Here is a 263,415-nt window from a genome sequence, read left to right as displayed (position 1 = left end):
CAAATAAAGCCCAGGCAGCTGTGGGGGGACGGCAGCGGGGGGGCTCCAGGCAAATGAGGCGGCAGCGCTGGCCGCGGGAGGAGCAGGGCGGCGTCGCCATCCTCCCCGCCCGGAGCGGGCTGCGCTGCGCCCTGCTCCCCGCCGCTCGTCACATGCCTCTTTGTTGGTTTCCATCTCCTTGCCCCTCCTGGGCTTTCCCCCCCCCTTCGCCATCGCCATCGCTCCGCCGGGGCAGCCGCTGCCCTGCCTCCACCCGCCCGCCCGCCCGCAGCCGGGGTGGGGTGGGGTGGCCCGGCCTGCAGCGCCGAGCTCTCCCCGGGCCCGCAGCCGGGCTGGGCTGGCGCGGAGCCGGCTGCAGTGCGAGCCGCCATGGCCGCCGAGGTGTCAATGTGCCTTTTTTGCTATCTTTTTTTTTTTTTTCGTTCTCCTTTTTTCTTTGGGTTTTTTTTTCCCTTTTTTTTTTTGTCTTTTTTTTTTCTTGGAGCAGATTTTGCTGCAGCTCGCTTTGGGTGGAGGCGTGGGGGTTTATTTCGGAGCTTCACAAGCCTGGCTATGCTCTATGTGAGGAGCTGCACCTCGTGCTCCACTGCAAACCCAAATTAGATGAGCTAGGAAAAGCCTGGCTTGAGCAACCACTGCAGAGGGCAGGACAGGGAGGAAAAGCAAACACTTAGAGAGAGGTGGCCTCCCCGGTCAGGCTATAGAGCAGGACCGTCCTGCGGACCCTGTGGGAGGGAGAAGGTAAGTGGCTGCTTGGCAGAGGCTGCCTGCGGGAGCGGCATGTGCGGGGCAGGGTGCGCCCTGCCCGCCTGTTCCTGCGGCTCAGGACCAGCCGCTCCGTGGCTCTGTGAAACCCGTGCTGCGGTATGTGCTGTTCTCCTGCGAGGGAGCAGGGTGCTGCCGCGAAGTAGGCACCGTTTCGCAACGACGCGAGGGCTTATGTTCATCTCTCCATCTCTTGTTTCCCCCCCCCCCCCACCCTCCCTTCTCGTTCCTCACCGGGTCAGGCTGTGTCGAGAACAAGCGACAAACCGTCCGCACAAACAGAACACGTTTCCATGGAAGGGAAAATAGATATATCTGTGTGTTTCCGCACTGTCAGGTTGGCTTTAAAACGCTGTGGTGCTGGGAGCCATGGCGGACCCTTTGCTCCGTCCCTGTGAGGCATGCCGTGACCGGCCAGACCGGCTGGGAACGCCTGGCCCTGATTCCTGCCACGGCTGCAACCGCTTGCCTGGTTTACAATGGCTCCAAACAATAATCTGCTGGTAAACTGGGACGAAGTGGTGACGTTTCTCTTAGCTAAACACCATTAAAATGCTCCTCTGCTGTTTCTCAATAGAGGTGAAAAGCAGTTTAGCTTCCTGGAAATGGCCGAAACAGGCGACGTGTAGATCAAAGTACAGCGTGGATCTGTTCTTGGTTTTGCAGGGGGGTTTTGAACTGGAGCAAAACCTGGTTTCTGCAGTTTGCATCGCAGTGAGTTAAGCCAGCACGTGAAGTCATTAAAAAGCAGATTTAAACAGCGTCATCAGCTGTTAGCTTGCCTGGGATTTAAAACTGATGTTTAAATAGATATTTGGATATGAGTAATAAGCTTCTTTTAAACCTTAACGTTGGTCTGGTTAACCCTGAAGCATACTGGCTTTGCCTGACGCAGGCTTTGAACCGATTCAGCCAGCCCATAATACTGTGGGAGCTCGGATAGCTTTGTCTGTACTTGCACCTCTCTGCGCATTTTTCCAGGACTGTGATCTTTGTCTGCAGTTAATCATTGCTCAGGATGGCCGGCCGTTCCCGATGGTAGAATCCATGAGCTGCTCCAGCTGGGAGAGGTCCTGACGCCCGCATACGTGCAGACCAGGGCCAGCAATGGCTGGGGCAGCAGGCGTCGTGCAGCGAGCGCGCCGTGCGGACCCAGTGAGTTGTGTGGGTCCTCAGCACGTCTGGAAATGGGGTTTGTGAGTCCGAGACGACAGTTTCTTTCCATTTTTCAGTTTCTAAATGACTGTAATGTTCAGCGTAGTTTAAAAGTCACTGAGGCATTCGAGACCGGTTGCACTCTCGGAGTGGGTGGTTTCATGGCTGAACCTTGTATCTGAAAAGCTGAATGTTCTGGTACAGCGTGTTTAGATCCCAGAAAGGTCAAACCAGACTTTCATACTTGGGTTAGACTGACCCTGGTTTACTGCATGAGACTCTTCAGAGAAAGAAAGAGATCTTTCAGGAGAAAGGGGAAAAAGCAAGGATTTTTTTCTCTCTGAACAGCTTGCGGTGACTCTGTGCACATTCCTGAAGCAAAGGGGTTTGTTCTTGCCCTCCCCTGCATTGTTGAGTGGAAGACTCTTTATGGTAATTATTTCAGTGTCTGTTATCAATATGAAGTGATTTAATTTCTTTGGCAAAGTGTTGCAACGAGAACAAATCAGATTGAGAGGCAAAGGGAAATCAGAAATATGCAGCTGTTCTGCCAAACAATGATCGTGACTGTTTACAGCCCTTTTAGAGTGGCTTGTACACAGAACCCTTTATAGCGAAGGTTTTCATGTCACAATCCACTGCTTGTGCAGGGAAACTAGATTTCTAGATTATAAAGGACAAAAGAGACCCAGGTTCATCTGGTCTGACTTCCTGCATTATGCAGGTCATTAGATCTTTGTGAATTTGTTGCTTTTTCTCAGTTGAAGGGATTTAACTACAGCATACCAGTGCCTTAGAAAACCATCAGGCTTCCATTTTAAAATGGGCTGCGAGAGAGTCAAATAAGAGTAAATTGTTTCTATCAAAAGCTGCCTGACAGACTGGAAATCAAAATACCTTTTTAAACGTGTCTAGTTTCTGCTCTCGGTTTCTGGATGTTGCTGTATCTCAGTCTGTTTGACGGAGGAATGCTCCCTTGCCAGATTTCCGTCCCTGTTGTAGCTGCGTACGGGTGGATCAACTGAGCATTTAACACTCCCCTTGCAGACTTGCAGAGCTCCCCCTCGGGTCCTTCTTCACTAATCCTATAATCCTTCCTATCGCCGTTCCCTTTGAACACTCCAGTTCTTTACTGTTCTGAGCTGGGCAGAAAGGGTTGGAGCGATCAATGGTAATGATACCAGCACCACCATCCCCCCCTGGCTGGAATGGCTCTGTTAGGCATGCAGGGATTACACCAGCCCATGGTCAGCTGGTTCCCAGCACGGCTGCTAAAATACTCTCAGATCTCCTTCTTGGGATGGCATCCCCATACCGTTGGTTTGTGCTCTTTGTCCTCCATCTGTGGCTTTACACTTGGCCATCTTGAAAAGGACAAGTCTTCAGACGGCTTGCAGCGCCCTTTTTGTTTTGTAAAATCCCCTCCTGCTGCCGTTGAGTGTCCCCTACAGACCTGGTTTTGTATTCCAGATAAACAACTGCTTCTGCCTCTGCTCTAGGAGTTCCTGGTTCTGGGTGTGTGCACACCTCAGCTGAGTCAATGTTGTGTCAGGAGAAGGTTGGGATGTACACCATGCTCTTGCCACATCCCAGTTTCATGGAAGAAAGCCCAGTTTAAGGAGCTGGAAGGGAGCCAGGAAGCACGCTGCAGGATTTGCCTTCCCCAGTGTCTATAACACAGCCATTAAAAAGTTCAGGGCCTAAAACAGGTAGTTACAGGACCCAGAAAAGAAAGGTGACAGCTGTGTTTTGAGGCCTGCCTGTTCAATGGATTTTAATCCATTGAATTATGCCACCTTAGTCTTTCATTCTCCTACTCACGTGAATGCTTCGCAGAGGTTGAAGCACAGCACATCAGCCCACTGGCAGAAATCTCCTACTAGTGCTATTACGATTTCCCACCAAACCTTGCAATATACAGCAGTTTCTCCCTCAGCAGCTGAAGTCACAAAGCTTTGTCTCCCATGTGTCCCTAAATACCCTCCGACAAATTTCCCAGCCCTGCCTGGCCTGTCTGGCAGAGTGAGGGGTAATGTTCCAGCTGGGAGCTCCACAGGGCCCAGCCAGGCAGCAGTGCTGCCCCTGGGCATGAGCCTTTTCCCAAACCCAGGTGGAGGCTCTCCTCTTTACTCTACTCAGCTGTTCATTCAGTACCTAAATACATTTGGGACTTCTTCCTCACTGCCAGATTTGATTGGGATTGGAGGAAGGAGCAGAAAAATCACATAGAACAACATAGTCACGTTAGACTTTTATTTTTAGGAAACCAGGCTAAGAATATCAGAGGAATATTGAGTAGGAATATGGACAGGGTATTTGCTTGTTCAGGGTTCTTTTTTTGCCATTAGATTTTTCATTTCTTCCTAAGAACAGCAGATGATCTGTCTGGGGAATTGCTCAGCCAAAATAAGCAACCTCCTGACAGGTTTCACCTGTGTCCCAGCATGCTCTGAGGATGCTTGGGATGTAAGTAAGCATTGAACAGTGACAGGGAATCACTAGTCTGCTGTGTCATTTGGCTGCCTCAATGCAGAGATGTGTGGTGATACCCAAGAGCGGAACAACCATTTATTCTGTTTAAGATCCATACAAATTTTGATGGGACACACTGGATATTTGCCAGGGCTGGGGCTCTTTTAGGCTTCTTTTTAAACTGTATCTGTTCATGTTATTTTAGTGCTATGACAAAGCCGCCTCTGTAAGATAGGTAGTGAGAGCTTTCAGAGATCTAATCATTCGGGAGCTATAAAGGAATAAAGAAGCTGTTTCAACACCTGACTTGCAGAATGTTTTGTGGTGCCTCTTGCCTATTGATATGCAGCTGCTACTGAAACACGATGATCCCCTCAGAATGTACAATGGGTTATTTTGTAGCATAATGCTCATAAAAATAATGACATAAATCAAGAAGGTTGGCAATTGTAATCAATGTTCTATAGCCATCCAATTACTAAACACTTCAGTTCAGTGCCTCGTGGCCTAACCAGTACAGTCTTACCAAAAGGAGTGAAAAGAATGTTCCATTTAATGAATCCGGGCACTCGCAGAGCTTGTATCAAAAGGAGATGAAGACAGAGGTAAGTAGTCTAAAAGGATATTTATGCATTAAAATGCTTGTGTATCTGGACACCTATTGTTAAACTGTCTCGATGTGATGGTAGCTGGAGACCAGGGAGCCTTTTTAACAGCACATTCAGGGAACATTCCGATTATAAGTGATAGGGTATAAAATGTTGCAGCCAGAAAAGCGATGACAGAGATCAACTGGAATGAGTTTAGCTTACAAATCAGAGCAGTTTGTTTTAACTGGTGTGGCGCAGACAGTGTACAACGCAAGGCCAAGCCAGTTTTGCCCTTGACATTGTTGCCATTGCTCTCAAATCTGCAGTTAAAGATCCTGATCTTGATTTATTTGCTGACAGCACGGTTGGGAGTGCCCCAGCTGCTCCACTAAGCCACGGGTTTCAGTGATGGGCCAGAATGTGCCGGATTAGTGAGTGCTGTGCCATCCATTGCTGCATAACAGCAGCTCCCAGTTGCTAAGCAGCTGCAGAGCCGGCTTTGCCTTCACTACCAATCAGCTGTACTATGGGAGCAACACGGGTTCCCCTTGAGCAGTGGAGAGGAGCCGGCAGCATGAAAAGGGAGCAGGAGCCATAGCAAAATCTTTCCCTTTATGACGGGCCCCTCGGCAAAGATGCTGGCACGAAGCAAAGGGACACTGGATGGCCCAGGAGCAGGGGGCGGCGGCGAGGGGAGGGAGAGCCAGCATATGTGCACAGCAGAGGCTACAAAGACAGCAGATCTGAGCAGAGCAGGGGGCACAAACCGGGGAGAAAGGAATGGGAGAGAGGCCAAATGCACAGTCTGGAATAGAAAAACCCCAGGAGGAGAGTGCGGCATATGGAGAGGGGAAAGAAAGCAGAACCTGCCTAGCCTGCGAATAATTGAATAGAAAATACAGGAAGAGAGGGAAGGAGCTTGATTCATTACTGCCCTTCAACTTGTGGAGAGAGCTACACCCAGGAAGAGGAGGTATGAACTACAACAGCATCTTTCATGTTTGGCAGTAAACTGTAGGTTTTACATTTCAACCCTTGCCATTCACAGTGTTCTCACTGCACAGCCTCTGCCTTTTGTTCACACTTGATTCCTGCAGGCTCTGTTCTTATCTTTGCTAGCTTCTAATTTATTTTCACACTTGCTTTAGCTTTTTTTGGGTGTTTCTTTTTTCTGAGGTAAGTCTTCAAATACCTTTTATTTAACTGTTTAACCTTCCAGAGGGCAGGCCATTGCTAATTTCTAACTGAAGTTATTCCCACCACATCCTCAAAGCTGTTGCTGCTTTTCTCCCCCCAACTCTCTTCCAGGAGCTGCTGATGGAGAACAGGGTTCCCTTTGCTTCCTGACACCTTCCCCTGCACATTGTCTTCCCTGTTGCTTGCACAGTGCCTGCCAGCAGGCCAGGAAGACTGCTAACAGCGTACAGGAAGTGGTCCCTGTGGCAGCAGATTATCACAGACGCCTGACATGTTGCATAAGGAGGGGGGGTAGAAATGTCACGAACGTCTGCGGGTGTTGTGACCAAAAGAGGTTCTGTTCCACCACTGCTCAGCTGCCCACATGAAAAAACACTTGAAGGTCTCAGCGCCTAACATGCAATTGGCTGCATAATAGGAAATGCCAGCACGTTTCTCTTCCTGCCTCATCCAGACACAGGATTGAGGGGCACATTTGGGCAGGAGGGTGGGGAGAGGAATGGAAGCTCGTGCAGCTGCTGCCCTGCTCTGCAGCCAGCCCTGTCTTGCCTGGAGGCCTGTAACTGAGAACTCGTTTCCCCAGTCCAAGATTGAGTCCTAAAAGGAAAACGGAGGTGCCCACCCAGATCTACAGTGGAAAGGGTTTCCTGTGGGCTCTCTGTGCGTATTCAAGCCAATGAAAAATTGACAGATACACAGCCACATGTGTGGAAGATTTTTGACTAAGGTGCTATATTTGTCTCCTTCCATTTGTCTGCAGTCCTGTATCTTTGAGCAGGCACTGTCTATAGACTCCTAAGGCTGTTAAAGATACAGGGGCACTGACATTTAACAAGCAGATTCAGCTGCGTTTTACATGGGGACATTTCTAACCTTATGAGAGATGTAAGTTTAATTAGAATGGTTTTCACCAGGAAATCTCCCCGCCTTAAGAAATCAGAGCTACTGTGTTAATACCAGTAAGCAACTGGGAACTTGACAGCGTTCCTGTTGTTACAATGAGAGTCAGGAAGGGTGAAACGTGTGTAGGAAGGGAGAAACACACAGGAAACATGCCATCAAGGACAGCGGTGTCGAGCTCCACAGGCAGCGTGCCAGCCCGTGTTCGGTGATGGCCTGTGGGCTGGGAGGTTGCTGCCCTCTACGTGCCTGTGCACACCAGATCACACCACCACAATTGCTCAAACACCCCCCCAACCTGCTCAAACAGCTCGCAACAGGGATCTGCAGCCAGGCCACTCTGCACCAACAGCCCGTCCAGCTCCCGTAAGTGTAGCACAGGCCAAAAATCACAGCTCTAAAGCAAACATGACACAACTACAACTGGGTTTATTGCCAGTTATTAATTAGCCTGCTCTGAGCACCTCTGGTTCTTTGCAGGGTTTGCTCTGCATGGGTTAGTGGCTACTCTCAGGTCTGAGATAGGCTCAGTCTGGGCCTGTCCTTTGTCTACTGATGCTCTGACAAGCTACAGACATGTCTGGCTCCTGCCAAACCTCCATCCCTATCTATGACTTCCAGACAGGCAACGACAGAGCTTCCCATTTAGCTCTCCCCATACATCTAGCACTCTACAAGAAGCAAGCATAAATTACAGTGTCTCCTATAGGCATATAAACAGAGGCTTTTATCTTCTCTTCAGTCTGTAGGAAGTTTGCACAAGTATCAGGTGGGAGGACACCAACTACACACATTAACTGCTCTTTAACATCAGTGCCATACACGGCAAAAGCCTGCCCCTATTTCATCCACAGCCCTTTTTCTTATGGCCTAGTTTGCTTCCTTTTTTCTCCTCCTGTGAATATTCCCAGTTTCCCCATGTTCTTGTCCTAAAGGTTTGAGAGCTTCCTGGGCCAGTTGCAAGAGTGATGGCTATTGTATAGCCAATGCAGCAGGGAAATGTTGATCAAAGCCTGACTCTCTAAATGGCTCTGAAACACATATGTTCAGGTTTCATTGTAGCTCAGACAGTGAGAAGCATATTTAGGAAGCCAAACCTGGGATCATTTAAGTCTGAGGTTCTCAAAAGCCTCCCCAAAACACAGCTCCACACGTTGCAGGTTTAGTGGAATCTACCAACCAGTTTTCATGGAACATAACCCAGATTTGGCCATCCACAGTGGAATCACCTACTCCACACTTACCCCTGCTGCATAAACTAAAGTAGCTGAACGTAGCTCCTGCTCTGCTGCTGTGGTCATCTTCATTAACATACACTCCTACTGGTTTCAGTCCTCCCTTGACTCTAAGCCACATGTACACGAAAACAAAATATCTCTCTCTCTACCAGGAATTACCTCCTTTGGGAATGGGAGAAGGGAAAAGTAATCTGAAGAAAGCAGATACTGCAAAGCATGCTCTGATTTTGGAGAAAACCTCTCTGTGCTTACTGGGTCAGGTGGAGCGTTAGGTAATGAAAGCACAGGAAGGCACAAGCCAGGGGGATTTTAGTGGTGTATACTAAAGCAATGGGTGAAAATACATTCTACTGCAAGGAAGGCTGTTTACAGCCCCTTTCCCTACGTTTCCCAAAATTACTTCCTGATGGGATTTATTCTCTGCTGCAGATCTGGATGCAGGAGAGCATCTGGTACTGATTAATTTCACACAGATCTGCAGCAGAGCCCTGTGCTCACACTCAGCCATTAGCAAGCCCATGCATCGCTCCTGAACCTGCTTCTTCTGACTGTTCCCATGGTAAAACCAAGCACGGCTCCCAACGCCAACACAGCCTGCAGAGCTCTTCTGAAACAAGGCAGTTTGAATCCCCCTCATTTCTCAGCACAGAGGTGGGGGATGAGATCCAGCATCTCTGTGATAGCTCTGCCAGCCTGTGTTGACAAATTCCTCCCCATCACTCAGTATAGCTGTGCCAGCACATCTGGGAGACACACACGTCGCCCAGATCCGTGGGGGCAGAGTTCTGGTGCCGTTGGCAGACACTTGCTTGTTCATTTCATGCTTTTCAGAGATCAGTCATCGTGTTTGATGTTCCAGAAAAACACAGGATCCTTGGCTTATCTTAACCTTGTGCTACCTATTTTTTACAACAGAATTTGGCTTGTGAATTTACACTTCAGTGACGAACAGCAACTTGAAACTGCCCCTAAGCCCCTGCTGTATCAGGCTGAGAGCTACCACATTGATTAACACACTCTTCACGTTTGTAAAGGGGTTATTTTTCTCTCCACAACTGTTGTTTCATTAGAAACTGAGTTGTTTCTAATGAAAAGTGAGGTTCAAAATACAGCATGCTGGCCACACATGTACCAAGTTGGCCACGTTTGGCCCACACAGTTGGCACCCTGATGTAAAGCATACCAGAGAAAATAACCCAAGAAACAGTATGTGCTCCCTGTAAATAGCTGCTCTCTTGGTAGTCGGTGTGTGGTTTATGAACAAATCTGCCCAAACTGCATCAAAGTGCCTGATTTTGCAGAGTTGTGTGTCTAATTTGGCTAACACCTTTGCTGCACACCGTTGTCCTGGTTTCTTTCATAGCCTTCTGAACCCAATGTTAGCACTGGGACAGGTTTTATGTAGAGTTTATTAAAAGATTTTTGCACTTTTTTAGTGCATGGGCCACCTGAGCCAAGTGAAACAGGAACTATGTTCCTAAGGCATGAAAAGGCAGAAAGGAAATTTTCTCCTTGAAATACAGTTTTTTCCACATGACTTAATAGTCTAGAAAGTTAATATTTTTCTGGCAGCACTTCCCACTGGGAGTAAAAAATATGGTTCCTACCCTGCCAAACAACAATGTCATCATGTTTTAGATTGGGTTAAACGTCTCAGAAACTGGCAGGTGTCACAGCCACCTTGCCTTCAGTGAAAAAGGCAATTGAGAGAGCCCTTATGAAACAAGGGATTTACATCAGTCAGGGCTACTACACAAAAAGCAGGCACATGGCAAGGTTTGAATAGATGGTGAATCATGTGGCCCAGGGGATTTTTCAGGGTGGGGGCGTGTGTGTAAAATACCAGGCCATGAGGACCAGATGGTAGAGCTCTGCATGTGCAAGAGGAACAGCAAGAAACGCTGCAGCAATGGATACTGAGAAGCAGCTGAAAGTCAAGGAGACCAGGAGCTTTGATTTTGGACAAAAGCTATTTCTAGTGCTGAGGGAAGGCCAAAGGAGCATTGGCACTGTGAGCAAAACACAGCTGAAAGGACAATTTTGTACAATTGTTCTGTAAACAAACTGAATTACCTTGAAAATATACCTTTGAGTTTATCATAGGCTTCTCCTCTTACACCGTCACCCACAACTTCTATGTGTGTGCAAGGTCAGTTCAGCTGTCCTACATGACAGCTTCCCCTTCTCTATCTGCGCTCCCTGTTCATGCTAAATGCTGTGGGGCAGAGGCTGTTCTTCAGTGGGGTCTGTGCACATCACAAACAATTGTTGCCCTTGTGTAACATCTTAATTTTATCAGAAAATCACTACTTACTTGATAAGTCCCATTCTTTAGGATCTGTCTTTCCTATTGTGAACTCTTCAGGGCATCATCTCTTGCTCTGTATGTACATGCTGCAGTGGGAATTCATGGCTGGAAACACAATATCAGTGGTAATGTTAAAAATAAATATTTAAGGCTCTGTCTTGTTATGCATGTTTTTAACTAAGTTTCTGAATATTTCCTTTTATATAAATGGGGCTAAACTATTGTTAAGTCTTTGTAAAGCAGGGTCTGTATTATCACAAGAAAATTCTGAAGAGTATTTAAAAAGCATAGTCCTCAAGACATTTAGGAAGAACAGGTCCCCATTCTTGTCTAGCTTATATTACTATATAAACTAATAATATGAGTATACAGCAGATGGCGTGTGCTGTTACTCCTCAGTTGCAATTGTGGCTACACAATTGTATCCGTATCAGTAGTCTGAGACCTTGCTGGCTAGCTAAAATTGTTGTATTTTCTGTCAGAAATATTACTGCAAGCCATGCTTCTTCACCTAAGGGCATGCACTATGGTAGAGCTTAAGTGACTGGAAACATAAAACTTCGACAGTACTCAGTTCCTCCAGACAGAAGAGAGCTACCCAGAATATTCTGTCAAATCTGGTAACATCTACTCTTTGTGTTTTTGAGAAATGGGAGCATCAACTTATTTCATCACCCTATATTGTAAAGAAGTCAGAGTTCCAATATTAAACCTAATAGAATCATAGAATGGTTAGGGTTGGAAAGGACCTTAAGATCATCCAGTTCCAACCCCACTGCCATGGGCAGGAACACCTCACACTAAACCATGGCACCCAAGGCTCTGTCCAACCTGGCCTTGAACACCACCAGGGATGGAGCATTCACAGCTTCCCTGGGCAACCTATTCCAGTGCCTCACCACCCTTACAGTAAGAACTTCCCCTGTTTAAGTTTTAACCCGTTACCCCTTGTCCTGTCACTACAGTCCCTAATGAAGAGTCCCTCCCCAGCATCCCTATAGCCCCCCTTCAGATACTGGAAGGCTGCTATGAGGTCTCCACGCAGCCTTCTCTTCTCCAGGCTGAACAGCCCCAACTTCCTCAGCCTGTCTTCATACAGGAGGTGCTCCAGTCCCCTGATCATCCTCATGGCCCTTCTCTGGACTTGTTCCAACAGTTCCATGTCCATCTGTGAGACTTTTCTGGGTGTCTTCATACTAACCTGAATTACCCATCAATACCATCTAGAGTGTCAAAGCATCTTTTAAAAAGCATACACTTCCAGCAGTTTTCCTAACCCTTCACTCCTTCCTATTATTTTCCTTGGCAGTAGAGAAGCAACCAATTGGTAACAGGATGGGAACACAGATATTTACCATACTCCATTAAAGTCTTGACTTTGGTAATGCTCACTGGAAATCTCTGTGTGCACATTGAGTCTTGCCCTGCAGATGTGTAAGCTTTCAGTGAAACAACTTGTGCCAAAATCAATACAGAGGCCAAAACAGAAGTAGTAGAAGGACACTTGTAATTAATAATGATTAGATTTGAATTTTACTAATTGAGGGTTGAATCTTCCTCCATTTAAATCAGTGGCAGAATTCCAGATCAGGTTTTACTTTTCCACAGTCAGCAACATACACTTAGCTCTTGCATGGGACTTTGTATGCCGGAAGCTCTGCATACCCATTAATTAAGTAACTGAGACACTGAAGTGCTGTGTTTCTTCACTACTAAGTTGACTCACCACAAATAAACCAGCCATTACTTTAAAACACTCTGGAGCGTTTTGCCTTGATTTTACAATCTACTCATTTTTAATTGTTTTGTCCCAAACCTGAAGGTGTACGAATCTGAAAGGTTTCCTGAACTATAAAATGTAAAAGGAGACAAAACTCTGAGAGATGTAAATATTGTTTTGTGAGACTTGCAAAAGAAAATCAAACCCCAAAAAGCAACACCACCAACCTAACGACGACCACAAAATACTTTTAACCCAACACTCCCCCCCCCCCAACACTCTTATGGCAATAATTGACTTGAAAGAAACCACCTGAATCACAGCACTCAGCTACAGGATGACACCTATCTGCTGATCACATCATACACAGCGTGATGCTGGGTTTGAGCCAGCTCCAAATAAGTTGTTTCAGGGTAAAAGAATCCTTTCCTGTCTGTTTCTGAATGCCCTCAGCCATTGCAGTCGACAGCAGCTGGCGGCTTTTGCTGTGTTCTAGATAACAGATACGAGATTCTGGTTCATAAAGCGTCTTTTTGACAGCTTGTGTATTCTATATGGTTGATTCAACGTTTTCCTTAGTAAAAGGGTTACTTGAATAGGTGTGAACCTGACTGCCTTTTACTGATGTTATCTGTGTTATTCGTTGGTTATTTCCACGTCCCTCCAACTTCCTATCGTGGAAATACCCTTTTTGTTTGCCCTCTGCACAAAGCAGCCTTGCCTTGGAAGAGATGCGGCGTGCGGCAGCGTTTGCGCTGGCTCTGGAAGGCCATCTAGTGACACAACCGTGCAGCAGGCAACGCAAACCTGCTGGAGCCGGCATCTCTTTCCCCTCAGCTGCATTCAGTGACCTTGCTCCACTCAAAGCGTTCCTTTGGGGGTTTCTTGCTATCCCCACAAGCGGCGTTTGAAAACGTTTAAGTGCCAGTTTGGATTTCTTAAGAGCTGGGGGGGGGGTGGTATTTGGGACGGAGCCACCGGTAAACCCTGCTAGGCCAGAAACACCCTGTTTTGTGCACTGGCACAAACACAGCATCACTCCCTGACCTCTGTATCAGAGCAAACTGTACCCGGCTGCTGTGGTCCCCGGCCTCCCGTGGTGCAGAACACCAGGCCGGTGCCTGGGGCCACCACGTTTGCAATTAAAATCAAAATGCCCGTTTGTTTTCATCTCTGCTCACCTTGGTGTGGGTGAATGAGCATTGAGCAGAGCTGTTGGTTCCCACTGGAGCAATAAAGGCTGTAGAAAACAAGCAGCAGGTCACCTCCAGTGCCAGCAACAAGATGGGTTTCAGGGGGTACCTCAGGGAGTCTCTGCCTGCTCCCACCATAGCTGGCACTGCACCCCTCAGCGTCAGGACTGGGATCTACCGCTGCAGAGGCTGAGGCTGGACCGAAGATGTTCCCTGGTGTAAAACAACATGGTGCTTGAGGTCCAGAAGGGCTCCATGGAGGAATAAATGAGGCTAGAGACTTGGTGCCACAGTTGCTATCCGGGGACGAGCACCCAAGAGTCCGCAACATGGCGGGCGGTGGGCAGCGCGGAGAAGACGTGGCCCAGCGGCCACGGTGTGTGGAGACCTCAGAGGCTCCGCAGGAGAATGGGGCGCGCAGCCCCCGAGGCTCTGAAGGGCGCTGAGGGCTCCTGTGGTGCCCACCGGGGCTGCCCCGCCTCCGCGCCAGGGCCCGCAGGGAGCTCTCAGGCCTTCAGGCCCCGGGGCTGTGCGGGCTGAGGCGGCGGCGGGGCCCTGAGGGGCCGGCGCCCGGGGCAGGACCAATCCCCAGCGGGGCGCGGGCGGTGCCTGCCCGCCCCAGGGCGCTGAGGAGGAGGAGGAGGAGGCGGAGGGGAAGCCGCGTACCCGGCCCCGCTCCGCTCCATGGAGGCGGCCAACGGGGCCGGGCCCGCGGGCTCGGCGGGGGGCTCCCGCGGCAGCGCGGCCGCCCCGTCGGGCAGGAAGGAGGTGAAGGTGGTGATCGTGGGGGACGGCGGCTGCGGGAAGACTTCGCTGCTGATGGTGTACGCCAAGGGCGCCTTCCCTGAGGTGAGCGGGCAGCCCCGCCGCCGGGCCCGGGATGGACGCGGGGCGAGGGGCTGGGGACCGGCCGAGGCGCGTGCTTGTCCCTGAGTAGAGCGGCTTCTCCTCCCTTTGCAGCAATACGCGCCGTCCGTCTTCGAGAAGTACACTACCAGCGTTACGGTGGGCAAGAAGGAGGTCACCCTAAAGCTGTACGACACCGCAGGTGAGGCGGTTTCACATCGCGCTTCCCATTTCCCCCATCCCAGCAGGATGAGGAGGCAGTTTCTGGGAAGGGGCAGTGCTGCGGCATTGGCCTGGGCCTGAGCCCAAACCGAGCCCTTCAGCTAAATAAGCAGAACCTGCTTTTACCGGTGTAAAGTGTTGCTCCTGTGATCGCGTCCCTGTTTGTGTGCCAGCAGCTTTTGTGGTGTCCGCTTAAACCAGGCTGGAAGGCGAAGGCTGTAAAGCTGACCGTGTTTTCAACTTGCTTTTCTACAGGCGTACTTTTAGCATAATACCACAGTTAAACCTGCTGGAGAGTAAAGTACAAACCAAACAACAACCGTTACCTGCTGCATGCAGAAGTGTGCCTCCCAGAAAAAAAGGGGTTGCTTGTCTAAAGGCAGCTCTAGCCAGGGACACATTCATTAACGTAACAACCCTGTTTATTAAGAAAAATAACAACCATATCTGAAGGCATTAAACCCCAGCTCCCAGCTGCAAAGCATAATACAATCAACCAGGAAAGTATTTTAATCTTCTGCCACATGTGATCAGATGGGGAAGGAGGAAAAAGGCTGGTTTGTGTTCAAAAGGCCGCAGCAGTAAAAGTCACTTGAAACTGGTGGTAAATTCAGTTGGGTTCATGTCAGAAAGTTGTGAAACGGTTTGTGTTCAACTTCATTCAAAGTTCCTATCCAGCTGCCCTCCTAAATGAACCCTAACACTGACATGTGCTCCCTTTCAGTGGAGTGTAAGTCATCGGTTTCAGTTCAAGGCTGTGGAGTTGTTACAGATTTACACCAAGACAAACACAAACTGAGTGCAGTCCGTGTTCATTTCTAACAGTAGTAAAGCACACTTACCTTCTTGTGTGTTGTACATATCTGAATAGTTTCGAATCTGAAAGTGAATTTTATTGCTGATCTTTACTGTGGTAGAGTAAGATCCTAAGCACCCATTTTGCCAGTGCATCTTCTTGTGTGAATGTTGCTGTTCTCGTGTCCAGTGTTTTTGATAATGTAGTTTCTACTGAATGGCAAGGCTTTTGTGTTGGAAAAGAGAAGGGCTGAAATCTACTGTGAGCAACCAGAGAGGGATTTCCTTAATACAGCATGTTGGCACAAAGGACTTGCCACAGTGACGTTGCTGAGTTCTTGTGTTTGCTCTCTGTCAGTGTGGAATTCTTCCCTGTCACGCAGTACTTGACACTTGGCCGCCTCTCATTTAAAATCACCGTGCTTCCGCTTCTGACATTTGCCTTTGGAGTCTCTTCCAGGCTCCAAGGAACATGGGCTGGATCCAGAAGTGGCGGTAGGTCGGGCAGGTTCAGTGTTGCAGCACTGACCTCTCGCAAGCCTGACGTAAGAGCCCAGCTCCTTGCGTCAGGCAGAGTTTAGCCCTGCCTAACTGCTTTCCATCCCTCATCTGGAAACCCTGAAACCAACATGTTTCACCACCCAAAAGGGTGTCATTGCCACCAGGTGACAAGTTGCTAGAGGCTGCTGACACTTGCCTCCTCCCTTCCTGTCAAGTTCCCTTTTGCTTTGCATGAGACACATCAAGATTATCAGGTGCAAAGAAAGGGGGGACATCGCCACCTTAGTTGAGGCATTTGCTTGGGAGGAGGAAAGACTTGGATTTTGTTTCTGTTTCAAAGTTAAGAGTTTCCATTTCTTGCTGTGCTCGATAAAGGCAAAGGCATTGAAAGGCAAATGAAGTGACGTAGCTTTATGTTACAGGCCTGCCATACTCTGTAATTCAAGCAGCTTTTCATCCTCTTTCTGAAGCTGTCAGACTAGAGGAAGAACTCACTTAAGCACACATTTTAATCCCATCCTATTTTTAATAACACAAAACTGATGCTGAGTTCCTTACGGCTTAGACTAGGACCAAGAGTTGTGTCCTGTCCTCAAAGCTCAAATAGTGCAGTAAGAGAAGAGCAAGGAGAGCGTCCAGTTCAGGAAACAAGAGCTCCTATCCCTCTGCCCCATGGATGCAGCATGGGAGATACAGTTTTGGAGTCGGTGTTCCACGACGTTGTCTTGCTTCTGTCGTATCATGCACCAACAGCTCATTCAATTCCTCTTTCAGCTGGGGGATGATGCTCTGGGGTGGGTGCAAAGCACAAAATGTAGCTTAAAGAGGAGTCTAAACATACAACTTACTACAGGAAGTACCGTGGTTTAACAGTGCAGCATATCACCCGTATTTTGTGAATCATCTTTGGACTTACGGAGCTGTTTGAGTTGGTCTTGCTCTTTAAAACATGCTTGTGTTTTGCTTCTCAGTCTGAAGGGTTCCAAATCATTCAACTATAAAATCACTGAAATCGGATCAAAAGGATGTAAAATCCTTTCTGAGGGGAAGGGCTTCAGCAAAGTGCCATGTAGCAGTGCAGAGAGGGCAACGCTGTTCTATAAAGTCACTACATCTTCATGAAGCACCCACTGCAGAAAGGACTTTGATATTTTTAGGATCTTGCTAGGAGCAACACCAGAGAGTTGCATGCACTTCAGCATCAGAAGAAAGTAAAGGACAGGTGCAGTTAATAGGTTAGTCTAAAATACGCTAGAGTACCAACAAATGAAGTTAATAAGTTAGTCTAAAATATACTGGAATAACATTTTTGGTGAGACTTTTCTACTATGCTGCTCTGTCTTCCGCATCAGACACCTCTTGCTATTGCAGGAAGTTGGTGGCATACATATGCAACGCGTAAAGGCTTTGTAACATCACTTGTCTCATCTGCAACCAGGCTTTGCAGCTGCTTATTCAGTTAAAAGTTTCCATTTCTTGCTGTGCTCAATAGAAGCAAAGGCATTGAAAGGCAAATTAACTACTAAGGGAGATGCTTTAGCTGCAGTTCAGTCACAAGGTTCAATTTCTGATGGTGTTCAGCACAGGACTTACTCAGACCAAAGAAAAGAGCTCAGCTGGGGAGGAAGCAATGCCTCATCATTGTGGGTGCTGACTCTGACTGCCAGGAAGCACACTCCAGTGGGGTTTTTCAGGTCTGTAATGACACATGCACAGCACTCTGGGGCCTTACAAGACATTCTAGAAGCCAGTATATGCAAGAATAACTTTCCTTAACTTTGAGAGTGTACCTGAAGAATACAGCCCCAACTTCTTAACTGAAGTGTTCGCTCCACACCCAAAATACACTCCTCTGGTTTTATTCTTGCCAAAAATGACTGTTTCCCATTTCTTTTTTGAACTGAGTAGTGAAAAATACATAGCTGGCAAGCTTATAACCATGGTATTCCCATGGAGCCTGCAGAATTAACAATCCAAAGAGAACTGGGTGCATTTCTGTGTGCCTCTGAGGGCTCAACATTGCACAGTTTCATGTCAGTCCTAAACCATGAGTGTGGAGTGTTACAGACAACACATGGCCATGCATAGGAAGCGGTCAGGTGTACGGGACAGGGTGGCAGGATATTACATTCTTCCTTACCCCCGGCAATTGGTGGCAACGCGCAGCACTCTTGCATGTACTGGTAGGTTCCTAGGCTTGCAAGTCTTGACTTCACCATTTACCCTCTCCTGTCGGGGTGCTGAGCTCCCTTATGGATTGAGCAACACACAGCCTAGCACTTCTTTGGTACTAAATTGCTGAAGGGGTGAGGAAGAGCAGACAGAGGCGAACATGAGATGCACGAGATGGAGACTTGTGGTTTCACTTCTTCTCCCATTCAACTTCAACCACCTCCTGAGCCCCCACCCCACCACAGGGCCTGACTGCATTATGTGGGTTGTGCAGCATGCACAGAGCCATGCAGGAGTGTGATCTCTGCAAAGAATTAACCAATTGTAGATTAATTCAGCTGGATGGGGTTTTCTCTTTAAAAGAAAACACCAAACATGGTCTCTGATGCTACAATGAATTGAGGAAAGCAAAGGAGAGTCACAGCTATGCTCACACAGAGGGATACATTTAACCAGTTCTTCCACAGCATGCTTTTTGTTAATTGGGGAAAGAAAACAGCTACCTGTGCTTGAGGGAGCACACTTGGGAGCTTTGCACACACAGTCAGTTACTGCTTAGATTCAGCCCTGTTCCTTCATTGTCAAACTCTTCCAGCAGAAGACCTAAATCTGTGCCAAATTAGCTCTGACCACAGACTGAGCAGCTTTACAGAGAAAAAGTCTCCCGGGCCCTTTCTTGCATTTCATCAGCAGCACTTAAGGGCAGGGGGTGAAAGGGATTGTTTTCAGTGAGAGGGATGTCGATGTTTAGACACAGCTTGATCTGGGTCCTGTTACATCCTCAGCAGCTGAGGAACTGCATCTGAGCTCTTAAATAGCTTCCTCTCCTTCCAAGTGGGCACCACAATCATCTATCCATAATACAAGTTAAGCAATTACCACCTAACCTTCCCCCTGTGGTCTCTGCACTCTACCTTGTTCTGTGCTCTGTACTTGAAATTCCGAATGTACATGGAGGTGCATTTTACACACCAGCATTTCCTGATGCGTGTATCTCCTCAGTTTGCTTAAAAAGAAGATAATTGCACAGCTGGTTTGAACATGAAGGTGCAGTTCACTGAGGCATAGTTAGTTTTTGGCTTGCAATACAGCATATTTGTGTCACATCACTGAAAACACCTCTTCTGTTAATCCTGGCCAGAGTATTAACATAGCTGTATGTTCTGATTCCAAGCAAACATGTTTCTTCCAAGGGGACAGTGCTGTCTGTCTCACAAATGGCGAGCAATAACTTGGAGGTCCTTGTGATTTTAAAAGGTACATTGGTAGAAGCTGAGGGGCATGAACTTGAACAGGGAAAATCATACAGAACACATAGCACTAGAGGAAGTCTGTGGCACCCGATGCATTTAAAGGATTATCAGCAACAAAATGGTAAATCAGCTGCAAACAAGTAGGTGGATTGAAGAGAATAAGAAGGGCTGAACAGTACAGTCTTTGCTCTGAATGTTTCTACAACATGGATAATATTGTCAATTGTCTATTATTTCTGGATTAAACCTTGAGGGATCAATCCTTCTTTGTTCTGCACCTTGCCTACAGAACACATTGCTCTTGCAGAAGCTCAAATGTGAAGTAGTCCAAACCTAAGATTTCTGGTTTACAAACACCTCAGGCAAACTGAGTAATGGCTTGGTCAGTAGGGATTGCCTTGTAATAACCAGTACCTCAATCCATCATTTAAATGAAGGAGGGGATCAAAATAGTGTAGAATTATTGGCTTTGCGCTATCTGCAATCCTTCAGTTTGCAGCTGGAGACAAGCACGTTGGCCAGAGTAATGGGTATGTGACTGGGCAAGGAATAATTCATATAAAGTTGGGGGCACGCTGGAATTTTCAGCATCCCTTCATTTGAAATGCCAATACAAAGATTTGAGATGTGTAACTTCCCTGTAGGGCAGTTTCTAGGCTGTGTGTTCACTGTGGTGATTGAGGGAGGGAATAGCAATCCCAGTTCTTGTTTTGGAGTTCTGGCGCATCACAGAGACATACCTGATTACAAGGGTAGCATTCAGATGGCAAATAGATCTACAGACTGCTTAAGTCACAGTGTCTTCCTGAAGTCTCTGAAGAAAATCCACGTGTAAAAGACTGTGGATTTTTTCATGAGCTGGCAGCTTTATCTGGCAATTATTTCTTTCTTAATCTCTCAGAGCAAGATACCTTCAGATCTCAGTGTGGTGATTACTGCTAAGTCATCTGTACAGCGAGGGGAAGAGTATGGGTCTGAAGCAAATTAGCTTCCTCATCAGATCATGTGCTAGAATAGCCCTAATCAGACAAATCCTCTCCTTTTCCAGAATTCAGAGCATCCCTAAGCTCTGCTGTGTAGTCCTGGCTTCACAGACCAGTTAAGCCTGGCTCCTGTTGCAGCATGTTGAGCAGTAGTGCTGCTTCCTCTCAGCTCACTGGGCTGGGAAAAGTAAGTTTGCCACTAAGGGTTTTACTTCAGCATTTGTGTCTAGCAAACATGGTGTTTCTTCTCCTCACAGCATCATGTGTGCAAATGATATATTAGGGAGGACAAAGTCACTGCCAAATTGCAAATGTTTTAATCGATAACTGTCAAATTCCTCTTACTGATCCTGCTTGTGAGCAGCCACTTGGCACTCGGCGGTTGGAACTGCTTTGAAGTACTTAGCAGGCTTTTTATTCTAACTTGCCAAGGACATGCTTTATTTCCTAAGGCATCGCTTTTGTCAGTGAAGGGGAATCTCCTGCATGTCACAGAATCGATAGGGTTGGAAGGGGCCTCTGGAGATCAGCTAGTCCAACCCTGTGCTGAGGGAAGGTGTTTTACAAGAATGGAAAACCTGCAGTCTCTGCAATTACAGTCTCATTATTCTTGATCTCAAGTATGTATCTTTACCTATTCCCATCATATGGCTCGTTAAGGACAGAGATTTTTTTCTATCCAAAACATTCTCTGTGTTCCAGGGCAGGAGGACTACGATCGGCTCCGACCCCTTTCCTACCAGAACACCAACGTTGTGTTGATTTGCTACGATGTGATGAACCCCACTAGCTACGATAACGTGGCAGCCAAGGTAAGAGGCTTTTGTAATTGCTTCAACCTTTTAAATTAATTGCATAGGCCTGATACAGGACAAGAGGTCAGATTAAAACAGCCAGTGCTTTTAGTGTCCTGGACCCTGGGCATGTGGATGCACTCACCACACACTGAGCTGCAGGGTCACAGAGCTCACACCTGGAGCTCAGAACTGGGATTCTGCAGTACACCAACAAGTACACCAGTGGTGAAATCACAGCTTTATCCGTTCCATCTGTATTGATGCCACACAACCAGCACTGCACACAAGCAGTTTAGATTCCATCCCATGCACGCTTAGCTACAGCACAGAGATGTAAGCAACCCCTTGTCTGTACTGGGATTTCTGTAATTCCCCAAAGTAGAAATTAGTGCCCCTGTACATGACACCAGCAAAACAAAGCAAGACTTGGCCCAAATTCTGCTCTTAAATATGACTAATAGGAGCTCTTCTGAACTTAAACAGATGTTAAATAAGCACTTTGGTATAATAAAAGATGCCACCTATATTTTAGAAAGCAACTGACTTTGGGTAGGACTTTTACATGTTTGTAGAATGTAAATAGCATGTGTTGGGTCCCTGCCACTACCTGAACAGCTTCCAAAACACTGAGATTGCAACATACAATAAACGTCCCTTGGCTTTATTATTTTCATTTGAAGCAAGAAAGAAGACAGCTGTAAAGTCTTTGTCTTTCTACCATCAGTGGTACCCTGAAGTGAATCACTTCTGCCGCGGTGTCCCGCTCGTGCTGATCGGCTGCAAGACAGACCTTCGCAAAGACAAGGAACTGCTGCGCAAGCTCAGGGCTTCCAAGCAGGAACCCATTACTTACAACCAGGTCAGTACAAGTGCGCTTAAAATGGTGTTCTCTTTGCAAGAGATGAAGCACAGTTACACTTCAATAGCATCGTTCCTCACAAGTAGAGTCACAGGTATTCCAGAATTAGATGCTCACAGCATCCAGATAAAGGAATTACTGACAGCACTAAGAGGGGTTTCTGGAAGTTGTTTCTGGAAGTGGCCAAATCACCACTCATTTTTAGTACCAAAGTTAAGAGAAGTTGAAGAGTGTTTTGCATATGTTGGGGTGTCTGAAAGGACACTACTGGCTACTCCTTCTATGCTCTTTACATCTCCTTGTTTCCTTTCACAGCTGGGTTATTACTGCTACAGATTTTTAAGCCTTGATGAGTTTGTTGGACTCCCTTCATGATTTTTATGAGCATACATTGCTCCTATGATTCGTACTTTGATCAGGATTGTGATAAAGAATGGAGATGCCAGGATACAGGCTACAGAATTAAAAACACTTCTGGAAAAAAAGTTTTGCAAACCCTATTTAAAAATAAATCCTTTCAAGGACAATAGCAACAACATCTGCAAGGCTTCTCTAATGTAAGAGGCTTTTCTTTAAAGTGATCCTAAAAATACCTACATATTATCAAATGTTTTCAATTTAAGTATTCTGAAGCACTGTTACATCACTGACATGGCTGTCCTAAGTACAGGAGAAACAGTGATGGAACAGCTTGTTCCATGTCACATGGGCCCTTTCAGCTCATCTCCTACCTTGTTTAAACAACAAAGCTATCTTCTCCTCTCATCTCATCTCAAAGAGCAGCAGCTTCCAAACTGCTCGAGACGCAAGTCCAGGGAACAAGGTTAACTGCAACGAGACCTTGATTGAATCGCTGCTTTTTCTAAGCAGCATGAAAAGAAACTGCAATTGCATCACCACTAAAGTACATGGGGACATTCAGCTTGTCTTCCTTGCACTCAAGATGAGATGCCCATCTTGTTGCTTTGTGAACAGCTGCTCCCTCATTTGCGTTATTAACTCACATCACCCTCACGTGTGAGGCTGAGGACAAGCAACAGACACTTTAGGCAAGTCTTCTGGGGCCTCATGCGATCAAATCCCAGGGCCCACAAGATGTACAAACTTATCTCCTATGTGAACCCTCCCACTTGGTTTTTCTCCCCTTAAATATACACTACCTCAGTCTTTTACAGCTGGTGGCATCTTGAGTCATGCAAAGGGATGCTTCCAGTGCCAGGCCCAGAGGAGCTGAACAGTATCTGCCAGCACTGCAGCTTGTGAACCACTGGAAGGAAACAAACTTCACTTAAATACGATGAAGAAAAACTCCCCTATGGAACCCTGAGTGCTCAAGTGACCCCACTCCCAGGGCTTATAATGAATAAATACAGAGTTTGTGAGCTGTGGGTTGCAGACCTGAAATTCCCACTCTAAGGCTCATAAGCATTCAGAAGTGGGGGCTGACTGCAATGACAAAAGGATCACAAGCAAAGTAAGAAGCCATTGTCTTACATCTGTGCTGATTTCACACTCCAGGATTGCATGCAAGTGTTTCAGATTCTGGCCTGTTCCCATTGCATGCACTGGGGTGAGGTTGAGAAATGCTATAAAGACACCCATTTACATATATGAGGATTTTGGCTGAGCTCTTGTGATGCTCCAAAGCCAAAGCTGGGGTTCTTGCAATTGCACCAGCAAAGAAGGCAAGACATTGGTCTACATTCAGCTCTTGCATGTGACACTCATTACTAAAGGTGACATCACATAACAGTTAAGGTCAGGCCTGAAGAAACATTGCTGTGCAGACATCTTATCCTCACGAGTATCTACCTCAGCATTTCTTTTAAACAGATTTAACACTGAGAATGTTTTTACACTATCAGCAGTCTGTATCTTAGTCTCTAATGCACTGAACTTAGGCCAGGCTCTGGATCAACACAGGGGGGGGAAAAATGGTTCATTTAACAGTGCCTCAGTTTATTACCAATGCCACTTACACTCTTAATATTATACTTAGAGGCAGCTTCTTTCTTCCCGAGCTCATGGTATGATGTACAAAATAACCCCCTTTCATTCCCACCTCATATCCCTTCTCTCATACATTGGCTTTACATCTTCTCTTACCTTTTGTGCTCTGCAGGGGGAAGCCGCCTGTCAGCAGATTCACGCAGAAATTTACCTGGAGTGCTCAGCCAAGTGTCGGGAAAACATCGAAAACGTTTTTAAAGAAGCCACCACCATTGCACTGAACACCCTGAAAAAAGCCAAGAGGCAAAAGAACCAGCGAGTGTGCTCGGTGTTATGATCCGGACAGTAGGAGAGCACTGACTGCACCACAGCCGAGCCATTCAGGTTTAGAAACAGTCCGACGTTAAAGGCTGGGGTTTTAATCACACGTTTATGTTTCTAGAACAATTTTTATATTCAATTTTAATTATTTTTACTATTTTTGCACTTTTGTGGCACTGCTCTCACCAGCTTTTCAAAGCTCTTCATCCAGTTTAACTGATGCAGTGTGCCTTTGTCCACCTGGCTTTTGCTCCTGACTGCAGCCAACCACTAGTCAGGTCTTGGACTCGCTATTTCAATTGCAATGAAAAGCAACTGCTAGTGTGTGAGTTAATCAGGGGGGTGGTTTTAACTCTGCAAAATAATTGTGCCATGTTTTAGCTACAATTTACTGTCTTTTCCAAGGAGAAAAGCCACATCTTTTAGAAGTGATGCTAGAGCAGCTCTGATGATAAAGAGATGAAGTTCTGTCTTAACTTTTTGATGGAGCATCCACTACTCACCTGTGCTGCTGGGCCAGCTTTACAGAGCTGCACCCTGAGAGGTCTCCTTACAAGACCTGCTGCTGCAATGGAAAGTGGCATTTACCAGTGGAGATGCACTGGTTGCTCCAGTTCAGAAATGGAATATCGTGGAAAATAATTTACAGTTAGAATTGGTCTAAGCAGCTATTTTATAATGTAAAGTTAGTTTTACAGTAAACTTGCATAGCTTATTTAATACATCACAGATGAAAATACTGGTGCATTCTATGAGAAATACTTAACTCATGTTTGTTACCTGGTGAAATCTCTCCTGCTGTAAATTAAACTTTTCCCTTTTGTGATGAAGTTGGTGTTTAAGGAGGAGGGATGGTCCCACTGCACAACCTCGTGTATGTACCTCAGACCTCCTGGTTCTTTTGCACATCCCATGCAGTGAGAGCTCATAATTTCAGGAGCAATCACTGTTTTATAACCACCATAAACCAAACCTGCGAGGGGGAAGGAGGTTTCTGCAGTACAGGTGTTGCTGAAAGATAAGGTCAACTACATCCCATCCTAAGGGAAAATGCATAGGATTCATGGAAAGGTGATAAAGCTTTTGGCAAAAGGTTGTAAGTGGTGCATGCCAGGAGTCTATTATTAAACATTACACATAGAGCCTGGTAACTGTCTATCAGAGCTCATGCAGCTTTATCCTCTGCTGGGTACAAGACCAGCTGGTGAAAAACTGGTTTGGAGCGAAGCATCATTAGTGTTTTAAATACAGGATAAAGAGATCTTGATCCTTGAAATCTTACTCTTTCTTTTTTGTCCCCTCTCCTTCTCCAGCTTCTTTTTAATCAATTAATTCATTGAATTAATGAATCCCTATTAGCCTAAAATGGAAAATTAAAAACTAAGAAGTTTGCAGACATCTTTGATTATACAAAAATAATGAAGAGTTGTACATTACAGCCACTAGAAGAGATCTGTCAGTAAAAGACAAAGAACCACTCCTCACCTTACCCAGCTGAAACTGAAACATGAACGTGCAGGAAGTGAATGTGTTTACCCTCAGCTCCATGGAGAGAAGCTTTCTTGCTCTTTTAATCCGAGTTTCTCGTGCTGCAGAACTCGTTACTCACCACGAGCAGAGCTGCCCATCCCTGCAGGTCCACTGCTCCGATCCAGCAGGTTCCAGCATCACTCTCAAAATAAAACAATTTACAGTTCATAAATGGAGAGTTCAAAGGATGAAACAAACCCCAGACTCACGGGGTATGCAGAAGTCAGAAGGTAACATAGCAAGATACAGCCCAACTAGCGTGACAGTTGTTCAAAGTATGCAAACTGCCTTTCATTATCTCATTTCAATATTGTTCATGCCCACAGGACAGCGACATTGTCATTTTGCTGCCTTGCAGCAAGAGAACTGTTGAAACCAGTTCAAGCCTGTGGTGTGGATGTGTTTCTTCAGGAGCACACTTGCTGGGAGGACATCACTCTGGGATCACATTCTGCCAAAGCGTGTGCCCGGTACGGCCTTTGTGCTAGCTCAAAGGCAGGGTTTACAGTTGGGAAGAACACTGCCTAAAGCAGCTCACAATACTGAGCTGGCCTTAGGAGGTACAGATGTTGCAGCACCCAAAACGAGCTGATTTGGATGAGTAAGTTCAAGCAGCACAAGGAGCTCAGCAGGATGCCAGTACATAATGTACTGGCAGTACTTAACGCCATCCTCCTGAACGAGTCTTTACATTCTCTTAATTACTGGTACAAGTGCAGCATCTAAAGGCAGTATTTAGTATTTCTGCTGAGCCTGTCCCCCACCTTTCCAGAACAGTGTCTGAAAAACCAACCCAAAGGGCAAAGTGTGTTATTAAAAAGGGGCTGAAGCAGCTGTATATTGAATGGTTTATTAGGTCTGTTCCAGGCCTGGCCAGCTGACCTGGTCTCCCTGGAAGAAGGCTAGCAGACTTCCCTGCCATTTAAAAACTGCTTTTGCTTGCTTGGTTTTGTTTCCAAAAGAGGATTTCTCTTCTTTAAATAGCTTCTGAAAAGTGTATATATAGCAGCAATATGGTACAAAGATGGGCTTCTTTTTCACAGTACACACAGGTTGGTATTGCCACTGAGAACACACCTTCAACAAATGCCTTTAAAAACAGCATTTGGTCTGTGTTACTGACCAACCTGGAGTATTCATAAGCCTTTGCAAATCCAGTACCCAGAATTTAAATAATAAATCAGGAAAAAAAAAGTGTTAAATAGCATTCCAGAACTGGAATTACAGTAGATTCCACATTCTCCCAATGCTGGCACTTTGCTGGGCAGGTGCATGCTGCTCTATATACAGAAATAAAACCCCAAAAGCAAACATGGTTTGTATTAAATAGACATAAATAGCAGGACTGCAGATTGGAGAGCCATGCTTGTGGTAATACTGAGTCTGTGCTGGCAGTCCACATCCTTCACCAAGCACGGGGACGATGACTCCTTCCGAGCCTGTCCATTGTGTAGCTGGGGTTTATCAGGACCCATCCCAAACCCAGCGCCTGCCACGGGCAGCAGGATGGCAGCCAGCACCCAGGGAGGGGGGGAGGTCACAGCTTCTTCATTTTGTCTTTGTTCTTCTGGAGTTTAGTGTGCACGACTTTGAGGGTAGTGAGGAAGTTCCCGAGGAAGAGCAGCAGAAACGTGAAAGCCAACACAGAAACCTGGGAGAGAAGGGGAGGGGGGGGAAGAAACAACCAAGGTGAGAGCTGAGGGTACTGCTTTGGCCACATTAAATGAGTTCTGATGGGGCTTTGGTTGGCAAGTCCAGGCATCAATTAGCATGGAGATCCAAGGAGAAAAGATCATAGTCCAATATATATCCACACATCCAGCTGTGTGGGTTAACAGTATGATCATTTAAGTAGCATTTACTACTTTCAATATTGTAAGATGGATTATATTTAACACTGCCAGACTCGACCAGACAGTAAAACCAAATCATTAAGTTAAATGTAATGGATTAACATTATGTCCATGGAACAGCAGAGACACAGGCGTGGGGAACAATATGTTTCTGTGGGAAGGTGTGTTCCTCCGATCAAGGTGAGCACACAAGTTACTGCAAGATCCAAACAAAGTAAAGACCATCAGATTATGTGCAGCACTGCACATGTGATGCAGTCAATCTGGATTTACAGGAGCAATAGTACAGCTGGAAAGACATGTTTGATAGGTGACAGCAACTGAAAACAAGTGGAAGGATCCCTAAAAACAGGGCAGTGATGGGGACAGTATGTTTTTAAGTGATTCATTGCCATCATTTTTTTGTCATTGTATTTCTGTATATATGACCCATGGTTCAGCTATAAAGAACCACCAGCAACTCAGCAGCCATTGCTACTAAACCCCCATATACATCAACAACATGGTATTTACCCACATATGTTTTCTCCCCTACACACTCTGCCTTTCAGTCTGTGCAGTCACCCATGGGTGGCAAGCTTCCCTACAGTAACTCACATTTGAGTTCCCTTGTGTAGGCTCTGTGCCACATCATCCTGAGATGTTTCGATGGAGTCAGATGCCCAAATATCCTTCAGGATGTGGTGATACACCCCCTCTCCCCTTGCTCTGTGCTATTTCTGAGCAGAACCAACACGCACCTGCCATTCTTTGCACTCCTTATGCCTCGACAATCCAAAAAGTGTGATTGCATTATAGAGCTGCCAGAACTACAAGGGAGAGAAAGAAAGAAAAGCAATTTCACTACTAGGAAAACCAAATCAACCAAACCATTAGAAACATTTATTAAGGGTGCACATGATCCAAAGCACCTTTTTATGGTGCTGCAGCTACCCAGGTCCTGCATTACAAAGCAAGAAACGGGAGTGCCCAACTTACATGTCCAAAGAACAGGAAGGGAAGGAGAAAGGTCAGCCCCCGCCACATCCAGGACTGAAATCCTTCTGGAAAAGGTTGACAGAAAGGGCAGAGAGTGAACATGTAACAGCCATGACTGGAGCTGCAGCCCTCCCACCCAGACCACCCCATAAGAGCTATTCCTGTCCTGCTCTGCAATAACCTAGCAATTTAAGATGTATAAAGGTGTGGTAATGGGAAGAGGATAAAGCTGTGGCTGCCCCATCCCTGGCAGCAGCCAAGGCCAGGTTGGACAGGGCTTGGAGCAACCTGCTCTAGTGGAAGGTGTCCCTGCCCATTGCAAGGGGTTGGATCTGGATGAGCTTTAAGCTCCTTTCCAACTCAAACTAATCTGTGATTCTGCAACAAAAACCTCCATCTTAACCCTCTGAAGACCTGACAGAGATCAGAGCCTTCTGCTCCCAACCCACAGGACCCAATGAGGGGGATAAAAGCCTCACTCCCCTTCCTGCCTTAAGACACTTGGCAGGGCAGGGGGGTGGCAGCTCTCTCAGGAGGCCACACAGCCCCTCTCCCTATCACTGCATCCAAAACCCGTGCAAATCATCACAAAGAAAGTACTGCAGAAAACCTCACCTACTGTGAGGTCCAAGTGGTTTCTCTCCCCCAAAGCACGGAGACGATAAAGGCAGCCCCTTTGGTAATAATACTGTAAGAACTGAACACAACCTCGAGAAGGAGAGAGAAAACATCACTGCATTGGCTGTTGAGAAGCATAATAAAGGTATCAAATAATTTTAATAATGTTTAATCCAAGAGCATTTAAATTATTGTTTATCTTTGCACACTGCATATTTGTTATCTTTATATTCTCCCAGTTTAATACTCCAGTATTTACCAAACAGAAGTGTTTTCTTCTAAGCACATAAGACACAAAGCTCTTTTAGCCCATGAATTAGCAAGGGAAGAGATACTCACTCTGAAATATTGAAAATGCTAAAAATTGACTGCGGAACATCTGATACATGAGTCCATCTGGCCTGAAAGCAAAATACAAAGGAGGTCTATTTGTTTGATCAGAAGCAGATGATGCAGTGCCCTTCCCCTTCACCACCAAGCCAGATCCCATTAGCAAATGAAGCAAGCAGCTGGTACTCAGCCCGCTCCACCCCATTGGGAGCCCAGAGAGGATGCTACTGCCTCATATCCCAACTCTGGTGTGTAGGAAATGCCCTCACTGATCAGGTTTCCCCTCTCCAACATGCATAAATGCTGTCCCCTCTTATTCATTTGCCTATCACAGCTTTCTCCAGGCAGCAAAGCCATTCAGCAGCACCTGCATGGTTGTGCTCCTTATCCCAATGGTAGGTCAGGACAGTCAGAGGACAAAGGACCTTCTGCTCCTGCCACTACATCATCTCCTCACACATTCAGGACCAGAAACATTTCTTGTTTCCAAACAACCTTTAATAATTAACTCATCAGTTCATGCCAAAGTCAAGACAGGTTGCACAGGGGCCTGTCCTGCTGTACTACAGCACTGTTTGACCAACACCACCACCCCTTGGAAGGTAACTTGCATGTTTGGCTTTATATTCTGTCTGTCGTCTGGGTTCAGTGAAGGCACCAAACGGATTCATTTTGTGGTGTCCTCCCTCTAAAGCAAAGTGATGATTATTTGCTCAGTTACACAGAGACAGAAATCAAGAGTCTTGCAGAGATTTGGCCACCATCAGCATAACTATGGCTGAGGGTTTGGGTTGGCTTCTGTCTTTTTTAGCTCAGCAATGTAAATACAAAGTTTAAGTGTTGTATTTATCACTGAAAACATCTGTAACATCAGACATACACTAAGTCTGAAGCTTCACCATGTGCCCCTATGGCCACAGCTTTGTGGCCATGCTGGATTTAAATACTCAGATGATGCAAACACCGTGAAGCACCTCGAGCAGGCGAGAGCAGACTCACCATGTCAACATTACTCCAGACAGGAATGTGGAAACATAGTGATGAGAGACCCACCAGCCTTTGATCCTGAACAGACAAAATGTGGCAGTTAGACCAGAAACATGGATTTGAGCACTGTTAAGTCTGGCTTTACACTTACAGACAAAAAAGTGATTCTGACTGGGGAGGGGGGAATGTCAGGAAACAAAACAGATGGCACGACTCAAGCAAAAGGGCTGTGGAACACTGTCCTGGCAGTATGGCTTAATCTCAGCCATGAATCCACAACTGCTGGAGGGAGGCTCAGGACCAGAACACATCCTGCATGCTCCCACAAGCTCTCCAGCACAGCAAGCAGCAGCAGCCCCTGCAGCATGAGGTACCACAGTGACTAATGATGTGCAGCCCACACAGCCTTTTTTCTTTCCAAGCCAGTAAGTGACATTTTCAAGTCCTTCCTATGAGGTGGCTGCTTCTTTCAGACACAAATGCTGCAGAAAGGCCAGAAAATTATAGTGAAGTACAGGGTGGCAGGGAGGCAGAACCTTCTCCTCCCTCCCCAGGCCTCAGGTGGTCACATCTGCATTGGGAAGCAACCAGGAAGGGGGATGGAGACAAGAGACCCTGCAGAGAGGCATCAGCATCTTGGTTTTACTGGGCTTCAGTGCTAAGCTGAATCCTCTTTTGTTGCTTGTTTTTCTTTTAAAGGACACTTCATACTTTAAATAGTGTCTGCAGGTGGCACAGTACCTTGATCCATTGCTAATGAGAATGCTTTCCCGTATCGTCAGCGTGCAGTAATACCACACTAACAGAAAGTTAAACACTTCATCTGTCACCCTGTTAAACAGAAAACACACACAGTAAAAGAAATGCTGTTAATTATAAGGACACGTTCAAAGAAAATCCCTGTTTTACCTCCCTCCTCTTGGGCAAATGAAACCTGACCAAGGGAGGCCACAGACACCATACCCTGGTCCTGAACGTCTCTAACCCACATGCAGAGCTGCACACATTAGCAGCACCCCAGCCTCTGAGCCCTTTCCTCTGGGAAGGGCCTCGTGATACAGCACTGCAGATCTTTAGCTGATAAGCAGGTATGCAGAGATGACATTAATTCCTTCTGAAGGAGAGAAAGCACCATGGAAAGCAGCAGATGATCCAATTTAGAGAGGCATTTCCAGGCTAATTTAATGAGGAGATTCCACGAGATCTATATAAATCCAATCAACTAAAGAGCAGAAGTGCACTACACTCTAGGGAGGGAAAAACCTCAACAAATCAACTTGATTTTGCCATTTGCAAACCTTTCCAGCCAAAGGGGCTCGGGCAGCATCATTCCCTGGTACAACCTTCCATTCACCCAGACCCACAGAGACCTCAGTGGAACAGCCCAGCTCCAACACCTTCTGTTTTTTAAGCCAAACTGAAGAGCAGAAGCTTGTTTGTGCTCATTTTATCACAACCTAGAGATAACATTCCAGGTGTGATCATTTCATGCAAATCTTCTCTTGTTGCCTTTGCAACCCCAGAGTTGCAACATGATGCCAGCCCCTACCTCAGACAATGCACGAGCTCATTCCCAAGCACAGTGTGATGCCAGAAAAACAACAGATCAGGGCACATGATCATAGAATAGTTTGGGTCAGAAGAAACCTTGATGTTGGGCTTCTCTTAGTTATGAGAGACTCCGAGAAAAGTTAAACAAGGGAAAGCAAGTAGCTAAAATACAGCTCCTGCCACTGCTGAAGAGGTGCAGAAGCTGTTAGGATGTCCAACTGCTCAAAGCCTAATCACTGCCAGAGCCTGTCTCGCCACCTTGTCTTAACAGAAGTTAGTTCAAACCCAGCACACTTCTATTCAAAATACTTGATTAGAAGTAGCTTACAGCTTACCTGTAGTGGAGAATAAACCTGCAGGTGACGGCCCCGAGTAACAAGATTATTGTCAGATAAAGTTTGAACTTCTCATACTCATCTTTGTAGGCAAACCTGGAAGGGAAGAGAAGGACTCAAAAGGGTGTTTATCGAACATGGCTTCACTGCTTTCAAACCAAATACAAATCCCCACGCCAAGCCCAGAGACAGGCAGTGCTTGAAACACTTAGAAAACCAGCAGACAGCAGTGAAAGGCAGCGCTCTGCCTGCAGGGTCCACTACGCTGCATGGTCCATTATGCTGCAAGACAACAGCCTAAGTCCATCACAGCTGGTTTCTGGGGTTTAGATTTTAAAAGAAGACTTTTAAATTTAAGTTTTTTCTCTTTTTTTTTTTTAGTCAAAAAATATTAAAAACCATAAACCTCAATTTATGGAGCACCATATGCCTGGAAGTCACAATGCCATTTTCATTGCAACCCCTGCCTTATACAATTAAGGCAACAGGCTGGGCTGGGCTTAAAAGCAAGTGATTGTCCATCAGAGTCATATGAAGCATTATCTTGGCCCATATCATGGTCCACCTTCCCCACCTTCAACATTTGATCTATCAGACCCAAGAGAAATCCATTCCCGTCTCTGGACTTGAGTTCACACCCACAGCTGGCCCCAGAGAAACCGAAATCCACACATGCAGAAACACTCACTCACTTTGCTTGGTTACTCAGGAGAGTTACATTCACATTTCCCAGGACCAGGTTTAAGTACAAGCTGGAAGACAGAAAATAAAAGCAGACCCAAGTCATTCCTTTTATTTCAACACCACAGGATGACCTAGATTGAAGCAGATGAGACCAGTGTTTCTGTAGGGTTTTAATTAAGGCAAACTGGAAAAATACCCAATAGAACAGGATTTAAACAGGAAAGATTGATCAGCATCTCCAAGAAATTACAGAAAAGCTTTATTTTCCTGGTCCCTTTTCTGTACTACAGCCTAAGGGCAGGATTTGTAGTGTGCACTGTCCAAAACAAGTAATAACAGGGAGAAACATAAGACTCCAATAGAAACATCCAAAGGGCTGCAGTATCACACAGCCCTTGTACAGAAAGAAACCTGTCCTGGCAACCCCACCTGAAGCAAAGTATAGATATTAGAGTGGCTGAAAACATTATTTAAACGTCACAGAGAGAAGAATCCTTGCACTGATTTGATCTTTTAAAAACGAGCACAGGACAACATCAGTGTGGAACAGTGAATTGCAGGATCTCCCCTAAATGCAGGGTCACTTTTATCTGAACAAGAAAACCTGCACTGCCTACACACTGTACATTCACATACACTTCCAGCTAATGAGCTGTGTACAAGTGACACAGCACCTCAGCAAGAGATTTATGACTAATCCAATTTTACATGTATTTCTTCAACATGCACATTATCCTTTGGGAGCACCACTGCTGTGATAAGCAGCACGCGTGCCTCCCCAGCAAAGCACGTACCCGTTCTTCTTTGGCAAGTAGGCTTCCATGTCAAAGAAGGCATTTTGCCTCTCCTTGATCTGGCTGCTGATCTCCTGAATGAGAGCAAACTCTTCAGGACTCGCTCTGGCCTTGCACCTGCAAGAACACAGAAACAGGATATTCCTGGTCATGTTTTTACCTCCTTTTTTGTTTAGAGGAAAATAACATTGTCTTAAACCCCACGCTGTTAAAAAACAAACCCTGCGAGTTGATGCCATTGTGCACTTTGCTGCTGTGTTTCTGCAGCACCATTTGTCTTCATGGCTTTATTTCACTGCCTGGTTTATGTTGTTGTAGGTTATTTTAACTAGCTGGTTTATAAATCAGCTTCTCTCTTCATCTCAGCTCAGTGACAGGATCCTTTATTTCTTCCCTAGCAGAACACTTAGGGAATACCATGCTTTTTTGCAGGGATTTTTTCCACTTTGGGAACTTTGTGTGTGGTTTCAGGTACTGCCATTGCAGAGGGTGCAGCTCTTCAGGCATGAAACATTTCAGGACGCAGCAAACACATCTGATGATTTACTGACAAACTGGGGTTTTACCAGTTAATGGAAAACAGCACTGCACAGCGGTGTTGGCAGCCCCTGGTGTTGGAGGTGGTGGATTCAGAGCTGCACACAAGGAATTTAGCCTGTGTGCAGGCTGCAAGCAGCCAGAGACAGGTCCCTCCTGTAAATCCACCAGCAACAAGTTACACCTTCAGATTCAGGGATCGATGCTGCTCTTCCTGCATAGCTTACGGAGCAAAGCTTTGCTCACCTAGCAAGACAAGTGGACCAAAATCTGTACAGTCCTGCAGCGTACAGCATGTACTGCAAGGATACAAATCCACAGAGGTTTTGATCCTTTGATCCTCAAAGATCATCTTTATTTACAGGACTCCATTCCTCATGGGGTTATGAACATTGACCTGGCGATGATAGATGGAGGTGAATCAAGAATAATATGGAGCAAAATCAGCACTGCAACACAGATTGTGTATTAAAATGCTAAAAATCCAAACATTTTAGCCTTTTGGGAAGGGGAAACATCTCATCCCTGCCTCCTCCACCCTCCAGGTCTCCCGTTACCGTTGCAGGCTGTGCTTCAGATCCCTTAGTGTCTTCTTCTGACGGTGTATGGAGCTGCTGCAGGCTGTCTGCAAGCCAGTGACTTCTTCCAGTTTCTGTCTGTAAACTTTGTGTGTTTCCTGCAGAAACAGAGGAGACAATTGGTAGGAAGAGCCCTTCTAGGTTGCACACTGCAGTTAGTCCTTGCCTTCGAAGGAAGCAAGTAAAACCCTTTGTTTCTAGCAGTCAATACACACCCCTGCAAAGAAGCAAGGATGGGACGATGCCAAATCAGCCCAAATCCAGCACAGCTGAAATGGACATTAACAAAAGTCCTGTGAAAGGAAGAACATCCTCTCTACACATCTCATTTTCTCTTCTCAATAAACCATTCCACTTGGGAGCTCCTCATTCCCATCCCACCCTGTAACAAAACCCCTAATCTTCCATTTAATCCCAATCTGTCCCTATCAAATGGGTGGCTAAATCACAGTGCAGGAATTGATTTCACATGCAGATTAAATTTGATGGAAAAAAAAAAAGAAAGATGAGGACCCAGAGCAGAAAAGAAAAATCACACAAATCCATGCCTGGGGGTTTAGGCACTCCCTGGCCACCACTGCCATCTCCACCCAAGGCAGGTTCAAGCAACCAACTGTCCCATCTTCTGGTTTAAGATTTTAACCCATCCCCTCCCAGTGGCATTAGATGGTCCTTGAGAAGAACTTCTTGATCTCAGCTCATTGATCCTCTGAAGCCCCCAATCAGTGTTTGACTGGCCATAACAAGGATGTGCTGGCCAACTGCAAGCCCACCAAAAGGTGCCTGTGGTCTCATACCCCTCCCCTCTGCTTGGGAATAAGCATACTCTGCTTTTCCACCCTTTACAATGATTTCAGTGCTTTCCCAAGTGCAGGGAAACCTCAGCAAAGGCTGACCAGGGACCAAGGAGTGTCCTCTGGGCAAATTTTAAGATCTAAAATAACTTGGAAAACAAGAGTTTACAGAGTTAGTGCCAAGAGAAGGTATGGGTTAAATAGATATTTGCACTTGCTGCTTTATCTACCAGCACATCAAGGACCACAGAAAATTACCACTGGTTTTCCCAGCACATAAACCTGGTGGTGAAACCATAAAAAACAAATCTTTGCTCTCCTCTTCATTAGGACCAGGCTGGTAACTGCTCATTATTTACAAGAGCGATGCAAAACAAGCTCTGGTATCCAATTAAAAACCCTAATAACCAAACTAACCACGTCCAGACACTGCAGCTCCAATCAGTTCAGGACTGGCTTGGCTTTGCTTAGCACAGGCAGGACTTCGGGGCTCCATGGATTGCACAGTAACTCGTTCTGCTTCTCTAGATGTCACGCAACAGAGTCTTTTAAAAGACTGGTTCAAAGGGTGTGAGAAGCTCCTTTCGCCAAAAGAGTGTTCAAGTATTTATTGGAAGCACAAATGGGCAAGTTGAGAGCTGGTAAATTCTACTGCTAGCCAAAACCATCAGGATAATCACTTTAAAATGACACTGGTATTTAGAACATAACATTTGCTAGCAGTGCACTTATTTATTCATCAAGAGAGGCAACTACTTAGAAAGGGGACTTACTGACAGCACAGGGAGCTCAGCACTGCCTTTACATTAACACTTATAACCCACAGGCCAAATACCTGCCCCAGGGGTCGGGTTCAGCTCCAGCTCCCTCTCCACATAGGAAACATTAAGCATCGAAAAACAAAGGACCCATGCACCAGGGAGAGGAGTATCTCTGCCCTGAGTTCAATTGCTCCCAGCAAAGATGTGGGGGTTGTCTCCACACCTGAATGACAAGATTTACAACACCAGGACGGTGACTGCCCCAAGGGGATGCTCAGTGCAGCAGCATCAGCCCCTTTGAAGCCCTTCAAGTCAAAGCTCCCCAAATACAAGTGTACCTCCAGTTCTCCTTACCGGCAGCCACCCAGCACATTTGGGGCAGAAGCTATGACCAGCTACGTCCAAGGTGCTCCTCTGCAGGAGAACACAGCCCCTGACCCAGAACTTATACTGCAACTATAAAATGAAACTGGGTACGAGTGCAATGAAACTGAGATTGTTTTGCCCCATGGGGTCAGGGCTGCTCTCAATACAAAAATCTGCCCACCATCAATTTGTTTCCCTCATGGCATTGAGCAAGGGACCCTTTTAATGGGAGTGACTAAAGTATCTTGGAAAATACCATGGAGCTCTTTGGGCAGCTCCTGTACAGACCCAGGCCAGCGTTTCCAGCTGAAGATGAAAGCCAGGTCAGCCAAATACAGTGCTGAAGGGGAGTGATGCAGGCATTGAGGAGGTAAAGCTGCTACTAGGAAAACCAGGATCCTCAAGAGCAAGAGATGCTGTGAGTGCATCCAAAAAGCCATGTGCAAGGGCAGGCATGAGCAGACACCCACATGCGAGTTCCTTCTTACTCAAGAGTTGGGTTTTCTATGCCAACACATCATGGTTTGACTTGAATCCAGCTCAGAAGTACAGAGCTGTCCTCCAAAAGCACATTTAAGCACCACCAGCATCTCACAGAGCTGGAGATGACAACACCGTGTTCAGACACAAAGCCCACTTGTGCACCCTGAAGCTCTAAGATAACAGATGTTATTCCAGCTTTTCACCTCTACAGCACTAATTGCTTGGCAGTGACACCTCCAGCAGCTGCCACCACATAGAAAGCACTTCTATTTTCCTTTTACTGATGGGGAAACTGAGGCAGGGCTTACGTCATCAACGTTTTGCTGTGGTTTAGGTCAGATCTTAGCAAACTTCTGGGCCAGAAGGCCAGTGAGCACACACAGCAAACAAGTGATCAACAAAACCACACCAGCTGGTGCTCCCCCCCCCGATGCCCAACCACCACCTTTCCTTCTGCTAACAAGCCCACAACCTGAACTGACTGTAATGAAGACAACGAGCTAAATCTGGAAATCACACTTCTATTTTTCCTGTGGTGCACGTTCTGTTTAACAGCCTAAAAGAGGCAAAACCAGCCCCGGGGAGCCTCAACAGCCGGTGCTTTAAAAATGCCTTAAAGATGTAAAGCACATGTGTAGGTGCAGCGTTGATCACATACAGGGAAGGGAAGCCTTCTGGAGGTAACAGCATTTTGCAAGAACAGCTCTCAGCCCCTGGTCTGAAGTCTTTCTGTCCCTCAATGCACTTTCACAGGATGAAAAACATCATCTGAATCCTTCATATCCCACCACAGGAAATTAAAGTCCAGTCAGGAGATGTTCACAGCACTGGTGCTACTTGCGCTGCTCTTTGTGCAGTGCTATGGGTGCACGAAACCACCAGGTCTCCCTTTTCCATCCTTGCTCCAGCAGCAGGAACCGTAGCACTGTGTCCTCTCCGTGCCTCGTCAGAGAAACCCAGGGCACGGCCATGCTTTGGTCTGGGATGTCCCATGCACACACAGCACCTAGCTGGGGATACTGGGTCACAGTTTTTGGGGTGCTGCACAAGAACGCGTATCCCATGCACAGCTCTGCTTCGTGCAGGCACCCGGGCCTGGGCAAAGGCTCCGTACACGCGTGCCCCTGCAAAGCTCAGCCCACCCGGGCCGGGGGCTGAGCCCTCCCACGCCCCTGCGAGCTGCTTCCCGAGGCAGCGGGACCCCGCTCTACCGAGGCTCCCTCCCCGCCTGCAGCAGAGCAGAGCGCGGGGCAGAACCTCAAGCCGCTAAAGCGATGCAAAAGCAAAGCCGGGGAGGGCGGCGCGGAAGACGCAGCAGACGCTAAACCGGGCAAGACACCGCGATGGCCCGCACGGCCCCGGAGCTCACCTGCAGCTGCTGGAACTCCTCGCCCAGCTCCAGCCACTCCCGGTGGCACCGCTCCAGCTGCACCCTCATGGCGCTGACTCGGAGCCGGAGCAGCGCAACCGGCAACGGCAGCGGCGTGAGCCCGCACCGGGGCCGCGGGGAGGGCCACGTGCGCCCATGACGTCATGGCGCGGGGCTGGGCGCGGCGCCGCGGTGGCGCGCGCCAACCCGCCCTACCCGCCCCGCCCCGTCTCCCGCCCGCGGGCACCGTGCTTCTCGGTGGTCGCTCCCGGCAGGCATGGCTGCCCTCAGCGAGCGCTCACCGCGGAGCGCGTTCCCTTCAGTCACATTCCCTTCAGTCACGCTCCCCTCGCCCACCGCTCCCCTCAGACATGCTCCCCTCAGCCACACTTCCCTCGGCCATCACTCACCTCAGCAGCCGTTCACCTCAGCCACGGTCCCGTCAGTAATCACTCCCCTCAGCCATGTTCCCTTCAGTCATCACCCCTCGGTCTTCGCTCCCCTCAGCCGCGCTCCAGTCAATCACTGTTCCCCTCAGCCATGTGCACTTCAGCCGTCGCTCCCTTCAGCCATAGCTCCCCTCAGCCGTCGCTCCCCTCAGCCATGCTCCCCTCAGCCATTGCTCCCCTCAGCCACGCTTCCCTCAGCCATAGCTCCCCTCAGCCACGCTTCCCTCAGCCATAGCTCCCCTCAGCCATAGCTCCCCTCAGCCATAGCTCCCCTCAGCCATAGCTCCCCTCAGCCATAGCTCCCCTCAGCCATCGTTCCCCTCAGCCATAGCTCCCCTCAGCCATAGCTCCCCTCAGCCATCGTTCCCCTCAGCCATAGCTCCCCTCAGCCATAGCTCCCCTCAGCCATAGCTCCCCTCAGCCATCGCTCCCCTCAGCCACACTCCCCTCAGCCATAGCTCCCCTCAGCCATAGCTCCCCTCAGCCATTGTTCCCCTCAGCCATCGTTCCCCTCAGCCATTGTTCCCCTCAGCCATAGCTCCCCTCAGCCATAGCTCCCCTCAGCCATAGCTCCCCTCAGCCATTGTTCCCCTCAGCCATCGTTCCCCTCAGCCATTGTTCCCCTCAGCCATAGCTCCCCTCAGCCACGCTCCCCTCAGCCATAGCTCCCCTCAGCCATAGCTCCCCTCAGCCATAGCTCCCCTCAGCCATCGCTCCCCTCAGCCATAGCTCCCCTCAGCCATAGCTCCCCTCAGCCATAGCTCCCCTCAGCCATTGTTCCCCTCAGCCATCGTTCCCCTCAGCCATTGTTCCCCTCAGCCATAGCTCCCCTCAGCCACGCTCCCCTCAGCCATAGCTCCCCTCAGCCATAGCTCCCCTCAGCCATCGCTCCCCTCAGCCATAGCTCCCCTCAGCCATAGCTCCCCTCAGCCATCGTTCCCCTCAGCCATAGCTCCCCTCAGCCATCGCTCCCCTCAGCCATAGCTCCCCTCAGCCATAGCTCCCCTCAGCCATAGCTCCCCTCAGCCATCGCTCCCCTCAGCCATCCCCTCAGCTCCCCTCAGCCATCGCTCCCCTCAGCCATAGCTCCCCTCAGCCATCGCTCCCCTCAGCCGTAGCTCCCCTCAGCCATCGCTCCCCTCAGCCACGCTCCCCTCAGCCATGCTCCCCTCAGCCATCGTTCCCCTCAGCCATCGTTCCCCTCAGCCATTGTTCCCCTCAGCCATCGCTCCCCTCAGCCATTGTTCCCCTCAGCCATCGCTCCCCTCACCCACGCTCCCCTCAGCCATAGCTTCCCTCACCCATCGTTCCCCTCAGCCATGCTCCCCTCAGCCACGCTTCCCTCGACCATTGCTCCCCTCAGCTGAGCCTGTGATGTCTTTCTACCTCCTGGGAGATCACAGCTGTTTGTATAATCTCATTATTTCAATCACATCTTCTGGAATAAAACCAAAGCAAGGTAAAATAACAGTGAATTCTTTTAACTTGATCTAGAGAATTTGTTTATTATGATGAACGTAGTTTGACATGTCAGGAATAGAAATTGCATATTTTAATTACGTTTATCAATTTTAAAAGGACTCTAATTTCTGAGCTAGGAGTTATTAAATAAAATATCACATCAGTTATGTATCACTGGCTATAGCCCTGAGTGACTGACATTCCCATATCCACATTCTCAGCATTCATTTTATTTAACTATCAACTTCTGCAGTTTTTCATTCCACAACTCAAACATGCTCCAAAACCAGATTTCTTGAAAGAAGAGGCTCAATTAACCTTAATAAACGTTCATTCTTTAACTTTGCACCGAGTTTTCAGATCAGCGCTCTCCTTTAACGCAGAGCCTGCGGAAAGGAAGAGGATACTCGCTAATCCAGAAAGCCTGTGGAAAACTGCAGCCCCAACGTGGTTTGTACCCTGGGAGAGCTGCTCCCACCAAAAAGGAGGGGAGACTTGGAAAGAAACCCTTTCCCACAAGGCTGCCTCTGAAGCCGAAGTCAACCAGAGACATTTACATCTCAAACCTTCCACTTCTTCCTATTCGTCCTAAACCCTGCTAATAGTAAGTCTTAGAAACAGAGTGGTGGGGTAACTCCTTCAGTGTTGTACCCACTCGGTGCTGATCCAGCTAAACCTGACATACACTTGGTTGGTGTCCAAGACCCTCCCACCTCTTCCTCTGGCTTTTCTTTGGAATATAGCAGCAATAAGACACACATCTGAGCATCCTACTTCCACAGTATGTTGTTGTCACATTTCTCACCTTTAAAGAATTCCAACATATGTTCCTCTAAACATTTTCCTTCTATTTATTCTACAAAGTTCCCAAAATAAACTTAAGTTATTGATTCTGTCAGTTTTCAGTTGGTTTGGGCATTTCACTTGGGTGATTCCCCAAGCTTTGTGAGACCAAACTTAGCTTGGAGCAGCTGCCTCCTTTCATTGCAGAAATGACTGGTTTCAGAATACTGAGGTCCTTTGGGTTTATGTAACTGAAAAAAGCCCTTCCTCTTTAAACATCACATGTCGTGGGACCTTGCTCCACAAATGAAGTGTTTCTGGGCATGTTTCCCCACACACCCTCCCCATTGCTCAGTTTGCTCTTCAGTGTGTCCAACCTGGAAGAAAGTTGAGAGCTGAAAGTCTATTGCAATGAATTGTATTGGCAGATTCATGGGCTAAGCAAAAGTATGATTTACAACGACTGTTTTAAGAGCTTCTTTTTGGTCTTAATAAATGTAGAGTTTAATCAAATGCCAGACAACTGAAGCAACAATGGTACGAACAGCAACAGAACTGAAGCTACATCAATCCCAGGTGGAGGAAGCTGTGCTGGTGCTCCTCAGTGGTCAAGGTCTATGAGAGTAAAACAAGAAAGCAGTTTTAAAAATAATCATTTAAAACCAGCCAAGAAGGAGATTTGGGGCCTAATTTTGGCTGAAAAAGCTGGAACAAAGGAAACTGCACCAAAGCAAAACCAAGTTCTCCTCCCAGCCCATCATAACCTGGATTTTGACCCTTCTTTTTGCAGTGGCCTCGAAATCATGCGACAATTGAATATTTGTTTGCAAGGAAAAGTCAGAGGCTCCTTGTAAGTGTTGTTTAACGGCCTCCCAGCCGTGTTCTGATTCATTCCAGGGTAAGGATGCAACACACATTTCTCCTGCTCTATGTTCCCAATCACATTGCAAAGACAATTGTGTTTACATGGCTGACTGCCGATCTGCTATCCACACGACAGCTGTTTCTGACGCTTGTAATTGAGCCAATATTTCTTCATCTGTATTTTCCTGTGTTTGTAATTCTGATATAATATCAGTCAATACCTCTCTTACCGTTTCTGCTGTTCGAATGGACTCAGTTAAGGCTGCTATTGCTGATGTGGTAGAGGTTAAAATAACGATGGCGGATACAATGGCAAATATTAAGCATTCTAGAAAACACTTTACTCTTTTCCTAGGGGAACCTAATTCTTCCTGTAATATCCTAGTAAAATGACTTAACCCATCACTTTCTTCCCAATGACACAGGAATCCACATTTTATTGAATCCACAATTTGTTAAATTCACAGGAATCCACATTTCAGATCGTCTTCATAATACAATCAGATTTTTAAAAGATTGCCTTCTAATATGGTTAGAGACACCTGTGTGATAACTTACATGAGTTAGATTCATATGATACGAGTGATTTTTCCTAACAATCATTAAATCTTTAGCCAAAGCAAAAATATACTGATGCGTGACACAAATAACAGCATTCTCCTTAGTTGCTTTTGTTACATTGGCTATGACATTACATAAATATAAAATGTTTCAATTGCCTTTCCATAAAGGCAAAACTCAGTCTCCAAATATGTGTTTGCAAAGCTGATGCTGCATCATTTAAAGACTCAAAAAATTGCAACACGGCTCCTGCTGATACCCTGTTATGCTATGCCAAACTGTGGTTATGTTTACCGAAGGGTACTGTGGTATTTAGTTCTCTATCCTATAATTGTCCATAAGGGTCCCAACTGATCACTGCATCCATTGCTGGTGTTTGATTTCTAGGATACCTTCCCAGGCATGCATTCCATGTCATAGGTGAGGTAGATTTGCTAAGTCTACAATGAGAGAGATCAGGAAGTTGCCTGGCCCAGGATGTTTTATTAAATTGATATTCGTCCCCTTTTATTCCTGGAATAGTGACAAGTATACATGAACGACGAATCTGACCTTCCCGAGCAATCAAGTGTTTTTGAGGTTGTATTTGAACACAACTGTTCTCAGTGTCATTATTAATTTTTAGGCAAAGGGGAAACCAATCACTTACATAAAATGAGGTATTCATTTCACGTGAGTCATTCAACTGGGCACCATCCGACGCCAGCCAGGCTCCACTGATCCAATCAGTACCATTATTGCTGAGTGGTGGTGATGGATCCCACCAGGAAAGAGGCCGGAAACTTGGTGGATTCAGTATATGAGTTCAATGCAGCTGAGTCAGAATAACAGCTCCTGATGACCATACCGTAAGTCCACAGATATTCATATAACTTCCACCCTAAATAATGCCAAGCTGGGTTTGTTTGACCCTTTTCCTCTGCCACTATCAGTCTGTATTTCTGTAAGTCATGGATCAAGTAAATATTTATTGAGTTTCAAACATGTCTATAATTTTGGTCAGCAAAAGCTGTGGCTGGGTGATACATAGCTTGGACTTGCAGTTCAAAAACCTCGGGCAGCCTGTGCTGTTTAAAAATAAACAAGTTAAATGGGCTGAATGAGCTGATTATTTCAACTGACAAACCCTCAGTTTACTGCAGTGCAATACAGGGCTGAAATATTCAAAATCGTACTTTTCCTGAAGGGGCTATTTCTGGTTGTAATTTAAGGCTGTAGTTTTTGGGCTGCAGTAAGCATTTTTTCTTCTCCCTCATGGGTTTCTCTCATTTCCTTCACAACCCCCTGTCCCCACTCTCCCCCATACAACTGGCCACAGGAAAACACAGGAATGATTGTCCTCAGTAATTCTTAGGCTCTGCCCAAAACCAGAGCATGTTTAAGTGGATGAGTGGGAATAAATCCTTCCTGAGCATCTTCATTTCATTTTTAATAACAGGAAATATTTTCTCTTGTATAAGTATTTCCTAACTTCGTCAACTTCCATAGTTTTCTGTTTGGTTTTCCTGTTTAGAGAAGTCTTTGACTTCCACCTGTATCCTGCATCCCTGGATTCAGGGAGATGCAGAGCCATCCAGCTGCACCAGCAAATCCTCTGCCCATCCTGACTGCAGCAGAGACAGTCCTGGATGAAACAGCCTTACAGTTTCACTATTTCCCATATTCCCTGTTACTCCCTGTTGCCATCAAACCTGAAAGATCTTTCCCTGCTTCCAGTTGAAACTGCACGTTACCCCAGCATGCACCATCCCCTCCTGAGCACCTTCTATCCTACTCAAGTGTGGATACAGTGTTTAAGCCACCTTTAATACTACAGACACTGAAGATGGCAAATGGGTACCCATCAGGGAATACCAAGCTGTATCCCACCTCTGCAGAGGCTCCAACGTCCCCCACCTATCTCAAAATTTCTACCATCCAGCCTGCATCTAACCATCCATCCTGGTACACCGTGTTGCGTACCAAAAATGTGGTAAAAGGATGGGAATAAACAAGTACCTTTGGCTCATGGGAGTGACACAAGAACTTTGGTTTATATTTGAAATATGCACTGTTAATTACGTGTTAGGGAAGATTATTACAGACACCCACAAGACCATAATAGCAACTCCTGCTCTCTGGGACTGGGTAATGGAGAAGGGTAATGGATGTGGGAATTAGTGTCAGATTTATTCAGATTTCTCTTTTAAGCATTCTGATGTGCATTTTCAGGTGGGTTCTCCTTTGTCTTCTGACATTTGCAAGGCTGATTTCTTTGTTACCCATCAGTACTGTAATCAGTGCTTTCATTTCCAGCCTTCTGCTGCTGCACGTACTAAAAAGAACAAGCAGAGGTGAAACACTTGGTCCTTATCAGCTTTTCATATCCTGCAGATAATCCTTAACTATCAAACACACAGTTCCACAGAGTGGCGTGCGCTTAACGGCTCCGGCTCCATCCCTCGTGCTCCCCATGTACCACCACATCCATCTCCATCCGCAGCCGCAATCCAGCCGCTCCCATGACCCTTCGCGCAGGAGCCTGGCAGAGTTGCTATGACGACCCTGACGATACAGCCGCAGCACCCAGCCTGAACCCAGCGCAGGTCAGTGTCCATCGGGTGGCTTTTGGGGTGTGCCAGACTTGAAGGTGCTTTTCAAACTGAGCACATGGGCTTTCCCCATCGTCCGCTCCCATAGCTGCTTCGGCAGCCTGAGCTTTCCACACAGAGGCACCGCCATGAGGCCGAGGAGTGGCTGGGGGGGGTTCGGCTGCGACGGAGGCTGCCGGCAAAGGGACTCTGGCGCAGGACAATGGTGTGGTGTGGGGGTCAGTGCGTGGGGTGAACTCACCCAGGCCTGGGTAATAGTCAGGCAGAGCTGGTGCAGAGGTTGCAGGCGGGGATGCGGTGTGGTGGCAGGCAGGGTGCTGCCCCTTCTATGGAGCCAGGTGTATTCTCCATCTTGCTCTTCGTTAAGATATAAGATGGAAAAAAAGTATAGTTGTTAGATAATCACATTGCTCTGGCGTTCTGTGAAAAGACGGAAAAAATAGGTTTCCTGCAGGCTGTGCCAACTGAAGCTGCATTTAACAGAGACCTGATGAAACTCAGAGCACTGTCTGGAGGAGGACACGGGGCTCTGTAAGATCACCCCCAAGCGCAGCGTCAGCTGCAGAAACACATGGGAGGAGCAGCCTCTAGCTGTCAGCACTGAGAGCTGCAGCCACTGCTGGGAGGTTGGAGCGACCTTGCACTGCCAGTTCTCGCTGCCAGCTTCCCCACACCCTTGCAGTGGGTGGCTAAAAACATCCAGGGTGACAAATACCAGTTACGTTATCACTTACACAAACCTGGCATCACTGTCATAAACTTGGAAAGGGATTTAGCAAACAAAGTTGGCTCCCAGCAGCCTGCAAAGCCCTGGGTGCTCAGTGTCAGCTGTGCCTTAGAGGGCATAGTGGGGTGCTGTGGCTGCCCCTGCAGCTGGGAATCATCCCTGGGGTTTTTAAATCCTAAGGTTTGAGCTAAAGAAGTGGTCAGATGCGGTGGTGGGGCGGTGATGCTCCCATCTGGATGTGGTGAGGATGTCTCTCTTCACAGCCATGAGATACTTGGGTGTCATAGACCATGTTGGGGTGAGTGCATGCAGCTGTAGTTTGGCTCTTCTGCTCCCTCAGCAAGGGGAAGTCAGAAATGAGATGAAAACATACAGCTCTCCATTCTGCAACCCCCTGGCCCTTGACAAATATTGTCAAGAGCCCCCTTCTCGAGGGGTTGCAGCGCACAGAGGTGAAGGAGGAACTTAGCAGCTGTGAGTTACATCAGAGTGATTCGTGTCAGCAACTCAGGGGTCCTAGTGATCATTGCACTTTGTGTGGAGATGGAATCCCTTGTGATCATTGTGCTATGTGCAAAGGGTATGATAAGTGTCCCTGTCAATACCACAGTGAGGAGGAAGAAGAAACAGGGGAATAATTCCCCTGGGTCAACTGCAATATTGTGCAAAGAAATGTTTTGTTCATTGTTTAAATTGCATGAATGTTCTTAGAAAGGGGGGGGGGGGGTAGGTAACTTAGAGATATGTCCTGCTACAGAAAGTTGTGAAATCTGTGCGCTGAACAAATAAACACATAAGGAGTGGAATTTATGGGGGCTAAGATGGCAGTCAGACTTGTGATAGACATAATATTTCTTCACCTGGAGACAAGACCCCAGCAACAGGTGGAGAAACCCGGGAAAAGAAGACAACAGGATTGGCTGAAGAAGCCTGGGAAAGGAAGACAACAGGATTGGCTGAAACCCAAGAAGCTCGGGAAACCAAAAAGAGACTATCCCCAGAAGTTCCCCTTGTGCGTCTCAGGCGGAGTGGAGACTCCCCGATGCACCCAGTGCTGCTTGCTTCTTGTCTCTCGATATTAATTATAATAAAAATCAATTAAAACAGATTGGCTAGATTTTTATAACACAGCTGTGATGTATCCTGTGTTTGCACTGCAGAAAGACCATCCTCTGAAGCAGGCTGCAACTCCATCATTACAAGGGACAGATCCTGACCTCGGTGCCCTCAAACCATCGTAGTCAGGTGAGCGACATGGCCAGGGGACTTCAGTTGCCAAATCCTCCTCTGCTATCGCAGACAATGCCATCCCCAAACCATCTGCTTCAAGGGCTGGCAATATGGTGGTCTTCAATTTCCCCCCTCTCCTTGAGGTTGGACAGCTAAAAGAGGAATGACCACAAGAACCCTTACCCCTCCCTGGGTCCGAGCTGACAAGCCATCACCCAGGCATGTCCCCCGCCCTTCCTGCACTCCCCCAGCCCCATGGGAAGGAGCCATGTGGGACACGCACTGCCCAACTGAGACAAGGAGGCACAAAAGTACAAAATGCAATCAGTTCTAAGTAATGTTAAGTTTGATGGCTTTGTAATGGAAAATAACTGCGGTGCTTGGAGGTAGTTGACATAGTTTCAGGCCCTTAGGGCCTCAGTACAAAAGGTGTGAGAAAAGCAGAATAGGAGGACAGGACCTGGGATGGGGAGTATCTGGGACTAGCAGATGTCCAGGATGAGAGCAGTTAAACTAACTGATAAGTAGAAGGCCAGGATGATTGCTATGTCTGTAATGTTAATTAAGCTTGTTGGGAAAAGTAAACGACCCTTAAAGACCACCACATTTTTGTATGCATGCCGGAAACCTTTTGGAAAATGATGTAATAGGCTCAGTAACCATATAAGGATGACCTGTATAGCAATTCGGGGACACACGTTAGGAGGAGCTATCCCCCGTGTCTCCCGGCGCCGCAATAAAGAATACCTGCTTGTCAACTTGAAACTCCGTTGGCGAGTTTGTTCCTGGAGTCTTCTCCGAATCACAACTCAGCTGCGTTTTATGGGGGGGAAGGCTCATCATGGACACAGAAGTACATTTTTTAACAATGATATCCCTCCAAGTAGCTGTTGAATGACCATTTCCACAGCCACGTGGAGAACTGAGGATGAACACAAACTGTATTTTCTTAGTTAAAACTTCTAGCTTTTCTCGCCTAGCAAGGATCCAAAAACCCCTCCTTTCCCCTCTCCTCCCAGGCTCCCATGCTTTCACCCATGCTGGCTTCACAGCACAGCAGGCATGTGAGCTCTGCTCTAAGAAAGGAGAGAAACAACAAAATCACTGGATAGATCTGTCCTGGGTTCAGCAGCAGCAGTCATTTTTCTCCTTCACTAAGAAGTGCTGGTGCAATGCTGTGTTTCCGACTTCAGTCTTGGAACAACGCTGGTAGCACCGATGTTTTCAGTTGTTGCTAAGCGATGTTTACTCCGACCCAGCACTTTCTCAATCTCCCGCTCCGCCAGGGAGGAGGGAAAGCCGGGAAGAAGCAGAGAGACCACCTGACCCAAACTAGCCTAAGTCCATCCCACTGTACGTCATGCCCCATATATAAGCTGGGGTCGGTACCCGGAAGTGCTAGGTCGCCGGTAGGGTACGGTTGCGTGTCGACCCGTGGTGAGCAGTTGCTTTCTCTCCCCTTGGTGGTTTCCTTTATCATTGCTATTGTTGGTGGTGGTGGTGGTAGTAGTAGTTTCGTATTATACCTGAGTTACCGGACTGTTCTTATCTCAACCCGCGGGACTTACGTTCTATTTTCCTCCCCATCCGTCTGGGAGTGGGGGGAGGCAGAAGTGGGGGGGAGTGAGCGAGCGACCGCGTGGTTCTGTGTTACCGGCTGGGCTTAAACCACGACAATGGCTCTGTCCAGAAGCTCAGGACAGGAGGGAGAGCCGGGGAGTCAAAATCAGAGGGCATCCCACCCACCCAGCCAGCTCCAGCCAAGCTCTGGGTGTTGTCAGCCTTCATAGAAACTTACTTTTTGTGTCTACAGCCACTTTGTGGCGTTTTATGCATGGTTTGTAGGAGACCACCTCTGGCAGCTTGCTTATCCTGCCCTGGGCAAGCTGCAGCCTCGTGGTACATAGAAACATTGTGGGTTTAACCCCTCTTAACCAGATACCTGCAGGATATTTGTAGCAGTAAAAGAGGTTTAGCTACATTGCTGCTGGGCATCTGAAGTGTCCCAGCTCCTGGTGGCCCCAGGGACACTGGCAACTCTCTGACCTGCTCCATTTCATGAATGCTTTCCAATGGCCTGAGATATTTCCTAGCAAACGAATCATTTTCCAGTTTGATTAAATGACTGCTTCTGCTTCATGCAGAGCCATTGGAGGAGCAGCCATGGGAAGGAGCCCAGCAAGGTTTCAGCTGTACAGAGGAGAGGCCGCTCTTCCCTGTGCTTCCCAAGGCGTCTGGCAGGCACAGAGATTGATACCCACCACAGACTCGACCTGCTGAGACTTATTTAAGATCTCGTAGCAGGCCAGGCTGTGCTGTGAGCCTGTTTTCAGACAGTGCTGGTTTGTACTTTGGTATCTTTAGATACCTTCTGTTTGTTCTGTTTTACTTACCCCTCCAAAACATCAGTTACTGACTTGCGTGAATATTGAAACAGAGCTCACAAATAGACTGTTCTGCTTGTACCTGACTTAGTAATTTCGAATTTATTGCTAACAACAGTTTGTTTTTCTCTCCAGCCAGGAACAATATGCCTGCTGTAAAAAAAACAAGAACTAGAGAGCCTCTCTGGCATGAACGGGACCGGAAAGCACAGAAACATGGATTAAGACATACAGTTTATGATGCAAATGGAGATAAGTACACCGGAGAATGGCAAGACAACTTGAAACATGGTAAGATGCATCATTTTGAGGAAGAGTACCAATTTAGGTGTCCTAGCCTGTTCCTAGAGGCAGGGAGTGATCAGGGTTTGTATATGCTCCTGGAAGAGCATTCATTCATGTATCTCTATATGGTTTTGATATATGTCATGGAAAAGTGTACTCAGAAATACTTCTGAATGGTAACTTGAAGAGCTTTTACATGCACTCAGAGGCAATTACTCAAAATATCTAGGTTATAATGTCTAAAAATCCTCTGCAAACACAGCAAGCTGCAGTCAGCTCCACATACCGGCATGTGCCTTGGCTGCACAGTCCCTGGAGCTCTCCTGGTTCCTGACTTGGCTACAGGAATATTCATGTATCCTCAAGCTGTGGCAGGTTCTGCAGGAGACAGAGAAGGGGAAAGAGACCCTGACCGAGCCCTGAGTGCCAGAGCAGGACAGGCTTGTTTACAGGCAGTAAATTGAGGTTTGGAAAGATTTAAGTGCATTCAGCAAAGGACACACAGGAAGCCCCTGATCAAGATTAATGATGGTTCCAACTTGGGAAGCTAAACCGAATCCCAGACCTAAACCTGCCTTGGTTCAGGGAGTGCTGCCTTGACTGGGATGGAACTGTAGGAAGGCAGCCCTGTAATCCCTTCTCATAACAATCCCTTCTCATAACAATCCCATTGTTCTACTTGTTTGGTAAATAGGCAAAGGCATCCAGAAATGGAAAAGCACTGGAGCTATTTACAGCGGTGACTGGAAGTTTGGGAAGCGCGATGGTTATGGCTCATACAGCATTCCTGACCCTGTAACCAAGCAATACAAGAGGGTGTACACAGGCTGGTGGGAAAACGACCAAAAATGTGTAAGTGATATTTCCTGTGCATGCCAGTGCTGAAGCAGTGTTCCCCAAAACATGGGGAAGAGGCAGGTGCACATGTCCAAAAAGATCACTTAAAATACTAATTTTTCCAATACTGAGGCTGAATTGAGGGGGGTTGGCTAAATAAATGGGTGGGAAAAAAGGAAATGAAAGCAAGAGTAAAAGCTCTGGTCTTTAAGCCCTCTTTCCCTGCCCTCCCCAACTCACTGCTCCTGCTGTTACTCGTTTCTCCATGTCAGATGCTGCAAGAGCTGCACTGTGTCCCACGTCTGGCAGTAGGGAAGCATCAGCGTGTCTCCAGGTAGAAGCTATGGGAACAGCCTTTCCTCCAGGCTTGGGTTTTCTTTAAATCTTAGTCTGAACCTACAGAAAGCTCAGGAAGCTTCAGGAGTAAATATCCATCATTCATAAACAGCCAAGTGTGGCTGAGAACACACCATTGCCCTCTGTGTCCCCACTGGAGGGGAGCTCATCCCACCCATCCCTGGTGATCAGGCTACAGCCCCAACCTCTCTCCAGCTACCAAAGAGCAGTGATCACTGCTCAGACTCTCCTGAAGCCTGGACAAGCAGGATAAGAGGTTTCATATTCCATATCTTAACCCTCCCCACCCATCCCTTTCATTCCTCTCATCCTTGAAGCAGTTGGAGGAACCTGTGTTATAAGTGCTGCAGGAAAATGTACCTTTTACAGCACATTAGACAAATAACATGAGTTCTTTTGGAAAATAAGCCTGTCACATAAATCACTTTTTTTTTTAAAGGGAACATAATGAGGAAGTCATCTGGTAAAATAACTGCAATCTCGTGCAAAATCCTTGTAGGAATGATACTTGTGTTCACCTTTGTGTCTGCTCTTAAAACCGTAGCCTTCTAATTGGCATGCAGCTCTATAGCTCCAGTCTCTTGTAATATCACAGGGTATATTCATTGCTGTGATGCTGCCTGCCCCGTGGTGCCTGGCCTGGCTTGGGGGAGCCACACATGGCAGTGCTGCCTGAGCTGGCTGGTCACACCACAGGCAGCCTTCAGGCCTGGCTCTAGTTCCTTGGGAAGTAGGAAGCAAAGTGAGGGGCTCTTTAGGACATTACTGCTTTGGAGGGTACAGATGGAGGAGATGGTAAGAGAACTTTGGTGTGCCCAGCGCCAGGGGAAGGAGTTGCCTGGCCTGGGACACACCAGGCAGTAGCAAGCCTGGTATGTCCCAGTAGGAAATGAAGGTTGAAAGGCATGAGCTCCCCATGTTGAGAGTTTCTTTTTAATGCGGCCTATCCCAGGCCAGTTTACATGCTAGCAGAACTTGCTTTTAGCTAAATATTAGTGGCAATTGTGTCAATAATAACACAATGAGATATAAACCTGTGGTTTTGTCATGGGAATAAAACCACTTGCCCCAAAAATCCCATACCACCACCTCTTGTTTCCTTCAACACAAGACCAGCCACCCAGCTGGGCTGCCAGCAGCCATGTGGCAGAGCAACAAGCACAGGAGTAGTGTATCAAGACAGTGATAATCCTGAAATTGAACACCAACTCTGTCAATACAGAGGATCCTAATAGTTATATCTGTGCTGATTTCCAGGGCTATGGGCTGATGATCTACCCCAATGGGGAGCGCTATGAGGGTGAGTGGAGTGCTGAACTGCGGAGTGGCTGGGGACGGATGAATTACCTGAATGGATCTGTCTATGAGGGACAATGGCTCTTGGACAAGCCCCACGGGCAGGGAACGCTGCATCTAGGTAAGTACCAATCGTCCTCACCCCAGGAGTCTGCCTGCTCCCTGCTGTTCTCTCGATGTCTCTGCCATCCGGATTTCTGTATGCTACATCACATCTCCTGCTGCAACCTTGCACCAGGGTTGTGCCTGCTCCATGTTGTATTTTCCTCCTGGGTTGAGGCATGGCAAGCTGCACAAGGGCCAGCTCAAGCCCACATGCCTGAAAGCTTGGTTTTGCTGTGATTTACATTTAAATGACCGGGATGCTTAGGGTTAGAGATAACGTACTGTTAAGGCAAAGAAATCTCTCTTTTCAAGCCAGGTACTTTGCCAGACATGCTTTCTAACTGGTGCATACCAAAGAGTCCAGTTTCCAGCGTAGAAAAAAAAAAAGTTTTCTTTCTGAGTTCACTCCATCCCCTCTCTTACTTCCAACACTGGCTCATGTTGAGTGAACTCAGGGGTTTCAGGGTGATTCAGAGAAAACTCCAGGAACAAACTCGCCAACAGAGTTTCAAGTTGATGAGCAGGTATTCTATATTGCTGCCCCGGGAGACACGGCAGATAGCTCCTCCTAACGTGTGTCCCCGTATTGCAATACAGGTCATCCTTATATGGTCACTGGGCATACACATGATTTACATCATTTTCCAGAAAGTTTCCCGCGTGCATACAAAAATGTGATGGTGGCCTTTAAGGGTCCTTTACTTTTCCCACCAATCTTCATAACCAGCATCATTAACGTTACAGATGTAGCAATTACCTTGTCCTTCTACTCATCAGCTAGTTTAACTGCTCCCATCCTGGACATCTGCTAGTCCTGGATACTCCCCAGTAGATGTTTACACCAGCTTAATGGGTTTATTAACACCACGAACATAGCAATCACCCTGTCCTTCTACTTACCAGTTAGTTTTACTGTGCCCATCCTGGACATCTGCTAGTCCCAGATACTCCCCAGGTCCTGTTTTTCTATTCTGCTTTTCTTACACCTTTTGTACTAAGGTCCTAAGTACCTGAAATTATGTCAACTACCTTCAAGCACTGCAGTTGTTTTCCATTGCAAAGCCATCAAACTTAACATTACTTGGAACTGATTGCATTTTGTGCTTTTGTGCCTCCTTGTCTCAAGGAGTACACAGTCCCTTCCCAGAAATAACACTGAGCACATTACAGATTGGGAATGTTGGGGCTATCTCAGCATAAAAATAGGAATTTGGAGTTTTTTTCCCTCCCCTTATTTTGCATGGAGTTTAACACATTTTTCCTGCAAAGAAAGCCAAGAATCCCAATCCTCTGTAATACCAAGCTCAGCATTCCAGGGACATTTGGATAAATATTCTCTTATTATTCATCTATACTATTTTTTGCTTGAAAGTGATCTCAAGGCTGGTAATTACCTAAGCAAAGCAGCTGGGAGGAATGAGCACGACCTTGACTGCACATCACAGGCATGAATGTGTTCTCTCTGCTGACTGTAAAGTCACTTCGGACTGATGGCTCATCCAGATGAAGTCAGCACCCACTTCCGGGGGTCACTCCTTCCACGGATCTGCTTTGTTCCCATCAAAGTCATTGCTATAACCTTAAAACCCCTGCAGGCTGAGCTGCAGCTGATGAACAATTTCAGAGCCTGGTTGCCTCCAGCATAGCCTGGAGCCACTTACAAGCTAGATTCCTTTTGGTTAAAATTAGCCAGAGCAATTATTTCATACCCACAACTTCAATATATTCAGCTCAGCCTGCTGGAAGTGTGCCCACGTGCCTGCAGCTTTGAGATGTTGAAAGGAACTGAGTTCCTTCAGCGGAGGTCATGATGAGCTGCAGCTCAAGATTGAATTGCTTACAGTGGCAGCGTGCCTGGCGAGGGTGAGCTTGGCTGGGAGCGCTGCTCTGCTACAGACCAGTGCCAAATGGCTTTTAAACCAGAACATTGCACATCAGCAGGGATCTCAGTAGAGAGCAATGCAGCTCTTGGATGCTCTAGGAGGAGAGTGGAGGGGGCAGGCAGGTGCCATGGTGCAGCCAGGGCATTCAGTGGTCCCTCCATCATAGCCAGGTCTGTGATTTTGGTGGTGTCCGAGATGTCAGTGGCTGGAGAACAGAAGTTGCTCCCATCAGTGGGCAGGGCAGGTTGGTGTTGCACATAAGCACATCACCAGATCCAAGCTGAAGATAACCACTGCCATGGCTCCAGCCTGTAAACCAGCTCCTGCCTGAGGAGCCTGGCAGTCCCCAGCTACCTCTGTGGCACTGTGTGGGGTGCCCTGATATTTTGGCCAGCTCTTGCCACAAAGAATGGCCAAGTTCAGCTAAGACCCACAGATCTTTCCACTAAACAACTCAGTCAGAAATCCCCATGGTTTTTGGCTTAGAAACACTGTATGTAGAAGAAGGGGACAGCAGAGGACTCTCATAGTGACAACAAGGTGGCCTGGATGTATCCCAAGCCAAAACATTACCATGGCTGTGGTGACCCTTCTCAACCAGCATCCTGGAGAGCAGCACAGAGCCTTAAAAAATCCTTTCTCAACTTGCAGGAAAATACTGAGAAAGCTGGAAAAAGAGCCTGTAACTGATTGCCTGAACCATTCAGACACTCAGCAGTTCTTGCCCTGTAATTCATTGAGGAAAAACATAGCTACAAGTATTCTTTGAAATCAAGATTATTTTGACTGGACAACAGTCAGACAGTGCTGCTGTTCCATGCCCAGACAAGCAAACCTTTTCAAGCCACAGATCCTGCATGATTTGTTGCAGTGACAAACCTAAAACTTACATCCTATAATTTCCCATGCTGTAAAGAGTGACTCAGTGACTACTCCCTTACCCTGAGCTCCATATATCAGCAAAAAAATTCTATCACTGTGAGAAGAACAAAGCAAGCGAACACAGTCTGTGTGCCAAGCAGGCAAGTGTGGGCTCCTTCCACAGCCTTTCCTCCCTCAGTGGCCCAGCAAATAGAGCCCCCTTAAATTTACTAAGAGGAGCTAAGCACATTTCCTCTTCTGTCCATTCCCTGTGTTGGTCGATTTTGCTTGTAGCCTTTTAAAGAAATGGTGCAAATTTCATGGTCTGTTCATGTATTTAATTGCAGCCAATGAACATCGGTACGAAGGAAGCTGGAAAAATGGAAAAAAGCATGGCCCAGGGATATATTTCTACTTGGATAAGGGGCAGCTGTTGGAAGGTATCTGGAAATCAGATAGGCCAAAATGTGGACTTGTGATTGACTTCAACAAAGATGAAGCTCCTGCCCCTACTCAATATCCAATCCCAAAGGTAATTGGAAATCTTGGTTTTGCTGGTGATGTTGCATTCCTGAGTGCTTGGGTAAGCTCTCCAGGTAGCATTTCACTCTTCAAGTGAGTGCTCCCATGGGATTCCCAGCTCACGGGGCGTGTGCTCAGTGTCTTTTGGCCAGCAATGTCCTAAATTGCCCTGTAGGGACAACAACTCATCAGCCACTGCTGGAGCCTCCCACTCACCTACATCTGAAAAAATGCAGTTCTCATGCACCAGAACTGCTTAGAGACTTGGAGCAGCACAAAGGAAACAGGGACAATAGAGGCAGAGACAATAGTGGGATTTACGTCAAATCCAGATGGTTTCAGCAAGCCAAAGTGCTAAAGCCAACGAAACCAAGCTGAAATGTGTGTGGCTGCAATGCCAGTGTCAGCTGTTTCCTTTACCTGGGCTAGTCAGGGGCTCACCCACATCCAGCAGCCCCATGGCTAGAGAGGTGCATGTAGCTGCCCACCTTACCCCAAGGTCACATCTCAGCCGGGTGTCTGAGAGCCAACAGCCTCCACTCCCCTTTTCCCTTAAGGCTGACGGGGGCTGTAGAGGAAGAGCTGGTCCTGTCTCCTCCCAGTAAGGCATGCGGCATGCTGGGCCATCACACCACTTTGGTGCAGGAATGAGAGGATTAGGAGAGCCTATCCCCAGCTCCATGCCCTCAGAGGAGAGCAGGGACTGGGATCAGTATGGAACAGACAGGGGAGGGGTCCAAGTAGCCAAAAGTCTCAGCTACAATGCCCACAGCCTGTGCTGCACATGTGAAACAGGCTTTATATTCCAAGGGATAGTTACTGCAGGATACAGGTGGGGAAGCTCCTCTTTGCTTAGAGCCAAGCAGAACCTCACTGGATAACCAGGACACAGTCCATAACACAGGGAATGGCACAGCCCCATGGCAGGTAAAAGCTGCCTCCCTTCCTCATCTGCTCCAGGAACAAGGTTGTTGCAGATGATACTGAGCACACACAGGCTGTGAAAAGCTTACAGCTGTTACATCTACCCTTCTTTTTTCAAGGCTGGTTTCTATAGCAAGGGCCCTTTGAGCACAGGCATTTTTGACAAGCCAACTAATCCTGTAAGTACTAGGCACACCCACAGCAGCACAGAATAACAAACACCAAATATTCACTGGGGAGAAAACAATCTCTGTTTTGCAAAAAGAGTGAAAAGAGCAGTACTTTTGCAGCTAAAAATATGTATCTGATAAGATTTGTTAAAGGTCACCCAAGAACTGCCTCAACAACCCACCAAACAGCCTGGGAGGGGTCAGTATTTTGCCAAGGCAGGATGCTCAACCCCAGCTGTTTATTTAACTCCACAGAGACCAAGTTATGACCCACTTCTGCTCTCTAAGCAAAAAGAAAGCATCAGCTTTCACGGCCGTTATTGAGCTTTCCAGGGGAAGAGATTTATTGATTTCAGAATATGAAGGAAGTAACAGATAAAAGAAGGATAATTGACTTCAGATTTTCATAAATCTTTTGTTAAATTACTGTCACAAGCAGCTGTTAAAGAATGAGTAGGGCCAATGTTAGAAACTGCCCACATCAGACATGCACTAAATAGCTTTTGCCTGCAAGAGGCCAAGGTGAGGATTTGAGCTTCTTCATGGGAGAAGCATCAGTGTGTGTCCTCATCTGGAGGAAAAGGGAGCAGAGGGGGATGCACAGGACAGAAAATGCCTGAAAACTAGAGGGCAAATGTCATCAGTTTTGAAGGAATCCAGTGCATAGATGATGGGGTTGCATCAAGGCAGAATTTAAACATGACTGCAGAGATGGGGAAAGACACAACATGGTGGACTTGGGATATTTGCTCTTGTAATTACTGAAGCCAAGGCTTCAGAAAGCCTAACAACATCAGTAAGAAACCTGGACATCTTCCACCTGAAAGACCACCATTCACACGAACCCCTCAGAAAGCATCAGGATATAGAAGCAGGTCGGAGTGAGATGACACATTGCCCCCAGGGCTTTGGCATTTCCCCCTCAAGAATCTACATCCAGTCACAGTCTGGTTACTCGATTCCAGGCTCTTGCTTTAACAGGAGCCTTAACACTCACTTGAGTGACTGTAATCACCTTTTGAAACTATAAGGGAGAAGAATATATCTTTTGTTAAAGGAGACTCAGTCCCCTTCACACAGAGCTATTCCAAGAAGATGAAGTGATGTTCAGCATGCCAATAAAATTAGGGAAGTGTAGCATGCTTCTAGAACAGCAACTGAAAGGCAGCAATAAAAAAATCCTAATACATGGGAGCTTCTCTGTTGCTGCTCGAGTAATCAAGATCTATAAAACCTTACGCTTCTTCAATTACACTGCATAAATGATTTGTATTCTTTCTATTCAGATCGAACTGGCTGATCCAGATGGTGTTTTAGAAGAAGCCCAGGCAATGTTTGACGACAGCCAAGATGAAGAACCGGATGCTGAAGGAAAAGAAGAAGATGCATAATAAGAACACAATTAGGAGTGAGTTGCTCAAACAAGCCTCAGATCCACAGTGTGATGTATTGTGTCTTCGTTTCCCCTACTTTTCCCTCAAGGCTGCTCATGTAGAGTCATAGAATGGGTTAGGTTGGAAAGGACCTTAAGATCATCTGCTTCCAATCTGACATGGGCTTAGCTCAGAAGCCTCCCACTCCCCCTTATTTTGGAAAGGAAAAGGTAACTCTTTTCCCATCACCTCTGTAAAGAAATCACACTCCTGTTGGGACCAAGGTCTTTCACATTAACCTCTAAGCAGCAAGGTCTCTGTTATATGCTATAAAAGAAAAGCTCTACAAAAGTACAGTCAAGTAATTCTCCCCTCCTGCTCCCCCCAAACTTGTCCTGATATATACCTCTGACCCAAAGTTGTAACGAACCATGTTTTCATTAATATAATTTTATTAATATCATTTTACGTGCTCTCTCTCTGCATTTTCCGTAACATTACCCTTGGTTTCCTCCCTAACCTACAAGCGCTGGATCTCACCCTAGCTCTGCATCTTGGCCAGCCATGTGCTGGACTCAGAGCACTCACCAGCATTGCGCTGGCTGCTCCAGTTCTACCCAATGCAAGGACCAAGTCACGTAATGCTGCACCACTTCTAAGCATCACCCACAAGACCAAAGGAAGGTGGCACTGCAGCTGGATGGCGAAAGCTGGCCGGCGAGAGCAAGTGGGTCATTAGTTCAACCTAATTAATGCCTGCTTCTGAGCATCACCTCTTGCTTACAGTTCATTTGGTCCCTTGACTCTTCACCTTTTCCAGGCTGAAAGATAACCTACTTGTCTCTTTAAGCACTCAGAGAGTAACAATACAATATGCTTAGTCCCAAGATTTAAGCAGTGCTGACAGGAGGAAGAGCATTTCAAAATGGCTCTGTGAACAGGAAATTTTATCTTCATGTTACGATTGAAATGAGTAAGGCATCCTCAGAAATACACGGGATTAGCACAATACAGCTGAAGAGATAAGGGATATAGAGAAAACAAGTATATTTTAGGCCTCTTGATAACAAATAATCAGCAACAATAGAGTACATTTTATTTCACTGAAGTATTTTATATCTAAATAAGAGATATACAATAACCAATGTTTAAAAGGCTTGAGGTAAATGCATAACACCATTAGTATAAATAAGGGATTAAAAAATTCTAAGTGCACTCAGTGTTTAGGTCCATCTGTCCAGGTCTGTTTACTGCCTCTGGCACCCAGTTACAAGACTGTGCCCAAGGTGTAACTTTCACGACCATTTCCACAGGTGGAAAACGAGACGCATACTCAATATCATGGCTTAAAGTGCAGAAAACAGTCAGAAAAGCAGCTGTAGTAACAGCACCATTAGCTCAGAACCTACCAGCTTGAGAAAGTTAAAAAGGTTGTCTCACTAGCTTCTAAGTCTGCAATCCTTATACAAACAAAAACTCCACACACTTCTCTGTCATTGGTAAAAGATCCACAAAATAAAGAGAAATTCAGTTACTTATCCACAAGAGCAAGTAATTTTACAAAATAAACTTAGAAAATACATTTTCTGGACTTTCATTCAAAATCACATGGCAACTTTTACATACTCAGTTTATGGACAGAAGAGTAATTGTTAAGCCTGACAGCACCCCTGGCTCTAATGTGCAAGGTTTTCTTCCTTTACTGAGTACTTTTAAGAGTCTTTTTCCCCTAAAGATGAGTATTCCTGTAATGGGAATATGTATTTTGTGCCTGCTACCAAGATTTCACATTTTGGAATGCTGCTTCATGAATGCCTTCACTAACATAATCCTTCCAGTGCTCCATAAATAAGCAGCTGTGGGACTGCAGTCACAATTCTCAACATCAGATTTACATCAGGAACAGAATGTATCTGAAGCACAGTGTAATGACAGAACTAGGGAAAATCCAGTTTAGCCTGTGTATGCCAAAAGGACTTGTCAAGATAGGAAGTGGAAAGCTCTTTTCTGCCTATGAACCAAGAATGTTGCTGGGGAAAAAAGCCATTTTGTTTTATAGCTATTTTTCAGAATGCAAACACCACAGGTAGCCTTGTCAACACGTTTCACTGTGGTGGTGCTGACATGAAGAATCAGTCCCATGTGCTTCATGAGGCTGCTTCAGTACTCAACGCATTCTGCCACACTAACTCTGTAGTAAACACATCCTACAGTTTGCATTGAGATAACCTGAGGCAAGGCTGTGGGTATGTGAGGCCACGTTCAGCCCAGTCACAGTCAGGTACAGCCCCACTGTATTGTCACATTCACTCCTGTCCAATTTCAAAATCCCAGGTGTTTATTCCACAGTGTTAGCTACGAAGGGGAGGTCAAGTTTTGTTCCATTTGACTTGAAATCTGTCTCAGTTTGTGTTCAAAAGAACTGCATTCCAAAAATTCCACCTCTAGACATAGCTGGAATTCCTGAAGCAGCCCAGGACAAGTGCTGCAACCCTTCATGAACAAACCTCTTATCTGAGAGACCAAAAGGAAGTTTCTGCTTAAAGAAGAAATAAGAAGCGACACTAGACTCACTGCCAGACTGTGTCTGAAAGCAAACAGCAGTATTAATTACAAATAATCTACTCCCATAAATAAATACACATAGAGAAAAGGAGTCTTCCAGATCCTTTGGAAGCCAAAACTGTGTAACAAGTTATTAAATACAACACTTCAGCAAGGAGAAGGCTGCTTCTAAACAAGGAAGACCAAGGCATAGCGAATTACTTGGGAATTCAATGCAGAGAAAGCACCGTTTGCTGCTTGTATCTGAGGATTTATTAAAAATACATTTTTAACATAAAAGTATAAAATAATCACTACTTTGGCTTGGAAAAAACACAGCAGTGGTTTTGATTTTCAAGCAATAAAAATTATCCAGTGATAATTTCCATTTAGTTCCTTCTTGTTAAAAAGAGATTCCTAAATGGGAAACAGGCAAATTATCTCTTCAGATAATATGTGCCAGCTTGTGAGAACTTTAAAAACAGTTATTGCTTTTATTTTCTTCCAAGGAAGAGTAGAGTCGAGTCTCATTCCTACTCATGTGGCCATACCACATCACAGTAAGACTAGTCATGGGTGTTTAGCAGGTTATACAATGTGAAAAGGCGCTGGAGAAATCAGTAGAGTAACAATTACTTGGCAGCAAAACCTAGTGGGGAAGGTGGTGAAAAGCTTTCACTTCTCCCATCTGTCAGGCCTTCTAGAGAGAACAGCACTAGCACTGAAACCAAGTGCTAATTGCTGCATATCCCAAGTAATTTGTTATCATGCCATGCAATATGGATGGGACAAGCAGTATCTTCTAAATGCCAACATCAAATAAAGAGAGGAGGGAAAAAAGGAAGCTTCTCTATCCATCCCTAACAAACATCCTCATTTATGATGTTATTTTCCATGTGTTTATACAGCCTCCATCCAGCATTAACAAGAAACAAGTTTTCACAAGAGGAGGGGTGCACACACAGTGTGAGCACACACTACCAACCATACCTTCAAACAGCTAAAGTTTTATGAAAGAAACATTTCTTCCTCCTCTCTCAAGGGTCAGAACAACATTTATAATCTCTCTTTAAATGGTAATCAACAGCTTGACCAGGTCATCCGCAGGGGAGCCAACAGAACAAGGCAGAAGCAGAAGAGTGGGTTTATTTTAAGTACAGGTTTACGCAAAATGGGTAACTGCTGAGGAGATGGTGTCACCTCTGTGATCCAGCTGATCCTGGAGCCGTGCAAATTCAGCAAGTTCATTCAGTTCTTGAAATTGCCTGTCTGTTTTATGGCTCACCAGTGACCTGTAGAAGTGCACTGCAAACACGATGAAAATCAGTCCAAAGGGAACCATAATAGACGTTGATGCAATGGCTGCTGCCTGTCCCGATGTGATGGTAGTAGTACTGTTGCTCTGGAGTGGATTGTCAGTTTTCTTCTTTAAAGGAAGAAACTTCACCCAGCACAGTAACACCACCTCTGCAAGAAAGAGCAAAGTCCCAATGACAGTTGAAAATGCCCATGCCAGCTCGATGTGCCGATGCATACGCTCGTGAGGAGATTCCTTTACGGAGTTGAGATTATGCACGTTGCTAACAGCCTCTATGTTCGGAAGAATGCAGGTACTTATCATGAGTGCAAAAAGGTGAACTGCAACAAGAACAGTAGTACAGGCACTGAAGGCTATCAAGAGACCTTGAGGGTAGTCATGTTCTGCATCTAGCTGAACTTCTACCATAGCCACCTGAAAAGGAAAGATGAGAGATGCATTTACATATAGTTTCACTACAGAGTATTTAAATTTAAAAGTTCCAGAGGAAACAAAATAACAGTCTGCATTTAAATTTCTCTTCATGTCAATCTGCACCCTTTTAATTACCTCCACATTTAGGTCTGAGCTATGAAGCACAGGCCAGTCTTTTCATACTTACTGTTCTGTTGTAGAGCAAGCCATCAATATGCATAAAAGCTATTAACAGCACAACCACTTTGCCACCTCCAGCTTACCCCGGCAAAACAGCTGAACTTTGTGATAGACATACTCAGACACTAAAGGTGAAACTTCCTATCTAGAACATGAAAGCCTGCAACAGCAGCAGATTGCCTGTCACAGTCTTGGTGGTCCTTTCTCCTTGGATATTTGTTTTAAAGTTTGGAAGAGCAGGAGCCTTTCAGTAGAAAGAATACCTTTCCATGGGGCTCTCAGCTATAGTCTTTCACTCAAAATAAGTATTTAAGCAGACTCTAGAATACAGATTTGAAACTGTCTCCACAGCATCAAACAGGCCTGTCAGAGGTTGAAGGAAAGACAAAAAGTCTCCCAGAGCAGGTAATACAGACATCACTAGCTACTCACTTTGGAAGCTGCATTTAGCCTCCTCTTTAGGCAAGAAGAGCTATCTCATGAAGATGCTCCAAGGTCCAGCCCTCCACTATTGTATGGATCCATGCCCTTTTATAAACTTAGATATCCAAACATGCCTATGCTTAAGGAGCAGAAATTAGCATTAAGTAACAGCATTAGGAAGCTCAAACTCAGCTCAAAGGTTTTTTAATAAAGAAAATAAGTTAGAATGCCTTTTAAAACTGTCAGGTGGTTTTACACACGTGCAATTGATGAGTAACATCAATCCCAGCAGCTCTCCTAAAAAATAACCTTGCCTGATAAACCTGCCTCCCAGACAAAGCACAGTCCCAAATGGGGGATAATGCAACAATGTCTCTATGTTGAGTGCTCTTTCTCAAGCGATCTTATTAAATAAATAGACAAAAATATGCTTAAAATGCAGAGGCAAAAGAAAATATCTAACAGCAATCTTAAACACACATACACAATGCAAGGGAGATGTGGAGGCTGCTGTTGAGCACAGTTCAGGCTGATTCACACCAGCCCTTTCTTCAACAAAGGATCAAGACCACTCTTAATCTTTCATTGAAATAATACGACTTGCTAGCCCAGCAAAAGCTAACCTGGGTTTAGAAGTGGTGATCTGCTAGCTGAGCTGCTTCTGCAGTGCCTCTGGTGAACACAAAGCTGGCACAGGCCCATGTAACTGAAGCAGCAGCAGTTGTACCAGGACCTCACTCTTAGTAGCACTAAGCAATGAACCCAGTTCTTCTGTAACATACCAGTTCACCCTCAAAAAGACCGTGAAACAAGTTCATACAACACAGTGCCTGAAATAAATCGGCTCTTTTGAGTCCCACCAATACAGGTTTAACCATTACCACATGCCATTAGCAATGGTTTAGGCAGTTCTCAGCCTGCAGCACACATTTCAAACACCTAATTCTCATCAAACTGCTATGAAGAAACTTTGATGAAGCACAGGTAATAGGGATGCAGGGAGACATGGCAACTAGGATTCAAAGACAACTGCAAACACATCCAAACCTCACTATGTTGCAAGAGCTGAATCAAGCTACACCTAGCCTGGGGTCCCACCTTCTGTTTTCAGAACCAGCATGTTCCAGGACACCACAACTCTGCTAATGCACCAAACATCAAGCCAACTGAGGGTTTTGTTCAGACATGTTCCAACGGGCATTCAGGGCCATTTGCCAATATTTTAATTCCTTTCTTGAAAGCTTTTATCGTCACAAGCCTGAGCACCCAGGCAGCTACCAGCTTCCAAGTGTTCCAAGAAGCTCACCAAGAAATTACATTAACGCAGATGCAATTATTGCTCAAAGGTTTAAAAACACCATTTCTCAGCCATGGGAAACGTCACATTTGAGAGGACAAACACTCAGTCCTCAGGTCTCTCATCTCTTTCTAAGTCCCAGCATACTCATGGGATGTTGGGCTTCCCATGTTTTTCACAGAACTGCAACCCTTCAGCACCGAGAAGTCGTTTTCTTCATTAAAGAATGCTCTTGTATGAATGCATCTTTTCTGATGTCTAGACTCAAAACCATCAAGCATGGCAAGACATTCTAATCCTTTATCCTAATACTCATTATATTAACATATCCATGACACTAAGGAGCTTCTTAAGATGAAGACTTCCTTTTAAGAACTGATGTATTTAATTCGCCAAATACTGAAGACATTTTCTATTTCCATTAATCAATGTCTCCATGTAATAATGATATCAAGCATCTGAATTGGAACTTAGACTCTCTTAATTGCAATGTACCAGCTGTCCTGGAGCTACTGTTCTCATTTCAGAGCATCAAGAAGAAATCTTTTTTCTTCCTTTTCTCAGCCTAGCCTGAGCTGAAAAGAAATGCTAAATAATGACATTACATCTAAATGTACCTATTTCTGATTTGGCTATAATGACATGAATGATCAAAACAAATCCTGTAAGAGACTAGCTTAATTTAAGCAGCTTTCAGATACTCAGCTCTATGCCTAGATAACCACCGACAGAATCATAGGGACAACTAATGAAAGGAGATGCCCATAGCAGGAATCCAAGTTTTCCTGGGATAAGACAACTTCATATTAATATTGTTGGGTGCTTCCCTAAAACAGTGACCCCAGGAGTAGCTACAACCATTAAATATTAATGAGATATCTTAAACCCAAGTTTACAGGCCTCAGTTTCTATGGCTGACCAATACATTAACACAGACCTGCTTTGCACAGGAAGTTCATTATGCAGGTAGGTCCCAAATAATCTCTCAAAAGAAAATGCACTTAAGTTGTAACTGACACTGGTGGTAGAAGCACCTCAAAAGCAGGAGTAGGGAAGCAAGAAAACACTTCTCTTTCCCATTCATTCAGCTTCTTTGTGCTCATGCCTAGCAGAGTAACTCCAGCTTGACCCTTAAGTGAAAAAAACAGTTCATGTTTTCTGTCAAGGAAGCTAATTTGGGAACCCGTTTCACTATAAACTAGCAGAAAACCTGCCAGCTCTTTTCAATTGCAAGCCTCTGTTCTTTACTTCCTGGGCCAAGCTTGAGCCAGGCACCTAAACAAAAAGCTCCATTTTTCAGTAGGAGGCCCTGTGCCTGTTTTCAAACAGCGATGCAAAGCATCGGAAGTTCTCTCCTTTGCTCATACTGTAATTCCAAAGTGCACAGATCACAACTGCTCTTTTAAGGTAACACTTGGGAAAACAGGGTCCCAGTGAGGTAATCTGATACGATTCAAACCCATACAGAGTCTGAACTCACAGGTACATCCTCATGTTCTATGCAGAAGGATGTTTGCCTGTGCCCTCTATTAGGTTTCTCTGCTGGTTCAGAAGACAGGCCCCTCAGGGCAGGGACTGTCACTGATGTCTGCACAGTATCCAGTGTGACATGGCTCAGCACCTTCTCCCTCAACACTTTCAAAGCTTCTTTGAACACATGCCACACGATTTCTACTCTGCAAGCATCCTGCCTCGCTGCATAACCACAGAATAATGTAGGTTGGAAGACACCTCAAGAGGTCACCTGGTTCTAATGCCTGGCTCAAAGAGCTAACTTTAACTTCAGATCATCCTACAGGTATGACTGACAGATTTACTACAGCTCTTGACAAAGCTGGGAATCTGAAATACAGCTTCTTGACAAAACTAAAGGGCTCTTATGACATTAGGATGCAATACTGGAGTTCTTATAACCATAAGGAAGGTGGGCATTCAGATGTTGTCAGAAAATAACTGAACTTGGGCACACCACCATATTAAGGCTGACAGCCCTGGATTTCAGAGTCATAGCAGCCTGAATACTAGCACATTGCATGAAATTCAACAGCTTGCCCTCTAGAAGAATCAGCATCTCAATTTTATTTAAGGTGTTCATATTCTGAAATAAATTCCTTTCACTTGTTTATAATGCTTCCATGCCTTACTAATGGGGGGGAGGCTTAAATAAAGCTCCTGCTTTTAAATGCAAATCAAAGTCCTGCATGCTCTGAAGGTTTCTGTCCATGCAAGAGCACTTACACAGTGCTGCTGACAAATACCAACTCCACCACTTTGCAGGAGCTGTGATACACTAATAAAGCAATTTTCACCAGCAATAACAATTAATGTAAAGAACCTGTCACATACAGAGCTGTAAATGAAGCTCATATTGCTACTGAAATGCAGGATAAGCAACTGTCCTGGTTTGGCACTTGTTTGTTTTTACCACAGCAGCAGGACTGTTGAATTTGATGACTTGCTTCATTATTCCCCAGTTTTATAAAGCTACTAGGCAGGATGTTGGTTTCACTTAGATTGGTTTTAATTCCAGCATAATGCAAGCTTCACATTCATGTTTCAAGATAGGTGTTTGTGAAGTAAGAAGTATCCAGGGAAATAAAAACATGACAGAGAAGAATTAAAACAAGAGGAAGAGCTGCAGCAAGAGCCACCCATGTAGCAGGTCACACTGACACTCAAGACGTTCAACACAGGAACAAAGGTAACTGCTCTCTGTTATCATGTGCAATGGCAACAGCAGTAAATAGAGTATCCAAGGGCTTTCTGACTTAATCACAGGCTTGCATCTTAGAATCAGTAGCCACTGCTGTAGAGAAAGGGAAATAAAATGCCTTAACTCAAATCTGTATTATCTATGAGCTATTTATAGATTACTTCCTCTCCTCCCCTTCCCCACAGAGATGACTCTGAGCCCTGGTCAGCAGGAATGTAACACGTGCTGGAAGCTGTGCTGTAACTGCCTCACTATCTCTCAGGGTATCAAATACAAGCATTAGCGTACAGCTGCGAGTCATGGCTGAGTTCAGCATGCCGTGAACAGAGAGCTTCAAATCAGGCAGTCACAGCTAATTCAGACTCCTCACTGCTAGTTATAGCTCTGAAGAGCATGTGTGGCCAATTTTCCACATTCTGTAACCAGAGGCTGCGCTCAACAATTAACCAATGGCCCTGTGATGGGATGGCTGTAGATTTGTGTCCCATACCCCACAAGATGCTATCTGACCAGCCTAAAGCTCCAATTACAAGTGCTCTCCTATCCTTGGTATCTGACTGATTCAGACAAGAATCACAGAGCAAGAAATCCATCTCATTAAAAGTGACCAGGTTTAAATATAGACAATGTCATAATGATCTATTTAATGGAATACTTTGAGGAACAGTAGCTCTTGGTATGATCCCATTCTTACTACATCTACTACTCATGTAGTTAGAAGCCTCATAGGTTGTAACAAGCAAACAGCTTTGGAAAGGGAGTCAATGTCAGCTTCAAACATGTGTCTTAAAGCCACTAACCACCTCTTCATGATCACAAGTTTAGAGTTATCTGTATACCCTTGCAAAATTATTCTCCTCTTCCCTGGCCACAAGTACCATTCCTAAATAGGAAATGAAGAGGACAAGATGATTTTTATACAGCCTAATGTCAGGAATGGCTTAAAAGCAAGCTGTGTTGATGCAACATCACAGCTGCATTTTGTAAGGGTTTATCCACACAGTAGGAGGATGTGAATCTCACCTGGGGAAATGTATCAGTGCCACACCACCTTCACCTTGTGGACCAACACACACCGAGGTAGAATTGTGCATGGTAACCACTGAAATATTTCAATCAACACCTACCTGCAGAAATATTTTACTACCTTCACTTGCTGCAGCTAAGCTAAGTTTTGACTACATCTACCTACCCATATAGTTACATGTGCAAGAGGCTCTTAGCACATGCTACTCTTAGGGAGAAAAAAAGCCCCAAGCACACAGAAGTTGTTTCTCCAAGTCCTCAGGTTCACATCACAAGTTATTTTCAGTAACAAATTCCCTCTTCTGCCCCATTGCTTGTGTCTGTGTGTGGGACCACAGACCAAAGCTGAGAACCAGACTGGTGTCACAGCACTGTCTCCTCAGCCTCTGAGCTGGTCGGTCGGTCTCCGTTTTCCTGACAGCACTATTCATTCCCAGAGGCAGAGGAGCAAAGCCAGGCTCTCACAGTGCCTGCACCATTCATTATGGGTTATAAACAACTCAGAAAGACTCTGTATGAGCCAGAATCAGTCACTGAAAATTGAATACAAACACAGGATTTAATTTTATTTTGCTACTAAGCATGAAAAGACAATACCCACATAATAAGAGTAAATGCATTTTGTGAAGGTAGTATCTCTACACAGTGTTAACTCTATTCAGTAAGTATGAGGTCAGATAAGACAGCACAGCAGGGAGAAGAAAGAGCAGCTCAGTATCACCTTTACATCTTCTACTCACAGCTGGTGTAAGACAGAACAATGAGAGACCCAAGTACTCCACACTGCCTGAGACACGGATGTTCAAAGAAGCAACAAAACACTGCTTTCATGACTGGAAGAGGAGAACCCTTTTATATGGGGAAAGATTCTTCAGCACACAGTTCTAACCTGTAAGTAAAATAGTGATACAAAACACAGAGTAGCAGCAAAAGCCATGGAACTGGGCCTGTAACACTTTCTTGCAGGTTACAGTATGCCACTGTTCTGTGTTATTCTAACAGCAATCCAGTTAAATACAGCAAAAAGCCCCTATAGAAAAGAGACTTGTTTTGTACTTGTAACTAGAGTAACCTTTACTAGACCTAAGGACTAACCTAGGACTAAGCTGTCTTGAGTACCTGTACGGCAGCCACAGCAGCAGAGCTCAAGTCCTACCATCAACTGTTATGGAAATGAGTTTCATAAATATTTATCAGTGCAGTCAGTCTTTACAAAAGATGACTCCAGCTGTCTTCAGAAGACCATATGGCTATATTTCAAAGGCAGGAGTTGACAGTTCTTTGATGATGTTCAATACTTGAAGCATATATCACAATCTAGACAACAGCCTAGCCAGCTTGCCTTGTTAGAGGTATTTAAAAGAAAACTGTGCTCTCTGGTACATAACATCTTCTAAATCCTAAACATACAGAAACCAACCACAACATGTAATTTAGACCCCTAGTTTAGGCTCAAGTATTTCCACAAAGCTGTTAAGTGGTGGAGGGAGAAGGTGTTTTACAGTTTGATGACTGTTGCAATTTAACAACTTCCCTATGTTTGTGACTCCAGTATCATGACATTGTCATACTACTGCATGATGGTGACCTGGTGACAAAATGATGCTAACAGGTCAGCTTAATAGTTCAAACAAAAATAACCTGCCAACAGCCTGTCTATACTGGAGCTCTTAATACTGCTGCTGGTGGTGTGAATGAGCTAGTGCTTGTTGTATTGGATCCAATCTGCAAAGTATTTCCAGCATTCAGATAAACTGGATTAAGAAATAAAACCAGATGAAGGCAGGCATAGAAGGGGGAACATAATCACACCTCAATACCTGGGCTGTAACACAAAAGTGGGAAGTACTTGATGCCTCCACTAGCATAGAAGGAATCCTTATTCTTTCATGGATTACACACACCTCTCAAATTACATTTTCTTTCTTTACCTCTAGCAATTTGGGGCACTGGTATTAACTGGTGGCACTGTAGACTGGAAAACTGCACTAAATGCAAGGTTATAAGCTTCACAGATTTCCTCTTGGGCATATGGCACTAGGTGATAGCATCCATGGAAACCTGCACAAAGTCAGTGCTTGGTTTACTTGCAAGAGTTTAGCTCCAACATCAGTTTACAATCATCAGACTCTAGAACTGTTTCTGAAGCTAACACACGGTGGCAAATAGTGATGTACAGCTCAAAACCAAAACTAACTGTAAACCAGGCTTTTAATCAATCTTCTCTGTGGAAACATAACATTTGAGTTTGAAACCTGGCTGAGCGTTTCATACTCTACACATCACTAACCCAGGCAGTCTCTCAACTCTGGCATGCATCATTTAACCGGGGTATGTGTAACCAATCTTGAGGGAATAAGCATTGCAAAATGGCTGCAGTTACACACAAAATTAGTCCAAAATAAAGGAAGAGTTTAGTGGGGATAAGCTTCCCTCTAGCTAGAAGGATGCAAGTACTGTTTAACTAAAAGCAAGGATCAATGGGGCTGGCGTAGATACACTCCTAACAATTCCCATCAATTTGCTGGGTTGTCCTGGATGTGTCATTTAAGCTCTTTCTTCCTCAGGTCTATAGGGAAAACAGAGGAACAATCACAGTGAAGTGCTGTTGTAAGCTTGAGATCCAAAACTAGACTGTACTTTTGTTCAAATATCAGGTGCCAAGGAATCTGCTGCATTTAGTAAACAATGCAGAGGCGTGACAGCAGAAGGCGGCCCTGCCTCTCAAGGCACAAGAACTTCAAAAGATAAGCAAAGTTAGTACAAAGAAACCTAAAAATACCTGACAGTTAAAGCCAGCTCTTCTGAAAATAGATTAGAAAGTCACAGCAAACCCAATGAGGTTACAAGTTGATTTCCAGGGTGATCTTGTTAAAGGAAGAAAACGAGTGGAACTTTTGAGAGGGGCAACTTCCAGAAAATTAAAATCACTGAATGTTCACATGTAACATTCCTGGCAACTGGAGATTGTGTTAATTGGAACAAAGAGGCTTTTTCCTGGAAGACCCTAAGCACCATAAATTCAAAAGCGGCAGTTTTCATCTGTGGGGCACTGAATGCCTACAACTCTTCTAGAGAATCAGAAAGAAAGAGAAGCCTCACCTCAGACATCCATGGGATTTTGAGAATCCACACAGCACATATTTAGAGAAAAGCCAGAGGGATTTAAGACATTAAATATGACTTTTAAATAACAGTATTTTTATTAAAGGAGATGCAATTTGCAGATAACAACAAACCACACGGTTATTTCCCGTGTTCTCTCAATGTAAAAGCCTGACTCAAGAAACCACCCTGACAAACTGCTCTGACACAGGGAAACGGGTGCACCAAAAGGAAACCTCGGGAGCAGCAGCGGAGTCCGAGCTCCCAGCCTGGTGCATGTCACCCAAGGAGAACCAACTCAAACATGCCGCTGCACTAACACAGTCGCCTGTCAGTCAAACCAACAGCAGTCCACCACCACCCCTGAGGAGCTGGAGTCTGTTTTTAGCTATTGAAGGAGAACAGTGACATTTACTTGACCGTCAGAAGGCTGCTGCAGACCGGCTGCTATGTTTGCGAACAGCATCCTCTAATTAGAACAATGGCTCTTAAAGGGGAATATATATTACGGCTGAAAATATATTGGTAAAAGCAGAGCAAAAGTCAGAGCTGTACAGATCGGTAATGACAACTGTGAAGCATTTTAGACAGATGATAAAGGGGCTGATGGCAGAGTTAGCAGCTTAGTACGTTAAGGAGGATGGACATAAAACAGAACCAGAAAATGGTCTAGGTTGGAAGGGACCTTAAAGCTCACCCAGTTCCAAACACCTGCGCGGGCAGGGTCACCTTCCACTAGAGCAGCTTGCTCCAAGCCCCTGTGTCCAACCTGGCCTTGAACACTGCCAGGGATGGGGCAGCCACAGCTTCTCTGGGCACCCTGTGCCAGCGCCTCAGCACCGTCACAGGGAAGAGCTTCTGCCTAAGAGCTCATCTCAATCAGTTCAAAGCCATTTCCCCTTGTCCTATAGGATCAAGCCTTTAAGTAACCATATTTCAATCTATACTGAGTGCTTATTTGAGACAATAAGGACTGCTAGTCGTTTCTATACCAAACACGAAAGCAAAAACCATAGTAAAAAAAAAAGACGTTTCTAAAACATGCACAAAACTCTAAACTAAGCAACACCGAAGATTCAGGGATAGCTCCAGTGCAACACCTGCCTTTGGCTCCGTTCGCACAGCGGCTGCGGTGCGGAAGAGGAACGGGAGCGGCAGAGCCCGGGCAGCGCTGTGGGACCCGCTGTGCTCCAGACACCAGAGTGCGAAGTGAAGCACGGAAACAAGGCGCTGCCTTGGCATTCCCGAACCCTGCGAGCGGGAGGAGCACCTCGCTAAGCACGGCTCCCGCAGCGAGCATCCTCCGCGGGAGGAATTAAGCATTAAACCCCTGCAGGTAACCGGAGATAACAGCTGTGAGGCAGCTTCTAACTCGGTTCATGACAGCTCTCCATAGACAACGAGCTACCGCGCAGCACCAGAGCACCCCGCCCGGCCCCGCTGCTCCCGGAGCGGCCCTAGGCCTCCGCCGGCCTGACCGCGCCCGGGTGCGCTGACCCCGCTGCCCGGAGGGCTGCAGACGGGGCAAAAGGCGGCAGGGCCCGCCCCAGGGTGCCACACACCGCCACAGGGGCAGTGCCCGCCCCGTGCCGCTGCAGCCACCGGCTGAGGGGAAAGCAGCGAAGTCTCCGGTAAGCAAACGGGGAAGTAGCGGCTCTGCTCCCCGCTCCCCACACCCGGCTCCCTGCCGCCAAGGACGCCGCGGGCCGCCTGCCAGCCCCCCCTTCACTCTCCCGCCCGCCCGCTGAGCGAGGCCGGCCGCTCACCATGGCGAAGCCGGAGAGCAGCGCGGAGGTGCGACTGGAAGCTTTCAGCTTGGCGCGGCTCAGGTAGAGCTTCCGCCAGGACAGCGCCTGCATCGAGTGCTCGTTCAGGCTCATGGGCTCGGGGCGGCGGAGCACAACGGAGCGGGAGGCACAGACAGCGGCAACGACGGCTCCTTCCGCCGGCGGAGCGAGGACACCCGCTGCGCTAACACCGCATGGGCCCGGCCGCCGGTGCTGGGGCCGCGCCTGCCGCCGCGCCACTCCGGGCCTGCGCGCCGGGGCCCGCCCGCCGCCTCCTGATTGGGCAGCGCGGCGCGGGCCTTCCCCTCCGCGGCCGCTTCCCGGCGGCCCTCAGAACGAGGCAGCCCGAGCGTCGCGCCCCAGAGGCCGCTTCTCGCTGCCGCCCTCAGCGGGGCTCTGAGGGGCCGAGTCCCGCTGCGGGGCCTGGCCGGAGCCCGCGGAGGGTGAGCGGCCCCAGCGTGCAGCGCAGGTGACAGGAGCCTGCGGTCTCAGTCACTTTGTGCTCCGATGACCGGCGGTAGGTGCCCCGCAGCTCTGTGGGGAACGGGTCGGGCTGTTCCCCCTGTGGCAGCCCCTCACAACACAGCCACAGCCTTCTCAGCTGCCTCCCCTCCTAGAAAGCTTAAGAGTTTAATCGACATCTGTCCTGTGGATCTGAACCTGAGAGCAGCCACCCTCGATTCCACTTAAAATCGATAACCCTCTGCCACGTACTCAACCCTTTTATAGAGGTTTTATGGGCCCAGAGCTCCTGATAAACCCGGTTTTTATCAGCACACAGCTGATAACCTTGATCAAGCAGAACATTTCAACAGAGAACACAGGCCATTGTTGAAAGATTATTTTATTGCCACGTTCATGCAAGCCTTTTAAAACATACTTTATTTTTCTTTGTGTTTTACAGAGTGGAAAAATTAGGCATAGAGCAGAACTCCATAGCAAATACATGGCACAGCTCTGAAGATGATTTCTGAAAAGGTGAGACAACACAGTGCTGGTGCCAAGGCACACTGCCGGGTCTGGAGAGCTAAAGGATGTGTAAGGAACCAACCTGTTGCAGTCCATTTCTAGTAAGAAATATACAATTTTAACAATAGAAATAACACCGGACAAGGAGGCTTGTACTATTTACAGGTATTCGGATGGTCACATACCGCAGTGCTGCTTCCATTACAAATCAGAAGCACGGGTGATTTTCTATGGCGTTGACTTTTTTCGCTTTACAAGTAGGGAAAATTCAGCACATTCTCTTTAACGGTTTTGCTTTGTTCCTCTCTTCACACCCTTCTCTGATTTGCAAGGCCATTCATTTACGTATGCACAGCTAACGTGATGACAATCTACAGCCACGCAGGTCTCAATGCTCTTCATTTACATGGCATTCTTGTAAAAGGGATGTAGTTGAAGCCGCCAAGAAGAAAATCTTACTTGGAGCTCTTCAGAGGCATTCCCTGAAACTACTGTTTTTTACCACATAGATTTAATTTCTCATTCCCTTCTCAGGAAATAAATGGAGTTGTCTTCTTATAAAACAGCTCCTGGTTAGATTTTTATCTACGGGGGCATTAAAACACCTCAATGAATGAGTCAGACTCATTCTTCTACAGATGAGCTTGACCTGCAGCCTCTCCTGAAAAGCTGGTGTGCCAGATCCTCTACGAAGTGTTTGCCACCTTCTTTCTCTTTTATGTGTGACAGCATAGTGTCCATTTGTGTGAAAGTCCAGAGTAAGCATTTAATGGTGGACTTGGCAGGGTTAGGTTTGCATCTGGGCTTGATGATCTTAAAGGTGTTTTCCAACCGAAATGATTCTATGATTATAAATCCTTTGTTCAGTGTGCTGTAATTATAAATGAAAAAACAACCCCAAACCAGATCTCATCACCACAGTCGGCTTCTTGTGTGACTCCCACTGATGCCTTAGGCTAAGTCTGAGCACCGCATTGCAAAGCAGTGACTAACAGCCCCTTTGTGTACTGCATTTTCCTTGGGAGATGAGATAACCATCGAAACCCAGTGATGTAGTTTCCTCTATATCTCAAGCAAACTCCGTCTCTGTCGTTTAGTTTCTGTGGATTCATACATTTAAAAATATTTTGCATTGCTGCTCATAAGCTATGAAAAATATTTATGTACGTAACCAAAACTGATTGTTCACTATTTCATCTCATTTCTGCACAAAATTACTGCTGAACTCTTAATATCATGGGTCAGTGCTACTGCATAAATAATACCTACGTCTTGACCTGTTCCCTAAAATCAGATTTCTCTAGAAAAACACAAACCTGCAAGAGACATAAATCTGAGAAGGACCTGAAGCGTCTTTCTAAAGAACTGTATTAAAACAGACTCTTGGAACTCACTCTCTCTATTCTTCTGTCCGTCAGTCCTAACCCTGTTTATCAGGAAGGACTTTGAAAGATACAACAGTATTGCACACTGATGAACTGTTGAGTTCATGTTTCATTCAGAGAAACAGTACAGAAAAGGACCTACCAACATCAGTAAAGAAACCATCCCATCCCCTTTTTCCAAACCCAACCCATGTGTAACTTTCAGCTTCCATCTTTGTAGCTTTGAAATAAATATCATTTCCTTTCCTATCAGAAATAAAAAGTCGGTTTGTTAAATAGGAGAACATAAGCTGAGGCTCAGGGCTTCTGCAGCTAAACCATTAGGGCTGTAGCAGCGTACCCTTCTTCCCCTTGATGTTCAGAACATTTTACAGCTCCATTTTGAGGTACAAACTAAACAGGATAAATTGTTTTCTTTCCAGCCCTAATTACTCATTATTACACACCTCTGCACTGCTACTCTAGAGTTAGCTGAAACAAAAAGACTCTGTCATGCTTAATTAACTCCTAGAAATGCTTCAGGGAGTTCTGAAATCAGGCTGGAGTTCAGGACTGGGCTTTGTTGTTCCCTCTGATCAGTGCAATTGCGGAAGGCCACCAAAAGGGTGTAGTCCTGCGCTCTTCCTTCATCTCAACCACACTCTTCATCCTGTAGATGACATCGGTCAGATGGCTACAGAGCTTCAGTGAATTGACCTAATGAAAAATATAAGTGGGTTTGTTTTTTTTTTTCTTCTTAATGGGCGAGTTTTCTACCGGATCAGGTCATTGAACTGACTTATCCCGTGGCTGCATGAACACTGCACCTAATGGAGGAGAAATGAGGGACATAGCAAGAGGAAAGCAACTGGCTCTAGCAGCAGCAGGCTGCTATTACCCCTAATTAGAGGTAATGTCAACCCATTCTTGGATCATTTAGGCATGAACACAATCGGAGCAGGTGGCAGAAGTCCAAGTTTCTTTCCAGAAAGCCCCGAGAAGTGTGTACACAGGCACAAGGATACTCAGAGTTCTTTTTTTCTGCTAAAAATGTACTTCTGTATGTTCTGTAGGAGGATTGAATAAGAAGAATGGGTTCGTGGAGTACTGTATGATTAATGGATGTGGCACTGAGCATGCAAAGGTTCTACCCTCTGCAAAGCAGTTCCAAAGCATATTTCCATTTCACATGCAAATCATCACTTCCATTTGTTCCTGTTATTGTACCAAAACCAAATCAGTTTACCACAGAACGGAAATTATGGTAGATCTGCATGAAAAACAACACATCAGAAGTTGTAAGAGGCAAATAAAGGTTTGTCAGCAGTCCTAAGCAGTGAGGAGGTCAAGGCAAACATCTCTCCAGATCTCACTGAAAGCAAAGCTTAAAGTTTAGTTGAGGGAGTTTCTGCAGAGGAAGGATTTTGATGTGTCATGACTAGAAAAATGGTATTTTTAACTTCCTTCATAGAACAACGGTTAAAGATCTAGGCTTCCATCTTAACCCAAAGTAATGGATAGAATGGTAGATCTTACAGGATCAAAGACACCTTAAAAAATGTTTTAAGATTACTTCATTCTATCCAATAGGAAATAACTATGTTTGAAAGCTCAATAAGGGTGAAATAAACCCTTTTCTTCACAGCCCTCCCAAGCACAGCTCTGGAGTTCTTACTTTAGCAGAGTTCTGCAGTACTAGTTTAATTAAATGAGAGCTCCTCGTTTCAGGCTAGCAAGGTCAGGATCCAGCACACTGGCATGATCACATCTTCAATAATTTAAGCTACATTAACATCCAGAAAATAAGTGCCAGTGGATTTTCTTTCAGTGTAGTTCAGGCCAGACCCTTCCTCAGTGACCACTGCTGCCTTGTCACATTCTGGACACCTGAAGTGGTTTTCCCCCCATTTTTTACACTGAACAAAGCCAGGCTTTCAGCAGCTCCATATTGTCCCATACCAAGCCCTGCCTCACAGGGCCCAGCTCCAGGGACTGCTGCAAAGCTTTGCATGATCTGCTTGGAGGGGAAATGAGCCATAACCCTCATCTGCCAGTACTTCACCTGTATGCTGAAGCACTTAGGTTTAATATTGCTTCTAAATAGCTTTATCCTATGTAACACAGCTGTGGATATTCTCATCACCCACATCTGCCTCCTCTTCCCCACTTCTTTTAAGTTTGAGACTTTGTTATTAATATACCGATTATATACAGTATTACTTCAATGGTAAAATGAACTGTAGTTTAATAGGAATCATTTCTGTCTTGAAACAAGGTTAAAATGTTTTCTATTTTCAGAGATACCTAGATTTAGTATGTGGTATTTCTAAAACCACATATTTACTTTCCTGTTTGAGTATCTGGTGTTTCAGGTGTATGTGGTGACCACAGCCCCTGGTTTCTTTGATACACAAAGAGTCTCAGATTGTTCATGTCCCAAAAAAAAAAAAAGAATTTAGAAAAATTAGTTGATTTTCTTTTATGTTCCGGCTTTTTTTGGTGGACTTTTGTGGAATGGATGATGTGCTTCTTATCTGATGATTCTCTAGTAACATCCATTCATCTTGTACAAGTCCTGCAGCCTCAAACTTGCAGATGTACACATGCATTTGATTTTGAGATGGAGTAGTCTTGGCAGAAAGGTGAACATATGTGTAAATCTCTTCAGGATTGTGGATTCATAATGCACTTGCTAGAACAGACATCTGGAATCCACACTTCAATATATAGCCTATCCAACACTTCTATATGATCATAAAGTTCAATCATCTGCAAATAGGGAGATGCTGGAGAAAAATTACATGGTTTTTTTCAAGGTTCTGCAGATGCACAATGAGAAGGTCACTGCCTTAAATCCTTAGAACTCTGGCTTTTCCTGCCTTTATGCACATTATGGTTCCTTAAAATATGGATCTTTGCAAAGAGATGACTGGCAGGGCCTGCAAAGTTGAACTTTAGTGTGTTTTAGCTTTGGTATAATAGTTAATGTTTCATATAGTACCTAGAATGTGATGGGTTGGGTATGCAAGGGATAACTGGGTACTGTGTGAGGCTGTTTCTGTTGGTAGAAGTGGGCAAGAATAGGAAAGAAAAAATCCCTCTCTAACAGAGATTTCAGTCTGTGTTTAACTATTGTGAGAATTAAAGCCATAGAAAGACAGTTTGCAATTCCCTTCTGAGATCTGCACTAGTTAGATCGGAGCACTCCCTGATGTGTGCTGCTCCAGGAGAGCCAGCAGTGAACAAGGACCATACCGAAGGTACAAACACACTTATTCTCAGCATCAACTGCAAAAAGCAAAGCAGAGGAGCACCCACCTCAACCATCAGCCCGGCCCCGCGTTTAGGCACTCTTTGATGCTCCCCTCTTTACGGGTGGTAAAGATGTCACTGCAGAGAGGAGCCACGCGTTGGAACCTTGAGGCTGTTCAAATCCTGCACTCTGACCCCGCTGGTGCAGTGAAATGGTCCCGGTATTTACTCTTCATCAATTTAGAGTAGATGGGAATCCGTGTTGTAGAAACAGGACTCTGGGGACAGCTTCAGGAGCCCGCAGCATCGCCAGTCTGGAGATTTCTTTTGTATCAGCAGCTATTCCCTATTATTTTGATGTACTTTTCCACGCGGTTTCTACCTACCTGCTGCACACACGTATTACAAAGGCAATTTTGCTTTATTTCGCACCTAATAATACATTCCGCACACCAGGACCCGTTCGCACTGGACGGACACGGTGCGCAGCTCTCGGAGCGCCTGCAGCAGCCGACGGGGGTGCCTCGCTGCACGCGTGGTACGAGCACATAGCGTGGGCACAACGCGCCGGGAATTCACCCCAACTCCACTTATTATAACGTTCTTTTACAGCGTTTGCCACGCTCACTCGCCACCCTTTACAGGAGTCCGATAAACCGTGCTCCGCGTTACAACGTGGGGCCGACGCTGAGCCCGCTTCCCTCCATGCAAGCGGAACCGCGCAACTTTTAGGGCTTGTCCCCGGCGGCGGTACCCACATAGGGACCATCCGCGCATTCGTGGGGTCCCCCCTCCTCGTCCTCCGTCCGTCCCCCCCCTCCCTGCGCACCCGTTCAGCGCCTGCGTGCGGCCGCTGCGCACTCGTGACCCAGCCGCGGCCCCGGCCCAGCGCCGGTACCGCTCCCCCGGACACCCACCCCACCCCGGTCGTGTTTACGTTCCGGGCACTGCGACGCCTGCGCCCCGCTCCACACGCAGCGCCTGAAAATGGTTCCTTAGGACTTTGCAAAAGGAATCACCGCGGCCGCCACCCCCCTCCCCTTCCCTCCCCTCCTCCCCCCCCCCGGAAAAAAAAAGTGCTGGTGCAAAATAGCAAAACTTTACCGAGAGCTCGCTGGCTTTTGGGTCTCCTCCTCCCCATGTGAGCCAAAAATGCAGGACAGGAACTGTTGACAATTAAGTGATGAAACTCTCCAAAAAAATGGAGGCAGAGACAGACTCTGGAAGAAGATTGGTGTGTAGCTGGCGTCTGCCGATTTCCTATTCGTGCCTTTTCATTGATTTTGCTTAATTGTTTGCAAAGGGAGCAGTGCATGGAGAGCGGAGGCAGCAGAGCGACGTAGTTTGCAAGAGAGCAGCTTAGGCACTGGGGCAGGGGGTGGAATTTAACCGAAGGGAAGGAGAGGGTGGGACGATAATAGATAGAATTTATTATTTCTTTCTTTCCTGCGGGTTTGATGCCGATCCACCGCTTGTGTCCGCGGGCCGGGTTTGCAGGGAGAGGGGCAGAACCGCTGGAGGTGGCCGCTGCATCGGGGGCCCCTCCGACCCCCCAAACTGGGAACCCACCGACCTACCTTTAGCACTCAGCCCACCACCTACCAGCCCCTACGGGGGGCACCGGGACCCCCCCCCCCATTTAACCCGTTCCTGCCCCTCGCCGCGGAGGTGAACGGAGGGTGCGGAGTGGGGCGGGGGCTGCGCATCCATCGCGGCGTTCCATAGATTTTTAAATCGCGGCTTCCGGTGTGACTATGGAAACACGGGGATTATGTAAATCCCGAAACCGGGATGCCGTGCCTGGGATTAAATGATTCACACCCCCTCACCCCCCCCCCCCCCCCCCCATTCCCTTCCCTGGGAAATCGCCTTGTATTCACGTGCAGAAATAACAATATTAATAAAAACAACCCGGCCGCTGACGAGCATTGGCCGCCGCTAACGGGGGGTTTAACGGGACCGCCTCGGTGCCGTGGCCGTGACTTTCGGGCGAGAGCCGCCGGCCTTCCGCTCGCCCCGAGCCGGCTGCTCCGGCTCCGCGGCCCCCGCGCTGGTTCCCGCAGCCAAACACCTGTTATCCGGGTCTAGTTCCGTGCCGCGGGATGGAAAAGGTTGTGCACGCAGCTGGAATTGCATGTTTGGGTTCAGGTTTTGTTCAGTCTGTGTCTTGCCACCTTAATTATTTCCTCCCAGAGCTGTTTATCAGCTCGGCTGCACGATGCATGCGCTTTCCTCTCATTTATTTTCCTCCTTTCTCCCCCCCCCCCCCCGGACAATGTGTTTATGTTTTGTTTTGTTTTCTAGCGCTCCATTGGCAGAAGGCGGTACGATGAGAACGAGGATCTCTCGGACGTGGAGGAAATTGTCAGCATCAGGAGTTTCAATTTGGAAGAGAAATTGAAGAGCAAACTGTATCACGGGGATTTCGTGCATGCCATGGACGGGAAAGGTAACTGCCGGGCCGGGGCCGGAGCTACCCCGCCCCGCTCCACTCCGCTCGCGGAGCCTCCACGTGTAGTTCCGCGCCTGGGTTCGTATTTCGCGCCCGCGCCCCCTGCCCGGGGATCCGGTGACGACGCCGGGGGGCGGCTGCTGCTGCACCGGGGCCTTGCAGCCCGCCCTGCCATGGGGCTACCCCGGGTGTGCCCGTTACCCCCGGTCCTGCGCCCGCAGAGCGGTTGTTGCCCCGGCACGGTGCTGGGCAGGCGGCGTGCATCCGCCGCTGCCGGGACCCCGCGCACCGCTGGGATGCTCAGGAATTAGGTCCTGGCAAAGGACACGCTGCACCCCCAGGCCCCCGCGTCGCCGGAGGCGATTCCCGCTCCTCCTCCGCTCTGGCTGAATCCTTTTGCGAAAGGATGTAAAGGGTGTTCGCCTGGGTCGGAACCTTTAAAGTCAATCACTTTGTGTTCCTATCATGCGTTAAAGGATAACGTGATTTGGTTTGCTTAGGTGACTTAAATTACGGAGCGGTGGCAAAGGCAGCGTGGTTGCCTGGCAGGAAGGGAAACGGGAGAGCTTTGCCCGGGAATCAAATGGGACTGAGAGGTTTGCAGGTCACCGTTATTTACTGCAGCCTTGCCGACAAGGCTCCTGATTCCCAGATGGTCTTCACCAAAACTCGGCCTTCCTGAGGGCTTTCTCAGGCAAGAGGAGTCGTGTTTGTAATCCTCCTGCAATGGCTCTAACGGGGGAGCCACTAATCTAGTTTAGAAAATTTCCTTTTTTCCCTTAGGCTTCGTTTTGCATGAGCATTTTAAGCTCCTTTTAGAAAAGTTAATGTGGTGGAGAAATTAAATACCTATCTCACTGAGGAAGGTATTTGTTTAGGAGATAAGCTCAACCCTGACCCCTCTTCCTCCAAACAAAACACAAACACCTATTTTTTTGAGCTGGAAAATGTTAATTAATTTTCCAGAAAATGATGGATTTCTACCCTCACCTTCCAAATACTCAGTGTTTGCCATTGCTACACTAACTGTAGTACAACCCATAGTTTCCCTCTCTCAGCAGCTCTGGTATCTTTGGGTTGCCTTCTCCTTTCTAGGGAGCTTGAAAATAAATGAGTGTCTTTTGTTAGTTTGTTGTGGTCTGGGTCTGCTTTGTTCAGTCCCACAAGGGATTTAGGCGCTTTGTTGGGGCATTAGAAGAAAGGCTCTGCCTTCCTACTTGCTCTGCCTTGAGTTTTACTATTGGTTTATTTTTATATCCAAGAGTTGAATCTAGGCACAACGGTGACAGTGGTTAGTAAGAATGAAACAGTTTGTGTGCACACATGGAATTGGTTGAGCCATAGATTCATTTATTTTCATTTCCCAGATTCTTGTTTTATTTTTTCATGATAACTCTTGATGTATTTTGTTGCTAGGAATGTGGTTGGAGGCTTTTTCCTCGAGGTGCTGCCAGGCAGTGGTGTGATTTTTGGCTTCAATGCAGTTTGTCAGAGCTACTTGTTCCCTACAGCTGCCTCTGCTTCTTCCTCCCAGCTTCTTCTTAATGTTTGTTGACTTTCTGACTTGGATGAGTGTCCTTAAGAAAATATCTGTGGTTTATTTATTTGCTTACCTAGAGGCAGTAGTTTAATGCCTCTGGGAAAGGAAGACTTCTCTAGTACAGAAGTATTTATTTGGTAACCTTAGTTAATTGGAGGATTCAATTACACTTATTTTGAGACTAGTAGCAATAAAGTTGCCATCATTTTAATGGTTTCGTAAATGGATAATTACAGTGCTCTGATTTGCTAACTCTAAGTAGGAATATTATATCCCTACTTGTCGTAATTACTAACTGAATACAGCAAAGAAAAAGTTGTAAAAATAGAGGGAAATACATCTGCGGGAGTGGAAGCTGAGCCTCTGTGTCCCCTGTTTCTGTCAGTATGGGTTCTGTAATAGAGCAAACCACTGCTACAAGCTCAGGTCTGAGGTTCTCATCTCTCCCAGGAAGTTTGCATGTTGCTGGCTGAATCTTGGGGAAGTTAAACTACTTGTGTGTATCTGAATATACTACATAAAGTGTGTGGTGTATTTCACACAATGTAGTGTATTTTGAAGTGCTAGAGAGTCAGGCAGTGTTTTCCATTTTAAGGTAGCGTATGGATGCTATAGAAAAGTCATTTTTTTCCTGTAGGAATGTGGGAATAGCAGAACCATAGAAACATACATGGCCACTGCAGGAATTCCTCTTCTCTCTGTGGCACAAGGCTCCAAAGGGAGTGTGGGGTTTTGTAGGCGCAGCTCACCCAAATCGCTGCCTTGTAACTTCCTCTCTAATCCCCAAATCGCTGCCATTGTATCAGATGGTTGCATAAAGAAATCCCCAGGCAAGGCCAGTTCTGCCTAATCCTCACAGTGCAGCAACAAGGTGATACTGGGCAGTGTTAAGACAACACATTTATGTTTAATTTTCAGTTTGATTGTGTGACTCCCACCCAAAATTGTTTATTTTCCACTGTCTTCCCAAGTGTCCGAAAGCTGTCTAAGATTCCTATCAGCTCCTGCAGTTTTTGAGTAACTAAAAAGTACTTTGTGGGAAGTTAGAGTAACCCTCGCATAAAAAGAGAGTTCTGTGTTCACACCATCAGGGCATTCTGCTCTACACAGATAATGCTCACATGGCTTTCTCCTAAACAGAAATGTACACCTTAAAATACATAAACCTCAGTAATCAGTTTAAACTACGCATTTGCCCCCAAAGAACCAGGCTGATGTGCAGTCATTTCATTATCTGTTAAACTGTTAATTTGGTATTTCATTGAGTGTTTCACCCCAGACCTTAATTGACAGACTCTGAGTGGATTCTGTTTTCTGTGCATCAGTGCACAGGAAAAATGGTGAGCAGCTGGGAGAGCATTGTCTGTCATCTGGTTTCCGCTTTGGCCCTAAAATATGCATTCTCTTTCTATTTTCCTTTAACTGGTAGTGGAGTTCTTTGGTGAGAAAAGGGAAATGGGGAGTGTTTTGAGGAAATGGAACGTGAGGTGCTAAGGCTGTTGTAATTGATGTTGGATTTTTTTTATCCATTATTCCAACAGATTTTACTTTTGAGTACGTGCAAAGAGAAGCTCTCAGAGTTCCCCTCATCTTCAGAAATAAGGATGGACTGGGAATTAAGTAAGTTACAACCAAGTCTTGATTAATAAATGCTTTTATAAAATAACCATTATGCTTTCCACTTGTATGTGGTATTTCTTTTGATGATCTCAAAATGCATTGCAATTAGTGAGACTGTCAGCACCCTGGAGAAGAGGAATGATTATTTTCCGCTTATAAACAAGCAGATAATGAGGCCCCTAAAAGTTAAGTGCAGACGGTGTGGTACTACACAATCAAAACCAACTCACTGATGAAAGTTAGGAACAGAATTCAAAGGTTCCTGTATCAAATCCAGGCTGGAATGACACAAGAGCCTGTCTTCAATTTTTGACTTCTCAATTGTTTTGTGTGTTACAGGTGGAATGTCTAATGGTGCCTGTCGCTTTCCATGATAATTGCTCTCTTCAGAATCTTACAGCTTTGTAAATATTCAATTATGTCTGGTTAAAACGTGGCATTATTAGAATCTTTTTGAGGTTGTGTTTTGTTAATATCCAGTCATAAAGGAGTTGGTATTTTAATAAGAGAATCCTGCAGGTTTCTTTGTGGAAGTGACCGTGTCTAAGGGCGAAATATTACAATGATACACTATCAGCCACACAATCCACAGTTTAGATAAATGGTCCTTGATGGCTTTGGAAATTAGGTCTTTGTAACTGATTAGATCTGAAAGACAGAAAATGGATTTTCTGAAAGCATAATTACTTTGCTCAGTTTCAGCTGAAACAGCTCAAAGTTTAGGGCACTGAGGAGTCCCTCTTACTTAATTAAAAAGAATCAAGGTACCCCAGTATAACTTGTGGAGAGGAAGAGAAGAAACAGTGTTTGGGGTATTTGACAGCAGTGCGTCCTTCTACCATAACAGCAAATAGGAGCTGATGTGATGCTTTTCATGATCTAGTAAAACTGGTTTATGTGTTGAACTAAGAAGCACTTACAGGCACTCAGGAGTAGTTACAGTGATGTTTATGTTGTTGTACTGGGATATGTTTTTCCTTAGGACTTAGAGCTCATCCTGCAGACACAAACATTACTGGGCTTCAGCTCTTGAAGTGCTGTAGATGTTGCACAAGATCCTTCACAAACTTATCTTGTGTTTCGGTGTCCATAGGCACAAGGTGTGAAATCTGCTGCTTCTTGAGAGCTTCAGCCTTCTGTAGTGAGGCAGCTGTAGATATTTCAGCACTCAGATCTCAGCTCACACATTACCATTTGTTTCCCTATTGTTCCTGTGCCCAAAATTTGGAGAGCTGCCGCCCAGGACTCCCCTCAGCTTGGTTAGCTGTGTGCTTTCATTGAAGCCTCCAGATGTGATATTGACTTTGGAGAGTGGCCTTTGGTCTTTCTTGATCCAGGGATTGAGAGACTCCTCAAGCTAAAGGGAGCATGTAGTGAGTAGTTTGGGGTTTTGTGTCGTGTGTTGGCTTGTTTTTCTTCAAGATGTGTTGCTTTTAGATGCATTTCGAGTCAGCATTCCTATTTGTCTTCCTTCTTGGAAGCCACCGGTGGTGTTTGTTAAGACCTTGAAGAAGGGGAGGGTTTGGCTGTGTACCTGCCCCATTTTAGGTTCTATGCCATGTGTACAGACAGGCCAGGTTGTATCTGCTGCTGTGTTTTACTGCGGCAGAAAAAGTGGCCTCGAATGCTGATGTGTATGTACACATAGCATGAATCCATGTATAGATGACCACATCTCAGAGATCACCGTTGAAAATCATGTACTTTTGTAAGGATTAGCAAAGTAGTCAAATAGATAGTTTTGGGATGTGTTGGAAGTGAAGGAGCAGCAAGGCTGGATGCTGTATCCCTTCATTTCTAGTTGGAGATCTGCAGCTCTGGCAGTTAGGATAAAGCATCTTTTGAATTCTGAACTGTGTTGCGATGTGGTGGAAGAAGAGTGAATGTTAATCCACAGCGAGAGTTTGGGAGTCACTTACCTGACTCTCTGTCACACGCTAATGCTTTGGATAGTGAAGGAGAAATATGCATTTCATTTGCTGTGATGAGCAGCCCAGCTGGACTAGCCAAATTCTCAGTTTCCTACTGACTGCTTGTGTCTTTCTCATCCTATTCTGACATGCTTCCTCCTCTCTAGGGCTGTTTCCCTTTCTCCCTTTTATAAACCATCCACACATCATGTGCCACTTCTTCCTCCAGCTGGAATTCTCTGTTAGGAGAAGAGAGTGAAAATACTGAAGCGTTTTATTTCTCTTCTTCTAAGGACATTTTTGATGAATTAGTATGATGTAAGAGCAAATTCTGTCTGATACAGGAGCTTTGGATGGTTCCTGCATGGAATCAGTTGAATTCTCCATTTCACAGTTAACTGGGTGAATTGTTTCTGTATTTCCATTCTGTGCTGAATCACTGCATACTGGCTGCTCAGGGGGATTCAAACATGAGACTTTGTAGCTCAGACATCTTTTATAGACCATTCTAATATTTTTCATTTAAATGAGCATGACTTACTTGTTTGAAATGATGTTGTAAAGGAATTGTAGGCACTTGGGCATAAATGCCACTAGAGCGAGAGAAGGCTGGAAACCCAGTTTATGTGTATTTTAAATGACAGAAGTGAAATGCATCAGCAGACTTCCCTATTTGGCACTCTGCGGGAGAACGTGATTTAATTTTATTTACATTTCCACTTCTTACATGTATCTGTCACAAGTAGCTGACATGTAATATAGGAATTGTGTGGATACATAAAATCTGTGTGTGAGATCAGAGCAATATTGACACCTGCATAACTGATCCAAAACATAGAGGACCTTTTGTCTCATCATCCTGACATGTACTGCTTGAATTAAGGAGTGTCATAGCCTCTGTATTCCTTCACTAGAGCAAGACTAGACAGCTTGCCTCTGGATAAGAGTCACTTGCTGATGAGACTCAGGAACCACTTCAGCCTCTGAAGGACATTCTTTTCTAGCACTGCTGTCTTGTGCAGAGGGGGTCATGTGTGTCATGATACCGTAGATGAGGTAATCCACATGCATGTAGGGTGACTTCTGAGACACAGTGGTCTGTAAAAGATATGATACAAGATGATTTTTAGACTTGTGACGTTCTGAACAACTGATGATTTACAGCTTCTACTCCTGTTTGCTGTGAAGCAGTCAGCTTGCATGTCTGTGCCTGGCAGATGTACAGAGCATAGCTGAACCGTTTGGTTACTGTGCTTGGAGATGCTCTGAAATGCCAAGAAATGAGATGAATGGGGACAGATTACACTGATACTTTGAAAATTGCTTTTCCTTATATTTGTGACCATCATGAGCTGTGACTGTGGCTGGGAGCAGGGAAGTCCACTTGAGATCTCTTAGCAGAAGAGGAGCTGCTTTTCTTGGAGGGTTGTTTGCCTATTTCCAGGGTTGTAACTCGGAGAGAGGATGCTGTTTAGAGAGATGGCTCTCTTAGCTGAACAGTGGTCATCTTGCATAGTACTGTGGTTAATCAGCTATGTCTGCCAGCCAGAGTTCATCCTCATTAGGATCTGAATAGGAGGCTTCTTTAAACATTTACTAAGACGCAGGTTTGCACCCAGTGCACACCAAAGCCTTTGCATTTCTTTCCTATTTGAGGCAGCATGGTTTGTACATAACAAAATGCTGAAAATCTCAAATGTAGTCAGTCGTATTTCGGTGTGAAGTCACCCTGCTGTGCTATTCTTCACCTACATTTTATGACATATGAAATCTTTGGAAGCATTCAGAGTGTTTTTACACAAGATACGTTTGCCTGAAAATTGCATAACAGTGAGGGGAAAAAAATGTCTCAATTCTTGCATTGTTGGTATTCTGGATTTATATGCAGAAAACCAAATCAACACTTACTGATCAGTGTAAGATTGGTGACTTATTTTGCCATCATAGGGCTGAAGCAAACCAGGCCTAAATGTGTAAGACTGTGGCAGTTATACTGGGGGGGGGGGAGGGGGGGGGGGGAGGGGACTAGAGGTTTAAAGCTGGAGTCATTTATGGTCTCAGCAGCCAGCAGAATGGGTTTGAATTAAAGGTGGGCTTCCCTACAAGTTCTTGTACTTGAAACTTGCTGTGTTCAAGCCTGAGATTCTTCCCTGGGAGTGTCTTTTGCTAATGTATTATACATCCTGAGACTGCAGAGAAGAAAAAGGTTATGCCAAGTGTGCTCTCCAAAGAGCTACCCATGTAATTTCATTGTTAGGATTGGTTTCTTCCAGTTTGAGTAGTGTTTATTGCTGGATTTGCTTGTATGCATCTGGCTTAGGGTCATCATTTATCTTGGTCACAGTAATCTTGTCTTGATTTTACTTTGATTTGTGCAGATGTGGAAAAGATTGCCATAGAACTGTAATTGTTCTACGTGTCTGACCCAGAATACAGGCAAGCTGTGTCATCTGAAGATAAGCCTTGCATGTTCTGCTCGCCCACAAATAGTTCCTCCTTCCCCTACTTCTGACTTTCTAGTGCTTAGAAAAGAAAGATGAGCTCTGAATGAACCCTGAAGGTCAGTAGATTCAGGCTGTTTCGTTCCAGCAAGGGAGTGAATTCCAAAGCTGTGGGGCCCTTGAGCTAAATGCAAAGATGTGAGGGTTGGCAAAGAATTAACAAAAGAGATTGTCCAGCCTCCACATCCCACCGGAGGAAAGTGATAAGGATGAAAGAGAGTGGACAAACAGAATCTGGCAAATGGTCCTCAAGTTACATGCAAGGCAGCTGATGCATTTTTTAACTTACCTTTTAGTATTTTCTTAAGAGTAAAAACTGCTCTAAAAGTTTGCCTCTGGGCTGGATCGTTCTGATTTCTAACTGGATTATGTCAAAAGTCCTTTATGACCAGAAGCAAGTTGTTTATCTCCATCCAGGGCAGTATAAGAGGGACATAGCACCAACTGGCAGGTCCTAGAGGGCTGGTTTGTGTTCCAATTCCTTCGTCAGGTTTTGTATGATGTGGTGGGAAATGCTGTCAGGAAGAGGAAGTCAGGCAGCTTTAAAACCCCACCACTGGTTTTGTTCTCTTTCTCAGTCCAGTCTGTCTGTTGTAGAATTCCTACCTGACACTTAAACCTCACTCATTTGAGGTACTGGGTTATTGTCTAATTACATTAAACCCTAATCCAGTGCCTGGTAGAAGGGATTGCATAAATGCATCAACATGGGCAAACCAATTATGCTGCTATTTAATTTAGCTCTACATTAGTTCAGATTGAATTGACCAACGATTTCCTTATTCACCCAATACAGCCAGGTTGTCTTCTGCCTGATGAGGAAGTTTGGAATAGGCATGAAAACAAATGGGCTTTAATTCATTATTTTTTATATGGTATTTCCAAGCAGTGAATCCAACCTGTGCTGATGGGACTTTGAATAAATTGTTTTTCTGCTCTATGCCTCACTTTGTATCCACTGGCAAATGAGTTGATGTTCACCTCGGGATACACTTGAGGCACCACCAGTTGCAAACCACTCAGCAGAGACAAGCTATACAGGTTTAGAATTGTATTGAGATCGCCCCCAAACCTTTCCTTTCCTCCCACTCCAGTGCTGTTAGTGCTTGAAAAGACACTTCTCTTTCATTAGGAGTAGAGAAACTTTTGTACACTTACCAGTGCAAAGATGTTATGTATGCCATTAAAACTTGCACTGTCCACACTTCAGAGAGGCCTTGCTTGATTCCACCTACTGCATTGCAGACAAAGGGCACTATACATTTATTTCTCTTTTATTATGGTAAAGAAAGTGTACCCATACTTATCCTGACAGTATTTAACATTGCTTTCTTTGCTAATTACAGAATGCCTGACCCGGATTTCACCGTCAGAGATGTGAAGCTATTAGTGGGTAAGTTATTTTGAATGCGCTGGATTAACTCCATACAGAACAGAATTGCTTTGAAATACTTGTCCAGTTGTGTTTGTAGACATTTGTGATAACTCTCAGAACCCAGGAGAAGGCATGGAGAAGCAATTTGTAAATGAAAAAGGCTGGGAGAACACTCATTAGTCCTTGTGCTGCCTGGACCCTGAGCTCATGCTGGATAATTGCCTAGTTGAAAGAGAGGGAATGCTTTTGCTCTTAACAGGTGTCCTACATACACTTTTGTGATCCTGGAAAGCAGCAGCTCTATTGATCGAATTCCCATTTTTTTTTTCTTTAACTGTTGTAGAGCATCTGTTTGCTAAAGGTATGATTGGAGCTGTATCACCTTGTGCCTGTGCTCCCCCAACAGCCTTTATCAGTGTCAGGTCAGTGTTTTGAGGGAAGGCTGTGAGAGAGACTGAGCACAAAGCTTTATGAACTGCCTGTCTTTGTGCTAAGACACAAACCAGAGGAGTGGTGACTGTAATCATCAAGTGTTTCCTAGCAATTTCTGCAAGAGAAATTCTTTTTTGACTCTAAGAAAAGCTACATTTTGAGTAGATTTGTGCTGTGTGTGTCTTTGAAACCTGCTTTTCCTGAAGATGGATGTGTTATTCACTGTTTGTCTGAAATCCTTACTGAATAGTGATACTGAGCTCTGTGAAGCCGTCGCTGTGGAGCTGGCTGAGGTTTGGATGTGGTAGCTGCAGTCCTTCACTGAGACTTTTAACTGCATTCTTGCTGGTTAGAATTTACCTGTGTTGTGGCAGGAGTTAAAGCTTTTAAAATAGCCCAGTTGCTTCATTCTGAAAGACAAACTTTAGAAAATGGCTCTGGAGTTTAATGATGAATGGGAATATCAGGTCTGGAAAAGATGTAAAGGAAAACAAGGGAGAGGAACTTGTGCCTCATTTCTGCTCACTTGGGGTTATCTGCGGGAGAGGGGTTATCTCTTAACCTTCCTTCACAAACAAAACCTGGCAATGTTGCTTGATTTATGGCCATTTATAAGGGTTAAAAAAGCCCCAGACCTCTTTGGCAGAAAATTCTAGGGAAGTGGGATGAGAAATGCTATTTCAGTTGGTCAATCTGCAGTTAAATTAGGTAATAGGAGGGTATTTGAAGTGAGAAATGTTACTGATGTGCTAAATACCAGAGTGTAGGTACAAAATCTCTCCTTTTGCTGCGGAGGAGCCTTGTCATTGCCTGGACCCTGTTTGAAATGTTCTGTGAGTTTGTTCCTTAGCTGATGAACTGCCGTTTCTGTGCTGAAGTCCAGGGCCTGACTTTGAGATGTTTTGGAACAGTGTGGTGTTGCATAACAACATTGTTTTTCCTGTGTAACAGTCAAAGTGTGGGAGTTGCATTTCCTCAAGATTGATGTCCTATGGAGGACTGGGGGGGGTGGAGATTCCTGTGTACAGGGCCAGGATATTTGTCAATAAATTTAGGTTTATAAAACAATAGAGCAGAAATACCACTTTGAGATTACCTTTAATGTAAACGTGTGTCTCTCACAGCTGCTTCAGCAATCCATGAATGTGTTCTTGGCCAGGTACTGAACCTCATGGGTCTTCTTATATTGTGTTTGGGCAAAAAGCCCTTTGGAGTCATTGTACTGAGCCTGTGATGTTGTCAAGACCATTGTCACTTGCTCTTTTTTTTTTAATACAGTTGATGATTTATGGCAGCACAGGTGGAAACTTTGATTCAGAAGGTCTAAAATATTTGGGAAATGGACTGTAAATTATACCTGAAAGTCGTGGTTCTTATGGCAAATCATTTCTGTCACTGTGGGATTTGTGCTGTGTGTAACAGCCACGTTGACACTGAGAGGACATGGGGCAGTTGCTGTCTCTGTGCCAAACATCTAAATTGCCTACTAATGACTTCAGGAAACACTGGTGAGCAATTTCCCTATTGCATATCATTGCTGATATATATGTTGCACACACAATCACAGAAACCTAGGATGGTTTGGATTGGAAAGGATGTTAAAGCTCATCCAATTCCACCTTCTGCCATGAGCAGGGACACCTTCCACTAGGCCAGGTTGGTCCAAGCTGGCCTTGAACACTTCCAGGACAGTCTAAGGTTCAAATAAAGCAGATGAAAAGTCTTGTTTTATTAGTATGTCCTGTGAATTATCCCTGCTTTGTTTAGGTGGACTCCTCAGATCTTGCCTGAACCTCCAGGAATCTTCTGCCTTTCTGAAGCCCCATGTTTTCCAAACTTATCCAAGGCCTTGCTGAACCTGGGAAGGGGATGATGTTTTGTGAATGTGAAAAGGAATGATCATAACTCTGCATCTGAATGTGTGTGGGAGTTGAGAGAGAACATAGCTCAAAAAATGTTGTGTTCTGTGCAAGCTTATTGGGTTTTTGGTGCTCATCGTTGCAGTGTGCTGGTGCTGTTTAAACTCATCATTTGTTCTCTTTTCAAATCAGGGAAACATATTTGTTGTAGACCATTTCAAAGTGAAGGGCTGGGTTTTTCCAAAGCACATCAATTCCATAGGAAGCCACTGAGCCTTTGGTCTCGAGTTATGCTGAAATCTTCCTTGCAGTTTTTCTAACATGATTGTTCTGTCATCTCCATATTTGAGTACCTGTAAGTCACAAGGAAATAACAATTGGTAGCCTGGTTCGTTTCATCTCCCTTGGAAAGCTCTAGTCTGTGGCAATAATAATGAGAAAAGAAAGGTGGGGGGTTTGTTACTTGTTTGTGATTACTTGGGTTTAGGTGTCTATTTTTATAGTGTTTCATCAGACTTCCAAGGAAACATTGCCATTGCTGGTGCTAATTGTGTAACAAATGCAGGTACCCGCTGTGATTTAGTCTGGTGATGTTTATGACCTGGTGCTTATGACTTACATGTTAGTGTGCATGAATGTGCACCAGTGTGTGATGTGTTGGATGAAACACTTCTCCTGTAGGGTGGCTTTACTTTAAAGAACAAACACTTTAAACTGCACGGTTGGAACCATGGTTATAAGTAGACTCCTACCTTCATATGAAAGATATCCTGGGTACTCTTTAAACCTGAGACAGTGGATTAATTTCAGCAGCTGGAATTTGTCTGATCTCTGAAATGGCTGTGAGCCAAGAAGATGAATGGAGAAGTTGAGAGGAATTAGTGGCCTGCTTAGGAACTTGAGACCACTCTTGAAAGAAGAAAAACTGTTGTAATTTAATAACTGTTAAGCTTTGTAATTTCATTGTCTAAGGTAGATTTGCTTGATACTTCTGAAGGAGCGAATGTTACTGTTATCCCTTGATAAGGTGATTTCAGATTTGATTAAGAGGGTCATTGGCCCTCTTAACATCTCCTTAAACATCTTCCACGTCTGCAGTAAAGTTTGAGGAGTGCTGTTCTGCAGGCTCCTTATTTTTCACTCTTGGCATGCCATGCTGCCATATGGGTGGCGGTAGTGTAAGCATATGGGCTACTTAAAACCCAAGTGCACAGCAGTAGCCAGTAAATATCGGGGCTTTGTTTTATCCCAGAACTTTCTGCACATTTGCAGTTGTTGTCTTTAAATCTGCACAGCCTCTTATGTCCTTGTTCCTTTCTTTCTGTCAGTGAAGTGGTAAGTGCTGGGGCAGCACAATAGCTTTTAACTTGGTTTTCCTCACTGTGATTCTGAGTGACTGCTCATGCCCAGGATGGGCAGCTATACAGAGTGTGTCTATTTCCCAGTTCTCTTGTGTTGGCTTCTTCTGCCAACAGTGCTTTCTGCATGGGGAGGTATCTGTTGTAGATAGGCAGGAAAGAAAGTGTTTTTCCCAGATGCCTGCTTGACTCTCTGCACACACATACCTGTGTGAGTGCTTTATGCCAGAGAACAAATGAAGTACACTTGCCTAGGTTAACCTAGGATTGAGCAAAGAGAAAGGTGACTGCCTTGCTCAGCAATCCAGGGCTTCTGTGGTGGCTGTTGACCATCTCTAGCCTTTGCTGCTCCTGTATTCAATGACTGAATGCAGTCATTTGTCGTAGTCTTTGATGTCAGAAAGCCAAAGCACACCGCATTCCAGTTTTTCATTTGTTTGATTTTTGTCTTGATATTATTCTTCACTGACATCATATAGTGTGAAGAAGGAAGCACTGGGTAGTTTTGGAAGCTATGAGCCGTGTAAAGGAGGGAGAAAGAGGAACCATCCAGGGATGTGTGCCCCAGTCTACCAGTCTGAGCTCTTTTCTCTTTTTGCTTACTTCTTTTTAGTGGTTTGCTTGGGTCAGCACTGATTGAATTTAAAAGAGTATCTGCTTTTCTGGGGCATCTGCACTGTCTCACCCTTTGACTTGTAATGGATGTCTGCACTGCCTTTGTCCTCCTGGGTTGTCACAGCAGCTCCCTGGGTAGGTGTGGAGTCACTGCACAAGCACAGTGTCTGTATCCAAACGGTAATGGCCAGTCTGGGTGCATTTGCTTTGATTTGTTATTTTTAGCTGTCCTCTCTCCAGTTTGCTTGCCACAGCCTGGCAGTCTGTTGCCATTGAATCCCAGCTTCTACACTCAGACCTAAATAAACTGAATAAACCACTAAATAAACCACAGCGGTGCTGCTGGGTCTGTAATGTGTGTCACCTCCTCTATCTGTGGGCTGGTGGTGCTCTGGGTGCCAGGATATGTGTTCTACACCCCCAAAGTCAACCTAGCAGTCCTGGCTAATGGTGAAAGGGGCGATTTCCAAACACGCTGAGGATTGTAAGGAAGAAAAGAGACTTTCAGTGCTTGTGATCCCTGGGCTGAAGAGGTTAAAGTTGTGACCACAGCGGTCACTTCTGTAGGATCAGCAGCATTGTTATGTGGAATTCAGCATGCCAAGTCGGGCATTGTATCAGTGGGAACAGTGCAAGTACAGGACTTAGACTATTCATGGGGTGGTCTAACAACTGACACCAACTCACTGTTTGATTTTATTTAACCAAATCACTAGGGGTTTATTTATAGAATTAAGTATAGGAGCAGTGAAGAATGTATCATCAGTCATGCTGTATCATGTATTTTTGTTATTAAACTCTGATGCTGTAGATTTGACTGGCCATGATGCTTACACAGAAAATGATTGGTTCCCTTCATTTAGTTCTTGTATTCACAGCCTGAAAAGCTTTGGTGGTTTTGTCTTGTATAAAGGATTCAAGTAAAGTTGAAAGCAGCAAAGCTTTTAATTGTGATAAAATGAGTGCATTCAGGTATGGCAGCAAAAAGTAAACATGGCAAAGCTCTGAACACTGTTGCAGAGTGCAGTCTTCATCTGGCCCAAGGAGATGAAGCACAGGGTGGGACCTAATGGATCATTTCAGTATTTGATTTCTGTGATTCTGTCAAATCTTTAAAGCCCTGGTGGGAGGCTTTGATCTCCAAGGCAAAGGGTGAAAGGAGAACCAAGGGTCTGTGTACCCTGTTGCTTTCTTTGCTGGGAATAGCTGGAGAGATACCTGATTATTGGTGGGTTTTGCCTTCTCATTAGAAAGACCAAAAGAACAGGAACTGAGCCAGAAGTTTCAGTTGCAAATTGAGTGTTTAAAGAAATAACTGTGGAGGTCCCTGCCTTGACTCTGAGTTTATAATCAGTGGAGAAAGATAACAGAATCAACTGCATCATCAAATCCCAGATGTTTGCAAGGGAAAAGCCCTATAAATAGGGGGAGTTGGCCCTGCAAGTACAGGTCTGCCTTCCCTTGTGTTGGAGGAGATGCTGTGTGCCATCAGACGTCTGCTCATGGGTTCTTCACTAAGTGAACAAGATGTTGAGGACTCAGTTGTACCGCATTGAAGTGAGCAGCTGAGCTGTCTGTAGCATCAGTGGAAGCAGTTAGACGTGCAGAGTATTTCACTGGCTGTTGAGGGTTTGTCACAAGGGAGAGACCTAAGCAAGCTTCCTGAAGTTGGGCACTGCAACATTTTGCTCTTTGTAGGAATAACTGCAATTCCACAGTGTAATGGCACACAAGAAATAGTGTGGCAACACATTCAGTTGGGACAGAAAGGATTACTGGAATGTAACAGCCTTAAATTGTGTGGGGCTCTGTTTCTTTTATCTGTCTATATTTTGTCCTGTTAAATACATATGCTGCTGTAATCCCCAGGAGCTGCAGCTAAAGTGGGAACATATATGTCAGGTACTTCATGAGAGATGAGAACCGCCTTAATCCATGCTCCTAGAAGTAGGTAATAATGAAAAGGGAGCATAAAGAGACACAAATGTTACAGGTAATGATTATTCTGGGTTTATGAAATGTGAGTTTATATATATTAAAAGATGTACATACATCTATAGATGCATATGTATACATCTGTGTAAATTCCACTTAGTACTGAATGGAGAATCATGAAGGGGTGTCTCCACAGAAGAGAACACTGGTGGCAGTGACTGCAGATCAGGTGGGTAAAGGCAGGAGGAAGGGCAGAGCCTATGTAAAACATTCCCTTTACGTTAACATACACTTCTTGCGGTGTGTTAGCACAGTGGTTCCCAGCTGGCTTGGCAAATGTGTTCAGCTTTCTGTTAGTAACTACTCCAAGAAGCTGAAAGCAAAAGCAAACCAGGTAACTGCCTCTGAGTAACTGCTTCCTGGTGGTTCTTTGGTTCATTCCTCCTGCCTGTTTGCTCCCCCTCTCAGATGGATCTGCTCTGAAATGGTATCATGGTTGAATTCACAGCAAACTACAAAGCGAGTCGAGAGGCTCGTAGTGTGGTCCATGGGCAAGTAGGGGAAATTTTGTCTTAATCACTGTACAGTTCTCCATCCTCTGAAAGAAAATTAGCCCTGCAGATACAAAAGGAGGACAAAGCAGCCACACACGGCCCTTCGGGAAACCTTCCATCATCTCTGCTCAATAGGGACCTGGTGTGGCTGTTTCTATAGAGCAGCACTCCCTTTGTTTCAAGGAAGTTGTGAAATTGGAGCTGGAGAGGAGTTGGGGGGAGGCTCGTTAGAGAAACACTGTTCTAAGGAGTGCTTCCCAAAATTAAACCAGCCTCTTCAAAGGAAGTGCAAAAGTTTGCCCTCAGACTTGCATCGACCTCTTGATTAAGATGTATGGTTCTCCCCCTGCACGGGGATTTGTCCTGTGAATGGGAATGCCACGTTTGGAAGAGCAGAAGAGCTGAGTCAGTCATTAGCTGCTGGGTCTCCAGGAGTCCTGTGTGGAGGGATATTGAGGCAGCAGTGAGGGCTTTGCTCTGTTCCCAGTGTCCAAATCATTGATACTCCAAAACACAGCGGACCAGGCTTTTTAGGGGAGAGGATTCAACACTGACCTTATGGGAGGGGAGGTACTTGTATGAAATATTTCCATTCATTGTAAGATTTCTCCTCTTGCTGCTTACCTTTGGGTTTTTTTTTGTGCCCCATGGTGCGATCTGTGCCTGGCTTGCTCTTTGGGCTCTGCTTTTCCCTTTTTCATGGATGCAGGACTGTTGGAGGATTAGCCAAAATTGAGTTAATGAAAGCATCCTCATTGTTCCCGTGGTGTGGCAGGCCAATGTCTGAGTAGTTTTGTAGAAAACAACTTGTGAACAGCCTGTGAGGATTCAGACTGAGGGTCCTCAGTCTCTGGATCCTGCAAGTCACACCCTAAATTCATCAAGGGATTTGGATCCACAGGGGGATACATCTCTGTGATACCTGAGAGAGGAGCAAGGGGATCCAAGAGCACTTTGCAGACAGGAGATAGGGATGGCTCCTTGCAGGATGAGGTTGAGCTTGGATTTTCCTCACAAGGGACTAAAATAACTGCATGCCAGTGCAATTCCCATTAATCTGAGGGTACAAACCCAAAACCTGTGCTTTAAGGGAGCTGAGGTACGTACCTGGCTGCAGGGGAAAAGCAAAGATCGGTAAGCAGTGTATGTCAGGTTGTCTCAGATGTTGTAAGGCTATTGCAGTTATAGCAACATGTCTGAGATCCAGTCTAAAGGAGAACAAACTGTTCCTCCATCATGTTGTGTTGTGGCCATAACCTGTTTGAAAATCTCCCACTATTCTTTAAAACCACTTTGTTTTTTAAATGCAAGTTCCAAATGTCCCTGCAGTCACTGCTGGGGCTGCCAACGTGCTTCACGTCTGAAGCTGCTCTGTGGTTGGGAAAGCTGCTAAGTGAGACCTCAATGAAAATCAGCAAATAAGTATTGCTACTGCAAGTGATACCTCCCAAGTTCCTGTAAGCGAGGATGGAGTCAAACCAATGGGGTTTTTATCAGCAGAGGGGTTATAAGTACTGTGGGTGTGAGCTGGCCACACTTTGAGCTGTTGCAGTTCCTTCTAAATGTGCCAAGTACGAAGAAGAAACGTGGGCAATATAAAAACAAAGAAGAAAAAGCAGTGTTGACTTATCGAAGTGATGCGGTCCAGTTCTGTCTTGCAGGTTTCTCTGTTCCAAGTTCAGCACTGAAGACTTCCTGGCTCATCCTTTGTCCTTGTCTTTTTAACTTTCTTTTCCCTTGAGCGACCTCTCCTGTTTCCTCTGTATCCCTCTTTCTTTGGTTTGGCTACTCTACTGTATAGACCTCACTTTACTCCCTAATCTCATAGTGGTTTATGAGCAGGTACAGATCAATCCTTCCAGACTCAAGCAAGGATACTCTTCCCAACCATGAGCCAATAATGATAGGGAGATCAGCATACTTTGCTGTAAGCAGGACACTTGACAGGTAGGTTTGTGTTTGTTTCTCATGGAAACTATTAGTTCTTTGTGTGACACCAGTGGATCAGACAATGTAGTATGCCTTCTGAGCTGTTCCTCTCTCTGCACCCTGTTTGCTCAGGGCTGGGAGGAATGGAAGAGTTCTGGAGCTGCACCGTGTTCTCTCCTGGGCAGGATTAAAATTGGAAACTTCAGAGTTTCTGAATGGATTTTCTTGAAGTGAAGGTTCCATCAGTGATTTCCCTACAGTCTGAGGCCTCTGCCTAATTTGTTGGAAATTGGAACGCTTTGTAGCAGCTCTAAAGAAGCCCTTTGGGACTTTGGCATCCACAGGTATCAGGCAGAGCAGTGCACGAATGAAGTGCAAATCTCTCTGTATTAAAAGTGGGGTATTGAAGACTTCCAGAGGATGTCGCTTCACTTAACCCACACTGGGTTTGTGCCCCTTAAATAGCCTCTTGTTCAAGAAGAAAAGCTCCAGTCTGCAACCTTGGAAGGGGATGTTAGGGCTGCGGTTTGGTGTCCCTGAACATTCCCCACAGCAGCTCCTGCTGCTGGATGCACATCCCTTCCCCTGAAGCTGTGGAACTGTGCTGAGGAGCAGGCAGAGAGCTGGCCCTGCTTAAAAACATTATTTAAGCCTCACTGGTTTCTGGAGTATTGGTGACCAGTTTGTGTCATGACACCAGGCCCTAGGGCAGAGAGAGGTTAAAACTTACCCAGTGTTCCAATAGACTGGAAACAGAAACTTGTCCCTCTGATTCCAGTCCTGCTCTCTGGTGCCAGGCTCATCTTTTTGTCATCTAAAATGCCAGTTTTTGCTACTGCTGCCTATTATATGCTGGGTAAAGCATCTCTTGCCTATGCTACCCACTGCATCTAACAACTTGCTTGTTTTTGTCACACCAATGAAGTGTAAATTGGTGTCCTGTTCATTCTCTTTCTTCCTTCCCTACTTCTGGCATTGCTCTCCTGTCTCCTTCCTGTGCGCTGGCACGGGCTTTGCTCTCTTTTGCAGTAAGGTGGTTCAGAGAGTTGAACTGCAGAAAACTCAGTGTCCTCCTCCATAGCAGAGAGGTTGGGGGACAAATAGATGTGTATATTTCTTAATGCTTGTTTAGCTCTCAGCACTAACCAATGCTGCGCGGACACACGATTGATGTAGCCTTCTACCTCTTGTCATGAGGTTCCCCTGAGGAGCTGTGCGTGAGAAGAGTGCCTGGTGAGTGAGCCTTGATCCATGATAATGTGCATAGAATAAACAAAAAGAAGGTATTTGATCCTCTCTCTTTATGCTTTTTGGGGGGAGCTCTTAGAAATAAAACTGAAGTATTACAATACTGAGTTGCCTATGTTTAGCATGTCCGCTGACTTGCCATTTTGGAAGTAGAACCAGTCCTATTTTTAGAGCTGAGCTTCCTGTCTGAGCTCTCTTTAAGTCTGTCCTTTGCTTAACACAGTCAAACTCTTTAAAAACAACCCCAACTTGGTTAAAGTGGGACAGTTTTGCTAAAAACAGTCATGTTGTGCCTGGATATAAACAGCAGAAAATGTGCTTTGAACGAGTGTTCTGATGAAAATTCAACCCCTCAAAGGAAGGTATTTCCATGATGTCAAAACATGAAAGTGAAACTGAACTGATGTGTTGATGTGGTCATGGTCATCTCAAAGCCTCTGTCTGCAAGTGGATGTAAAAAGGAGTTGTCCACGTGGGGGAATGAACCAGAGCAGCTATTTTAGAATAGCTCCCTGCAGACAAACTGTTCTTATGCAATCAGCATCGTCTGCTTTAACTCATCCATACTAGGAAAGAGAAGTCTATCTGGAGGAATAGCACCCAACATGCTGGCTATTGCATTGGAGCTGTTACGCTTTAGTATCATAATTTACTTTAATCCAAAATGACCTTCAAGTGTAGCTATCCCTTTACCTAAAAATATATATCAATATCTGCATGTTTGGAGGCCTGATGTAATCACAGCTATGTACATCTTGACGTGTCCTCATTAAAGTGTAGACACTAGGTGTGTGGTGGTGTTGCCAGCCCTGTATGGGACCAGTCTAGATGAAAAGAGAGCTGGAGGATTGCTGGTGGAATTCAGGCATTAACTGGTAACATGAATAGGAGTTGAGGCTCTTCTTCCATTTCCTAAGTGCCAAGTATCAGACGAATCAAGGCCATAGTGTTTCTCATTATGGGCTGCTGCTGACATTTCAGGAGGGCAGAAGGGCAAAGGGAAGAAGCATTCTATGGGGTGAAGCAGTCCTTCCCTCCCAGTTCTGGCTGTTCCATCCCTGCTTGTGCTGTTTCTTGATCCCGACATCCTTCTCCTTGTCCAGCTTTGGTGCATGCGCTACCCCTCAGTGAGCTGATCCAGCCCAGACTGTCAGCAAAAAACTAGAAAAACAGGAAAAGGAACATGTTTTCCTGCTATCTTTGGAATCCCCATTTGCTTGCCCCAAAGTTGGAGGAATGTTAGAGTCAAAGTGAGAGGTCAGAGCCTGCACAGCCAGGACAGGGGAGGTGAGACCTTTGAGGAGCAGGGAGCTTTTGAATCATCTCAGCCATGTCCCAGATCTTTCCTTGATGGTGAGGTGTGCTCCATCCCTGGGAGCTGGACCCTGGGTTGCAGGCTGGGCTTTGTCATGCATTGCCAGATGCCCCAGGCACAGCTACGCTCTTCTTTCCACTGTGGATATTACTGGTGGAGGCACAACAAAGTAGAGCTTGGAATTCACCATGTAAATAAGGTTGGAAACCCCAAAATTGTCCTTTCCTTGTTGGGGTGTTGTTCTGTGCCAGAGGCAGCTTCCCTAAAATGGGAATGGATTACACTGATTGAACCAATGCTCCTTTGAACTGCTATTGCCGGATTAACATGTCACTTAAAACCATTTAATTTCTATGGGATTTGCAGTGCCCAAAGATGCTCTTGACAGTGGAGAATGCAATTCTACTATAAAATGCTATTAATGTGAAATTATTTAGTTTTTATAACATTTTTCCTCTATTTTATCTGTTACTGTTAAATATATTTTATGTTCAGATGCTTTAGGAAACAGTCAATGGTCTTAAAACAGATTTGACAGATAAATAAAACATGAGATATTCAACAAAATTCTATCCCTTCCCACTTCCTTTACAACTTTTATTCGCTTTCTTTCTGTGCTTGTTCCTTGTGTGCCAGCTCTGTCTTTGCAGCTGCCTGGAGCATGCCTAGACTATAGGTTAATGCATTTGGATACTGTATAAAAATGTAAAGTCAAGCGTTTATTTGTATATGGATTTTCCCCCCCATGTGGTTTTCACTGGCTGAAGTTTCAAAGTCACTGAAAATTAGAGTTTGTTTTGGGTAGATGTAAGGATACAAATTGATTCTGTAGAATGTCACTAAACCCCATGATTTGTCCTGAGCCTCTTGCTTTAGTCCTGTGGTATTAAGGCTTAAGACTTTTTGCTGGCTTATGCTCTTCCTGTGGACATGCTTGAAATACTTTGCCTTTTGTTGCATGAAAACAACTGATACCATGGGCTATTGCAGTTTGGCAGGTTTATACCGAATGATAAAGCTGCAGGCACCAAAGAGGGGGAAAGGTACACGTCAGGTCCTGCTGGCTTTACATCTCCATGAGAAGGAAGTAATTTAGCCCGCCGAAAAGGCTGCACTGTGTAGCCAGTGTGGGGTGTGCTGGGGAGCTGTGGGGCAGATACCTGGGTGAGGGGTGTAATGAGGAAAGGAGCTGGATGGCTTGGGCACCTTCCACTAGAGCAGCTTGCTCCAAGCCCGTGTCCAACCTGGCCTTGAGCACTGCCAGAGATGGGGCAGCCACAGCTTCTCTGGGCACCCTGTGCCAGCGCCTCAGCACCCTCACAGGGAAGAGCTTCTGCCTAAGAGCTCATCTCAGTCTCCCCTCTGCCAGGTTAAAGCCATTCCCCTTGGCCTGTCCCTGCAGGCCCTTTTCCAAAGCACCTCTCCAGGTTTCTTGTAGCCCCTTTAGGCACTCTAAGCTGCTCTAAGGTCTTCCCTGAGTCTTCTCCAGGCTGAACAAGTGTTGGAGCTGGACTCTTGTTTCCCTCTGTTCTTCTGTGCCCTCTTGTGGATCTGGGAGCCATGGTATTGGTCCATGTCAGTGTATTGGTATGTGTCTGTCTTAACTTAGCTTGTTCTTACCCTGGGTCTGAAATGCAAGGAATGTTGTGAATAGCTCCACTTACTCTGATCCATGTCCCCTGCCAGTTAGTATGGGATAGCATAATGGTCTCCTGTGGATAGTGGGAGAATATGTGCCTTCCAGATCTTTCCATGTCAGGGAATGGGATGTGCTACTTTGGAGTTTGGTAGCCTGGATAATGCAAGTCAGAAGCTGTAGGCAGTGACTCTGCTCAAATAATTTCTCCTCCAGATGTTCATTTCTATATAAAAATGAATGCTGTTGCAGCATACAGCGATATAATCTGTTAAAACCTTTACAGCATCTTCATCACTAGGCCTCTAATAAAGGGAACAGATATTGTGGGTATGCTGTTCCCTCCCTTCATTTTACTGTAGATTTTACTAATGTGTGGGCTGGAGTAACTTGATTGTTTTTAAGGTTTCAAATGAAGCACAGTTCTTAAGTAGCTCTTCCTGATTGATCTTGTTTTCCAGCTTACATCTCTGCAACTGATTCTATTCCACTTGTCAAAGGTGGCACTAGCTTGTTTCTTAGTTACTGTCTTTGTGATCCTTTGGGCATTTACTTGTGCTTGATAAGAAGCAGTAGAAGAGGGAGGATGTTTCTTCTTTAGGCTGTAAAATCCCCTCCAGCATCACCACTTTGCCTCTGAGTGACATCTGTTGCAGAAGAAACAGTGCCTCCTAATCCTGCGCTGTCCAGGTGTTCTCAAGTCCAGAGTTATATTGGAGAAAGATCCTGGGAAGCCAAGGATGCAGGGTGCACTGAAGCTTCTTCCCATGTCAGTAGTAAGAGATGCCCTTTGCCAGTTAGGGATCCAGGTGTGAGAAAAACAGCCCCTCAAATTACTCTTTAATTTGGAAGTCAAGAGACTATCAATTCAGATCTCAGCTCTTCTGCCCGTGATTGATAATCGTGTGCATTTAACAAACCTGCTATTGAACTGGGCCTCACGCTTTTAATTCTTCAAGTAACTACTGATTTTTCTCTCAGAAAGGGTAATGGAGGCTGTACCGGGTCGCTGAGATCAAGCCTGGACGGGGCTATGGCAGATCCCAGCCTCTGCCACGCAGTCCTTCAGAGACAACTTTTCATTATCTGTGTGCTTAACGCCTCTGGGCTGTGGCTGCTGCTCTGATCCCCAGGCAGAAATCAGCCTGAGTTTTATCCTGTTTAACAGGACTTCACCTCAGTTGCTAATCTGTTCAGTTGACAAAAGTCTATTCCCCCACTGTAATAACGTTAAAAACCCCAACAACAAACAGCCCTAACCCCACACTGGATTTCATGTGTGTTGTTTCAAACATGCAAATACCTAATTTAAGGACTCTGGTGCTGCATCACACATAACTGAACTTTCTCCGAGTCCTGCCTCAAGGTGGCAACACGAGGACCAGTCCCGAGCTCAGACCAAGGATGAAATCCTGTTCTCTAGCCTTGTAGGTTAGAGTTTGATTGATGGGCCAGTGGGACTGGGCCACGTTTACACTGTATGAATTCTTGTTTTCGACTACAAAGCTTTATGGTCTTGAGTTCCTTTCCAGAATCATTATCACATCTGTCACTGTCATTGCTATCTGTGGCTAAGGATGGTTCTAATGGAGTGATGCAATCCAAACTCTCATTCTTGCTGCAATACTGCTCCCAAGCACACAATAGCCCGGGTGCTGCAATTATTAATAACTCCCTCTGATGGCCTGTATCTTCCCTCCATTTTGCTTTAATGCCATTTATTTTGCACTATTTCTTCAGCAGTGAAACTGGTTTTGAAGTGATTTTTTGGAAGCGTTGTGAGTTTGTTTGCTGGAATCCTTCTCTCCTGGAAATGAGACTTGTCCCTCATGGGCTCCTGTTTGCTTGCACACAAATGAACTGCTAATTAGGGTGATGAAATCGCTGGGAGAGGTGAAACCTTCCAGTTGGCCAAAGAGAAGGTGGTGGATTAATCTGTGTAAAGCTAAAGGCTGGGACTAAAACTGGTGTTCAACATTCTGGTGCTAATGAGACTTGTATGTCTGCCACTCGAGAAGCTGAAAGTATGTCCTGTAGTGTTTGTTGAGAGATCCAAAGTGGGGGCTCACTCTTCTATGGCATTTAGTGCTTTATTCTCCACTGATGATGGCTGGAATGGAGGATACTCAGCAATCTGTATAAGGTGTGCAGCAGTTTATAGCATCTGGTGCTGTGAGGCAGTTTGCTCTTTATGGAATAAATTTTTGTACATGAGTAAAAGCATCTTGAGAGGCATATGGATGTTTAGAAAATTGCAGAGTATGATTTGGAGAGCTATTTGTCTTGTATGCCCCCTGCTACCGTATTATATCACTGCTTTATAGTTTTTAATGTACTTCTGCTCATGCCAATTCGTGTAAAGGAGAAAACTACTCTCTTCATCTCTGTGAAGCAGTGAGACACCGCATGATTTGTTCAGTGGCATATTGGGCAAAAAGGGCAGCCCCAAGTTAGTTCCCTGCTCACTGTTTGAGCTGCTCAGGACATGTAGAGGGGCTGATGCTGGTCCCTCATCCTCCTCTAATAACAGGCTCCCTGCAGTCCTTGAAAATGTATACATATAATATATAAATATATATATATATATATAAAAATGAAGCCAAGGCAGATGTTTAGAGACTGTCTGTGCGTGTTTGCAGGAAGCCGGCGGATAGTGGACGTGATGGATGTGAACACACAGAAGGGTGTCGAAATGAGCATGTCTCAATTTGTGAGGTACTATGAAACACCAGAGGCCCAGCGTGAAAAGCTCTACAATGTCATCAGCCTGGAGTTCAGCCACACGAAGCTGGAGAACATTGTCAAGCGCCCCAATGTGGTAAGAGATCCTGTGGTGATGGTTTATTCTCAGCTTCTTCCCTTTCACAAGTTGCTTTGTAACAATAAAACATAGAGTTTAAACAAGGTGTGATGTGAAGTACCTGTAACTCCTCTCCGCTTAGTAGTAGGATCTCATTTTTATCCAAGTAGAGAGCTGGTCTCCTTGACAGTGGAACTCACTTTACAGGAATTAGGTATCTGATGAGCTCTTAATCATGCAACTTGCACAGATACCCAGTTCCTCTCAAGGTGCTTTGGGGAAATTCCATCCAAAAATGAAATACCTCTTTATTGTTTTTCCTTCTCTAAGAAAGCTTAAATTATCGTGAAGCTTAAATTCCTCATATATGAACCTGCTATAACTAAAAAATGTTCAGGGGGGTCCAGAACAAAAAAGTCGAAATCCTATGTATCAAGTGTAGAAATCTATACCCAGTTAAATCAGCACAATCACTGCTGTGTCAGAACTGGCAGTGTCAGAGGAGGAGGGTAGATTTGTACACATTTTTTAAGGTAGAGGGCTCTGTGATTTTGTTTCCCAATGGAGCCACTGGCAGTGAAACAGTGGTATTATTGATAAAGAAGATTTCATTTATCAGTAATGTGCCCATATATAGGTGAGTATTAGAGCATCAACTCAGTAACACACAGTGATGGAGGGAATAGCATTGGTATTTCAGAGTGTCTTCTCAGGACACTCAGCAGAGAATCTGGGGCATTATGTTCTGATCACAAACTGAATCCTAAGCATGTATTTTGACATTTGTGCAGGTTTGTGCTGTCATTCAGACATTAGTGGGCAGTTAGGAAGTGCTCTGGAGAGTTTCTGGTGCTCAGCTGATTCCAATTGTCCCAAGCACATCATGCTCAGTGAGCTTGTAAAACAGCTGTGCAAATTTCCTGGGTGCTCACAACTGAAAATTGCAGCTAGGTACCTGTCACCACATGTAAGTGAATACTTCATATTGATTTAATATGGCCTGAGTTGCACAATCATTTGTTAACCCAGGGATATTTGGATCTCCATCTCTTGATTGAGAGATCTGAATTCACATTATGTACTTGGGAATAGAAGAGAGGGTGCTGGGGAAGTGGGTGCTGAGAGGAAGTGCAGTACATAAAGCCACATACCAGTCAAATCTATATTTGTATAAATGGTTCCCTTGAATTCTGCAGAGCTCTTTGAGCCCATGTAAGGCAGAAATACTTGATTTATCTTCCCTGTTGTGTAAAGACCATGGGTTGCAATATCAGGATGTGGGAATTGTTTCAGAATCAGGGCAGTAACCATCAAATTTGTATTCACATACAACCATGATATTCATGGAATTGGTCCTATTTCTACTGGCTGCATTATCTCCTTTTGCCTCTTCTCAAATACCCTGTCTTATCAACACCACCTGATAGAGAATAGCTAGGGGTCAGCCCCAATCTGCAAGAGTTCCATGTGTTAATTGCCCTATCATGAAAACCCTCTGGGGATACAAAGAGTTGAGTTGACTCATACAAATAACATTCTTGGGTGGGCCTTTAAAAAGATTTGGCGATCAAGGGGGTAAGTGGGGTGCTGCCTATCACTTCTTCATGCTTGCTGCAGACAGACAGAGGACAGCTTTGTCAACAAACGCCTAGGATAGGTCTTGCAGTCCGTACTGACCCACTGGTGGAGGTTCACTCACACATCCCAGTGTCTTGAGCTGGGTCGGGATGTACAGCCACACAGTGGCCAAACCCAGCACTACAGCCTGCTTTGGACTTTCCAAATTGACCGGTGTTTCCCCGTTTCGAAACCTGGCCCATGTGATCCGTTTGCATAACCAGAAGGGAATGTTGGGGTATCTAGGACAGGCTCCACCATAAAATAGACCAAAGAATGAGTCACAGGCTTGTCCTTGCTGTGCCTGTGATGGACAGGTTGCAGTTCATGTTCTGGCACCCAGTGCAGGAGCTGTTTCAATGTCCCTGAACAATCTTCAGTTTCCACCTCTTCCTCACCTTGCTGACAGTGTGTTTCCAGTTTCTCAGCTCTCACTGGTTTCTCCTATCCACACTTCCTAAAAGTCTGGCCTTTGGACAAGAACTTTGATGAATTTTATCCCTAAGTGATGAAGGAAGCACACAATAAGCAATAATGTAATTACTCAAACCAGAATTTGGCCAGAACGATGGTGTTAATGTTCCTTGAAATGTAAGATATTTGGAACAGTGTGATGTCTTTTATGTTTGTATTTTAACATTTATAAATGCAATTTCTAGGCTGTTGGCTAAAAAAATGCATTCGAATGCAGAGAGCAGGTGATGCTGCAAGAGAAAGTGCTCACAGGTGCCCATAGGACAGAATTTGTGCCACTTTTGACTGCATTACTCTGGATTACAAAGGGCTGAGGGGTGGTGATGAGGTGCTGTACCTCAACAAGTTGCACCTGTTGAGCATCAAGGTTCTTGCTGTCTGTGAGCATCTGTTGCTGCATCGTTAGTTTTGGCCAATGGGAGTGGGTCTTACCATGTGTTCAGTAACTAACAGTTGATTCTGGTGGGGCTTTCAGGTGGACTTAGTTGACTGGGTGGACAACGTGTGGCCACAGCATTTGAAGGAGAGGCAGACGGACGCTACCAATGCAATTTCAGAGATGAAATACCCCAAAGTGAAAAAGTAAGTTTGTTTATGTCTGTTAAAAGCTCTACTCTTGACCCCCTTGACTAATTCATTTTGCAGTTTGCTGAATATAATCTTTAATCCAATCTCTTTGCAAAGTGTATTTTCATCTTTCAGTTCACGCAGTGTAGTCAAAGTCCTCCTGTAGGCTTTGGGTTCCTTCCCAGGTTCTAGGCTGAAATGTAAAGATGATTTGTGAGATGTACTTGAAGTCTGTGTTTAATAGGTGTGTGTCTCCCCAGAAACCCTGTCACTGCCCTTCATGCCAGTTTACTTTTCTGTTGACTTTTTCACCTGCAAGCTCCAGCATTGGACTGACTCTATAGGTTGTGGTTCTTGCTTTGGAGGCAGGTTTGTGGCTAAACACAAGAGCAGTTTGTCCTGTTTCTGCATCTCTAGTTTCTGAGCAAGTTACGCTGGCATTACCTCACCTCATTGTTTCTTCTGTTTGAGTGTCTTCCTTTAAACTTTTTATAAAGTGATTGGGAAAAGGAACTATTTGGGGGGGCCTCAAAATGTTCACTGTCATTTTCATATGAATTAGTACAACTCAGGTAGGGGTTACTGTTAATGATATAACAGCTACTGACCTGTATGACTGATGCACACAACATAATCCTTGAAGCCCTTTACTGCTGTTTCTGTTTTAGAAGCATTTTCTATTGGCCAAACCTAATGCTGGCGGCATCCCAGGCTCTGCTGCTGAACCAACCTCTGGTGTTTTGCAAATGGCTCAGAGCTCTTTCCAAACTGCAGTGTCTAAAATAGACTGGTACTAACATATACAAAGGAGCGTGCAGTCAGAAACCGAGATGCAGCATTTACTCTTGTTCTGTAAAAGTAACATTTTGGGAGGTAAAGGTAATAATAGCAGAGCCTTTGTGGCAGGCACCACGGGGAAGCCTGGTCCTATGACGTGTGCAGTACCATTGATTTTAGTGGAAGCTAAAGATACTCTATTGTTCTGAAAAGAGTAAGGTGCTTGTTAGGGTAACTAGATATGGATGGGAGTGCCAAGTCTCACATGTGTGTTTTGAAATGTCCTAAGTGACTTGCCTAAGGTCACCCAATGGCAGAGCAGAAAACAGAATCCAGGCAACTTGCTTCCCAAATGGTTAGTCTACTAAATGACTTTATTTATAATCTGCTAGAGCTAAGAAACTGGGTGATGATTCAGGGATTGTACAAAGAAAGAAGTAAAGAAAACGATCCCTTTCCTAGAGCAGGCACAGTCCAGATGCTGGCAAAAAAAAAGTAGCAAGTAAACAAAGCAAGGCAGAGATGGTTTAAAGGATAAGGTAGCGACACGACTAACAGAATCTAGCAGAGAAAGCAGAGTATATTCTTGCAGTTCACTACTTGCATCATGTAATGCCAGATGGTAGGTTTCAAAGAGGGAATTTAGAGAAGTAGCAATTCAACAGATTTTAACATGGGAGCTTTTTGCATGTGTGGAGGATGGCCTGGTAGAAAGGAAGAAGATGTCTGATGAAGAAGCAGACAGAGCCATTGAGGTTGCTGTCACTGGCAAAGTGAAGGTGGAGGTTGACAGCTTGATAAACTAGTCTATGTGATAGGTAGAGAGAAGCTAAACAGTGAAAGACTGTGAGCACTTGAAATGTGGAATGGAGTTTGATGTGGGAAAAGGAGTTGTGGAGTCAATCCATGCATCAAGCATGAAAAGCAAGGGTGATGTGGCTGGAGGATGAGGATGTTGCTAGTGAGCATCATCTGGTATAAAGACTAGAGAAAGCTGATTTGCAGCACTGTTGACGCAAACGCCTCATCAGTCTGAAGGAGCAACAAAGGTAAAACCAGTAACAAACACTGGTAGTCTAGTTACACAAGAGAAGTTGTACAGGGTCAGGACAAAGATCCATGGCGCTTGGTAACCTGACTGCTGTTGAGTGCTGTCATAGATGCCCTGGGAGGAGTATAAGAATGTTGTGAGCATAAAATGATGCCTTATCTTAAAATTATCTTCTGAACTTTCACTGTCTGCAGCTCAGGCAGGGGCTGTCCTGAGGTGGAAGTGGTTTCTGTGTGCTTAGCAGCTCTCAAGAGATGTCTCTTTCATTAACTTGTCCAGTTTAAATAGGAACTCCTTAAGAGATTAGCTTTCTCCACCTTTGGAAATTCAGATTGGCCCTTTTCTGTATAGACAGTAGTCCCAGGGTATAAGCCCTTATTAAAGAGATCATATTCAATTGTGGAGCTAAATGTCAGTGCTATCATTTGTTCCATGCTGCCTGTTCTTTTATGTGAATTGTCAATATCCATACACTTTATTAATGACTGTTGCTGCTCAGAACTGGGATTGTTTCATTTCATTCTTGTTCTCGGCATTCTCGTAATGCGTGGAGTTTGCAGCATGCGATCCCCACCATTCCCGTGTTCCCTCCAAACAAAAAGCACTCCAGCGAGCGCGTTGCAGTTTTGCAGACACAGATGGCATTACCAGACACAAATGTCTGTCTTGGCTCCTGCACGTCAAGTTCCGTGCTGGGAGTGAAGTTAGAGAACGCTCCATCTGCTGCGCTGCTTCGGTTACCAGGAGCACTGCGCACGCTGGAGGCTGCCCTGGCTTTCACTTGGACCTGCACCATTAACTACTTCTAAAAACTATGGGTAATGAGGTTCTTTTTCAGTCTGTAAGTAAATGACAACATACCTACTAGGAGCCTTGGAGGATTGAATTAAGTGGGGAAACAGTTTATGTCCAAAATAGGTAAAACTGTCCAAGTGATACCTCTCACAAACAGTAAAACAACATGAGAAATTAAGGGGATGGCAAGTTGAGGTTGTAGTGTTCAAACTTCAAACTGGGATAAGTTGGCACTGCCCCTGAAAGAACAGTCCATGCCCACGTTGTCCCATCCTCGTGGCTAGGGTACGCCATGGTGCAACTGCAGAGTAAACTGGACTGGGGACTGATCTGGCTGAAACCCGACTCAGAAATAAAGAAAAATTGGGTCCTTTTCAGGCCATCCAAACCACCACATGGCTGCATAAATGCTTGTGCCAACCACAGGGCAGTGCAGGAGTGTGGAAAAAAACATAGCAATGGGATGGAGGAAGCCTCCCTCTTTCACATCCCTGGGTGCAAGTTCCTGCAAAGGGCCTCACAGACATGGGAGCCTATTTGAGAGTGGGCAGGATGCTGTGTAACCATGAGCCAGGGCAGGAGGAAAGGGCGGTGTGGTTGTAATGTCAGCTTTTATGGGCAGAAGCTTGTTATATCGCCTCAGATGCCTGTGGAACTGCAAATCCTAAAGGCAGGAAACTGAACCAGGCTCAGAACTGCTTCCTTTCATCATGGTGCACCTTAACCATTTTCAGGTAGCTCAAAACAACCTCAGACTTAGTTTTCTGGTTAAATTCAACCAGGACTGAAGCAGTCTGGATTCAGCTGAGCCTGAATCTGGACACGGCTGAACCTGAACCAACCAAAACCACCCCCAGAAGTGCTGATTTGATTTCTCATTAGCTGATAGCCTGCTGAAATTATCCGCTTTATTAGGTTTTGTGTTTGTAGCCTTGCAAGATTATTTGCAAAGCAGTGGCATAGCTACTGTGCCAGGACACAACTGCAATAGAAATAGTAACAGGCACTTTATGTTTGTGCTCTGGACCAAATGAAACCAAAGTCTCAGTCCCTGCAACACCCTTTTTGCCTGCAAAACTTCCTATTACTTAAAGTAGCTAAGCATGACTATAATAGGTCTTTATATTGCTGCTGTTCTTCAGTTAAGGGTGGGGAATCTGGTATGGAACCTAACTGTTCATGAAAGGATGCTGTGCTGTTACCATATACTCAGCCCTATTTCCCCTTCCTAGGCTGTTACTCAACCATCCATTCGTTTTTATTCATTCCTTTACTAAGTAGGGTTGGATTTAAACAGATGATAAAATGCTCTGCTGAGCTGTTGTCTAATTAGAAGCTGAGGGTTTGCCTCTGGAGACAGAGATTGCCCTTTGAATTGAGGGAGCTTGCAGGTCCCGCGACACAACCTGGCGCTGTTTTATGCATGTGAGATACTTGTATGCACTTTGTATGTCATTTGTGCATTGCTTTTGATACAAACCTGCTCTATAGGTATAATTAAGTACAAGCAGATGAGACCAATAGTGCAAGTTCTCATTAAAACTGTCCAAACTAGCAAAGTAAATAGGATTTAATGTCTTCAGGTGGGTGTGTTGGGCTCAAATCCTCCTTTGTGTAGAGCTTGGAGGACTTGCAGCATCACGCGTGTAACCAAAACGAGCACCAGTGTTTAAACTGGTTTGTGGGGAGCCTGGAGCTGACCAGCCACATCACAGGGATGGAGCAGTGAGCTGTGTTCTCACAGATACCCAAGTGCTGTTCTGCTTGCTGTGAATTGGCAGGGTCATTTCCTTGCTGTGGTGGGTGCCTTCTCCTAAATTTAAGCTTCCAGTCACGGTAAAAAAGAGGCCTCTTCATTGTCTAAGTTCAGAGGTAACCTTCCCAGTGCTCACCAAACATACACCGCAGCAGCGGGATGTGCAGGCAGCCCAACAGGGCCGCTGGGTGCAGTTCTGATCCTCGACGTGCGCTTTTAATGCCGGAGTCTGACGGCCGGAAGGTAAATAAGGTTTCCCTTTGGAGTCCCCGCTCCTGTTCCCGGGTGTGAGCACACACGGGGGCTCGGTGTTTCACCTCGGGTGGGCCCAGGGAAGTGTCGCCGCTTTGGTCCCAGCCTCACGAGTGTAGTTTTCCGTCTCCCCCCACCATCTCTGGTGCCTCAGAACAGCCTTCCTCTTATCTCGGGTGTTGTTTTTGTCCGGCTGACTCAGTGCGTAACCCCCTCCGGGCAAGACCCGGGTCTTTGGTGTGCTTTTGAAGTGCCTGCCGCGCACACACGTTGTTTAATGATTAGTTACTATTTGGTGCTGATAGGTGGGGGGTTGCGCTTACTCGGGGCTGGCAGCGCCGGTTACCTCAGCCGGGCTGCCCCGCGCCTCGGGCACGGAGCGGGCCGGGTGCGTTGGTGCCTGTGGGAAGGCCGGGGGCCGGCTGCAAAGCTCGGTTCCTTCCCCGGCCCGGCTCCGGAGGGCCCCTCGACGGGCAGAGCCGGCCCCGGCGGCCGGAGGTGGGTGCTGCAGGGGCCCTCCCTGAGGAGAAACCCCGCGGCCTTCCTGAGGGGGCAGCCGGGCTGTGCGCTGCGCCGGGGCCGGTGCCCCGCAGCGGGGGGCCGGGGGTGGGGCGGCAGACGGGCCGGGCGGGCTGGCCCCGTGTCTCCCGGGTGACAATGGTTTCTTTTGTCTTGCGGCGTTAATTTGTGGCTTCCAGTTGCAGGGCCCCAGTGTGGGAGCGTTGCTCGGTGCGGGTCAGGCCGTTAGCGTGCGGAGTCGCCCAAAGGTAGCTATTGTTTCCCGCTGCGTCCTTTCCAGCTCCCGCTTCCAGATGCTGTGAGGCGAGGCCTGGGGAGAAAGAAGGGGAGCCGCCGGGATGCTTCCTTGCTCCCACCCCCGGGAGCACCTGGGGGAGCGGGCACCCAGCGCAGGGCCTGCTCCTTCCCTTCGCGTTGGCACTTGCGGCCGCCTCATGGGTTTGTGGTATTCGGTTTCAGGCTTAGGGATTTCAACCAGCCGGCGCTGCTCCTGGGAGGAAGGAAGAGTGAGCTATACTTTTCTCATTGGCCCGAACAAAAAACAGAAGCCTCTGCTGGGGTTTGGGAGTGGTTTATGGGCTGAGCTCAGTGGCAGGGGAGCCCTCGCAATGCCAGAGGGAATAGAGCCGTATGGTGCGCTGTGCCTATTGCCAGAGAAAAGGAGCTTAAGCTGAGGGTAACGCTGCCTCTCTGCGTGTGCTCGCGTGTCTGCCCGAGTCCATGTGCATGCAACGCTGCGCCTCTGCCTCCCCTGCGCCGGGGCTCTGCCCGTTGCCTTCGCATCCCGGCGTGTCCGTCGCTGTCTTTGTTTCTCTGTTTGCTTGCGGGTTCGTAGCTATGCGTGGCGAGTGCATTGTGGGTTTGCCTGGGAGTGTGGTGTCTGCGCTGGCTTAGGGAGCGGTGTCTCTGCCTTGTTTCTGTGCTCCCAGCTCGCTGTGTTTGCTTAGTGGTTTAGCTTCGTTCCTATCATCTCCTTCTCTCTCTTGTTTTATTTTTTTTGGGATCTCTGTGCTTGTGCTCCCCTGGGAGTTTGCAGGTTACTCCATGTTTCCTCGCATCATTTCTCTAGCAAATTATCTGAGATTTGTGGTTTTTTTTGGGGGGGGGAAGTTCCCCTTTCCCCCACACCACACATCATTCTTCCTCGAAAATAACTACATCAACTTGAACAATTTCAGGCTTGTGGAGAGCATAAACCAAACTCTTCAGTGGGGAAGGGAAGCTCCCCCCACAACAGATTACAAGCAGATGAATGTTTTAAAACCCTTACTGAGGCTGTGCAGGGAGATAAAGTGGAGTGTGCAGGAGTGGATGTGGTAGCAGTTGTGGAAGAAAATATTAAAGTTGGGGCATCTTTTGCATCGGTTGGTGTTTCAGGGTGTAACGGGTCAGGCTGTCTCCCTGCGCTCTGCATGGGGTTGTGTTCCTGTAACCCGCTTTACCTGCTGTGGCCCAGGGCGCTGAAGGCAGAAAAGCTGAGACCAGAGCACACACAGTGGGATGGAGTTTCTAGGTTTCTTTCAATATGGATGCTGTGTTCTGGTGCTTCCCTCCCCCCCCCCCCGGTTATTTATTTATTTATTTCAATTTGTTGTTAAGGAAAAACCTGAAAAGTGGAGTCATTCCCCAAATTAGCAGCTGTTAGTGATGATGAAGGTGCTTGCTGGGGTTGGAGCGGAGCCCTGTATAAGATTAGCTGTGGCGTGGAGCTGTGCTGGGACCATGTGACTGCGGTGTACATTGGAAGAGGAAGCTGTAGAGGTCAATGCAAAGGCATTGTGCCAGACTCTGGCAACAAGGGAGAGCGCTGTATGGCGGAAGATGGCTTTTTCAGGCTCCTGAGCCGTTAGGTAGCTGATGGGGTTGGACAAAAGCAGGCCTGTAAGGTTAACAGCAGAAATGAAATGGCAGGGCTCGTTTGTAGATGGACATAAAAGCTGTTTGTTTCTTTTTCCAGATGCTTTGTAGGGTTTTGTTAATCACCATATGTGTCTCTTTCACTAAACCAACCTTTATTGGAATGAAAATTGTTGTGTTTAGGGGAGTTTCAAGAAAACAGAGGGAAAATGGGGGGGGGGGGGGGGAAGAAAAGAGAGTTGCGTTTTCACAGCTACATCCACCTTGGTGTTTCTCCCCAAAACTTAAGCGCTTTGGTTTGACAGAGAATTCAATCTGTTATTTCCTCTCTGAACACAAACAGATTAACAGCTTCAAGTTTAGATTGTGGACTATGGAGGAATAAATAAAACCTGCAAATGCTTGGGCCATTTATGCTCTTTTGGAATCTCTTAATGTGAACGGGTGGTTGTTGGTAGGTAGCACTGTCTTAGAAGAATTTTGTTAGTGTGATGTATTTTACATCTGACCTTTTGGAAGCTGAGAATAATTGGTTCCATAAGGATTTGGATTTTCTTACTTGAAACCAACATGAACCTTTAATACTCAACAGTGCCCATAAACTGAGAATTTCCATGTTGGGTTTTTTTGTGTGTGTTTTATGAGCAATTATTCAATCTGTGACTTTGTGCAGTTTGGCTGGAAGGAAGGCTACTTCCTTTCTGGGCTTTTTATATTGTTTTTAAATTCTATCTGACTTGGAATCAACAACATCTTGGTAGAGAAAACAGAAAAAGGAGAAATTAACCAAAAAAAAAAAAAAAAAGAAAAAGAGCTGTGTTTGGGAGGGAAGGACTCATATTTTGAAGTGGAGCATATTGAGAGTGTAGACAGCTTCTTGGCGAGCTGTGATTTTTGAAGCATCTGAAATACCCCAGGGGCAGAAAAAGCTCTCTTCCTGCTTCCGAAGGATAAAAAAAAAACCCAACGCAATTCCAGATCGGGCAAGAGGAGAGACGTGGAATTGCACCAGGAGGGGTTTTAATTGTGAGATGAAGGCGCAGGACCTTTTTTGAAGCCCACAAATTGACTGTCTTCATGACAGCATTGCGTCTCATTCTGTCAACTCGGGCTCGGGATGTGGTTGCTAGGCAGCGGGCTCTTATGTACCTATAGTCGCTCTGATTTGCCAGCCTTCTGCAGACACATGGTAAGGTCCTTTCCAGCCTATCATCTAGAGGGACTTTTGCACGCCGTCTGCATACTGCTGAGATTCTCTCTACCTGAATGTGATGAGAAAAAGATACAGTTAAATGAAGTCTTTTTTCTTTCTTTCTTCCTCTTTTGTTTTTTTCTTTTTTTTGGACAAATCCCTTGCTCGCACTATTTCCATAATCCCCTTTCCAACAAAATCCCAACCCCCAAACAAAGCCCAACCAAAAAAAAAAAAAGCCATGAAACGGAGACCGGAACAAGGAAAAGAGGTTAGTGGGTTAAGTGGTGTGTGTTTCCTGCGTTTGCAAAGGTGCCTCTAGTGAGGAGAGCGGCTGTAATTCGGCCATTAGTTACAGATGGTGGCTGGAGTCTTGAGATTCGTGGAACGAGATGAAAGCTCTTATCTCTTTCCAGTGATGCTGACTTTAAACTGCTTTGAAAACCTGAATCAAGACAGCGTTAAAAAAAGAGTGGATTTGATACTTAGTGATGCTGCCAGCTCGTTTCTTGATGTATTTTGATGCAGAAATGCCTAGAAATGTGAACAAAAAGGAGTTAATTTGCCAAATGAGGTTTCTGTCCCCCAGTCTCTGCAAAAATAGCAAGTAGGTAAAGAACATTCAGGAGGATTTATTAAGCAAATGAGATGTTTTAAAACTTTGCTGTTTGAAGCCATTTGTGTACAACTTGTGGTGAAGGTTACGTCTCTCGGGTGGTGGAGGAGAGCATTAACCAGCTCACCCAGGGGACTGGCCATGGCATAAGAAATACTTCTGAACAGTGTAACTTTTAATGGTTTTGTGTTTCCTAGCTCTGCAAACTTTCATTCCAGTTGTATGAATAGGAAACACAAACATTTCTCAGCAGGAACCTACTTATAGTTAATTCATGAGACAAAACCAGTTCTGTAAATGCTGGAACATAATTGGTGGCGGTAGTATTGCACATACAGTTATCCTCTGCAAATTAAGATGTTGAAAGAAACTGTTTCAGCCTGATTCATTTTTGTCTTTCACTCTGCTTACAGGTACTGTTTGATGAGTGTGAAAGGATGCTTCACTGATTTTCATATTGATTTTGGTGGCACTTCAGTGTGGTATCACGTTTTCCGTGGGGGGAAGGTAGGTGAACCGTGTTTGATGTTTGGGTTTATTTCTCTGTGCCTCTTATGGAGAGGAGGGGTTGCTTGCTTTAGTTTTTCCTTTATTTACCCCTTTTCTGGGGGGAGGGGGCTAGTCAACGATCACTCCATTTCAGCTCCCTTTGTTGATGTACACAGGGTTTGCTGAATTAGAAGGGCACCATTCACCTTCATGAAACAGACCAGTAGTTTACTTGAAATACAGTATGAGTTCTTTGCTGTTGGTGGTGCTTTTAGGCTTGCTATTGCTGCATGGCATAGAAGTGCCTTGCAGTGAGTATGTGGCTGTGTATACCCTTGTTGGGTCAGAGTGCCCTCAAGTCTCCTGTATCTAGAGCTGCTGTTTTCTTTTAGAGATTTCATTTTCCTTTAGTGTGCACATGCGGTTTATGCTGGAACTGAAATACTACAGGATATAGAAGCATTAACATATACAGTAGGGATGGCTACATTTGCATCTTCACTGTTTTTAAGCTGCTTTTTCCAATTGTAGTATAGACAGGGTATTTTGGGAACTGAAATAAGTAGGCCACAGGTACTGTTCATCTATATAGTCCAATGAGGATGTACTGTACCAACACACAGTTTTAAACAGTGAGTAAACTATGCCGGCATATTCTGAGTAAGATGTTTCATGTAAGAGAGATGACAACTGACAGTTACCTTGCCACATCCAGCACATGGACTAACTGCTGCTGCTGTCTGCTCTCTGCTTCTGTGCACAATACCTGGAAAACCTGTGCTTCATGCAGAAAGCAGGCTTGGTGTTCCATGTGCGTTTGTCTAACACGTGCTAACCTTGTTGGAGCCTCTCTGTTCTGTATTTTTGTTGACTGGTGGTAATAGTTAAATCTTTCTTCTATTTTTAGATCTTCTGGCTGATTCCGCCCACTCTGCAGAATCTAGAACTTTATGAAGAATGGGTTCTCTCAGGAAAGCAAAGTGATATCTTTCTGGGAGACAGGGTGGAACGATGCCAAAGAATTGAGCTGAAACAAGGCTATACGTTCTTCATTCCTTCAGGTAGCACTTGTTAACTACCTGGGTTTGGAGTTGCTGGGATTGTGGTTGACTTAACAGCTCTTTGTAAAACTATCTTTCACCTCTAAACTCTGTATTGACTCTTCATTTGCTGTGGCAGAAGGAAGGCTAGGGACTGAGTGCACTTAATTTTCCAGACTGAAATCCAGACTGATGGGAAGTGTGCTTTGAGGAAGTGCATGCCATGATCTCGTGTTGTACTGAGGAAAAGGAGAGAGGACTTGGGGCTTTGGGGCTGTCAGTCCACCCCTTCTTATCAGAGTCACACTGACTTTTGCTGTTGTTGGCTTTGTTGGAAAAATAGACTGGTTTTGTGATCTCTCCTGGCAGGTTTCACCTGGGTTCAGTAGGTTCAGTAACCTACTGCTTTGCCTCTGTCTATAGCCAGAGGTGGGTCTTGATTCCCTGATGGAGCTCAGTGGAGATTCCAGTACATGGAAGAGCAGGCCCTGTGCTCCCTCAGGGTTGCTTCTTGGGGAAAACAACTTTGTTTTATTGTCATAATTGTTCAGAATTTCTACTGATGGAGATTGTGTGAATCTGGACACCTTCCAGGAGCCCAGCCATACTTAATTTTACACTGCTGCCCACCTCAGTGGCTGGGTTGGATGATTCAGGCTCTTCTTGCAAAGCAGCAAAACAGTTGCTGCTTTCAAGGCTGGTGGCTTCAGCCCTTTCTCCTCCTGCCTAATTTGGATTAAAGATAGTGAGATGGTATCAGGCTTTGCTTCCTTTGGCTATTACAGGACCATAAATTGGTTTATAATGATGGAGCACATTGTGTCTGTTTAGTGAAAAATACAGGTAGCTGTTGTGCATGACAGGAAGACAGCTTGGTAGTTTTTCAGTGCTAGAATGATTCTGTGGAGGCAGGATTGTTATTTTTTCAGTCCTGGGGACAGAGAATGCAGGTTATGGGAAAACAGCAACAATGTTCTTGCCAACTAGGGAGCGTTGTTAGTGTAAGTATTGGGTAAGAATCAGCCTGGGAGGTGACAGGCAAAATGACTTTGAAGGTGGAAGAGTTAATCCATTAAAGGAATTAGGTCTTCCCTTGAAACAGGTCAGAATGTGCTCTTACTGTTTGAACTGGGTGTTTGAGTGTGCCTGTGCTGTTTGCTTAGATCCCGTTACTGCATCTTTGTATTTATCTTCATTCCCCTGTGAGCAGCCTCCTACGAATAAGACTTTCTGTATGTTAGTTTAGTCATGCTCAGCAGTTGGAATACAGCAAGTTGTGGGAGCTTGTACAGGGCACAGCTGTAACATGGTGGCTGAAGTGATTCCAAATGTGGAGTTTGACTTCAGTTTCTGTTTTCTTAGGAAGGCCCAAAGTACAGAAATGCTGATACCTCAAACACTTCAGGCTAGTTGAAAGGCACAAATGAATAATTCCTCTGTAAGCACCTCATGGATTCAGGGGTTTTGGCTCTGCTGCATTTCATTCAGAAAACTTATTTGCAAATCTCTTTATTTATGTGAAAGGGCATTATTTCTATGTTTGTTTTAAGAGCATGGAAATGCCTAATTAAAGGCTGTTCCAGGTCAGTGAACTGAGCGTGGCTGTGTAAAATAGGTCAGTTCCTACAACCCCTTTGCTCTGGTTTATGTGCCTGTCACATTAGTTAATGTTTGAATGTGTTTTGTAGGTACTTTATAAGTGCTCATAGTGTTGAGGTTCCAGTAATGGGTGCCTACAAAACCACTGTGTCCCATACTTTCCGTTGGGCCTGACAAAGTCTTGAGCAGCCTCAACTCATCCATGAGGAAAATGCGTTCTAATTACAGGTCTGGTCACAGAAAGTGTGAATTGATACAGTTAGTGCTCAGCTGGACTGTGAATGGAGAGCGTTTCAGGAAAGGACTTTTTCCATGCAATATCCTGCTCTGCTCCTGGTTTTAAGTAACTTTTGGGGGTGGTTATACCCTAGCAGTGTAAGGATGAAGTAGGTAGAGAAGACTGTAACAAGACACGTGAGGGAGTGAAATCACAAGCTTGTGGGAGATGGAAGGCTTCTCTGGAAATCTAGGATCAGCAGCAGATCCAGTAAATCCTTGAAACTACAAACCACTTGGACAAGAATGGGAATTATTCTTGCAGAAGGCATAATTATAGTGCTCACCAGGGCCTTGGTATTTTCCTCTCCCTCACTGCCATCAGCCTTTCAGGATTAAGTTTAAACCAGTTAGTTTCTACCTGTGCTGCTAATCTGCAAAGCACTGAGAGACACGATTACAGCTCTGGTATCAAGGAGAAATTGAGCAAAGTATTGTCAGCATAGTGAGTGGTTTCAGGCCAGGGTGCCTCTTGCAGCATTTTAGGAGTCCCTCTGAAGTATGGGTTGGGGGAAGTGAGCTTCTGAGGGATACTGTGTGGGTCCTTGCATCAGAGCCAAGCTGTACTCCTGATGGCCTCATGGGACTTCTTCAAACAAGCAAAGCACCGTTACAAGTTCTCACCTCCCACCTTCCCAGTTCCCACTGATGAGTCAAGGATGATCAACTCTGGTAAAGTCTGTGGTAAAGTGATAAAATCAACCAGGAATCTGGCCTCTTCCATTAATATAATTGTTCAAGCCAGTGTCAGCATAGTTGTTGATTGATAGATATGTACCACATTGTGCCCTGCTGAGGTTAGATGTGGATTCAAGATGTTAAACCAGTTGAAGGTTCAAGAAGGGAGGAAGCTGTACTTGCTACCAGGGTCAGCAAATGGGTATTTCTTTTTCTGTAGAAACTTGACTGTTGTTTTCCCAGGTTGGGGGAGAACTTGTCCTTATGCAGGAAGATTTTAGTAAGGAATGCTGCAGCCTTGGGGGTGTTTTCACTGTGTGTGTTACCATGGGCAATGTTTGATCTTTGGGTAAGCGTTCGACACGGGTGAAATTTAGTCAAGGTAACACATCTTGCTCTGCTATACTGAATTACTGCCTATCTGACCTACATGCCAGGTAGAAGGGAAGCTCTTTATAGAGTGTGCTGCTCTTCTCAGGTGTAAACTGTGATGACCTGGAGGAGAAAAAGCATAATACTACTGGACAATACTGTGCTGTAGCTTTCTCCCATACCATGAGCGTGTCCAGTGATGACTTGCAGGGAGGATGTGTGAAGTTTGGAGTTCATTGCGGAGGTGTTGTGGAGAAGCAGTTTGGGTATCTCTCATCACCAGGGACAGTGTTTGAGCAGCATCCCTTGGGTTTGTACAGCTCGGGATTACTGTAGGCACATCATGCATTGAGTTCCCTTTCATCTGGATTATCTGAAAACCACCTTAGTTTCTCCTGTGTACTCCTGAACCGTGTTGTTACCTACACCCAAGCTCAAAATTCAGCATACATAAAAATAAAAAATGAATCCTTTTTCAATCCACTCGCTCTTTTGAGTCTTTTAGCCTTGCTGAATATGTCATTTTGATAGTAAGTGGTAGAGCTTTGACGTGGATATTGTCCTTGCCCTCCACAGACAAGGTGTTGCAGTAGTTTGAAATCTGTTGAGCTTGTTTTGCTTTTTTCCTCAATTTCCCACTAGGCATCTCTCGAAGACCTTTCACACACACATACATACATATGTATATATATGCTTGGTGTAGAGACTTGCACTTCACATTCGAAAGAGTTTGCACATGCAGGATTGGGGCATAGAAAAGCAGGCCAGGGAGTAGTCTCTTGTGGAAAATTTGTCTTGCAGGATTTGTCTCTGTTACTATTGTAAAGTGAGAGTGTAATCATTTTGTGCCTTGAAAAGGTGAATTCGAGCCAGTTCTGGGTTGTTACTGATAATGTGGTCTGCCAGAATATGGATAAACTTGGATTTTTCTTCTCTCTTTGTGAAGAACAGTTTTGCTGAGCTCCAAGGAAGCTGCCACACTTAACTGGGGGTACAGTTTGATTCCAGGGTTTACATTGTGGCTGATATAAGAAAGTTTGCATACACACTGCTTTGATAGGAGATGGTGAATACTACCGAGGGTTAGGTTACTCTGTCTCTTACTGTCTCCTGAGCCTCTGCTGCTGATCGGAGGCCAGAGATGGTTTTGGGTTCACTCTGCATGCGTGTTCTTACTGTAGGCTTTCCAAACATGTAGCGTTAATGTGATGAGTGTATTGAAGAGATGAAGTGTGCTGTGTGTGAACTGGTAGCTCAGGGAGCTGTGTTTGTGGGGGAGCACAAATCCTCGAGTAGCTGGGCCATTTTGAGTGACTCTTGTCCTTTAAGTCTGAGGGTAGTGGTTTCAGTAACAGACCACTACACGGTCCATAAAATAACGGTCCAAGAAGTCACTTGCCACTTAATTAGATATTGTAGAAGAAATTTGCAGTGCTGATTTATTAGACATTCCTATGGTCAAAGTCCAGACCAGGGTAACTTAATGTAAACTGGGCATGGTGTCCCTTTCTGGTTCCTCTCCAAAGTTCTCGCTAGAGTTGCTGTTTTACAACAGTTGTGCTTCACCTCAGAGTTGGTAATGTTCCACTGAGGAGTAAGCTGTTAGTCTTACTTTACTTATGTTCTTTATAGTGCACTTTGGGGCCTTTGACATGGAAAGATGCTATTATAGTCTCTCAGTTTCTTGAGAGGTGAAGCCACAGTCTCAACACAGTATTCTTGTTGGTCTGTGGTGATTATTATGGTAACATGAGAGTGCTCCAAAGTTCTTGCTTCCAGTCAAATACAGAAATAATGGCTTTTTCAGATAAATGTTTTTGGGAAGGAAAGGAGACAGGAGTTTGTGCTGGACTCTGGGCAGCCATTTGCAAGGATTTGAAGTGCTTCAGATGCAGTATCGGTGGTTATCAGTAGGATTCTGCCCGTTAGGAGCGTGCAGTCTTAGGTCCCCTCTGCTCTGCCAGTCAGTATTTGGTGAATTCTTATGTGATGGGGCCAGAAGGTAGCATAGAGTCTTTATAGCAAGGAGAATGACAGGCTATTAAAATCTAACTGGTAAATCTTTGCAGGGAGTTATGCTGGGGCTGCAGAGCTGCCTGGCTATTTTTGGTTGCTCTTTAGCTTTTCCTGTTTAGGGAGCTTCCAGTGACATTAATGGAAGCTCCGTGCTTGGAACCTTTAGGGACCAAGTGATGAAAATCAGTGGAGAGGATCAGAGAGGAGAGTTTTTTGCCCTTGGTGTCTGCTTTCAGATAGGAGGTGACAGTGTAATGTTGGATTTTTAGTTCTATTCCTCTGCAATGCTCTGCCTAATTTTTATCAAATGGTATCAGATTGAGAGTTGCCATGTTGCTTGTACTACTGGGGCAGAATGAATAGGGGGTTTTACTTTAAAACTGTAAACATGATGTTTTCTTGATACATTTGGTCGTGGGCACTATTACAGCTCAATCATCCTTCTTTTGAGATGAGAGAAATAGTGTTTCACTTGCTGGCCGTGCCCACTCTGAGGTTGCCTCTTTAGTCACTTCTTATTTTTGAGACATATAAATTTCATCTATTCCACCCCAAGCTGCAGGAAAATATATATGCCTTCTATATCGCAAATGTATGTGCAGTTCCTAATGGAAACAGGTGCACCATGGGTTTGGCTTGGAGCTTGTTTGCCCCATAGCTTTATAACTTAATAGTCTGGTTGCCCCATAGCTTTATAACTTAATAGTCTTTTTTATTGCTCTCGGATGGATGATTGCATCCTTGAAGATACAGGAGGAATTTGCAGCCCCCTGAAATCTTCTAACAAGTTTGTAGTGTTTAATAATACTTGTTCTATAAAATTCAAAAGATAATGAGATCGTATCTTTCTTTTAACGGTTCAGAAGAGCTTTTGTTACTGTTAATTTTACCTTCTTGATTTACTAGAGAAGATAACATCTAAATATTCAAGTGTATCTTAGTGGTGGAATAATTCCTAACTGTAAATCAGTTGAGAGTATTTCTGAGCCTCCTGAACAGAATTCCTGCTCGATGTTGGCTTGGCTTCATAAACTAGGATGGCTTTAGGAAGGAAAAAACACTTGAGGAAAACAGTAAGTGGACGATTGTCTTGTTGAGGCTTGAAACAAGGACAGTGATCAGTGACTGCACAGTGTCTGGACTCCCAAAGCTGTTATCCCCATTTAGCTGAGCTCATAGTTGATGCATGGCTCCCAAGGCAGGACTGTGTGGTGGCCATGGCCATGGACCTGCTCCACTGCTCCAGCTCTGGGACCAGCCTGCGAAGGAAGGGTGGGCTGGATCCACATCCACTCAGTTGTTTCCACTATCAGCGCAGGCTGCTTTGAAACTGGTCAGCCATGGGGAAGAGTTTTCTGGTTCATGACTAATCCTTGAAGCACACAGTGTGTGTCTTTCACGTATAGGATTTAATTGTAGCCTTAGATAATGTTTAGCATGTGTTTTTGTTTCTTTCAGCCAAAAGTGAACTATACTTTATTCCACTGACTTTTGACTTTTTCAGTCTATTTGTTCATGATATTACGCCTGTCCTTTTTTTATCATTAAGGAAAAATTAAATTATGCCATTTTATTCTGTGTTTCTTTCATTTTTTGGGGGGAATATTACAGTTTTTGAGAGTCTCACCAAGGGGAGAGATGTTACCTCCTGTCTTGCACTAAGCCGTGAAACACACAGGGTTGTGCAGTAGGAGCAGGGTTTGTGTCAGTGGTAGAAAGCAGTCACAGAGGGGAGAACTGGTGACATTCACTTCAGAGGTGTCTGTATCAGAGGCTGGGTGGCAAGGTTTTGCTGTGAGAGCTGAAAGATGCAGACATACATGAGCAGACACGACAGCACAGAGTGATGTGATCGTACGTGTCAACAGACCTGTCAGTTCATCCAGTGAAAAGCAATGGCATGGCTGAAGGTGAGACAGGCAGATGTATTGGTGTGGATGGTTTTAAAGCAACTCCTTGGCTGTCCCTTTTGTCTTGTGCATACTTGCAGCTTGCTTCTATTCTGGAGCTCTGTCTTCCTCTTTAAAAAACCTTTGCAATTGGGAAGCTTTAAGGATGGGTTTTCTTGTTTGTTAATGGTCACAGTGAGCATTCATCCTCAGTTTATTTCTGAATAGTGCTTGTATCTAAGCTGTGGGAATGAACTGAATGTGCCATCCAAGCTTATCTGTTTCAGAGCTTAGTTCTGCAATATTAAACAGGGGAAGTTTATATTGGATATAAGGAGGAAATCCTTTCCTGTTAGGGTGGTGAGGCACTGGAATGGGTTGCCCAGGGAAGCTGTGAATGCTCCATCCCTGGCAGTGTTCAAGACCAGGTTGGACGAGGCCTTGGGTGATACGGTTTAGTGTGAGGTGTCCCTGCCCATGGCAGAGGGTTGGAACTAGATGATCTTAAGGTCCTTTCCAACCCTAACTATTCTATGATTCTATATTACCCTTATGGAAGCTCTTTACTGTTTTCTACTCACCTGTTTCCTCCTGCTTTTGTGGTGCTGGCCTCTTCAGTTTTTCTCTCTACACAGCCTTGTTAATATTAGAACAGGAGTTTGGGGATTTTTACCCCCCCTTTAATATCTGTGCCAGTTCCTGTGGTTTTCCTACCCTGTCAATGCGCCATCTTTTTTGTCTGCTCTTGCCCATAGTGTCCTATGCTTTTGTCTCTGCAGTTTTAATATTCCATGTATGTTCCTCAGGCAAGTCAAAGCTATTTTTGGATGCAGTGTGTGATCAGAAAACTGTGATATAGCTGAGTGGTCAAAATCTCTTCTGAGCAGGTAACTCCTCAGACAGGGCTGTGTCCTGTAGCTGGCAGAGGGGCTGTGGGCTGGATCCTGCCTGTGGGAGCACATGAGCTGCTGTAGATCTGGGGATTCCCTGGGACTTGGCTCAATGTGTTCAACAGTGAAAGGGTGGTACCCATAGGCATTGTCCTTATGCATCCCTGAGCTATGCCTGGAAATCATCCCACACCTTGCTTTGGCTGTGGGTACGAACTTTACTTCCAAGGACTTTACAGTTAATGGCTTTTTGCTTGTTGCTTGGTCTCTGGTTTATTTGTGTTTTCCCAACCCTGATGGATTTTAGTGCTTCTTCATCACAGGGTTTTGTTATTGAGAACCGTCTCATAAAAAGCAGCATTTTCAGTGTTCTTACTAGAAACAGGCGCTTCTTGAAAGACACGGTGTTTAGTTGGTTCAGAAGTTAGGAGCTGAAGTACTAACTCTAAGATGAGTTTAGACTTGGATTATAGATGTAAGTAGGGAATTAAATACATTATCTGCATAACCAGAGGGTGTTTCAGTTACTTTACAGGAGACCTTTGGTTTGCACCTCTGCCAGCTCTTCAACAATACTGTATTAATGTTGGCTAATCTTTCTGTTTAGGATTTGTTTGGGACACCATTTGTGGGGCATTGGCTCAAGCCAGTGAAAGACCCTTTCACATCACCCCGAAGTATTGGGGCTGCTACTGAGGAAGTAGAGTGGTTATTAACACAGAGACCCTTGACATCTAGTGGGGGCTAAGTCGAGAGGTCAGGGAAGATGTGAGCAGTGGAACCCAAAGAGTAAGAACCAATGGAACAACTGCACTCCAGTGTGAAATTTTCACTAAGGAAATACGACTTATAGGAGGAGGCAACTGCGTGGTTATAGCAAAATCATATACTTGAGGAACAACTGCAATTTCCTTTTATTTCTTGCAGAATTAAGGGTATCTCCTTTCTGCCTTTCATACAGGACTAAAAAGCCAGGTTTCAGCTCAGTTACTCCCTTTACTGAGGTTATTAATATTTGATAACAAACTGTATTTAGAATTATGTTGGTCATTCCCCTAAAATAACAAGTTATTTTACTGGAGCTGCCAGTACACATGCTGGAACTGCCAGCTCCAATGCGTCTGCTGAGCAGTACATTGACTGCTCTGTGCTGAGAGAACTGCAGTGGGAAGTTCCAGTGAGGACTTGTCAGTGTTCTGCTGTAACTGGCTGTTTCTGAGCTTGTCTTCTGCCACCACTCGCTTGGCCATTGCACTTTTCTGAGCTTCAGTTTGTTCAGCTCTAAACCTGACAATGAAGGTGAAATTGTCACACAGATTGACCCCGTCTTTCAGCACCTACCCAGTAAGTTGGCTTTGGGGACCCAGCAACAGATACACTTCAGCACATGGTTTCCATTCTTTCCCCCATACACATCAATCTTTGATTACCTAGTGGAAGCAGTGGCCCCAGTTTCCTTGATCTTGGATCTTTTTTCGTTCCCGAAGACTAGGATCAGGAAGATCATTTGTATTTCCAGTAGTTTGCTCTTAGTACAGATTGATGTCTTTCATGTGGTGAACTACCTCAGCCCTGAAGAGTTTTTAGAGTACTGATGTACATAGTTGCCACGCTACCCTTATGTGACAAAATCCCCTCCCTCTGTGGTTGGTTGTTCTTGATTTGGAAGTAATAAACAAGCTGGATCATTGTGAGTGACTCTGTAACCAAAATTACACTAACTGGAGCAGGAAAGATGCAATAATCCCGAGAGTGCCAGAGCTCTGAGCCACCTGCTGTTTTTATATGCATGACATTTATCATGTGGAATCAGAGCTGTGACTGAGCACTGGAACAGGTTGCCCAGAGGGGTTGTGGAGTCTCCATCCTAGTTGATGCTGAAAAGCCATCTGGACATAGTTCTGGGCAGCTGGCTCTAGGTGGCCCTGCTTGAGCAGGGGAGTTGGACCTCCAGAGCTCCCTTCCAACCACAACCATCCTGATTCTGAAATTCAGAGACATGTCTCCAGAGCAATAGGCTTTTGTTTCCAGGGAGAAAATTGACGTGCTGATTTCTTTTCCTTCCTGTCTCTCTCCTACCAATAATCTCTTAAAGTAAAGCCCCAGTTTTGCTATCTGCTGTGGCTCAAGGACTTCTCAGATGCAGCCTTACAGGCCTTTATGGTGTAAAGATTGGTGCAGAGCAGAGCGTTCGTGGCTGCTGGCTGGAGAACCCTTTCACTGAATGGCATTTTCCTGCTCCCTCACTCCTGCTCTGGAAGTGAAGGAAAGCTGCCACAGCTTTAATGGAAAGTACTGCACAGTGAGGAGAAAATTGACTGCCCCCTCTGTTGCTTTGCTGTCTGCTGGCTTATAAATTGTAATGCTTTTCATTAAAAAAGAAGAAAAAAAAGTGTCAGGTCTCTGTGGGTCCCAGATCATTAGTGGGATCAATTCCTTTTTCACTGCAGAGATCAGAGGCTGCAGTCTTGCATAGCCAGTGCTTCAGCTGCTGACATACCAAGCAAACAATGCAGAAAGCAAAGAGCTGGAGTGTGGCTGCCTGAACTGCTATGCCTGGGTTTTCTTCCTTTGCTTTGGTGCCTGTGAGATGAATTCAGTCCTTTGCAGGACTGGGTCAGAACAGCCTCTTCAGCTCCAGTACTAGAAACGTTAAATCCCTTCACTTATGGCTTGCAGTGAAAACCTTTTTGGTTGCTTCAGGAAGTTGATAATAGGATGTGAAACTTTCACCTCTGAAGGAGGGCTGGTGGTAATCATTTGAAGCTGTTGACATCTGAAGATGGATGCTCTGGGGCTGGTGTGAAAAGTTTGGTGTGACTCAGTTCAGTTCCACAGCCCTTGCCCACCACCACTGCTAACATGATTTGCAACCCTACTGGAGGTGCCAGTAGATAGATCGGAGAGCCAAGTATATTGAACAGACTGAATTTACTTCTTAGTCATGGATGTGGTTGAGTCACAAGCTTGTGTGTTCCCAGTAAACACTGTAACTGTGCTGTGAATAAATAGAAGAACCCAATTTACAGAGGGTTCTAAGACTGTACATCATAAGATGTTGTTCTCCTATGACTAGTCTTAAAATGTGGCTGTGAGGATACCATTTAACCTTTTAACCTCTCATCCCCTGCAGAGTGGGGTTTGCGGGGTGGTTAAAACTTGATTGTAAGTTGCTCTGTAATGCTACATAGCATGAGGCATTCTCAGTTCTTTGCTTTCCCTCTCTAGGGTGGATACATGCGGTTTATACTCCAGTAGATTCTCTGGTGTTTGGTGGAAATATCCTGCATAGCTTTAATGTTCCCATGCAGCTTCGCATCTATGAAATTGAGGACAGAACAAGGGTAAGGATACTTCATTCTCTTTTTAACTGAACAGTTCTTTGTGGCTGTGATCTGTCATAGTCCCTGTCATATTCCCTTCTGACAAACAAGAAGTGAGGGGATCTCCGTGTCAGAGTTGTTGAAACAAGGTAAACATGAAGTAATGAGACTTTCAAATGTTGGCTATTTTTAGTGGGATTTACTCATCTGTTTTGCCTGCATCCCACAGACGTGTCCCTTTTGTGTCTTTTGTCTGTTAAACTTCCATCAAACACCTTCCCTTTTGCATGAAAACGTATTGCGCTTTACAGACCTTTGTACCAGCACCAGTAACCCCTTGCTTATCATCTCTCTCTGCACACCTGATGTGGATATCTGGGCCTGGAGAATTAATGGGACTAGGATGGTTCTCCTGCCCACAGCTGAATTGTCAAAGCTACGAAGAAGTTGTGTATGAAACCACATGTTTCTTATGTACTGTGCAGGATTTTCTCCTACAATGACTCAATACTATACAAGAATTTCTTGGAATATAAAGAATCTGGGGTGGGACATTAATTTGACCACTGTGATGTTCATCTGGTTGTAGCATCTACCTGATGGAAGGAGTGTTGCCTTTGGGAGGAGGTTACTGTGAGGCCTCCTTGTTTGAAGTGAAAAGGTTACCCTTGATTCATAAACACCAGTCATCATATGCTTAACAGATTCATAAAGCAGCAGAATCTGAATGCTGTGCCACTCTTTTAGTAAGCTGTTAAATAAGCTGTGCAAGGCAACTGTAGCGTTCCTGTGCAAAAATGGACCAGTGGTATGCGCAAGTTTGGATGGGGGCCTTGCGGCTGACTTTTGGAGGCATTGCACTGAGCCAGTGGTGGTCAACCACTGGTACAAGTGCTGGTTGTGATGGTAATGAAGACTGGGGCTGGCAAAATAGCAGGAAGTTGCAATTCTTTGGTACAGTTCACTGTTGTTCACCTCTACAAGAGGGCACAGTTCTGGTTCCAGGTGGGCTTTTGCCCCAGATTGCTTTATTTGCAGTGAGAGTGCATAGGCATGGAGGAAATGTGTATTGTTTTGAAATCCATCTCTTGAGTAGATGAGAGGAGGGGGGTCTTCCCCTCACCCTCCCTTACTTTGCAGGGTGCACAAGGCCTGGTAATCTTCCCATTGTAAAACAGTGATGGGAGCAGTTGGCTTCCTGGAGTGATTTTAATGAAGAAAAGGAATATTAAGCAGAAGAAATGAATTTTCAGTGGAAGAGGGATGAAGACAAAAGCTGAAATTCAGGGGAATTGGAATGGAGGGAGTGTAGCAGAGAGAAGTGGAGGTAGAGAACTGGAGTGGAGTTTGGCCTGATTTTGAGCAGGTGTCCTGAGGAAAGGCTGTCCAGTACCTTCAGGAAGTGTAAAGGGACTTGGACAGGAAAAGGTTATGATGGCAGAGGCAAGAAGGGGCTCACTGTGTTTAGACAGGGCACAGGGAGGTTTTCAGAGTCATTGTAAATCAGAACCAGCAATATATGCTGATATATGGGCCGCAGGAACTTAAGGGGAGGGTGTGTTGCTGCCAGAAGCAGAGGCAACTTGTGCAGAGAATGGAGGGGACTGGGAGGAAGGATCAATGCCAGAAACAAGTTATTTCTATTCATGTCTATGGGGAAGATGGGAAGGAAATGCTCTTTTTCCTGAAGTTGTGTAAAAGCTGTTTTGTTCCCACAGGACTTGAGCAACCCAACATCACACAGATTGGGTTGTAACTGCTTGGTAGTGCTTCATGTCAGGCCCTTCTCCTTGGGAAGCTGGGTGCAGCTTTGATCTCTTAAGCTTTTATACCAGGAGGCAGAATTCCTTGTAACAGTCAAATATTTTTTGCTGACTTTTAGGAACTTGCCAGCCAGTTACACTGAAATGCCTTTTAAAAGTCACTAACAGCCTGATCCTCTGGGGAGGTTCTGGCAGTTGGGCATCTGCCTCTTTGGAAATGTCCTGTCACAGCATTTTGGAAGGGGGTGCTGCCGCATTTGGAAGTCCTAAATCAGACCTTTTGTCTTGTCAGTTTTGGTTTAGATTTTCTTCAAAATACAAGATGTGCAACTAAGGCATGCAGAGGTATGATGAAAGACAGGCACATCAGTACTGTTATTTAGAAATAACACCCCACACCACCTAAAAATATCACAGGAATCTTGAAGGGGTGAATGTTTTCTAAACAGGGTTCTAGCGTGTACTACTTTGTTTGCTTTAGTAATCAAAGTTTGTAATGTCTTTGTTCAAATAATCCCATTCATCCCCTGGCTGCTGTAGCAGGCTTAGCACAGTGTGTAGCTCGCACACATTCACCAGTGTGAACATACTGCAAATGAGTTCCTCATCAGTATTGATCTCCCCATTGCGTACGGCACAGAAGTAAATTACGTGATGGGATTGGCTAAGTAATTTGCCACACTCAAAGCAAAGTGTAATACAGGTGTGTTTTCCATCTTCATTTTGCACAGAGATGATTTTATGGACATTTCAGTGTGTTTAAACCTGCTGTATAATGCTTAATCATCTTTGCTGATACTTGGAGTCGTTTTTATGCTAGGTGTAGTTGTTATTGTCTTAGCAGCTAAGACAAGAATAAATACATGGTTGAAACGGCAACGCTGATTTACAGCCTGATAAAATTGCCTGGTTTATATACTTGTCATGCTTATTCCAGCTTAATTTCTCATATCCCTAGGAGACTTTTGAAGAGGGTTATAGCCATTTAGAAATAGTTTTAAGGAGTAATAAAACCCATGTCTGTTGTTGGCAACAGCTCCTAATGTGCAATTGAGGTAAACAAATATTCTCCAGCGTTACAGTTAGAGCTTCGTATTTTGCAGTCTGGCTTTCCTGGAGGTCAGTTAACAGCTAGTCAAACAGGCCAAGCTGTTTAGTTCTCTGCTAGACCAGCTTGGATAACGGCAAACAGAATGCCATGCAGAGATCCATCATCTTGGCATAGGGATGCTACAGCTCTGTAGCACTGAAGAGGAAGAATGCATCCAACTTACTCCCAACTCGTATGAATTTAATTCCCTTAAAGTATCAGGGCATGAATGGGGTCAGAAGCACTCAAAATAGATATGTAAGGTGGTCACTCACAGATGATGGTGTTTGCTACTGATTGTGTTTTCAGAAGTGTAAAAGAACATTCCAAGTGGATAGATTCATTATTTTATAAACACTCAGGCATTGTTTTTCCATGTTGTGATTAGATTGATTAAACACAAGTGGAGTTTGTAATGATTTTAACGGACATTGTGGAAGAGAGTAACGCTTTCTTCAGGAAAACATGTGCCTTGTTTCTGTTTTTCGGTTGGTTTTTGGAGGGGGATAGAAGTCTCTCAAATAATTTCCCTTTCCACTGCAGAAATGGATCATATTCCAGAGAGGATTTTTCTTGCTGTACAGGAATGATTAAAAAATATATTCAGTGGCTTGTAAATTATTAATCACAGAAGTTAGAGCTGGAAATGCCTATTAGATGAGCCAATGTATTTCTCTGCTGGTGGGGGATTTAGTCCTCTGGCAGTGTCTGTATCAGATATTACACTTTAAATTCATCACAGAACATTTTTAATTTCTTTCTTTCTTTCTTTTATTCCTCCTCCCCATAAGGGTTCATTTGACCATAAGTGTACAATGGAAAAAGTATGGACATGTACATAACGCAGTTCCCATCCATTATAATGAATAAATGTCCAAGGATATCCTAAATAACATCATTCTCTATGCTTTTGCATAAGGCAAACTTTAAAAGACTTTTAAAGCCCTCTTAGACTTGCTTTACAGGGAGAAGGCACTGTTGATCTTTGCGCAGTATCTCTTGCTGCATATGGTAGCTCTTCCTTCTGAAGGTTTGTAAAAGCAGAGCCTTCCCAGCACTTAGCGCATTACAGAGGCATGGAGGGATTTGCTGTGGGTTGGAACATTGATAGCGAGGCAATTAGGAACTCAAATTGAATATTAAAGATTGATATACATAATGGGAGCACTGCATGCATTACTTCCTTGTCTTTCACATTGAATTAACATTGGTAACAACTAAATTTGGTGAAGCTCAGAATCTGTCAACAAATGTTGAGCAATGATGTCTTTAATATTCCCAGGCATGTGGCTGAAAACCTTTTGAAGGCTGAGGGGTGGAAGGCGGCTCCCTGTTTGTAAGTCAATTCTTTGCAAATTTTGTTTCCTGCAGTGCTCTCTTGGACAAATTTGAGTTCCTTTATTAGCATATATTTTAGCATGGCTGATTTCCCCTGTGTTCCATAATAGTGATAAGTGACTTGATCTCTTCTTTATGACAAAGAACTAAACCAAAGGAAAGATGTTCTTCAATGCAAAAAGGCCCTGGGGTTAAATGTTCTCACATTTAGGGGGATGTTGGTTGGATTTTGCCTTTTTTTGTCTTTTTTCCCCTCCTTTTTTTTTTTTGGTAACAAACCTCACAGGGAGACATGGGAAAAGGTGCAGCACCACTGGATGCGTGACCCATAGCAACATACAGCTCAGATGAGCTACATTTGTGTTGAATTTATGAGATCTAAATTTTGGGGAATTGCCATGGAGTATTTACATCCTCCCCTGTGATCCATTTAGTGGGACAATACAGGATATTTCCCCTTTGTTGCATTTTGATTTACTACTAAAAGTGGTGTGCTTTCTGTGCCCTGGGAGCAGAGACAAGTTCTTTGACTGTCCACCTTGGGGACAGTTCTCACATATGGGCATTGTAATAAATCACTGACAAGCTCAGGAGGCTGCTTTTATCACCAGGCAGAAGTTTCTGCAGTGCCTGCTTTGCAGAATCTGAGTTTCCAGGTGCTGGGATAATGGCTCTGTTCAGACTTTGGGGTTTGGAGTGATGTGTGGGGTGGTTGTTCTGGTTTTGCCTTTTAAACGTGGGCTTTCTAAGTTAATACTCCTTTCTGGTGCAGTCCATTAAAGGTGGGGGGATACCTCTTGGCTAGGTGAGCTGGTAATATACACAGAATGCCTTAAAGCAGTTCCTGCAGTCCCAGTGCAATGCATGCGTGTAAGCCTGCAACAGGAGAAAGAAGTGTGCAGTGTAAGTACCAGTGCATGCAAGGTGTATGGCATACATTTTAACAAATCGCTGTAAATCTGCATTTGGTCTTGTATTTTAGGAGCTTCCCACATTCTTTGGTACAGTGACCTCCTGTAGATAGAAAACTGTGTTGCAAAGGAAGGAAACCCACTTTGTTTTCTTTTGAATCTGAAATAACCTCACAAATACACAGTGTTGGAGAAGAAGCTTTTTGTGTGAGAACAACAGGTCTGAGATGTAAGAAAAAGTGCACAGCTTGACAGGATCTTTTGTTAAAACCCTGCTTTTTCTGTTCTGTTTGTGGCAAATGTGTAAACCACAGGAGGGATTTTTACTTTTAATGTGTAGGTACCAGTAATCAAGAATTTGTGTGCTCATTTGTTTAATGAAATTGTTGTGAAGACTGTAATTGTAAAAGGTGTATTTCCTGCTGGTCTCATTTTAGGTAATGTTACCGTTTTGCTAAGAATCATAGTGTTCAGGAAATAAAACAAACTCACTTTTAGTTTAACTCGAGTTTTAGTGACTGACATCTGTATGTGACCACCCTATGTTTATACAGGAGGGAAATAATGCTGTAGGGGCCATCCATCAGTTCCACGGTTTCCCAAGAACCACAAACCCTTTCCTCTCCCACCACCCCAAGAGGATACAAATTAGTGAACCAAGAAATGATGCTATCATGGCAGGCAGGCAGGCAGGCTCCTCATTTGGTATGCTGAAGGCATACATCTCACTCTGCTCCCACCCTCTCCCCTCCCCCTCCTGCATACTGTTTGTGCTCTTGATAACACGATGAGAATGATGACTGGCCCTTGTGCTGCAAACTTCTCTGCCTTCCCCATGGACTGACAGTGTTGATCTTGCTTTCAGGTGCATGCCAAATTCCGTTATCCTTTCTACTATGAAATGTGCTGGTATGTTCTGGAGAGATACGTGTCCTGTGTGACCCAGCGCTGCCACCTCAGCAAAGAGTACCAGAAAGAATCAATGTTAATTGGTGAGTGAATCCTTTGAGTGCATGTTCAGAACTGGTGCTGGCACCTTAGGCTGGTTGCTGCTTTGCTTTCTGCAAAGCAGGTTATGGATTGGAGAACTGTTTCTTTATTTTGGGGTGGGGAAGGTCTGGAGTCTCCAGCCTTTCTATGAATTGCCAGCTTACTTCATATTATATTTGCTGAACGTTCCTTTAGCAAGTGGATCCTAGAACAATAATTTTTGGATGCTTTTGTTCCTTGGTTTCAGTAGTGTTTGTGTTGAGATGATCTGCCAAACAGTAGATGATTTACTGCCATGTGAGGCACAGTGCCTTAGTAGCCAAAAATGTGTGCATCGCAACTGCCCTGGTGGGATGGATGGTTAGTCCTTTTATAGAGAGTCTCTTCTATGGAATGCACTGTGGTCACTAAACCTGGCTTCTTTCTCTTCTCTTTAATCTCTTTAGTTCTTTATATTTGGTGACTGACTTCCAGTTCTTCAGAATAACAAACCCCAGAAAACACCTACACAAATCGTTATGATCTATAACCCAAGTGCAGGGAGGTCAAAGAAACCTTTACAGCAATAGCTAAAAATGGACCATAGCAGAGATGGATAGATGTGCCTGCAGCAGGAAGGCATTACCTTGGCACTGATGCGAGCTTTACATCAATGTGTGACAATTCTAGTTGCTGCCTTGCAGAACTGCCCTCTTTCCTTCCTTTAATGGAACAAGGGGGTGGGCCATGTGGCCTCTGCGCTTTTAGTTGCAGAGTGGCTGAAAGTAGCGCAAGCAGCATCTAACTCTTAACAGGCTCGGGGAAAGCATGGAGGAAAGCTAAAGAATTTCTATGCCTCTTGCTCCTTAAGATGCTGCTTGGAGTGAACCTGGCATGGTTGGAACTACCTCAGGTTCTGGGCAGAGGAAGGAATTGATCACCTACCAGCATTACTCTTGGTAGAAGGGATTGAAGAAGGCATGGGTAGATTTCATTCTCCAGTGAGTTTTACTGACCAAGAATAACATGAGAAAGCTGCGTCTGCATAGAGGAGCCAGGGAAGCTGCCTGGGATCTGGGTGCTTCACATTTTGTTTCTCTCCCTAGCTCTGAGACCCTGGGCAGAAGGGTTAGCGAAGCAGGAACTCTGTGGGAAGGAATTTTTCTCATTATGGAAGTTCATCCTTTCCTCCTGGATGATTTAGCCCCTTGGATCAGCTCTTCATAAAGCAGGGACAAAACTCTGGTAACTGCATTCACTGGAAAACAAGGAACAACCTCCTGTTGTTCTAATGTTGTCTAAACCATTGGCATGGGAAGAGGCTCATCCTGCAGGGTGGGGGTGCCAGATCCCTGAGGTGTAATTTCAGAACAAATTGTATGTGGAGAGTGGATGGTTCAGGATATTGAGATGGGACCTTTTCCAGCTAAATCACTGGCGTGAATTCCAGCCCAACTCAGTGGTTACTGGTAATGGTTTGGTGATCCCCATGACGTGTGCCTCAGTCCAGTCACTAGTGGAGAGATTCAAATCATATTAAAGCTCACTGGGGACCACAGATGTCCAGTGTCTGAAGGGAAAAGGATTGTTTTGCATGACCAAAGAGTGCCAGCTGCAAAGGCATCAGGAAAAGGAGCCTGGCTGGCTATATGGAAAATGGTTTGGTGGTGGAAATGGATTTGTCTCCTGTGGTGGCTTCAGTTGTTGGCCTTGTGGACAGTGAACATAAAACTCTTTGCTGTTGTTTGAGCATGGTCTGATGGTTGTTTCAAGCTGCTTTAAGAAGCATGCTGCTCTCACAAGACTATTCTGTTTAGTGAACTCCAGAGGTTGTGCAGCTGCTCGCTGTGATCGGGCTGAAAATTGAACCCTACTGACAACTGAATGTATTTGTTGCTGGTAGGATTGATGAGTTGACTTGCAGCCCTCCTGGGTGCTAAGGGGGTCTGGCTGGGCACATCTTGACCTGTTCTCACTGTATTGAGGGGATTGGTACGTTCATCTTACCAAAGCGGTATCTTACTGACAGCGTGTAGTTCATCCACCTGCCTGCTGTCTCTTGACTTCAGAGTATTAGCATGCTGACACAATTTCTGACATTGACATCCAGAGCCTTTCTCTGCAGGAGAGACAGATGTATACTATTTTTTTTTGGGTCAGAAACTTGCTTTTTACTTCTTGGCAGAATCTTAACCTTAAAATAGTCCTTCAGCTGGAGATTGTGGTTCAAAAGCCCAGATCTGTATCTGCTGGGTCTACTGGATCCTTTTCACCTTGGCATTTGCCAAATTCAGAGGAGTAAGGGTATCTTATTTACCTTTACAGAGCTGTTTTGCTGCTTTGTTCTGCGTGAGTAATACCATTTCAAATACTTATCCTTTAACTGGTCTCAGTGTCCAGCCTCGTTACTCAAATCTCTATGAACTGTAATCCTAGAATTACACTTGTTTGGTCTGTGGCGTCTATCTTGGTATCACTCACTTGCTGTGGGATGGTACATCCACATGAGGTCAGTGTTCCAAAACCCTGCTGTTACTTTTTAAGCTTCAGAACTGCTAAGGTCCTTAAATCATCTCTTCCTAGAGGCTTCTCTGTCTGCAAGCAATTTCTTCATTTCCCATGAGAGAGTATCCCTTGACAAATAATTTCCCATTGTTCTTAAAAAGTAATGAAAACAAAGTACTTAACTTCTCTGCAGGCCCCTTAATAGATGTAATTGTCTTCTGTCGTCCTTGGGTTAAGAAAAAATCCTTCACATCCTTGTATTCATTTTTGGAAATTTCTCTGGAATAATCTTAATATTTCTCCTATTTGTTTTAAAATAATTCCCTTAACATAAATTGTTCTAAATGTCTACTTTCTACCTTTCCTTTTGGGTGCTAGAACTTGCTAGTTTTCACCCTTGAGTTGTGGTGCTTTCTTTTCTTGTGTGTGTGTGTGTATATATATATATGTATTTCTATATATCTTCTGATACAGTGGTCTTACTGGATCTAAGAAGCAACAGCTGGTTCTTAGCTGAGGAGGATGTCCAGCAGAGAAAGCACAGGATGCTGCCCATGGTCCCTGAGATTCCCAAGGTGGTTTGCACAGCGTTGGTAGAGATTCTGTTCTCCTGTGTGAGGAAAAGGAGATGAGTGCAGTGATAGAAGAATGTTTGTGGAGAACACAGAAACCCGAGTTCATCAGCAGTTGTGTTTTAAGGATATCTTTAGACTTTTCATACTGTGTATTCATTGCATGGTATTTGTTTGCTTTGATATGAAGGTTGCTAAATTCAGAGTGACTCTTTCAAGGCATTGCCTGCTCATGAGTGTATTTTTGTGATTGTATTGCAGTACCTTTGTTCTGATAGTTACACGCTAGTATAGCAACTTACATTGTCCTCTGTATTTCTGGTTTCTAAATGGCTCAACTCCCCAAACTTCAGGCAGGAAAAAAACCCAAACCCACCTCAATGTAGTCAAGGCTGAAACCTTCCCACCCCCTAAATAAAAATGTCAGTGCCTCTGAGTGAGTTGAAAGATGATGACCGTGGCCTCCTTTCCCATTCTCCAGGCCCAGAATGAGTTTTCAGGCAGCTGCTTCCTAGTTAGTGTGTGAGACTGTTCTTTTTCAGCTCTCTTCCACAGAAGGGCAAACACTCTGGGGAATGATGACATGACAGCAGTTGCAGGCTGCTGTAAAAGCACACAATCTCTCTTTCTCTTTTTCTTTCCCTTGTCCCTCTCTCAACTGTGACATTTGTCCCGCTGGCTGAAATCAGAAAGGGATCTTATTTGGGCTTCCTCTTAGATTTGAACATGCACTGTTTCGGGATGGATATGTCTTCATTATTTTTACTCTTACCATGAATGAGTCTGTACTGGATGTTTTCAACCACAATTGACCTTCAGTGAGATACGGATCTTGAGAGTGAGCTGACAAAGAGTAATTGGGAGAAGATACTGGGCTATCAGAAATGTGCTTTCTCTGTAGCCTGCAGCTTTTAAGTTTCCCATTGCTAAAATTTCAACAGGATGGCTCTAACTGTATGTTAAGCTTGATGGATGAAGAAAATGCACCCTCTGGCATGGAGGAGGTGCCATGTCTGTCCTTTATTTTCCGCTTCCCTCTTCTCAGGGGATAGAATAGATTTGCTTATGATAGACAGGTACTAGACTATATTGAGTGATTTCTGTGTGGGGTGCTCCATTTCCAGTATGTTCAGGTTTTTACTGCTAATGAAAATGTCATTGCTGTCTTTAGCAGACTAATAGCAACTGCTGCTCCCAAGTCACAGTGTCAGGTTTGGAGCTGGGGATGGCAAGGTAGATATTCTGCGCTGGACTGTTCTGAAGAGTTTAGAAAGGTTTCGTAATTACACCTCAGCCCCTTCCCTTTTAAGTTCTACAATACAGCAAGTTGCTTTCTGGCAAGGAAAGAAACTGTATAATTATCCTTCTTGTACAAGTGGATAACTATGGGGAAAATTAAGTGATTTGCCCAGAACCCACAGGGAAGTGAACTGCTTTAGGAAAGGTATTTGTAGCTCTCTGTCCTGTGGTCAAGCCTGTGCTGTTCCTCCTCTTCACCGAGTTATGTCTCTGACTGGTTTGTATAAGCTGCTTTGAGATGGAGAGGGGTAAAGGTCTTTTAGCACTGAATTCTACAGGAGGCCAGACTGGATAACCGCTCTGCAGCTGGAGTTCTGACCTGGTGCTGGCTGCTGCATTGACTCAGAAGGAGAAATCTCAGGTGCACATAGCGACAGCTTTTCTTCATGGAGACACTTTATAAATCAAAAACCTCCAAGTGAGTGAAACCCTGGTAATACAGAGCTTAAAATGCACTTCTTGACAGAGTAAATGCAGATTGTGCTTAGTAGGGCCTTGCTGACAGGGTGGTAACTCTCAGTCAGAAGCTGTTTTCATTAAAATGAATAAATAAAAATCATGGCATGTTGCATTACAACAAAACACATGAAAACACAAAACTGAACCTTCCTCATCTTGCCGCTATCCCTCCATTATCGATTCCCTTGTGGGAGTGTTTTGTGTGGCTGCTTGCTTTTGAATTAGCAGCAGTAGCAGACAGTTGTTGTCTTTTGAAAGCCCACACTTAATCTGATGGTGCACCAGCACTGTAATCCCCTTGTGCTCCAGACTACACTGATACACTTCAGGTTAAAGGCAAGCCCTTTCCTCAAAGATCAAGTTAGGCAGAGCATCATGTAACTGCCCGTCTTACAGAGAACAGCCCACAGCAGGGCTCTTGGCTGGAGGTGGTTCATTTTGAGGTTGGATTTAGACTGTTTTCTGCCTGTTCTTACCCTGTAGCTGGCACAGCAGGGCCTGTCCTGCACAGACAGCCCGTGGCAGGGAAGGGTGGCAGCTGGCAGAACAGAATTGCTGCCCCACCGGCTGCTTGCTTCTGATGGGAATAGGTCCCCAGTATGCTGTGGTGCTCCACTCCTGTCTTGCCTTTTGTTTCCATAGATGAGAGCAAGAGACAAAAAGTGGAGATGTCTCTCGAAAGCTGTTTTCTCTTTGCATCAGAGCGTTACTTGAAGTAAATTATTCACACCTCCATAACATGATCTCCTTCTGTTTCTTTAGGCCTTATCTACACTTGTGATTTGCCCCACTTACAACCATTAGTTCCTGTTCAGCAGAGCCACAGCACAGGAAGACATAAATGTATTTTCTTTATGTGGATCCATACCAGTTTCTGTTAATGATGCCGTGCTGGTGGCATAGGGATGTGTATCTGCTTTCCCCTTCTGTTTTATCAGTGGCATCTTCTTCCATCCAGGCTGGGCTTTCATGCTTCAGTCAGTTGTGAAATAGCTCACCAGGGCAGCGTAGCTTGAGAATGGGCTCCAGCCCTGGATCCAAGAGCCTGGATTCTGAATCCTGGTTTTTCCCTAGATTTGGTGTGTGACAATGAGCAAGTCCTGCTTTCTCCCAAGCATCTGTTTCCTCAGCTGTAAAATGGGAGAATGACATAAGCTGATTATATAGCCCTGTGAGGTGGGTAAGTGTGCTAGTTACTGTGGGCAAAGGGAAAAACACTGTTAAATCCAAGTTGGATGAACTAGTGTGCTTTAAATGTTCTGGTTAAGATATTTTCTAATCCTGTTTATTTTTCTGAGAGAAGCATGGGGGTGTAATAGCACAGCCCAGGGAGGAGGAGCTGCTGTGGAGTGTTGCAAGTCACCACCTCAGCACACAAAATAAACTGTGCTCTACTTCTGCATGGAGAAGCTTTCTGGGAGGGATGCAGGGAGGACATCGCCCTGCCCTGGATGGAGCTGGAGTTGGCTGTCACTGCCATCTTTTCACAGGCATTTCAGCCTAAATGTGCCTCTCAGGAGTAATTTTATGGCCATTTTGGTTCTGAGGAAAACTGCAGACATGACTGAAGGAGTGGAATGGACAGAAATGCTTGAGTTTTGCAGCCACTGTAATGACAGCACACGTGTCCTGCGAGGTGTAAAGTGGTCAACTCTTCTCTTAGGCCCTAACATGCAGAGGGGCACTTGGCCTTTGAGTTTTTATCTGCAACTGCAAAGCTGGCCAGGCTGCTCTCAGACTATGACTCTTGCAACTGCCTCTTGCATCTTTGTTACCCAGCTGACAGATAACATCTACATTTTCAGATATATTTCCTATATATCCTGTGATAAGGATGAATTTGCCAGCTTGAAACTGGGCTTCAGCGTTTGTTTTGAACCTCACTGTTAAACAACCGGATGCTGAGCTTTTTCATTAATGTCCATTTAATCCTTCCTTAAGCATGATTCACATTGTCCTAATCCAGAGCTACTGCATTGCAAAGCATGAGAGCTGTGAAAGGAGCTTTTCATTAATTGTTCACTCACTTTTTCTGTCTGACTTCTGTTTCCTTTGCAGAGTGTTTTTGTTTGCAGCTTGATCTCATACCCGTTTCGGCCAGCATTCAAATTCACGTGGGCTTAACTGGGTGTTGCCAGTGTTAACTGTATTTTCCACAGAATTCCTGCTGTTGCTGGTTGCATTCAGTGTTGTTCACTTAGTAAGGGAAATGGTGTCAAATAAATAAGAAAGAGTTGTGTGCTTTAGGGAACCTTGGCCACTAGTTTCCTACATTGCTTTCAGTGCTTGATTGCACACAGTTGATTAACACTTGGGGTCTTAGGGGGAAGCCTAATACAAAACTACAATTAATAGTTCATTAGACACAGAAACTTGCCTATAGATTTGTCTGAGAAGCATCTAGAATGTATCAGGGAGAGCATTAACAAAACGAGGATCATGCGACTCTGTGACAGTCCCTGCATTTCTCAGTCTGTTTTGGCTTCTTGTCTGTAAGATAAGTGCAGTTGTAATCCTCTGCCTCAGAAGAGCAGTAAGTATTCCTGTGGTAACAAGTGGGGGTTCTTGATTTGCCAACAGTTGCTCATGAAGAGGAGAAGTATTGAGACGCTGGTTTTGTGCTGTGCAGAGTTCTTGGAAGAATGATGATGGAGAGCGTTTCAACGTGCTTTCTGCCATCATTTTTCCCCTCCTCTTTGTGTGCTAACTCTCTTAAAGCTGTAAAGCTGCTAAATCTGGTCTCTCTTGGATTTGTGGGAAAACTAATTGTGTGTGACTTAAGAGCTCTGCCTACTCCTAATTGAAGGCATAGAGGACTGAAGCTTTGAAGAAAGCATAATTTTTCCCTAAATGTTTCCCAGTCATTTGAACTGAGTAGATGTTAATGAAATCCAGCCTTAAACAGACCCCCCCCCCCCAAATTAGAAATCAGCTGAAAAAAGCTTGTTCTTCTCACATACTTAGTAGGTGTTATCCAGTGCTCTTTTCACCAGGCAGCACCTAGCTCTGGTGATAGAGAAGTGCCTGAGCTGAGCTACATTCAGCAGTCTTTTTCTAACTTTCAGATGCAAAAAGAAAACGCAGCACAGACAGCTACTCATCAGATTCGTGGTTAGACATGGATGAAGAATCTTGTGATGCCCATATCCGGGAGGAGAAGGATGACAGCTTGGATAAGAACTCCAAATCCTTGGTGGATGGTTCCTCCTCACCCAATAGCACACACTCAGAAGGGAAGGAAGGTGCAGGAAGAAAACAAAAAGCCACAGTAATGAGGTACCTAAAAAGAACTTTGTCCAATGAGTCAGATGACAGTGTGAAATCGACGACCCCCACGGACTATCCCAAAACACCAACGGGGTCTCCAGCTACAGAAGTTTCAACCAAATGGACTCACCTCACAGAATTTGAACTGAAGGGTTTGAAAGCCCTGGTGGAAAAGCTTGAATCTCTCCCAGAGAACAAGAAGTGTGTTCCGGAAGGCATCGAAGATCCGCAGGCTCTCCTAGAGGACATGAAGGTAGGTGTGATAGCTTGCTGAGCCATGCAAACTGGTCCTTGCATGTAGAAGACAGCAGGAGATCAGAAAGCAAAGCTCTGCAGCAGAGGGATGGCAGCTTGTATGTAGTGACCATCTCATATCAGCCTGCTGTGCCACAGAGAGGGGAGACAGCCTGTGACAGAAGCTCTCTCTGCTCTGGGGAGGTAGCTGTTTGCAGGCTGGTTTAACTGGTGTGGTACTTCCTGACTGTTACAGTAGTGGCCAAAAGTTTGGATCCTCTCATAGTTATGTCCCATTTGTAATAATACATGAAATGTACAATGCATTTATAGTCTTCACCTGCTGGTTTTAGTCTAGTGTCTTTCTGAGTACATCTTAATAACTGACATACAAAATGTAAGCCCTGGATTGTAATTCAGTGCTATATTGTCTAATGTTTTCAGTTGCTTTTTTTTCTTTCACCTTTTTCATTTTCTTTTCCTCCATTGCCCTCTATAGGTTGATAGTTATTCTCCACTGGTACAACATACTATTTTTGGAGATGATGTGAGGAGTGAATGCTCACTAATGGCAGAACTCTTTAGATTTTTAGTATGCTGGAAGTGATACCAGTATCAATTTATCCCCATCTGACTTAGGGATAAGTTCCTCCTGAAGACCCACATGGCCTTGCTGCTTCTAGTCACAGCCTTGCCCCTGATCCATGGCATCCCTTTGGACCATTTGGTTGGCTTTTCTGTGTCCTGTTTTCACACTGTATCAAATACAGACTTACTAATTCAAATCAAACCTGGGAGCAGCATACTCTTTGTATGCTTTCGATGGGACTTGTCATATAAGGCTAAACTTGTCAGCCTGTGCTCATGGCAATTTGGCCTGATTTGGAACTATGAGTATTGATTCCTGGTCTTGTGTGTGGACTGCTGGTTTTGTGCTTTTGCTGGGTACAGTGGGGTTCTTCAGCTACCTGTGTTCTCTATCTAAGAGCTGTGTAAGCCACAATCTGAGGGGAAAAATATGTGTTTATATGGTAAAAGGGGAGCCTGTGCTTTTTTTAGTGCAAGTAGTGTAACAGCTGCTTCGAAAAGGCATCAGAAAGAAGGCTGAACATATGCAGTGTGCAGTGGAACCAAATCCCACAGTCTTGGAGCCTGGAAGTGTGATACACAGCACTCCTTTTAGTAAACCACAAGATCTCAGAAAGTCTCTTCTTACAAAATCAGCCACTTGAACACGAAGGTGGCCACACATGCCCAAAGTGGAGCTGTAGATTCACTCACTTGCTTTGTGATCAGTTGTCTTCTAATCAGAAATCAAAATGAAGCTTCAAGACCAGGAGCTGAATTTGTGGTGAAGGAGGAGGAATGGCAGTGTTACTTTTCTTGATACACAAACCTATTTTTACTTGAAAGTAAACTGCCCCTTCTTGAAATCCCAGAAGGGGGTACAACACATCATAACCAGTGCAGATGTTCAGAGTCATGCATGCTCTTTTGATGACATACTCCAGTGCAATGTGAGACATCTTACTAGAACATGGCAAGATACCAGATGTGAATCTGGTTTAAAGCACTGTGTAGGAATATGTTTTCTTTCTGCTCTCCAGTGGCTTTGCTGCAGAGATGGAGAACTGCAAATGGACATTTAAGAAAAAGCCCTTTTTTGGTGTTACTGTGTTTTAACTGGTAATAAGTGGGCATCTGCCAGTTTATTTTGTGCATCTCGCAGAGTTGCAGTCTTGATGTTCCATCTCCTTTGCTAACTGCCTGCTTCTGAACTTTCTGTCCTTGCCAGCACACACTGTAACCATCAGGATGTAGCCCAACATCTGGGTACTGATGGTTCCCTGCTGGTTAAAGAGCCCATGACCACATCTAAACGTCATCCGTGCTGCAGAATTGTTTTCTCTGGAATCACCTCTATATGTTGGTGAGCCTGTGACTGATTAGCCAGAGCAACACCTTCAAAAGGGTGTTAAACATTTTCTTGAACCGTGTCTAAAGAACTGTTAAAAGAACTTTCTTACCCATCTTTTTTACAGTATTGGCCCACAGGCAGCCCTCAATTATCAGAGTGAGAGTTACTATAGCGTAGTAAATGAACTAAAGCCTGTAGTCTGCTTCCTCTATGACTCTCCATACAGCTCCATCATCCACTTGCAAGGTGCTCTGAAGGAGTTGAGGGGAGTTGTACTTCTCTCAGTATTGGCTTGAGAACTCTTTCTCTCAGTAAGGAGTGGAATCCAGGACTGCCAGCACAGGCCTTCCCTTGTTCCTCATCAGCAAATACACCTTATCAGTGGCTGCCTTGGATTATCCCATTCCCATCCGGGATCCTGGATGCAACAAAATACTGCTTCTTTCTGACCCTGTGTTCACTTACGTGGTAGAGCCAGAGCATCCTATTTCCTTGTAACCCAGGTGATACCAAAGCATGAAGTTTGTTTTATTCAGTTTATTGGCTTTAAAAAAAAACCTACTAATCCAAACCAAGTGTATGAGTGTATGTTTAGACCTCCTACCCTCAAAGGATAGAGCATGCTGATGGAAAAGTTGCCAAGTGACTGGTTTCAGCCCTTTAGGAGTCATCTAATGCAATGGTCCTTGCAGGATTCCTATCTGTCTTGGTGTGCAGAATGTGGTTGTTCAGCATTTTGTTCTGTCCTTGCTCTTCAGCAGGTCTTAGGTACATTGGCATCCTCTTCAGACCCTCAGCTGAACACAGTGATACCAGTGTTCCCTTGGGGTTTCTGGTGATACTCATCACTGCTGTAGTCACGTTCCTCACAAGTGGTAACTGATGTGCTGTTGTTATCTCTAGTTCACAGGTAGAGAGCTAAGGTGCAGAGAGATTAAGATAAACGTAACCATAGTTTTGGATACTGGTTTTAGTGCCACAGGTGTGATCTTCAGAAAAGTTAGCATTATTTAAGAGCAATATATGCAAAGGATAATTTTAGTACTATTAAAACTGAAATTGCTTCACATTTCTGCAGAGCAGAAGTTCTGATCTTTAGCATCCAGATCCCAAGCCAGGCATGAGGAAGAGTAGGAAGATAAAACTAGTTGACTGCCTGTGAAAACCTGCTTTAAAAGCTTTGACCTGTATCATCTAGAAATGTCCATTTTACCAGAATGGTATTTATCTCCTTGACCACTAAATCATACTCTTACTTTGCTCCTAGTTTTCCACTTTGTACAGGAGTTAACGTGGGGATTTTGCTGATAGCATTAGCAGCAGTGCGAGCAGAAGCCTGGCACCTTTACCTCACCCTTGTGAGCCTCCAGAGCACCAGTCATCTGTGTGGCTGAATGGAGGCAGAAATCCTGCAGAAGCAGCTGTGCAGATCATACGTGCTGTGACTGTGTTCACAAGTAAAGGTACTATAAAAAGTACCCTTTTAGTGCACCCATTTGTGAGTTATTTTTGACAAAAGCATGGTAGAAACATGCTCTGACAAAGTCTGAAAGCTCTTGCTCTGCTTGGAAAGTCTTAAACAGGTTTCTTCCTGAAGAAAATAAATCCATGTTTACTGTGGCAGTTTTATTTGTTAATTAAATACACTCAGGAGCTTTTATGTACAACATTCAGGTTTGTCTTTGTGCTTCACTAGGATAATTAATGTTTTCAGAAAATAGGATATGGGTAGTTAAACTGGAGAAAGGAAACTGTTTTATTCAGTGATGTGAAGTTTCACAGCACAAATCAAGGTAACTCACTAAGAACCCATGTTTTCCCATCTGAGCAAGAATACAGTAGAGGATGGGTGACTGTATTACTGCTCTTAGTGGTAAATACAGCTATGTACAGCTATTTAATGTCAAGTAGGTGAGACTCTTTGAAGTAATTTATTTTCCTTATGAGAAGGGAGACTGAAAACCAAACTAAGCCTGTGTAAATTCCTTATGTGTCATCTAAGCTCCTAACTAACTGCAACTATCCAGTGGGACACAGCAATCCAGAAGTGCCAAGCTAATGCCTGTGCAGATTGAGAACCCATTTATCACCATGATCGATGGAGTGCTGCAGCACAAGGGAGGCTTATTTGCAGAGCATGACACGGGCCTTGCCTGGGGAGTGGGTCAGTTCTTCCCTCAGCTCAAACAAGGAATTAAATTCTTGTTGGCTGGAGCTCTGCTGTATGGGTACTGCATCACATGAGACTTGTGTTCACCACCAAAGGAGCTTCTCATAGGCCTCCAAACAGCGATTACAGGCAGCAGCGTTCGCTCTGCAGCAGATGGCATCTGAACAATCAGCCAAGGAGATGCAACGCTCTCTGTATCCAAATGTCTGTGGATGGGCTCTGTGTGAGCTGTATGTGCAGCAAATGTGAGGGGAAATTGTTGCACAGATAAACACACCCTCCCCAAAAGTGCTCAGCTGACCCAAGCTGCAGAAGGACAGAAGGCTTGGCAGGGGGAACAGCCGGAAGACACTGCAGCCGTTGCCCTCTCATCCTTGCTGGTGGTGTTGCTGTCGGAGGCACATCCAGCCTGCAGCCATAGCTTGTTTTCCATATATATACATGCCCCAAAGTGAAATAGGAAACAGTGCACCAACTCCAGCTCTGAATTTAAAAACTAACCAGCTGAACTGTTGGAAAAGTACCTACACTGGTGAGGAAGAGAAGGAGGGGAAAAAAATCACTAAGAAGTAATTTTACTTAAATGGTAGCCTTGGGGATTGGAAGAGTTTCATTGTCTGGCTTTTCTGCTTCATATTTAGCTGCTAAATAGTATGTCAATACACTAAAGATGCAGTTGGGGTGAACTTATGCATGAAGGAGGGAATAAAGAGGTAACCATCTTACTCCTTGGTGTAGTTTGCACCCCACATCACAGGACCCATAAAGCTGAGCAGACCTTTGATTGTGCCAGTCTGCATCCCACATTAAACACTCTGCCAGTGATACTTGTCGGTGTGCAGCCTCTGATTTCAGCACACAAGGTTTCTGTTGTGTTACCAGAGGGATGGTAATTCCTTTGCTGTTGTTGGGGAAGAGGATTGGGAGGTCTGCCTCCTAATAATGCCACAGACCTTCCCCACTTCAAAGCAAAAATGCTGCTGTTCCTCAGAAGGGACTGTGGAAGTCCACTAGGGCAGAAGAAACTCAGTTGGAAGAAGAGAGTTTGTCAAATATCCATAACTCCTTGGCAGCAGCAGCAGATTCTTGTGCAAGACAGATGATATCTACTGAAATATGTCCTTACTTTTTCTTGCCAAGAAATCTTACCCCCTTTTCATTCTGATGACAGGGAAAAAACCTCCCTCTGCTGAATGCAGTTCAGGGGAGTCATTCCTTGCTGTGCTTTTGAAATTAATGGCTAAGCTGAATTCTTACATGCTTAATCACTTTCTTTCCTTCAGACCTGCTGTTGTCACCACAGCCTTCAAGCGTAGTGCATCGGGCAGCCTTGTGCTGGCTGAGCAGCACAGTGTGTGTCTAACTGGAGCCCTGTGGCTTTGCTTTGTCTTCTTTTTCTCTTGTTTGTTGAGCAGGTGAACACAAGTCTGCCTCCTCCAGCCTGTTGCGCGCTGCCACTTGACACTGCACTCAGTGGTTATGGTTCTGCTGCTCAGACATCCGTTGTTTTCTGCTGGCTGAGACGATAAACTGCCATAGTGTTACACTTCTCCTTGGATAATATTTTCACGTGATACATATGAGAACAAGAAACCTTCATTATCTTGCCAAGTTCTTGGATATACTCTGCTTTCTATTGAACTCAGTGTCTCTGACGGTTGTTAGTGGAAGTGTTAAGGTTTTCTGTCTTACAAGCTTTCAAATCTGAGAATAGCAAAGTAAAGAGGGGTTAATTTGTCCTTTGTTTGTATGGTTCTCGAGCTGCCACCTTGCTCTGAAGATTTTTGGCTTTGTTATCAGGATACTAAAGACCTCTCTGGTTTTAGGACTGAAAACTGACTCGGAATGTGGTTGCAGTTCAGTTAATGCAGTGATCACTCTCTCAGATAAAAAGGACATGAGACAAGAGGCTCTCACTTAACCTCAGCTCAGACTTAATTTGCCAGTGACTAGCCCCTGTATGAAAACTGTTAGCCATTTCACTCAGAGAATACAAGGCTGGAGGTGCGCAACAGAGACTGATCATGGTCAGGTTGAGGCAAGCTGCATTTTATTCCTCACCAGCCAGGCTGTGCCTATGCAAGCTCCTGAGTGCAGCCACAGTGCTGGGCTGACGAAACTGGGCTTGTACTGGGAGTGCTTATTTTGGTCCTGGGCGCTGCTTTCGGAGTAATCAGTATCAAGACCAGCCTTTTAGTGGTGTGATGGTAATCTGGAGCAGCAGCAGCACTGTGCTGATGTGCTGCAGTGACTATTAGCCTATTAGCATCTCTCATTTAAGCGCAGTCTGGGGAATTGGGCTCTATCCAGCAGGTTGTCTGAGCCCCAAGGGAAGCAAGCCAGCCCCAGGGATGCTCCTCCAAACCCCAATTTGGATGCTAGTCTGCCTGCTCAGGCTCTTGGGGCCTGGAACATGCCATCGTACTCCGGGCGTTAGTTGGATGATTACAGATGAATTCCAACTGTGCTTCCTATTAAAAACAATTACTGTATTTTAAGCTCTTGTATAGCGTGTGAAGTTTCTAATAATTAAGCTCTACACTGGGGACTGACAGAGCCTGGTGCCTATTGTTGTCTAATTAAGCTGTTTTCAAGAAGTCTGTGTACTTGGTGGCAACACCGTTGAACTTCATTGTCTGGGGTTATCTCCTGAGTTCTGTTACAAGGTGATTTCCAACCTGCAGTTCTTGGTTTATTGCAGCATTTTTTCCCTGCTTTAATCTGTTAGTGCTTATTTGGGCTTCAGCGTTCAGCAGCACAGCAGAATCCACCTTCCCGCTTGGTTTTTGTTTCCATTTGTTGTCGTCTTCAGCTACCTAAATTCCAAAGGAAGAGCTCTAGCTTGCTTAGTAAGAATGTAGAGAGTCATGGGAAGCAAGTGTGGACTATTCCCAGCTGCACAGTTGAGTACAGTTAGAGCTCTTCCCCCACCTCTGTGTTGAGTTAATATGGTCATGGGAGTGATTCACAGCGGTAGAAACTGTGTAAGGCAGTGCAACCCACTCATGAAATTTCTAGGACAGTGCATCAAAGCAGAAGGATTTGGTGGGGGAGGAAGGAAGGGAGACAAGTCTATTTTCCTTAATGGCCAGAGTCAGATCCTTTCCTAGTGAATACTTGGGATCCCCTGAATGCATTATCTGAGCACATAAAGTGAGCACAGTCACTCTGCCCCGGTCAGTGTGGAAGGAAGGCCAGTGGAAACGGTGGTGCTCTGGAACATGCAAAAAGATGAAAGGTTACAGTGCACACTTCTGAATCTTGGCTTACCTGAATGTTCAGGCATCTGATGCCCTGTGACTGCAGAAAGAATGGTGGCAGAGCCTAGAGGCTTCTTGGGTCTTCTGCAGCCTTCACAGGGAGAGGTGTTTGGTTGTGGTGGTTGTTGGGGTGTTTCATGATTTGCTGAGCTGCAGTTTAGAGGGGGAGATCATACTACTATTAGACTGATAGCAGCGGAAGCACACCAGTCCTTTGGGTACACCAGTTGTAAAGAAGCCTGTAATATTTGAGGTAATTCATGGCTCATTCTGCTGTCTGTTCTGCAAGAAACTCCCCAGCTTGGCTCTTAATGACAGGTGTGAGAGTTTCGGTGTGAACTGAAAGTTTGGAAGCAAAAGTACCTTGCAGAGATGTAACAAGGCAGCAGAGATCTTGTCGCTCTGTCTTTCATCAGGCTGGAATATTGTCTTCTGTAAGACTCTGCACTCTCCAGCTGGAGAAATGTTTCCCTGGTTAATGAAGGCCTTTTCATTTGCAACAGAACATCCTGAAGGAACATGCTGATGATGACCAAAATCTTGCCATTTCGGGTGTCCCTGTGGTCAGCTGGCCCAAGAAGTCCCCAAAGGTAATGAGCTGCAATCGTTTCTTACTAATCATTGTTGTGCTGGGTTGGGTCTTGGTGGTTGGTTATCTATAACCTAACAAAGTGCTGTATGTGACGCTGTGGCAGTTGCTACCACCTTTAACATGAAATGTGATTTTTAAACGTTTCATGGTGAAGTGCTGAAGCAGAACATGGAAGTGCCTCAGCAGGGAGAAATTGTTTGTTTCCATTTAAATATAGTATGTTTGGGCCTTGCTCGGTAATAAAACGTATGTGTGTCTTGGTCATTTACTAGTCATGGTTACATGTGAAAATGGTGATGCCAGATTTTGTGTAAAGCTCAACAATGTGTAAATCCTAAGTGATAAACGGGTCACTTAAAAAGCACTCGCATCTGGATGTGAGCAGATGTTGCTTTCTCTTGCACTACGAGACCTCCTGAATGAATTCTCAACACAGTTGTGCCACTGTAACTATGGAGAGGTGTTTTCAGTCCCTGTATCTTCATTTTTCCTCCTGTGTATGCGAGTAAATCTCTTCACTGCGCAGGGGAGAACCGTGAGGCTGGCTTCATTAATGCTTCTAAAGAGCTTCAAATAATGAAGCAAAGAATAATGCTAAAAGGCTGGATGTTATTTATAACAGTGGTATGTTTACCACACTCCAGTTATGCAGCATGCTGTAAAAGCAGCTTTGCTTATTTAGAAGATGTCTCATCGCTGCTATTTTTACTTGCATTTTTCACTGGATTAGTTTTATAATATATAATTTCTTTAGAAAGGCTGGAAGGGTCAGTCAGTTAAATCAGGCTTCGAGCTGCAAAGCTGCTGTTGTTGTTACTGCAGAGGACTCTCAAATAACTGAGGGAATTGTTGTCCCTGTTCTCACTCCCTGGGCAGCCGCGCTTGTCGCGGCTTTGCAGATTATCACTGGTGGCCACGAGAACTCTGTTTTCAGATGGGAAGCAGGAGACATAAACATCAAACTGCCAAGGGAGAGTGGGGCAGAGCGAGCATATCGTGTTCCTTCTTGGTTTCTTGTTGGGTTTTAGCTGGGCACGTTGCAGATAAGCTCTACCTTGTTAAATATGTATTTCCCTTTTAGCTTGTCATAAATCCATAGCAATATGCTTTGTGTTTCAAACATTTGTTTAAAAACAACGGTTGAAAACCTGGAGAGGAATAGGTGTGGGAGTCCCCACTCCACTGCTTTGATAGCTGCTGTTCATTCATCAGTCAAAACCTACTCCAGGCACTGAATAAAGCAAAATCTCTGTGACCAGAGGAAAGCTGCTGTGTGAAATGCATAAAACAAAGCTAAGAAACCCCTGACTCTTGTGCTGTACCTTTGGAGCTCGTGGAAGAAGTGTGGATCTCAGTGTTTCAAGGCTTTTATAAGCTTTGGCGTTTGCTAATGCTCTTGTTTGCTTTATTTTGGAATCCTTGATAAATGGTTCAGTTCTTGTATTTTATTTCTGTGCATTGGCAGCATAACTGTAACTGTAAAAGATTTGTGGGTTTTGTGACTTAAATCTTATCCCTCTTTGCAAATCCATCGTGCTGGCTGCAAGGGGTTCTTTTTAACTTTCTGGTGTTTATTTTCCTTGAGCCTTTCTGAAAGCAAAACCTTTTAGGAGGCAGCATACGCAGTGTTAGTGTACAGTAACAGTTAAACATGTCATCTAATAACAAGTACGAGGAAAACTTCCAGAGAAAGTCAGGCTTTGGGCTGAAGTCTGGAAATGACCCAGAATTTGTAACAGGAGGAAATCCTTTCACCATTCCCATCATATTTGCTTTGTTTAATCTGTGATCAGTTTGCATTGTATCTCATGTTTTAGTTAAAAGGTACAGGTGCAGATATGGCTGCTTGCTTCCCAAAAGGAGTTTGCTGATGCTCTTTTAATTGGCAACTGTCCCTGTCATCTTCCACTTACAGCTCTTTCCCCTGTCTGGGAACAGAGGCCAAGTGAACAGGCGAGGAAGATACCTCTTAGTTGAGCATTTGAGTCCAAAAGGAAAATATGCTGGAAAGACAAAATAGGGGAGAGTTGAGCAAAGGCAGTGGTAGGAGTTAATCTTGGTTATTTCTCCTTTGTTCCCTGTAAATCCTGATAATGAAATAGAAGATTTTGCAGAGAAGAAAACCCTTAGGGAGGGGGAAACTCCCTTTCAAATTGCACTGTAGTTGGTGGAGCAAGTCTGCATGGCCAGAAGGTTCCACAAATGCTGAGTGCAAAGCAGGGGAGTAAAACCTAGCAGTGATTTCGCTTTCCTGTATTGCTCTTGTAGTATATAGGAGAAATGCCAACTACTTAACAGTGCCTTTCCTGGGATACTTGTGTCCAAAAGGAGCAACAGATACAATGCAGCATGGTGCCAGCTCTTGTGGGGCTGCTAAGAAGACACTGTAGCTATTATATCAGCTTCCAGAGAGAGGAGGATAGTCTGATTCCAGAAAGAAGGGAACTGAAACCCGGAAAGAGAAGGCAATAAACGCTAAAACATGGCTCTTGCTTTCTCCCAGGAGAAGGCTCTAGAAGAGATTTAGAAAGACAAGAGCAGCAGATGGAGAAGGAAGGATAAAGCCAGTGTTTAATGCCAATACATTTCAAAGAAAATGGAAATGACTGTAAAGAAAGGAGAGGAAGAGACTAGAAACAACTAGAGAGCAGGGAGAGGAGAGAGGCAAGTACTGAAAAAGGATGGAGCAGGAAAAACATAGAGCAAGGGGAGAGAACTCTAAAAGCTGCCTGGAGTGGGCATAGGGAGTGATTTAAACTGTGTGAATAGCCCAAGTTGTGGCAGGGTGGGGTTAGCTACATTGACTTGCTTTGGAAAGAGCGTGCCTTTAATAGTTGAGATGATTTTTGAAGCAGCAAATAATATTTCCCTTGAAAACTGAGTCACAGTTTCTTTTGTGTGGTGGTGGTGTGCCATGCCAAGTGTGCACAGTGCTGTACTGCAGAATGGTCGCTTGAAGACTGAAAATGTGGGGTTTAGAGAAGAAACATGTTAAATCACAGCTCACAGTGGATAAGGTGTAATGGGCAAGATGTGTAACTTGAGTATGTGGAAGCCCCATTCAGATGTTGTGCTCCTGTTGTGCAGCATCGCTCCCATCTTCCTCTTTTAAAGGCATTTGGGGCTCTCAGTTATACTGCAGTTTGCCGTCCAGGAAAGTTATTCACCGAGAAAACAAAGAGAAGTAATGATCAAAAATGTTATTGTGAGGAGGTAAAACAAATGGGTGACTTTTGGTCTTGTGGTTAGTGTTCAAAATGGGAGGCAAGGGTCTGTCCCCAGCTCTGCTGCAGCCTCTTTGTGTTACGTAAGGTGAATGACACATTTCTGCTCCCTGAGCTCTTCCCTGTGGAGATGGTGCTTTCCATCCTGGGAGCTTGTGAGGTGAAATTAATGTTTATAAAGATCTGTGACACCCTCAGCAGAGAGTTTTGTAATAAAGTGTATGAAACATTATTATTTTATGGTAATAGAGAAATGGGGGGTGATTCATAGGCTCCTCTTCCAGATCGTATTTATTCATCTTTATGGAGCTTTTTGGAGTCTTTTATACTTTGTAATTTATTGATAATCATTTAGCACGATAATTACTCTCCAGCAGTCACCTTTCTTTCTTCCTTTTTGCAAATGCTCTTTCAGAAGCAACAAGAACCTGCCTGTTTCTTTTAGCTGTAGAGTAAGAGAAAGCAGTCCATCTTCAGAAGTCTGGGTGATAATGATTCATTTACCAAAGTGTTTGACTTTACTCAGTATTCAGTGATCCTGAGTTAGGCCTCTTCAAGAAATCAGGAATGTGGGACCAAGTGGATGCTTGAAACCTACTTGTCCTGATGCCTTATAGTTTATGTACCTTCAGACTAGACAGCATGTTTTTTCCTAGCTGGTTGCAGAGCATGGATACAGCTGTGGATATGGAAACCCATCCCTATTCCTTTGCCAGGGGCTTGTGCAACAGTAAATTGCCCTTGCTTGTAGAGTGCTGAGTGTTAGCTGTGGGGTCTTTGTGATGGTAGCCTGCTGCCTGAAAGGAAGAACTCCATAGTGTGTGCTGCCTCGAGATTTTGGGTTCTTAAGTGACTAAAGAGGAGTAAGAAATAATCGTAACAAAGTAACTCCTGGGTTGTGAGCTTATGCGTGGTGTGAAAAGAGACCAGAACCTAAACCCGGTTTGCCCCAGTGTGACACAGGGCAGCTCACTGGTGCAGAAGCTGACAACATCAAGCCACATCTTGAAGCCCACTCAAGATTGCTCAGCCCTACAATACCAGGGTTACCATTTCATCTGCACAGGGATCAGGGTAGCATTTTATTTTAGGAACTCAGAGTATGGCCCAAGCAGAAACCATGCATTTTTCAAACCATTTCCTATTCTGGAAGACAACAGTCAACTATAGTAGCATGTAATTACATTCTATGGCAGTGCCTTCTGTTTTTATTGTGATAAAGATCTCTAGTTGTCTATATGAAGAGCAGCTATAAAGAACTAAGATATGTTTGGACTCTCTTGTTCTGTGAAGAGTTAGAAATGCAGACTACGAGCCAGATTCTCATCTCTCTAACCTGGATCAAAGCTGCATTTGTTATGATAAAGGTCTGATGGTGAGCAGGAGGTGAAGTGGTGATTTTCAGTAGCTGGTTGACAGTGCTGCAGTATGTGGCAGGTTTTCTGATGGTCATACACTTCTCTGTGTAATTTTTACCTGTTGGTTTAAAGAGAAGGTACTAGAGAAGTATAACAAGGGAATGGTAATATTCTTATTTAAAGGAACACTTAATTAGTAAAGGCCACAAACTGAAATTTTAATTGGATTATGTTTTTTTGGTTTTAAAACCCCAACTTGCCCTGCAATTGGCAATGCAAGTAATGTTCATAGCTTTGTATCAATGCATGAGAACCAGGAAGAACAAGGGATCATAAAAATACCCCAAGAGGAAGACCTCTCTGATGTTGGGTTTTTGCTGTTGGTTTGGGGGTTGGAGGGTGCAATGAAAGGGGTTTTGACTCTGCTTTCCGTGGGCAACATCTGATCCCCATCTCTAGTGAGTTCTGTCTTACAGCAGTTTATTTTTTTTCTCCATTATTTTCATCAGACATATATTTTCACAGTTCTACAGACACATCCATGCGTCTGGAAAAGAAGGATTAACTCCTAGCACTAACCTGCAAGAGGCAGAGCAAAAGACCGATGAGTGTGATTGAGGGAAGGCTGAGCTAGTCATGCTCCATCAGACCAGCCAGTCCTTGTAGCCTGGTGTCCTGTTTCTGGTGGTGGCCAGTCACAGCTATTGAAAGAGTTGTAAGAAACAATGATTCCATCTTGTTTCTGCGTCTTTTGTGCTTAGTGTCTCCTGGTGTAGAATATTTACCCCCCTGTGAGTTTACCTAATTCTTTGTGGAACCTGTTGGACTTTCTGATCTCCACAGCATCCTGTGGTGTCCCTGCCCTATGTAGATAAGTACCTCCTGATGTTTTCAGGTGTATTCAGGTGTTTTCCTGATGTATTCAGGTGTCCTTTAATATCAGAAATGCACTTTGTGCCCTCTCTATCATGCATTTTCAGAAATCTGAATGAGATTCCTATTCATCTCCTCTGTGAGATCAATGATTTTTTTTATATCCCTGTTACTTCTTCTCAGTCTTCCCCTCCTCACTCCCAAGCTGAAAAACACTGGTAATTTCCATCTCTTCTGGTACACAAACCATACCATATGTTTGATCATTTCTCTCACTGTTCTAGTTTCACTATAGGCAGTTTTGAGATGAGGGTGGATATGAGACTCCACAAACACAAATAGTATTAGAGATGTGACGTTTAAGAGCAGAGGCTAGAAGAACGTGTCTTGTTCAACATGGCACAATGAAGTTGAAGGGGGGAGATGATTGTTAAGTACTTCAGGGAGTGTCAGCACCAGGGGAGGGGAAGAGTTATTTAAGCTAATGGACAGTGTTGGCATGAGAACAAGTGTGTATAAACTTACTATAAATAGATTTAGGCTGGAAATAAGATTTCTGATCATTGTGCATAGGCTGGAATAAGCAGCACATAAGAAAAACAGTAGACACCTGTGGTGAAAAGGGTGTTAGACTCTTAGAAATAACTCGAAGTAATAAGAGGCAGTGGTATTAGTCACCATCTCTAGATGTGAAGCCCACTGAGGTCCTTAGGCACGTTCATGTGTCTGCTGGCTTTTTCCAGCAAGGAACCTTTTTCCCTATTCATGGTATTTCACATTGAAAGCGCTGGGAAGGGAGAAGATCTACCAGTTTTTAATAACAGAGCTCCTTTATGTAAGGCTCCAATCTGAACATACACACAACAGTACGTGTCGGATTCAACTCAAGAAATAGGAAGTAAATGGACAAAGAATCGGTGGACACAATACGTTTGATTCTCTGCAAAAATTAGGGGGTAAAAGCATAAATTCAGGTGTTTTGCTGAACTTCAGCTTGAAACTAATGTGATTTTTCACAGGTGTTGAGCATTGTTTTACATCAGGCTTTCTCTAAATGGGGGGGGGGGGGGGAGAGGCGCTAGGTGGACAAAGAACATTCCTGAAAACCTTTGAATAAATACTTCCAGTTTTTACTTGCTTGCTTACTAAGAATTCCTGCCATAGCTATCGCTGGGCCAGCTCCACCCATAGGAGCAGGAGCAGTGAGGTACTAGTTCCAGCAATTAGTGTTTTAACCGGAGTGGTGTCTGCAGCAGATCTGAGCACGCAGAAATGGCACAACATCAAAACAACATCAGTTTCAGGAGCCTGCCCGGGGGCTACCACCAGGAAAGCAACATTCCTCGTAGTAGCAGTGGGAAAACTCTGCCAAATCCCCTAAGAGAGACCAGTCTTTGGAGATCTATTCAGGGTACTTCCTGTGGGAATATGAATGTGTTAGAAAGCAAATGCTGACAATTAAAAACAAGCATTTAAGCATTAAAGTAAAAATGGAGTCCTAGTGCTGGAGAGACATCTGGGAAGGGAGTGAGAGGGAGGGAAATAGCAGAAATACAGCAAAACAATCTGTGTAATTTGTTGTAAGATGTATTTTTCTGGTTGAGATTCAAATAAATTTTAGAACCATCATCCCAAGTGGCATGGGAGCAAAAATGGGATTAAAACTGTCACGTTTTGTCCTTGCCAGGCGCCAGCTTAAAGGTGTTTGAAGTGATCTCACACAGCACTGCCTGAACTCTGCTTGGTGTCAACAGCAGTTCTAAATGCCAGTAGTCTGCAGAAAGATTTGCATATACAAACGTGTGTATTGTGAATCCTTTTGTTGATAAAAAGTCCTGATTATAAAGTTCATCATCTGCTGCAAATCAGGCATTTCTTGGTAGTTATCAGATGCTAATAATTAATTTCTCTTGCACAAAATAACTGAACTACAAAAGAAAATGAGGATTAAAATAAATTCAAATTTGTTTTTCTCTTCACTGATTTAAATTGCGATTGGAATCAGTGATTTAAATAATTTTGAATAATTTCTGTTCTTTTTCTACTGTAGGGTTGTAGTTACCATGTGGCAGGAGAGAGCTGAAATCTCTTCAGAAAGATACCCCAGATCTGGCTCCTGACAACTCCATTAAGAAACAAAACCACATAGTTGAGGTTTGGGGGATTTTTTGTTCAGGGGACTTCCCACAGTAGCTGTGTGAAACTGAGCCCTTTCCCTGCTACATTTGGGAGCAGGAGGAAGACTCATGCACCAGAACCAAAGACTGCTTCGGGTACCATGCAAAGGAGTAAAGAAAGGCTGGTGAAGCTACTGGGAGTTTCTGTCAAGCATCTGCTTTCCTGGGGCAGCAACTTGCCTGATTTGTTTATTTTATTTAGCACTGCTTCAGTCTCTTATGAACATCAGTCCTCAAGACAAATGCATTTCTGTGGTAACTCCATGCAGGCCAGAGGAGTTTCAGGTTTTGCTGTACAGAGCATGCCCAAAGAGCTTCACTGTGTAGTGCCTCGGTTTCTCTAAAAGCTTTGCCTGGTGACTTGACAGATTATTTCTCACCTTAAGAGGCTGTACTTGAAATATTGTGTCCCTTCAGGGAGTAATTATAAATAGCAAGGACTTGAATGAACACCTTCTTAATCTTCCATCTTTGACTTCATATTTTCCCTTCTTATCAACTCTCAGCCACTTGCTTTGAAATCTGACCAATGCCTTTATGTGATTAATCCATCAAATAGGTGAATTAGAGCCATTTTGACTCTGAGTAGAAATTTGAATGGATTGGGAAAAATGAACAGACATCTGTATTTTCGAGCTGTTGTGCTCCAAGTATCACAAGGGAAGATTTATATGTTCTCTCCCATTGTCATTCTTCTACCATATGCATGAATATTCAGCAAGAGGAATTCTTCCCAACTACATCTTGACTCCCATTTTTCAAGAGAGCAGCTTTCTCTTTATTTCATGACAGTAAAAGAGCGGGTAAAAACTACTTTAGTCTCAAGACCTCTCTCTTAGTGTGTGTGAAATGAGTTGCCAGGTCTCAGTTTTTGCCACCAGGAGCTCGTGTACGTTATCTGCAGTGCTGAGTTGGCCAACAAAACCAAACAAAAAGCTCAGGTTTGAATCTAGCTTAAGTATTTCAGCATCCTCAGGCTTTCCCCCACCCTCACATTAAAACCATTGAAGCTTTGAGTTACGTATCTGAGATTTAATAGTTTTGTTTCTGGATCGAAGCACATTGGCAGAGCAATGGGGAAGGCGTGTGTCATTCCACGTGCTGCACAATTATGGACATTAATCCTGTGGGCACTTTTCAGAACAGAATTGAATTGTATGTTCTGTCCCTGAGAAGATGGCTTCCTTTTAGTTCCATAGCACATAGAAATTAAACGCTGCAGAGAATATAAATGAAGTCTTGTTTCAACTTCGTGACTTTCCTGCAGGCATTAATAGACCACAGAGAAGAGGTACAGAAGTGCTCTCCTTTTTGAAAATCAGCAAATGCAAAAGAAGATAGGGATAAATTCTGATCAAAGCACAGTCTACTGTGGTTTGGTTGTTTATATGCTGGATGTTTCCCTACGTATCCAAGTCAGGTTTGTATGTGACAGCAGAGCACCTGAGCTGTCACAAAGCAAACTGTACTTGGGCTTTTCCTTTGCCTACCGTTTGTTTGCCTCTGAATGCTTGAGTTTGGTCTCTAGATTTTAAAGCTGCTGCCCACAGGTTGGACACAAGTGACTGTCTTGCAGCTCCATGTGTCAGAGTGCACTCCCAGGAAAGCAGGTTACATATTCTGGTTAATCCACTCTTTCAGCTACATCAATTTGCATGTTCCTCCACAGCGTGGCAGTCGCTTCGTATCTTCTTAGGAGCCTATTTCACTAGTTTTTGCTTTTACCGACAGAATATGGCTCTTGGAAACACAAACTGTGCTGTGGAAACACTCTGTGGCATAAGGATCTGTGGAAGAAGAAAGCACGGCAGGGTTTCCTTCCTTTCCCAGTGAATAGTCCCAATCATGCTGTGGCTCTCCCAACAGAGAAGAGCCTGTCTTGTGTAGTAGATGAACTTGATGTTTCACTGCAGTTTTGTATATTAGGTTTTTAAGATGACAGGATGTTGGGATTTGGGAGGGGGGTGCTTGGTTTTTAAGGCCTATTAGATAAAGTGAGTGAGTTACTATCAGCACATTCTATCTGGGCTGCTGCTGCTCCTCTACAGCACTGTGATAGTCCATGGTTGTCCTTCAGGAGATAGTCATACAACCTTTGCTGCCTTTGCTTGTCCTGTGTTGGATGCTGGTTAGGGAATGTATGTGCAGTAGGCATTACATGGAGGGAGCAATCACTATATCTTGTCTTGAGTTACTTTATTTGATCTAAGATTGATCAATCAGGCTGATTAATAAAGAGATTGTGATGGGTACTCAATGCATCCGGTGAGGACTCTTATGTCATACTTCAGATAGGTAGTAGGAAGTAGTAAGATCATGATAGTAGATGGATATTTAGGTTGTCAGAATGTCACTGCTGGTGTTGAGAGTGTGACTGAAATATTGGCTAGAACTCCTGAGAAAAGTGGCATGAAATTTGCCCAGGCCCAACCATTAAGATCATATTTCATGTGAATGGACACTTACACCAAAACAATGAACCCTGGAAAGCTATTGGGTAACTCCCTTATTCTGATACAGGTCAATAGTGATTCATAAACATCTCAGTGGGTTTCGTTTTCAAAGACATATGTGCTGGCCTGCAGAAAGCAGCAGCAGCAGCTCACATCACAAGATCTTTATCCAGGGGCTTGCATATGAACAAGTTTGAGGTTGTTTTCCAGTTGTTTCCATGTAAATATTTTTTCTAATAGCAGCTGAATACAGTGTTCTATAGAGATACATAAGAAGTTTCAAGGGCAGATTAATCAAAGGTGTTTGTGCCACATTAAAAACTTTATTTCACCTCATATTGAGAATCATAGAGTCATGAACTCTGGTGTCTCGTACAAAACCATGGCTTCCGTTTAGCACTGGCTGAAATCTGTTGGTAGGAGAGATGCTCAGAGTGAGTACCAGGTAGGGGTTGTAGTCTTCCTCCCCCCCACCTTGGTTTTACTACTTAAGGATATTTGCATGAGAACAAAATCTGGTTCTTTGGCACTCATCTGCTCCTGCTGTTTATTCTTTGCTTGAGGGTATTGTCTCAGTTTGTGACAACATAATTGGTTTCTGTGGAGGAGATTATGATATTGATGAGACATACATGACTTCAGGTGAGGTGCAATCAAAGCAACAGTTGAGAATTGAAGGTACGGTCTGTTTTCCTGCAGTTTTCACTAAGGCTCATTCAGAAGTTTAAGTAAGGATGTTATTTATTACTGAATTATATCATGCAAAGCTGCAGTGTGGACACAGTTACAGTGATACAGGCATGACCAGGGTCAGGGCTGCTTACTTGGTTTTGTAAGCTGATGTAAACTGTACCAGGCTGGTCAAATGCACGCTGTTGCTCACTGTTTGTCGTAATTTAGTGTTCTCTAGTGTAGACAAGCCGAAAGAATTGAGCTGGAAAATGCTCTCTTAATAGTTCTTTCTGTGTATTAAATATTTCTTTGAATGGTTAGCTGCTCTTGTACAAGATGAGATCTTTTGAGAGCCATTATCATCAGAAAAGTTTATTTTATTGTGTTGTTCCCCTGCCCCAATTCCCAGTTTACTATTTTATATCCTATCCTATCCAAATGGGCTTTTTGAAACACCATCTCAGCGAAGTTTTCCTAGCAGTTGGAAATGATTCCGAGATCTTGTTGGCATATGTGGCTTCACTCCTAATGCGGGCTTTGTAATTAGAGCTCATTTGTCACTTGTATTCCAGTTGTAAGCAGCGGAGTGGAACACTCTCAGGTAGCTGAGGAGTGAGCTTCAGCGTGGGTTACACTTGGTGACCTGCTGCAGCCCTATTAGGCTGATGCAGATATACCCGGAGTGCCTGTACGCGTTGCAGAGGAGAGGAGTAGGATGATGCATGTCATGACTTAATGTGCTATGAATGACATTTTGCCATGGTGTGACTGGTGGATTGTCCTTGGGGGATGTCACAAGTTGTCTTTTTTTCCCCTGTCTGGATTATGGAGCTGAAAGGCTGGAGGGATGAGCAAGTGTGAAGCAGGTTATGTAGAGCCTCACATGGAATTGGCACAGGCTGATGGAGACTTGGGTCTTGGCAGGTGTGGGACCAGACATCCTCCTTATGGATGTCATCTGTTCTCCTGCCTCTGCTGGAGGCCAACTGGATAATGGAACCGCAATCGCTGCTGTAATGGTGTGGGTTATCCTTGCTGCACAGTGTAAAGCTTTCCTTTGTAGCCCTGTCATGAGACATGCATCCCCCCTTCCTCTCCCCTCCAGAATCCAGAAAACACTGGATTCTGATACTGCCTTGTGATTCTGAAAGCCAAGGCCTTAGGCACATGCCTTTCGTGCCTCAGCTTTCATCTGCTCCTGGTTGTGTATGAACTCAATGGGGGAAGAGAGAAACCTGAGGAGACAGGCTGAACATACTCAACCGTAATGTGTTGCAAGTAAATGTTTTGCTCCTGGCATCACAGATGGGCAGAACTGGGAGAACACCCTCACATACCCATAGATTGAGCTTGTGAGAGGACAGACATACAGGCAGTGGATATATAAGGTATTTGGAATAAGGAAGGGACATCATTACGTGAGTCACTTGGCTTTATCAGCAGTCACCTGTAAAGGTGTGCTTAAAGTTTCACTGTATTTGTTACTTGAGTGGCCAGGCTTTTTGTAGATCATGGTGTCTCAAGGGCTGGGAGTGGGCCTGAGGCAGCATAGCCACCAGCTCCTGCCTGTTGCTGCCTCTTCTCCTGGGCTTCCTGAAGTGTTTATGTGACCATGTGGTAAGTCAGACCAGGGAACTGAACTGAAACTAGTTTGACAAAAATCTTGATGCAGGGACCATTAGATGTTCTTCTTTATGGCTTCTTGGTTGCTCAGCACATGCAAATATTTAATCTTGTGTTTAATTCTGTGTTGTGGGCGTAGGAGCCAGAGGCAAAATCCTAACAACTTGCATGGAATAGGGATTTCCCCTGCAAGCGGGCCCATAAATCCAATGGGAAATTTAAATCTCAGCACTCACATCCAGGCCTCTGTGTCTTGACCCTCAGCTGCAAGCTCTTGAGGCCAAAGGCAGTTGAGGTGCTGGCCCTACTGTGGCCTTTGGATCTAGAACAGGTTCCGTGATCGACCGATGTGTAACATCTCAGACTGCAGGGAGGGTATTTTGTAGCAAAACCTGACTGGTGGGTCAGGGTAGGGCTGGAAATGGTTCCTCAGGAGCCAGCAGGAAAGGGAGTGAGCCCAGATGTGAGCAGCTCCGCAAGCCGGCTTGCCTTGCATCCCATCCTGTTCCATCCTTCCCAACGTGAAGTGATGCAGCAGGGGCATCGCTTGCAATCCCGAAGTTTGCTCGGTGCCTTTCCTCCTCCCGAGGGATGGAGGTTCCCTCCTCCCGTCCCGACCCTGGCAACAGGAGGCGAGCCGGCAGGTAGCGAGGGCTGTGTGTGTCTGTCTGTCTGTGCGCGCCTCCTTTGTCTCCGGCAGCCCGTGCAGCGCCGAGCACCCTGCGGGCGGCCGCGCATCCCTCCCCGCCCCGCCCCGCTCCGCTCGGCACACCCAGGCAGGCCGAGCATCGGCCCGGCCCCCTCGGCCGATCGCGGGGCTAATTACCGGCGGGGGGGCTAATTGCCAACGGGGCCTTAAAGCCACCACCGGCACCACCATCCCCCCCCGCCCCGGGCTCCCGTGGGGGGCGGCCGGCGCTGCCCCGGCCGAGCGGCCGCGCTGTCCCCGCAGGCCGGCTTTGTGCGAGCGGGCCGCGATTGGCCGTGCCGGCAGGGCCAGCCCCTTCCTGGCTGCCTGGCATGAATATGCACGGCCCCCCTTCCTCCTCCTCCTCCTCCTCCTCCTGCATGTGTGTGTGTGTGTGCGGGGAGCGGGGCTCCGCCAGCAGCGCCGCTCCAGCCATGTCAGCTCGGCTCCGCCTGGGCCCACCATGAGCCATGGCCATGTCTGCGAGCGCCGACGAGGAGGACTACGAGTCGGAGCCGGAGCCCGAGCCGGGGCCGGGGCCCGAGCTGGGGCCGGAGCAGGTCCGGGGCGGGCGGCGAAGTTTGCAGCAGGAAGGGAGGGGAGGAGGCCGGGGCCGGGCAGCGCCGCGCCGAGCCGCGCCGGCAGCGGGGACGGGGAACAATGTGGGGTCGGGAGCGGCCCCGGCCCGGCCCGGGGCGGCTGCGCCCGGCGGCTCCGCGGCTGCGGGCGGCTCCGCGGGGCGCGGGAGGCTCCGCCGGGGCCGGCCCGGGGCGCTCGGCCTCGCCCGCCCGGGGCACCGGGAGTTCGGCACCGCCGAGGGCCCCGCGCGGCTTCCGAGGCGAATGCGCTCGGGGCGTGTGGCTGTGCCGGGGGGTCCCCGCCGGCCCCGCGAGCAGCATCGTTATCATTGTTGTTAGTATTTGCTAATAAGGCTCCTCAAATCGCTGAGGGGGCTGCAGGACTTCGGGAGAGAGTGCGATGCTGAGCCTGGCCACCTTGTCTTAGTTTGATTTATAGCCAGAACCTCCTTTCCATTCCCAGGGTCGAGGGATGTAGAATAAAGAGAAAGATGCGTGCTGAAATGAAAACAGAACTTTTATTAATACTTCTAGTGTTTATTCTCTGAAGGTGTTTTTTTTCTTTATTTTTTAATTTTATTTTATTCCTGGGGGGAAGGAGGAGAAACTTTTTAAATTTACGAAGTAATTTGCGAAAAATAATCCGGAACATGTGTTCTAGATTGTGTATTTTACTCTCTAAGAAGTGCCTAAGCAATTAGAAATGCACCAGGAATAGTATTAAACATGTGTAGGCAATTTAAACATCAACTTGATCTTTTTATTAATAACTCAAGGTGGTTTGCTCTCTGAAATAGTCTGATAATGTGCTTTTAGAGACAAGTTTCTGCCTAGGCCGGGTGCTGAGTCCATCTTCCAAAACCCATCTCGTTTCTAATAACTTGATCATGTTTTGCTTCATAATCGCACCAGGAAAGCAGTGCTGAGAAGGAGTTTGGAGTGGTGATGGTGGTGTGCCTTGGGTGCTGCCCAGGGATGGAGGATCTGGTGCAGGAACAGTGAGAGAGATGTTGATGGGCTACACAGGCCTGGTGCAGTGTCAGTCCAAGACACACAAGAGCTTTGGATGAGTAACTTTATTAAGGCTTTACTTAATTCTGCAGGTTGTGTGAGTGTACAGGCCTGTGCTGCTGCTCAGCTTACAGGCCTGGGAGTTAAAATGTCCAGCCCCCTTCCTTTTCTTAAGCTTTGCCCCATGTCAGGCCTTTCCCCTTCCCATCTGTATCTTGCTGTGATTTCTGTATGCTCTTTTAGAAGAGCTAATGGTTGGGAGAGCAGATTGGCCTCTGCTGCATTGTACCAGCTGTGGAATCACCATGGAAGTGCTAGTTCTTCCTGGGTGAATTCGGAAGGCTGGTTACATTCTGGGCTTCTTCAGCTCTTCTAAATCCTGAGGCTTTGATAGCATTTTGAGATCTTAATAGCTTAAAGCAAAAATTAATGCAAGAAAGTGGAGATCCTGCTTAAAAGGCTTGGTCTGAGCCTAAATTACAATGCTGTGACCTGCGTAGCAAAGATGTGTGGAACGGTTTTCTTTCTGCTCAAAACTGTTCAGTGGAAGAAGGCCTCACATGGATCCAAGTGTGTTTTCGTACCAGCCTGCTTTGATGTGTAGTTCCTCTATTTGTCTACATGGGATGTGTCAAATAGGTATCACATAGCTTTTTCTAACAGGTGAAAGGCTTTGCTTCTACAGGTGTAGTTCAACAGCATGACTCCCGTGTTTGGGTAGGAGCTGCTGGTTTTGTCACTCCCATCTTTCTTCTCGATTTCATTCCTCTTTCCCAAGCCTGTCTAAACTGAGAAGGCAGAAAGACTGTCAGGTTTCCCAGCAGGAGAGTGGGTAGGATTTACTGCACTTGCAATAGTTGTGGTCAGCACTGGGGGTGTAGAAGCGTGGGATGCCAGGGCATGTATCCTGCCTGGCGCTAGCCATGGGGAGGGCAGCAGCCTTCCACAGGCTCTCCAGGTAGGAAGAAACTCAGTTTCTGACTGTGACACTTGAGCATGTGTAAACAGCCTGATAAAAAAAGCTCCTGGGTGGGGGTAGGAGGATTTGCCCTGAAGTAGCAGTGAGAAGAAAAGCTACAAAGCACAAGGGGCCCCAAGTCTATGGGACTTACTGGTGTCTTTCTTTTTAAGAGCCTCCTACTTTGGATGCAGCTTATCTACAAAAGCATATTTTTGCCAATATGTCTTAATCCACCCTCCAGGCCTAACTTCTACCTCCTTGCCACCAGAGGAAAATAAACGGGGGCACTTGCATTGGCACTGACATGCCAGTTTATCACACCCTAAACCACGTAGCTGTGTTGGCAGAAAAGCTGCTGGAGTGTCACTAATGCGCAGGTGAACCTGCGAGGTATAAACTTGTCTATTTGCTTGTGGGAAATGGATCTGTTTGTTCAGTAGTGGAGCTGTGTGGTCACCTGGCAGTGGTCATGAGGAGCTACGTTGCTTTTTTTTGCAGGAGAGGATGAGAAAGTTTGTAGATATGAATTGGAGGAGGTGGTGGCAGTGGACATGTGGAGAGGATTAAACTCCTGTTTGGGGATGGCTGGGCTTGAAAAAGTTCCACCTTCCCTTTCCCTCTGCTGCTGCTTGCTTAATGGGGGGATCTTAGACTTGTCTTGCAGGACACCTCCACCCTGTCAGGAGCCTATGCTGATGATGGGTGATGTGACTCTTGTAAGCAGTCACTGCTAGAGGAAAACAACCCTCCTGGAGTTCGCGTGTGTAGACTTTTGGGCAGATGTGTTGTAGCCAGACGTGTTAGATTGTGGTGCTGGCTTCTGTTCTTCAGTTAATACAGTTCTTAAGGGTGTCACTGGCATCAGTGTGATTTTTGCCATCTTAAACTGACTTCTTTCTCGTCCCCGCAGAATTCCTGCAGTCACATCGTCTTGTCCTTCCTTCCTTTTTCCTCTAAGTTCTTCCTCTTACAGGGATTTCTGTTAATAACAGAAGAGATGTGAGGATTTAATGCTGAGGGTATGTTGACTTGGTGTGATTATCTAGTGCAGGACAGTGTGTGCGTACCCCTGTGTCAGGGTTAATGTAGAGCTAATGACAGGGTCTGTTTCAGAGACCTCTGGTGAAATGACTTTGTTGGAGCTCAGTCCGGTACACTGGTGTGTGTGTTGCTGGTCTACATCGCTGCTTGTAATTGTGAATTTGACTGGTTTTCTTGTTAGGAAGGCCAAAACTATGTGATTGGAAGGATAGGAGAGGGACCTGTCACTGGAGTAGTAGAGGACAGTGCTGCTCGCTGGCCCTGGGCAGTACTAGGGGAGCCTTGTCTTCCAGAACTCCCATCCTGTTGGAAATTGAAAACTGCACCTCTGCATCCGCGCACCTCTGATGCTATGGGAAGAGGCAAGGAAACAACTGACCAGAAGCCTTTGCTGTAGCACCTGTGGGCTTCTCTAGTGCCCTGCATCAGCCCACAACCCAACGCATTTAGGGTGGTGGTTTAGGTGACGATATGAATTGTGGGTTAATGTGTGTGGCTTTTCCCCTTCCCCCACAGTATTTATTTATCAGATCTTGTAAAGAAACAACAAATTACATTTATCTATTCTAATTCTGTTAAAACAATTATGTTGGAATGCTGTGCCATACAAAGGTCGAAGCACAGGGCTGGTACCCCGAAAAGTCCTGGGTCCTCATCCATCTTTCAGTGCTGAGGCAGTTGTGTGGACTTAGTGGACAGGAAAACAGGATAATTGGAAGGAAATCACTTGTGTCTTGCAAATGGAAGGGATATATTTATGTGGCACAGCACCTTGAAACAACAAACACTACACATGTAAGATGTCTGTCTTGGAGAGGTTTATGCAGTGGGTACAGAAGCTGTTCAGATTGTACTTGGTTAGGAGCCGAAGTGCTTCAGGGACTTGCTGAGCTGGCCATAAGCCCTTCAGAAGGGCACTGCACATGTCCCTGGATTTCTGTCTGGACACTCTGTCTGGAGATGTTTAGTCTGAAATACTGGTACAGTGCCACTGGCAGCAGCTTAAGCAGGTCACTGAAGCTGAGTGGTGGAATAAGACCCATGCCAAGGTAAAGGCCACTTGCAGAAGAGCTCGTTTCTAGGCTGAAGGCTTTGCCAGCCGTGCTTTTAGGACCAGGTCCTTCTTCCTTGTGGATGCAGGGTCAGCTGATCTTCCTCTCCAGTGCAGAGGAGTTTATATGTGGAGTTGCTTGGTGACAACTCCTGCTTGGTGTTGGGATATCAGCTGGGGAACATCAGCACCTACTTAATGATGTATTTAACAGCTGATAGCTCTTGAAGTGTTGTCTCTAAAGCTTGAGGATCTTGGTATTTTTGTTTACCTGAAGGTCTTTGAGTTACTCTTTACAACCGGGAAGGAAATAAATTGTTGCTGTGAACATCAAAGTTGTGTTTCTGTTGCAGTAAGAGTTGTGCTCAGAGGTGCCTCTGCTGCTGCTGACCCTGGTGATGATGGTGGGTGGCTTTCTGATGGCTGCCAGGCAAGGAAGTGACACAGGGTGAAAGTGTGTTAAAGTACCTGTAAGCAGGCAGTGAATGGCTTTGTAGTTCATAGTGTATTACATTCGGATGGCCTAAATTTGCTCCGAGTATCCAGGTGCTGTGGAGGCCACACTGTCTGCTTCAGGGGCAGGAGCAGGTTACCTTTGTGTGTTGCATAGTAGTAATTTGGTGGGGACAATGTAAACCCTACTTCAAAACACAAAAGAGAAGAAGTTCTAGCAGGATGCCCTGTTAACGGGTCTTGGTTTAGTCTTTCAGGTTTCTAGGCTTCAATGTAATAAAGGTAGATTTAATATATTAATCCTAATATGTTTCAGTAGCTGCTTGCACAGCCTTTGTTAGGAGCTTGGGAGCGTGGTTATCATCACTCAGCATCCTTCTCTTCTGAAGACTTGCTGTGGCAAGAGGAGCATGGGCGCAGTTTCTGTGGAGGCACTGGAGAGCATAGGGAGTCCCTCGGTAGTGTTTCAGACAGATTCTGTCTCAACTGCCTGATTTTTGTTGTAAGGTTCAATAGAAAACAAAATCTCGTCAGGTTTGGTAGATTTCTTCTCAGAGGTAGCTGCTGGGGTCTGCTGGAGTCACAGGCTGAGCTTGAGGGTCTCGGCTCATCTCCTTGGGAAAGGAGATGGTAGGACCTGCTGCCCAGATGGGAGATAGCATTGGTCCAGAGCCTAGTTTAGGGCTCAGTATGTCACCTAGTCCTGAGCTTGAGGCCATGGAGCTGCTGTTAGCTGGCCACCGTGGTAAATCCAGGTTAAAGAATCCCACCATCCCCTGTCACTCATTGTTTATTTGAGAGGCAGCTCCACAGAGTGGTGCTGGGCGGGTGGGAAATGGCAGCGATGGGTTGGGAACAGGAGCTGGGAAGGAAATCTTTACCTGCATTTCCTACCCAGGCTGGTACATTGTGAAACTGCAGTCTGAGCTGGAAATCCTGCAGCATCTCCTCACTAACATCGACCTGGAATTTATCTGGCTGGCTGCCATGTGCTAAATAAACCCCAAGTCATGTTGGAGGCTCCTTCTACCCCCTTGAATCCCAGCCCCTTTCTGGGATAGCAACCCACAGGCCTGATTTTCTTCTGTGGTGGTTTTTAAGCGACCACTTTGGAGCCCCTTGAAACTAGATACTAGTGGGAATTCCTGCAAGGCCTCCCTAGGCTTGCTGGCTGCAACATCCTGGAGTGAAAACGTGGCTTGGAGTGAGGATTGGTCGGGTGGTAAATCAGTGCAAACCCAGCTAGGACAATCGCTTGGATTTGTTAACGTGAAGAGCTCTGGGTGGGTAAGAAATGTTACATACAGTGAGACCAGAGGCCTGCACCTCTGTGTCTGATGGGTGGTGGTGGTTTTTAAGGAAACCTGAGTTGGGTGGTGTGGGCTGGCCTGACTTGTTCTTGTACCTTCTTCACCTTCCTGCTTCTACTTTCTTGTTTGGGGATTCTCAATTTCTGTGTTTCAGGTGATGCCTTTTTTTACCACCTGCATCTTCGCAGTGCCCTGGCACTTAAAACACTGTCCTCAGAATTATACTTGGCTCGTATTACTGTGGCAGAATCGGGAGTTGTCTTTCAGCTGGAAAAGTACCGAGTTTGATTTTTCCTTGAAAGAGATCATGTTTTAAAAAGACCATTCTGAGTGTGTCACAACTGGGTTTTGCTGCCTTAAAAAAGCCCTTGATCCTCTTCAAACCTAGTGGGAAGGAGTCAGATGCTCATGCAGAATCTTCCATGTGCTGTTGGCAGAGAGAACTGCCCAGGTTGTTGTACATATTTTGGTTTAATTTGTTCCCACTGATGTCTGGCCTTTGGTTTGTGTGTCTCGCTTCCCTTGCTAGTTGAAGGAGACTCTATTAGAGAGAACGGAGGAGTGATTCATGCGGAGGAAGGACATTATCTCTTATCTAGGTTGCCACTAAGCCAGTCCTGCCAGTGCTGACTTTATCCTTGAGAGGCTGAAAAGTTGGTCTAAAAGGTAAATATTTATTCTTTAGAGTGTCTGAAATCGATCTGTAATCCAGGCGTCTGGTGCAGTTGCTGATGGGAAGGAAGCTTCACTTGCACGGTGCGACTCAGCCTGCAAGCAGAACACAAACTGCTCCGGAGGAGCAGAATCAAAACCTTGCTGGAATCTCTGTAACCTCATGGACTGAACAATGGTTTGTCCCCCCCTCAGTTACCATAGTGGGTCTGTGGGAGGGAAAGGAAAGGGGTCAAGCTCCTGGCTTCTCTGATCTCCCAGCACAGAGGTTCTTGGGATGGAGACTGTTAAAGTACCAGCGCTCTTCTGTACCACAGAGAAAGTCAGTGGAGCTTTGCTTTGTCAGCTGGGAGGAAGATCAAATACTCAACAATGTGGCTTTTCTTCGGGGTTGTATAGCAGGACACTTAGGGCAGCCTTTGTAGTAGTGAGTAGAACGTTTCAGTACCCTGTCTTTCAAAAGCTGTGGTGGAAACTCGGCCTGGCTTTCTCTCACCATCCTCCCCTGCCTTGGTGGCTGCCCAGAAGTCAGCAGCAGCAGCAGCAAGTGGAACCTGCTGGTTTGTTGGTCATATGCTGAGGTGCACAGAAGGTGGGAAAATTGGATAAATGCTAAACCAGATGAGCTTTGCAGTCCTGTTATTATCATCTTTATGGAGAAAGCTGTCAGTGGTAAGAATGAGCCAAGCCAATTCTTGTGTAATTAGCCCCATACAATTACATGGTATTTAGTGATGTTTGGCTTGAGCTGGAAGTTCTTGTGTGTAACAGGGAGTTTCTGGTGAGAACATGAAATTTAGAGGCCCAGAGTGAATATGTTGCAGTTAACCTTATCATTTAAAATCTTTTCATGGTCCTTTAGCTTCTGTCTTAAAGGTCATTGAAATCCAGTCCTGGGATGCCCTTTTTAGCCTTTGCACAGCATCAGTTAGTGTTCTATTTTTGAGAACTTGCCTGTATTGGATATATGGGGAACTACTTTAGAAGGGCTTTGTACTATTTGTGTTTTATTTCCTACTTTATCACTTGGCAGTACTTCATACTCTGCTGGTTTTATAGAGAGATTGCTGTGGCCTGAGCCATTGCTACTGAATGTTTCTTTACTGTACCTAACCTCAAAATTACTTCTGCTGCCTCCTTGGGTTTTTCCATTTCCAATGGAGAAAAGTAGAACTTCTGCCTTAACCCGAGCACAGGGCTGAGAGCCTGGAGCTCAGCACCTCCCATACAAGGACAGGGTAAGGAAATTAGGGCTGTTCAGCCTGGGGAAGAGAAGCTGCATTGAGACCTCAGAGCAGCTTCCAGTACCTGAAGGGCAGCTACAAGGATGCTGGAGAGGGACTCCTCATGAGGGACTGTAGCGATAGGACAGGGGGTTCAGGATGGGTTCAAACAGGGGAGATTTAGGTTGGATATAAGGAAGAAACTCCACTGAGGGTGCTGAGGCGCTGGCACAGGGTGCCCAGAGAAGCTGTGGCTGCCCCATCCCTGGCAGTGCTCAAGGCCAGGTTGGACACAGGGGCTTGGAGCAAGCTGCTCTAGTGGAAGGTGTCCCTGCCCGTGGCAGGGGTTGGAGCTGGAGGAGCTTTCAGGTCCTTTCCAACCGAAACCCTTCTGTGATTCTGTGATGGAGATCACCTCTTGACTTACTACAAGCCCATCGCTTGGGTTTTGGTCTTGCCATGAGCTGTGCATAAATGGATTCTCCTTGCCCTCCTGTTGAAGTGGGCTTGCTATAGGCTTGGGACCTCTCTTTTATGCCTTGGTTTCTTTGTCTTTTTACGATGCACCTTTTCTTGAAAAGGTGAGGGAACTCCTTTAGTTGTAAGAGTGGTCGCAGGCATCTGCTGAGCATTACCTGTCTGTGTATAATCCTGTACATCTGTCAAGTTCACATCAAAGATGTATACATCTCCTGTCCAAGAAGTTGTGTATTTGGGTGGTGAGTGGGGTTTGTGCCTAACCTTGTGCGTGTGCCTCTTTCAGAACAGGGCAGTGGGACGGCCCAAAGGGAAGCTGGGCACTGCTTCTGCGGTGAAGCTCGCGGCTAACCGGACAACCGCCGGAGCGCGCCGGAGGAGGACGCGATGCCGCAAGTGCGAGGCCTGCCTGCGGACAGAGTGCGGCGAGTGTCACTTCTGCAAGGACATGAAGAAGTTTGGGGGACCTGGCAGGATGAAACAGTCCTGCATTATGAGGCAGTGTATCGCAGTAAGTGTGCCTGGTGCTACGAGTCGCTGGGAGATTTCTGTCCTCTGTCTGGGTCTCCTGGTGACAAGGTGTGGAGCTGAGAACTCTGCTTGGAGGGCATCAGACAGACTGGTGTGATCCCTGGCCTCTCGTCTTCCCATTGCTTTTCATCCTCCCCCCAGGTCTTAAACCAGAATGCTACTGAAGCTTAATAGCATAGCTTTCATTCTCAGTAGTGTAGAAGTGGAGATTATACTGGGAGTTGGCACTCAAATCACACTGAAATTCTGGGATTTAGGGAGGAGAAGGAAGTTCCAATTCAAAGGGAGAAGAGGTGTGTTTGGTTTGGATCTGTGAATTTCCTGAGAAAAGCTGTCTTGCAACCATCTGAACTCCTTAACCAAATTAAGATATGGGGAAATCTTTGGCTGGCATCCTCCAAGATGTTGGCACTCGTGACTCCAGCCCCAGGTTACTTAACATCTGAATTTCAGTGTGTTTGCTGTCGTATAGCAAACAAGAGCATATAGCAGAGGCTCTGATCCAGATGAGCCAAAGAGCCGTCAAGCCAGGATCTTGTCTTCCTCGGGGACTGGAAATGGCTGTCAAGGGGATGAGCATCAGAACGGAGCAAGCTGGCAGTCAAAGACAGTTTCCTGGGCCCCTGTGGTACATTGCTTAGCAGCTTCTTGAGTCATAAGTGATAGCTTTGTATTTAACAAATATTGACAGATTCACCTTCCATTAAGTTGTCCAAGCGGCTTTTGAATCTGTTGCTTTCGTACTGCCTGTTGCAGATCTTCTCCTGAGGTCTCATGTCTACAGTGTCCCCGTTCAAGGGTAAAAATTAGCTTCAGCTTTTATCTGAATTCTTTGAAAGGTCTTGTTTATGCTGTTGTCAAGGGCTTGGTTTTCTGTTGTGTTTTGGGGCTTTTTTAAGGCAGGGAATGTTGTTTATTTCTCTCTCAAGTCTTGCTACAGTTCCTTTCACTTAGGGGTTGTTTTTTTTTCTTCCTTAATTCTGATGAGGAATCTGAAGTGGAGGCATTAAATGACTTTGACACTGATAAAAAAGCCTGATAAAACAGTTAAGGTTTCCAGTCGTTGCTCCTGGTAGCTCACTCCATGGTCTGTTCTAAGCCACGCACTGTTCTTGACAGAGAGGATTGGATTCGGCTCTGCTGGATCTTTCAGTAAAGTACATAGAATATCTACCTTTCCGCAGAGTGCTTTTGCAGCTCAAGTGTCTTTTCTTTGAACACTTGATTTCCCGGAGTGTGGCATGAATTGAACAGCATGGATGAAGAATTTATTATTCTCCAGGGGCAAGAAATAGTGAAAATGTGCTGCCTTTTTAGTGGAAGGATTAAATTAGGGCTGCAGTGTTCTTTCTTGTCCTGAGTGATGAAGGAAACTTTCATTCTAAGCTGTGTTTCACTCCTGATAACACAGGCTGAGCCTTTTGGAGATGAACTGGGTTCTCTTCTGGCTGAGTGTAGTCATCCTCTCATCCCCTTTCTTCTAATAAAGAACCATTTTTCTTCTTGGTGTCTGCAGTTTTATTTCCAGAAGCTGTGGTTAGAGTACAGGCCTTGGGAGCCAGGGTATTCTGGTTGCTTGTCTCGTCCTTGCGTGCTCTGAAGAAGACATCTCTGCTCTTCATATGTTCCCTTTGGTGTAAATAGCAGGGGAGTATTCCAGTCTTGACAGCAGCAAAAGCATAGAAGATCAACAAGTTGAACTGTTTTAACTTTATAAGGGTGGTTTACCTTTCTGTAAGCAATGCTATTGTCTTTACTCTTATGTTCTCGAACAATTGCAGTAGTAGTATATTGTGGTACCTATCCAACAGCTTCCAGCCAAAAAAAAAAGCCCAAACCCACCAAAGCTCTGTGGAAGTAATGATCCCTACAGTTCTGGGAGTGTGCTTCCTCTGGTTAATAACATTGACAATATTAGCTAGACACAGACTTTCATTAAACTCATCGACAATATTAACTAGACACAGACTTTCATTAAACTCAGAAGCCTTCAGAGAGCCTGTACTGCTGTTTGGAGAACAGGAAACTCCTCTGCATCACTGCTTATATCAAGAAGGGAAACAGGGGTGCTTGGGACACTTTGTGCAGCATTGAATAGGTGTGAAGGGAGTATGGGGCTCTGTGCTGGGGGTATGAGTTGTGACAGCAACTGCTGTTCCAGCCCGGCAGTGGGACAGAGCTGGCTGGGGCACAGAGGACATTCCCTGGACAATAAAGATTGTGCTGGTCCTTGTGTATGGATATAAATGTTGTGTGGGAGATTGGACAAAATGGGTGGACAGAGCTCTTACTGTTCTGCACAGCTTAGCTCTTCTCTGGTTTACCTGCTGGTGAAATGGGATCCTGGAGATTCCGATTTTGTGCTTGGAGGAAGGGTGGGAATTAAATAGTATTTGCAAAATGCCTTTAAAATGGAGTGTGGATAAGTACTGGCATGAGAAAGCAGGGAAGTGTTGCCATAGCTAATGTATGAGATGTTGTTGTGTGGGGCAGCACACTCTGCTCTGCAACAGCTTACTAGAGCTGGGGTTTCCCTATCTGAAACTTGCTGGAGGATGCCCTGTTGCTGCATAAATTTGGTTTGGTGTGCAAGTACCTACTTAGGGATTTTATTCACTCCATCTACTAGAGATCCTTGCTGTGGAAAGCCACATCTCTGCCTCTGGCTGCTTACTAGTTAAGGACTTGCAACCTAATCGATTGCATTTCACAGTACAGCCAGCTTCTTATTAGGATCTTCCTTTTCTTTCTTGTAATGAGGCTTATACCTTATTGCTGCAAACCAGTAGTTAGTTCCTTGTTAGCACGAAGGTGGCTTTTTAATTAGACTGGCATGACATGGGTGACAGATAGGTGAGGTGCTGCAGGTCCCTTTCTGCCTCAGCAAAAGACAGGAAAATCCCAGTGTGCTTCTCACTTGACACTTGCAGGAGAATTCTCTAAGTGTCTGTGCAATGCTTTTTTGCAGTGCTCAGGTCTGGAGCAGGGCCCTGGATAGCTCACTGTCAGCTAGGAAGGGCTCTGTTCTTGGTTCTGTTGTGGGCTTGCTGGGAGACCTGGACTGGGTCCCGTAACATCTGTCTGCCCTGCTTGTAAAATAGAGGAGCTGCCAAATTGCTGGTCAGATTGTAAAGCTTAATGGATGTGAACAGTGATGTTCTAGGTTGCTTCTTTTCCCTCCCATTGTACGCTGGTGAAGTGACTTGCATGCCAATGTCTGTGTCAGCTCACACATTGAAGGGACCCACAAGAGAAGGCATTTCTGTGCATCTCTGGGCGCCCCATGAACCCGTGTTGGTACGGGAAGGGCACTTCCATTGCATGAAACGTGTTCTGTGATGCTTGGTGTGGGTACCCAGCTCTGACTGTTACCAGCTTTTCTTGCCTTCGTTGCTCTGCTGGGCTGGAGCCTTCAGCATTTTGCACAATTAATCCCTGTTTATCTCTTTGAAATGAGGATACTGTAAATGCACATGGAGTCGTTCTGTTCCCATATGTCTTCTGACTGAGATTTCTTTCTGTTGTGTGTACACAGCCGGTGCTGCCTCATACTGCTGTGTGTCTGGTGTGTGGAGAAGCTGGGAAGGAGGACACGGTGGAAGAGGAGGAGAGCAAGTTTAATCTCATGCTAATGGAATGCTCCATTTGTAATGAAATCATACACCCAGGATGCCTTAAGGTGAGTACAAGGATGTGATACACATTGGAAACAAAACCGGACTGGTTATCACCTTAATGTAAAAGCAGTGCACAGAAATGGGAAAGCTTTCCCATTCTCGTCTTTGGAAACATACGGGAGCAAAGAGTTGGTGTGAGAAGCAGGGCAAGAGCCATGGCACACACAGCCCTGACTGGCTTCCATGTAACAGCATCCCCTGTAAGCAGAAACTTGCCTTGGACAGCCGCCGAAGTGTGTGTGCCTGTGAAGGTCTTGTGTTCTGTTCCGTTCTTCTTTCTTTTTGCCTCTTGTTTAAGGAAGTGAGGAGTTTCAGTTGGGACGGGAAGCTCAAGAGCACAGAGAAATGTGCCTGTGCTTTTGGATGAGTTAGTCACAGTCCCCGTTTCGGTAGCTCCTTCCTGTGTCTCACAAGTACAGAGGAGCAGTTTGCTGGTGGTGTTTGTCCAGGCACAGATGCGCCTTTCAGCAGCAGCTGGCTTTAAAGATGTTGCAAGCAAATGTTGCAGCAGAAAGACTGCAGCTCTGGCGAACAAACTGAGCAAGCTTCAAGCTGCAGGAGTGCTCACCCTTGGCTGACTTGAGTCCTGTGAGCAGCTATATTCTTGACTGGTAGCAAAAGTGTCATTTTGGGCACATCTGTGTGTATCAGCATTTAGAAGCTTCCTTTCTCCAGAGCTGGTTTGTTTCAGTTGATCAGCCATTTCCTGTTGCTGATTTGTTTATGGTTAAAGTGATTTGCCAAAGCAAATGTATTCTGACACACCGTGCCCCAGAAAGCAGCTTTTGGCTCTTCTGGGATCTCTGGGAGGAGAGGTATGTTCCTTATGCAGGCCTGGGGTGATGCTCTCCTGGCCTTTTCTTGTGCTCTGTGTAGGATTGCACTGAGCTCTGTGTCATTAGAGCAGAAAGTAGGGTAGCTGGCAAACCAGAACTGTGGCTGTCTCCCTGATTCATGAAATTGGTGCTCACAGCTCCTGCCACAGATGGGCTCTGAAAGGGAGCTTTGCTTGCTTGGCTGTGCTTAAAACGAGGCTTTGGGGGCCGATGAAGCAAGGGAAGGAGCTGCTCCTTAGCAGAGGTACCTCAGTTTTGGCTTGTAGCTGCTGTTCTGCTGTCCCAGTCCTTGCTGGAAGTGCCCTGCACTCCTCCATCTCTGGCTTTACAGTGTCACTGTCACTTCATGGCTGAGAGCAGAGGGCACAATTGTGTTGTGTCAGTTCAAGTACAGTTTCCTCCCCCCACACCACATTTGGGGCTAGTTGTACAGGATGTGGGTCAGATCTATGAAATCAAGCAAGTGCTGCTTTGTTCTTTTATGCACATGTGGTGTTCCCAGTGCCGTTCAGGTAACTAGGAATAATGTTGCTTTGGGTGTCTCTGAAAATTAAGCAATGGGAGACTTACAGCCTGCCTTGTGTGTCTTGCATTTTAATTTCTCAATGCTGCTGTTGGGATGAGATGTTGGGGTAACCAGTGCTGTTGATTTACTGAGACAAAAGGGCACTGGTAGGATTTCAGAATCATCTTGGAAGGCGAGGTGAATCTGTGCACAGGGGAACAGCAAAAGGAAGATGGAGCCTCTTCCTTGGATCCCTCCTTGCTCTTTATTCCCATGTTCCATGATTTTCTGTGAGAGAAAGATCTGTTGCCATGTCTACGTGTCCTCGAGCCCTTGACATGAGCTAAAGCCCAGAGGATGGAGCCCATAAATAGTCCTTGTGGGAAGTGCGTTTGAATGCAGACACAGCCCCAGGACAGCTGCTGCTGCTGTAGTACATGTGAACTGTTGGTCAGCTCCAATTAAATGTGTGGCAAATGTACTTTTGGGGGGGACTGCAGTAAACTGGTTCAGTGAAGGGAGGAGTGTCCTTCCCTGGCTTATTCCCATGTGGAATTAATTCTCTCCAAGACGTCTCCAAAGCTTGCAGAAGAGTTTGGCACATGCAGGGGGTAATTTAAACTCCAGGGCAGGTTGTTTCTGGTTTGAAGTCCGTCCTTTTCCTCTTCCTGGTTTGGCTATGTATGTTTGTGGTGGGTTTTCTCCATGAAAAAACAGTGTCTGAGGGAGACTTCTTTGAGGAGATCAAGGGTAGCTGAGGTGCTCTGAGACACTCGCAGTGTGGGTGCCTCTTACTGGGAGAGCCCTGGGTACAAGAGCACGTTAGGTGCTTGCATCAGAGCTGTGCTATGGACAATCATGGATGTTCCATGTACTGAGGTGTATCGAGGGATGTTTCTGACGTGCTTCTTTCCTTGGAAATACCCACAAATGCTCATTTTGCTGAAGAGTTCCTTAGGAGAATGATCTCGGTGAGCCTTTTCTCAAGCACAGCATTGCTTCCAGAGGGAGCCAGTGAGGTTTTTGCAGGTATATTGCCTTTTGCTGTTACAGAGCATTTGAGTGGAACTGATATTGATGATTTTTTCTTGCTCCATCTCAAATTGCTGCTGAAGCTGGTTGACTCCTGCGAGTGCCTGCAGTATCTGACGCTGCTTCTTTAAGGACAAGGGGTTTGTTTTCTGCAGTAGGAGCCTGTTCTTTTTCATCTTAGGTGGATCTAGTGATAATGATGGAAAAGGTGGATATTTAGGTGTCTTGTCGGAGCAGCAGATATGAAAATGTTCCCCAGCACATCTGTACTGCTGCCCATGGCTTCAACCCAGCTGTGTCCCACTGCCTGTATTGTTTCAGTCTTGGCACTGCCAGAATTCATGGCTCTCGCTCCGGGATGTTGGCATCCTGGAGGCTCCATATTCCCTAACAAGAAGAGTTCCCAGTAGCGTAGCCTCACGTTTAGACTTTCTGAATGGCTGATCTCGTGCTGCAGGTACGGTTCTGAAGCTGCCTCACGCTGTGGCTCAGACACCCACCTGCTGTTTGTAGCAAACACTCAAACCTGGCTCCCACCCAGCCTGAAAGGCTTGGGACAGATTCAGTGCTGGTTTGTGTGTGTCTAATTAGTTTGCTTACAGCCCCTCACATCTGTTCAGTTCCTTAAACTTCACAGAGGGGACAGAGCTGTAATGCTTTCCCTTCAGTAGCATTTGTTCTATATTCAGTGCGGGAAATAACTTGTTCCCAGCTTGGGCTTGGGCCAGGAATTGTTCCCCTGAGGCAGAGATGTATACAACAACTCCTGGAGTATCTTACACCTACCATGGGAAAGAAGGTTCAAAGGCACACAGTTGTGATAAAGCCAGTATTTAAATCCTGCCCACTTCATTTACTCATTTATTAACTCCAGCAGACTTGCTGAGAGAGGCTGACATGGCCTTGCTCTCGCTAGAGTGAAACCAGCCTGGCTGCTGTCTGGCTCGGGGACTGGAGGAAGCAGTTCCCCTAAACCCACGGGCTGGTTCCTGCACAGCCAGTGCCTCTTCACTGCGCTGGGAGGAGAGGAGGAAATGCTTCAGCAGCATGAAAGCTCTGCAGATCTCTGCCCCTGCCTGTTCCAGCAGCAGTCTCCTGCTCCTGTGCTGCTGATGCCAGTGCCCAGCTATTTGTCTTCACAGCAGCATGGGGTTTTCTGCCCCCCTGCCAAGGCTTTTTTTCTGCATATATAACTAAACCCTTAAGGATGAATGTGCTGTCAGTAAGCGTATGAGTTGTGTGGAGGGTGTTTTTAGCTTAGCTCTGCTTTTCATCCTCGGCTTCATTCACAGAGACATCTTTTCAGAAACACCTATCTCCTGTTTGGAAAATAATGTGGGCTCCTGTATGGAAATTGAGAAACCAGCAGCTTTTGGACTGGGCAGGGCAGGACTGTGCTTTCATTGTAGTGTGACAACACAGAGCGTGTGTCTTCTCTTTCAGATGCCAGTCTCTCATAGCGAAGCAGTAAGCGTTTCTCTTCCTTCCATAGCTGGGTTGCTGTGGGTGTGAGAAACCTTCAAAATGCCTTCGTGTGTCCAGTCTTCTGAATAAAAGTGCCTATTCTCTAGCTGACTTGGCACCCATCATCTTTATTGGCACATGGGCTTGAGGGCTGCAGGCATGGGACTGTGAGTTCTGGTCCAGAAAGAAGTATTTTAAGGAACACTTGATTACAGTGCAGGGTGCTTTGCTTCTAAAAATGCCGAGTGGTATTAACGTATGTGAGAATGTGGGCATGGGAAGAATCCCTTCCTGTCAGAGATCAGAGTGTGCCTCACACCAGGGGGGGGAACGGGACCGAGCTGTGCAACTCCCTGGTGTGCGAGGACATGTGGATGGCATGGGTGCAGCCCTGGTCCTGGGGGGTTTGGTTTGGGCTGCTGGGGTGTGTTCTGTTGCCTTGGGTTCTTTGCAAGGGCAGAATGGGCCCTGTGTTAATGGTGATTGTCATTGACCTTCATAAAAAGCCCAAACCTGAACCCATTGTCACATACCAGCTTGGCCAGTGTGCTTTCCTCCTCTCCTGGCATGATAAGAAGGGTAATTGGGCGGAACCCAGGGCTTGCTCAGCGCCAGCAGGATGGCACAACACGTGCTGGGTGATCTGAGTGCAGGCACAGGGAGGTCAGTGGTTGGTGAGGGGAAAACGGAGCTGTACAAAACGCTTCTGCAGGATGTACCTGTAGCCTTTTGCAGTGCAGTTGTGGATTGAGCTGTGCCTCTCTTTTCCCAGGTGAAGGAATCAGATGGTGTGGTGAACGATGAGCTGCCGAACTGCTGGGAGTGTCCAAAGTGCAACCATGCAGGGAAAACTGGAAAAGTGAGTTAAATGGGAATAAGCGGTGCTGGAAGGAGATACAACATCTCAGGCATCCCCTCTGGCTTCTAGATCCAACTTTGCCCCATACCAGCTTCTCATTTTGTGCTTAATTCAGTCGAAGGAAATAAGCTGATGGCTTTCTATTCTCTAATAATCTTTGTATTCTTGCTCCACGTAGCAACACTTCACTCAGAACCCGGGGAGTATTTGGGTTAGTTCTGTGCATTACCACATGCTAATTTCCACCATTCAGATACTTTGAAAGCCCCCAAACTCTAGGAGCAATTATGCAAAACCTGAAGTGTCTGTTGGAATTAGTGAAACATTCTTTCTTTACTGAGGCAGACACTTGCAAGCGCCTAGTTACAAAAATAACCTTGTGAAGGTTGAAACTATACTCTTAACTCCTTACTCATCCTTTTGTGTGTTACAAAGTGCTCAACCCACCAGAGCTCGAGGCAGCCCAGATGAAGGCATAAGATATAAAGTTTGTTTGTGTTTTGTGTCTCTTTGGCGTACAAGCAAAAGCGGGGACCAGGATTCAAATACGCATCAAATCTGCCGGGCTCGTTGCTGAAGGAGCAGAAAATGAACAGAGACAACAAGGAGGTGACAGACGCAGCGAAGAGGAAAGGGGAGTGCGAGGAGACCCCTCGGAGGAAGTCGGAGGAACATTCCAAGAAGGCTCCGGTTGACTCGATCCTGAGGAGGAAGTCGGACGAGGTGCATCTCTGGAGGAAAAGGAAGTTTGAGAAGCCCCAGGAATCCCCCATGAGAAAGCGGGTATGCCAGAACCCTCCCTTTGTGCTGGTGGCTCGGGCCTCCTGGCTGACAGCTCATCTCAACCCCACGTTGTTCCCTGATGTTTCGCCTTCCTTTCTGAGAGCTGCCAGTGTGACAGGGCAGGGGTTGAGTGGTGCCACTTGGGTTCACGTTCAGAGGCTGAGAGCGCTGGGTTGTGGCTGTTGGTTTATGCACAATACTGGAAACCCCACTTTAACTGAAAAGTCTTTACATGAGATGCTTTGGAGGAAGAGCAAGGGGGAAAAGCAGTTTGCAATGGGAACTCTTCCATCTCTGTCCACTCGGTGGCGCCTGGCAGCTTGTTTGTGGCTGGTTCAGGGAGGACCCATCAGAGGACCTTTAGCAATGACACCTTCTGTAGCCTGCAGAGAGGAGGAGCTGCTCACAGCAGCCATGTAGGCAGCTTGTCCCTGAGTTTGACAGTCCGAGCGCTTGGGCCAGGCAGGGACACTGAATTGTCATGTGGATTGCAAAATACCATACTTGGGCCATACAGAAAGGCAGGTTTGCAGAGGTAGATACGAGTATTGTCTTGTGAGTAAATGGCTGATGGCTTTAAACTCAGAATCAGTGGCTGGTTTTGTATTGCACATGAAGTACATGAGGAAGGGATTCAGCCCGGCCTGCAAGGCTTGATAGTGGGAATGCTGCAGTACAGTAAATGTAGGGATTGGGGCTGCTTTGGTGGAGTGAGAGAGCAAAATTGAAGACTCCCGTTCATGCATAGCTGCTTTCTGGCCATGCTTTCCTTTTCCCATCCCTTTGGACTGCCCACAGTGTCCATGGAGGGCTTGAATTGCTCCTCACAGCATGTGAGGATGGCACCAAACCTTCATCAGACAGCACAACCAATGTCGTGGTTTGGGGTTTTTACTTTTCTTTCTTCCAACAGCTAAAACTTGGAAAAGAAGACAAACTCTTCAGGAAGAAGGTACTTTGCCTTTTAATAGATGTCTTCTCAATCCCTTTTAATCCCTTCTCCTGATGTGAGCTGAATGGTGAGCCAGTTTCTCTATCAGTCATGTCCTTGTGTCACTGCAGGCATTTTTATTATCCCATTTACATCTTGCAATGGCAGAATCTCTCTCTCATGGAAACCTTTACACTCCAGGGTAGTTTAGCTGCAGTGTCTGGCTTTACATTTTCTGGTGTCCCATATTAGAGCCCAGCAGAAGCTGTGTTTTGATGACCCAAGGGCTTAAAATCCTGTTTCTATATTGATGTTTTATTCTTCCTGTGTGGTTGAACCTTGTCCCTGCCATGCAGCCGCTCCCCAGTCTGTGCCACAGCACATCCCTGGAGCCCTCCACTGACTCCCCCAGGGACAGCCTGGCACGCAGGTATTGATTTGCCTCCATCTGCCATGAAAACACAAGTGTGGTGCCTCTGAGCTGCGCACCTCGTGTGAAGGATGCTGCAAATAGTCTGATGTTGTAATTCTTTAATTCTAACCTGTCATTAACTTCCTGTGGCCTCTCCCTTTGTAAGATGTTAATTTAAAGACAGGGTGATCAGCTTTCTCTGCTGTGCACCGCAGTCTGGAGCACAGGAGCGCATCCACTGACTCGATCCAACTAGTTTATTGCAAAAGCACAGACCTTCTTGATATAACAAGTGTGTTCACAGCACTTCACCTTTCCTTGCCAGTCCAGATCTCTTCTTATTAGAGCTATTTCATTTTAACAGTTGGTGGCTTCTTTCTTGCTTGTAGTGATCAGATTAGACTTGAAGTGTTCCCTGGTCTCAGTTTGTACGTCTCTCACGCTTCTGTCTGGTGTGCATCAAAGAGAGATGTGATTAATGTGAGCAGTGAAGTGCAGTTTGCTGTTAGGAGCAGGGACCGGGGCAGGGAGGAAGGTGCCAGCTAACCCCTGTCAGCCTGTGTTGTACTGGAGATGGTATCAGTGTCAGGCCAGCAGCACGTCAGACCTGTCAGTCACACTCCCCAGTCTGCATGCACCGGAGGTGGGGAAGCTCGAGAAGACAAAGAGGGTTTAGCAGGAGGTAAAGGAGCGGCTAAAGCGTGGTTAAATGAGGCTGTGAGTATCCAGCAGTGAGGGCCACAACAGCACGGCCACGGTCTGAGTCAGTGACCGATGCAGGTTTCAGAACTTGGCCATCAGGCATGACTGAATGCATGTCAGCCAGTGTTTAAAATGGTGCCCCGTGAATGTGTCCCAAGCCTGGTTTCTTCTGGCCTGCTGGGGAAGAGGCTGTCTGTAGTGTGCTGCTTATCTTCTATAGATGGATTGTCTGCTGTGTAATGAGTAAGGCCCTTAAATCTGCAGGATTATGCATGGTGAATAAATGCATTTGTCACTCTTTGGGAGTCCTCAGAGCCAGTAGCTGGGCTCCTCATCCACAGTGGCACTTGAACTTGATACCTTTGGCCGGTGAATGTACCCTGGTGCTCGGATGGGGGGGGGCCAAGTGCTGGCAGGCGTCCCGACTGCCGGGCAGGGCTGCCTGTGTGGAGCATCATCAGCATGTGAAGTGTTGCCCAGCTCCTTGTCCTTGCTCAGCCATCAGCCCTTGTCTCTTCCTTTGCAGCGGCGATCGTGGAAGGCTCCCGATGACCGAACTGCCATGATCAAACCCCTGCGGCGCCTCAAGCAGGAGCCAGAGGATGACCTGCCAGAAGCACCTCCCAGGTCCAAGGATAGTGACCAGTCACGGTCCAGCTCGCCCACTGCAGGGCCCAGCACGGAGGGTGCCGAGCCCAGGGACAAGAAGAAGTTCAAGATGAGGAGGAAAAGGCGGCTTCCCAATAAGGAACTGAGCAAGGAGCTCAGCAAGGAGCTTAACCAGGAGATCCAAAAAACCGAGAACAGCCTTGCCAATGAGAACCACCAACCCATCAAATCTGAACCCGAGAGCGAGAACGAGGAGCCGAAGCGCGCCTTGAACAACAGCGAGAGACTCCATAGGTTCAGCAAAGGGTTGAACGGGACGCCCCGGGAGCTGAGGCACCAGCTCATCCCCAGCCTGCGGAGCACCCCCAGGGGCATCACCCGGCCACCGCCTTCGCTCTCGCCTCCCAAATGCATCCAGATGGAACGGCACGTTATCCGGCCACCTCCCATCAGCCCCCCTCCGGACTCGCTCCCCCTGGATGACGGGGCAGCCCACGTGATGCAGAGGGAAGTCTGGATGGCTGTCTTTAGCTACCTCAGTCATAGGGACTTGTGCATCTGTATGAGAGTTTGCAAGACCTGGAACAGATGGTAAGGAGAAGCGGGAAGGCGAGATAGGTCTGGTGTGTGGTGGGCTGGACTGGAATGGGAAGTGGGTGATGGAGGCACTAACATCTCCTAAAAGAGCTGTGCAGGTCACTGAAGCTCTGTTGAGCCCAAGGGGAAGGGGTGACCAGCAGTGTCTGGAGCAGAAGCAGCATTGTGTCTTCTAGTGCTTGCTCAGAAACAGCAGTTCCAGCTTTCATGGTATGGGAGCTCTGTGTGTGTGTGTGTGTGTCAGCCTTGGCGTCAGCCTGCCGGGGCCGTAGCGCTCCAGCACAGCCTGGTCTGCAGTCAGACACCACAATGTTCCTGCCTGCAGGAACGGCCCGTCTAGGTCATGCCAAGTCTCGGTGTCATTCTGCCCCCAGGACTTGCTGATTGCTAATGCAGTTGTTTGCTTAGTTCAGCTGTTAAATATCTATGGAGATACAGTGAAGGGGTCTTGGTGTTCTGCTCAGAAGGTCCATGCTGTTTACCCATAGAGGGTACATGCAGAGCCATCCTGTTCCCCGTGTTCCCTGTCAGCAGAGCTGATGGAGGAATTGTCAGTTGTATTTACTCACAGCGTGTCCTTTCGGTGCTCAGGGCTAGCAGCATGTGAACACTGACACAGTTGTGACTGTGCAGCAGCAGGAGGCCTCAGTGGACACGTTTATGTCTTCCACTGAACTTGCAGAGAAGCCTCTTGTTGGCTGTCACCTCACATCCAACTGTCGTGTGTGCACAGATGGGCAGGTTGTAACAGAGACTCCTCTCTAGCACCGTGTAGTAACAAAGTGGGTTAAAAAACGGGGAGGTTGAGAGGTTGCTAATTGGGTGCGGGATGATGTGTGTGAGCGTCTCCTCCGTGGGCTTCCCGGTGTCACAGAAAGCTGGGAAATGCCTTTTCCACTTCAGTGCAGGGTTTCCTGCATTTTCTCACTTCTTTCCATTAGAACCTCACACACTCGCTAGGATTTCTTGCTTGTTGCCCATAGAGCACCATAAAGAGAGTGTGAAAACACATAAGCCATATAGCCAGGAAGAACACAAACACACAGCACAGGAGAGGGTTCAGTGGGCTTAAGGAAGGAAAAGCACGGGGGAATCAGGGCGGTAACATTAAAACCCAGTTGTATTCAGTGTAGGCATGGAGTTGTGGCTTGTCTTTAGGGTAGAGAAAGGGGTTTAGTAAGCGCTGTGATGACTTCAAATAGGCTCTGAAGTTGTTGACACTTGTGGCTCTGTGGAAGTAACTCCCTGCTTGGTTGCCTGATGGGGAAGCTTCAAACCCCGGTAATGCTGCGTGCTGCTGTCGGGCTGCTTTTAGCGTCACTCACCCTGAGTTTTGCTATTTTGAGTTAAATGCTGTCGTTTTCCCTGCTGTTTAATGGCACCTTTTAAAGTGTTGCAGAAACCAGAACAAGTGCCAGATTAAGTGCTGTTGGCTTTTTTCTGTTCTTTTTGGGTAGGTGCTGTGACAAAAGATTATGGACCAAAATAGATTTAAACCATTGTAAATCCATCACTCCACTTATGCTCAGCGGCATTATTAGGAGACAGCCTGTAACCCTTGATCTTAGCTGGACAAATATATCTAAAAAGCAGCTGAGCTGGCTTATCAACAGACTGCCAGGTAAGTGATGCTTATTTGGACCACCCAGTTTAGCAAACCAGTTTTATCTGAACTGCAGTTCCCTGAGGAGTGTCTGCAGGGATCCAGGTATCCTAGGGGAGGAGACCTGTAGCAATGAAGCCTTGGTGGGTTAAAATGGGCTCAAACTTGGTTGTTGGGACTTGTTGGATGAACTAATTTGAGGCAGGTCTTTGACAAGGGCTAATGAATGTTGCTGTGGAAGGTGCCTGTGCTGAGGGGTTTAGCAGAGGGGTGGGGGGTGGTCCTGCTGTCACCCACAGTAATGAAGTTCTAGGTGGTGGGAGGGATGGAGAGCTAGGCAGGGAGGAGGCTTACGGGTGCCCTGGAGCGCTGGGATTGTTCATCCCGCTCCTGCCCATGGGAGCAGAGATCACTGTGGTGGATGTCTCCCTGTGCTCCAACGTCTTCTGTATCCACAGGTCTTCGAGACCTGCTGTTATCAGGGTGCTCGTGGATAGCAGTGTCAGCACTTTGTAGTTCCAGTTGTCCTTTACTCCGAACTCTGGACGTGCAGTGGGCAGAAGGACTGAAAGACGCACAAATGAGAGACCTCTTGTCACCGCCCACAGACAACCGGCCAGGTAACAGGCGGGAGGAGCCAGGGGACCTGTCCCAGTCACTGCTGCTAAGTGCCCTTAGAGGAAATGGGCAGAAACCCCCACGGCTACAGCCGGAGGGGTTCTGGGCTTCAGGGTGTTCACAGGAGTGACTTTCAACACCTCCTCGCTGGATGGGTGACGAGTGGTGTTCTCTGCCTGCTGAACAGTCTGAGCCACTGCGCTGGTTTTCTGTCTGACTTTCTTCTCTTCAGGCTGCAGCGGGTGTACTTTAGAGAGTATGGAAACCCTTCCTCCCAGTTCAGGGAAGGAGCAGTTCTGTGGGGCATGCCACATTCGCCCGGATGTCAGCTCAGGTGAAATTTTGAGCAAATCAGATCTGCTTTCTGGCATGCACTGCACAGCCTACCGCTTATTCCCGACGTGCAATTCCGCTGGGCCCCTGCGGTTACATTCATCCCTTTTTGTTCTGGAATCAGGAGCTGGCTTTGCCCACGTGCCTGTTCCAAACATAGACAAAGTGTTCCTGCTGACATCCCCTCCGAAACTCCAGACAGGCGAAAGCGCCTGAAGTTGACTTAGGGCAGCAGTGTTGTTGTGTCACGGTGCATTTCATACAGATGTTGGCAGCTCACGGGGTGGAGGGGAGACTCACGGGAGTGACCGTCTGCTTCTGCTTCCCAGGTCAGATCGACAACCGCAGTAAGCTACGGAACATCGTGGAGCTGCGCTTGGCTGGCCTGGATATCACAGACGCTTCCCTGCGGCTCATCATCAGGCACATGCCTCTGCTCTCCAAACTCAACCTCAGTTACTGTAACCACGTGACGGATCAGTCCATCAACCTGCTGACCGCGGTCGGGACCACCACGCGGGATTCTTTAACGGAAATCAATTTGTCAGGTGAGAGGCGGGAGCACAGGGGAGGAGGATGGGAATCATGGAATCACAGAAGGGTTTGGGTTGGAAAGGACCTTGAGATCATCCAGTTCCAACCCCTGCCACGGGCAGGGACCCCTTCCACTAGAGCAGCTTGCTCCAAGCCCCTGTGTCCAACCTGGCCTTGAGCACTGCCAGGGATGGGGCAGCCACAGCTTCTCTGGGCACCCTGTGCCAGCGCCTCAGCACCCTCGCAGGGAAGAGCTTCTGCCTTATATCAAACCTGAATCGCCCCTTGGCCTTGAGTGACAGGGATTGGAGAAGGGAAATCCCTTTTCCCACTGCAACCAGGACAAACCATCCTGATGCTGGGGACCAAACCCAGACACCCCATGAACTTCCCCCCCTTGATTTTGTGTGTCCCCTCCGCAGACTGCAATAAGGTGACTGACCAGTGCCTGTCTTACTTCAAACGCTGCGGAAACATCTGCCAGATCGACCTGAGGTACTGCAAGCAAGTGACGAAGGAAGGCTGCGAGCAGTTCATCGCAGAGATGTCAGTAAGTGTTCAGTTTGGGCAAGTGGAAGAAAAACTCCTGCAAAAACTGAGTTAGTTAAAGGACACGTGTAAATACTGGGGCTGGGGGGGGACGGGACTGAACACACGTAGGGATTTTATTTTCAATTGGGAACTTGGAATATTGGAAAATACCGCGATGGGATTTTACACCTCCTGTTGAGAACAACGTGAAACTACCCACGTTACGAAGTTCAACTTGTGCCACTGGTGAACTCGGTCTCCCTGGGGTGTCCTGCACTGGCTCTTATGCAAATTCATAAGGCGACTGTTACTGGTGAGAGTTGTTCACACCCGGAAGACGACCGAGCTCCATGAAATACTGTTATTTAAAGTACCACAGCATGTGCTTGGTAGTGTAAATTTGATTTCTGCTTTTCATTTCTTAAAACAACCACCACAAAAACGAGAAGTCGGTGTCATGACAGCGGCCCACGCACTACAGCTCTCTCTGCCTTCTCCCCCACGTTTTGTTTTGTTACATCTTACATTATGCAGAACTATTTTTGTACAAAAATTGTTTAAAAATTATTTATGCAATGTTTGAATGCATTACCAGTGTTTCGGTTTTGATTGCCAATTTTTATCTTTACTTATGGTAGGCGAGAACTTAACCTATACTTCGTAGACAGTATCTATCTACAGCCGTGCCCAGGTCAGGAAAAAGTAGGTTCATACTTTCAACCTTCAAGCATGTTTTAATGGAAGTTTATATCCTGCTTTGTATACTTCAGAAGTGACATAAGCATGTTGTGGAAATAAGGTGTAAATTATAGTTGAAGTAAAAAAAAAAAACCACTTTTATCTGTATAGAAATCACCTTTTTTCTCAAAATTTTAAAGGATTCCAATTTCAGCTTTTGCACATAGGAGGGTTTCACTCTGTAGCATGAGCTCTTGTACTCAATATGGAATTAATTTATACAGTGAGTCCAGCGGTAGAATAAATGGTCAAACGTAGTCTCTCTTTCTTTGAAGTGTGAGTTGAGTTCTCATTTAAGGTTTATAACATGGTTATTTCCTGATTGTAAACTTCTGCATTCATAAGTGCCATTGTTGTACGGTGTTGTTTTCGTAGACCTTCCTGATGCAGTTTTACCTTTGTTGAATTTGTATAAACAATTGTACAAAAACAGGTGCTGGCTCTGCGGGTTTCTGTTCCGTGGCACAAGGGGGGAGCTGCGTGGGGGGATCCATGAGTGCTCCTGGTCTCGATCCGCTTGGTGTGTTCCAGGTAGCGTGTTCACAGCGCTTGAGCCCTGTCCTGTACCTCTAGGAGCACTGACAGCACAAGAACAAGGTTAAAGCTTGAGCCGAGCCCCCGAGAGCAGCTGAGGAAAGAGGCAGAGGCTGAGAACGCCCATCACAAATCTTTATTACCCTTGTGTGGCAAATGATGAGCACGGAGGTTACAGAGAGGGGGTTTCCTCACTGCCCCCCCTGCTGAACACAGGCTCCGGGCACTCGGTGCCATTAAAAAGTTACTGCTAGAAAACAAAGCCAGTGAGAGGTTTGCTCCCTTCTGAACAATAACCCACAGCGGGTGCAAGCTCTCTGCTATTCTGAGGAGCTGCTGTCTCAAGCCAGCGTAACTTCACATCAAAGATGGGAGCAGGCCTGGCAGAGCTGTGAGTTCCCCAGGGCCCTGGCTCTGTTACTTTGCTGCCACACAGGAAATCGAAAGGAGAAGCTGCAGCTTCACTGAGCAGCCCTGCTTAAAGGAACTGCCTGGAAAATCCACATCCCTGCTTTGCCTCCACTGGGTTTTTACAGTGAACTTAAAGGCAGCCACGGCCATGACTGGCTGCAGCATCCTGTCCTTAGAACACAAGCAAGTTTCTCCATATCCTCCAGGACACTTAAACCCCTGCTCCGAGCGGAGCCTTACCTCTGCTGATGGCATAGAGCCCAGGTGGGACCAGAGCCAAGGGCTGACAGCAACACCAGGAGTCAGCAGCCGAGGGGAAGCGTGGTTGTTGGTGACACAGCCCTGGTTAAAGCCTGTGAATGCGAGGTTTCAAACAAATACCACATCCCCCTTCCCCTGAACAACGACCGCCTGTTTAAGGTCAGTAACACCATGAGTACATTCCACATGTTAGCAGCAAGAAGTTTCATGACCCTGATTAGTATTCACAGTACAGATGGAGTACAATCATCACACTTAAGAGTAATAGTTACAATAGGCATGAGTGGCTTAAGGAGCACAGTAGTATGGTTACTATATACCCCCTTCTTAAAAAAATAGGTTATTCCTAACTAAAAAACACTTAGTAATGGGCAGTTGGACACCACACAGAAGAGCCCTGCACAATGACTGTGCCCCACAATGTGATGGAGGCTCGTGTACAGTTCCAAGGAAGGGCCAGGACAGCACATGTAATGGCAAGACATTACTTAAGGGCCTCTGTGCAGGTACCGTTCATGGCAGTGCTTCCTACAGGCGCAGCTCACTGCTACCACTGCTGCGGGAGCAGCGTCGCAGCACTTACATTCTATAATTACGTAAAAGCTGAATATTCAACTGATAGTTGTTGCTTCTAATGCACTAGACAAGGTCACACGCAAATACAGGCAAGCAGCGGTGTTCCTGACTGCTTGCCGAGTCGTGAACGCGTTCATTTGAGGTGGCATTATTCAGAAGAGAGCAAGGACTGCTGTAAACAGTTTGATCCAACAGTGTGTGGGGTTGTAAGGCGAGTTACTGTACACACAGGAATTGTCCTGCCCAACCCCGGCATTCAGTTACGCTGTAGAAAAATCCCTCACAAACCTTTAAGATCTTAATCTTCAGAATGGTGTTTATTGAAAAGCTGAAGCGCACCCCAAGGTTCAGCATTCCTGCCCCCAGGAATCCTGGATGGGTGACTGCACCGTTGGGCTTTGGGGTTAAGACTTGAAGACGTGCACGGCCCGGACAACGTACTGTCGGCAGATGGGGCACTCGCTCATCCTCTTGCCACACTTGGTGCACGTCACCATGTGGCCACACTCCAGCAGGACACAGTCGATGACGGCGTCCATGCAGATCCGACACAGGTTGTCGTCGTCATCCGTCAGCTGCATCTTCTCGCCCTCTGAAACCCAACAGAGAAGGGAGATCATGCACTTGGCAGTGGTGCTGCTGCCTGGGCACAGCGGTTTTTCTAATCCACAGCTAAGAATTAGTCTATATTCCTTCAAAAAATGTGAAGAAACAAGAACGAGAAACCCCCTAAAAAGTGAACAGCCAGTACTTGGATTTGTTCTTTAAACTGGGAGACCATTTTCCATTCAGACTATAATGAGCGTGAAGTAATGTGCTGGATTAACATTCAGAGCGTGTTGGTTTTCCATTTCTGAGCTTATTCTGACTGGCAGAATGCTTTCCTCAGAAGATTAAACACAATAATAATAATAATAATAATAATAAGGCTTCCACTTCTTAGTCTGCTCTAAGGAAGCTGTGAAGGTGGCAGAACTGAACAAAGCCTGCCAAGTTTCATTGCAAATAGACAAAAGCCCCTGGCAGCAACCAAATGTTCCATCAGACCATGGTAGAAAACCAGGTAAATTTATAAAAATGAGACATTTACAGCTTGATCTGAGGCAGGTTTTCAGTTCTGGTCTATGACCAAATGGAGGGTCTCACTTAAACCATGCTCTCACACCTACTTAAGCCCCGTTTTGATACTCACTTAAGCCCTACTTCAATTATCACAGGCCCTGCAGTGTCTGTGGCTGGGCATTGGCCCAGGGTTGTTAAGTTCTCCAGCCAACCACAGTGCCCCATTCCTCAGAGCCCAGCTGCTGGGGGCAGCATTGAGGAGCCAGGCAGGTGGTTTTGAAGCTGATAATGACACCAAAAAAGTTGCTTTTCAGCATATAACATCTGACCATGAATCGGTCTGTGGACATACAGCAGTCACACAAGGGAAGGACTCCAGTGGTTGAGTGTAAGAGAGGGCAGAACACTCATCACCGAGCTGCGGCCACAGAACCACCTAATGAAAATGTGTACAGAGACTAAACCACTTGAACTTGGACTTTTGCCACTGTAGCTTCTACTTCTTAGCACAATAAAAGACCTGAATTGCTCTGGCCTGTTGGCAGCCACGGAGCAGCTCTCACTGACGCCTTGTGAAACCTAGTAAAGGATGCAGAGGTGCCAAGTTTCATGTTCTCTGAGGAACCGGTTCTCAGTTGTGCAATTTTACCTCCACGGGGAAAGCTGAGATCTCTGAGCTTTGGAAAAAAGGCTTAAAACCCCAGCACAATCCTGGAAAGCTTCATTTAATCCCTTAGAACCACACTGAACTACTCTAGATGAACCCTAGATTGTTAAAACTCACTTTTCCAGTTGGCCCAGGCGTGCAGACCCAAGTTAGATACCAAATCCTTCTGTTAGCAGAACCAGCTACTGGAGACCCCAAAATAAATCTTACAAAAGTGAGAATAAGACATAAACCTACGTGTTTTGTGGTTTTCCTCACTCTCTCTGTATAGCCTGCTCACTTTCTCCACGAGTTCCCATTTTTCACAGCATCCTGAGTAGTTGACAAAGTTACAGGCAAGTATTTCCTTCAGCTGCCGAACACTCAACCCTTCAATGTCTTCCAGACTTGAAATATCAGAGAGAGACGCCCTTGCTCGCTTTCTGGACAGTCCAGGGGTCTGAAACACATCAGTTACATGGTTTTAGCTGTCCTGGTAAGTTCACAGCACCAGATGTGGTGCTGCATTCAGCAACAGCACCTTGGCTAAAGGTCTATTCTTTTTAAAGCAAGTTATGTACAGATACACGTTGTTAGTCACAGCTAACTAATCAGAACAAGGTACTAAATGTGACAGAAACTTCAACACTTCATAGTGTCACAAGGCAAAAATGCATTCTGTGGATAGTTTGCATCTCACCTGCTCTTCTGGACTTTCTTCTTCTTCATTATTGACAGAAGACGTTTCTGTTTGCCCCTGTGTACAAAACAAAACTTATCAGGATAAAACCACTTTATCCCTTATAAAACATCTTCCTTTGTACCAAACTGATCACAGACAAGGACACTCTGAAGTTTCAATTGCTATTAAGCATTATCTGTTCAAGTCACCTCCATCACCTCAACTGGGAATCTTGCCTAATAATCTTCTGTTTTCGGGTCAGAGATAGATAAAAAGAAAAAAGTATATTTCCTGCCACCCCAAGGTGTACCAATTGGCGTTTTATTTTAAAGCCATGCATACCTACTGAAAAAGCTATGCCAGACCATAACCCAACACAGTAATTCCTGTACCCGTAAAGGTGTTCCATTTCCTGTGCTTCCACTTCTGTCTGCAAGTTCTCCTTGAGATGACACCGATACAGACATAGAAAATGGATGAGTAAAAAACCCTGAAGTCTGTGACCGTGACGAGTGCAAGCTGCTAGCGTCCATCTCCTCCTCCAAACCTAAGCCGTGGTGGCACAGCACCAGATCCACCAAGTCTTCCTTCTCTCTGCAAGTATCTGTGGGTATGTTTCTGAGAATCAGGTACTGGCGCAGATCCTTCACTTTCAACCTCATTAACTGAGGGCGCTGAAAAGCTGTTTCTTGCAGCAGGTGGCAAGTGGAACATCTCCTGAGGTTCTCTTGTGAAACCGAGCAAAACGAGCAAAAATCTTTCTTGCAGTCACAGCACACGTGCTGAGGAGAAAGAGAAAACAACCACTCAGCTGGACAAGTAACAAAGGCAGACCCTGCTCTTCCCTTCTCTGGGCTATGTCATTTACTGAAAGCCTTTTCGTTGTCAGTTTTGACAAAGAGCATTTTTAGGATGCAAGTCTAGAAAACTGCCCCATGAAACAGTTGTTTTGTCAAACAGGAGTTCCAGGGAAATCCCACTGCTTCTGTAGCATTCCCGTAAGCTACAACCGTATCTGAGGGTTCAGTGAAAAAACATCATGAATAAACAAATGATGAAGTACTCCAGATGTAGTTTAGACAATAAAAGAAATTAAATGCCAGTTAATATCATGGTATGTTAAAATACATCTGAATACACTGAGTGTCACAGCTATATTCACACGTGTAAAAAACAATGTAATCCCCAAACTTTAAAGAACACTTTGCTTCCTCAATTGATTCATAGAACTCAAAGTAAGCTTTAAATGTAGTGAACTGCATGGCAGGTAAGTACTCCCAAATGTCACTTCTGACAAGAGCTTTGTTCACAAGGCTCATACAACACACACAAGCTAGAACAGGCAATGCTTTGAGCAGTGATTTTAAATGGTCACCCCATGCTCTGTGAGCAAATCAAGTTTTTCAGGATCTTAGTAAATTCATACTAGCTTCATAAAACATCCCTACATAACGCTTAATTCAACGTGTTTGCCATGTGAACAACAGGATGCACAGGAAGGGGAAACTGAACACTCAAACTGAGGAATGAGGCTTCATATCTAAAAGAGCTGCAAGGGATTAGGTCACACTGGGCAGTCACACACAGCAACAGTATTAACAAACTCATTTACTAACCCACCAACCCACCTCCAAATGAAGCAAGAGGCTGCGGAAGTGCAATAGCATTTAACAGAACTAAACCTGGTCTGGAAGCAAGCAGAATGACACGAGTATGTCACAGAAAGAAGCTCTACATTGGAAGTTTTTAGCTTTTCCATCACCCAGTTCGTTCACTCCAGTACTCAACCACTATGTGTGGTATCCTCTTCAAAACCAGACTTGTTTTAATGTTTAAGATTCTGAAGCTAAAGCACACATCTTACAAATTAGAATCCTCTAACTTTTAGGTCAGAGCAGATCCTGTGTGTCACCGATTAATGAACATCAGACTCTTCTAATCCTGTCTGACATTAATTTCCTGTGAACTCAGAGTAAAGCACTTACTCCCTTCCCTGGCTCTCTGCCCTGGGTTTCTTTATCTAAAGAAGAATACACATTCATCTCCCAGTATGCCTACAGATCAGCTCCTATGAGTAAAAACATTATGCAATAGGAAATATACTCACTTTTTTCCTAAAAACCGAAAAGGAAAGCCCACAGGCTTTGCAAACTATGTTAGTGCCTGCAGCAGCTGGGGAAGGGTATGCTGAGAAGTCCGTGTTTGGTGCGAATCGGAACGGGCCAGCGCCTCCTCCAAAGCCAGCCTGCTGGCCACGGACCGCTCCAGTCCCCATCACTTCATTCAGCAATCCACAGCAGGAAGCCCACATGGAAGTAGCTCCCGCCTGAAAACATTCACAAAGCAAAAAAAGAGAGTTAATATCTGAAAGCCCACATCAGATGTGCCTTGCTACTGAAGAGCTACTTCAGTCCATCTGTCATCATCCCAGAAGCATGTGGTGCGAATTCCCAGAGCACCAGGCTGAAACAGCCCAATAATCCCCACTTCCCAGCTGCAAGCCAAAGTCGGTGGGATTTGCTTCCAAGAAGCTAACACAGGCACAAGGAGCTTGCTTTTATAACTCCTTTGCTAGCACAGTTGTGTGCAAAAAGGGTAAGGAATGAGGAGGTAATGCAACAACGAAGCAAAGAACAAGACTAACAGCTAGTCACAGGTGAAGGGCAAAACCTGATGAGATGACAAGTAGCAACACGGCAATTTATCATAATTAGAGCAGATCCCCTGCAGGATCCTCTGCAGAACTAACCCAGCTCTTCTATGACTCACACACAACTCTAAAAAAACACCAAAAACCTTTCTGGATTTTCAAACTGGAAAGTATTAAACCAAACCTCATTAGAAATAGTTACACTCCAGTTTCTCTGAGAGGGAAATGTTCTTCAAGACCTTCCCTAGCACAAAATGTCTAACAGAACTTGACTCTAAATGAACTTACTCCATATTGACTAAACTTCAGTTCCGAGTCACACAATCCTTAAAGACTATGAAACCCCCTAAATACATAAATCAATGGCTACTTTTTAGCCTTGGAAGTCTTTGGCACTAGATTCTCTATCAAAAGTGCATATTCTACTAAAGCTGGAATTTGGACTCCAAATTGTTTCAGGTCACATGTTTAATCACTGTCATGTGGCTCACTGAAAGAATCATGTCAAGTTCTTTCTGAAAGGAAGCTGAGTGGTACAACATTTCAACTATATACATATTATATATGTAAGAATATATATATATTCTTAACTATGCTGATTAGAGCTGCTCTGGTTTTCATTCCAGGGAAGCATCTTTTTTTTTTTCCCAAGACACAAAATAATTGCTTTTTGAGACTTCTCACTGCAAAACCTAAACCAACACTTCAGCTCAGTAATGATGGCGCTTTAATTGCTGTAGTAACTGGATTAATTTCTACATTAAGTTGCACATTTACCCTGGACAGAACACGGTCCTGTTTCGTTTATGGGAACATAACACAATATCCTGGGCTATGCCAGGATGTCTCCTTTCAAACCACTGAGCACAACAGGCAAGGAAAGAGCCCTCACTTTGTGGTGAGGAGCAATGCCATCGGACCAGACGTGTTCTACACCACCACCTTCATGCAAGTGCCTCAAGTACAGAAGATGAGAAGCATCCCTCCAACCCACACAAACCTAGTATTTCACTTTCACTGTTGTAAGCTGACATTAGAAGTGTTGCAATACAGCGAAATAACGAACAGAGTCATTTTGCTCCTAAGCGGTACATCACATGACACTCTGTGCAGTTATAACATCAAATATACATGCAACAAATTAAATTCACTAATTTTACAGGTATTTCAAGAGCAGAATCCATGCCAGGCATGACCAGAAACCTCCATGGCAGTGAGCACCCCATGCACAGGAGAAAACCTCCTCCTCAAGCCTCCTGCAAATGGAGCTCAAGGGAGACAAGCTCCAGTGGCCCTGCCTTGACCCCTGGCCAAGACACAGGTAGCCCCAGCACGTGGCTGCACTCCAGATATACAGAGCACTTGGAGCCTCTCCAGCATGTGATCAGACTTCTCTGGCAATCATTAAACCATCATCAAACCCATGCTTGGTTTCCAATTTCCAATAATAAAGAGTGGAAACAGATCAATAGTAACTTTTCCTATACAAGTTCTGCTTAATTATGCTAGATTATTAGGCAAGAGTTATTCTCTTTCTAGAAATACATTCCAAAAACCAATGATTTAAGCCAAGAGAGCACCAAGTTTTAAAACCTTAAAAAGCAGGGACTTCTGAAAAACAGAGTATTTGTAAATTATTTAATATTTAAAAATTATCAATTTCCCTGGTAGTTTAACACCTGCTTCCTAGACTTGTTTTATCCAAGAGCCTTCAATAAGTGCTCAGACATCACCATCAACACTAAAACAGATACTCTGGACAACTGTTATTTGGATAAATGAACATTGATAGTATCAAAACCTCTCCACACTCACTGCCAAGCATTCAGTCATTTTGAGGTGAGAGGTAAAGCGACGTGGCAGCGTTAATTTTCTCCTTAACCTAAGTCAGCTGTGAATGCTTTCTATGCACTTGTGTCTCATTAACCGATAATCGAATTACAGCGTCTAGACTCTTCGTATTACTCTCTAAAGAAATGAGACCATGCTGAGAAGCACCAACACAAGGTGCAAATGAGACACACTAAAACAGAAACTCCTTCCCTCGAGAATTAATTCAAATTTTGTCCGTTTCTGCACCAAAACCTTTCCAACCACATCAGGCACCACTTCCATGTTCTCACACGCTGCTATCCGCTATCTTCTCTCTCCATATGTTATGTGCATCCCATAGAGGCAAAATACAGCCCTGGAACTTCTCTGCTCTCATTTTTGGCTTTAAGGACGTTCAGTAACCTGCTGAGACTCTCCCCTCAGAAAGACAGCACCCCAAGAAGCTGGGAGGCTGCACGCAGCTCCTTCCACACCAGTCCGAGGAGAATGTGCCATCAAAGCCACCAGACCAAGAGGAGAGCAGCAGAAGGGGTGTTTTTCCTCTCTTTGTAGCTGAAATTTCCTCCTTACCCCCATCCTGCGATAAAGCAAAGCTTTCTCAGGAACGCAGCACCTCTCGGAACCCACCGAACTGGCACATCCCCGGTCACCGCAACCCGCAGCCCTCACCTGAACGCACAACCATCACCTCGAAGGCGAAAGAGGCTCCTCTGGGCACCGAACCAGTGGCCGCAGCGGGGCCTCCCCGCACAGCGGCCGGGCGGGGGCCGGCTCCCAACCGCCGCCCGCCTCACAGGCCCAATCCCCACGCACCGCCGCGAGCCCGGCTCCGTCCCGCTCCTTCAGCCGCGGCGGCCGGGGTGGGGGGGTTTGGAAGCGACCGCGGCGCGCACACAGGGGCGGGGGCTCGCCGCGGGCGGCGGCAGCAGGAGCAGGAGGCCCTGCCCGGCTGCTGAGTCAGTGCAGGGCGCTGGGGCTCCTCAGCGAGGCCATGCCCGGCCCGGGGGTCCCTCACTAACGGGGCAGGCCCGGGGCCGGGCAGCGGCCTGGCCTGTGGGAGAGAGGAGGGGCGGTACGGCCCAGCCCGTCCCACCGGGGTCCCGACCCCGTCCCGCGCCGGTTCGTCCCTCTCCTCCGTCCCCGCAGCGAGGGGAACGGCGCTGCCCCGGCCACAGCAACACCCCCTTCACCTTCATGGCCGCTCCGCCGCCGCCTCTCGCTCCCCGGCGCCGTCCGCCCGGGCGCCGACCCCCGCCCCGCGAGGCGCTACGGCGGGCCGCCTCACGGAGGGCGGGTCTTCCCAAGGCGCCGCATGCTATTGGCTGCCCAGCCGCCGACGGCGCGCGGGCGGAGCCAATGGGAGGAGAGGGAGCGCCTGTGCGTTGGCGGGAGAAGAGTGAGGGGGGTAACGGAGGGACCCGACCGGAGGGTGCGGGAGGGAGGAGTTACCGGGGTAACGGGGCTGTGAACACCGACCCAGCAGGGTGGCTGTAACCCGCCAGGCGGGCTTTGAGTGAGGAGACAGGCACGGGGTCAGGCACAGACAGGCATGGGGGCAGGCACAGACAGACACGGGGTCTAAGCACTGACAGACACGGGGTCTAAGCACTGACATGGTGTCCAGCACGTTGCTCACAGAGCTCGGGTCGAGTCTGGCAGTCACCAGAATTCCAAAGTCTCTGCACCTCTGCAAACAAGCAGGGATTGTCAGAGGTGGAATTAAAAGCCCCTGTGCTGTAGGCGAAAGGGCACAGTGCTGATTTTCCTACCAAGCCTTTTGGTGATACTCTTTAAGTAATAGAGAAGAGCTTTGTTATTTAAAGCTCCAGCTCCAGCTAGCTTCTAGATGCCATTATTAGCATCTCAGTGCTGTGAATGGAATATATATATATATAAAATAACAACCACAGGTTGTAAGAACTGAAAGCTTTTCACCAGAGGATTACATTAGAGAAAGCCACACAATACAAACCCAACCAAGCCTTCACGAAAGCTTTACATAAGAGTGCACAAGGCCAAGAATAAAGGAGGCCTTTGCCAAGACGAGGAACAGACAAAAGTGGCTGAAAATAAATTGTGACTGTAAATCAAATTTACCCGCACAGAAGGTTGCATGCAGCCTTTACTAATTCCTGCAGGAAGGAGCTATTTCTGGAGCAAGTCAGATACAAAAACTGAGTAAAGAGAAAAGTGGTATGTAATTGCCACAAGAACAGAACAGTCTTGGCTGCTGTAGCACCAAGAGCAGATACTTTGTGCAGTCCAACTTCTGGGTTTGCACTGACACCATATTTTAATTTGAAATCAGGTCATCTCTTTTTGGAAATGCTTCTGATCCTCAGCAAGATTTTTATAGGCTGTGAACTTTTACACATGATTTAATACAAAATGTCCACCCCCCCCCCCCAATAACTTGTCATTTGAGGCAAAGCAGCTGAAAAGAGAGAACAACCTTGTGACTACCATGTTGGAATGAGCAATGGCACGTTTCCCACATTTCTTATGGCAGAGGATGCCTTAAGGCACTGTCGTGGTTTAAGCCCAGCTGGTTACTCAGAGCCACGCAGCCACTCACACACTCCCTCCCCTTTATTCCCCCAAAAAAGAATATAAATCCCATGGGCTGAGATAAAACCAGTCCAGTAACTCAGGTACAATACAAAACTACTACTACCACCACCACCAATAATAATAATGATAGGGGAAATAACAAGGGGAGAGAATATAAAAAGGGGGAAAGAAAAAGAAAACAATAAACACAAGCGATGCACAATACAATTGCTCCCCACCCACCAACCAATACCAGGCTGACCAGAGCAGCGATCTGGCCCTTCTGGGTAACTCCCTCCAGTTTATATACCGGGCATGATGTGCTGTGGTACGGAATATCCCTTTGGCTGCTTTGGGACAGGTGTCCTGTCTCTGCTTCCTCTGAGCTTCTTGTGTCCCCCTTCACTGGCAGAGCATGAGACTGAAAAGTCCTTGATCGGAGTAAGCATTACTTAGCAACAACTGAAAACAGTATGTTATCAGCATCGTTCTCAGACTAAAATTGAAAACACAGCACTGCGCCAGCTACTAAGAAGGAGAAAAATAACTTACAACTGAACCCAGGACAGACACCTTGGAGTATCAGTACAGTTTGGCTTTAGAAACTTCTATGTCACCTGTCAATTCAGAGTCACCCTTAAACTACCAAATCATACACGTATTTTTGTTAATAACCCTAAAATGTGAGAGCTCCTCATGCAGTCACTGTAAGTGGGGTAAAATCTCTGTCCCACAGAGGAGCCAAACTGAGCTGAAACCTAAAAATGTTTCCTTTAGCTCAGCTGAGGACTTGCCAGCAAGAAATCCTCCCAAACACAGATGTTTTAGGGAGTAACGTGGGACTGAGAGAGCTGAGATCTGGTGACTGTGCTGGCAGCTGCAGTTGCCACTCCCACCTTAATTTGGGCAGATCTTGATGAATCATACGTGTAACGTGATATTTTTTGCACTTCTAATGCATTACTGTGTCTAATGCTAATGTGGAGATTGTTTTTACACTCCATCAGCTTCCCTGTGGCTGAAAAGTTGCCTTTGCAGAAGTTCTATTAATAAAAGACTTGCCCTGGCTGAGCCTTCTGTATCGTGCCAAGGAAGCATTAAAAGATTTAAATCTATTAATGCTGATGTCCCATTTCCTTCTGCCACAAACTAACAAGTGGCAATGACTCGCTGCAGCTCAGTAATCCCCCAAGATTTTACACATCATCAGAAGTTATTCTTACCAAGAATATTCCTTTGGGTTTAATGTAACAACTTGCAAATTTTTTTAGTAAAATTAAACAATAATAATAATAATAATGAATTATTGGGGTTTAGTTGGGAATTTCACGTTGGATATTAATACCCATAGCAAGAATCTTTATAGCATTCTCTTTTTATACCAGAGACGCACATCACTTTGGAATTACCTTTGAGAAGGTTTTCAGGCTGCCGAGGCTTGGTTCAACAGGTTCAGAGTTGCACGAAAACACATGGGTCCCCATACCCAGCAGTGGCCATTTCATGTTTCAGCAGCTCAAGCTTATTACTCATCAGCATCAGCCTATGTTAAGTAAAGATAAAAGAGGACTTTTTCAGTTGCATTACCCAATCTTGAGTTTAAACCAACCAAAATAATCTCCTGCTGCTTATTTGGAGGGTTGGCTTTGAGCTGTGTGGGTTTATTTAGATATGCTTTAAAAGCACTTAAAATGCATAACTGTTCCCTGTACCACGCGTTAAAGGGCTGTTAGCAGAGTTCACACGTTGGTTTCAAAGCGTTATACAGGAACACCAGACCCAGATGTATTTGTCATTTCCTTTACCCTCCAAGTTCTGCCTGTGCTGGCTGCATCCAACCGCTGCCTCCTCTCCCACTTCTCCCTGCCAAGGCACTCCACCATTTCAGTGCTTCCTCCCAAACCGCCACACTTCATTTTCAGGAAACGGCAGTAAAATGACCTTTATAACTTAACAGCAGTAGTCATTTCCTGTGTTTCAGATTCAAATGTAGTTCAATAAGTATCAGTTCACTGAGGGTTAGGAAGCTATCATTAATTCTGCCATCAACAACCAGCTACAACATGAATTGTAAATGCATTCTACAAGATTACTCCATGCTTGATTTGCCTCCTCCTCCCCTCGTCACCCCGAGGCGTGAATCAGGAGCAGCTTAACTGGAATCCCCAGGGGCACTCGGATGTATAATAACATTGAGTATTGTTTTGCTCTCACTTGCAAAAATGAGGACTGTTATAATAATTGGAGTAGTTTCCTTAATGAAGCACTTTAACAACTTCTTGAGAAAATTAAAACTTGGGTGTGGAAATATTCCTGTTGCATCATAATTAACGGGCAAGAAATGCAATCTAACAGGAATCAATTCACTCTGTGGTGGCCCCTGCCCATGGCAGGGGGTTGGAATTAGATGACCTTAAGGTCTTTTCCAACCCAGCCAACCCATTCTATGAACCCATGGAGGAAATGCCTGCATGAGAGCACAGATCAGCCCTCCCATATGGGCCAGAGAACCCCACCACGGCCTCCTCCATGCGGCCATGGGGAAACGCCATGTCCTCGCTTCGGTTCTCCTCACCAGGACACACGGTCGACAGCAGGGACACCACCGGTGACCATCGTACCTCCCGCGGAGGGCTGCAGTGCATCCACCGAGGCCCTCGCGGTTTGAGTGCAGGCCCCACCGAGCCGCCGGTCCCCACAGGGCTGTGGCGGGAGCAGCATGGAGGCCTGAGGTAACGAGGGCGGCACAGCCGGGCTGTGGGTGGCAGCAGGCGGTGCCCAACCCGCACCGACTCGGGCCATAGCTCCTCCTTCTGTAGCGTGCCCGAAGGGGCTGCGGCCGCTCGGAGGAGCCCCGCACGGTGCCTCAGAGCCCTCCGTTACCCTCAGCACCCATTTCCACCCCGGAACGCCCTCCCGGAGCATCATCCCGCCAACCGGCCCTTCTTGTGGCGGCGCACAGCCCCGCTCTGATTGGGCGCAGTGTGCCCACGTGACGGCGGCGGTAGCGGCGATTGGCTGGCGGGCGAGAGCGCCTTCCCGGTCTGCCGGTGCCGGGTGCCGCCATGGCGAGCGTGCACGAGAGCCTGTACTTCAACCCGATGATGACGAACGGCGTGGTGCACGCCAACGTCTTCGGCATCAAGGACTGGGTCACCCCCTATAAGATGGCGCTGCTGGTGCTCCTGAGCGAGCTGGGTCGTGCCGGCGCGCAGCTGGGCCTGCTGGAGCGGCGCCGGCTCAACCGGCTGCTGCTGCCGCTGCTGCAGGTCGGGGCCTGGGCCTGGGGACGGGGGGGGGGAGGGATGGTGACCGCCACAGCATATCGCGACATGGCGCTCTCCCCTTCCCCAGGGTCCTGACATGCCGCTGTCGCGACTGCGCAAGGCTATCGAGGAGTGCTGCTCGCACCTGGCCAGCTCCGTGCACATCAGGTGGGCGCTGGGGCCGCGCCTCCCTTTCCCCGCCTGCCCGAGGGAGACCCGTACCGGGGTGCGGGGTTAGGGGCCCCGCTCAGGGCTTGTGGTGGAGGGAGGCTGCTCAGCGGGGCAGGGTTCTCCAGTGCTGGAAGCTGAGGAGCGCTGCGGAGCATCCCGTCGGGTCCTTGTTCCCTGTGGGCAAGGTGAAAACACGGCTGCTGCAAGCAGTGGTTCTGTGGAAGATGGTAAAGGTGCTCTCTGCATGCTCTGTTACAGAGATCTGCCCTGAGAAGTGCTCTGGAACCTGTGAATGAGTAGTTAAAAAGGTGCAGAAACGTACTTCTATAGTTACCTAAGTTGGGGCTTGGGACTAGATGGTTTTTAAGGTCCCTTCCAGCCCACACCACTCTGTGGTTCTAAGCTCTCATAAATAAGTTCTGAAAGGCCCCAAACCCGGACACCACAGCTGTCTGCTTTAAAGTTTGTATGTACAGAAGATCTGTTTTGACACTGTCTAACTCACTGAACAGAACAGCTTTAAAAATCACTCTGTTTTGGGTACCTATTCATTATGTTAAAAGAATAACCATCTTTCCTAATTGTGCTCTTAACTGTTTATAAAGGAAAAAGAACCCAACCAAACCTGATTATTATTATACTTATTAATATTTAGTATGTTTTGATTTGGCTTACGAATATAGAACCCTTCTGGGCCTAATGAAGTAGCTGCCACTTGGTTGTGGTTGTGTTTACTCATCTGTATCTGAAATAGAAGAATATTTTATTTGACGCATCTTATCAATGCCCTTAAAAATGTGGGTTTCTTTTCCCTGTTTAGGTTGAAACTTATGGCAGAAGGAGAACTGAAAGATATGGAGCAATTTTTTGATGACCTTTCCGATTCATTTACAGGCACAGAGCCAGAAGTTCATAAAACAAGTGTAGTAGGTAACTAACTTACCCGTATTCTGTATTTGATGTGCTATCACTGATGTATGAAGACAGGCTGAGAAAGCTGGGGCTGTTCAGCCTGGAGAAGAGAAGGCTGCGTGGAGACCTCATAGCAGCCTTCCAGTATCTGAAGGGGGGCTATAGGGATGCTGGGGAGGGACTCTTCATTAGGAACTGTAGTGACAGGACAAGGGGTAACGGGTTCAAACTGAAACGGGGGAAGTTTAGATTGGATCTAAGGAGGAAATTCTTTCCTGTTAGGGTGGTGAGGCACTGGAATGGGTTGCCCAGGGAGGCTGTGAATGCTCCATCCCTGGCAGTGTTCAAGGCCAGGTTGGACAGAGCCTTGGGTGCCATGGTTTAGTGTGAGGTGTCCCTGCCTGTGGCAGGGGGTTTGGAACTGGATGATCTTAAGGTCCTTTCCAACCCTAACTATTCTGTGATTCTATGTAATTCACTCAGGAGACAGCTTTGGTTTTCTTTCTGGGGAGGTGTAAAGCTTGCATGATCTGATTTTTCTCTTGCTCGAATGTTTCATATTGTAATGTTCTTACACTGAGCTTAACTTTGCTGTGATCAGGTGGTCTGTGAGATTTGCCACTAAAGTAATACCAGATTTACACCCTCCAGGATAGTCTTATCAGTTGGTAGACTGAGACACTGAAGTGAAATCAAATAATGTGATGTAAGCTTCTGCTTATGATGGTTTCCAGTCTCCTCTCTGAAACAGCGCCCTTACAGGCAGTTGTCATAGCAGATGTTTTCCTTTGCAGGCCTCTTTCTGCGCCATATGATCCTGGCATACAATAAGCTTTCTTTTAGTCAGGTCTATAAACTTTACACTGCGCTTCAGCAGTACTTCCAGAATGATGAGGAGAAAAAAAATGGAATTGATGAGAGTGATATGGACCTGACAAATACGGAGGAATTTGAGGGGAAGATGGAGAAAGAAGAACTCGATCTACCTCTAAGGTGATATGTTAAGTCTTTCCCCACTTCTTAAGAGAATTAATTCTTATTTCAGATTACTTCTGTATACATCAGAGTAAACTTAAGCTTTGTCCAGATCAAGCTGCTGCTGCTGTTAAACCTTCCAGACTCCACCAGTGGTCATCTAGGTCATGTGTGTGTCCTGTCACTAGCAAATCCAGCTGCAATATTGAGATGTAGTGATTTATAAAGCCTCATGCACACTGGCAGGGCCGGGTGGCTGCTGCGTTTCCTTGGTGCCACCATGTGGTAACACTTTCAAATGACAGCAGTTCTGCCCGTCGTAGAAGATGGCAGGACTGGTTCTCATGCGCTCTTAGTGAATCACAGGTTAAAAGCCAGATGCTGCCCGCAGTTTCCTTCTGTACAGCCCACTGCCGGGTGAATTGTGCTAGTTTGTGAGGCGCTAAAGCCGTTGGAGGCTTTACTTTTGCTTCCAACAAGGAAAGATTGCTCGCTAAGGGAAAGTTAAGCTTAATGGTTTTGGTTTCTCTTGTTGCCCTTCTCCAAATAGAACTCACGTCTATTCATATCAAAAACTGAGAAGCAAACATTGTGAGTTTTCACATGCTAAAGAATTGCTCCACTGTAAGAATAATCCCAAGAGCGTTTTGTGTATCCATGGATTTGAAACTACTTTCTAAACTGTCCTTGTATAAAATTGTGCTTGTGCGTGCTCTGCCACAGCATGAGTCAGTTAACAGCTCTTGGAGCCTGGCTGTCTGCTGTACTTGCTGGCTTTCCTTGGAATAAAGTGGAAACTGCTCTTGCAGAACAGCTGTTTTCTGGAGTGAGGTATGTGGCCCAAGTGCCAGTTCATTTCATTGTGACTGTCTTTGGAAGAAAGGAAAAGCAGAGCAAAGCCACTGGAAGATGGCAACCCCAAATCTTCTATCTGCTCTTTTCCATTGGGTTTTCACATGTATTTAGGGTAATATTCATATTGACTATGGTCTGCAGGTCAAGATTACAACTAAACTGTGTGAAATCATTTATTAAGCTTTCTCCTTTTAGTTTCCTTTCATGCTCTGAGCTGTGATGCCTCCTAAAACTTCATAAAGCAAAAGTGTGCAGTGTCCAATACAATGTATTTCCTTGTATTCTATTTCAGTGCTCTTGTTTCTAACCTGAGTGCTTTTTTGCAGGGAAGAAGAGATATCTTGCAGCGGGCCTCTTTCCCAGAAACAAGCAGAGTATTTTCTTTCTCAGCAGGTATGTTAATTCTGAATACAGCTGAGTGAATGATCTGTAACGTGAATTTCACCTTCAGTCCTATCCACAGTGTCAGGCATGATGTTTTCTTAGATCTGTTAAAGATGTGTTGATAGCTTGCCTGTAGTTGCTCATTATGAGCACTTGGGGCTAAAAGCGCTTTATCTAGACTTGCACACCAGATGATGATGTTTGATGCTGAGAAGGTCACTTCCCTTCCCACTGTTTGCTTTGGATTTGGTGTCTGTGAAATGCGCAGTTTTGTTGATTATTCCAGCTGATAAATACAGAGTGGAGCAGAAATGCACATGGGCACAAATGGCAGTTAAAGCACTGCATGCTTGTAATAACTTATAAAGAGAAACAAAAAAAAGATATAAATAATATAAAATCTAAGTAGAAATACATACAAATATATAAATATAATAAATTGCAAATTATAAATATAAAATATAAATATAATATAAAAGTTAGATCTAATAAGAGATGTTTTGTATACCTTTTAAGAGTTCAAAGTAACTTCCCAGTCCTGTTAGGTTCTTTACCTTTAGAGGTTGCTGAATCTGGTAGCCTGATCATGGCAAAGCTCCTGCAGCTCCATGGCTTCCAGTGCAAGCAGTGTTGAGGCCCAGCATGCTGTCTGTTATCCTCTTCCCCTCTCTGGCTGATGAGGATGAAGTGTGATGAGGATGATTAGTGTGAAATACAAGCACTTGTATGCTTTTGTGTGCGTGTGCTCTCTCGCTCTTGATTTCACCAATAACTGGGCTTATAGTCTCAGTTTATCAAGTAACTGGCCCCTGGATTTGCCTTGCAAAAAGACACAACACACATACAAATGCAGCTCTCAGTTGACCCAAAGGCCCCACAGTCTTTCCATCAGCTGGCTTGGGACTTTCTGCTAGGTCTGGACTTCCTCCAGGTTTTTTATTGATTTACTTGCTGAAGAAACCATGGATTCACTCTTAGTTCCCTGATTGTTTTTGTAAGAAGATGCTTGTAATTCCAGTGAGCAATCCATTGTATTAGTTCTTCAAATTGAAAATTAAACAGAGTTCTTTAAGTACCTTTAAACACTCCTTTAAATAAGCTTTTGTTTCACTTGGTCTCTCTGATCTCAGCAAAGTGAATGCTATAATACAGTATAGCACAAAACTGCCACTGATGTTTCAGTGGCACAGTAAACAGAGCTGTTACAAAATCTCTTTAATGTTACCTCCAAGCAGATAACAAACTGACAAGCATGTATCAAAATACATTTGTAACCCTCTGGATTGTCACTTATCTTACTTTTGCTTTTCAATTTTCATTCCAGGCTTCTTTATTAAAGAATGATGAAACAAAGGCTCTCGCTCCAGCATCCTTACAAAAGGAACTGAACAACTTGTTAAAATTTAATCCAGACTTTGCTGAAGCAGTAAGTGTCTCTTTCTTCATCCAAAATGGTTGTAAAGAGATTTGTTTGCAAAGGGATGGGATTATTTGGGAGTAACTTATTCTGTATTGAAATATAAGCAGATGATAAAAATGCGAGCAAGTTGCATGTAAATGGTCTGAAGTCCTCTCCAGGGTTCCATCTGACTTAAAGAGTTGTCCTGCCCAGGTCCCACAGTGCCAAGAAAAGAATACATAGCTTTAGCATCTCCTTTTTATCTGCACGGCATCTGGAAGCAGTGCTCACAGTTCAAAGTTTCTTCTGCAGTGCGTGCACAGTGGAAGCCATGCCTCCATTCCCTCACTTAGCACATAAATACAGGAATTCTACCTATGTCGAGGTGTCAGGCTTGGTGGGATAGTTCTGACAGCCGGATGTTGGCCTATGGAACACTACCTGTTAGGGCAAATGACCCATTTTATCCAAGTTTTACAGGAATTCTGCACAGGTAGTATCAGCATCACTGCAACTTCTGATCAAGCCCTTTCCTGGCCATGCAGTATTGCAGGGTTGCACTTATTAGGCAACCTTTCTCAATGAGAAGTTACATGGTAATTATAAACATCCCTTTGTTTTAGTAGTTCTGGATAGTTAAAGCTGATTTTGCTTCAATTTTTAGCATTATTTAAGCTACTTAAATAGTCTCAGAGTGCAAGATGTCTTCAGTTCAACCCACAGCCTCCTTCATTACTTTGACCGGTTAATCCTCACTGGAGCAGAAAGCAAAAGCAATGGGGATGAAGGTTATGGTCGGAGTTTGAGATATGCTGCTCTGAACCTGGCTGCACTGCACTGTCGCTTTGGCCACTAGTAAGTCACTGTATTGTACCATGCCACTGAAATTCATCTTGTTTCATCTCGTAAGTGCTGATAGATAGCTCTTCTGTTTGTTCTGAAAATCTGTTCAGGAGAAGAAGGGACTTTAATTTGATAACAGCTTTAGTTGGGTTGGAATTTTCTTGGAATCTTGATTTGTTTGGGTTTGTTTTCATTTTGACATTTATTTGGTTTCCATAATAACTGAGCCATCTCCAGCAGGGTAAGAGTTGACATTTGTCTGTGTCCTTTTGCAACTGTTTCCTGAGTATTTAAGTTCTCCATTGCTACGTTTCCATGACCTCAGAAAGGTCAGTGGACGTGGATGCCTATTTTCAGCTATATTCTCAAGAAACTGGCTGGTTTTCTGTTAACATTCAAATCAGCATAGAGCTGATGATCTCGAAAAGGGATCATTAAAGGAAGAAAAGCCATCTGAGCTTTTTTAGTTTTAAAATGCCATAGGGGTGGGTGTTACTTTATCGATTAAAGCTGGCTCACCCACCTCCATATATGGTTGGCATATATTGACTGTTGCCTGGAGGAATCACGTAAAAGGGCTGGAGATAGGAAGGACATCTGCAAAATTGTGTTTTCTACACAGCCGGATGCTTAACATTGCCCTTGTTCAAACAATAGCTTGGCACGTTGGCCTGTACAGGGTTTGAAAGCCTGCTTGGGGTTATAGTTGTGTTTTTGTAGAGGCATGCAGATGTTGTCTTGCTTATTATCCTCCAGACTAGAATATATTGCTGAAGGGCCAGGAGGAAAATGCAGGCTTTTTCATCAGTCTTTAATCAGAGTTATCTCCTGAGTGCTATATGCATAATTTACATCAATATTCCTCAGTATCGTAATGTTGTATTTTAAGCACTGTGGGAACACTAATATATTCTCCCTTTTTGTTTGCTTCTAGCCAACAGGCTGAACTTGCACTTCAGGAAGCTATCCGAATTGCACAGGAGTCTAATGACCACGTTTGCTTGCAGCACTGCCTGGTAAGGTAGCTGTGTTGAAACAAGGTTAAGCCACCTTTGTGATCTGACCCTTTGCTCAGTGAACTGCTGCAGGGCTACTTTTACAATGGTAGCTCATCAAATTACATCAGTAATTCAAGTATAACTGCCCAGCAATAGGGTGGAAGTGCTTCTGGCAGATGGGTCACACAGAGCACCTGTAGGGGCATCATGGGATGGTTTTGTTGTAGCTCAGGCTTACTTTTTTAAACAGGAGTTGTGATCCTAGAGTACAAAAACCTTCGTACCAAGCCCAAAGTTTAGTCTTACGTGTATTAAAGAGACATAGCATTTCATAAACTTCCTCCTTTCCTCCTGTCTCTTGGATTCTGAAAGGGTAATCAGCCTTCTTTTGAGCAAACAAAAAGGAGGAGGGAAAGACTTAGATACTCTGTATTTTGTTCTGTAATGTATATTATTGGTATGATGAATTGGCATCAATGGTATCCAGTTCCTGCGTTACTTTCTCTGCATTCCCCTGAACCTCCAGTTCAGTGTTGACTGCCTTCAAGCATCGCAGCCGAGCTGCACTTCTGATGTGATTTTGCTGTGCAGCATTAAATAGAGGTTTCCTTAGTATCACATTAATCCTGAAGAGTGGTTGTTATTTCCAGTGGGTTCTTGTGCATTCCGTGCTAAAAGTTTAAAGTGCTGCAGCCCTTGGCTGTCTGCAATGGGACTTAACTTCTCTTTCCTTGCTAGAGCTGGTTGTACATCTTGGAGCAGAAGATATTCGATAGCTGTGTCCTGCTGGAGCACTCTGTAAACAAATCTTTACATTTTGGCTTGCCAGTAAGTTCATTTCAATTATCCTTAACTTTATTCCAGGGAAAACACATGTGGTGAGGGGAGCGTGGGAGGAGGTTTGGGTTTTGTGGCTGGCCTACTCAAAATACATAACTGAATGTAAGCGAATCTCACTCCAAAATCCAGCTGTTTCTATTAGTTTTACTCCTCACATTAACAAACCAGAGTTCAGTTGCTTTAATGCCAGTGCATTATTGCAAGCCTCACTGTTTTTCCTTCTCATTTGTTTGGTTTTCAGGCAGAAAAACTCTGTGGCTTCTGGCCCGCCCCCATGCACCATTTTGGCCTTAGGCCCATAGCGCAATCTGCTGGGGCTCAAAGGGAGGTTCTTAGAGAATCATAGAACAACTCGGTGCTGGTGCCTCTGGCAGGGCTTTGAACACATGTTTACTTGTAGGGCTCTGTCCCAGCTGTGAGATCTTGCAAGGCAGCCCTCCCCTTTGACAGTTTTGCACCATGGATGTTTAGTTCTATCTCCCCCAAGATCTGCAAGCTCTTTCTTAAGAGAATTGTTCTAAAAGGAGCTAAACTGCTGATGTTGGGAGATGAGAGCAGGCATGGCTGCTTGGTGGGGAAGGGGGGGAAGGCTCTGTGTTTTCACAGCTGTTTCATCGCTGGAGAAATCCAGGTACAAGTCCTGTCATCTTCTTTAAGACTTCTATGTGGAGGAGTGGAAATTACCTTTCACATCTAACAAAATGGCATTCACATGCGTGTGGGTGTGCATAAGTGGGTATTTCAAGAAATGCCTGGAGCAGTGTTCCTTTGTCTGTACTGAATAACATCATCCCTTTTTCTCTGGGATTTTTTTCCCCTTAGTTCAGAACTCTTGCTCCAGTGTAATTTGCAAGTGTAGTGGACTCTGTTTGCAGTCTTTCAGTACTGTTGTATATATATGTATATATATGCTTTTTTTCTTCCCAGTACCTTGCTTCCCTGGGAATACAGTCCTTGGTTCAGCAAAGAGCTTTTGCAGGGAAGGCTGCCAACAAACTAATGGATGCCTTAAAAGATTCTGATCTGTTGCACTGGAAACACAGCTTGTCAGAGCTTATTGATATTAGTATAGCACAGAAGACTGCCATTTGGAGATTGTATGGCCGCAGGTATTTTGTTTCTTTTGAACTCTTGGGTTAGCTCACTGTACTTGTTAGCACATAATGCATTATGAGTTATTTATACAGGTGCAACAAGTGACTGTGTCTCTTCAGTGCACTAAAATAAAGCAATCAGACTCTGATTCAGTACAGGCTGAGAGCAATTACTTCCATTCTGTTGTGTTCCTCTGAAATTCATACTGGAGAAGAGACTGAGTTTCCATTTAGTAGTGGCAAATAGATTGTAAGTTGTTCCTGTGCCCGTTACCAGCATCTCTGTGCTTAGACGGTGTGCAGCTTTTGGTGTGTAGTACTTGATGTGCATGTGTAGTCCAGAGTTCCTGGATAGCAGTGGTTTTACAAGCTTCCATTCTCTCCCAGGTCCTTGACTTGCCAGAAAATGCAGGCTATTGTCATAACAAGAACATAGATTAAAAATAGTTGTGTTTATTGCTTGAAAGCTAAAAGATGTTTCTCTCGCACAAGCACCATGGCACTCCAACAAGCCCAGACATTGCTGAGCATGAACAGCCTGGAGGCTGTGAATGTGGGCGTTCAGCAGAATAACACAGAGTCCTTTGCTGTAGTACTGTGTCACCTGGCGGAGCTGCACGCAGAGCAGGTGAGGTTTATGGCTATTCATGCAAAATGTCATTTGGGCGAGAGGACGTGTGGGTGTTATTGACAGGGAGTGCGAGACTTGACTTGTGTTTTGTTCTGACTTTAATGTCTGCACTGGGGGCAAAGAAAATGCAGGCTTTGGCTCAGCAGGTTCTGGCTGTGAAGGTTGTGTTGCAATGAAGGGGAGCGGCGCTTGCCCCGGTGTCCATTAATCACAGTGCTCCTTCTGTCTTACAGGGATACTTTGCAGCTGCTTCTGAAATATTGAAACACCTGAAGGAAAGATTCCCTCCCAACAGTCAACATGCACAGGTAGAATGTCATTTAGCTTGTAAATCATGTAACTATTATACAACAGGACCTGAATTCCATTGCACCTGAATTCTTTCCTCTGTATGCCTTAGGCTATACATTGGATAATTTCACTTGGCTCATGACCTCACAGGAAGTTGTATGGCATAAACTTTGCTACAGAAGCATGAAAAAGATGCCCTGTTGTTTTGAGACTGGTGAGACATTTATCTCACCCTAGCTTCCTAAGAAAAAGCTTTTTGAATAGAAATGTCATTGATGAGAGGAATGTGCATCTGCTTCATGAGCACATATAGGAGTTACATGCTGTGCATTGATTTGGAGCTTCAAACTTCTGTTTAATTGATGCTGCTTATCTTGATATACTGCAATCCAGAAATAACAGAGAATAGGGTGGAGTTTGTGTAACTCTGGTAAACACATTAACACATGAGTCTAAGACAGTATTTACATTGAAGTTTTCAAGATTCTGTTAAATATAGTTTGGTCCCTTTCACTACAGAACAAGTCTACTTGTTACATAGGCCTATAGGGATGCTGGAGAGGGACTCTTCATTAGGGACTGTAGTGACAGGACAAGGGATAACGGGTTCAGACTTAAACAGGGGAAGTTTAGATTGGATATAAGGAGGAACTTCTTACTGTAAGGGTGGTGAGGCATTGGAATGGGTTGCCCAGGGAGGTTGTGAATGCTCCATCCCTGGCAGTGTTCAAGGCCAGGTTGGACGAATCCTTGAGTGAGGTGGTTTAGTGTGAGGTGTCCCTGCCCATGGCAGGGGGGTTGGAACTGGATGATCTTAAGGTCCCTTCCAACCCTAACCATTCTATGATTCTACTTGTTTAGTAATGATTCAGAAGAGCTTTTGTACTTAAAATGCAGTCAAATAGGTGGGCTTTGGTATTGAAACATTAATCCAGACCTGAGCCATTTTCCATTGAGGATAGCAATATGGTAAATCCAGTAACTGCAGGGTGACAGTTGTGTCTAGAAATAAATATGCACAGGGAAAAAGTCAATTCTAACTTGGGATTAGAAAATGAGTTGGGCACAACTTCTAAAACTTGTTCCTGGTGTTCTTTGTTTAGCTTTGGATGCTGTTTGATCAGAAAATACAGTTTGAGAGAGCCATGAATGATGGCAGATACCATATAGCAGATTCTCTTGTAGCTGGAATTACAGCACTGAATAGCATTGAAGGCGTGTACAGGTAAGAAATCATGACTCTGCATACACTTGCAGGTGTCTGCCATAAAGACAATGAAAAGTTTAGCAAAATGATAGCTCTGTTCTGTGTGCTTACATGTTCTTCCCTTTCCAGAGCTAAGTGGAGTCATGTTGTCTATTCTGAAGTGCTTATTCCATTAGAGTATTTCCTGCAATAATGATTTCCAGTCGTTTCTCTGGACACTTTAAGAACTGCAGTAGCACTGCTGAAGTTGGTGTTATTCTAGAGCTGTAGGTCTGTTGTGAGAACACAAAATACTTCTTTGAAATCTGCCATCGTAACTGTGCTCAAACCTAAGCACAAAGCAGATTTTTATGTCAAGCAGCTAGGGATGGATCTCAGGCCTGCTCTGAGCTTGAGTGTCTTCATCTGTGTCCTGGTTTCTACAGCTATGAAATGGAGCAATATGTTTTTTCACTCCCTTTAATGGGTTCTTGTTCCTAAATGAGAAAGATGTGTTAGAAATATGTAGAGTTAAAACTTGGTGTTTGAGAGCCTGAAAACCAACTTCCTGATAAAAGCAATTTCTTGTTGATGAGGCAGAACACTTACAGACATAACCAGTGCCAGTAAGCCAGAAGATCAGTATTCAAGCTGTGGGACCTGATGTTTGTCCTTCTGGAATTGGACTGTTTTGTGATTCCCCTGATCTTTACATGTTCTACTCAGTGTCTGCGTTCAGGGCGTTTGTACACATCCCCTACTGCTGTGTACTTGCTTCTCATTTCCCTGTTCTCGCTCTTTCCCGGTTGCTCCATATCCTTGTTAGTTCAAGCCAATTTTAGCTACTTTACCTCATACCTGTTTTTCTTACAGCTAATTAATTGTGCTTTCTAGCTTGCATGCGCTGCCTGTTTGGCCTTTGGTTTTGGCAATCCCTGTTTTCTGTCTGAAGCTGTTGTATGAGTGTGATCCTTTCTGCCTGGGAGTTGTCCAGCTGGAATCAGAGATGCCTGTTTTTCCCCGTCAGCATGTACACCATGTGTACACTTTGTCAGAACACCATTCTGCAGTTACAAGAAACAGAGGGTCACCAATAGACACCTATTTTACTTATGTTCTGAAGAGCAGAGTTGTATCTAAAACACAAAACCACAATCAGTGATGTTTTCTTTCCACCACGGCAGAAAAGCCATTGTCTTGAAAGCCCAAAATCAAATGTCAGAGGCACACAGACTTTTGCAGAAATTGTTGATCCACTGCCAGAAAATCAAGAACACAGAGATGGTGATTAGGTAAGAATGTTGTATTTTCAGAGTATTAAAGCCACTTTGCAGTGATGAGAATCAGCCATTTCCATTTGCCTGTGTTCTGACCTCACTACTCTTCAGATTACCTACTGTGATTTGGAGATTTAAAAATAATTTCATTTATTAATCATGGTATGGAGGAATCCTCAAAATATTGTGGAATTGGAATCTTGTCATTTTAAATATGTAAACTGAAAGGCAGTAGACTTCAAGCTGCATAAAGACATACGCAAGAAGAGGGAAACACTGCATCCAGAATAAATAGGAAATAGAAATGCATGTGGGTAGTTGTACCTTTGTGGTGACCTTCAGAGTAGTTGCAGTGTTGTTTAATCCTTTTGGATATCAATGGCATCTCATCTTAAGGATGTAATTTAAGTTTATTGTATGTGCAGTAATGTAATTCATAATAAAATCAATACCATTATGGATCGAAGAAACAAGTGAAGGTGTTTTATCAAAGGAAAAGTTTGTAATTCTTTCCCCGTTTTGGTTAGTGTACTCCTGTCAATAGCAGAGCTCTACTGGAGATCTTCATGTCATACCATTGCCTTGCCTGTCCTGCTGCAGGCTCTTGCCCTCTCTCGAGAATATAGCCTCCAGTACTTGGCTTCTGAAACTGTGCTGAACTTGGCTTTCTCCCAGGTATGCCTGAGTTGTGTTTTCACGGGGCTGTAGGGCAACATTTATTCTGGGGATCTGGATACTGGTTTTACTCCTGCAAGATTTAAGAATGCAGCCTTGTTGGAATTGAGTTATTGACTCTGAGGAAGTATATTCTAAATGTAGGATCTTGTGAGGAAGATAATAGAAGTTGAGTTTCATGTGTATCACTAAGATGTGTAGTTATTGCATATAATTAAGCAGGCAAGCATAAATTGCCCCTGCCTTAATTTCTTCAGTTGTTATTCTTTGTGCTGGTATTTTGGCTTTCTAGTAGCTCACTTTGGCATGTGTTTGAATTAAAAATAACACTTGTAATGGAGTTCAGTTATATTGTTGATTTTGAGCTGGCAGAGACGTGGTTGTCAGCATTGACTGTGGTAGAGAAGCCATGCTTAATCATTTCAAATAGCAGCTTGTTTCTCCTAGTAAGTTTTGATTTAAAAGAAGATTGTGGGGGAAAAATACACATAAATATACATCCTTGTCTATAGTGCACTTGTTGTTAGAAGCAGATGTGATGTCTGTTGCTCTTCTCTGAAGAAGCTGCTCTTACCAGTGGATTCCAGTATTAGACCAGCAAGTATTTCTCTTTCAGCTGATCCTTGGCATCCCTGAACAAGCCCTGAATATTCTGCACATGGCAATAGAACCTGTGTTGGCCCACGGAGCTGTCCTGGACAAAGGCTGTGCCATGTTCTTGGTGGCCAAATGTCAGGTGGCTTCTGCAGCATCCTACACACCACAGAAGAAGGTTGAAGGTAGAGTGGAGAGGGATTTTCCTTGCTGACATTTGCTGAGAAGTGCAACCCAGTGTATTAGACTGGGGTCTTGCTACACAATCACCATTGAAAACACTGAATGATATAGCAGTTGTGTTACCTAGATTTAAGATAGCAAAATGAGTTATTCAACAGCCACGATGTTTATAGTGGAGTCTTGTTTATCCGCATACCTTCACACCCATGGTTTGCAGCAAAGGCTGAATAACAGAACTGAAAGAGCATGTTGCTAAGACACACATTGTTTTGAAAAGCTGAGGAATTTGTCATTGGGCTCCTCAGAATTGAGCTGTATCACTTGGAATTGTTATGGTGATCTTATCTTAAATGTGACTGTCCCACTTTCTTTCCACAGCTTTGGAATCTGCTATCTTGAATTTAAATGAAGCCAAGACTTATTTTGCCAAAGTGGACTGTAAAGAGCAACTCAGAGACGTCCTCTACTTCCAAGCCCGGCTGTTCCACACCCTAGGCAAGACCCAGGAAAGGAACAAATGTGCCATGTTGTTCCGTCAGTTGCACCAGGAGCTGCCGGCACACGGTGTCCCCTTGATCAATGCCTTCAAGTGATGCATTTAAAGATGAGATTTGTTTGTTTTCCTGGGTTGTGGGTTTTTTTTTTACAAGTGTCTTTTTATTATATTCGGTATTCCATGTTTCGAAATGACTGCCAATAAATCATGGTCTTCTATTGAACAAACTTGCATTTTGTGTGCAATGACATAAGGGAAAGCATGGCTTTCCACCCATTTCACTTGTATTCTGTACTTGTAATTAAGAATAAGAATTGAACAGGGGAAAATGGACAGACTTTCTTGTCTGCATGATAAACACACCGAGGGGAATGGTGCTGTCACAATGAAGTAATATCTGTTCTTTGTTGTGACATTTTCAGAGCTTTACGAACGCTAAGGAACAAAACTAGTGGAAAATGTATGGGAAGCTGCTTTGTTCTTGTTTCAAGTGGTATAGAATGGGTCTTGTTTAAAACATGTCCTTGCATTTAACCTGTCTACAGTCGCTGTTTACTCCATAGAAACAGATGGTGCTGGCAGAAGGGGAAAAAAAACAGGATTCAGTTGAAGTCTAATGGTGCAGAGTCCCGGCGTTGTTCTGTGTGTCCTTGTGCAAAGAGGAGCTGAGAGAAGTGATGAACAGCCCCAGCACAGCTCATTGTACTTGTTCTCCTGTAGGTGCTGGTGTAATTTACCTGCTCTGGTTTTAGGGGTGAATAAATGAAGATGGTTGCAACTAGCTCAGTATCTGATATGCTTCCATTGAGTTCTAGTAATTAGATCCTTGATGGGATGTAGATGGGATTGCTCTTTTGGGAGTGTAAACCTTCTGTGGGTGAACCTTGGGGATAGGGGATCCAGTCCTTTCATATTTTGACTATATAGAAGGTGAACATCATGAGTATAAACGCTTGGAGATGCCCTGCCAGGAAGCACTAGATTAAACTGTGGCATTATTAGCAATGCAAGAGCAGCCCGAAACATGGCTCTGCTGGGGCAGAGAAGCTCTAAAATGGGGTTGAAATAAGGGTAGTTCAGTGCTGGTTTAGTCATCCTGTTAAACTGGATTGGATTGTGGTTGCTGGCAGGTAATCAGTGCATTGGTTTTAAAACACTGACTTTATTTCTAACAGGGAAGAGCAGCGCAGGCTTGCAGGAACGCTGGTTTTGGTGGCTCACCCCCTCTCAGCTACATTTTAATCCGCGTAATCCATAAAACATTTGGAGCACCTACAGTGTCCCAGTAAGTGCATAAACCTGACTTCTAGAGTGGCTTTCAAGATCCTGGTCAAAATAGCAGCGTTTGTCTGTAACACTTGTTTGGAAGCATGGCTGTGCTCCAGGGAGCTCTACACTGGCAAAGTGGTGCCCATACCACAAAGTAACAGCGTTTGCATCTGCTCGAGGTTGAAGCTGTTGCTTCAAGAATGGAAGAGTCGATCAGGTGAGCTCAGCGCAAGAACGGTGCTTCATGGGAATGTTCTTGGTAAGGAAACTAACCAGGATTAGCGTGGACAAAGCAAGGGAGGTGTTTACAAAGGGCCGGTGCCAGCCAGGGAGCTCCAGGCTGTGCCCATGGGGCAGGGTTGCCTCTGTCCCAGCGCTGCAGAGCAGCAACCTGGGCAGGAGCTGTGCTCAGAGGCGGCGGCAGTGGCCTGATGGTGGCCGCTGTGACATTTCCACAGAAAGGGGGTTTTAGAAACCAGTTTAAGTGATTATTTAGGAAGCGTTGGGCAATGGCTCAGTAGAACCCATGGTGGGAGGGCTGGTTCAGTTAAGCCCCTTTGGACCCGTTGACCTCATGCTGCAAAGCCAGTGCTTGCACAAGGGCAAAAGGGAAAGAAGCTCCGGCCGGGAGCGGCGGGAGGAGGCTGGGGCTTGTTTGCCGGACACCGGGGAGCAGTGGGACCGGCCGGAGCACACACATACCCCCCCCCCAGGCTGCGCTGCGCGGTAAAGGCGGGGCCGCGGTCGGAGGAGGGTAAAATACTAAAACAAAGCAAAAAAATCCTAAAAGCCCCAAACCATAACAAAAACACCCACCCCAAAGAGTGGCTTTAGGGGCGGGCGGGCAGGATGCGGCTGCCCGGGGGGAAACCTCCCCTTCCCCGGGGCGGAGCGGGGCCTCCCTCCCTCCTCCCTCCCTCTCTCCTTCCTTCTATCCATCCCTCCCTCCTTCCCTCGCTGCCGCCGCCACCACCGCCGGAGCGGAACCGAAAGCAAAGGCGGCTCCGGGTCCTCGGGGCCGCTCCCCCGGGCGGCGGAGCGGAGCGTCCCGCCAGGTCGGTGGCCGCGGGTGCGGGCGGGGAGGCCGGGGCGGGCTCGGCCGGGGCTGCGGCTGCGGAGACAAAGCCGCGCCCGGAGGCACCGGCACCGGCGGGTGTGGGCGGCCGGGCCGGGGATGCGCTGCGAGCCGGGAGCGGCAGCTCCTTGCAGCGGGGCTCGCAGGGGCCTGTGCGGGCATCCCGGCGGGGCGGGATCCGTGCTCGCATCTCCCCGTCCCTCTTCGGGTTGCTGCGCCGCGGCCGGCCGGGCCCGGCAGCATCCCGCTGGCCTTTCCTATGCCGGTGGTACCCGGTGGGCTGTCAGCATCCGCGGGCTGGGGATGTGACAGGGTGGTGCCTGTCCCTGTGACATCAGGCGACCTGCAGAACCCTATGGGGCTCCCGACCGGGGAGGTGCGGGCTTGGAGTGGGGGCACCGGGAGAGTTAGGCCGTGGAGTTGGGAAAAGGAGGGGATTTTTAAAGTCAAGGAGCAATGAGAGGTCAGGAGACAATGGAGGGGATGGAGTTGGTGGAGTGACCGCGTGCAGGGGACAGGTCTTGTTAGGAGAAGCCACCGGTTTTGTTGCTGTGAGTGCCTGAGCGTGGTTAGGAGGTGGGACGCAGCCCTGTGGCCACGTGCACGGCACAGAGCATAAGGTGCGTGAAGGTAAAAGTAGAGACCAAGAGCAGCAGCGGGATGACCGCAGGAAGCTGCTGCGATGGAGCTATGGGGTGACCACACGGCTGTGTGATGCTATGGGAGCAGAAACCATCCCTGGGGACAGGACCAGGTTGTCCTCAGGGCAGAGAGAACTGTGCTGAGAGTCATTTGTGGTGGCTGTGGGTGCTGGAGCTTCGTTCATGGCCCCTAAATGGAGGGGTAGCCCCTCTCCTGGGAGAAGGAGCCTATTCCCTCTCCTGGCCCCTCTCTGTGAGCACTTAGTTTTAGGAAAAGCAGCCACCCATCTGTGAGTGCACTGCGAGGGGATTGATCGACCAGCGCTGTTCCAGGAAAGGTGGCTGTTTTCAGACTGGGGAGGTAATTTGGAGGAGACTTTGCTTTCAGCTCAGCCCTAATGTCTATTAAGTGGTGTTCACAAAGCACAGAGCTGCTCTCATTTCCTTTCTTGTGGGTACTGTAGCTGGAGCTGTTGTTTCCAGGAAAGCTGGGATGCTGGACAAGGCGATGGTGGTTTCCTGAGTGCATTCTGGCCTGTGCTCAACACCATGTCCTGAGCTTACACTCTTGTTTGGGGGTACTCATTGCTTGAGAAGTATCAGGCATTGTCATCAAGATTTCTTATAATCTTGGTAAGGATGTGTTTTGACTCCTACTGAAGCCCTCCACTGGGCTTTGTGCTGTGCCAGTGCTACCAGCTTGGCTTTGCATTTTGTCTCCAATCCTTTCCACTGCATTGGATGGGCCAGGCAGCGCAGGAGGCTCTTCTGTTCACCCCAGGGGCAATGAAAACCTTTGCTGCCTGGGCACAGAGACCTGGTGTCGATGGCAGCTGTGTGTTTGTTTCGAGTATCTCATTAGTTTGGGTGCCCTCAGACTTCTAGAGAAGCTGATGAGAGATATTTTTCCATTAGAAGTCAGGCGGGGATGCATATGGTCTTTGTATACTACAGTGACTAATATATTTTTGGCAAGATCTGCGCTCGCCCGTAGGAAGGGAAACTGTGATCGATGCCCCCATTTGCTGCAGATGACACCACTCTTGGCACTGGCACTTCCACCGCTGACAGTGACCACAGGGATAGCAAAATAGCCCCTGGACTCTGCCCAGCAAGGGTGATAACTGCCCCATGCGCTGGCCATGGTTAACTGTTAACCACAGACCTTGGGTGGCAGCATGGGGAGGATCCTCTGTGAGCAAACCCAGCCTTGGTTTAGGTAGTTTGTGTTCAGTTTTGTTACAAACAGCTTGGTTTTGCAGTGCATAAGCTGACCCCCATGGAAGGATGGAGGGAGGTGTCACTGCTGGAGCTGCCTCCCAGTCATATTGCCATAGGAGGGTCTGACCCTGACACTGTGGCCTTGCTGGAGGGAAGTATGGCAGGGGAAGGCAAGCATGCAGGAGCTGGGGGCACCCTGCCATTGCTCACCCTGCACTGGGGTAGAGAAACAGCTCCAGGGAGGGAAGGACAGGCCGATGCATCCGTATGCTCCCATTTAAATCTGTGCAGCCAGTGGCTGGCTGCAAGGTGCCATCCTCTTCCCTCCTGAAATCAGGCAGTGTGATCCCATCCGGAGGTGGGTGCATCCCAGCAGGGACCAGGCAGGGACCACATGCTCACAGCAGAGCTGGGGCGGCAGGAGGGGGCTGTCAAAATCACTTCTCTCTCACGGGGGCTGATTTCACTCCCATTCGTTTCCACTGAGCCGCATGGACGCTGAACGAGAGGGAGAGCCCGGGTTTCACAGAGCTCTTTTCATTTTAATATCCCTCTCCTTGCTGAATTAGATGCGAGACTGATTGCTTCGATAATCCTGCCGCAGCCGCTATGGGTTATGTGTGGATTGCAGCCAAAAGCCGTGCCGATAAATCATTCCTATACACCAGGCTGTTCGAGTTCCTGAGGATTTTGTGGGCATGTGCTGCTTGCTTTTACATAAGGATCTGCAGGAGTTCATACCAGAATGTGCCACTTTTCCCTGGGCAAACCGGGTGGGTTGGTGAAGCCAAGGCCTCTGGGCTGTATTTCCCCTCTTTAGGTTTATTCCCCTCATTCCAGCTGTTTCGGTTTTCCCTTTGGATGGGAATGGAGCTCTTCTCCTCCTCAGCCTCGCCGTATGCTTGTTAAGGTTGCATTACCATTAGCAGTTGTCCCACATCCCATGGGGCCATGTTCAACGGTGGGATCTATGATTCTATGATCCCACGTTTGGGTTTCTTTAGGGGAAGGTATCATCTCACAGGCCAATCTCTGCAAAACCCCATGCTTGGTCCCTTTGCACACACACCAAGGGAAGAAGTCCCTGGATTTTCTACCCTTGCTGATACTGTGATGGTGCTTGGATGACTTTTAGTCTGTTTAGAGAGTCTGGGGGAGCCTGGTTCAACTCATCAGCCTTGATATGTTTATCCTGGTCAAGCCAATGCTGGCCAGGGCACGCTAGGCTCTCAAGTGTGGCAGAGGCTTCATAACTCAGTGTTGGTTTAGCCTGGCAAAGTTCAGCATGAACCCTTGGAAATCCGGATGCAGGGAGTATGCCCACCCGTGCTGTACCACCACTGGGGACCAGTGTTGCAACCAGTGATGCTCCTGGGGTGCCCTCATCCATCAGCTGCCTTTTTAGGTGCGGTTGTGGCACACGGTGAGGGCACATGGCATGGCATTCTGGATCAGCTCCGGCTTCGGGGGACAGCTATTTATATGTGTCTGCTGGCAGCGTGCCTGAAGCAAGCCAGGCAAATGGCAACTGGCCTCGAGATGCATCCCGGAGGGTTCGGGGTGAACGGGGCAAGCTGCCTGTTTGTTTTAATCCATTTGGGGAGTGCAGTAAAACATGCTGCCGTGGCTGCCAGCAGCACCAGGGAGGGGATTTTGCAGCCACAATGCCCAAGACAAGGAGCTCCCGGCTCTCCTGCCCAGCAAAGCTCCAACTGGGAGCGGATTCAGCCTTGTGAAACGCGGCGTTTCTGGAATAGTTTGTCCTTGTTGCTGTTCGTTGGCTTATTTATAGCCTCCCCATCCCTTGCGTGTCTCTGCACCTCGAAACAGCAAGCGGTGCTGGGTCGGCTTCAGCCCCAGGCTGATCCCACTCGGGCAGAAAAGCCTCCGGTTTATGGATTGGTGTTGAAAACAGCAATTAGGCCATTGTGGAGCCTTGAGGAAGGGGGAGAGGGTTTGATTTCTGCACTTGACCCGTGATTTCTGCGGGGCTGATTCAGAGTGCTTGTGCTGCGGGTGCATCACAGAAACTTCAATGGAGATGAGTGGAGCTAATTTTAACTGCCCGCCTCGCTGAGGTGTGGGAACCAGGCAGGAAAACGCCTCAAGCCTTGTTCCTGCTCCTGGGCTGTGTTTTGGGATGGTTTTTTTTCACTTGCTTCTGCAGAAACTCGTTAACCTAGAAATTAAAACCAGCCCCGGCACCGTGGCAGGGCAGAGCCATTGCTCACAACCAGCCAAGCGTCAGAGTGCCCCAGCTGCAGCAGGACGTTCAGGGTGTGTGAATCCACACCGTTTCCTACCCTTCTTGAATTGCTGTTGAAGTATTTGAGAATCTGTAAGTCTTCTTTGTGGCTCACTGAATTGTTTCTCTTGTATCTCAAGGTTCAGGAACCTGAGTTTTGCACAGAAGACCGTAGGGAACCCAGAGCAAGGAAGAGAAATCACTGGCAATGACAGGCTGCAGGAGGAGGCAGTGAGCCCAGGGGGCTGATCCTGCACCCCACACGTGGTAAGTGGGTCCTTGTACCCATAAACTGCATTGTTTAGGGGGTGTTTGGCAGAGATTTGCCTGCTCTCACTGTAGGACTGAGCAGGAAAGCAGGGAACCAAGTGGTATTTATGCCAGTGTAGTGTAGGGCTGCATCCTGATCCTGTAAAATACCCCTTTAGGGTATTTTTGTAGCAGAAATTACTGGACTGTTATTCTCTGGCGTGTTTAAATAAAGGGAGTGAAAGGAGCAGTGGTGGCAGCCTTGGGGCTGAGGCTGGTCCCTGCCTGGGGTCTGCCCCATGGCAGGGTGGGCACACAGGGGTGCCATCCTGCTGCTGCCCTTGGCTTTATGGATGAATAAATTAATCAATCCATAGAATAACAACCCGTGGGAGGAAATCCTGCTCTCCAGGGGAGCCCACTGAGCTGCTGTGTGTTTGCAGGTCCCAGCACGGCCAGGATGAGGCCGTTGGTCGCACCATGCCATCATGCATCCCCAGCAGCTCTCCCACCCTGCAGCCCCTCTGCTGTGACAGAGGCTGCGGCCACCGCGTGCCTGGGGCGCCTCGGAACCCCCCGGCGCTGAGCCCCCACAGTCTCATCATGGCCTCGCTCATCGTGGTGACCGAGTATGACACAACGGGGAGCGTGAGCGAGGAGGAGGAGATGAACGTGTCCGGTAGCGAGGGCTTTGGGGACAGCCAGGAGCCCAGGGCGAAGCTGCACCTCTCCGGCCGAAAGCTGTCCCTGCAGGAGCGGTCGCAGCCGGCCCGCTCCCCCGGGAGCAGCGATAGCACCAATGAGCGCTTCATCTACCCGTCCCTGCCGTACTCCCCAGTGACGTCCCCACACTCCTCCCCACGGCTGCCGCGGCGGCCAACAGTGGAATCGAACCGCGTGTCCATCACGGGGCTGCAGGTGAGGGGGGACGAACACTTGTACACGTGTTTGTTCCCCTGTGGCATTCCTTCTTGGTTGGTTTTTCGGGATCAAACCCCATGGCATCTTGTGGTGGGTGGCGGTGGGACGTCCTGCTCCATCCTGGGCTATAAAGACAGCCCTGGGGAGGTGGGACCTAACAGCTCACCACACTTTGTGCCTGTTGCAGATGGCACCAAGGCTGTGTTTTGGGGATGCTGTTGGCACACTGTGATTTTCCTCATCTCCCAGTTAAAAAGAAAAGAGAAAAACCCACAGAGGTCTAAAGAGAAAAGGGCCCTGCCTGCCCCCAGCCTGCCAGTGCTGCCAGGAAACAGGCAGCAAGCAACTGCTTTGCCCATAAGAAATAGAAATAATCAGCACCAAGTCGCTGGCATTAAAGCCCCGGGGCTCTCCCCACCACCACGTGCCCCTGGTGCACTCCTGTTCCACATGAGCAGACAATATTGCCTGCCGGGCTGTTAACACTCACAATTAGCTGCCTATAAACACACCAACACGTGGCTGGTGCTCATGGCTCAGGGATCAAAGCTGCCCAGCCCCGAGCAGAGCAGGGTGTGGGTTTGCACAGAGTTTTACTGGAGAGTAAAGAGCAAAGGAGTAAAGTGAATGCAAGTGGTTTCGTGGCTCATGTCAGATCCCCCTTTTCTCTCCCCGCAGGACTGTGTGCAGCTCAACCAGTACAAGCTGAAGGATGAGATTGGGAAGGTGAATTTGGGCTGGGTTTGGGGTGGGATGGGGGCGTTTGGGATGGTGCTGATGGAATTGTATTTATCTTTAAAATTATTATTAATTATTCTTATTAATATTATTATTACTTTAAAACTATTATTAATAAATTCCTCCCTTTAATATTAATTAAAAGCTTTGCCCCTTTCTAGGGCTCCTATGGGGTGGTGAAGCTGGCCTACAATGAGGATGATAACACCTACTATGTGAGTAGTGCATGTTCCCAGAGCCCACAGAGAGGCAAGTGGGATGAGGATGGATCCCCTCTGCTGACTCCCTGCTTGGCTCCATGCTAGCCGCATCCCCCAGCCCTGTTTTATCTTTGCTTTGCCCCAGTTCCCATGTTCTTTCCCCTCTTGCAGGCAATGAAGGTTCTCTCCAAAAAGAAGCTGATGAGGCAAGCAGGCTTTCCCCGTAAGTGGCATCAAAGCTTTGGGTTGTGGGGTGCTTTAAGGACCTGGGAGGTTCATTCCCAGATGGACACCACATCTTTGCCTTTCTCACAGGCCGCCCGCCGCCCCGCGGAGCCAAAGCTGCTTCCGAGGGCTGCCTGCAGCCCAAAGGGCCCATTGAACAGGTCTACCAGGAGATTGCCATCCTGAAGAAGCTGGACCACCCCAACGTGGTGAAGCTGGTGGAGGTGAGCATTGGCCAGCCCCTTCTAAAGTCCACCTTGAGTGTGAAGGAGCCGGGATGCTGCGGGGATGGCCTTGGGCAGAGGGGCTGGGATGGCCTTGGCATGTCCTGCCTATGGGAGACTCCTGTTTTCCCTGGTTTAAAAGGGCTTTTTATTCTCATCTCCCAAAAGAGGATTTTTTCTTCCCTGCCCAGAAAGGGAAATGCAGAAAAATGTCACTTTCCTGGGGGAAACAAAGTGCTCAGAAGGGTTTTGAGGAGGAGCTGGTGTTTCTGTGGGTTCTGTGGTGCAGCCACCCTGCCCTCCACCCACTGCCTGCACGTCCATCAAGATCTAAGCATGTGCAGGCTGGAGTTGATTTGGCTCGTGAATCAGATGATGCTTCCTGTGTGTTTTAAATATTTACTTCCTTAAAGTACAGCTCTATCTCCATCCTCTTGGGTATTTTCCCTACCCCTCGTGGGTAGAAGCTCAGAGATTAGCAGACGGTGCTAATGGTGCAGATGGTGCAGAACTGAGATGGCTGCTAAATAAAAAACCACCATGTTTTAATTTGCAAGGATTTTGGGGGCTGTTTAATTGCCTTTCTGCTTCTTTTGGCAGGTCTTGGATGACCCCAGTGAGGACCACCTGTACATGGGTAACTGGCCACTGCCCTGCAGTGCTCATGGGGTGTCAGTGGGATGGGGTTTGGCAGGGCAAAAAGATGCTCTTGTGTTGTGGGGTGACTGTTTTGGGGTTGGGTCTCTCTGGTGTGGCCTGGATGTGCCAGAGGAGTTAATTCCCTCTAATGGTCAGAGAAAATGGGATCCAGTCTGGGTTCAGAAAGGAGACTGAAGTGTTTGTAGGCTTTAACTGGACATCAGGGCTTGCTTGGCCATGGGAGGCACCAGTGTCATGTTCTCAGGCTGCTAGAAAGTGACTTCATTTCTTTGGCTTCGAGAACAAAGCGCGTGTTAGTTATCCACGGTCCAAATGAGCCACTTCCCAACCTCTCTTGCAGGCTGCAGTGGTTTGCTTGATGCAAATACACACACTTTTGGAGGAGGTGCTTCTTTTCTATCACTTATGTTCAGCCTCTGCCAGCAGAGGAGCGTGTGATGCCTTCATGGCCAAGTGCAGGGGTTTGCTTGGGCCTTTGCAGGCAAACTGGGGGGTTTAGTGGGCCACTTCCATGAGGCTGAAGCTGCAGCACTGATGAGGTAGTTGGCAGCATCCCCTCAACTGAAAATGGGAGCAACCAAAACACCACGTGCCTTGCATGAGGTGACATCTCCTTGTTTAAAAAAAAACCAGTATTTTTAGCATTTTTGTCATAAAAATAATTGCTTTGTGCTGAGATTGTGCTCGTAGGAGCTCTAACCTGGACATGATCAGTAATCACCTTCTCTTTTGTGTTCCAGTGTTTGAACTGGTGAAGCAAGGGTGAGTATTGGATTCCAGATTTAAACCTATTAAAGCATGAACAGAAGGTGGGTTTGGTGGTGGCACAGCTTGGCCACCTGAGGCTGCTGCAGGACACAGAGGAGATGGGGAGGTTCATGGTGGGTCTCCTATGGGTTTGGGTCACATCTCCCCAACCTGGTCACAGCTTTGTACACCCTGTGCTTGCCTTCAGGGCTGTGTGCTGTCAACAGATGGTAGTAAAGCCTCTGAGACCTGTTTTGGCACATATGGGTTGGGATCGAGGTCTATTCTCTGTTGCCTTTGCAGCCCCGTGATGGAAATCCCAACCCTGAAACCTCTCAGTGAGGACCAGGCTCGGTTCTACTTCCAGGATCTGATCAAGGGCATTGAATACTGTAAGTGTCTGCTGAAAGGATGGTATTTCTTACTGTTATTCTTTTCTAGGGGCTGCACTTTCTGCTGCTGTGCAGTGCCCTTTCTGGTGGCACATGCTTCTGCACACGGGTTTTTGAAGCTGGAGCTGGTCATGGTGTTAGCAGAAAGGCTTTGTGGCTCCTTTGCTGCAGAGCAGTGCTGCTGCTGAATCCCTTGTTTCTCCTCTGGCTGCAGTGCACTATCAAAAGATAATCCACCGGGATATCAAACCTTCCAACCTCCTCGTGGGGGAAGATGGGCACATCAAGATTGCTGACTTTGGAGTCAGCAATGAGTTCAAGGGAGCTGATGCCCTCTTAACCAACACAGTGGGCACCCCTGCCTTCATGGCCCCGGAGACGCTCTCGGAAACCAGGAAAATCTTCTCTGGAAAGGTATTTAATAACAGTTTGAGGGTTTTTGGACTGGTCTTCTGTTCACGCACTGTCTGCTGCAGATCTAACTGTGCTTCCTTCCCTCTGCAGGCTTTGGATGTCTGGGCCATGGGGATCACGCTGTACTGCTTCGTGTTTGGGCAGGTAATGAGACTGTTTTCAGTGCTGTGGGTGGTTGGTGTGTGTCTCCCATGTACCAGATATGTGGTGGGATCTGCACTCCTGTTTGAGCGTTTTATTCCAATGTTACTTTCATTGTGTTTAAAAGAAGACATTGACGTAACAGGAAATCTTCTGGTATTTCCCCATAACCCTCCTTCAAACACTATGAGATCCCAATGCTCAACTGGCTGCCCCACTGCTGCCTCTCATCAGAGGTCATTGCTTTTCTCATTGCTTTATTCTTCATGGCAGTGCCCTTTTATGGATGAAAGGATCCTCAGTTTACACAATAAAATCAAGACCCAAACGTTGGAGTTCCCAGACCAGTAAGTGCTCAATAAACCACGCCCCAGCCCTTATTTTAAAGCTCATTTGAGCCATTTCTGAGCTGCCTGGGTGGAGCTGGGCCTGCGGGGCTGTGGGTTTGCAAAACTCAGGCTCTGAGCCCTTCTGTTGGCCCTGGAAAACTTCCTTTGCATTAAACATGAAGGCAGCATCTCTTGCTTTGCAGCTGAAGGAGTGACTGAAGCTGCAGAGGCGTTTGAGGGAACAGAATAACCTCAGCAGTTGCTGCCTCTTGGGTTTTAGCCTGGGTGGAAGTGGTGTTGGGCTCTCCCAGCCCTGTACATATGGAACCTTGGTTCAGGTTGCACACGAAGGGGATATTTTGCAGCACCCATCCCCTTCCCCATCTCATCTCTCTCCTCTCCTTTCCCCAGGCCAGAAGTTACAGACTTCTTGAAGGATTTGATCACGCGGATGCTGGATAAAAATCCCGAATCCAGGATTTCGGTCCCAGAAATCAAGGTATTGACCCAGCCCCCTGGTGTTGGCTGTGGCTTCACTTCTGTTGGGTTGTCCTTACTCGTCTCTTTTTGGGAGTCAGTTTGATCGCGCCAGGCTAGGTCCTCCCCCTGTGCCCAGGTCCCTGGGCAGGTAAGTCCCAGCTCCTTCCCCTGCTCCGGGACCTGCTCAGCTTTGGGACCTTTGGTGCCTAGAGAAGTCACAGGCAAAAGGAAATACCCTAAGCACAGTATTTCCTCTGCTACCAGGAAAGTACTGTGCAACAGCCTTTCGTAGGAGATTTCTGGTCCTGTGCCCCTGCGAGAGCCTGGAAGGGGCGAGAAGCTGAGAAAATGGAGACTAAGGTAGGGAGAAAGGATTGTGGGGGAATTGTGGAACCATTCTGTGCTCCTCCTGCAGCTGCCCCGGACGCCTGGTGTGTGGGCAAGGAGAAAGAGGAGCTTCAGCCTTCTGTCGTGGATTAATTCAGGTCCAAGACTAGGGCTTGGTGGGTCCTCCCCATCACTATGGCTCATACGTATGGTCCAGAATAAATCACTCTTGGCATTGTCACAGAATCATAGAATAGTTAGGGTTGGAAAGGGCCTTAAGATGAACCTTAAGATCATCTAGTTCCAACCTCCCTTGCAGTGATGTTAGACCATGTCGCTCTCATCTTACAGATGAGGGTGAAAATAGGTCTTCTTCCCTAAAACCCACTCAGTGCAGTAGGTAACCAGTTGTGTAGATGGGGCCAGCTTTGGCTCTAGATGAGCCACACCACAGCATTTTCTGCTCCTGGTGGTGCTGGGGTGAGCTGGCTCACCAGTGAGGCGGCACATCTCTCCCCTGCTCCCTGGTCCTTCAGGAGCACGTTAAGGGCCGTAGCTTGGGCGAGGAGATGCGTTTGCCAGGCTTGTGTTGTTGGAGTCCTGAAAAAGAGGAAATCGTTCCTGACAGGCTGTGTTATTAATTGAAGTTGCACCCTTGGGTCACCAAGAACGGAGCGGAGCTGCTGCCCACGGAGGATGAGAACTGCACCCTCGTCGAGGTGACGGAGGAGGAGGTGGAGAATTCGGTCAAGCACATCCCCAGCCTGGCCACTGTGGTGAGTATGAGGGAGATGATGAGATGATGGTCTGCGGATGCACAGCCAGGTCCATGCTGCCTCCGAGGATGGTCCCAAGCAGCTGGAGGTTGCTGCTGAAGGGCAAAAGCATTGGGCAGGATTAGAGCAAAGACTTTCCCTCTCTCAGAAACAAGTGCTGCGAGATGGGGTCTCAGCATTTTGCTGGAGGTGGCCAGAGTATTTCAGAGTGGTCCCAAAGGGACCTGTCAGTGGGTTCCTGCTCCTCACACTTGACCTGGCTGCCTAAATACCACTATATTTGCTCAGGGCAAAAGAGCATCTGGTCAGGACCTGCCTGTGTTTGGGAGCTGGTGTTTTGGCCAGGCACAAGGAGCTCCTGCCCTGCTCTGCCCATTCAGCCTTAGGGGCTGCAGGAGCTTCCTGGGATGAAGCTTTTATCTGGGCCACGGTGTGCTCTAGCCCCCGCCTGCAGCTATTCTTGGTGAACTCATCTCTTTTCAAGCTCATATTTTTATTCTCTGCAACCCACTGTGGTGGTGAGAACCACAGCGTAACCCTGCCTTATGTGGGAAGTGAAATCATTCGGGGTTTTAAATCTAACAATTCCTTTGGATGTCCTTATGCTGGAGAAGTGACCATTCACAGTTCCTGTCACAGTGTTACCTGCCTGTAGACACCCAGGCTGTGATTTGTTGAAGTACAGGTCTCCCTTTGAATCCCCTTTTCTGTCTTGTGGCTGTGCCCACATCTGGACCCATTTCTGGAGCTCTCTCCCACTTAGATACCCACATGAGTCTCTTCAACCACAGATATGTTAACATGCAAATGTGCCTTGTGCTGCTCAAGCTGAAAGAGCAGATCTCACTCTAATGAGATCACCACTGATGAGGGGGTTTCCCCCTTTCTCCTGTTTGGAGGTGACTTCTTGTGATGCAGTGGAGGATGCCTCAGCCCTGTTTAAATCCAGGTGTGTTTAGCACAGCTCAGGGCAAATGAGCTTTTACTGACTCTTGCCTCTTAAATAACACCGCCTCCAGGCAGAGCTGGTGCTTCCCATTTGCATTTGTTCTTCAGAATTACCCTCCAGTGCCTGATCTTTGTGCATCCAACTGCAGGCATTAACACTGAGATTCACGTGGCTTTGACTTGCCCTGTGGGACCTCACTGGCACGTGCATTTCCGATGTGTAAGAGCTCTTGGTGCACTGTGGTGAGCAGATAAATAAGGCACAGAAGGATAAGAAGCAGTATCAAATGATTTGAAATTTGGGGTTCCCAAAGCAGGATGCACATGCTGAGGCAGGGCCAGTGCTGCTCACTGGTTGTTCTCTGCTCCCACCAGCAAAATAAGTCGGGGGATGACTGGGAAGAACCCTGACAATCGCTCTGTTCCCAGCAGCCTAAGGCAAAACTGTGGCGGTTCCTTCCTTCCCTTCTCCCTTGCCAATGAATTCCTCTGCCAGGTAATGACGGGGAACTGGGGATTTGCAGGCACTGGATGCAACAATCAGTAAAACCTACTTCTGGGGGGAGAAAACCTTCCCAAACTTGGCTTTGCTCTTCTTTCCAGCTGCTCACAGCTAGTGTGGTTGTCATCTACCTGTTCAGTTGCACCATGGTTTTCAGAGGATAAAGCCCAGCTGCAGACTTGTAAACATGTTTCCTTCTGCTTTTTTGTTACAAGAAAACTTTGACTTGTTTTCACTTGTTTTCATAATCACTTGGCCATGAGGGTTGCATGTTCCTGTTGCTCTTGAATGACAGGAAAGCATCCTGATGAACTCCAATCTGGTCTTGCAGATCTTGGTTAAAACGATGATCCGGAAGCGATCCTTTGGGAACCCTTTTGAGGGGAGCAGGAGGGAGGAGCGGTCGTTGTCTGCCCCCGGGAACCTGCTGCCGTAAGTGTCATCGCTTCACCTCAACCTCAGATGACGTTTGCAGCTTGTCTTAATGGAAATTGTCTCTGGAAATCACTGCAAAGAACAGGAGAATTTGAGCAGTTTGGCTTGAATCTTTCGGTGGGGCTGTGGCTGGGATCTTCACACACCTTCTGTGTGACTTGTAACTGCTGAGGGATGATGTTTTGTGTTGTGACATATCCTGCTACTTCAATAGGCTGAAAAGCATCTTTCTATGGCACTTCCAGCCCGTTACAGGGGAGTTGGGAGGGGTAAGACACATGTTCAGGGTCCCAAAGCTCCCATGATGCTGGTGTCTCTGCTTTGGCTTTTGTAAGTCGCTCAGCAACCGTTTTGTTTCCTTTGAAAGCAGGAAACAAGGCAGTGAAGATAATCTGAAATGCAACGACTTGCCCAACGTGGGAGAGGAGGAACCTCTTTCGTGAGCATCTACTTTATGGTTCTGTTGAGCAGCTTGGTCCAGGGCACGTTACAAAGTGTGCAGCTGAGGATGAGCGACATCAACAGAGCCTGCACCGAACACAGCATGACATGGCGCTATCTCAGTATAATGCTGGATGTAGAGCTTCCATAGCAGCATGTTACCAGACATCCGACTGCTTGTCGTGAACATCGAGCATCTCCGATCGCTGGCACTGCTGACTTCCTACAGGAAAGGCGCTGGCTGGCAGCAGAGGTGAGCTTGTGTGGAGCAAAAAGAACCCAACAAAGCAGTCAAACAAACATGCGTTTGGAACTGCTTTTAATGCCAAATAGTTTCCAGAGGCTGATGCCAGCATCCCAGGGGTGTTGTAGGCCCATCGTGTAGGTGACATACACAACAGTAAAACTACACTTTGAGGGTTCACAGCCTGCCAGAAATGTTGTTGCATCTATTTCTTGTCATTCTGGTTTGGTTTTAATTGACATCTTTTTAACTGCATGGGAACAAAGCAAAAAGCCACCTTTCCAGCTTTCTAAAGAATGCCTGCCTTTGTGAGCCAAGCTGTACTAAAGCAGCATCTTCGGGACACTCAGAAAGTGAGGTTAATTACCTCCCAGTGTAATTAATGCCATTCCCAAGGTCTTGGTGTGATTAGGACTTGGTAAGTTGACTATTCAGTGTATGAAAGGAAAAGGTATTTAAGGGCTTAAGTTCAGTTTGAACTATTTTTGCTGCAGACACAGGAGTAAAAGGTGGTGTTTAGCTGAATGTTTGTTTTGAACAGTGGGAGAAGCACTAACAACTGTTTGTTTCTAAGTCTTTTACTTGATCTAGGTAGATATATTATGAAATATAAAATTCAGGGTAAAATCCTTCAGTTCCATGTACATTACATGGTTTACTACAATTAAAAATAATACAAGTTATGCTATTTTTTAAGTATAGATTTAGGGCTTGTTAGAGTTTAAGATCTTAATGAAATACTTAGATTAGGTAGTAATTTTCCAAACTCTTAATCTGGATTCTGGGGCCAATGCTATGTATTTTTGCAAGTTCGTTACCAGTAATTTGTGAATGCCTGTGGATCAGAGGCTTGTTAGTAAATTAAGTGTATACCTAATTCATGGATTGTTTCTTATGAAGAGCTCCTTCACCTTCAGTCAGATTACTCTGATTATTTTGTGGTGCTTGTAAAAAAACTAATCATCTATTGTGTGGTGGGAGAGATTCTGATGTCCAGATTTGCTTGGGCAGAGCTGGAGAGTGGCAGAGTATGGGTGAGCTGGAGAAGAATCAGGGTTTGCTTGAGGAAAGGGGTCACGGTAAGTACAGCTGTTCTGTGGATGGAGCATAGGACTTGGGGGTAAGATCTGACAATGTCTGATGTGGTTGTGTGACCTTGAATGAGGTGTTTTAAGTGACGGTGTACCTGAAAGAGGGGGAGGATTTGCATGTCCCAAGCCTGTAAGGGACTGCTAAGGAGTAATTCTTTGCCCTGAGGAAGAAGACACTAGGAGAGACACAAGTATTTTGGTTAATGGTAAGACCTCTGCCTGCTAACCCTGACCACACTTCAGGAAATGACCATCCCCTTGTCTTCCTTTACCTTGGGCAGCGTGCCGAGGTCCTTTTCCCCACTGCAGCTTCCTGGTTAAGACAGGTCTTTGTTAAAGCCAGGACAGCGTTAGCAAGTGCACGGGTGCCTACACAAACTGGCCCTTACATCTTTTGATCACTTGAATTAATGCTCCCCCTAAACCACAATTTATTACCAAAACACTTTGGGGCTGGTCTCTCTCCAAAGCCAGTGACAATGGTTTGTGGTTTAGGAGCAGTACTATGGAGTTTGGAGCCATAAGACATGCACTGTTTTCCTACCATTTTTACTCAGAGGCTACGCCAAAGCCCTGCAGCTTCAGCTATGGCAAAACCAAACAGGTAACTTGGGTGCCAGCACTACTACAGTTGCCTGCTCCCCCCTTCCTAAACAGGAATGCATGTGAGGGGGCATCCTCTAACCCTGCAAATGGACTTGTTCTGCCAAAAAAAAAAAAAAAAGAAACAATTAAAAAGAATCAGGGAATGTGATTGTTTGTAGCTGGGGCATAGTAACGTGTGTGGTGTGTTTCTGTTAAAGGCGAGTTGTAGAGATGCTCTGTGCTGCGTATCTCTGGTGTGTGATTTGTCGGGTGCCTAGTGAGGCAGTTTACACTTACCAAACAGGCTTGTCAGGTGCAACGCAGCTTCCGAACAGAAGAAATTGTACCAGTTCCTCGATGCCCAGCCACAAAGCCACTGGGTCTCAAGCACTACCATAGCTCAGTGTCTTACAGTGAGCATGGGCTCGGTTCAGGAGGATCCTCAAGCTCCAAAAGGATTGTCTCTCAGTGCCAGCTCTGGGCGGGCTGCAGCCAAACGCACATCTGTGAAACAAACTCGATGTCAATTGTTCTTGCTGATGAGTTCTGTTGAAAGCATAAAGCGTGGCTGTGTGAGGAAGGGCTGTCTAACTGCATGACCTGTTAGAGAAGCTGTGCTGTATATAGCAATGTGCTCAGTTCCCCAGCGGCTGTTCCTTTGTAGTAGAGCTAGCTTCTTTCTTATAGTGAAGTAAACATTTTGCTTGTGCCTTGGAACTGGGCTCTAGCTTGATTTCCCCAGCTCCCTTCCTCTTCAAGCAAGCCCAGTGCTGACTGTAGGCTTAATGCTGGGTACTAAGCCATTTTGGCTCTGAGCACACAGGAAAGTGCTAAGGGGAAACCAGGCCTCTTGTCTGAATAGTTTTCCTTGGTGGTCCTCTCTTACCTATCAGACAATTGATCCATTTCTTTTCTAAGGTCCTGAACTATTGCTGATTTTTATACTGTTTGTTTAATGACCAAGGCTTGTGTTTCATTCCTATCCCTTTATTATGCATTTAACTTTATCAGGTGTATCAAGTTTAAATACTGTGTATTTACCACTTTTAAATTATATTACCTAAGAAGAAAGGAAAAAACAACCAACAACTGTTTTTCCACAGAGCTGTTCAAACTTCACTGTACAAGTTGAAATAAATGACATGCAACCAAACCCAGAGTTAGTGATCAAGTGGAACCATTATCCCGTTTGACTGGTCTTTATTAAGCTCTGAGAGCCTCCTTGCTGTAAGAGGAGCCTGAAGGCACCTCCCTGCATTAGTGAAGGTTGGTGTTCTGCCATTACTGGGGTCAGGATGAGACCGCAGCAGCTCCAGCCACTGCATCATCCAAACTGGGCCATTCACATGTACAGACTGGAGCTCTGATTCTATCCCATTTGAGTTGAGACACTCAGCACCAGGAGCCAAATAAAGACTAAAACAAAAGGTGAGCCATGCTCAACTAACCCTCCCTGACCTCCACCTCTCAAGCCTTTTCCCTTTTTAATGCAACATACCCAGACATGGTGTTAAGAGATCCAAGGTGGAGCAGAAGCTGTTCTCACTGCATCACTCTTGAGAGAACCAAGAGGCCAAGCAGACAGCAGCACTGGCTTTGATAGCCCTCCTCTAATGGTATCTGTGTAAAATGAAGACGGTTCTCACTGCCCCTAACCTTCACATGTTCTCCCTGAGGAAAAATAAACAAGTAAAACCCAGCTTGCAGGACCTTAGGAGGGCTGAGAGATGGTAATATTTTATTAAAAAGAAAGTAAATTTTAAAGTAGTACCATAAAAACGAGACAAAACAGAAAAAAAAAAACCAGAATAATCTGTAACCAGTGAGCCATTTACCACAGCACAATGGCACCAGCCACTGGTTTGTCTCAGTCTGTGGCCACTGGAGCTTGGAGACATGATTAAAGGGTAGGTACAGGCTCAGCTAAGCATGACAATCCTTCAGGGCAAGGAAAAGTGAGTTGACAACAGCAAAGAGCTGCTCATCCAAGGTTAGGGAAGACCTGGCAGGGGCCATGTTCACTGCAAGGAAGAATCTGTGCCTGTCACCCTGTGCTCTCTGCTACCAGAAAGGAGGCCTGTCAAAATGAGAATGTCAGAGCAGTCCCCGTCCTAGGCTTAGCCAGTGCTGAAGCCTGGCATAAAAGCGCAATTCTCCCTCTTGCTTAGTGCAATTAACCTGGAAGGACAGCAGCCAAGGAGCAGACCCAGTTCTTCTCTCTGGGTGTTAGCTCCAGCCAGCCGAAGTAGTGAAGAGTAGTGAAGAAAAAGTCCCTTTCTCAGGTTTGGTCCCCCAAGGAAGAGCAGGTGGGTTTCACGGCAGGGTCAGAGTCACGTTCACAGCAGCAGTCTGTGCTGTAGCACAGGAGGTCAGGAATTTGTTCCATATGTCTCACCGACTCCCTGCAAGGATCAGAGATCACAGGTTTCTACTAGAAATAGCTTCTTCCTTTCACATAAACCCCTCTGCACTACTCTGACTTTACTTTCCAGTGCCACAAGGCCTTTTGGTTTAGAAATCCACCTTCTGTAGCAACACTTCCAGCAAACACAGCAGCAGGGCCAAGCTCTGTGCTTGGTAGCAGTCAAACAACCCCACTATATCACTAAGTCCTATTGGCCAAAGAGATCATTTGGGTCCTGGAGGGAGCTGTAGCTGTGGCTGTCAGCATACTCCTCCCAGAAAATACCAACCCATTGAACGAGTTTGTTCACAGCAGCAGGAACCCTCAAAGCCAAAAAGGAAGGATTTGATAGGGACAGAGCTGTTGTCTACGGCTCTCAGAAGGCAACTGCCAAGGACTGCAACCCAAAAAAGAGGTGCAGTGGGAACATGACAAGTTCTTGAACATACATTTCCCTCTCCAAGAGTGGTTACCCAGGAAACATGACAATATTTGTTTCTAATGCTCTTCTCCGCAGCAGCTTTGAGGTAAAAATTAGCTTCTGTAACAAAGACAAAGTTTCCTCAGAGAAGTGGCTCAAAATCTCTGATGCAGACTCTACATCCTGTTTCAATCTCTTCAGACTGGGAAGGAAGCAACTTTGCCTTCACTGACACTCACCAGTTCATAATCCTCCACGTATTTGTATTTCTTCTCTCGATAGTAGTATTTCTTCTTCATGCAGTACAGAACAACAACGTCACACAGCACCGTTGCCTGGTGGACAGTGGAAAAGTTTAAAACAACGATCCTCGCAAGTGAAGCACTAACCCACAGCTGAGTCCAAGAGCAGATAGGTCACTTACCACGCCAAACAGTGCTAAGCCAGAGCCAATGTTAATCATGGTAGGAATGACATCAAATTTTCCTGCCTAGAAGACAGTTACAAGGGTCAATGTGCTTCTCAGCATCTCTGAAAGCCCTCCCCACAAGACCTCCAGGAATTAAGTCACCCACCTTTCCAAACACTATGATATCAAAGCGGATGCCGTAAGCTTTGACAAGTGTCCGTGATTCAGTGCCATTACTATCCCTGAAGTATTTTGCAAACCTAGAGAAAAGATAGGTCAGAGCTTAGCTGGAAAATCTTGAGGCTGCTTATGTTGATCAGCTTGCTGATCATGCAACACTTAGGTGTGCTCCCCATTCCAAGAGGATGGGCTGAACATGATGCTTGTCTCTAGAAGTACCAAAATGATGAAGATGTAATGCAGGCAAGCACACAGAGGAGAAAAGCTCCAAACAGGCGAATTTGAGATAGCGGTTAGCACAAGCCAAATCAGGAAACTTGCAAGGCACAGGAAGGGGAGAAAGCAGAAGGACAGACAGGAAGAAACTCAGCCACACATGAGGATCAGCCCTCTCAGAGAGAGGCAAGCAGGAAGCTGCACGAGTGCAGGTAGCCACGAGAGGGCAGGGCCGGGAGCAGTCAGCACCACTCAACCTGGCACACAAAAGCTGCTCCTTGTCCCATACAATGTCACTCGCAGGCAAGTGATAGGGAAGGGGGATGAGAATAAGTGAGATCAGACTTACTCCACCGCACGGATGACTAAGCCAGGAGGAAGCAGAGAAGAGGGTGGAAGAAAAGAGGAACGATTGGTAAGGGGCTGCACTATGGTCTGGAGTTAGCAAGAACGCTTCAGAGCCCATCCCGGCCAGGCTGTGATTTCCTCCAGCCAGTCTCACCCAATACCCCAGTACTTGCAGGCCTGGCACCTCCCAAACACACGTGTTTGTATGACAGCAGCTTCTCAGTGAAACCATTCAGGTTCCATCAAAGAGATCCCCTATGCTAACTGAGAGTTTGTGGTTCTAAAAGCAAGCATAACCCTGAGCCACATTTCCTCACAAATGGATCTCAGCAAGAGGCCAATCCCTGTTATTACAGCTCTGAGTCTGGATACAACCAGCTACCCAGCTCTGCATTGGTGTTTTACTGGAGGTGCTGGATCTATCCATACTGGCCACAATGTGTTTATGGTGGATGCTCCTGGTGCAGAGCCACTTTCTAGAGATTGGTTTTTCCCCTGTCCACAGTAAAGGAGATGCTTAGTCTCCAATCTCCACGCCCCAGTGCTCTCAAACCTCCCCCTGTCAGCACACCCTGAAGCAGTTTTCACATTGCCATGCCCCAGGAGGCTGGCCCAAATGGCCATGCAAATGATGATGTAAAGAGACTGATGCAATCAGTGGAGCTTCACTGACCTTTCCCCTCTGCTGCTGTTTGCACACAGTGAAGATCAGACCTGCCCTGTGTTAACAGCAGCAGAGAAACTCTCCACATTTTACAGCAAGGAGAACCTGCAGCTGTAGGAGCGCAGGCACTTCCTAACACCAGTGGCAGACTGAGCCTCGGGGACACCAGGTGACCCTCCACAGCCACATTACCTGAAGTTGTAGCCAGGTGAGACAGTGTGAGCAGAGTCCTTGTTGTCCAGGCGGCGGAAGGAGTACTTTGGCACACAGTGGGATGCAGCTCTGTCAAGGTTGCAGTCCCAGTTGATCTGCAGCGCCATGACTCCACCCTGTCAAGGGGAGGAGAAGGTGAGCAAGTGCCCAGTCAGCCCAGCACTAGGCTCTCTGCTGACCCAGGACCCTGATTTACTGACCCATGTCCCAGTCCCAGTCAAACAGTCCTGCTGCTATAGAAGGGCCTTGCAGATCACCCCACCCAAACAAGCCAAAGCCAAGTATTTGTCAAGCAGAACTCGCTCTAGTCCATCTGGCCAGAGTAACTCACCCCTCTGCAGCTATTCTGTGTCCTGTGGCTGATGCCACGAGGCAGAGGGGGACAACCACCTACCACTCCTCTTCTACACAACTGAGGCCCAATAGAAGGATCTGCGAAATACCTCCACAGCCATTTCCTGGAAGTTCTGCCCTGCAGCTTCAACTATTTTCCCTAAACGAAAGATAGGGCAGAAGGGATCTGTCCGAGAGTCATAGATGCAATTCTTGAGGTAGGTGGAGTTGATATTGGGGAGGATGTTTCGCCTAGAAGGGGAACAGAGAGAGAGATCTGTTGCATTTTCTTCCACTCCTCCAGCTCCCCTTTACTGTCCAAGAGCCCAGACAGTGGAAGGGCCCCCACACTATTTACTTGCTGAAGTTGAACTTGGGATACAAAATGTTGTTCTTCACCAGAATGGTGAAATTCTCAGCTCCTTGCAAAAATGCTGGCCTACAAAACAACAGGAAAAGTAAGTAAATGTGCATACTGCTAGCCTCTTCTCAGGAGGGTCGATGCAGAGTAGGAGAACAGAGCACTCACTTGGGTATGTGATAATCATTCTCCACAGGGCACCACGCAAAGACTTCACAGGTCTTAACACTGCTGTTGTATGGTACACACTCCCCAGTCTGGATGCCTAGAAAGTCATGTTAATGGAGATGCCACCAAGGAAAAATACAGAGGCAGCAGATGCCCTGTGATATCTCCTCACTCCATAAGGTAAAAGCTATCTGCTCAGAGGTGAAGTGCCAGTACCAAGACCGCCACTGCAATTTATAGTGAAATTTCAGAGAGAGAAGCATCAGATCCTTTTTCTGAGTCAAATCCTCATCTACATGAAACACTGCTTCACGGGCTCAAGGTCTTGCAAACGCTCTCGCCCTGTTTGCTAACTCACCAAAACACACATCTATCCAGCATCCACCCACCACAGACTAAGCCCATCTGCTCGCCCCCCAGAAGAAAAACTTAAGCTTCCCATTCAGTTTTCTTAGATGTGAGAGAATTGGAACAAGGAGACTGAAGTCAAATTCTGTTTCCTTCACAGCACAGCACACAGGTATCACAACACACTGAAAGGAGCCCTTGCAACAGGCTTCTTACCACTGCTGTGAGTGCTGGCATACCCTGGAACACAGTTGTTCTTCACCTCGCACTCTGTTTTATCATCTGGAAGCTGGAAAGAAGCAATAATTACACTAAACTCTATGAACTCTCTCCCCCACACTCCCACCCTGACAAGGCAGATATAAGCAGATCCTGTACCTACCTCTGGGCAGCGGCCTTGGCGCTGGTTCAGTGTGAGTATCACATTGGTCATGACAAACACCGTGTTCTCCTCCTGAGCATGCAAAACAAGGAGGAAGTTTCAGAGTGAGTCTGCAAAGAGTATCCAAGGTACTGTGCCAAATGATAGAGCGCAGGTGGCCCCACAGAGGGAACCTGCTTTGGGCAGTGCTGGTGTAGCACTGAAGGAGCAGATTCCCGCATGTACTGCCTAATGCCACTGCCTTTATGTGGAGGGAGGACTGTGGGACTAGCAACCCTTTCTGTCCCCCCACTTGGCCCAAATTTCCTCATTCACATATGAAAACAGGGATCACACAGCTCCTCACGGAGTCACGAGGCAGAAGCAGAAATCAACCTCCAGCTGCAAGCCTGAGCACAACTCCCACTCTTTGCAATTATCTATTAGAAATTTGACCAGTCCTTGTTGGTTTCTCCAGGGAGCACAGCTTCCATGATCTTCAAATCTGCACAGTTCAGGATCTGTTGTTTGCTGCTTCTCCACCGACATGCAAATAGGATCACTTGGCCAAAATCTGGCTAAATCTGCCACTTTTACCTCACTACACTTCATGCAGAGTGACCCACAACCAGCAGCCCTGAACATACTGCCCACACAGCCCAGATTCACACAGAGACAATCAGTAACTACAGCAATACCTCCTGTTCAGTTCCGGATCAAGTGACTTGCAGGCTATTCTTGGGGTTTCTGCCAACAAGTTAACTTTGAGTTGTTTGCTTTAGACAGCAGTAAGAAAGAGCACACGTGGTTACTGCTGAAACTCTGTTCCTCAAGCCTGAAAGATTCTCCCTCCTATACAAACACACAGACACTCTTTCCTTGAAACAAGCCTCCCCAGGGCTAGGAGTGCAGGTGCTCAACATGATCTGCAGCAAAGCAAAGCTGCTTCATTCTCTCATATCAAGGCCACGCTGGAGCCAAAGCTGCTTCAGACCTTGCTGGACTTTGGCAGAGCAATAGCTGGTTGTTAGAACCCCCCCTCTGCATGTGAAAGTGACGGATACCTGAGGAGGGATGACATAGTCAGCCACATCCCAGACCGTGGCTCCCAAGGCGGATGTGTTTGTCAGCGTTACTCCTTTCACCTTTGTGGTTACAGAACTGACCACAGAGTCTGTTTCCTGGTAGCCCTTCTCCCATACAAAGACCCACCTGTCAAAGAAGGATTGCAAGAAAGAAACCATCACGTAAATGCCATAAATCAGCACCGGCAGTGGGAATGTCTCCTTTTTTCGTGTGTCACCTGAAGGGGTCACAAGACAAGCAATCTCCCTTATGTTCCTTTTCTCAGGGTGGTTTGGCAGGGTATAATCACTGCTTTTATGCACATCCTGCCGGGTGAATGTCGACCACCCTCTGGGATGGTCTCCACTCCAGAGGGGTCCTCCCCTGCCTAACAGCTTCCCTGAGCAGCCCTCTTATCCCATTTAAGCCCTGCCACCCCCAGCTTGTCACCTCTTGGTGTCGGCACCCATGGCAATCTCCAGCCTCCCTTCAGCCCTAAGACCTGACACAAAAGAGGGGGTCCCAGCAGCCGGTAGCTGCAGCTGGCTCCCTCCCCTTAGCATCGCAACCGGGGGCTCTCAGCGCGGAGCCGCCCCGGGCCCCCTCCCCGGGGCCGGGGGTCAGGCCGGTCCCGCTCACCCGATCACGTAGGCGAGGATGGCGAGCTGCACCGCGCGGTTGATGAGCCCCACTTTGCGGCTCCGGATCAGCACGATGCGGGGGGTGTCGTACTCGAAGAGGAAGCTCTGGAAAGCCGCGCACGACACCATGGCGGCGGCTGCGGAGGCCTGGGAAGGGCGGGAGCGAGAACGGGAACCCCCCTTAACACGCCGGGCAGCGGCTGCCGCGGCCCCGCGGAATCACAGCGCCCCGAGCAGCCCGGAGAGCGGCCCCGCAGCGTGCCCCGGGCTCTGGGCGGGCGGGGCGAGAAGGAGGCAGCGGCTGCCCCGGCTGCTTTCGGCAGGGAAGAGCGGTTCCCCACTGCCCTGACCCCTCCGGGGATAACCCCCGGGGTACCCGAGGCCTCCCGCTGCTGTGCACAGACACCGGGGTTATGGTGGGTCACCCGGAGGAGGATGCTCTCACCCCAGTTGCTAAATAAAGGAGAATTCCCACCCCCCCATGCTACTCGCTGTTAGCAAGTTTATGGGGAGTTTTTCACCTCTATACTGGTCAAACAGGAGTTAGGCATTACCTGTAAGTCTGCTGCTGTCAGCCCTCCTCTGGGCTACGAAATCTCACAAAGAAGCTGTACATATAACCTCAGGCCATCCTAACACTTCAGACAGCTCAGAGCAAGGACATAACAACTGCCTGTAAGAGGTAGCAGAAGCATGGCTGAAACAGTCATTCTCCCATCCACAATGAGCAAATCCTTTACATTTATAAGCTCACAGAATTAATCTCTGCTGCAAAAGCAGAGAGCTGCACCACCTAATTCATGCACCTTCCATGATGGTGAGCTGCCCAATGTGATGCTTATTTTAGAAACATCACCATAACCCTTATAATAGCAGGTAAACCATTAGAAAGAGGTGAAGGGAACTGACAAACTGGCAGTGGGAAATCCAGGGAGTATGAAATCATTAAAAGGACTTTAGGTCAGCTACAAGTTAGCAAAACCCTCTATTTATTACAAAAACAGTCAAATCTGACAGGATTAAAAAGAAAAGGGGAGAGGATAAGGAAGAATATATGCATATAAATGTAAAAGGAGATTAAAATCAGTCTTAAGTGAATATTCAGCGTAATTCTTTCCAAAAGGAGAGTGAGCTCATGTGTCAGAACCGGAACGCATTAATGCCAATTATAATATTTTCCCACTCTAGATATATAAGATGCTGCAATATGAATGCTAATACAATTAATGCATATTACCAGTGAAGATATAAATGCTGTTAGCATAATCTCCCAGCAATGTATTTTAAAATATGTGGGAAACGGAATGGCAAACTGCTGGGTTAGCTCAAAGAACAAAGCTTAGATGAAAGGAGGGCAGAATATATACATTAGCATCCTTCTCACCTTGTTCCGACAAAAATAGAACATGTCCAAGTATAACAAAAAGAAAGGACTGAAAAGGTGTTGGAGCACAGATTAATCTACCCCAAATATGGTGCTCCTCAGCTGCACTCTGCCCTTGCACATCAGTGCACAAAGCAACTCGCACTGAGCTGTTCATGAGGAGGAGGTGAAGGAGGAAAGGCCTGTTTGAAGCTAAGAGCAAACAAGAGGCCAAAATCCAACATTACAGTTTCAATGAGTATGAATGAAATGTCCCAAAATAATACATAGAGACAATAAAAGCACTTTTCCTTGTAATTCCTGAGTTCAAGCTTAAAGGAGCAATAGCAAGAGAACAGCTGGGCCTTTCAGAAAATGCTTCATGTCACTGAAATCATCTAAAATGAGCCTGTTTAGTGTGGATGGACCAGGAGGCCCTCAACAGCGAGTTATGAAACTTTACGTGCTCCATGGCCTCTTTCCAGAGTCTCTCGATCCAGGGCTGCAGGAAGGTGGTAAGGCTGGAGCAGAAAGATGCCCAGGACCACGTTTTCAAGCAATCTCTCTTTTGGACTTCTTTCCTTCAGGAGTCATGCTTTGAGATGATTCTTGGCTCCATGTTCTTTTCATGGTGCTGGTCAGCTCCTGACTCAGCTGGGATTCTGATGTGCAGCAGTGCAAAGGCAGGAGCCTGGAATCTTCCACTATAAGGAAGCCCTAAGAACTCACCCCAGAGCCTACATTTCCAAACCATTCCCTCAGAGAGTAAAGCAAAGGCAGAAGAAAGCACTTTAGGTCAAAGTATTTGTTCTATGCTGAGCAGTAGGCCACTGTGCCTCTCCAAAGACAGTATATAAGAATCCAGTATATAAGAATTCAGTATATAAGAAATCAGAAGATTTTGGGAAGTCACATGCTTTCTTCTGTTTTCTTTTTAAAGATCCATGAAAGCAAACAAAGGTTAAATGTCCAAGGTAAGTCACAGCATGAGCTCAAGTTGTGCCACATCCTTACTCCATCTTAAAACCAGGGTACAATCTCAGAATCATAGAATGGTTTGGGTTGGAAAGGACCTTGAAATCACTTAGCTCCAACTTCCCTACCACAGGCAGCAACATCTCCCACTAGACCAGCTTCCTCCAACCTGGCCTTGAACACTGCCAGGGATGGGGCAGCCACAGCTTCTCTGGGCACCCTGTGTCAGTGCATCAGCACCCTCACTGGATTGTTTTCCTTATATCTAATCTAAATATCCCCTCTCTCAGTTTAAAGCTATTCCACCTTGTCCTATCCCTACATGTCCTTGTAAAAAGCTCCTCTTCAGGTTTCTGGTAGCCCCTTTAGCCACTGGAGCTGCTTTAAGGTCTCTCCGGAGCCTTCTCTCCTCCAGGCTGAACCAGCCCAGCTTTCTCAGCCTGTCTCCAAAGCAGAGCTGCTCCAGCCCTCGCAGCATCTCCATGGCCTCCTCTGGACTCACTCCAGCAGCTCCACATTCTTCTTATGTTGGGGCTGCAAGAGCTGGGCACAGTATTCTAGTTGGGGTCTCACCAGAGCAGAGCAGGAGAATCCCCTCCCTTCACCTACTGGCCACACATCTTTTGGTGCAGCCTGGGACACAGTTGACCTGGCCTGCAAACACACGTTGCCAGGGTCATGTTGAGCTTCTCATCAAGGAACAACCCACTCACTGGTGTGCTTTGGCTCAGATTCTGCATTATCCTGGTTCTCGTTGGACCCACTGGTGCAGCAGCTGCCAGCATCACAAACTTTCACAGGGTGGCTCTGTGACAACAATTCCCAACATAAATTAAAGAAAAAAGCATTTACTGCTTCATCCAACTGCAGAGAGAATTTACAACAGTGATCCTCCCCATTGGGTTTCTCATTTGACACAGCACAATAGGGATAATGATGATGGATCAGCAGATCTGGAGGAGGATTGTCTTTCTGTGTTGCCATCGCCCACCCTAGTGAAACTGAATCGACACCTCACAAGTTGTTTCAACACCAACGCTCTCCCGCTGGCACATAACCCACCACGGGAGAGCAGCAATTTTTAGCTGACTCTAGAAAATACATCCTCTGGCCACAGGACTTACTTCCGTGAGGCAGACAAGAGGAATCTAGTTTTAGCCCTTCAGAATCTAATCTGGAAATATGGGAGGGTGGCAGAAACCTAAATCGGTTTGGAATGATATCCCTTAGTTCTCCCCACTGAAGGAAGGATCCCAAAGGTTAAGTGTTTGTCTTTACCTCAATAATACTGCCCATATTTGCAGTATCTGGGATAGCAAGGCCATGGGGAATTATGGGGACAAGGGAACAGGAAGACATGGTATGGAACTAACTGAAGGAGCAGGAAACTGCAGGAAGTTCAATCATAGACAAAGCAGATTGAAAACAACAGCAAGGATGTGTGAGGAGCTGGCAATGACAAAAGTGCCCATGCCTGAGGGCTTTAATATCATGTTATCCAAGACCAACTCTGAACTCCTGAGCACATCTTAGCATGCTGGATATCAGATATTTTTCATTCTTCGATCCCTAGAGAGTGTCAAGAATCATGTGAGCCTTTACTACCTTCCAGTTTCTTACTCTGTCAAGAACATGACCTGATGCACAGCTCGCATCAGCTTATGGATCAAAAAGCAGTCACAAAGCATGGAACAAAGAAATCCTTTTAAATCTGACAATGAAAAGCTGGCAGCACACACAAAATCATAACATTAAACTGAAAGACATACTAATCCACACAATAATACTAATATCCAACCTCTGATAACAACAACCATATGCCTTCTGCCTCAGACATGCTGTCGGGACTTAAAGTGCTGTTTCATTCTTGACTGGTTTACTTGAGTGATCTCTAAGTCCTGTTATCCTTCATTTAGATGAGCAATTTGAATGGGAATTTGCTTAGCTGAAGGGACAGAAGGTCAGTTCCAGGGGCAGCAGATCCTCCCAGCTCACTCTGTCACTGCCAATTAGAATTTGTTTTATAGTTGGTTGCCTGATCAAGTATTGAAAGAGTAAACTGTTCCAAGAGGATATGTCTGGTGTAAATGCCATTAGCTCAGCCCTCTGCCTTCTCCCATCTCCAGGTACTCATTTGGATGACAAGAGACATCTAAAGAAAACCACGTTTTCCTCCCTTCCTTTCCTTTCTCTTTGCAGAAAAGCCCCTGATGCTCTGCTTTGCTATCTTGATGTTAACAAACCAGCTCAGAGAAAGCTTTTACTTGATTCCACCCTCTCCTGCACATCCTACTGCGAGCTAAGTTTGGCAGACTTTGAGTGCTTTGAATCAGAGTTCCCTAGATCATGCGATCATTTGCTTCCCATTCACTGCGATCTGATTTGTATTCTCTGAAGGCAGTGAGTCACTCAGAAAAACACACTGTAATGTGTTCTGCTTTCTCCTTGCTGGCACAGACATGAAATGCCCTTTTCCCTGTGCTGAAGGGTTCCACAGCCTGTGGCCAAGACGTGTTTTATTGGCCAGCTCTCAGCCTCTGAAGCCTGCAGGACACTTAGGGTTTATTTGAAAGTTCTCCTCATTTTCCAGGATCGGAGGTTTTCTCTAGCCCTAAGGGGAGAGGTGACTTCACATCTGTTCTTGATGGCATAGAAGCCTTCTCCTCTGTAACAGCTCAGAACTGAGCTGTTAAGTAAGAGCTTTCTTGATCACTGGCTGAAGCCTTGCTCCCTTGCACCTCAAGTAGTTATTTTCTTTCGGAAGGCTAAAGGCTGTTTGCATGTGTCCATCACAAAATTCCCTTTGGAACCAAGAGGAAATCAATAGGGCTTCCTGCAGCCAGAGGCTATAAGCTGTCTAAAGTAGCTTTCCTGACTTGCCGGGCAGCCAGGCTGCAGGGGGAGCAGCATTCTCTACCTGTTCTATTTCTCTCTTTTCTGCTATTGATATTTGGTGGCTTTAGGACACTGGGCTGGTGGACCTCTGATGTGATAATATTTTACATTCTTATGACATGTCACTGATGTCAAAAAGGGTTCTCTTGAAATATATTAACTATCATTTAAGGATCATTTAATATAACATAACTATCAGAAGGATCATTTCTAACTCCCTCACTCACTTGGGTAGTTCTGAAACCAGCAACTCTGTTTATACAAGCTGGCACTCCAGCTCAGCAGCATGGCAGGGTTTGTGTATGATCTTTGCCAAAACATCCATGCTTGTTTTAGATAGTATTATGCTCAATCTATTCACTGCTCTTCAACGTTCACTGTCCTTGCTTTTTAAATAGCTGCACTGAACTACTCTGCCCCTCGTTTTAATTTTGGAGAGATTAGAGAATGACATTTCCTTGCCAATAAACCCCTTGATTGACAAATGGTCAGGCCACCAGGATGTGGTCTGGCATCAGGCACACTCTGCCAGCAGCTTGTATTCAGCCAGTGAGCCTGTGCTGCTCACTTCCTGCAGCAGATATTTCAGCTGAACTGCAGCAAAATAATCTTTCTGCAGACTGGTATTTTGATGTTTAAAGGATTAAAAATGTGGGGCAAACCCATTCTTGGCATTTTGACCCCAGTGTTAACCTGACACTAAACATCTTCAAAACTACTCCACTGTCTTCTTCCAAAAGCCTTCTCAGAAACTGCTTTGCCTATAAAAATGTTGCTAGCCTTAGGCTCAGAGCTCTGTCAGGTTGGTTGCTAGGTCAGAGGGAACACCTCTTTGGTCTGTGTTTGCACAGCTCCAGCACAGTGCAGCTTTGGAACACGCTGGCGGCTCCTAGACAGTTATGGCACTCATGTTAGCATCACAGAAGGATGAAAACCCATAGTGTAGTAATAGTTATGCTGCAAGTCAAAAAAAGAGAGTGCTGTTACACAAGAGTTTTGACCTAGATCTGAGGGACCACTTTACAACATGCTGATAAACACTGGATAAATGCTTTGTGTAATTATTTACAACTGGAGTCACAGCAGGATTTTTTTGTCAAAACTTCTCATAAATCTGCTATGTGCACACAGACCTGAAAGCTCTGATTTGCTTTTGAGTTAATCGTAATTCAGTGAACTGTGAGGTTACCCAGATGGAAGAACAACACTTTGTTATTTTATTTGTGTTCACTGCTTTGGGAAACTCACAAGTTTAGGTAATTTCAAGCCTCAGCTTCTATATCGTGGAATCTGCTCCAGCTATTCTGTGAACAGTTGCTGGAAATTTCTAGGCCTTTCAATGCAAAATCTCCTGCAATACAATCATGCTCATTTGGAAGATGACCATCATGATACATCTACACAAGTGCAGCAACTGCAGGTTAAGGGCATGACTACAAGAGTGAAGGAGAATCAAACATCATTCCAAGTCATCATTCCCCACACCTCATCACACCCTTGCTTCAATATGGTTTAGGATTTAGGATCCACTTGAGTAGAACCAAAAGATGACCATGAGTGACAGCTTTGTATAGGATCTATTTAAATGCACTGTGCTTTATAAAAGGGCCTCTGTGTGCTATAATAGTGGCAAAATAATATCAACTCTGTCAACATGGGTCCAATGGGCGAGATGTTAAAGCACATTTAATTCTTGAAGACTGAGCTTACTTTGCTTCTCACACGATCAGTTCCTGAACCTGGAACAATTCCATTACCTGTCAGACAGCAAAATGTACAACAAGAGCATTAAGTAAATGCACTAATTAATGTTTTAACACTGAGCATGAAAAAAAAAAATAGTGGTATCACAGACCTTCACTGCCGCCTCAGAGAATTCCTCTTGTGCTTCCAGAAGGGTATCTCCCAGATGGAAAACTGGACAGAGCGAAGAACTGATCTTGTAAGTGCAGGAGGTATTTAAATTTGGTGGAATATTTAGGCTGTGAAGAACACACACAGTTGTTTAATTTCAAAGCAAGCTGGAGCAGCTACAGATACAGGTAAGGAACTTCACACTTACTAGAACCTGCGTGAAACGTGCTCAGTTTGTAAGAATATGAGCTTTTGATTTTGTAGCTACCAGATGTATACATCCCTCACCGGGATCTGGGAATCAAGATGAATTCTTTCCTCTTTGGATATTATCACCAGCACAGTTTTACCTGTGTAAACTAAATACCTTCACCTTATAATGTGAAGCACATGTCTGTTGTGCTGTATTTTAGTGATTTTACCCTAACATAAACCAGTGTATCTGACTGAACAACTCTGTTGCCCAGTGTATGAGAGAAACAGTGTTTTTCTGGGAGGCTCTATTCCTAAGCTCTCCTGATTTCTCTTGCTTCCTGAAGGATTAACAGGGCTAAAGAATTACAGAAACTTGATATTTGTCACTTGAGCAGATACAGATCTAAATTCACAACCTTTTTTATTAAAGAAGGTGCCCATTTATACAAGCAGTTTTTTCCAAGCACAACTACTCACTCTTCAGAAAACACTGAGGAATGTTTGCACTTCCATGGTGTAATTAAAGTTTGGGAAGTGAATGTTGTTCTTTGTTAGCACAATGAAGTCTTCAGAACTCCTCAGAACAGCAGTCCTAAAAAAGAAACATCAAATTAACTAACTTTTTTATTTAACTTGAACACAAGAGTTAATGTTATGCTACTTTACTATTACCTGGAAAGCTGTCAGTAGGAGGAATAAGTTGCTAAGAATAACACATTGAAATGCACAGAGTTGGGTGGCTCAGGGGATCAAGAAAGATATAGGTTGTTTTCTTAGTTTGAGATTGTTCCCTCTTTATTGCATTTGTTTGTGTGGGCCAAGTCTAACTGGAGTCTCCATATGCAGCTGTGTCTCAGGAGACTTCTCATATAAATCTTGCTATAGAATAGTAGTAAGAACCACCTGACAGCTGATGATTTCTGTACAATGAATTGGCAGTTTCATTGCTGGTCCCCAGAGTCAGGTGGCCATTTAAACCAGAGCTGTCCAGCTAGCGACAGTGAAACAATGAACCGTGTGCTCGATCCTACAGGATGCCTCTGGAAGTCAGGTATCAATCACATCATCAAACATTGTCCTGCCTTTCTAGCAGATTCCCATTTGAGGACCTCCCCCGCAGTGGTTTGTGCCACTAAAATATATAGGTGGGGTGGGATGCAAACACAAGGGAAAGCAGGCTGCCAATCTGACCCTTCCTCAAACGGGTGATATCTCAGAAGCTAATGTGGCACAGAAGAAGGCATTTTCCCCACAGGTTGCCAGCTGGCTAACCTTGGTCTAGACTGTGTGAGACAATCTCTGCTATATCCAGGACCTTCCAAGGCTATATAAAAGTAAGAGATACAGTTTTTAGCACTGTTTGTCTAGCATAGGGACTATGCTGAACTGGAATACTGGCATTGTTCCATTTTAAGAATGAACCAGGAATATCTTAATTTCCATTAAGACAGCCATTCCAAAGAGGAAACCCAGTCTTCAAAGCAGTCACCCACATAAAGGACAGTGCTTCTAAGACAGAGTATTTTTCCTATCATTGTATTCTGAGCAATGCCTCTGCATCAGAGATCTGTGATGACAAGAAATACATTAGCTGGATGACACGCAGCTTCCATGAGGGACTGCTCATGAGTGTCTTCTAAACCACGGCAACAAATGAGACTTGACTGCAAACCAAATTAACATTTGTGGATGACATGAAAGTCACTGATGAGTCTCAGTGCGTAACAGTCAAGACATTAATAACATTTTAATTTTTAAAGAACTGCAAATGAATGAACCGATAATGTGAAACTGTCCATAATTCTTCTGCTGGAAAACATCTGGAATCTGATCCAAAGCTCTTCTGAAAAAGGTGCTGTAAAGAGCTGTCCTTCAGCCAGATAATCCAACAACTGTGCCCAGCCTCAGGCAGAAATGAACTATCAGTCTTCTTGCTAACATGCAATGGCTTTGTTCAGCTCCTGCCATAACTAAGAGGAAGGAAAAGGGGGCCTCCTATATAGCTCATGAAACTTACCTTTCAAAGGCATTTGGACAATAAAGACAATCATGGGTGTAACCAAAGCCCAACACTGCTACCTCAGTATCTCAACCAGACAGCAAAGCTTCCTGGGCTCTGACCTTGGTCTTAGGTATTGTTCTGGCAGAAAACAAACACGCAATTTTGCTTTTTAGTGATTCCTTATTTTAACCTTGCCAATGGAACTTGTGAAGGAACTTTATACATCAGAGGTTTGGATCGATCCTCTCAACCATTGTTTTTGGTCCCTGGTAGTGACCGACTCCTGGCACCTCAGAGGAAGGTCAGGAAACAAGACAGAATGTGTCAACTGTGCCATGTAATTAAAGGCAAAATTCCCTCTGTAACTTCCACAGCAGTGAGCCCACACAGTGTGACATTTAAAACTGACTGGCAGTCACTGAAACTTCATAAAGAACCCTAGGATTTCATTAACTCAGGAAGCTCATGCATATCTTTCCCGGATGCTGTATGAACAATTACAGCCTTCCTGTTGTTGGACAAAGCCTTTTTCAGATCCCAACTCTGTCTACAGAAGAAAAGAATGGCAATTCTTTCAAAGACCTGAAGAAAAGCCAGCAGAAGGAGCTGCAGGAGGCATTGTGGGCTCTGGAAGGGACCTGGCAGTGGAAAAACTGCTCAGTCTCTGCAAAAAAACCCGAATTAGGGAAAAGATGGGATACATGCATAGAATCATGCTTGTACCTTTTAAAAGGAATGAGTTAATAGAAGTGATAATTGACCTAGTTTCTTGCACATATACTTCAAAGCTGCTTCATTTGCTCTCTTAGAGAATAATTTGCATCATTTCAATTGAAATCAAATCCTGTATAGGCTTTTTCATGCTTTGGCTGGTACAGAATAGAAATAGAACATTTTCATCTTAGAACACTGTACAGTCACAGGGTTACGAAAAAAGGTGGCTATGAGGCCCCTGCACCCTTCTTCCTAGGTCACAGCAGCATTGTTCCATGGAGCCCTTTTCCTAGAGTTTTCTCCAGCTCACTGGTACAGATTGCCAGCACTGAGGTTTTCATCATCTACCTAGAGCGGACAGAGAGACTGTTTGTTCTTCAGCCTGACATGGATCCCCAAACACTAGCTGCAGCACAATGTGCAGACAACCAACCTACCCCTACTGTTCTGGGAAGAGGAAGCAACCTCACTGTGAGAATTGAACCCACAAAGAACTTCTACACTATAAAGCCTTAAGCCTTGCAGAGGAAACCCCAAGTTAGGGAACTTTTTCTTTCTGTCCCTGATTAAACCCATCTTACATTGATTCATTTTCCTTGACATTTGACTTAATGAGCCAAATGCCTCTAGTGAATTCAAGAGGAGCCTGTGACATCTAAAACTGTTTCTATGGCAGCTGCATGATGATACAAAGTGTATCAGGGAAGCTATGACTTCACTGCAGAATCATACAGCAGGACAGATTGTTAGAAGTAATTTACTTAGATATTATGAGCGTTAACAGTATGGCTGTGAAGGAAATAGCTGCTTTATGTACATGAGATTTATATGTGCCTAGGCAAAGGGATTATCCTAAAATATCATGACTTTGTCAAAATAAATCCTTCTTTTGACATAAAATAAATGCAGATTGCACTTACCCAGAGGTGTTTCCCAGGGATTCCACAGGGCACCATGCCCTGACCTCACAGGTTTTAACAGTATCATCATAATTCACACATCTTCCTGATGGAATTCCTGTAGAGAAACAAGCTCTTACTTAGCAAAGACAAGAATTTTTCACTAATTATAGACAGTTTCAAGACATCAGTGGATTCCTCCCTCAAATGTAAAACAGGGGGCTTGACATTTCAGACTGTTACAGCTTTCTATAGGAGGAAGCTGTAAGAACTACCCAAACCATAGTCCTGCCACACCTCATCAATCCTTATTCAGCCATTGGCTTGGGTCAACCAACAGTGCTTGTCGTTGTTTGGGCTGAGGGTGAAGTAATTTCCTTCACAGTTTTACATGCAGTTACATATCTGAGTCTTGGAATAGACTCAGAAACCAACTGTTTCGGTCAAAAGTTTATGTAAATGTGAGTGACTAAAACAAGGATATAAAGGTGGGCAGAAAACCTTAATTCTTTTTGCACTCCCAGAAATCAACATTTTCTGTGAGTGTTTGGTCTTTACCAGGGAATGTGATAATTACATAATAGAGCAATATAAATATCTCTCATACCTATGTAAGAAGTCTTACTCAGCTGCAATGTAAAAGTACCAAATAATAAGAGAAAATAACACTGCAGAGCAGGTATAATCCTTACTAATTATTTGGCTTTTTGGAGATAAAGGCTCAGCTACCTGCAAAAATAGGAAAAAGCCCTTTCCTTGCCTACAATAATATTTTCCTTTATTATTTCTGCCTTTTCCCATTTTTCACACTCTCTTCTATATTATGAAGCACAATAATAGTGGAATATTTAATTCTTTATTTATTAACAGTCCCATACTTTTGCCAGTGAAAGTCAACATCACCAGGAAGGACAAGAAGGCTGCTTCTGCTCTAACTCCCCATGACAGACATCCACATTCTACCTGGCTCAGACAGGAAAAAAGGAGGAATGGAAGACTTGGCTTTAGACATTGGTGACTCCAGTGTAATGTAATCACGCTAAATAAGATAGAGACATGTCAGGAAAGCAACAAGATGTATCAATGGAAGTTGATACTGGACTGACATTAAGACTTGCCTGCATTGGTGTATTCTGCTGTATCCCAGATCCTGTCCTTTGTGTAAGCAACTCCTTTTGCACTAGTGCAAATCCAGCTGTTAATTTCATCTGTCTCCTATGGAGTCTGCAAGTGATGACAATACAACTGTCAGATAAAACAGAATGGACAAGTAAGTCTGCAATGTTAAACCAGGTCAGCTTCTTTCTATCATTCTAGGATAAAATGCCCTGCAAGATAAAAGTCAGATGGACATTTTCAAGTGACTGAGAGCCTTTTTGAGTGAGACACCTGCACCAGCTGGACCAAAGTCTGCCTTGATTTCACTTCTGCAACTTCTGGCTTTGTCAGAAGCAAACTGATATACACAAGAAGAGAATTCCTATTTTCCCATCCTAAATGATACAGGCAACCTGAGGTGACATCCTGGCTCCTCAGATGCCATTTGTGAAACACAAATTAACTGCAACAGGGCTTGATGTCATGCCAATACTTTCACCCATGTTGAGATGTTACGTGCCTAGACTTGGACTTCTATCCCAAACTGTAACATCCTCTCCATGTTTTTTTTTTTTTAAGAAAGCTTAAAATACTTAGTCCTTAGCTTTCCAGAGTGACTGGGTTTGTGCTTCATGCTGACTGCTTCAAAAAACCTTGGCCTAACATTTTTACTTTCCCATGAATTGACTGTGTTAATAAAAGAAGGAAGGATGCCTCTGTTTTTAAGCTGACAGGAAAGCCATAGAGCTCATCTAACTCATGAAAGCACTGTCAACTTTGAAAGCCTACTGTATGTTCAGAAGATACTTTCTACATTACATAAAAGTGATATAAAAGGTTTGCTTTGAAAAACAAGCCATAAGAGCTAGCACCATTTCAGTTTGACAACAGACTGTTCTGAAGGGAGATAAAATAGTATCTGGAGAACAGAAATACAAAGCAGCTGATCAATGTTCCTTTATTTATATCCTCTATTATGATGAGTCTTTTCCTCCTGGAGAACAGCTCTTTGGGATAACCATGTTGTTGGAAACTGGCAGCTCTGAGCAGCAGTAGGTGGGTATAGTACCTTAGTAAGGCAACTTGAATTTCCTGCAGACTTGATTCTGCGTGAGATTGGGATCACTGCCCTCAATGTCCTGGCTTGCTGCCCTCCCATGAGAATGAAACCAACTTCATGAACTTCAGCAGACTTTGTTCAGCAAACACTTATCACAGAGAACAGGCCTAGTTTGGCAGCAAAGAGGAAAATATGCCCTTTAGAAGCAATCAATTATTGCATATTCCTAAAACATCTTATTGTTCCTGAAAGCTAGTGCAAGGCCTGAGTGGCCATTTCATCTGACCCTGAATAGGAGACTCCACAGAGCAGGTTCTAATCTCAGAAGCACTGGTGTAAATCTGAGATTATTCCATGGAGTTATTTTGGATTTTCAGACAAGAAACAAAACTGCAAGTGTTTTTTAGAGGAAGCTTAGTTAACTCTGCCCAAGCAACTCCGCCTTGTTAGATAACATTCTATGCCACACTCTTACCACAATGTTCCCACAACCACATCCACCTTCCAGGAATGGTCTAATACCAGATCAATGATCCTGTTTGCTGCCACAAAACTCAAAGTGCTGAAAGCCAAGCTGTAACCAGACAACCCCCAATACATTTGCTCAGGCCTTATGGAATCAGTAACTGCCCAAAGAGCCACATCCTTCAGTCTGCTCACAGAGAAAGCACTGTAATTCCCCCTGGAGCTCCAGAGCTGAGTGTTCAGCACTGTTCCTGTCACCTTCTGCTGGTGGCATCATCTCTTCTAAGTACTACCAGACTTTGCCAGTCTGAAGTAACCCCGGGACAATTGCAGAGATGAAGATAAATGGATGGAAGCCAGCATCACGCTGATCTCCTTCTAAGCCTGACTCTCCACCACCCAACACTTTGCACCAGTGCAAAGAAAATGTAATGCACTAGTGCAAAGAAAGTGTAATGCAGTTCTGGACTGGAAAGACACATGCAGCACCCACTTCACAGGGCTGACAATGGCCATGGAAGGCAATGGTAAAGCAAGCTTTTGGGTCACCAATGGCCACAGAAATCTCCAGTTTCTTATCTCACATTGCATGCGACACTGTGCTATTTGCTCTTAAATTGGTTTTGTATCAGGTCATGGGATTACAAGGGAGTGACAAAGTCACTACTTCTCTTAGCAGAGCCAATGCATGGCACATACTTCGGCTGCAGCCTCTTCAACTACACAGAGCCATGCACAAGCCAGAGCTGGTCAGTGTGCTGCAAACCAACATTGGTATCTGGTCCAGGGGATCAAGAAGCATTTGTGAGGCCACCATCCACACTGAAAACACAGGAGGTGAAGCTGTAAAGATGCAGAGCTGTTAAGGTGGAACCTGTAAATCTCAGGCTCAGAGTCTGAAAGACAAGAGTATTAGCTCAGAGTCCATTAGACCCAGATTAAAAGGACCAGGGTCTTGCAGCAGAAGACCCACAGACAGCACAAAATACACAAACCCTACAACAAAAATCTAATATTTTTCTTCCAATCCTTTAGTATTTTAAATCATCCAAGATGCTACCTATGGCTGTAGTCATGGCAAGACACTCAGAACCAGACAGGCTTCTTGCTGTTGGCATTGTCTTAAATGCTTTAGCAAACAGGAACAAGGTCCTTAGGCTTTTGCTCATCACAGTCCACACTGCTGGCTTGGTATCAGTGCCACTTCAGCAAGAAAAATCCTGCTACAGAATAAGAACTGAAAAAGCTGCAAGTGAGAACTAGAAACATGGGATGCATTTTGCTGCTAGAAGAGCCACAGAGAAATTGATTTTTAATAGAACAGTCAGACTTACTGTTATGTGTACATACACATAGCACTATTTATAATAAGAGAGACAAACAAGATGGCTCAGATTGTAGAAGAAAAGCAGGAATAAGTGTTGCCTTCTCTTCCTAAACACTCTTGTTTTCACATTAACATCCTTCCTCTGTCTGGGATCTGACCTCAGCAGCTCATCGAGACATATTCCTCTTCTTGCCCTTGATGTTCCCATATAAGGTGAGCTCTCTTTGCTCATGGAGCATGATTTGGATTTGCTCAGGTTTCGTTCCACTCTGATTTGCTGCCTCTGTGGCCAAGCTCTCTCAGTTTTGCAAGGCAGTCATCCACACAGCAGTAGCTATAAAGGGAGGAGAAAGTCAGGAGGGAGCAATGAAGCCAAGCCTGCAGATCTAAAGAGCTCCAGATAGTTTATTTGCAGGCTCCATTCCCTTCCTTCCACATGTCGCCTCTGCACGATCCCTTTTCAATTAGCAGCTTCCATAAGCCTTTCGTAAGCAATAGGAAACATAAACCCTATCCAGAGAACTGGATGGAACTCTAGGGCTGAACTGTGATAATAAGTCTCACGTCATCAGGAAACTGCTTGAAATCCTGTATCACTCTCCATGCAAATTAACTTGGGAATTTGGAAAAATACACAACAAATATATATGAACACTTTGACTCTGCAAGACTTGATCCAGCTACTGCATTGCCCCAGCTAAGATAACTTAAGACCAGTTAAGCATCAAACAAATATCTCAGCTACTTCCTGTAATATTTACCCAGGGCTGCACTATCATCTCTTTCATGCCTGTGAAGATTCTGTTGTGATACAGAGGTCAAGATGTGGAGCTTAGCCTTCATTTTCTTTTTAGACAGTATGAAAATTCAGACACCACTAGAGACTTTAAGTATCAAGCAGTAGTAGGCAGGCAGCCTGGGGTAACAGTGTGGCTGCTTTGAATAGCACAAAACTGTTAGAGGAAAGGATCATGAAAACATAAAACTTTAAGGACAAGAGAGGATCCCTGATACTTTCCCCAAGTGGGGAAGTCCCATAGAACTGACCTCCAACATATGGTTTTGCTCCTGCCTTCAATCACTTGAGCTTTCAAATAGGAAAGCAAGCCAGAGCTCAGGCAGTCTAGTTCTAATGGTGTTTGGTCACAGAGGTCTCCTTCCCCATGAGTCAGGACAATCAGACTTCATGGGTTTCCACCATGACAAAGTTAAACAATTTCACCATCATTTTTTCTTCTTATCTTGGTGTTTTCTAAAGTTTTCAGACATCCTTTCTCTTGTTTATCTGTTGCCTCTTTAATGCCACAGAGACATGAGAAGAAGGGGAATGGTCCTTTGCTTCTTAGGCATGGGGACTGAAACAGTGTGATGTAAAAGAGACTGTTTGAGCAGCACCCTCCCACTGTACCCAGCACACAGCCCTCTTCATCCTCAGCACCGCAGGCACAACTGCTCTCTACTCCGCACCAAAGTCAGAAGAAAGGATGTGTATGAGTATCTACAGAAACAGTGTTTCTCTAGCCTGAAGTGGTCCCTACTACCTATTAAAGCAGACCTGGCCCAGAGCACCCACAAGAAACACCATTTTTGTTTCTCCCTGTGTGTATTCCACACGCTCAAAGTACTCATCAGAAGAAAAGTGTAACTGATATCTGGAAAACATGCCAAAGGAAAGCAGATCTCTTCTGGGAACTTGTAGGTAAATACAATTCCTAAAGGTCAGAATACAGCCTGAAAGCACAAAGGAAACATGATCTGGTTTTAAAGTTCAAATGCAGGAGTCAGGAGATCTGGATTATGTTCCTGGCTCTGCCACAGCTTTCATGCACAATCACAAGCAACCCATCCATCCCCTCTGTAACTTAGCTTAGCCAGTCAAAAGCTAGGACACCAATGCAGGCTTCCATTAAAACCAGTAAATCACTATTTTATGAGGCATTTTCTGTTCCTCAGAAAGAAAAGAAAAGGAGCTAACCTAAGATAGACGCAGTGCTTAGAATTGCAAAGTACTACATTTATGATTGCTATTTACTGAGTCAAATTCTGCAGTGATTTACAACCTGTGCATTTCAATTGGCACCAATTTAATATGACTCACTGCATATTTTAATCCATCATCTGTGGAATCACATGGGATTCTGAGACTATCCAAGAAGCTAATTGCAATAGCAAAGGCTCCAAAATCCACCTATTTAAGGTCTAAGCATGGGGTTTGAAGGATCTGAAACAGAAAAGCTTGCTGATCGCGAGATACCCATTTCATAAACAATATTCACTTTAATATATAGCCTATTTCTGACTGTTTGGTGCGTTGGAAGCTCCTGTCCCTGCCTCACATTTAGCATAGCTCACACTACATATTTATTGCTACTTTGAGGCACGCTGACAACTGATGCTCAACCCCAAGGACATAAGTTTGCCATTTGCCCTGATTAAGCTTCAGCACAGGACCGGCATCCTCCAAACATTTTCCCATTTCAAAGCAATGAAGTAACCATTCACCTGATGGATGTATCAGCCACACTTGACATCTCTTTATGCTGTCAAAGACTGCCAGAAGCCTTAATTGGGTAACTGCATCAATCTGTTTGTACATCTCCTACACATGCGACAACAGCCTCCCTCTGAAGAAACCGCAGAGCTAAGTATATACTGGAGAGGGTGAATCTCAAAACTATTTCTGCTGTTCCTTGCATCAAGAGCACTTGTGCTGTGAAGAAGTCCCACAAGAGACTTGCCCTATGGAGCACACACCACAGCATCACCCACAGCCACGCTTCCCACACAGCACGGACAGGACCCCAATGCTAAACCCCTGTTAGGAATGGCGCTGGGGCTACACCCCACGGCACAGGCAGGGCCGCTTCGGTCTGGAAACGAGGAGGAAGTCCCAATTCCTGCCTAATTCAGGGAGGGAAAAGCGTGTGTTGAGGCGGGGACTGAGCTTCCCAGAGCCCCACCGGGCTGGCAAAGCGGCGCAGCCGGGAGGCCTCACAGTGCGGCCTGCTCCGCCTTACCTCCCCTGGGGTGCGAGGAACAGCGGTACAAGCGGGAAGGCGAGAACCCGCCCTCCATCACCGATGTCCGGCCCGGCCCGGCCCTGCCCCTCCCGCCGCGGCAGCCGCGCCTCTCCTCAGCCCGGCACCGCCTCACCGCGCCCCGCCGCTCTGCGCATGCGCTGACACCCCCT

At 45.9% G+C, this 263,415-nt stretch overlaps 9 protein-coding genes and 2 long non-coding RNA genes across 34 annotated transcripts; 7 read left to right on the top strand and 4 right to left on the bottom strand.

The window, feature by feature from the left end:
• Window positions 1-14,201: 14,201 nt before the first annotated feature.
• RHOF (ras homolog family member F, filopodia associated) lies at window positions 14,202-25,063 on the top strand. The gene is made up of 5 exons (XM_057422664.1): window positions 14,202-14,387; window positions 14,499-14,586; window positions 21,013-21,122; window positions 21,832-21,966; window positions 24,089-25,063. Exons 1-5 carry the CDS (start codon window positions 14,223-14,225, stop codon window positions 24,251-24,253), a joined length of 663 nt encoding a protein of 220 aa, XP_057278647.1. The 5' UTR covers window positions 14,202-14,222; the 3' UTR covers window positions 24,254-25,063.
• A 15-nt stretch (window positions 25,064-25,078) lies between these two features.
• LOC130606375 (uncharacterized) lies at window positions 25,079-26,601 on the top strand. The gene is made up of 2 exons (XR_008973967.1): window positions 25,079-25,997; window positions 26,094-26,601. It is a non-coding gene; the product is annotated as an uncharacterized LOC130606375 (long non-coding RNA).
• An 18-nt stretch (window positions 26,602-26,619) lies between these two features.
• On the bottom strand, window positions 26,620-38,946 carry TMEM120B (transmembrane protein 120B). 2 transcript variants are annotated; one of them, XM_057422662.1, is made up of 12 exons: window positions 38,786-38,946; window positions 34,992-35,110; window positions 33,898-34,014; window positions 33,112-33,171; window positions 32,420-32,515; window positions 31,275-31,364; window positions 30,546-30,611; window positions 29,556-29,617; window positions 29,214-29,306; window positions 28,599-28,663; window positions 28,361-28,429; window positions 26,620-27,418 (listed from the first exon to the last, which is right to left on the bottom strand). In XM_057422662.1, exons 1-12 carry the CDS (start codon window positions 38,852-38,854, stop codon window positions 27,305-27,307), a joined length of 1,020 nt encoding a protein of 339 aa, XP_057278645.1. In that variant the 5' UTR covers window positions 38,855-38,946; the 3' UTR covers window positions 26,620-27,304. The 2 variants fall into 2 exon arrangements, with proteins under 2 accessions (XP_057278645.1, XP_057278646.1); XM_057422663.1 differs by having other exon boundaries at window positions 27,342-27,418; window positions 28,357-28,429.
• Window positions 38,947-45,348: 6,402 nt separating this feature from the next.
• On the top strand, window positions 45,349-58,512 carry MORN3 (MORN repeat containing 3). 2 transcript variants are annotated; one of them, XM_057422656.1, is made up of 7 exons: window positions 45,349-45,488; window positions 47,382-47,466; window positions 49,971-50,126; window positions 50,815-50,972; window positions 52,572-52,731; window positions 55,807-55,991; window positions 58,362-58,512. In XM_057422656.1, exons 3-7 carry the CDS (start codon window positions 49,982-49,984, stop codon window positions 58,464-58,466), a joined length of 753 nt encoding a protein of 250 aa, XP_057278639.1. In that variant the 5' UTR covers window positions 45,349-45,488; window positions 47,382-47,466; window positions 49,971-49,981; the 3' UTR covers window positions 58,467-58,512. The 2 variants fall into 2 exon arrangements, with proteins under 2 accessions (XP_057278639.1, XP_057278640.1); XM_057422657.1 differs by lacking the exon at window positions 47,382-47,466 and having other exon boundaries at window positions 45,355-45,488.
• A 2,925-nt stretch (window positions 58,513-61,437) lies between these two features.
• Window positions 61,438-69,412, top strand: LOC130606370 (uncharacterized). 2 transcript variants are annotated; one of them, XR_008973964.1, is made up of 3 exons: window positions 61,438-61,997; window positions 67,190-67,325; window positions 69,106-69,412. It is a non-coding gene; the product is annotated as an uncharacterized LOC130606370 (long non-coding RNA). The 2 variants fall into 2 exon arrangements; XR_008973963.1 differs by lacking the exon at window positions 69,106-69,412 and having other exon boundaries at window positions 67,190-67,466.
• On the bottom strand, window positions 62,032-73,437 carry ORAI1 (ORAI calcium release-activated calcium modulator 1). The gene is made up of 2 exons (XM_057422658.1): window positions 73,235-73,437; window positions 62,032-62,724 (listed from the first exon to the last, which is right to left on the bottom strand). Exons 1-2 carry the CDS (start codon window positions 73,346-73,348, stop codon window positions 62,155-62,157), a joined length of 684 nt encoding a protein of 227 aa, XP_057278641.1. The 5' UTR covers window positions 73,349-73,437; the 3' UTR covers window positions 62,032-62,154.
• Window positions 73,438-73,571: 134 nt separating this feature from the next.
• On the top strand, window positions 73,572-191,883 carry KDM2B (lysine demethylase 2B). Of its 14 annotated transcripts, XM_057422641.1 has the most exons (24): window positions 73,572-73,772; window positions 74,160-74,233; window positions 81,145-81,289; window positions 84,374-84,452; window positions 90,210-90,256; window positions 105,759-105,937; window positions 108,486-108,592; window positions 117,806-117,899; window positions 118,789-118,942; window positions 129,870-129,985; window positions 135,932-136,058; window positions 143,936-144,390; window positions 152,223-152,309; window positions 174,443-174,667; window positions 178,223-178,366; window positions 182,974-183,061; window positions 183,575-183,843; window positions 184,757-184,795; window positions 186,415-187,088; window positions 188,552-188,715; window positions 189,156-189,317; window positions 189,548-189,649; window positions 189,978-190,196; window positions 190,605-191,883. In XM_057422641.1, the coding sequence occupies exons 2-24, from the start codon at window positions 74,219-74,221 to the stop codon at window positions 190,784-190,786; spliced, it is 3,873 nt and encodes a 1,290-aa protein (XP_057278624.1). In that variant the 5' UTR covers window positions 73,572-73,772; window positions 74,160-74,218; the 3' UTR covers window positions 190,787-191,883. The 14 variants fall into 14 exon arrangements, with proteins under 14 accessions (XP_057278624.1, XP_057278622.1, XP_057278621.1 ...); XM_057422639.1 differs by lacking the exons at window positions 73,572-73,772; window positions 74,160-74,233 and adding an exon at window positions 79,935-80,074 and having other exon boundaries at window positions 182,974-183,060; window positions 183,583-183,843; XM_057422638.1 differs by lacking the exons at window positions 73,572-73,772; window positions 74,160-74,233 and adding an exon at window positions 79,935-80,074.
• Window positions 191,884-193,529: 1,646 nt separating this feature from the next.
• Window positions 193,530-204,168, bottom strand: RNF34 (ring finger protein 34). Of its 2 annotated transcripts, none has more exons than XM_057422653.1 (6): window positions 204,066-204,168; window positions 197,731-197,949; window positions 196,016-196,405; window positions 195,642-195,698; window positions 195,200-195,401; window positions 193,530-193,825 (listed from the first exon to the last, which is right to left on the bottom strand). In XM_057422653.1, the coding sequence occupies exons 1-6, from the start codon at window positions 204,159-204,161 to the stop codon at window positions 193,638-193,640; spliced, it is 1,152 nt and encodes a 383-aa protein (XP_057278636.1). In that variant the 5' UTR covers window positions 204,162-204,168; the 3' UTR covers window positions 193,530-193,637. The 2 variants fall into 2 exon arrangements, with proteins under 2 accessions (XP_057278636.1, XP_057278637.1); XM_057422654.1 differs by lacking the exon at window positions 204,066-204,168 and adding an exon at window positions 201,297-201,402.
• A 1,515-nt stretch (window positions 204,169-205,683) lies between these two features.
• On the top strand, window positions 205,684-219,911 carry ANAPC5 (anaphase promoting complex subunit 5). Its single transcript, XM_057422607.1, has 17 exons — window positions 205,684-205,925; window positions 206,011-206,090; window positions 206,914-207,023; window positions 207,800-207,998; window positions 209,162-209,228; window positions 210,544-210,645; window positions 211,283-211,473; window positions 212,396-212,477; window positions 213,198-213,287; window positions 214,227-214,408; window positions 214,886-215,021; window positions 215,258-215,332; window positions 216,419-216,540; window positions 217,686-217,793; window positions 218,306-218,453; window positions 219,070-219,232; window positions 219,609-219,911. The coding sequence occupies exons 1-17, from the start codon at window positions 205,722-205,724 to the stop codon at window positions 219,821-219,823; spliced, it is 2,274 nt and encodes a 757-aa protein (XP_057278590.1). The 5' UTR covers window positions 205,684-205,721; the 3' UTR covers window positions 219,824-219,911.
• A 2,009-nt stretch (window positions 219,912-221,920) lies between these two features.
• On the top strand, window positions 221,921-238,399 carry CAMKK2 (calcium/calmodulin dependent protein kinase kinase 2). Of its 6 annotated transcripts, none has more exons than XM_057422600.1 (18): window positions 221,922-222,050; window positions 226,318-226,444; window positions 226,870-227,344; window positions 228,026-228,073; window positions 228,247-228,300; window positions 228,457-228,508; window positions 228,601-228,734; window positions 229,335-229,371; window positions 230,135-230,156; window positions 230,445-230,533; window positions 230,748-230,947; window positions 231,038-231,091; window positions 231,362-231,435; window positions 231,829-231,916; window positions 232,162-232,257; window positions 232,872-233,000; window positions 234,782-234,882; window positions 235,253-238,399. In XM_057422600.1, exons 3-18 carry the CDS (start codon window positions 226,907-226,909, stop codon window positions 235,326-235,328), a joined length of 1,692 nt encoding a protein of 563 aa, XP_057278583.1. In that variant the 5' UTR covers window positions 221,922-222,050; window positions 226,318-226,444; window positions 226,870-226,906; the 3' UTR covers window positions 235,329-238,399. The 6 variants fall into 6 exon arrangements, 4 of the variants coding, with proteins under 4 accessions (XP_057278583.1, XP_057278584.1, XP_057278585.1 ...); XM_057422601.1 differs by having other exon boundaries at window positions 221,925-222,050; window positions 235,256-238,399; XR_008973955.1 differs by lacking the exon at window positions 235,253-238,399 and having other exon boundaries at window positions 221,921-222,050; window positions 232,853-233,000.
• A 548-nt stretch (window positions 238,400-238,947) lies between these two features.
• On the bottom strand, window positions 238,948-246,026 carry P2RX4 (purinergic receptor P2X 4). 2 transcript variants are annotated; one of them, XM_057422605.1, is made up of 13 exons: window positions 245,933-246,026; window positions 245,377-245,525; window positions 244,737-244,884; window positions 243,694-243,765; window positions 243,528-243,600; window positions 242,964-243,060; window positions 242,793-242,873; window positions 242,545-242,686; window positions 242,081-242,217; window positions 240,647-240,740; window positions 240,496-240,561; window positions 240,311-240,406; window positions 238,948-239,648 (listed from the first exon to the last, which is right to left on the bottom strand). In XM_057422605.1, exons 2-13 carry the CDS (start codon window positions 245,505-245,507, stop codon window positions 239,616-239,618), a joined length of 1,170 nt encoding a protein of 389 aa, XP_057278588.1. In that variant the 5' UTR covers window positions 245,508-245,525; window positions 245,933-246,026; the 3' UTR covers window positions 238,948-239,615. The 2 variants fall into 2 exon arrangements, with proteins under 2 accessions (XP_057278588.1, XP_057278587.1); XM_057422604.1 differs by lacking the exon at window positions 245,933-246,026 and having other exon boundaries at window positions 245,377-245,624.
• Between the last annotated feature and the right edge of the window lie 17,389 nt (window positions 246,027-263,415).

This window comes from Pezoporus wallicus, unplaced genomic scaffold, assembly GCF_028554395.1.
Source record: "Pezoporus wallicus isolate ANWC-B61680 ecotype Strahan unplaced genomic scaffold, APGP_CSIRO_Pwel_v1 contig_9942, whole genome shotgun sequence".
Taxonomy (NCBI): domain Eukaryota; kingdom Metazoa; phylum Chordata; class Aves; order Psittaciformes; family Psittacidae; genus Pezoporus; species Pezoporus wallicus.
The sequence above is the reverse complement of the archived record's forward strand: the minus strand, read 5'-3'. Positions and strand labels throughout refer to the sequence as shown.

What these genes read in the sequence shown, in the direction of transcription:
- MORN3 (XM_057422656.1), top strand. Translation starts at nt 49,982, where the DNA reads ATGCCTGCTGTAAAAAAAACAAGAACTAGAGAGCCTCTCTGGCATGAA. An exon ending in GCAGGGAACGCTGCATCTAG is followed by an intron (nt 52,732 to 55,806) that starts GTAAGTACCAAT and finishes ATTTAATTGCAG; the next exon opens with CCAATGAACATCGGTACGAA. An exon ending in CTCAATATCCAATCCCAAAG is followed by an intron (nt 55,992 to 58,361) that starts GTAATTGGAAAT and finishes CTTTCTATTCAG; the next exon opens with ATCGAACTGGCTGATCCAGA.
- RNF34 (XM_057422653.1), bottom strand. Translation starts at nt 204,161, where the DNA reads ATGAAATGGCCACTGCTGGGTATGGGGACCCATGTGTTTTCGTGCAAC. An exon ending in GAAATGGAACACCTTTACGG is followed by an intron (nt 195,699 to 196,015) that starts GTACAGGAATTA and finishes TTTTGTACACAG; the next exon opens with GGGCAAACAGAAACGTCTTC. An exon ending in AAGAAAGTCCAGAAGAGCAG is followed by an intron (nt 195,402 to 195,641) that starts GTGAGATGCAAA and finishes GATGTGTTTCAG; the next exon opens with ACCCCTGGACTGTCCAGAAA.
- TMEM120B (XM_057422662.1), bottom strand. Translation starts at nt 38,854, where the DNA reads ATGAGGGTGCAGCTGGAGCGGTGCCACCGGGAGTGGCTGGAGCTGGGC. An exon ending in CTCCTGAGTAACCAAGCAAA is followed by an intron (nt 32,516 to 33,111) that starts GTGAGTGAGTGT and finishes CTTCCCTTCCAG; the next exon opens with GTTTGCCTACAAAGATGAGT. An exon ending in CCACTTGGACCTCACAGTAG is followed by an intron (nt 28,664 to 29,213) that starts GTGAGGTTTTCT and finishes AACCTTTTCCAG; the next exon opens with AAGGATTTCAGTCCTGGATG.
- ORAI1 (XM_057422658.1), bottom strand. Translation starts at nt 73,348, where the DNA reads ATGAGCCTGAACGAGCACTCGATGCAGGCGCTGTCCTGGCGGAAGCTC. An exon ending in TGCTCTCCGGCTTCGCCATG is followed by an intron (nt 62,725 to 73,234) that starts GTGAGCGGCCGG and finishes TTTCCTTTTCAG; the next exon opens with GTGGCTATGGTAGAAGTTCA.
- CAMKK2 (XM_057422600.1), top strand. Translation starts at nt 226,907, where the DNA reads ATGCCATCATGCATCCCCAGCAGCTCTCCCACCCTGCAGCCCCTCTGC. An exon ending in AGGATGATAACACCTACTAT is followed by an intron (nt 228,301 to 228,456) that starts GTGAGTAGTGCA and finishes CCCCTCTTGCAG; the next exon opens with GCAATGAAGGTTCTCTCCAA. An exon ending in GGAAAATCTTCTCTGGAAAG is followed by an intron (nt 230,948 to 231,037) that starts GTATTTAATAAC and finishes TTCCCTCTGCAG; the next exon opens with GCTTTGGATGTCTGGGCCAT.
- ANAPC5 (XM_057422607.1), top strand. Translation starts at nt 205,722, where the DNA reads ATGGCGAGCGTGCACGAGAGCCTGTACTTCAACCCGATGATGACGAAC. An exon ending in CACTGTCGCTTTGGCCACTA is followed by an intron (nt 211,474 to 212,395) that starts GTAAGTCACTGT and finishes GTTTGCTTCTAG; the next exon opens with CCAACAGGCTGAACTTGCAC. An exon ending in TGAACTTGGCTTTCTCCCAG is followed by an intron (nt 218,454 to 219,069) that starts GTATGCCTGAGT and finishes TTTCTCTTTCAG; the next exon opens with CTGATCCTTGGCATCCCTGA.
- RHOF (XM_057422664.1), top strand. Translation starts at nt 14,223, where the DNA reads ATGGAGGCGGCCAACGGGGCCGGGCCCGCGGGCTCGGCGGGGGGCTCC. An exon ending in AAAGCTGTACGACACCGCAG is followed by an intron (nt 14,587 to 21,012) that starts GTGAGGCGGTTT and finishes TCTGTGTTCCAG; the next exon opens with GGCAGGAGGACTACGATCGG. An exon ending in AACCCATTACTTACAACCAG is followed by an intron (nt 21,967 to 24,088) that starts GTCAGTACAAGT and finishes TGTGCTCTGCAG; the next exon opens with GGGGAAGCCGCCTGTCAGCA.
- KDM2B (XM_057422638.1), top strand. Translation starts at nt 80,024, where the DNA reads ATGAAACTCTCCAAAAAAATGGAGGCAGAGACAGACTCTGGAAGAAGA. An exon ending in TCGCCCGGATGTCAGCTCAG is followed by an intron (nt 189,650 to 189,977) that starts GTGAAATTTTGA and finishes TCTGCTTCCCAG; the next exon opens with GTCAGATCGACAACCGCAGT. An exon ending in AACGGAAATCAATTTGTCAG is followed by an intron (nt 190,197 to 190,604) that starts GTGAGAGGCGGG and finishes TCCCCTCCGCAG; the next exon opens with ACTGCAATAAGGTGACTGAC.
- P2RX4 (XM_057422605.1), bottom strand. Translation starts at nt 245,507, where the DNA reads ATGGTGTCGTGCGCGGCTTTCCAGAGCTTCCTCTTCGAGTACGACACC. An exon ending in TCACCTGGCTACAACTTCAG is followed by an intron (nt 240,741 to 242,080) that starts GTAATGTGGCTG and finishes TCTTTTCTCTAG; the next exon opens with GTTTGCAAAATACTTCAGGG. An exon ending in ATATCATAGTGTTTGGAAAG is followed by an intron (nt 240,562 to 240,646) that starts GTGGGTGACTTA and finishes ACTGTCTTCTAG; the next exon opens with GCAGGAAAATTTGATGTCAT.